The 264576-nt window shown below is 38.1% G+C and overlaps 2 protein-coding genes and 1 pseudogene across 2 annotated transcripts; 2 read left to right on the forward strand and 1 right to left on the reverse strand.

Moving 5' to 3' along the window:
* The first annotated feature begins 443 nt into the window (after window positions 1-443).
* C6 (complement C6) lies at window positions 444-117967 on the forward strand. The gene is made up of 18 exons (XM_055245763.1): window positions 444-719; window positions 56486-56648; window positions 58029-58185; window positions 60310-60454; window positions 64258-64399; window positions 73951-74089; window positions 78631-78831; window positions 83471-83711; window positions 87859-87981; window positions 98290-98456; window positions 99798-100023; window positions 100916-101087; window positions 101383-101494; window positions 105016-105148; window positions 106138-106326; window positions 110371-110461; window positions 110914-111155; window positions 117400-117967. Exons 1-18 carry the CDS (start codon window positions 713-715, stop codon window positions 117579-117581), a joined length of 2832 nt encoding a protein of 943 aa, XP_055101738.1. The 5' UTR covers window positions 444-712; the 3' UTR covers window positions 117582-117967.
* Window positions 117968-162020: 44053 nt separating this feature from the next.
* Window positions 162021-162164, reverse strand: LOC129465105 (uncharacterized; annotated as a pseudogene).
* Window positions 162165-188783: 26619 nt separating this feature from the next.
* MROH2B (maestro heat like repeat family member 2B) lies at window positions 188784-253730 on the forward strand. Its single transcript, XM_055245653.1, has 42 exons — window positions 188784-189301; window positions 190380-190441; window positions 192890-193000; window positions 194615-194774; window positions 195973-196071; window positions 198820-198974; window positions 202631-202771; window positions 203474-203566; window positions 203656-203725; window positions 204994-205107; window positions 206008-206081; window positions 208268-208390; window positions 209763-209876; window positions 211424-211580; window positions 211719-211759; window positions 212395-212536; window positions 213100-213143; window positions 214994-215101; window positions 218644-218760; window positions 221297-221404; window positions 221963-222115; window positions 227806-227832; window positions 228508-228627; window positions 228847-228926; window positions 232143-232278; window positions 232375-232470; window positions 232730-232819; window positions 233190-233310; window positions 235687-235784; window positions 238430-238582; window positions 241074-241231; window positions 241919-242045; window positions 242533-242720; window positions 243864-244004; window positions 245675-245789; window positions 246395-246541; window positions 246787-246969; window positions 250909-251064; window positions 251395-251526; window positions 251967-252069; window positions 253068-253133; window positions 253587-253730. Exons 1-42 carry the CDS (start codon window positions 189274-189276, stop codon window positions 253691-253693), a joined length of 4758 nt encoding a protein of 1585 aa, XP_055101628.1. The 5' UTR covers window positions 188784-189273; the 3' UTR covers window positions 253694-253730.
* The last annotated feature ends 10846 nt before the right edge of the window (window positions 253731-264576 follow it).

Here is a 264576-nt window from a genome sequence, read left to right on the forward strand (position 1 = left end):
GTAATCTAGAAACCTGTCAAAAACATAGAATTTGAAAGTATTTTGAATGCAGAAAAAAAATCACCAAAGTCTGATGTAGTGACATTGCTATTTAAAAAAGAAAATCAATCTCATTAAAAATGAAGTGAAAGATAATAATTTTGGATTGATAAGTGACAATTAAATAAGTTTTAAACTACTGTTTTTATTATTGGAAAATTTTAATTGTAAGATTGATTTTAAATATTTGAGATGCAACTCCAATCTTTCTGAATTTGTGATTTTTAAAAATTGAAATAGAAAGTTTTTGCAATGTTTAATTTGTGTAAAAAAGCACTAAAAGATAAAAATAAGCAGGAGATGGGGGTAAGAAGATAAAACAGAACAATACAGTTGTGTCTGGATTTGCATTGAGTCTCTATTGCAATTTCTTTTAAAAGGGAAACTAAAACGCAGAGATTCTCAATCCGGTTTAGCACACATAGGAGTTTCTCCGTCAAATATACTCGTCTCTCTTAATTTTGTATGCCGTCAACATAACATTCATTGAATTTTATTCTGAAACTGAGTCTTAAAAACTGAAATACTTCTAAAGAGAAATGTTTCTAGCTTAAATATTTTAGCATATAATAAGATTCCTGCTGAGAGCTCATAATAAAAATATGAAACTAGTTACTCTGGACTTGGATTTTGATGAGCCAGAAGTACCTGCTGGTATTTCTTCAAGTCATAGATGCATAGTAAGTTTTCTACTTTTTTCTTCCTTTTTTTAATTGGTGGGCATGCATATGAGGTTGGTGCTTCTTGAAATGGCTGGTTAAAAGATTTCCAGATGAAAGTTTACAAAGGCAGTAGTTTAGTTTTATAGCATATGGTTTTGGGTACATTTGTGATGGTGCTTTTTATAATATGTGATTGCTGTGCTACAATGTCTTTGTGAAGTCAATGGAGATTTCACATTTGGAAAACAAACCTTTGTGTAGTATCTTGTCATTACTAATTGAAGTGTAATTTTGTCAAATCTAACTTGTTCATGTTTTCATTTTCATTCATTCTGTTTCTCCTTACTCATAGTATCCATCTATAGGACTGGTGTGTTTAAGACTAGAGAAGCTGCAGGCTTTTTTTTTTTTTTTTGAGACGGAGTTTTGCTCTTGTTGCCCAGGCTGGAGTGCAATGGCGCCATCTCGGCTTACTACAACCTCCACCTCCCAGGTTCAAGTGATTCTCCTGCCTCAGACTCCTGAGTAGCTGGAATTTACAGGCATGCTCCGCCATGCCCAGCTAATTTTTTTTTTTTTTTGTATTTTTAGTAGAGACGGGGTTTCTCCGTGTTGGTCAGGCTGGTCTCGAACTCCCAACCTCAGATGATCCGCCCGCCTCGGCCTCCCAAAGTGCTGGGATTACAGGCATGAGCCACTGTGCCAGTAGTTGCAGCATTTTTATTTGTTTGTTTGTTTTGGGGGTGGTTATTTGTTTGTTTTTAACTGAACAATTCTGGATTTACTGAAGAGAAGGGATCTGAAAGCACTAATTACAAGTTTTGATATAATGCGTTTGAAACTCTGTGCCTCCAATATTTGCAGTATGTCCTTTTTCTGAAGAAAGTTATATAACTAAGTCACAAAGCTGGCGTGTGTGTGTGTGTGTGTGGTGTGTGTGTGTGTGTTCAAGTTACTACTTCATTTGCCTAGGCAAATGAAAATTTAAAAAATAATCAACTTGTGTTTTATACCTTATAATAAGCTTGTAGTGGATGAAAAGCAAAATATTCATCTGAATTACTTTTGAGGAAAAAAATTAAACTATAGGAAGCTTTGGCTGCAATTCATGAATAACCTAGAAATCATTATCCATAACTGGATAATAAGTAGACACATTGAATAAAATAGTTCTTCTCCTCAGAGGTGTTTAGATTTCCAGCTGGGAGTGGTTTGTTCTCTATAGGACATTTGCAAATGTGTGAGGACAGCCCAGGCTTTTAGTGGGTTCGGGCCAGACATGCCAAATAATCCTCAATTTCTATGAGACATTCTGGTTTAAGGAAGAACTGACGCATCATAATGCCAATAGCACCCCTATTGAAAGCTGATGGTGTCCCTATTCTTAATAGGTACAACATTTGGGATATATTAGAAAAACATAATGGATAATTTTATTCTTTTTAAGTGCAGCCTCAGGCCAATAAAATGAACTAATTAGGCAACAGAAACCTCCTCTTCCTAAAATTAGAGTTAAGGCCCACTTATAAGTAATTGGTAATTTAAGTTCTCAATATTTATGCCAAGGGGTTTACTGGGTTTTTTTTAAGGTGGTAATGTGCTGAAAACAGTTTAAATCTTGTTGCAGGAAAATAGTGCTATTATCTCAGAAAACAAGAGATTTTTTTTTTTGTAATTTCAAGGGCTCAAAATTGGGACAACTATGCAGTTTTTAATGGCATTGGACCTGACCTGAAAAATAGAATTTAAAATTGAAATTAACATTTGTCAAGAGCCTGGACATCATTGCTTATGTTAACAATGGAATAAAACACAAGATATTCTAGAAACCCACATACATTCACCAAGGAATGCAAAGTAAAATAAGCACATATTTAGTTCACACTTTGCCAGCTATTTTTACTCTTTGCTTCTCCATTAAGAAGAACTAAGGTTAGATTTATATCTTTTTTATAATTTCATCAAACGTTTGATTTAATCATTTTGAATTTGAATAAGTAAATGTTTTCAAGTACATTAGAACAAGATCCCCTAAAGGCAACACCAATTTATTACATTCTCTTTTTTAAAGCTTTTAAAATGAAACTTCTCATCTGTGACAGTGACCCAGAGTCCAGTTCATTATTAATGAACTTAAAACCCGTAAACATGTTAGTTGATCTCACTGTATATGTGATATGGTTTGGCTCTGTGTCCCCACCCAAATCTCACCTTGAATTGTAATCCTCATAATCCCCACATGTCAAGGGTGGGACCAGATGAAGGTAATTGGATCATAGGGTGGTTCCTCAATGCTGTTTTCATGACAATAAGTGAATCTCATGAGATCTGATGCTTTATAAGTGTCTGGCATTTCCCATGCTTGCACTCATTCTCTCTCCTGCCACTCTGTGAAGAGGTGCTTTCTGCCATGATTGTTAAGTCTCCTAAGGTCTCCCCAGCTATGTGATACTGTGATTCAATTAAACCTCTTTTCTTTATAAATTACCCAGTCTCAGTTATTTCTTCATATCAGCGTGAGAATGGGCTAACACAATACGTATAGATGTGGTTACTTTCATTCAACAGGTCTTTCCCTCTAAGACCTGTTCAATATAAGTAAATTCTTTGAAGCTTTGAAAAATATTTTTTGGACTCAAACAGCATCAAAACACTTAAATGACTGGGTTCCAAGATCTGACATTTAGAAAAGGGCAGGTCTGCCTTCCAGTTTGAAACTTTTTCTGTTAACATATAACCTTCATATTTTCATTTAAATGTGGTTGTCTCATATTTCAGCTAATAAAATCATTAAACGAAATCATGAAATTACTACAGTGTAGATACTTCAGCCAAAAAAAAAAAAAAAAAACAATTGAATAAGTGTCAGAATCCTTCTTCACTTCATGTAGAATAAAGAAGTTTATAAAATTTGACTTCACAAGTCACCTTGGATTTTCAGATCTGTATAGCAATGCATTAATAATAACTTTCAAATGTGTTTTATGTTTCCTTTCCTGATAATACATTAACAGGAGCTTTAAGTCAACATTTAGATAATACCAAGACTATGTTATCATAGAATAATAAGAAAAATTAAAGCAATTTAATTTTTGCTTGTGAAGACTGTGCCTGGTGGGTTTTTTCTTTGTTATTGTTTTTTTCTTTCTTTTTTTTTTTTTTGAGATGGAGTCTCACTCTGTCGCCCAGGCTGGAGTGCAGTGGTGCAACCTCGGCTCACTGCAAGCTCCACCTCCCGGGTTCATGCCATTCTCCTGCCTCAGCCTCCCATGTTATTGTTTTTAAGTCGTAAAAAGTAAAGTTTTATGATTGGGTAGAAAAAAATGAGTTAATTATGTAAAAATATTTTTTTCTGTGTGAAATTTTAAATTTGATTTAAAAAATTTATGCTGATGGTTGTTAAGCTTATTTCTTTCTTTTAAGTAAATAATATCAAATACATACATGTAGATGGGAACAATCCAGAAAAGCAAGAAAATTTGATAATCAGCCAAAAAATTAAAAGGAAATATGTCGGTGGTATCTTCCGAATTCAGCATGAGGGGGCTGAGAGGTAGTATATATGTCAGCCTTAGATGGGAGAATAGACTGTTAACAACAGGGAGGGCAGAGTATGTGCCTGCAAAAGCAAGTAGGTGAGTAGATGTGATATAGTTGTTTGTGGCTTTCTATTCTAATAGCTTCTATTTTCATAGTGGTAACCCTTCCTTAAACCTAAAGAAGCCTGAAGCCTACTCCCAAACACTTTACTCATCAAGTGCAATAACCATTCAACCCAGCAGTCCTATTGCTGGGAATGTACCCAAAAAAATATAAATCATTCTACCAGAAAGATACATGTACTCATATGTTCATCACAACACTATTCATAATAGCAAGACATGGGATCTATCTAGATGCCCATTAACAGCGGACTGGATAAAGAAAATGTGGTATACATACACCACGGAAAGCTATGCAGCCATGAAAAACATGAAATAATGTCCTTGGCAGCAACATGAATGCAGCTGGAGGTCATTATCCTAAGTGAATTAATGCAGGAACAGAAAACCAAATACTACATGTTTTGATTTATAAGTGGGAGCTAAACATTGCTTACACGTGGACACAAAGATGGGAACAATAGATACCAGGGCCTACTTGAACGAGGAGGGTGGGAGGAGTGTAAAGGTCAAAAAACTACATATGTTTACTACCTGGGTGACAAAATCATCTGTACACCGAACCCCCTTGAAATGCAATTTACCGATGTAACAAACCTGAACATGTAATCCCTGAACCTAAAATAAAAGTTGAAAAGTAATAAATAAATAAATAAAACTTGGAAGTACTCTCTGTAGTTTTTTAGTGTAAACAAAGATGAAAGCCTCATCCAAATTGCAGAAAGCCTACCTCATTCAGAAAACAAAACACACCCCATTGGACTTGGGGATGGGAAGTGGGTATGGGAACCTCCCACTGATACTGCACCATGAGGCAATTGTTCCTTTACCCATTTGTAAAATGTGTTTCCTTTTATCAAGGACCTGGCTGGCCTTCAATCTCTCTAATAAGAGACTCAATCTGCTCGTAAGGTACAGATGTTCCAGATAAAAAGAAGGTTGGCTTGGAATACGGTGCAGTTGGCAACATTATTGAGGTCATTAGAGGCAGGCTATAGCAACGTAAAACCAGGCAAGCTTTATGCCAGAGAACTTAAATCCAACATTGAGAAACCCCTGTGTGATACAAAGATTAGCTGTCATCAAACCACAAAATTCTCTCAGCAGTGGGGCCCTCTGATTTCAGTAACTGAAAAGGTGACGTTAAGGGAAGCTTAGCAGTCTGGGTGGTGCAGTCCAGCCTGAGGCCTGTAGAATCTAAGATTCTTAACCCCAAATTACATCTAACATGACATTTGCTCTCACTGCACAGCAACCTCATGATACTAACTTGTCAAAAGTTGGGAATGTAACCCCATACTTCCTTTCTCTTTTTTTTTTTATTATTATACTTAAGGTTTTAGGGTACATGTGCACAATGTGCAGGTTTGTTACATATGTAGCCATGTGCCATGTTGTTTTGCTGCACCCATTAACTGGCCATTTAGCGTTAGGTATATCTCCTAATGCTGTCCCTCCCCCCTCCTCCCACCCCACAACAGTCCCTGGAGTGTGATGTTCCCCTTCCTGTGTCCATGAGTTCTCATTGTTCAATTCCCACCTATGAGTGAGAAAATGCGGTGTTTGGTTTTTTGTCCTTGCGATAGTTTACTGAGAATGATGTTTTCCAGTTTCATCCATGTCCCTACAAAGGACATGAACTCATCATTTTTTTATGGCTGCATAGTATTCCATGGTGTATATGTGCCACATTTTCTTAATACTGAATGGGTAAAAACTGGAAGCATTCCCTTTGAAAACTGGCACAAGACAGGGATGCCCTCTCTCACCACTCCTATTCAACATAGTGCTGGAAGTTCTGGCCAGGGCAATCAGGCAGGAGAAGGAAATAAAGGGTATTCAATTAGGAAAAGAGGAAGTCAAATTGTCCCTGTTTGCAGATGACATGACTGCATATCTAGAAAACTCCATCGTCTCAGCCCAAAATCTCCTTAAGCTGATTAGCAACTTCAGCAAAGTCTCAGGATACAAAATCAATGTACAAAAATCACAAGCATTCTTGTACACCAATCACAGACAAACAGAGAGCCAAATCATGAGTGAACTCCCATTCAAAATTGCTTCAAAGAGAATAAAATACCTAGGAATCCAACTTACAAGGGATGTGAAGGACCTCTTCAAGAAGAACAACAAACCACTGCTCAATGAAATAAAAGAGGATACAAACAAGTGGAAGAACATTCCATGCTCATGGGTTGGAAGAATCAATATCATGAAAATGGCCATACTGCCCAAGGTAATTTATAGATTCAATGCCATCCCCATCAAGCTACCAATGACTTTCTTCACAGAATTGGAAAAAACTACTTTAAAGTTCATATGGAACCAAAAAAGAGCCTGCATCGCCAAGTCAATCCTCAGCCAAAAGAACAAAGCTGGAGGCATCATGCTACCTGACTTCAAACTATACTACAAGGCTACAGTAACCAAAACAGCATGGTACTGGTACCACAACAGAGACATAGATCAATGGAACACAACGGAGCCCTCAGAAATAATGCCACATATCTACAACTATCTGATCTTTGACAAACCTGACAAAAACAGTCAATGGAGAAAGGATTCCCTATTTAATAAATGGTGCTGGGAAAACTAGCTACCCATACTTCCTTTCTGTTAGCACAACTCCACTCACAGATGCTTAGACATCTTTTCACAATGATTTTGCCTTACCTGGGAACTACTGCCTCTGTAGAGGCTGAACTATAAAGATAGGCTCTTTACAGTAATATAATCTCCTCATTGGACCATAGGTCAACTCCTGACCAAGCTGACCACTCATATTTCCTTCTCTGGGAATTAAGAATTGGAACTGCCAATTTGTTTTTACTTTTGACAGACCTATAGCACGTAAATTCAGTTGTGAAACATTGTCTTCCCTTCATAGACTACAAACATCGAAAGCCAATCAGGGCAGGTGCAAGAATGCATATGGTAGGCAGAGAGAAGTGGAGATGTGTTCAGGCTTCACAGTTTCCTATTTCCTGATTAGAGTCCCTTCCCAAGGCTTGGCTTCATGACTGTCATTGATTCCATAAGACACACTTGTACTGCTATATACATTTCCTATAAGTAAGCCCTTGTCTCTGTTACTTGCAGCCCAAAGAGTCCAATTTCCCTTCTACCAAGAATATGAAAGAATGAAAGTGGATCTTGTGTAACCATGTTAAGACTCTTATCATTTTTTTTAACGGAATCTCACTCTGTCTCCCAGGCTGGAGTGCAGTGGCATGATCTCGGCTCACTGCAGCCTCCGCCTCCCAGGTTTAAGCAATTCTCATGCCTCAGTCTCCCAAGTAGCTGGGATTACAGGCACCCACCACCAGGCCCGGCTAATTTTTGTATTTTTAGTAGAGACAGGGTTTCACCATGTTGGTCAGGCTGGTCTTGAACTTCTGCCTCAAGTGACCTGCCCATCTCGGCCTCCCAAAGTGCTGGAATTACAGAGATGAGCCACCATGCCTGGCCAAGACTCTCATCCTTTTTTAAAGGTAATTTCTAGTTGGCCCCTCAAAGCATTTATTCTCTGGGAAGTTGATGTGGATGACCAGGAATCAGACATGAGCACCTATGCATTATACTCTGAGTCTTCACCAGTTTCTTGCAAAATTTGAAGTGACACAATCCCTCTATACCTGTCTACTCATTTGCAAAATTATCTAGGAGACTAAAACGCTTTCACCCAGATCCATAGTAGCAGAAGTCACATAAACTCTTGCAGGACTAGTCACTGTGTGCTTCCTGTAAATCTTGCTTTCTGGATTGCAACTGTTCCTCAGTTAAAATTTCATAAAGATAAAATGTTGTCAATTTGATTAAAGTCTATTCCAACACTGTATTATGATTTCCTTGCTATAGGGAATTACTTAACATTTACATTAAGCTGAAATACACAGTGGTAATCTCTGATCTATCAGATAATAATTAGAATAATTGTGAAGGTTCTGTAAATGGGTTATCAAGGTTCTCTTCACTCTCCACTTGGTAGCTATATAATGAGGCCAGTGATATAATCTATAAGTAATATTTTAATTAAACCTAAGAAATGGAGGCTATAGATGTAGGAACTTCTGTAGAAACTCTGTTTTACTAGCTAAGGAGAAGACAAAAATTATAAAACTATTCTTTCTCTTTTTTTTTTTTTTTGAGATGGAGTCTTGCTCTGTTGCCCAGGCTGGAGTACAGTGGCGCAATCTCGGCTCACTGCAAGCTCCACCTCCTGGGTTCACGCCATTCTCCTGCCTCAGCCTCCCAAGTAGTTGGGACTACAGGCACCCACCACCACTGGACCCGGCTAATTTAATTTTTTGTATTTTAAGTAGAGACGGGGTTTCACCGTGTTAGCCAGATGGTCTCGATCTCCTGACCTCGTGATCCACCTGCCTTGGCCTCCCAAAGTGCTGGGATTATAGGCGTGAGCCACCACGCCTGGCCAAAACTATTCTTTCTTTTCTATGTAATAATTGTTTCTTATATATATATTGCAGTCAGGGACTTACTTTTATACATAAGTCATTCATAGAAACATGTGCTATTAATAAATAAGGCCAACCATGTGAAATTTGCCTGTATTTGCAACTTTTAAGGTTGGGATCTATACTTAGAGAACTTGGAATGTTATAAAATCCTAAATTACACATTGCCTTTTGGGCATAATTATCAATATATTTTTTCACTGTTGCATACAATGTACTTTTTACAACTCAAAAACACCTTTCGGAAGCACTATCAATTTAATTACAGCTTTGGAGAAATTACAACAAAAATACCGTATTTTTAAAAAACACTTTCTTTATTGTTGATGTTGATATAAACAATAGCACAAATTATCCATACAATTACATTCCAGTCTGGATCAAGAAAGCATAACAAGGACAATCCAAAATAACCTAAAAACAAGCTAAATAAAACAATGGTTTTTCAGCCATTGGACCCTACACACTATAGAGCAGTGATTCCTGGGAGAGAGAAAACAAATTAGGTGGGTCCTACAATTGCCTTAGTTTACAGCCTTGATAAAATTTTTAGGCCTCAAGAAAAGGAGGAAAGTCCCAAGTGGAGCCTGGGAGTCTCCCAGAGTTAAGAAAACAGAGTTGGGACTGTAAGGACGTACAGCCAACTAGAGTTCACAGGGCAAGGAACAAAAAGGAGAGAGCTACACAGAGAGAGAGTTATGAGATAAAAATTTGGTTAGGGCCATCCTCCAGCCTCTGGGTGAGTATCAGTCAGCTCACAGGTATGAGGAAACCATCTGAGGCCCAGCAAAGAACCACCCAAGAGGTTGGATTACAGGTTGGTTACAGAGCTCAAACAAGGTTGGAGATGTTTATATTCCTACCAGCCAGAAAGGAAAAACCCCATGCATAACATAAACGAAGAAAAGTACACCAAGGGACTTCATAATCAAATGCTTAAAACAATTACCTGTCACTCTTAACATATAATTAGATTTCAGTTCAAGCCCATGCCTTCTTCCCCTCTTCAAAAATACTTGAAGAAGTTTATTCTGAGCCAAATATGACTCAAATATGACTGACCATGGCCTGGAACACAGCCTCAAGAAGTCCTTAGAACATGTGCCCAAGGTGGTTGAGTTACAGCTTGGTTTTATACATTTTAAGGAAACAAAAGTTACAGGCAAAGACATAAATCAATAAATGTGAGGTATATATTGGTTCAGCCCACTCACATGCCAACGGTGGAGTCAAAGATTTTCTGACTGGCAATTGGTTGAAAAAGTTAAGATAAGGGGGGCTGTGGAAGCCAACGTTCTTGTTATGTAGATGAAACCTCCAGGTAGCAAGCTTCAGAAAGAATAGATGGTAAATGTCTCTCATCAGAACTTAAAAGGCATCAAACTCTTAAATTTCCCCTGAATCAGGAAAAGACCTGGAAAGGGAAGGAGACTCTCTACAGAAGGTAAAATTCTGCCAAAAGAGATGGCTTTGCAGGGCCATTTCAAAATATATGAAAGAATTACATTTTGGGGTAAAATACTTTTCTTTTCTTCAGGACCTGCTATCTGTCATTAGATGCTATCTATATCAGAATCAGGTTGGAGTTGTGTATCTTACTGCTACAAAGAGTCTGTCTTGTAGGTCTTATGGTCTCTATTTTAATGTTAGTGCTGGTCAGTTGTGCCTCAACTCCAAAGGGAGGGAGTATAATGAGGCATATCTGACCTCCCCTCCCAAAATGGCCTGAACTAATTTTTCTTTGAGATCCTCTTGGCCAAGGAGGGGGCCATCCATGCAGACTGGTGGAAGGCTAAGAATTTAATTTTTGGCTTACATCTTGTTTCCGGAATCCCTACCAGCCAAATGAGGTTAACATATTTCCCTGAATACATAACACTCATGCTTTCCAATGCTTTAGGGATGTCTATTTATATTAGTTAAAATAGGGCCAAATTTGAAAGTCAATCACAGAATATTTGCAAACCACCTTTAAATGGTCTTAGGCATCTGAATTTGCATATTACCTTAACAAATCTGTGCACACACGTGGCCCAAGCATCTAGAAAAGACAGCCACACTATAAAATCTTTTGCCATAAGGTTTACTTAGGATATGGATTTAGCTTCTTGCTTCTCTCCTTGAGTTTCATACATTTACAGCCTCTTTATTTCCCGAGCTCATCTTTTTCCTTAGCAGACTTTACTTGCTCTTTGCTTCATGTTTCTAACCAGAGATAAAATTTGCATTTCCCATATACCCAGCCTTGATGCAGAGACTCCAGCACAGTAAAATCCCTGAACTACCTAGTATCCCAGAATGAAAGGAAGGCGCACACAGCCTAGTCTGTCCTGCATTGTAGCTTCAAGAAGAGCATTTGCAAAAATATATTTTGTATTTGCCTAGCATTTGTCACTGTTTTAGCTGTCTAGCATCAGAACCCTTTTCTCAACTTGGGAGAAACTTCTTAGTGTAAGCATAAAGCTGAAAATTCGAACACCTAGGTCCTTGACCTAAGATTCAGCTGTTCCAAACTTTTCTTCTAGGGCAAGGGACACAAAGAGGAGGATATCAGGAAGAATTCTCTTTGGTCATGACTACGGGGTTGGTGGCAACAAGATCAAGTTTTCAAGGACAATATGCCTGCCACACTAATAACAGCAATAGCATTCAATATCTAGTGCCAGTGGTGCCTGTGATCCAACCTATTGCATCTGGTACTTGGTAGAAAAAAAATATATATGGTTCTGGGATGATTTGGGGTACAATTTCAGGCTGCCCCTTTCCAGATTTTTCAGCCCGCCTGTTGTTTATTTGGACTACTCAACCTTTTCATAAATAAGTTCCTTTTGGCCTGAATCAGCTATTGTCAATTTATTTAAGAACTTGCATGTAAACCTGATTCAATACATAATAACTAAAATACTTATTCCAGAGGCAGGAGAATAATATACAAGATGGACCTAGAGTTTCAATTCAAAACTCAGAGGTTCTAAATTTTATTATAGTTCTCCCCACTCAAGATGGGTGATTTGTGGCCAGTAATAAATCATCTCTGAGCTTCAAGGTCTTCAGATATAAAGTAGAGAAGACAATCTGATCAAATGATTGACAAATAAAATAATGTGTCAAATTATTTTCTTTATACCAAATTAAGATCTTGAAAGGCTTTAAACATAGAATCTTTTCACGTTACACTAAAATTATTTCTGGGAAGGTGACATCTCTTTCCTACTAAATAATAAACTACTATATGAGTCAGCTTCTGAGGTAGCAAGAAACAACTACACAATCTCAGTGGCTTACAACAGCAAATATTTGTTCCTTGCTCACAAGTCTGAAGGTTTACTGTGGCTTACCCGGGCTCACCTGGGGTCATCTGGGCTCAAGCTTGGGTATACTCTATGTGATCTCATGCTGGGTCCCTGCTAGAGGACCAGTGGCTCTCGGGGGCCACTTTGTATAGTGTGTATAGTGGATAATAGGAATGCGAGAAGTCAAATCAAACTCTGCCAGGACATTTAAATCCTGCTCATATATGATGTACTTCAGGTCAGTTCACATTCCATTGACTAGGCCCAACATGAATGGGACAGAGAAGATAAGAGACAATAACTTTCATTTTTTTCATCTCGGGGTCTAAAATATAACTGGGTACAAATTAAGTGTTTAAAGGATATTTGTGGAGTGGAATCATTAATTCTAGGACCACAGATAGACAACAGCTCTAAAAACGTTCTTAGAAATCATCCAATCCGTGCAGGTAATTTTAAAGGATGGAAAGCTGAGACCCACAAGGTTATGTGACACATGCAAATTCCTGCAGAGTTTGGTGCCACTACCGGGCAACGTAACTTCAGGTTTCTCCTCAAGCCTACGGCGAGAGTGGAGGTGGAATTTTCAATTCTGGAATGTATAGCCTAGTCTGTTAAATAGGGCGTGATGCTGAAAAGCCGGAGCCACATATTAAATTCCCCCGATACCATTAACTATGGATAATTTGTCCGTGGTTAAAAGCTGTTGACCACAAGGTGAGAAGGAATTGACTCTGTGCATGCAGCTGAAAAAGTCCAAATCTAATCCCACCTAAAGAATTTGGAGCATATAATTATCTCCATTTAAGAGGGTAGTACATTATTTATGAAAAGCTATCCATCCGTGTTTTTCTTTCTTCTTTCTTTTTCTTTTTTTAAACATGACTCTTTGAAACACATTTTTGTCAGTTTTCTTATGAGTACTCCTGTAAGTTAGTCGTTCTGTCCATAGTATGGATTGGATCTGAAATGAGCCTATTTGCTCTAAGAACTCAAAGTTAATGAGGAATAATCAATATCCATGGCTTTATTCAGTTCTGACTCCTGGCTTTCAGATAAAATACACTTTTTACACAATGTAAAATTTCAGCTCATCGGCAAGGGAGAGCTCAAATAAAGCTGAAGGTATGATAGATTGAGCTATGAAAACAATTTAGCCAGTATTCAAAACACATCTGGCTAATCCCTAACATTAATTGTTCCTTATGCTTTGCTGGAGGTTATAGCAGAAAGATTATGGATGAAAGAAAATCTCCTCTGTGGCTCTCAAAATTAGAGCTTTAAAATTAAAGTTGATTTACTACACCAAAGTAAAGTAGAGGTTGGATATCTATAGGAGCAAATACAAATATAATAGTTCTACTATCATTTTCAGTATTTACAAGCATTTAAATTGTTATTATTTTAACTACTGGGAAAAAAAGAAATACTCAGGTATTATTGTTATGTTTTTTTTTTTTATTGTTGTACATTTTCCTATTTTTATTTGTATATGTCCCTATTTCCCGTGAGTTTTTTTTTTTTTTTTTAATTATACTTTAGGGTTTTAGGGTACATGTGCACAATGTGCAGGTTTGTTACATATGTATTCATGTGCCATGTTGATTTCCTGCACACATTAACTCGTCATTTAGCATTAGGTGTATCTCCTAATGCTGTCCCTCCCCCCTCCCCCCACCCCACAACAGTCCCCGGAGCGTGATGTTCCCCTTCCTGTGTCCATGAGTTCTCATTGTTCAATTCCCACCTATGAGTGAGAACATGCGGTGTTTGGTTTTTTGTCCTTGCGATAGTTTACTGAGAATGATGTTTTCCAGTTTCATCCATGTCCCTACAAAGGACACGAACTCATCATTCTTTATGGCTGCATAATATTCCATGGTGTATATGTGCCACATTTTCTTAATCCAGTCTATCGTTGTTGGACATTTGGGTTGGTTCCAACTCTTTGCTGTTGTGAATAGTGCCGCAATAAACATACGTGTGCATGTGTCTTTATAGCAGCATGATTTATAGTCCTTTGGGTATATACCCAGTAATGGGATGGCTGGGTCAAACGGTATTTCTAGTTCTAGATCCCTGAGGAATCGCCACACTCACTTCCACAGTGGTTGAACTAGTTTACAGTCCCACCAACAGTGTAAAAGTGTTCCTATTTCTCCACATCCTCTCCAGCACCTGTTGTTTCCTGATTTTTTAATGATGGCCATTCTAACTGGTGTGAGATGGTATCTCACTGTGGTTTTGATTTGCATTTCTCTGATGGCCAGTGATGAGGAGCATTTCTTCATGTGTTTTTTGGCTGCATAAATGTCTTCTTTTGAGAAGTGTCTGTTCATGTCCTCTGCCCACTTTTTGATGGGGTTGTTTGTTTTTTTCTTGTAAATTTGTTTGAGTTCATTGTAGATTCTGGATATTAGCCCTTTGTCAGATGAGTAGGTTGCAAAAATTTTCTCCCATTGTCGATGCCCTCTCTCACCGCTCCTATTCAACATAGTGCTGGAAGTTCTGGCCAGAGCAATCAGGCAGGAGAAGGAAATAAAGGGTATTCAATTAGGAAAAGAGGAAGTCAAATTGTCCCTGTTTGCAGATGACATGATTGTATATCTAGAAAACCCCATTGTCTCAGCCCAAAATCTCCTTAAGCTGATTAGCAACTTCAGCAAAGTCTCAGGATACAAAATTAATGTACAAAAATCACAAGCATTCTTGTACACCAATAACAGACAAACAGAGAGCCAAATCATGAGTGAACTCCCATTCACAATTGCTTCAAAGAGAATAAAATACCTAGGAATCCAACTTACAAGGGATGTGAAGGACCTCTTCAAGGAGAACTACAAACCACTGCTCAATGAAATAAAAGAGGATACAAACAAATGGAAGAACATTCCATGCTCATGGGTTGGAAGAATCAATGTCGTGAAAATGGCCATACTGCCCAAGGTAATTTATAGATTCAATGCCATCCCCATCAAGCTACCAATGACTTTCTTCACAGAATTGGAAAAAACTACTTTAAAGTTCATATGGAACCAAAAAAGAGCCCGCATCGCCAAGTCAATCCTAAGCCAAAAGAACAAAGCTGGAGGCATCATGCTACCTGACTTTAAACTATACTACAAGGCTACAGTAACCAAAACAGCATGGTACTGGTACCACAACAGAGACATAGATCAATGGAACAGAACAGAGCCCTCAGAAATGATGCCGCATAGCTACAACTATCTGATCTTTGACAAACCTGACAAAAACAGTCAATGGAGAAAGGATTCCCTATTTAATAAATGGTGCTGGGAAAACTGGCTAGCCATATGTAGAAAGCTGCAACTGGATCCCTTCCTTACACCTTATACAAAAATTAATTCAAGATGGATTAAAGACTTATATGTTAGACCTAAAACCATTAAAATCCTACAAGAAAACCTAGGCAATACCATTCAGGACATAGGCGTGGGCAAGGACTTCATGTCTAAAACACCAAAAGCAATGGCAACAAAAGCCAAAATCGACAAACGGGATCTCATTAAACTAAAGAGCTTCTGCACAGCAAAAGAAACTATCATCAGAGTGAACAGGCAACCTACACAATGTTATGTTTTTAAAAACTTGAACTGACTTTTTTTTTAAAGTAATTTCAACTTGTATCTTAGATTCAGGGAAGGCATGTGCAGTTTTGTTACCTGGGTAAGGGGTACAATTGATCCCATCACCCAAGTACTGAGCATGGTACCAACAGTTTTTCAACCCTTGTCCTGCTACTTCCGTCTCCCTTCTAGTAGTTCCCCAGTGTCTATTATTTCCATCTTTATATAGGTAAGTACCCAATGATTAGCTACTACTTAGAAGTGAGAATATGCAGTATTTAGTTTTCTACTACTGCATTAAACTTCTTAGAATAATGACCTCTAGCTGTATCTATGTTGCTGAAAAGAATATGATTTTGCTCTTTTTTATGGCTATATAGTATTCCACAGTGTATATATACCAATCCACCATTGATGACCACCTAGATTCATTCCATATCTTTGCTATTGTGAACAGCACTGCAACAAACATGTGAGTACATGTGTCTTTTTAGTAGAATGATTTATTTTCTCTGGCTATATACCCAGTAATGGGATTGCTGGGTAATGGTAGTTCTGTTTTGAGTTCTTTGAGAAATCTCCAAACTGCTTTCCACTGTGGCTGAACTACTTACATTCCTACCAGTAGTGTATAAGCAACCACTTTCTCCACAGCTTCTCCAGCATCTGTTGATTTGTGATTTTTTAATAGTAACCATTTTGACTGGTATGAGATGGTATCTCACTGTGGTTTTGATTTGCATTTGTCTGATCATTAGTGATGTGGAACATTTTTTCATAAGTTTGTTGGCCACTTGCATGTCTTCTTTTGAGAAGTGTCTGTTCATGTTTTTGCCCATTTCTTAATGAGGTTATTTGTTCTTTGCTCCTTCAGTTATTTAAGTTCCTAATGGATTCTGGATATTACACCTTTGTCAAATGCATAGTTTGCAAATACTTACTCCCATTCTGTAGATTATCTGGTTACTCTGTTGATAGCTTCTTTTGCTGTGCAGAAGCTCTTTAGTTCAATTAAGTCCCGCTTGTCGATTTTTGTTTCCATTGCAATTGCTTTTGAGGGCTTAATCATAAATTCTTTCCCAAGGCTGATGTCCAGAATGGTATTTCCTAGGTTTTCTTCTAGGATTCTCATAGTTTGAGTTGTTACATTTAAAATTTTAATCTAACTTGAGTTAATTTTCGTATATGGTGAAAGATACAGGTCCAGTTTCATTATTCTGCATATGCTAGCCAGCTTTCTCAGCATCATTTATTGAACAGGGAGTCCTTCCCTCATTGCTTATTTTTGTCAACATTGTTGAAGATTAAATGGCTGTAGGCATGCAAGCTGGGTTCTCTGTTCTGTTCCATTGGTCTATGTGTCTGCTTTTGTACCAGTACCATGTTTTTCTGGTTACTGTAGGTTTATAGCATAATCTGAAGTTGGGTAATATAATGCCTCCAGCTTTGTTCTTTTTGCTTCTTCTGGCTCTTTTTTGGTTTGAATATATGAGGATAAAATACTTGTACATTTGTTTGTGTCTTTGATCTCTTTCAGCAGTATTTTGTTTTCACTTGTACAAGTTTTCCTTGTAGAGATCTTTCACTTTCTTGGTTAGATATATTTCTTTTTTTTTTTTTTTTTTTTTTTTTTTTGAGATGGAGTCTCACTCTGTCACCCAGGCTGGAGTACAGTAGCGCGATCTTGGCTCACTGCAAGCTCCGCCTCCCAGGTTCATGCCATTCTCCTTCCTCAGCCCCCCAAGTAGCTGGGACTACAGGCACCCGCCACCACACACAGCTAATTTTTTTGTATTTTTATTAGAGACAGGGTTTCACCATGTTAGACAGGATGATCTCAATCTCCTGACCTCATGATCCACCCAAATTGGTCAGATATATTTCTAAATATTTTATTTTATTTTTACTTTTTTGTGGCTATTGTAAATTAGATTGCATTCTTGATTTTGTCCTCAGCTTGAACATTATTAATGTATAGTAATGTTATTTATTTTTGTACGTTGGTTGTGTACCCTAAAATTTTACTGACATCATTCCAGGAGACTTTTGGAGGAGTTGTTAGGGTTTTCTAGGTATAGAATCATATTGTCAATTAGGAGAGACAGTTTGACTTCTTCTTTTCCTATATGGATGCCTTTTATTTTTTTTTCCTTTGCCTGATTGCTCTGGCTAGGACTTCCTTGAATTGGCTTATTTAGAGAGGTAGAATCACCATAAACATAGCATAGTCTAGGCCTAATACTGTGCCCAGTCAGCCTAGTACTTTATATGGCATGTAGGCAGAAGGAAAGACAGGTTTTCTCACATTTCATCTAAGTAATGATCAGAGTATAATATCTAACCAAAACTTTTATTATTAATACTTAACTGATATCTGTCATTATTGCACATATTTAACTCTTTCTGAATCTGATTTTATAAGCATATAAATTTATTATGTTACTTCTAGAGGCAAATTTTTTTGTTGAATTACTCCCCAGAAAGTAAAGATGGATTGCTCTTATTTATCCCAAATTTTCCTTCTCTAGCTCAAACATATAGTCATCATTTTAGTCCTCATCAAATAAGTTTGTCTTGTCCTCTTCTCAATCAAATAGGAATTGCATTTAGCTGCTGGGAGTAGACATCCAACAACAACAGGATAAACACATAAGAATGTCTTTTTCTCACAAAGAAACAGCCTAGAGTTAGGCTGCTCTGGACTGGTTTATGGGCTCCACAGCATCTCCAGGCTTTTTCAAAAACTCTTAGTTAGATGCACCCTGGCCCAATGAGTCACCTATGACTGAGCTGTCATGCTGATGCAGCTAATATTGCTTTAAGTGGTATGACTAATTTTTTTTGCACCTGAAGATTACTTTGGACACTCTCTGCCTGCACATATGGCAGAGAAGCTTTTATCAGATCAGCACTCCCACTAAGAATAATTAGAATAGTTGGATGCAATTTCAAAAACATCTGTGTGAAGGCATCAGTGAGGACGTGAAAGACCAAGATCCTAGAGAGAAGCAAAGTACAGAAATGAGCCCAGCATTCGGCCTAGCTTTTAACCTGGAGGCATCTGCTGATTTACAAGCAATGGCCTAGAAACTGAGAGATCTAACAGCAAAGAAGCCAAGAGGCATGGAATCCAAGAGAAACGTAGTACCAAGATACTAAGAGAGTAGCAGACTTTTAGACCGGGACTAAAATTTGGAGTTCATGGCTTACCGAAAAGGAGGCCCTGGTAAACATCATAGGAGTCAGGTTTAACCTTGTCAAGGACTAATTCTTCAACTCATCTCTGCCTTCGAGGGTATTAAGATGATCTACCTCTACTCTAAATGCCTTCCTAAAGGGAAGGAAACCTAAAGGGAAGGAAACCTTCTTCAAAGGGATAATTTCCTATTCATTTTAGGAGGCCAGAATAATTGTGACATCCAAACTAAAATGGCATTACTTTTAAAAAAGGAAAATCATAGGCCAACATCTCTCATGAATAAATATCTCAAAACTCCTAAACAAAATATCATCAAACAAGGATTTTCAGTAGTTTAAAAAGATAATACATGACAACTAACCTGGATTTACTCCAGGTTTCCAAGTTTTAAATTCCAAGATTAAAAAAAAAAAAATCAATGTAATTTCCTATATTAATACAATAGACAATAATATGATTATCTCAACTGATGAAGGAAAAGCATTTGATAGAACTCAATAACTGATTGTGATTTTTTTTGAAAGTCACTTTGCAAATTAAGGTACAGAAATTGAAATGTTAACTAAAAACTTACCCATAGGAAAAAAATCTCAAGGCCCAGATGGCTTTACTAGTGAATCTTGTTAAATTTTTTTTCTTTTTGAGATGGAACTCCACTCTTTTTGCCCAGGCTAGAGTGCAATGGTGCTATCTCAGCTCACTGCAGTCTCCACCCGTGAGTTCGAGCGATTCTCCTGCCTCAGCCTCCCAAGTAGCAGGGATTACAGGTGTCTGCCACCACGCCCAGCTAATTTTGTATTTTTCATAGGGATGGGGTTTCACCATGTTAGTCAGGCTAATCACAAACTCCTGACCTCAGGTGATCTGCCCATCTCGGCCTCCCAAAGTGCTGGGATTACAGGCGTGAGCCACCATGCATGGCCATTAAATTTTTAAGGAAGAAAAAATGCCAATGTTACATGAACTCTTTCAGAAAAGTAGGGAAAGTGGAAAAACTTCACAACTTATTTTATGTGATCAGCATTACTGTGATACCAATATGAGAAAAGATACTGCAATAAAAGAAAATCGCAGACCACTAATGAAAATAGATACAAAAATAATTATAAAAAATGTTAACAAATAGAATTCAGCAAAACACAAAAAGGAAAATAAACCATGACCAAGTGCAATAAATCCTAGGAATGTGAGGTTAGTTTAACATTATAAAATCAATCAACATGATTCACCATTTTTACTGAAAAAATGAGGACCATACAATCATTTCATTAGATGCAGAGAAAGCATGTAGAAAAATTCATTGCTAATTCATAACTCATTCATGATTTAAAACTCTTAGAAAATTAAGAAGATAAGGTAATATCCTGAACCCTTTTTACATTCACTCATTGAATTTTGTGATATTAACTAAAGTGTAGTATGTAGAAGAGAATCATATTTAAAGGAAAAAAATGTGTTTGACTTTTAATACCTTGGCTTTGAAGTGCCCTTCCCCTGGGGACATCTAAGAACAATTTCCAAGGGGGACAGTGGTTGACAGTTCTGGAGGTCATAGACAAGGCATAGATTAGAATTATAAATTTGGGATCCATGTCTGTGCAGGTAGTATTTGAAGCAATAGTTGCAGATTAGGTTGCATAGAAGCTACATAGCAAGGTATTTATTAGTATAGGCTTTGAAATCTCACTGCTTGAGTTAGACCCAGTCTTTACCATTTGTGAGTTATGATCCTGGGCATGAAATTCAACTTATCACTTTTTCTCTGTATGCCTACCATTATGATACACCATAAAGATGTTATAAGAATTAACAGAATTTTATGCGTAAAATATTTAGAGCATGTCCTGGAACTTACTAAACACCATAAAAATTTTAGCTGTTGCTGCTGTTATTGTTGTTTCGAAAGAAAGAAAATGTAATAAAAAGAAGAGAGGAACTTATAATAAGCTATTTAGTTTAGAACATTCATATTTACAATGTTGCTTTTGCAACTTTATTATAAAACTGTTTATTTTTCATACATTAAGTTCAAAAGTATCTTTTTCTATAGTTGTGACTCCCTGTTAATTTAGATTATGTTTTCTCAAAAGCAGGTCCTGAGTCAAAGAGATAAATGCAGTTTACATGGATGGTGATCCAAGAATCAGTGGTATAGAATGGAAAGTGATAAGGCTGGGAAAGAAATGAAGACAATATTGTGTGTTATGACCTTGGTTTTTAGTGTAGGCAAATGTGACTTAATTCCACATTTAGAAGACAATGTAGAACACATCTCAGAGTTACTCCAACTGAGGAAAGAGAAAGTGAGAATATTTTTCTATCAGCTCCCCAACTGTCCAAGTTTGAGTGCTACTGTAGCATCATTAACTCTCTGTTATTTCTGGATTGCCTTTTACCTATGCTAAGAGTTTCCCCAAGGCTATTAAAAAGCCCTCAGTCAGAGAGTAGCAGAGATTTCATTAAACAGGCTTTGGTGTGTAGAAGTGAGAGCTAAGGAGATATGACAGACCACCTACAGCTATTGCTACATCCACACTCTAGGAAGGATATACTAAGTAATAACAGTCATGTCTAGTTTACTAACTAGTCTCATTGTTCCCAAAGAAACTTTATAAATCAAAAAGAACTTTAAAAAAATGTGTAAAGCAGCTAGATTCAAGAAATTCTGCTCAAAAAGCCTAATGTATTATTATGAAGCACTACACAAGCTTAAAGAGCCTAGAATAAAATTTTTTTAACATAACAAATCACTAAGTAAACAGTTATTTGCAATGCCTGTAATGGCACAAAATAATAGAAAACAATGTGCTCACAAATCATGAGATATGGGTGTCAACATAAAAATCACACAATAAAAATGTTTAACTGATAATTTATAATGGTATAAATGTGTGGAGGTAAAGTGATGTTATGATTTATAAATACAATGTGCAATAATTAAATCAACCTAGTTAATCTAGTTGACATGTCATCATCTCAAATAGTTAACTTTTTTTGTGATGAGAACATTTGAAACTTAGTCTCTTGGCAATTTTGGAATGCACAATACCCTATTATTCACTATATTCACCAAGCTGTACAATAGAACTCAAAAGAAAAGAACATTTCTCCCATCTGAGATGTTGTATACTTTATGCATTATCTTCCATTCCTCCTCCCATCTCCAGCCTCTGCAACCACCATTCTACTCTCTGTTTCTATGACTTCCATTGCTTTAGATTCCACATGTAAGTTAAACCACACAGTATTTTTTTTTTACTGTACTTGGCTTATTTCATTTAGCATAATGTTTTTCAATTCCGTTTATGTTGTAAATGATAGAATTTCCTTCTTTTTTAAGGCTCAATAGTATTCCATTGAGTATACATACATTTTTTTAATCCATTCATCTGTTGACGTACCATTCTGGAGGTGACAGGAAAGCACAAATGTGGGATTTCTAAGGTTGTTGCAAACTTGAGAGAATTGAAAGAAAAATTTTGGCTAGAAATTTATTTTGAAATGAAATTTAATTTATATAAAGATGTTTGAAAACAATTTCTTAATTAAGAAAACATTCCCCTTATAAGTGTGTGCTAACTACAGAGAAATCAAAACTCAAATGTATTCTAAAATGTAACTTTTGCTAGAACTCAGATGTACCCTGTTTAGTCCGTTTTCATACTGCTATAAAGAACTGCCCAAGACTGGATAATTTATAAAGCAAAGAGGTTTGATTGACTCATAGTTCCACATTGCTGGGGAGGCCTCAGGAAACTTACAATCATGGCAGAAGGCAAAGAAGAGGCAGACACCTTCTTCACAGGACAGCAGGATAGAGTGAGTACAAGCAGGGAAAATGCCAGACACTTAGAAGATAATCAGATCTCGTGAGACCCACTCACTATCATGAGAACACGATGGGGGAAACCACCCCCATGAGCCAATTACCTCTACCCTTGGTCCAACCCTTGACACATGGGGATTATGGTGATTACAATTCAAGATGAGATTTTGGGTGGGAGGACACAGCCAAACCATACCATATTCCAAAAATGTAACTTTATTTTCTCCAAGTTTTTCTTTCCTTCCTGCTCCTATCCCAATTAATGAGGAAAAAGGTCTTAAACTTTTCAATTAATATTATTCAAGGTAACTACTTAATGAGCTCAAACTTAAGCTCCCTATTAGGACTGTTTTTGTCTTGCTATAGGTTTTTTTATTTTACCTTCTCCTTTTCAAGATTCATCCAAATACTCATGGAAGAGGTATGATGGGGATACTGGTCCACCAGCTGTCGTTTCAAACTATGCTGGCTGCTATTGTGAATGTTCTGTCCTACCTAAGTACCAAGCATCCTCAAACAATATCCATCTTGAACCAGTCTTGCTATCTCGTCTTTTGAAGCTTTATATGTAGTAGCATCTACTTTGAAACCCATGTTTCCTATCATATCATCTAGTTAAGGTCTCTTCTGTTCCATGAATTTTCTCACAATTTTTTGTCACCCCATATAGCACACTGAGCTTGTGGAAACCACAAGTAGGCTTTATGAAATTTAAAATATTACCCCATATCCTTTCACTTCCTCCAACATTGCTGCTTTCTTGCTCTCCAATCATGTTGCTTGTGGTGCCATTCTGAATTCATGGTTTCTCTGCAAGACCTGTAAACTCTTTAGTCTATGTCCAGAGAATCACAGTTCAATGTACAATATTTTTTGATTCCTCCAAATTTATTTGGATATGTTTTACTATCTCCCAGGGGCTCAACCCTGGTAAAGAGAATGAATCCAAGATCCAGTGGTGTGCTAGCACCAGCTTATATAAGCTCACAAAATTTTATTGTTAGAATCTTCCCACCCACTACCTGCTGTTATCACTGCCAGAAAGCTGTAGCATGAGCTCCACAGAGCCTGAGAGCCACCTGCCTTGATTGGCTGCCACTGGCAGAACCCCACCCCGCCTCTAGCAGAAAGGTTGCCACACACTTGCATACATGCTGAGGATAGCCTGCTGCTGCTGGGGCATGCCAACCAGGGCCTGGGAATTGCCCCAATTTGCCCACCACAGCCTATTCCTATGCATGCCACTGGGGGCCTCAGGACAGGCATACCTGGTCTGGCACCACCACCACTCCCGCAAGCATGCTGCCCAGGGACCTGGGGAGTTGTCCTGCCCTGTAAGTCACCCCCGGTGCACACACATAGCATCAGGGGCTCTAATTACAGCCCAGTAATGCCTGTCATCCAAGCACTCAATCTGGAGACCTAAGGACTTCCTTACTGTGCCCACTACACCTTACACCCATGCACACTATGGAGGGGGGACCTAAAGAGAAGCCCACCTCACCTGGTATTCCCCACCTAGCCACTAAGGGACCTGGGGTATCACCCCACCCCGTCGGTCACTCTGGGCACAGGTGTGCACCACCAGGAGCCCTAACCACAAGCCCAGAAAACCTGCTGCTGGCACTCAAGCATGCTGCCTGAAAGCCTGAGGATTGCCTCACCCTGTCCACCAATGTTGGTATCTGTGTAGTCCTCCCAGGGGCCTGAAGATGGGTCAGCCCAGCCTGCTGCCACCACCAACATCAGCATCCATATGTGCCACCTGGAGGCATAGGGAATGGCCCACCTGGCCCATCACAGCCACCATTAATACCAGGGAATGCTGCCTGAAAGCCCAAGAGTTATCCCACCACCCTACTGCTGTGGCTCATACTATGCATGCTGCTCAGGGGCCCAAGGACTCACCCATCTGCTTTATCCACAGCTGCTCCTACTGGCACCCAAGCAAGCCACCTGGAGGCTCAAGAATTGGCCTGCCTAAACCTGCTAACACCATTGGCTGTGTACACTGCTCAGGGGTCAAAGAACAGGCGCTCTTGGCCCACCAGTAGCACCTATGGGGCAACAAGACTGGACTGGTGTCCCTGTTTCGAGCAAAACCTCACCAGAGCTTCCACTAACAATGCAGCCTGACCAATGAAGATCCATGGCATAGAAAACCTATTTAACATAATAATAGCTAATAACCTTCTCAAGCCTAGCAAGAGATTTAGAAATCCAGATACAGGAAGCTCAAAGATCCTCCCTGACACATTATAGTCAAACTGTCAAAAGTCAAAGACGAAAAAAGAATTCTAAAAACATCAAGAGAAAAGTGTCTAGTCACATATAAGAGAACCCCCACAGACTAACAGCAGATTTCTCAACAGAAACCCTACAGGCCAGGAGAGAATGGGATGATATATACAAAGTGATGAAAGAAAAATTGCCACACAAGGACACTGTATCCAGCAAAGTTACCTTTCATAAATGAAAGAGAAATAAAGCCTTTCCTAGACAAGCAAAAACTGAGGGAATTTATCACCACTAAACCAGACCTGAAAGATATGCTTCAGGGAATCCAACACCCAGAAGTGAAAGGAAGATATCTGCTATTATCAAAACACAGAACAATAAAACTTACTGATATGTGGGAGCTAAAAATTATTAAACTTACAGAGAGACATAAAATAATGATAGCTACTAGAGGCTCAGAAAGGAGTGGAGGTGTTTTGAGAGGTGGGGGATGGGGAGAATGGGTATAGACATACAGTTAGATAGAATAAGTTCTAATGTTTGATAGCATAGTAGGGTGACTATAGTTAACAACAATGTATTGTGTATTTCAGAATAGTTATAGGAGATGACTTGAAACGTTCCTAACACATAGAAATGATAAATGCTCAGCCGGGCACAGTGGCTAACACCTGTAACCCCAGCACTTTGGGAGGCCGAGGCAGGTGGATCACCTGAGGTCAGGAGTTCAAGACCAGGCTGGCCAATATGGCAAAATCCCATCTCTACTAAAACTACAAAAATTAGCTGGGCATGGTGGCACGGGCCTGTAATCCCAGTTCATGGGGAGGCTGAAGAAGGAGAATTGCTTGAACCTGGGAGGCGGAGGTGCAGTGAGCCAAGATCGTGCCATTTGCACTCCAGCCTGAGTGACAGAGCAAGAATCCATCTCAAAAAAAAAAAAAAGAAAAGAAATTATAAATGAGCCGGATGATGAATACCCAAAATACCCTGACTTGATAATTACACATTCTATGCATGTAACAAAATGTTACATTTACCCCATAAGTATGTACAAACATTATGTATCAATAAAAATTCAAAGAAGTTGACTTTTAGATGTTTAGGAATGTTGTTAGCCTGCTGTTAAACACATAAGTTATTTTAAATTAAATTATATGAACGTACATTTAAATTAATTACATTAAAAACAAAGGTAACAAAAACTCTAATTCACCATATTCTAATAATTTTAATACATTTTTACTAATTTTTACTAACAAAATAGGTTTTACTAGTATCTATGCCCTTCAGGTTATTTGTGTATATTTTATCTTTCTAATTCTACATTCAATGACATCAGGCTGGTAACTTGAAATTATTCATGATGTGAGATATTACACCATAAAAATTATCAAATGCTGCAATTGTTAATCATTTGTCAGCACAACACTGCTCATGTCTCACCTCTTCTCCATCACTTCCTGAACACTTTGTCTCTTCTCTTCCTCTTTTCTCCAGTGGTCTAAGGGTTTTATTACTTTTGCTTCTGGTGTGAATAGACTTGCCCCATATTCTCCTCTTCACCTGGGTTAAAAGAAGGCAATAATGCCATTTATTATTTATTAATAAAGAATGAGAATGTAGAACTTGGACTTTCAAAAATATTATCCTCATTGTTTGGCTGTTAACTTGCTTTCCAAATCTCATCTTCACAGTGAATAGAAGAACAAATCTCAGCCAAGATTCCAAATCATCTCAAACTCCAAATTAATAAAGTCTCATTAGTAAGGAATTATTATAGCAACAGGTAACAATAAATTATCTACCTCTTATTCTGAGTAATTCACATTTACAAATGTGCCTTCATATTTTATCACCTTGGCATTATTGGTTGCTCATAACTTTCTTAGTTTCTCATGATTATAAAGCTGATTTGATTTAACAAGTTACTAGTGAACATGACTAATTGTATTCCCTTATAGTCACCGTAGTACAGCAATCTCAAGGCAGAGGGTTTTCTGCTCTTCTATTTTCCCAAACTGTACAGAGGAACTAGGCAATTGATTCATTAGTCATTAGTAATCATTTATAAAATTGGAGAAACTACAGAGCAATGATATTTCTATTTTTGTCCAGCTTCTACACTCAGTGCTAGTTCAATCACTTTCTAGATTAAATCTCTATTTTCTTACTCTATTGATTAAATGGCTACTTTGCCAGATAGGATTTACAAGACCAAGCATGTGGGAAATATATTTATTGCCAAATTATCTGACAAAATGATTTCCATTCCCTAAGTCATGCAACATCTTCCAAGCAAAAAAAAAAAGGTAGAATAACAAAGTATCCCACATTGGAATATTCTAGGATTTTCCCATGAACATTATTGGAAAGTGGAATTTCTATTATTGTTACAGGGAATTTACTTCACCTGGAAGTTATTGATATTGATGCATTGCAATTACGTAGTGTTTTCTACTTTTCTCCTTCAAAAGTAGTAATGTGAGATCCACCTGGAAAGAGTGATCCCTGCGGGAAAGAATTCTGTAGGTAATATTATATAACTTGTTTTGTAAATTCTGGCTACCAAAACCTTGACTACAGTTAAGCAAAGTTCACTCATCTAGGTATCATATATAGCAATACATTGAAGGTTTTTATTTTAATATTAGAGATTTACTATGGAAACAGAAATAGTTGTGGAAATCATTTAAGCAATATTTGATACTATTAATGCTGTCATATATTTATTATGACCAAACGAAAATAATAAAAACTTTTATGAAAGAAATAAATAAACTGTAAATATAGAGATAGATGGAGTTCTCATATAGCCTGCCAATAATTTAACGTGGCTAGAGCAAATGATCAGGTCTTATTTGGATTTTGCTGTTTGTTTCAGTGTTCTTCTTTCAAATCTTCTAAGATTGGATAGCTCTTTTTTATTCTCAGCTCTTATTAATAACTGCAAAATTTTTTTGCTCATGCACTAACTTGCGGCAACTGAGTGCTTATTACAAGTCTACAAATGTGTCTGCCTCCTTCCAAAGTGCTCTACAAAAAGCTTATTGCCTACTCTGCTGTAATGAGAATAGCTGCATCTTGTTTTAGCTTTATTTTGTTTTCCTACACAATTGCTCCTGACAGTCTTCCCTTTGCCATCATGTAAATATTCTATATGTGAAGAGCCTCTCCTCTATAGTGAAAAAGAATTATGCCTTCCTTAGAGTTCTAAAGTGAACATGGATTTTACATCATATAGCCAATTTACACTTTTTGTAGACTATCCATCAAGAAACAATGGTAACAATAGTTTAAGACCTTATTGTTTAAACCATTTCATATCCTATATTTTTTGTGCCACAAGATCCATGAAGATCAGTGGTCTCATTTGCTTTTGAAAATGACCAGAATGAGTAGTTAGAGCAGTTATCATTTCCCTGTTTTACAGATAAGAAAACTGACTGCTAAAAATGTTAATTAAAATTTCCAAGATCAAATAATTGGTGACTGAGCTGATATTAGAAACAAAACCTTATATGAATAAATGTTTATACTATGTTGTCAAATTAATTTTTAAATACAGAAAATATAGTAATACACATGAAAATTATATACATAATAGAATATTAATTGAAAATATATGCATACAAAGCAGAAATAATGCTAGTGCAGCAGATTCTATAAAGTATCTGTCATGTTTAAGGCTGTAATAGATACTGGGTCTACAGAAACAGTAGACATGGTCCTTGCCACAGTAAAACTAATAATGTAATGAGAGGTATAAATGCTAATAAAATAAACACAAAAAGAAACATGACAACACAATATGAGAAAAAAGAACAAAAAATAAGGTGCTATGAATAGCGTCAAATTAATATGAGAGTTGATTTGACTCTGAGGAAGTTAATTGAGACTGAAAACAGAAAAAATAATCAGGAATTAATCAAGAAAGGATAATGAAGCAAAAAAGATCATGAATGACTTAAATTTTTTTTTTTTACTTTTCTGTGTTTCCAAAAGTCTAAGAAAACACATATAACCTTACTAATCAGAAACAACGCATAGCTGCTTTTTAAAAAACAACCTTGACTTCTGATTCTGACTGGCAGGATACTTATTAGTACTAACAAACTTCCTAGCAAAAGCAACCATAAAAGCTAAAATTAAAAAGAGAATAGCCAAGGCAAAATATACTTTACTAATCAAGAAACCAGAGAAAGAAAAATTCATGTGGTTAAGACAAATTCTCTGCCACTTTTCTTTTAAGAGATTTACTAACTGATAATTGAAGTAGGCCAAAAGATTTAGCACAGAGCAGCAGATCAGAGCTTTCCACTATCTCAGAGTAGTGTAGTAGGAAACAGAAGTGAGTAAGGACTACTAAGTCAACCACAACTCAAGGGATAGGCAGAGGGGGAAACATACAAAGAAGTAAACTCAGTATTTGATTCAGCTTTTTATCGTCAAATATTTCCTCCTTCCTGAAGGGTTAAGAAATACTTAAGAAACAAAGCAGAAAACAACATATAACAAAGCTAAGAAGAATTTTTGAAAATCTCATAGTTCTAGGGATACAACAAAGATGGCTATGAATTAGGAGTACTAACAAGATCAACAAACTTTTGAGATTCTTAAAAGGTAAAACCTGAAGACAGAAAAAACGGACATAGTCATCTCCACAGACACTAAACTTCAGCACAAATTATCCCAATCACGGAGTAAAGCAGTATTATTATCTGTCACTACTCTAACTGTGCCAGAAAAAAAAAACTGTATTAAAGAAAGTGTATTAAAGAAATTCTTATATTAAAGAAAATTATTAATTAGGAGCATGTTATTTTTTTCACGCACAATGTCTATCATTTTTTAAAAAATTACCAGACAAGACAGGACACAGAACCAAATGTCAAACAAGAGGGGAATAACATGTTAGAAACCGAATCATAGGTACACCACTTATTTTAAAATAAGTCTAATTAGTACATTAAAAAAATGTCAAAATGGAGAATTTTACCAGAGGATCAGAATTTATTTTTAAAAAGAATAAAACAAACCCCAAAATGAAACATATAACCTATTAAAAACAAACTACATGGTTTTAACAGCATATTAGCTTAGATATTATATGTATTATGATTACACAAGATAACGGAAGAAGTAAAAGTGTAGTTTTTGTATTTGAACAAAGTTAAGCTGTTATCAGTTAAAAATGGACTGGTTTTAACTTTAAGACGAATTCTGTAACTTTAACTGTGACTGTTAAGATGAATTCTGTGAGCTTCATGGTAACCATAAAGCAAAGCCATATAGTATGTACATTAAAAAGAAATGAAACATGCCACCATAAAAAAATCACAAATATCACAAAGTAAGACAGTAAGAGAAAGAATGAAACAAAAAAACCCTACAAAATAAGAAGCAATTTTAAAAATGAAACAAGTAAGTCCTTATCTTTCAATAATTACTTTAAACACAAATGGATTAAATTCTTCAATTGAAAGAATAGCTAAGTGGATAAAAAATAAATACATTTTAAGAAAACAAGATCCAACTGTAGGCTGTCTACAAGAGAGTCACTTTAGCTTTAAAGATACACATAGATTGAAAGTGAAAGAATAGAAAAAGATACTCCATGCAAATAGTAAACAAAAGAGAGCGGGAATGGCTATACTTAGATGAGACTAAATAGAATTTATTATATGATAAAGTGGTTAATCCATCAAAAAGATACAACAATAGTACATATATATGGAAAGAATATTGGGGGAACCAGCCCCCAGTATTTCAATGTAGGTTCTTTTCTATTTTCCCTAAGTGTCGGCCGGTCTGAGAAATAAAGAGAAAGAGTACAAAGAGAGGAATTTTACAGCTGGGCCTCCAGAGGTGACATCACATATTGGTAGGACCATGATGAAGACCCCGAGCAGCAAAACCAGCAAGTTTTTATTAGGGATTTTAAAAGGGGAGGAGTTGTACGAACAGAGAGTGACCTACTCAGTGAATTACTGATGAGGATCTATGTCCCGCTGTGCACATATTGTCTTGATGAACATCTTAACAAGAAACAGAGTTCGAGAGCAGAGAACCAGTCTGACTAGAATTTACCAGGCTGGAATTTCCCAATCCTAGTAAGCCTGAGGGTACTGCAGGAGACCAGGGCGTATTTCAGTCCTTATCTCAACCACATAAGACAGACACTCCCAGAGTGGCCAATTATAGACCTTCCCCCCAGGAATGCATTCCTTCCCCAGGGTATTAATTATTAATATTCCTTGCTGGGAAAAGAATTCAGTGATATCTCTCCTACTCGCACGTCTGTTTATAGGCTCTCTGCAAGAAGAAAAATATTGCTCTATTCTGCCCAACCCCCCAGGCAGTCAGACCTTATGGTTATCTTCCCTGTTATTCTGTTTTTTTCAAGGTGCACTGATTTCATATTGTTCAAACATACATGTTTTACAATCAATTTGTACAATAGTGGTCCTGAGGTGACGTACATTCTTAGCTTACGAAGATAATGTGATTATGAGATTAAAGTAAAGACAGACATAAGAAATTATAAGAGTATTATTAGGGAAGTGATAAATGCCCATGAAATCTTCACAATTTATATTCAGAGATTGCAGTAAAGACAGGCATAAGAAATTATAAAAGTATTAATTTTGGGAACTGATTTAAGTCCATGAAACCTTCACAATTTATGTTCTTCTGCCTCGGCTCCAGCTGGTCCCTCCACTGGGGGTCCCTGACTTCCCACAACAAAAGAACATTGAGCACCAAAATATATCAAGCAAATATTAACAGAACTGAAAGAATAAACTGCAATACAATAATAGTATTGAACTTTAATACCCCACTGTTAACAATAACTACATTATCCAGATAGAAAATCAATAAGGAAGCTGAAGATTTGAATAACACTACAGATTAAATGGACCTAAAAGGCATATACAAAACATTCCACCCAACAGCAACAAAATACACAGTCTTCTAAAGCACACACTGAACGTTATTGAGAATAGATCGCACATTAGGCCACAAAAGATAGTCTCACAACATTAAAAAAAACTGAAATCAAATTGCACCATCTTTTCTGATCACAATAATATGAAACTAGAAATCAATAACGGGAGGAAAATTTGAAAATTTATAAATACGTGTAAATTAAACACAGTTCTGAACAACTGACAGGTCAAAGAAGAAATAAAAAAAAAACCTAAAAATATATTGACACAATGAGAATGGTAACATAACATACTGAAACTTATGGATGTAGCCAAAAAAAAGTTCTGAACGAAGTTTATAGAGATAAACACCTACATTAAAACAAAAAGAAAGATCACACATAAACTCCACCTCAAGAAACAAGAAATAGAAAAACTAAGCCCAAACTTAGCAGAAGAAAGAAAATAACCAATATCAGAGGAGAAATAAATGGAATAGAAAATAGAAAAAAAATTAAAATGATCAATAAAATTAAGAGTTGATTTTTTTTCTTTTTGATGGAGTCATGCTCTGTCGCCCAAGCTGGAGTGCAGTGGCACTTGCTCTGTCGTCCAAGCTGGAGTGCAGTGGCACTATCTTGGCTCACTGCAACCTCTGCCTCCCGGGTTCAAGTGATTCTTCTGCCTCAGCCTCCCAAATAACTGGAAATTCTCCCTGACTCATTCTACAATGTAAGCATTAGCCTAAGTGCAAAATCAGACAAAGACACAACAAAAAAAGAAAACTACAGGCCAATATTCCTGTGGAACATAGGTGCAAAAGCCTTCCATAAAATACCTGCAAACTGAATTCAACAGTATGTTTAAACAATCATTCACCATGATCAAGTGGGAGTTATCCATGGGATGCGAGGATGATTTACCATGTGGAAGTTAATAAATGTAAAATAAATGTGCATTAACATAAGGTAAAACAAAAACCATATTATCATCTCAATAGATGCAGAAAAAACATTTGTCAAAATTTAACATCTTTTCATGATAAAAAGTGTCAATGAATTAGGTATATAAAGAATGTACCTCAACACAGTAAAGTCCATATGTGACAAACCCACAGCTAAAATCATACTCAATAGTGAAAGATTGAAAGCTTTTTCTCAACAATTAGGAATAAGACAGAAATGCCCACTTTCTTCTTCTATTCAGTGTAGTACTGGAAGTCTTAGCCAGAGCAATTAAGCAAGAGAAAGAAATAAGACATCCAAATGGGAAAGGAAGGTAAACTGTCTCTGCTTGCAGATGACACAATCTTATACGTAGAAAACCCTGAAGACTGCACTTAAAATATTAATAGAACTAATAAACAAATTTGGTAAAGTGGCAGGATATAAAATCAACATTTAAAATATCATAGTACTTCCATACACCAATGACAAATATCCAAAAAAGAAATCAAGAAAATAATCCCATTTACAAAAGCTACCACAAAAAAAAGGAATGAAGTTAACCAAGGAGGTAAAAAAGCTGTATACTGTAAACTATACATTAATGCTGAAAAAATTGAAGAAGACACAAGTAAATGGAAATATATCCCATGTTATAAATTGGAAGAATTAATATTGTTAAAATGTCCATGCTGCCAAAATCGATCTACAGATTCAATGCAATCTGTATTAAAATCATAATGGCATTCTTCACAGAAAACAGAAAAAAAAATCCTAAAATTTGTAAGGAACCAAAAACACCTCAAATAGCAAAGTAATCTTTAGCCAAAAGAGCAAAGCTGGAGGCATCACAGTACTTGACCTCAAAATACACTACAAAGTGATCGTATTTCAAACAGAATGACACAAGCATAAAAACAAACCCATAGACCAATGGGACAAAATAGAGAACCTAGAAATAAATCCATACATTTGAGGTCAATTGATTTTCACAAAGATGCCAAGATCACACAATGGGGAAGGACAGTCTCTTAAATAAATAGTGTTGGAAAAGGTGGATATCCCCATGAAAAGAAATAAATTAGACCCTTATCTCACATTGTATACAAAAATCAACTGAAAAGTTATCAAAGACACATAAGATTTAAAACTATTGGAAAAAAACTCTGAAAGTATAAAACTACTGGAGGAAATCACGGGGTAAGTTCCATGACATTGGTCTGGGCAATGATTTTTTTGGATGTGACCCCAATAGCACAGGCAACAAAAGCAAAGATAGGTAAATGAGATTACATCCAACTATAAATCTCCTGCACAGTCAAGATAACCATCAATAGAGTGAACAGATAACCTACAGAATGGGAGAAAGTATTTTCAAACCATACCTCTGGTGAAGAGTTTATGTGCAAAATGTATAAAACACCTCAAACAACCCAACAGTTAGAAAAAAAAAAGCAATTGAAAAATGGGCAAAAGATCTGAACAGACATTTCTCAAAAGAAGACATACAAATGACCAACAGGAATTTGAAAAACTGCCCAACATCGCTAATCATTAGGGAAATACAAATTAAAATCATCATGAGGTATTGCCACACACCTGTTAAATTGACGATTATCAAAAAGATAAAAGATGACAAGTTTTGATGAGAATGTGGAGGAAAGAAAACTCTTACACACTGTCAGTGGGAATATTAATTAATACAGACATTATAGAAAACAGTATGGAGGTTCTTCAAAGGATTAAAAATAGAAATCCATATGATCCAGCATTCTCATTATTGATTATACATCCAAAGGAAATAAAATTAGTATGTCCAAGAGATATCTGTACTCCTATGTTCACTGTGGCATTATTTACAATAGCCAAGATATGGAATCAACCTAAGTGTCCATTGACAGATGAATGGATAAAGGAAATGTGGTATATATACACAAAGGAATACCATTTAGCCTTAAAACATGAGCAAATCCCATCTTTTGAGGCAACATGGATGAACCTGGAGGACACTACACTAAATAAAATAAGACAGGCAAAGAAAGACAAACATTGTGTGATCTCACTTATGTGAGGAATCTAAAAAAGTAGAACCCACAGAAACAGCAACTAGAATGGTGGTTAGCAGGGGCCGCAGGAGAGAGGTGATAGGAATGGGGAGATGTTGTTCATGAGACATAAAATTTCAGCTAGACAGGAGGAATAAGTTCAGCATGGAGACTATAGTTACTCACAATGTACTCTACAGTTGAAAACTGCTGAGAGCACATTTAGTGTTCTCACCGCAAAAAACAAAATGTAAGTATGTGAAGTAATAGATATGTTAATTAGCTTGATTTAGCCATTGCACAATGTATACATATATCAAAACATCATGTTGTGCACTATAAACATAGACAAATATGTACAATTTTTGTCAATTAAAGAAAATTATAATAAATTTATTGACATTATTTCCAGATGTGATACTGTCAAACCCAAAGTAAAGAATATTCTAAACATAATTTGCTTTTATTGTTCAAAACTGTCAATATCTAGAATGATAATGAAAATTTAGGCACTGCTGTCTATATTAAAGAGAGAGAGATATGACAACTAAATGAAATGTGATCTTGGGCTGGATCCTGTACTGGAGAAAATAAAGAATATTATTGAAACATTGTTGAAATATTAACAAAATAAACCTTATATTAAATAAAAGTACTGTATCTGTTGCCAACTTTTCTAAATTTGATTACTATACTTGGTTTAAAAGTAGATCGCATAAATAAACTGTGAATTTCCTTCAATGACATATATTTTTGCTATCTTTCATACATCTAAGCCTAACGGAACAGTTTTTATTAAAATAAACTGCTTCTCATCCACCTCCAACTTAACCAATTAGAAAAGATTAAGCCGATACAATCACACAAAAGGCCAATTAAGCATATTCCATGATGACAAGAAAAGGTATTTCAATTTATCCTTTACTGTGGAGTAGGGTTATGAAGGTACCATGTCCAAGCCAGCTTGAGAGTTTTGCTTGGTACCCTGGGACCTGAGATTGCCCAGCCACCCAGCCTATTGTGTAATTGTTGTTCCTCATTGGTTTTCTCTTAAATTACTCCAGAGAGAAGAGCAGAAAAAGCATTTTTATTCAAGTACAGATTTATTCAACCATCTAGTCCTTGGAAAATAATGAAATCATCACAGTTTTGTTTCTCTAATTATCTGGTGCTTTCTTTGTTTCCTGCCTCCCCTGACATATATCGCCCCAGTGCCCAGTGTGGTAACAATACCTGTTAATCTCTAAATGTTAGCTATAGAAGAAACCATAGAAACCAAGCTTTTGTTTATTACAGTGGTACCTGAAGTAAGTTCAGCTCCAGGCTGAATACAAATCTATCCCTCACAATAACATAAATTACATAATTTAGATCTGTGATCAAAACAAATTGGAAGGTTTCGTTTACAATAGAAATTCCAGAGAATTTAAGCATGTTAAAGTTTAAAATGGGAGAGGGGACAGAGAAAGTTTCTGGTTAAATGAACACAGCTAGGAGATTAAATTTATTCCCATTTAAAAGGCTAAATGAATTTCTATTGAATGTAGTAATTAGCCATGTGGACTTATTTCATTAATCTTTCTATACAAGAGAAAAGAAATAAAATGCTGTAAACCCAAAGGACAAGGAGAATAGAGGAGCTCCCACTAAACATAATATTTTAACAAAATTTGGAAAACAGAAAGTAGTAAAAATACTACCTGACTCATAAGAGCAGGGGAAGCTATATGCAAAAAGGCATCAGAAATAGTAAATATATAGAGATTCATATAAACAATTATTCTTTTAATTTCTTTGAAATAATGCAATAGTTTAAATTAAATCTTCAAGCTTTTTTCCATTATTTCCCCCCCAAGTGAAACCTTTCACTGTAATTATTTATTCCTTCCTTGACATTTTTATACCCAAGATATGCTGTGCTCTTGTTTATATGTTATAGATGTATCTGTGCTTTATACATTAAAATAAAAAATATAAAACTTTTTTGTTTAATGCAAATTTCACAATGACTAAATTTTACAAGTTAAATGTAATATTTAAACAATTAAAAAGCTATTAGCATATAACAACTTTGCAATGCATGATTATTGCAAATTTTAATATAATTTATTTACTTATATAATTATGAAAGTTAGCAACATATATAAATACACAGTAATAGTTTTCAAAACTATTAACTTTGAGCAAAAGTAAAATAATTACAAAATTAAATTGCTTAAAGTTTATTTTTAGTGAACTTAACTTTTTTTTTTTTTTTTGAGATGGAGTCTCACTCTGTCACCCAGGTGACAGAGCAATTGCATGATCTCGGCTCACTGCAACCTCCACCTCCTGGATTCAAGCAATTCTCCTGCCTCAGCCTCCCAAGTAACTGAGATTACAGGTGCCCGCCACCATGCCCAGCTAATTGTTTTTTGTATTTTTTAGTAGAGACGGGGTTTCACCATGCTGGTCAGGCTGGTCTCAAACTCCTGACCTGAGGTGATCCACCTGCCTCGGCCTCCCAAAGTGCTGGGATTACAGGCGTAAGCCACCGCGCTGGCCAGTGAACTTAACTTTTAACTTCTGCTTAATATAAGAAAGTAACTTTTAACTTAACTAGCTGCCAGATATCCATTTATATATTGTTGATACTTTTTTGTTTTCAGCACCTGTATAATGATGGATTGAATAACTTTTATAGACTTGAATAACTCTTTTGAATAACTATTGAATAATTATTCCAAATAACTATTGAATAACTATTAAAACACTATTTTTATTTAATTCTCAAAGCCCTAGTCACACAACAAAACAATGAGGATCAACCATAAACAATATCCATAAGGTTGCCAATGACAGCCAATAAACTTGAGTAGGCCACTTCTCGCAATCTATTAAGGAAAAAAAGCCATCTACCCTCTGTAGCACTGATCTTATATGCATTTTGTGTATCTTCCCTGAGCCCAATGTCAGGGCTGCTCATGGGATACCTACGAAAATGACACAGGAGAAATTAAATTCTAAAGAATGTGATTGCGTCAGATAGGGTGAGCTTTACAGGGCTATACACCATTGTAGTAACTGAGGATGTTTCACCAACCCCATGAACAATCAATTTTCGTCCTTTTGGAGGGAAATATCATCCCTGTTGAGAATGTATAGCTTAAAGCAAAAATCATGACAGTGTATTGTAGAGTTTTCATGAAAACTATAGCATAAAGGCCTGGGGTCAGGATAAATGCAATTACATAATAGCAAGTACTATGAAATATGGAGATGAAAACCAACAACAGCAAAAAAATAAAACAGCTCTAATTTGAAAGTGACTGGTACTAGAAAGAAAACTGCAAGGCTGGGACAGGGTGAAGTAGTGGCTTTGGTTTGCTGCTTTAAGTCTTGTGTTTCTATTTTTTTTAGCTACATAAATAGATTAGTTTTAAAAGATAACATTTTAATGAAATATTAAAATTAAACTGCCAAGAATGTATGTTAGATACTTGCTCTTTTTTTTAAATCTGTTCATACATTGGGCACACATGGACATAAAGATGGGAGCAATAGACATTGGGGCCTATTGGGTCAGGGGAGATGGAGTAGGGAAAGGGCTGGAAAACTACCCATTGAGTATTATGATCACTACCTAAATAATGAAATCATTTGTACCCCAAACCTCAATATTACACAATATACATGTATACCCCCTGAATCTAAAATAAAAGTTGAAATCATTTTTTAAAAAATTAGCGACCCCAAGAATGTATATAAATGACCAACAGGCACATGAAAAGAGGCTCAACATCATTAATCACTAGAGAAATGTAAACTAAAACCAAAATGAGATATGACTGCACCCTCACTCATATGGTTATAATAGAAAAGATGGGCAGTAAAAATAAATAAATAAATAATAAATCTGGTTTATATAAAGACCTTCTTTCTGATTACACACAAAGCGTTAGTAGGTCTGTTGAAGGAAACTAAGCAAAACAGGATGGTTCGAGGGAGCCAGGGAATACTGGAAGATAATAAAGAACAAGGTAAAGCAAGTTCCACCAGAGAGCAGAAGACCTCAAATTCCTCTCCTACCATTTATTTGTTGCATTAATTTGACTAATTGCTTAGGTACCCAGGCCTTAGATTCTCCTTTTTAAATAATACATTATCTGCATAAAAATGAGGGCTGTCCAGGGAAGTTTTCAAAGTCTTTTTAGGCTTGAAGAAAATAATTATTTAATTTCTACTCTTTACCTATTGGCCTCCACTCTACTTACTAAGCTCTTTTTTATCTAATAGATCTCAGCTTAGATGTTTGTCCTCCATCCTTTCCTGACCTCCATGTCTATTGCATATACTTTCTCACAGTACTCTATAATTTTTATGGCACTTATCAAATTTGTTATTATATACTTCTTGTGTGTTTATTTAATAATATCAGTTTTTACCTAATATACTGTAACTACACTTATGAGAGGAAGGATTATATTTGTTTTATTAACAATTATATTAGGGTTTTGACTGAACCTAAAAAATAGGCTTTCAAAACACATCTAGTTTGAAGGTGGGTTGGGAAATAGTTTGGGTTCATTTTCAGCTCTCTTAAGTTCAAATTTTGACAGATTGGTAAGAAAAAGTAGCTTTTTATCATAAAAAGAATAAACACAGCTAAATGACCAGCCTCATTTTTGCAAGTGTTTGAAAAACATGGCAAGAAATCAGGAAATCATTTGTCCTTGTATTACACACTACCCCAGGTCAGTAGATGTTGACATTTTGTTACTGTGAGACTATTTCTTGTCATCATTAATAAAAAATACAACTATTCATCAGTTTGATTATTTTAAAAAATGACCTCCTCAAACACTTTTCAATTTTTTCCTGCTCTTTCATTTCCCTCTTTACTTTGGCCACACTCCTGATAATATGTAGAAAGATGATTGGAAACTGCTGTCTTCCCATGCAGGATTCAATACACAGAGCATGTGATGTTAATGGGATTGTCAGGCGTTCAAGCATTTGACTGAGACAATCTTTCTCCTGGAAGAACTTTTAAAAATTGATATTTATTTGTGTGATTCATGTCTCAAAGAGTGGCCTGTTCTATCTCTCACTGCCTTCCTCCCTTAGATGTTAAAACTTGGAGTTGCTTACATGGCAACACAGCATGTCTTTCTTTGCCTTGTAACTACGAACTTAGCTAAGATATCAATAACCTCTGACCTGGAATTATTTCTTCCTTCTTTTCATCATGCTTTAGGTATTGCCCTGTGCCCAGAGGATCACGTCACTGCTATCATTAGTTTTTCAATAGTTTCCCACAACCTCAGAACTCAGAATAAAAATTTTCCCTCAAAGCACTTTGTCAGAGTTATTTCAAGGACTTCACATGCTCCTTCATTGCTTGCATTGCCTCATTTATTAGCTGCTTACACCCCAGAGAACAAAGGGTCCTCAATACAGCCCTCCCAAAGCTCTCTCAACAGCTTTATCTGACCACAGAAAGGCCTTTCTTTCTCAGTCTCCCCACTTCCATCCTACAGACAAATCTAGATGACTCTACCTAAAAGAAGATGTCCAGATTTGGAAGCATGATTTCCAGCTTCCTTTTTCTATACCACCCTAGAAGGTAAAGAATCTTGGTAAATATTCAACTAATTTATTAATTTCTACAATTGCTGGAGATTGTGTGACGTAATTGTGCATCAGGCTCAGGGCTGACATCAGCCAGCACGCATGGCTTGAATAAACTGGACAGCATCCATTCTGATTAAGCAGTGCCACTTGTGAAATTGTTGGAGTATCTTTTTTGAAATTGTTTGCAATTGTTTGAAAATCATAAAATACATCCTAGTTAGGATAACTTCTTCGCAAGTAATAAAAATGTATTCAAAGTATAGTTTACTAGAAGGAAAAGGTGGACCTTATGAAATACAAGAGAAGGAAGTGCAGCTGAGCTTCACAGGGACAGTATTTACATTCTCTAAGGCCATAAGTTCTCACGCTTACATTTCTTCAAGTCCTTACCTCATTCTTTTTTCTCTCTACAAAAGCATTCTCTTCTTCTCCCTGCACGTGGCTTAAGCAAGCTTCACATTCTATTTAACTAGGATATCTAAGTCCCACTCCCCAACCCTGGCACATGAAATCCGAACGACCCATACCCAGGCCTGGCCTATCCCTTTTGTCCGAGGGGCAGAATCATGAGATCTGAAACCAGCTCAGTGGGTCCTACAGGATTAAATTTTCTGAGATCAGGCTGGACAGATTTTCTTCAAGAAAGCATAGACCCAGGAAAAAAAGAGGCAGAAAGAATGACCTGCATTTTAAGAAGCCACAATAGTTGAATAAACATTAAAGAAATATTTCTTAAAAACCATATAACTCATTTATTTATTTTGTTTTCTCTTTCCTGTCTTTATGGAGATTGTAAATTTTACAAAGGAGGATTTTTTTTTCTGTTTTGTTTACTGTTCAAGTGCCTAGAACAGTTCCTTGTAGTAAATTTTTGCAAAATTCGTGAATAAAAACCTTTGGATAATGACAACAGTGGTAATTACAGCGAATATGATGAAAAGATAAGAGAATAAATGACTGCATAAACAAAGGAAGTTACGATTTCTGTGAATAGATGGATTTCTTATCATTTTTAGTACTTCTTAACATTCTTTTTCTTTTCTATCCAACTGCTATTACCATGAGGCGAAGTTCTTGAATCTTGAAAGCACTAACCAAAAGTATTCATCTTTGTATCTTAAGTCCCAGCATAATGCCTGGTATATAATCAGTAAATATTTGTGAATTGAGTGAAATGGATGAATCAAGATACTGTTCCTCCTATGGCACTTTGAAGAGTGCTTTGCAAACCATAAAATGCTACCAAAATATTAGATTGTGATTTTCATTATAGTAGCGCTTTAGAAAAAGTATCTTAGTAACAGTATTCAAGATGTTTGGGACAACTGGAGGAAAATAAACAAACTAGAAAGCTGACCCAAGAGTCTAGGTACAATTTTTCTGACTTCAATAGGCTTTTTTTTTCTGCCTTTTCCCACAAACCTCTAAATTGGAATTCAACCTAAGTTTCTCTATAATCCTAGAAGGGGCAAAACTTGGCAGAAGTTTGGCTTTATTGTCTCAAACTAGATTTCTATTACTATGTTAGACCAATTTTAGATTTGGAGACTAAATCATAGCTCATTTTCTTTCCATTCCACAGAATCACCAAAGAGTTTATTCCGTTTAATATCATCATTATGCATTGTTCAACAATTCAACAAACACATAAATAAAAGCAATTCTTAGAGCATTTTGCTATATGAAAGATAGTTACCTCTTATTGCCAAACACATGAGAATCTACATAGTGGAATTTAGCTAAGGGCACATTTGTAGAGGCATATTCAGCAATTTTCTCACAAACTCGTTGTGTGTAGACAACTCAATTCAATCAACATTGATTTAACTTTTATGTTTATCAAATATAAAGATAAATATTATTCAGGCTCAGTATAAAGGAACTTTGAATCTATTAAGTGGACTAAGAGTGGGCAATAATAAATCACACAATGATCATAATATCCGGCAATAGTAAGTGAGTTCCATATGAAAGGTAAAAAGAGATTCATACGTTTAAAGGGTGGAGGAATCATGTAGCATCTGATCTAAAGTGTGAAAATGATTGTGAAATAAGAAAAACTTTAAGAAGGAAATACATTTGGAATGGCCCCCAAAGAAGAGGTACACAATACACTACATTTGGGATTGGGGAAGAAAAAGTTTCAAGGGAAAAATATAAGAGCTAGAGAAACCATAGGCCATTTTGAGGATCAGCAAGTTATCCAATTTGGCTAGATGGTGGACTATGCAAAATGAAGGAGAGAAAATGAGTCTAAAGGGTAATATAGAATAAAGTTGCTTAAAGTTTCCAATATTAGGGACTGGGACTCTGTAGCTAATTTGGTGGTTTCCTTAAAAGAATAACACTGAGATTTTGAATAGGGTTGTGCTACTGACAGGTGAACTCTAGAATATCCTTGCAGAGTGGATTAGAAGAAATTACAGGAGAAGTTCTAAAGCTCAGAGACCAGCTAAGCCACTGATGCAATCTTCAAGGTATGGTTTCATAAGGGCTAGAAGTAGAACTGTAGCCATAGACATGATGGCAAGGTGGAAAAATGAGAAATGCATAGAAGAGATACTTCAAAGATAAAAGCTAAATAAAAGATAAAATTGCTTCATATATTTAGCATCTAAAGGGATAGGAGGAGTCAGGGAGTGAGGATGTGATCTCTGTGATATGATGTTTCTATTATCTGTGTGAACATTAGAATACTAAGACAGGTGGACTAGGAAGCAATCAATACAAAGGTGATCAATAACCCCATGGAAGTAGATGAAATCTCAAATGAAAGAAAAGGGGTGAGGGTAAAATCCTAGTTAGGTGTAGGAAGAGAATCATAGAGGAAGACAGAAGAGAAATTTCCTAAGTGTTCAGGGAAACACATGTATTATATTTTGTCCAGGAAGCCAATAGTGGTTTTAGAAGAGGTCATTCAGTTTGGTAATTAGGAGGTTAATGGTGGTCATTGAGAGAATAATTGGTGTAGGCTGGTTGTAATTATCACATAGATTTCAAAGAGTGAAGTGAATGAGGAGTAGATGGCAAAACATCAAATGCAGTCAATTTAGACTATCTTTCTAATAATTTTAGTAGGAAAGAGAAGGCACAAACAGTATGGAAGCCTGAGGTCCAAAATACCTTCTGTTTCCTCCATATTTGAGAGTTTTGATCTATGATTCCCCAATTGAAATAGTTCAATTTGCCATTTCACTTTATCTACTCACATATTGACTGACAAAGCACACTCCGAAGAGTTTTTGAAATAGATAGGGTCATTAGCCTTGGCTCTAATGAGAAATTATAGTAGTTTTGCTATAATGATAAGTTGGCATGTGAATACTTAGCATGTGAAAAAGCCTTCAGATAGCAGCTTCCATTGTTCATTATTTTATATTTGTGGTTATTTTCTTGGCAGAAAATACCATTTGGCTATGAATCTATTATCATTAAAAGAGGAATAATGGTTTTTAACAGAATACATATTCTCCTTCTGGTAAAATGATAATTGCTCCATCGTAACTCTCCATGTCCTGGCCCTCATTTTCTCCTGCACCCTTCTGGTTTTTTACAATTATATGCTTTCTACTGGTCAGTCAATAGCAACTATCTACCTTATGAAAATAGGAGATTTTGTGTGAGAAGGTCTTCTGTGTCACCAGCCAAAACTTTAGAAGGCCTGCAGTTGCTGAAGCAACTCAGCCAGTGCCAGTAGACTTCATAGCAGACTTTGTTTTTCAGCAGCACACATCTGTATTGTTTAGAGAACACCTATATTCTTTGCATGCACACAGTCAGACCTGAGCACAACTGCACACAAGTATTCAATTCCTAGCTCTGAAACAATCACCTACTCATCAGTCCCAAGTAGGCTACTTCCACTTCCCAAAGCCACTGGACACTGTGTTGTATGTATCAGACCAGAAATATCTCCCTCTGGGTTGCAACTTTTCCTATAAGGGCCGGACGGTAAATATTTTGGGATTTCAGGCTAGAGAGTCTCTGTTGCCAGCTCCTTAACTCTACCATTGTAGCACAAAAGCAACCATAAACAATGGCGAATTGTGTGACTTTATTCCTATAAAATGTTATTTACAAAAACAGGCATCAGTCTAGTTTACCAATCCCTGATCTAGAAAAAGGACTCATGAGTGGAATATGTCATTTAACCTTCCAAAAGAACCCAAGATGGAGAACCCAAGTACATTGTTGAAAAGATTCTAGATTCTTAGTTGGTGCTGGGTCAATTCTAGCGTTCGGATCACAGACATTTGCATTCCATCTCAAGGATTTCCCCTTACCATCCTTAGTTCTCTCCACCTGTGTTTTTCCAGTGCCACAGCATACAATCTTACTTCTCTGTCCTCCTCATAGCCCACATCACAAATAAAGTCCTCTTTAAGCTCATCCTACTGGCACCTAACTTTGCATCTCTCTCTAATATGACTTCCAGTATTTGCCTTTAGCTCCAAACACCTTGAAATCAGGACAAATGAATTTTATTTTAGGGCCTCAAAGACCAATTAAAGAAAGAAGTATGCAAATTAAATGACATATATTCTTGTCCAGTCACCAAATATTTCTTTTCCTATTTATCTTCTCAGGTAATCAAGGGCGAAGCTGTTATCCCAGCCCCAAACTAGCTTCAACACTGGTCTGTAGCACACCACTCTACTTTCCTCTTTAGGCTCAAATTTCAATCTTTAAAATCTCAATATAGTATAAGAGAGAGAAAAAAGACTGGAAATCAGATCATCTGTATTCTGGTTCTGACTTACTCTGGCCTTGGGAAAGTTACTACCATGTATGTTAAACTGTGTGACCTTTGAGTGGTGGGTTCCCAGCTGTGCTTCAAGTAATCTTTAGACTTGCTGAGATCATCATTTCCCACCATGTGATAAAAATTTAACCTGTCTAAAGAATATTTGTTTTAGTTGTTTTCTACTGCTTTGAAAAAAAGTTTGAAAAACACCTGTTTTACAAATGAGGGACCAGTGTTCCAATGAGGTATAGTGATTTATTGAAGCTCACATAGCTGGTAGCTGCTTAGTGCAGAAATAAGACTAGAATATGTATCCCCATTCTCAGTCCCTATAGTTTTTTCTTTTCTATTGCACTGTTTTGTTCTGCTTCACCTTAGGATGAAATCCATTTTAGTCAATCTCAAGTTAAATTGCAACCATTTCAGAGAAGCATAATCATCATTACATATAAAGAGCCCATTTCATCATTGCTATTTTAATTCTTTCCAAATTAAATTTTCTGTTTGGTTTTGCTGGTATATAGAAACACTTTTTCCTATAATAAACTTGTGTCGATAAATCATACTAAATTCATTTATTAATTCTAATGTTTGTAGACTCTTTTGAATTTTCTACATACACAATCACATTGTCTACAAATAACATTTCTTAAATAGTTACCAATAAATATTCTATAATCAAAAGCTAAGAATCTATACATTGCTAAGGGGGGCAGCAATTTTAAGCAATTAATCTAAAGCATTCTTTAAAATGGAAAGAGAGATTTCTATGCAGTAGCAATAGCTACTACAATAGCCCTTGAATTGAAAACTCACTGAAAATTCCGGACTCTGTAACATCCAACACCCAGAGTTTCAGGGTTACTACTGATTGGTGTAATCATTTGCAAAGTTCAAGTTCCAGAGAACATTTACTTTGACAACACTCTAGGTGTTGCTAGGCTCTGGGATATGACAGTATTGCCCCGTGTTAGCTAGCAATAAGAAAAGAAGCTTTGTTTGGATTAACATATATACCCTCTTCATTGTGCATACCTATTTTTTCCTCAATAATTTGCAGGTTAGGTCCGAGGACACCACAAACTCTGCTTAAAGGTGAGTAATATGATGATTTCATTTTCAATCTTAATATTTCAAAATTGTTAATCATGTTTCCAACAAAATTACCATTTCATGCATAAAAATACGTAACTCAGACTATAACCATTTCTTTGATTTTCTTTTTTATAATTGCTTTGTTTAAATCTGAAAAGAACCAGAGGTCATGTTTTTTAAACAAATGTCATTCCAGAGGACATTTGAGATCAAGTTTCTCTATGAGTTAAATTAGTTAAAAGTAAAGCAAACATACTCTTTAGCCAAGGTCAGTCATGCACCTGGACTATCCAGCTTACCTTGGCGATATAAAGGTAGAAAGATAGAAAGGCTCATTTCTTCAGCCCCTGGGCATGCACAGAAAATAATAAGAAGAAATAAGAAATTCAGTAAGTTTACATGGAGATGTAAAGGAAGAACCTATAGCTGGGGATAAACTAGAGCATCCTCACAAATCTTTTGGGTAAGAAATGCTGAACTGCCTTGCAGACAAATGGTTCATGTGAGTAAAATACACTAGAAAGTGACAGGTTAGAATAAGATGGGCTTCATTTTAATTGAAATTCTCTAAATGCTCATAAAGCTATCATCAATGGTTCAATGGGATCACTGATTTTCAGAAAACTCAAGAGGGGATGGCAACTATGATAAAACTGAAGAATTTCTGCTCTTCTACTATGGCACTGAAGTGGAAGATTTTTTTCGTATCTTCCTCTATTCACCGAACATTCTTTTATTCTATGTTTGTATGAAAATTGTACAGTAATGGGTAAAATACCTGCATGTAATTTTAGATACCTCCAGAATGCCTAGAGATGTGGAAATTAATAAATAAGAAACCTTATAATACGATATGCCAGGCCATCATAACAAAAAAATTCAGAGAAGTAATTATTTTTATTTGAATAAAAATTGTTGCTGGGTTGGTGGCTCACGCTTGTAATCCCAGCACTTCAGGAGGCCGAGGCAGGTGAATCACGAGGTCAGGAGTTCAAGACCAGCCTGGCCAAAATGGTGAAACCCCGAGTCCACTAAAAATACAAAAATTAGCTGGGTGTGGTGGCAGGCTCCTGTAATCCCAGCTACTCGGGAGGCTGAGGCAGAGAATTGCTTGAACCCAGGAGGCTGAGGTTATTGTGAGCTGAGATCCTGCCACTGCAGTCCAGCCTGGGTGACATAACGAAACTCTATCTCAAAAAAATAAATAAAAATAAAATTGTTTTAACATAAAACAATTTGTATTCCTAACAATAGAATATTAAAAAAGAAAAGCTACCAGTTAGCTCTTTCATCAGTACCTCATCAAATAAGTTTTGATGTTACCATCTTAATTCATATCAGGCTCCATATTGCCTCAGAACAGTTATAGCTTAAAGAATGATCAGAATATTTTATAAGGGTTCTGTTTCTGCAGTTTTTGATGTTAATTGGAATAAAACTCACCCATACCTTTCAAGCTTTTGGAAGTTAAAAGATAGTGTCTGCTGAGAACTGAGAACTAGTAATCTTCTGCAATTTAACTTCTCCAAATTATTTACATGAAAATTTCACAGAAGCTTTAGGAATTTGTTTTCTCTACAATTGAGAGAAATATTCTGGAAGATATCTGTCTTGTCCAACATCTAATAAGAAAAAAAAATAAACAACAAAGTATCTATTTAGTTTTTCTTGCTGAAAAGATCCCTGTATGAGAAGATTCCAATTTTGGCAGTGGGGTGCAAGGGTGAAGGGTATAGGGGAGTGGCTTCTCTAGTCTATCTAGTAGTGGTTGAAAGGAAAGCTTCACATTATTTGGGAGCCTCAGCTCCCAAATGTTTGGGACTCACATTATATTATATGTCTGATCACAACTTAAATTCTCTCTGGCTACTCTTGTCCCAATACCCTGTGGTTCTGTGTTGCTGAGGAAAACCAGGAAAAGCGAGTTACTTACAGACGAGCTAGAATCAGCTTGCAAGTGGAGTGGTAAAAAAAAGCCCCTCCTTTTTTTTATTATACTTTAAGTTCTAGGGTACATGTGCACAACGTGCAGGTTTGTTACACATGTATACATGTGCCATGTTGGTGTGCTGCACCCATTAACTCATCATTTACATTAGGTATATCTCCTAATGCTTTCCCTCCCCACTCCCCCCACCCCACTACAGGCCCCACTGTGTGATGTTCCCCACCCTGTGTCCAAGTGTTCTCATTATTCAATTCCCACCTATGAGTGAGAACATGCTGTGTTTGGTTTTCAGTCCTTGCGGTAGTTTGCTCAGAATGATGGTTTCCAGTTTCATCCATGTCCCTACAAAGGACATGAACTCATGATTTTTTATGGCTACATAGTATTCCATGGTGTATATGTGCCACATTGTCTTAATCCAGTCTATCATTGATGGACATTTGGGTTGGTTCCAAGTCTTTGCTATTGTGAATAGTGCTGCAATAAACACATGTGTGTATGTGTCTTTATAGCAGCATAATTTATAATCCTTTGGGTATATACCCAGTAATGGGATGGCTGGGTCAAATGGTATTTCTAGTTCTAGATCCTGGAGGAATCACCACATTGTCTTCCACAATGGTTGAACTAGTTTACAGTCCCACCAACAGTGTAAAAGTGTTCCTATTTCTCCACATCCTCTCCAGCACCTGTTGTTTCCTGACTTTTTAATGATAGCTATTGTAACTGGTGTGAGATGGTGTCTCATTGTGGTTTTGACTGGCATTTCTCTGATGGCCAGCGATGATGAGCATTTTTTCATGTCTCTGTTGGCTGCAAAAATATCTTCTTTTGAGAAGACATTTCTCAAATGTCAAGTGTCTGTTCATATCCTTTGCCCACTTTTTGATGGGGTTGTTTGATTTATTCTTGTAAATTTGAGTTCTTTGTAGATTCTGGATATTAGCCCTTTGTCAGATGGGTAGATTGTAAAGATTTTCTCCCATTCTGTAGTTTGCCTGTTCACTCTGATGGTAGTTTCTTTTGCTGTGCAGAAACTCTTTAGTTTAATTAGATCCCATTTGTCAATTTTGGCTTTTGTTGCCATTGTTTTTGGTGTTTTAGTCATGAAGTCCTTGCCCATGCCTATGGCCTGAATGGTATTGCCTAGGTTTTCTTCTAGGGTTTTTATGGTTTTAGATTTAGCATTTAAGTCTTTAATCCATCTTGAAATAATTTTTGTATAAGGTTCAAGGAAGGGATCCAGTTTCAGCTTTCTACATATGGCTAGCCAGTTTTCCCAACATCATTTATTAAATAAAGAATCCTTTCCCCATTGCTTGTTTTTGTCAGATTTGTCAAAGATCAGATGGCTGTAGATGTGTGGTATTATTTCTGAGGGCTCTGTTCTGTTCCATTGGTCTATCTCTGTTTTGGTAACAGTACCATGCTGTTTTGGTTACTGTAGCCTTGTAGTATAGTTTGAAGTCAGGTAGCTTGATGCCTCCAGCTGTGTTCTTTTGGCTTTGGATTGTCTTGTCTTGGCAATGTGGGTTCTTTTTGGTACCATATGAGCTTTAAAGTAGTTTTTTCCAATTCTGTGAAGAAAGTCATTGATAGCTTGATGGGGATGGCATTGAATCTATAAATTACCTTGTGCGGTATGGCCATTTTCACGATATTGATTCTTCCTATCCATGAGCATGGAATGTTCTTCCATTTGTTTGTGTCCTCTTTTATTTCATTGAGCAGTGGTTTGTAGTTTTCCTTGAAGAGGTCCTTCACATCCCTTGTAAGTTGGATTCCTAGGTATTTGATTCTCTTTGAAGCAATTGTGAATGGGAGTTCACCATGATTTGGCTCTCTGTTTGTCTATTATTGGTGTATAGGAATGCTTGTGATTTTTGCACATTGATTTTGTATCCTGAGACTTTGCTGAAGTTGCTAATCAGCTTAAGGAGATTTTGGGCTGAGATGATGAGATTTTCTAAATATACAATCATGTCATCTGCAAACAGAGACACTTTCATTTCCTCTTTTCCTAATCGAATGACCTTTATTTCCTTCCCCTGCCTGATTGCCCTGGCCAGAACTTCCAACACTATGTTGAACAGGGGTGGTGATAGAGGGAATCCTTGTCCTGTGCTAGTTTTCAAAGGGAATGCTTCCAGTTTTTGCCCAATCAGTATGATACTGGCTGTGGGTTTGTCATAAATAGCTCTTATTATTTTGAGACACATCCCATCAATACCTGGTTTATTGAGAGTTTTTAGCATGAAGGGCTGTTGAATTTTGTCGAAGGCCTTTTCTGCATCTATTGAGATAATCATGTGGTTTTTGTCTTTGGTTCTGTTTCTATGATGGATTACGTTTATTGGTTTGCATAAGTTGAACCAGACTTGCATCCCAGGGGTGAAGCCAACCTGATTGTGGTGGATAAGCTTTTTGATGTGCTGCTGGATTTGGTTTGCCAGTATTTTATTGAGGATTTTTGCATCGATGTTCATCAGGGATATTGGTCTAAAATTCTCTTTTTTTGTTGTCTCTCTGCCAGGCTTTGGTATCAAGATGATGCTGGGCTCATAAAATGAGTTAGGGAGGATTCCCTCTTTTTCTATTCATTGGAATAGTTTCAGAAGGAATGGTACCAGCTCCTCCTTGTACCTCTGGTAGAATTCGGCTGTGAACCCATCTGGTCCTGGACTTTTTTTGGTTGGTAAGCTATTAATTATTGCCGCAATTTAAGAGCCTGTTATTGGTTTATTCAGGGATTCAACTTCTTCCTGGTTTACTCTTGGGAGGGTGAATGTGTCCAGGAATTTATCCATTTCTTCTAGATTTTCTAGTTTATTTGTGTAGAGGTGTTTATAGTATTCCCTGATGGTAGTTTGTATTTCTGTGGGATTGGTGGTGATATCCCCTTCATCATTTTTTATTGCATCTGTTTGATTATTCTCTCTTTTCTTCTTTATTAGTCTTGCTAGTGGTCTATCAGTTTTGTTGATCTTTTCAAAAAACCAGCTCCTGGATTCATTGATTTTTCGAAGGGCTTTTTTGTCTCTATATCCTTCAGTTCTGCTCTGATCTGAGTTATTTCTTGCCTTCTGCTAGCTTTTGAATGTGTTTGCTCTTGCTTCTCTGGGTCTTTTAATTGTGATGTTAAAGTGTCAATTTTAGATCTTTCCTGCTTTCTCTTGTGGGCATTTAGTGCTATAAATTTCCCTCTACACACTGCTTTGAATGTGTCCCAGAGATTCTTGTATGTTGTGTCTTTGCTCTCACTGGTTTCAAAGAACATCTTTATTTTTGCCTTTATTTCGTTATGTACCCAGTAGTCATTCAGGAGCAGGTTCTTCAGTTTCCATGTAGTTGAGCAGTTTTGAGTGAGTTTCTTAATCCTGAGTTCTAGTTTGATTGCACTGTGATCTGAGAGACAGTTTGTTATAATTTCTGTTCTTCTACATTTGCTGAGGAGTGCTTTACTTCCAACTATGTGGTCAATTTTGGAATAAGTGCAATGTGGTGCTGAGAAGAATGTATATTCTGTTGATTCGTGGCGGAGAGTTCTGTAGATGTCTATTAGGTCTGCTTGGTGCAGAGCTGAGTTCAATTCCTGGATATCCTTGTTAACTTTCTGTCTTGTTGATCTGTCTCATGTTGACAGTGGGGTGTTAAAATCTCCCATTATTATTGTGTGGGAGTCTAAGTCTCTTTGTAAATCTCTAAGGACTTGCTTTATGAATCTGAGTGCTCCTATATTGGGTGCATATATATTTAGGATAGTTAGTTCTTCTTGTTGAATTGATCCCTTTACCATTATGTAATGGCCTTCTTTGTCTCTTTTGATCTTTGTTGGTTTAAAGTCTGTTTTATCAGAGACTAGGACTGCAACCCCTGCCTTTTCTTGTTTTCTGTTTGCTTGATAGATCTTCCTCCATCCCTTTATTTTGAGCCTATGTGTGTCTCTGCATGTGAGATGGGTCTCCTGAATACAGCACACTGATGGGTCTTGACTCTTTATCCAATTTGCCAGTCAGTGTCTTTTAATTGGAGCATTTAGCCCATTTACATTTAAGGTTAATATTGTTATGTGTGAATTTGATCCTGTCATTGTGATGTTAGCTGGTTATTTTTCCCATTAGTTAATGCAGTTTCTTCCTAGCATCGATGGTCTTTACAATTTGGCATGTTTTTGCAGTGGCTGGTACCAGTTGTTCCTTTCTATGTTTAATGCTTCCTTCAGGAGCTCTTGTAAGGCAGGCCTGGTGGTGACAAAAATCTCTCAGCATTTCCTTGTCTGTAAAGTATTTTATTTTTCCTTCACTTATGAAGCTTAGTTTGGCTGGATATGAAATTCTGGGTTGAAAATTCTTTTCTTTAAGAATGTTGAATATTGGCCCTTACTCTCTTCTGGCTTGTAGAGTTTCTGCTGAGAGATCTGCTGCTAGTCTGATGGGCTTCCCTTTGCGGGTAGCCTGACCTTTCTCTCTGGCTGCCCTTAACATTTTTTCCTTCATTTCAACTTTGGTGTATCTGACAATTATGTGTCTTGGAGTTGCTCTTCTCGAGGAGCATCTTTGTGGCATTCTCTGTATTTCCTGAAGTTGAATGTTGGCCTGCCTTTCTAGGTTGGGGAAGTTCTCCTGGATAATATCCTGCAGAGTGTTTTCCAACTTGGTTCCATTCTCCCCGTCGCTTTCAGGTACACCAATCAGACGTAGATTTGGTCTTTTCATATAGTCCCATATTTCTTGGAGGCTTTGTTCATTTCTTTTTACTCTTTTTTCTCTAAACTTCTCTTCCCACTTCATTTCATTCATTTGATCTTCAATCACTGAAACCCTTTCTTCCATGTGATTGAATCGGCTACTGAAGCTTGTGCATGCGTCATGTAGTTCTCGTGCCATGGTTTTCAGCTCCATCAGGTCATTTAAGGTCTTCTCTATGCTGTTTATTCTAGTTAGCCATTCATCTAATCTTTTTTCAAGGTTTCTAGCCTCTTTGCAATGGATTCGAACATCCTCCTTTAGCTCAGAGAAGTCTGTTATTACCGATCGTCTGAAGCCTTCTTCTCTCAGCTGGTCAAAGTCATTCTCTGTCCAGCTTTGTTCCGTTGCGTGCGAGGAGCTGCATTCCTTTGGAGGAGAAGAGGTGTTCTGATTTTTAGAATTTTCAGCTTTTCTGCTCTGGTTTCTCCCCATCTTTGTGGTTTTATCTACCTTTGGTCTTTGATGTTGGTGACATACAGATGGGTTTTTGGTGTGGATGTCCTTTATGTTTGTTAGTTTTCTTTCTAACAGTCAGGACCCTCAGATGCAGGTCTGTTGGAGTTTGCTGGAGGTCCACTCCTGACCCTGTTTGCCTGGGTATTACCAGCAGAGGCTGTAGAACAGCACATACTGCAGAACAGCAAATGTTGCTGCCTGATCCTTCCTCTGGAAGCTTCGTCTCAGAGGGTCACCCAGCTGTATGAGGTGTCAATTGGCCCCTACTGGGAGGTGTCTCCCAGTTAGGCTACTCAGGGGTCAGGGACCCACTTGAGGAGGCAGTCTGTCCGTTCTCAGATCTCAAACTCCATGCTGGGAGAACCACTACTCTTTTCAAGGCTGTCAGACAGGGACGTTTAGGTCTGCAGAAGTTTCTGCTGCCTTTTGGTCAGCTATGCCCTGCCCCCAGAGGTGGAGTCTACGAAGGCAGGCAGGCCTCCTTGAGCTGTGGTGGGCTCCACCCAGTTCGAGATTCCCGGCCCCTTTGTTTACCTACTCAAGCCTCAGCAAAGGTGGGCACCCCTCCCCCAGCCTCGCTGTGCCATGCAGTTCGATCTCAGACTGCTGTGCTAGCAGTGAGAGTGGCTCCATGGGTGTGGGACCCTCCGAGCCAGGCGCAGGATATAATCTCCTGGTGTGCCATTTGCTAAGACCGTTGGAAAAGCGCCATATTAGGGTGGGAGTGTCCTGATTTTCCAGGTACTGTCTGTCATGGCTTCTCTTGGCTAGAAAAGGGAATTCCCCACTCCCTTGCACATCCCAGGTGAGGCGATGCCCCGCCCTTCTTCAGCTCACACTCCGTGGACTGCACCCACTGTTCGACAAGCCCCAGTGAGATGAACCCAGTACCTCAGTTGGAAATGCAGAAACCACCCATCTTCTGTGTCACTCACACTGGGAGCTGTAGACTGGAAATGTTCCTATTTGCCATCTTGAATAATGCCCAAAAGCCCCTCATTTTTATGACTGAAATAGTCTAGGGCTGTAGTAGCATATCTATGAGTTGGAGTAAAAAGCTTGGGTAAAAAGCATAGGTAGTATTTTCAGTTTCTTTCTACCCTCCCAGACAGTGATAAAGGCTTCTATTTCTTTGTGTCTCATTCAATGCCTAGCAGCATACAATGAATACCCAAATGTGTGTTCATTCCATTTTAAATTGAAAGACATATTCAGCCATACGTCAATGGATTTGGTTACTTCTGTTCTGGCATTTTTCTTTGAGCTTGTAGAAGAGTTTAAAAAGCTTACTAATAATCCCAGCACTTTGGGAGGCCAACGTGGGCTGATCACGAGGTCAGGAGATCGAGACCATCCTGGCTATCACAGTGAAACTCCGTCTCTACTAAAAATACAAAACATTAGCTGGGTGTGGTGGTGAGCACCTGTAGTCCCACCTCCTCGGGAGGCTGAGGCAGGAGAATGGCGTGAACCTGGGGGGCAGAGCTTGCAGTGAGCTGAGATCACACCACTGCACTCCAGCCTGGGCGACAGAGTGAGGCTCCATCTCATAAAAAAAAAAAAAAAAAAAAAGTTTACTGATTTATTAACAAGAAATACCCTAGTTTCTGAATATACTGAAGAAACAATTTTTATATCTGATCTCAAGCTCTTGGCTTAAACCAAGATTTATCAAATGATGAACCCCATTTATTTTTACCGAGGTATCCTTTTATCAAAACTAAGAAACGTAAACTAACCACATTGAAATATAATCAGAAACTCATCCTCTGAGACATGAGAGAGCCATATTTTAGCAGGGCAATTTGGAAATATCTATTAAAAATGTGTGACCGACAGCTACTGTTAAATTTGTAGCATTCTTAAAAGTTAATACTAATTTGAAAAGCTAGTATTTATTAAGTGATGATTCTTTGCCAATAATTGTTCTAAGCAGTTTACATAAACCTTTTTACTGAATCCTAACAAAAGCTTTATGAGATAGGTATTACTCTTATTTTATAGATAGTGAAACTGAGACAGAAAAATTAGGTGAATGGCATTTAACTTTTTAAAGTAAAAGTTACTACTATATTAATTACAGCAGAATTGTTGATATATACATATATTAATAATGTTGCATGTTTCATTAGGGATATAACGATCAAACTGGCAATAACAGGGGGTGGGTATGGTTTTGCAAATAACTCATGGATCTTCAAGACCATAAGTGGGAACCACTGGTCAAAGATTTTTCTGCTCAACCTGTTGTGGCCTGAGTGGTGGAGCTCCAGGCATCTTGATGCTCCAGTAACACAGTACTTAGGATTGTTAGAAACTCAGTGAAGGGCTACACCTCATTCAAGAACCAGAGTTCGTGAGCACCTACTTGACCTGCAGCCTCAATACTATTGCACTGCCTTGAGCCTCATTTTATCTCTATAAAATGAAGGAGTTTGACCTGGAGGTTTCAAAGATCCTTACCAGCTCTTATTTCTCTGACTTTATATGGAGTCAGTGAACGTTCTCTTTAGCGGGTTTCCAGCATGTCAGGAAATGAAAAAGAGCTTCCAGAAGAATGATCCAAACTTCTTTCCCAGTCCCAGAAAAGTAGGAACAGCTGAAATGTACTTGAGGCTATTGCTCACACAAAAGGAGCAGGTGTTTTGAGAAGGATAAGATTGTATAAGTCTAAAATACTTTTTGGAATGAAATGGATTACCAATACATGCTACATACTTTGTCTTGTAGCCTATCACTAACCGTTTGAAGAAACTTACTAGTACTGGAGGTTGTGCCTATGGTAATCTCCACCCTAAAAATCTTTAAAAGTAGAATTTGTACTCATGAGCATGTGAATTTGTAGGTGTTGACTTGCCTTAAGGAAGGCAGAAAAATGCATATGTTTTCTAAAATCACATTTGAATCTATGACTCAGGATGACTTGTGAAGGTTTACCCTCAAAAAAGCATTTGATATGTGGTATATATTCTTTCATTTTAGGGCCTGGAGGCTCTCAAGGCATGGCCAGACGCTCTGTCTTGTACTTCATCCTGCTGAGTGCTCTGATCAACAAGGGCCAAGCCTGCTTCTGTGATCACTACCCATGGACTCAGTGGTCCAGCTGCTCAAAAACTTGCAATTCTGGAACCCAGAGCAGACACAGGTGGGTGTGAGCTTTGTGGCTTTTCTTTGTGCCCTGGAAGGATTCAAGGATGAAGTCAGCAACATCAGGAGTGCCACACTAAGCAATGGGAAAATATATATATATATATATCAAAGTAAGAACTTAAAATTTGGATGAAATTTGAAGTCTTTCTCTTATGAGGTTGAAAGGAAGTCTACTTTTGTTCTCTCTACAAGAACGAGAGGTTTCAAAGAAATTTCATTAAGAATCTGTGCAACACTTTCAGTTGACTATTTAACTTTCTTAGAATCACTACCCAAGCTTTTTTTCAATCAGCATACAACTCTGCTTGCCTACAGTTAGTTAATTATAGAGAATTTTCTACTCATTAAATCCAGTCTAACAGGACCTCAATTGAGCAGAACTGCTAGCTATTAGCTTGATTGTTGGCATATACAAAATGGCAACACAAAAACTGTTCTTTCTTGATAACATTTAATAATTCAGTCTTTTCACCACTTCAGACTTCTCGTCCCCCACAGTTTCTTTAACTCTGTTAAATGTTTCTGTACCATGGAGATGCTCACATGTTAGGGGACAAAAGCATATATTTAATGTGTTTTAACCATTACAGAATTTTTTACTATCCTTATTTTAGAAAACTATGTTTACATATGTAGTGTGAATCTCATTAAAATTACCAGTTGACTTCCCCAATAAACCATCTACTACATATGTGAAAACAGATTTGTTTACAATATTCCTCTATTCAAGAGTCCTTCAGTAGCTCCCTGCTGCCTACAAAGAACAGCAAATATTCCTGGCCAGTCACACAAGCTCCTCCCTGAAGAGCTACCTGGACATGCTCTCTTCTGCCTCAAATCTTTGCACATGTCGCTTCCTCCAAATTCCCTTCCCTCTGTTACCTGAAGAATTCATGTGAATTATTCGGGATGTTTCTCTCATGTCACTTTCTCTTCGAATCTTTAGCCCCACAGCAACCTGTGTTGTCCTCCTCCAAGTAATTTGCAGGATCTTTCTCTCCTTTCATCTTTCCTTGCCTTCCAGTCCATTCGAGGAGCTCCAGCATGGCTGGTTTCATGGTGTAACATGTGCAGTCACACAAGCCCCATACTTAGAAGGGCTTCATGCTTGGCTTAATGATCTGCCACTGCTGTCTTGAAGTTCTTAGTTTTGAGCAAGAGGTTTCCCATTTTCATTTTATGCTGAGCCTGACAAAGTATGTCCTGAGTTCTATTAAGTGGTGAGAACTGCATATATGCCAACCTGCCTAATTTTTCCGTGAAAATTTTCTTTCTTTTCTATTTATTGTAGTTAATGCTCAATGATACTTTGATTATGGGGCAGGATGTATGGTGAATACACTCATTCTAAGCAACTTCTTCTTCATGGTTACAGACAAATAGTAGTAGATAAGTACTACCAGGAAAACTTTTGTGAACAGATTTGCAGCAAGCAGGAGACTAGAGAATGTAACTGGCAAAGATGCCCCATCAACTGCCTCCTGGGAGATTTTGGACCATGGTCAGACTGTGACCCCTGTGTTGAAAAACAGGTAGGCAACCATGGGCATTTCCAGGAAATACGAATCACAATAGAGGGCTCTGATTCCCTGACAGGCTTAACAGCATAATAAAGCTGAATTACTTCAATTTCTGAAAATCAACTGTCCCAGCTTCCATTGAGGGAAAATTCCATTTATCACTTTTGTGGGGGGGGGAAAGGGGGTTTATTTTATGTATTTTACTGTCTTAAGAACACAAAAAAGGAAATTTTGCTCCCATTATTGGTATTGTACTTACCCAGTTCTGAATTCCACTGCCTGGGCCTTCTGAGAATTCTGAAAGCAAAAGTGTATACAGATTGAGTAATCCTTATCCAAAATGTTGGAATCAGAAGTGTTTTGGATTTTGGATGTTCTGTGGATTCTGAAATATTTGCATATACATAATGTAGTAGCTTGGGGATGGGACACAGTCTAAACATGAAATTCATTTGTGTTTCATATATACCTTATACATATAGCCTGAAGATAATTTATACAATATTTTTAATAATTTTGTTCATGAAACAAATTTATGATAAGTATTTACATATACAGTACTCCACTGTGGCATCATGTTGGCACTCAAAAATTTTTTTTTCTCTTTTTTTTTATTATTATACTTTAGGTTTTAGGGTACATGTGCACAATGTGCAGGTTTGTTACATATGTATCCATGTGCCATGTTGTTTTGCTGCACCCATTAACTCGTCATTTAGCATTAGGTATATCTCCTAATGCTGTCCCTCCCCCTCCCCCCACCCCACAACAGTCCCCGGAGTGTGATGTTCCCCTTCCTGAAATTTTTAGATTTTGGAGCATTTTGGATTTTAGGTTTTCAAACTAGGTATGCTCAACTCTTACTAAAAAACAAACAAACAAACAAACAAAAAACAGGGTTTCAGTCCAAGGTTGTAAACCAGACAGAAATGAGGGAAATGAATCAAAACCTTCACTCCTTCACTCCTTGCCCTTCCTCTACATTCCCTCTCCTCACGGCAGCCCCTCAATTTGTTTATTGTTCCCAGTTGGAATATTTACCCACCACAAACTCATTCCTGTAAGGGCATCGGCCAATGCGAACCACAGTCAGGGCCGTGCTGAGCATTCACACAGCAGGGAAGAAAAAGAAACTCATTTGTGGAACAGCTACTTTCTGAGGGGAAAGTCATCTTATTCAAACTTCACATCATATTGTGTTTCTCTACCCATTTTACAGATGAGAAAGTTATTGCTCATTTGGGGTTAAGTAATTTGCCCAAGAATACACCCATTAATTAATAAATTGAATTTTCTGACTTCAAAGTCAGTACTTTTTAGTCCTATCATATTTCTATTCTCCCTTGACTCACCGTTTTACTACTCGCCATTTTAAAATCTGTTTAAAGTGTAGACGGCCGGGCGCGGTGGCTCACGCTTGTAATCCCAGCACTTTGGGAGGCCGAGGCGGGCGGATCACGAGGTCGACAGATTGAGACCATGGTGAAACCCCGTCTCTACTAAAACTACAAAAAAATTAGCCGGGCGTGGTGGCGGGCGCCTGTAGTCCCAGCTACTCGGAGAGGCTGAGGCAGGAGAATGGCGTGAACCCGGGAGGCGGAGCTTGCAGTGAGCCGAGATTGCACCACTGCACTCCAGCCTGGGTGACAGAGTGAGACTCCGTCTCAACAACAACAACAAAAAAAAGTGTAGACTACATTAGCATTGGTTTTCACAGGGACTGTCTTATGCAAAAGAACCTCAAAATTATTTCACATTTATCCCTTCACACTATCTTTAAGATATAGAAAGGCTACTGTTATGGCCTGGAGGAATTTACTGTACTCAAGAGACTCTCAGCAAACATTTACACATTTTATTTTGAAAACGTATAAACCATATGGTTTCAGAGTTATAAGAAGCCTTAGAAACCTTTTTAACCCACTTCCTCATTTTACTGGTTGGGAAACAGAAGTCTACGGAGGTGATTATTTCCCTAAGGGAGCATAAAAATGGAATTGGAAGAATCATTAGTAAAATTTAAGAAATATTACCATAGGAAAAAATCACTATTGTGATTGAGAAACCCAGTTTTCTTAGATACATTTTGACCTTGACCCTGCCTCAGAGTTATATGTTTCTCTTCTTTCCTTTCAGTCTAAAGTTAGATCTGTCTTGCGTCCCAGTCAGTTTGGGGGACAGCCATGCACTGAGCCTCTGGTAGTCTTTCAACCATGCATTCCATCTAAGCTCTGCAAAATTGAAGAGGCTGACTGCAAGAATAAATTTCGCTGTGACAGTGGTAATGTATTTTTGTAAAATGTTCAGTCCCCACTAAAAATAACTTGACTTGACTAAATCAAAGTTACTCCAATTGACTAACAGTAGAATCCATCACAGAGAAATCCCACCACATTTTAAGCAGAGTGGAATGGGAGTGTTATGCTGCCAGTTCCCAAGATATTCCACTGTAAAATTATGGCTTTTCAGTTATACCATTTTGACCACTTACCTGATCTGCACAAATCTATAATCAGGATAATTTTAAAAGAAATGACATATTTTAAGATTTTTAATATAATTTATTATGACAAGAATATTAAGATCCGATGTTGCAAGATGACTAGAGATGACGTAGAAAACTTTCTTGACCGGGTCTAAAATTAATTCCAAAAGAGTAAGTCAAAAGCACATGCACAAATGAGCATGGCTATGTTTCAATAAAATTTTCTTTACAAAAACAGGTGGCCATAGTTCAGGTCAGTTTTAGCCCACAGGCCGTAGTTCATTGACCTCCTATCTAAACAGTCAACTTAAAGTTACAATAAAATTAAATTTCAGATGAATGAAGTCTCTATCATTTCTGTGAACTCTGAGATATCCTGAAAAGTAAAGTATTTATAACTAGATAGCAAATTTCCAATTCCATAGAAAATTGACCCAAGACCTTGGAACCCAAGTTTTCCCCTCTTACTCCCTGCCTCCTGCCTTCAGCTTTGCCAGCTTTTTCTGAATGTCAGACAGAAATGCTGGGGTGAGGGTTTTCCCCTATCCACCTCCACCCCAAACCTGGAATATGAGAGCAGGATGTGGGTAGGGAGATATACTTTGTGTCTATATAAATAAGGTCGTGTCACAAATTGACAAAAGAGGGAATCAGAGCAAAATCCAAATGACAATGACTGAGGATAATACAGACCTGATCATTATATCCAGAGTATCAAAATCAAGATCTAGAACTGAAGTGTAACTATTTGAAGCTTGAAAGATGGTTTTTACTACATATAAACAAAAAAGACTCTTATTCAGTAGATGATAAATCTATGAAAAATTACAAAGGAGCTGCATTCAGGCCAAAAATACTCAAAGTTTGAGAAGCCTTGAGATGCATCCATTGGTCACCAATTTATAATGAACAATTTTAGAAAGGTTAGCAGTGTAAGCACAGCTGATCGCCAGTTCATCAACAGTTATGTCCATAACCATTGATTTTCAAATAACTGTATTATGAAGATGTGTCTATAATGGTTGGTAAGCGGCTGCTACTCCGTACTCCCTGAGTAACCCATGCCCTGCTTCCCAGAGCCCAAAATCCCTAGATCTTTTCATGATCCAGGAACTGATTGGTAAATCCTTGTCACAGATATAGTTGGCATCCATTCTGACTGAGTGATGCCATAGCCTTTTGGTTGTTAAATATTCCATTGAAGATGGTATACTATTTTGCCCTCCTAAAAGCATCTACTAATGCCACTGTCAATGGGAGTAAGAGGTTTATGAATGATTGTTTTTCTGACTCAAGATGATACTTGGCCCTCAATTAACAAAGAACTATCTCTCCTGAAAAGATTGACCATCTTGCCTTTCCTCCATTATGACTGATGTTCAGAGTCTCCCCAGAGTCACCAAGACTAAATGGATTATTTTGATGTATACGTGGATTTTTAAGAATTACTCTTTATGTTAATTCCCATGCAATATACCAACTCTTCTTTCAGAGTCCTAATTTTAAGCATAAAAGACTAGAGAATTTGCAGCTGGTTTTAAAAAATAATACAGTATTGCAGTGACACACATCGCTTCCAATGGATAAGAAAAATGTGCAATTTCTAAATGATTGCATGGTTCCAAGTGTAAATGTATGCATGCCTGTGCTGGCTAAGCCTGCTGACGTCTGCAAATCCTGCAATATTCAAACTGTCCTTTAATTTCTCATTCCTTCTTTGGTATAGAAGATATTTATGGCTTACAATATCTTTCCCCTTATGCTTTCTATTCCACAGAGTTTTTATGGCCTGGAACCATTCTCACCCATGTCACATCAGGCCTATTCCTAAACATCCCTCAAGAGGTATCCTCTTCCCTTCATCCCTGCGCTTGCTAATGGACTCTCTAAGATATCTCTATAAGCACTAAATGGATAGAATTTCTTGTATTCTCACAAATCTGGTACTCTGCTCACAAAGCTATGCTAATGAGAACTATACTCTACATGCGTATCCCTCCTTCTGTCTAATAAAGTGTGATTTTAGTGTATCCATATCAAAAATAAACCTTTGCTTCAATTTGTAAGTGCTAGGTTCAAAACTTTTTAAAAAATGTAATATGTATAGATTCGTATTTTAATAAATAGCCTCTCTATTTCAAACTAAAATGCCCATTCTGTTCTGTCCTGAAAACAACACAAAACAAAAAAACTAGAAATGCACTGTTTAAAAATAGAGCATCTTTCAGGTTAAGTCATGGGATGAACAGACATTCAATTCAATCTGCATTTTCAGTCCTGTGTGATTATGGTGCTCATAGCTATAATTCTTTATAATAATAGTCCTGACATAATGCAAGATGGAAGATGTAATTATTTTAATTACACTCTACCTTCTAAGTGAAGATTATTAACCAAAAAAGTTGAAACCAAGTGCTTTCTTGGGAACCTACTATTAATTAAAAAAAATTAATTCAACAGAATGCCCAATTTTCCCGAGAATTTTAGTCAAAACAGTCATGCATAATTGTAGTGAGATGCTAATCACATCTTAAAATAATCAACCAGATAATCTAAAGTAAAACCTTTAGTCTTTGTCAGTTGGACCTGTACATACTGGTACAGATGCCAACATCATTGACTACAGGCAAGAAGGTAAAAGGCAGGAGAGGAGATATCTGTCATTGCACATAGGTATTTCAATTTCTATAATATATAGTTATACACTGATTCTAAGGATCCTTATGAAATTCAGTAAGTCAAAAACGGAAGGTAATTATTTGGGTACACGGAATTTGTACCATTTTCTAAATTTGCTCCCTCAACTTGCTACTGTAGTATCTAGACACTTGACTTGTCCAAAAAATAGATATAGCAAATTATACGCAGGAAAACAATTATATACAATAATTATATATAGTAAAATAGATAGTAGATATATTTAATAAAATCTGTACTAATTATATGTGGTAAAATATATGATTCTAAGTGTGCAATTTTGCTTTCACAAATTATACAATCATGTAAACAACCCTATGTCAAGATATAGAAAATTCCCATGAACCCAAAAAGCTCCCTCCTTCTTCTTTCTAGTTAATTCCTCCTCCTTCTCCCTGGACATCATATAGAGGAATCACATGACATGACTCATGTGTCTGGCTTTTTTCACCCAATATAAAATTTGAGAGATCCAACCATGTTATTGTGTGTGACTGTGCATCTGTGTGTGTGTCTATAAAGTTACAGGTTTTTAAATAAAAACAGTGACCTTGAGTCTCCCATCCTAGATCAAAACAAAATTCTGAACCTCCTGTTAATTTTCTCCTACTGAACATGATCTGTATAGCGGCTCACTATAATGGGAATGATATTCTAGGATTACTTCTCTTTTTAAAGACAATCAGCCCATGGCAACTAAATAATTCTGTGGTGACCCTTGTAATCTTACAAGTGGAAATTTATCAGTTTATCACTCCTACGTGCTCCTAAAACTCTGTCAAAAACAGTGAAGACTTGCCTTCAACTTTACCTTGAAATTTAAAGCATTTGTGTTTCAAATTAATAAATACTTTCTAAAATGATAATTTGTTGCATTGGTGTTGTTTGCTTTTCTTGACTAGGCCGCTGCATTGCCACAAAGTTAGAATGCAATGGAGAAAATGACTGTGGAGACAATTCAGATGAAAGGGACTGTGGGAGGACAAAGGCAGTATGCGCACGGAAGTATAATCCCATCCCTAGTGTACAGTTGATGGGCAATGGGTATGTAACGTCTTTTTATCATCTTGGGGAGAACAGGTATCAGAACAAATGAGTCAGAAGGAGCATTGAGATGCATCATTGTCCATCTTCCTCATTAATTTCTTACTACTCCTACCAGCCCTATCTCTGATACTTAGCTACCATGTTCAGGAAGTATGTGGCCATGATCCTCACTCCTGAGAAGTAAAAGTTAGCATTTTCACATATAGTTTGTGCCAGGCAATGCTATGGGCCCTTCATAAACATGGCTTGTTTTATTTCTCATACATCTCTAAGAAAGTTTTGGAATGGATTAGAGCAGACTGGTCTAAGCCCATCAAGCTGGGAGGTGCCAGGGTGGGGTCCTGGAGGTAGGCCTTGAATGGGTGAGTAACCACTCAGAAATGTCAGGAGCAAATGGAGAAAGAGGATGTGATAAAAGTATGCCTCTGGGTGGGTTGAAAGCCAAAACACTAGAGAAAGAAAACCAGTCTTCCAGCATAAGAAGCAAACCCAGAGTCAAATAATGTGCGATAAAGCCAAAAGGAAAGAAGTTAAGCAAATACAGAAAAAAAGAGAGGGCTAAGCAACAAGGGTGTGAAAACGTAAGAGAGTAAGAGGTGAAGTGAATATAGCTAGGTATTCTCTCCCATAGGCTGTGTGACGTGTGGGTAGGTCAGTAGAGCCTAATGGCAGAAGCCAGACCTATATTACCATCCAGTCTCAGCTTACAAACTGAGAAACGAGTCCCAGAAAGCTTAAATAACCTGACCAAGTCTACCAACTAGCAAATGGTGGAACCAGGATTCAAATCAAGACTTCAAAACCCAGGCTTTTTCCACAATTTCATGCTGATTCAAGACTATATCCACCTTACAAATGAAACACCCCGGAAGAAACCTCAGGCGATCACATAGCTCTTTCTTCTAGTGTTCTTACTACAGGAATACCCAATCATGAGCACACTGGGGGTTTTACCAGGGGTTCTAAATTCATTAGACTGAATCTGTGTTTTGGATGATGTTAGGAAATATAAGAGAAGGCTATGAAAACAGAAAAACTGAGCCTTAATTTGAAGCATAAGATAAATCAGTAAAGATAATCTCCTATACTCTCCCCTTTACATAATAAAGAAACCCCTCTTAAATTTTTGGCCAGAAGGCAGATAGTTTGCTATCAATTTCTATTGCTTCATATTGGACTTTAAAAAACTAGATTCCTCACTAAATGCTGCCAGAGTTGCATAATATGAAACCTCAAGGCACGAAAGACAAACAGCCACAATTGCAAATACAACCTTATTTGATTTAGAATAAAACCCAGAAAATATTGAACCAAACCCAAGGACACCAGTAAAATGGAAAAACCATTAATCTGAAAGTAAGGGGAGCTGGGTTCTAAATAACTCAGCTGGTTCTAATGTAGAACCAGAACCAGTTCTACATTACCTCATTACACAACAGCTGAGTTATTTAACAACTCTGGGCCTCGGTTTCCTCATCTATATGTTGGATGACTATAAACTGATATGAGGTTTTGTCCTAAGAATTTCTAATTAGTGCTGATTTCAATGAAAGTGCTTCAACAACATGTTCTTATCCATGTGCAGAAATTGTTTCCTTCTCTTGGTTTGCCTACAAGAAAAAGTCAGCCAAAAACTCCCACTGATAATCACATTTTCTAATGTTCCGATTGATGAAAGGTGACATTACAAAATCACCTTTTGTTCAGTTGATCTAGACTCTAGAGTTACAGATGGGGACGACCACATGCTATGTGTACTTTGGCGAAAGGACCATGTGGCCCACTGCCAACCAGAGCTGTTGTCCCAATGATTCTGAGAAATGAGCAAAGCCCGCTGGCTCAGGACAACCAGTCCTCTCCTTGCCTCCCCAGGGACTGAGAGTTTTGAGAATTGCTTACTGTAATCTTGTTCTAATCTGCTGGCCTTAGAATCTCTGCCTCTCCTCTATAACCTGCTACCCAACATATTTCTAACCACAAAAAAAAAAATAGCTTCTTGAGTGGCTGTCCTTCTTTTTAATAGATATTTCTCCAAGAAAAATTTTAACAAGAGATATAAAAATTTCTACATTGCCAACATCAGTCACTAGGTCCTAAATATGAAGCACGAATCAGGCAATAATAGCATGCTATTTGTTTTTACTCAGGCTTATCTATACACACACAGTTGAAAGGACACATTCATCTATGTGGCAAAATAGTGAGATCTGTGAGTAGGGATCACACACATATATATGTGAAAATTCATGCATACACACAAATATATATTTTTTATTTATATATTGCTAGTTATATTCAAAAAGTTACAATGTATGACACATTAGATCAAAGCACTTTAGAAACAATGCTGTATGTGAAACACTAAATTATTTTAAGTCAATACCAACATCTGAGAGGAGGAAGGAAAGAATAGGACTGAAAATTTCTTCATAGCTGGCTTAGCTCCTAAAAGACTTCTCAGGCATGGTCTGCTGGAAATACCTCCATAAAATCCTATCTTCAGGTTCTCCACAAATAGCTGTCACCTTCATAGATTCCTCGTGACCTGAGAGCCACTTTTCTCAAGCCCTTTTTTGCTTGTGACAAACATAAGTACCTAGTGTAAAGCAGTATAAGGTCAATAGTTTTTTAGTCCTCACTGTTATGCTTTCAGCTATTTGAATATAATATGCATCTTAGACAACCCACAGAATTCACTCATTTTAAAAAACAGCCTTATTGAGATGTAATTTGCATGCCATACAATTCACCCATTGAAAGTGTCTAATTGAATCGTCTTTAGCATATTCACAGACTTATATAACCACCACCATGATATAATTTTAGAATGCTTTCAACACACCCAAAATAAAACCTTTGTACATATTAGATAGCAAGCTTCATTTCTTTCCCCCTTCTACCTGACTCCTAACCCTAGGAAACCATTAATTCACTTTCTGTTCATGTAAATTTGTGTATTCTAGACATTTCATAAAAATGAAATTCTACAATATGCAGCCTGTGTCTGCCTTTTTGCACTTAGCATAATGTTTCTAAGATTCATCCCAATACTCACAATTGGTACTACAGAAATACAAAGGATCATTAAAGACTATTATAAACAGCAATATGCCAACAAACTTGAAAATCTAAAAGAAATGGATAAATTCCTGGATACAAAAAAAACTTACCAAGATCGAATCAAGAAGAAATAGAAGACAGACTAATTGTGAGTAATGAGATTAAATCAATAAAAAAAGTCTCCCAACAAAGAAAAGCCCAGGACCAGAAGGCTTCACCGCTGAATTCTACCAAACTTTGTAAGAACTAATACCAATTATTATCAAGCTATCCCAAAAAATCGAAAGGAAACTTTTCCAAACTCATTCTACAAGACTAGTATAACCCTGATACCAAAACCAGATAAAGATGAAACAACAACAACAACAACAAATCTACTACAGATCAATATCCCTGATGCAAAAATCCTCAGCAAAATACTAGCAAACAGAACCCCACAGTACATCCCAGATATCTACTATAATTAAGTAGTATTTAATCCAAAGATGCAAGGATGGTTCAAAATATGCAAATCAATAATGTCATCACATCAACAGGGAGAACAAAACATATGATCACCTCAATAGTTATGGAAAAGGTATTTGATAAAATTCAACATCCTTTCATGATAAAAACTCTCAAAAATTAGAAATAGAAGAAACTTAACACAAAAAAGGCCATATATGGCAAACCAACAGCTAGCAGCATACTGGATAGAGAAAAGTTGAAAACTTTTCCTCCAAGGACTGGAATAAGACAAGGATACCTGCTCTTACCACTGTTATTCAGCATAGTACTGTAAGTCCTGGCTGGAGCAATTAGGCAAGGAAAAGAAATAAATGGATCCAAACTGGAAAGGAGTAAGTCAAATTGTCACTGTTTGTAGATGACATTATCTTTCACAGAGTGAACCCTAAAGACTCCACCAAAATAAAAGGCCCTAGAAATGATAAATGAATTCAGTAAAGTTGCAGGATACAAAATCAATATACAAAAATCTCTAGCATTTCTATATATTATCATGAGCTAGAGGGAAAAGAAATCAAGAGAGCTATCTATAAGAGCTACAAAAAAATACCTAGGAATAAATTTAACCAAGGAGATGAAAGATCTCTGCAAGGAAAACTATAAAACACTGACAAAAGAACTTGAAGAGGACACAAAAGAAATGGGAAGGCATCCTGTTTTTATGAACTGGAATATTACTGTTGTTAAAGTGACTCAACTGCCCAAAGCAATCTACAAATTCAAGATAATCCCTGTTAAAACACCAATAGCATGCTTTACAGAAATAGAAACAAAGCTCTAAAATTCATATGGAACCACAAAAAAACCTTAATAGCCAAAGCAATCTTGAGCAAAAAGAACAGGCCGGGAGTGCTGGCTCATGCCTGTGCCAGCACTTTGGGAGGCCAAGGCGGGTGGATCACGAGTTCAGGAATTCAAGACCAGTCTGGCCAACATAGTGAAACCCTATCTGTACTAAAAATACAAAAGTTAGCCAGCCGTGGTGGTGGGCGCCTGTAGTCCCAGCTACTTGGGAGGCTGAGGCAAGAGAATCGCTTGAACCCAGGAGGTGGAGGTTGCAGTGAGCAGAGATCACGCCACTGCACTCCAGCCTGGGCAATACACTAAGACGCTGCAAAAAAAAAAAAAAAAAAAAAAAAGCCAAAGGCATCACACTACTACATTTCAAAATATACATGTTACATGTGTTACATGTTACAAAGCTATGCTAACCCAAGCAGCACACTATTGGCATAAAAACAGACACATAGACCAACGGAACCGAATACAGAACCCAGAAATAAAACCATGTGTTTACAACCAACTGATTTTTGACAAAGGTGCCAAGATCATGCACTGGGGAAACAAGAGTCTCTTTAATTAATGGTGCTGGAAAAACTGGATATCCATATGCAGAAGAATGAAACTGGACCCCCACCACTCATGCTATACAAAAATCAACTCCAAATAGCTTAAAGACTTACATGTAAAATTCCAGAACTATTGAACAGAAAAATATAGGGGAAAACCCTTAGAACGTTGATGTGAGAAAACATTTTATGAAAAAGACCTCAAAAGCAGAAGCAACAAAAGCAAAAATAGACAAATGGGATTATATCAAACTAAAAAGCTTTTTTGCACAGTAGAGAAAACAGTAACAGTGAAAAGACAACATACAGAGAGGAAAAAAGTATTTGCCAACTATTCATCTGACAAGGAGTTAATATCCAGGATATATAAGGAACTCAACTCAACAGCAAAAATAAATAAATAATCCAATTTAACGGATTAAGCTCACCAGTGAACTTAATAAGACGTTTACCAAAAGGAGTCCAACAAATATATTTTAAAATGTTCAACATCACTATTCATCGGGAAAATGAAAATCAAACTACACTGAGGTATCATCTCACCACAGTTGAAATGACTATTATCAAAAAGACAAAAAAATAACAAATGCTGGAAAGGATGTGGAGAAAAGGAACCTCTTACACTGTTGGTGAGAATGTAAAGTAATATAGCTCTTATGGAGACCAGTATGGAGATTCCTCAAAAAACTACAAACAGCACTGCCATATGATCCAGCAATCCCACTACTGAGCATACATCCAAAGCAAAAGAAATCGGTATACTGAACAGAATCTGCACCCCCATGTTTATTTGCAGCACTGTTCACAATAACCAAGATATGGAATCAGTCTAAGTGTCCATCAACAGATGAATGGATAAAGAAAACATGGTACACGTACAAAATGGAATACTATTCAGCCATAAAATAGAATGAAACCTTGTCACTGGAGAAACATGGATGAGCCTGGAGGATATTAAGTGAAATAAGCCAGATACAAAAACATAAATACTATATGTTCTCACTCACATGCAGAAGCTTAAAAAGTTAATCTCTTACAAGTAGAGTAGAATAAGGGTTACAAGAGACTGGAAAGAGTAGGGAAAGGGGAGGATAGGAAGAGATTGGTTAAAGGTTACAAAATTACAGCTAGATAAGAGGAATAAGTTCTAGTGTTCTATGGCATTGCGGGTCACTATAATTAACAATAATTTAGTACATATTTTCAAATACGAAGAAGAGAGAATTTTGAACGTTCCCAACATGTTTGAGGTGATGAATATGCTAATTACCCTGATTTTATTACTATACATTGTATGTATCTAAACATCACTACGTACCCCATAAATATGTACAATTATGTGACAATTTTTAAAAACATAATTTTAAAAATCACCCATATAAAGCATATGTTAATACTTCATTCCATTGTATGAGAGAATAATAACCCATTGTATCATTCTATCACATTGTGTTGATTCATTCATCAGCTAATGAACATTTGGTTTGTTCCTACTTTGACCAGTATGAGTAATGCTGCTATGAACATTCATGTACAAGTTTTTGCATTGATACACATTTTCAATTCTCTTTCATATATACTTAGGAATGGAATTGCAGGGTCTTATGGTAAATATATGTTTAATTTTTGAAGAACTCCCAACTATTTTCCAAAACAGCTGCACCATTTTTCATTTCCCCCAGTTACATATGATTGAAAATCAACTTCTCCACACCTTCATCAAAACTGTTTCTGTTCATCTTTTGGTTAAAGCTATTCTAATGGCTATGAACTGGTATCTCATTGCAGGTTTGATTTGTATTTCCTAATGAGTAATAACATTGAGCATTTTTTCACATGCTTATTAGTCATTTTCATATTTTTTCAAAGAAATATATATTTAGATACTCAAATTATTTGCTCATTGTTTAATTGAGTAATTTGGTTTTTTTATTTAGTTCCAAGCATTTCTTGTATATTCTGGGTGTAAGTTCCTCATTAGATATGTGATTTCGAAATATTTTCTCCCATTATATGAGTTTTTGTATTTTCACTTTTTTGCTGGTGTCCTTTAAAGCACTAAAGTTTTTAATTCTGGTGGAGTTCAATATATTTATTCCTTCTTTTGTTGAATGTGTTTTTAATGTCATATCTAAGAAGGCTTTGCCTTACCAGGGTTCACAAATATTTACTCCTATATTGTCTTCTAAAAGTTCTATAGTTTTAGCTCTTAAATTTGGGTTCTATTACCTATTTTTATTAATTTTTTTGCATTATGTGAGAAAGGGGCCCAATTTCATTCATTTGCAGTATAACTATTAGGTCGTTACAGCACCATTCATTTAGGACTATTTTCCCCCATTGAACTGTCTTGGCACCCTTGTTGAAAATCAATTGACGATAGATGTACGGGTTTCTTTCTAGATGCATTTCTGTTCCATTGGTCTATATGTCTGTCTATCCTCATGCCACTACTACTACACTGTCTTGATTACCCTAATTTTGAAGTAAATTGTGTATCAGGAAGGTAATTCCTTGAACTTTGTCCTTCTTTCTCAAGATTGTCTTGGCCGTTCTGGGTCTTTTGAATTTTAGAATTGGCTTGTGAATTTTTACCAAAAAAACGCAGCTGAGATTTTGATAATGATAGTCTTGAATCTATAGATCAATTTGGGAAGTACTGCTATCTTAACAACACAAATTCTGCCAATCCATTAATATGGAATATCTTTCTATTCATTGAGATTTCACTTAATATCTTTCAACATTGTTTATACTTTTCAGTATATGAGTCTTAGACTTCTTCTGTTAAATAAATACCTGAGGATTTTATTCTTTGAGAGGCTATTGTAAATGGAATTGTTTCTTTAATTTTATTTTTGGATTGTTCATTGCTATTTGTATGGAAATACATTTGATTTTTGTTTGTTGATTTTGTTTCTGCAAGCAATTACTTTTGAACTTAGTATGCAATCTTTTAATAAAATTAAAATATACTTTCCCTGGTGGAAAAAATGGGAGAGTTAGTATGTATTGCTTCCTCTCATAGGGCAGGCCAGGCCTGTGCTAATCACTATTAATTTCCACAACTACTATAAAAAAGCAATTAGCTCCATTTTCAAGTGAAGAAACCATTTCAGAAACTTAAAAGCTGTGTGTGTGTGTGTGTGTCTGTGTACTTTTACATGAACACAATTTTATTGGTAGAGAATTGACAAGTATTTATATTAGCCTTACTTTCTTTTCAGTATTCTAACATCACTTTACAACTTTCAAACTATCCTTGCTCCTCTTTGATAGAAAAATATTGTGTCCATCGGTTAGAAGTGCCTGAGTAATTGATCGAATTTTCTACTTTAAATCCAAATGTCTAATAGATCGCAAAAGCCTCGCATAGTGAACTGCTTCTTGATTCCCTCACAAATGAATGAGTCTATTTATCTTTTTTTCAGATCTTTGTGATAGTTACAAAACTTAATATTTCAGCTCCGGTAAAGGTGGTGCATTTCAGGTACATTTTGTCTTGTGAGTTAATGCCATAGAAGTACAAGGGAAACAGACACGTAAGTGGTCGATGACATTCTTGAGGATGTTTAGAGCTCCCTCGAGCCCCCACAACTATCAGAAAGGATGGGTGTACTGAAGGGTCATGAGAAGGGAAGGGCATTGGTGCTATTCCTTCTGCTACATGGATTTTTCCAGTGATATTCTGTAGAACTACACTACATGTTCTATGAAAGACAAGGTTATTTGATCAAATGTATTTGGAGACTGACAATTTATATTTTTAAGGCTGTGACATGACCTGTAGAAAACAATTTTTATGATCTATGTAATACAGCATTACCAAACTGTTTGACAAAAATAAACACTTTTTTCACAGAATACATATCAATATCTCTCAGAATTTGGAAAAGTATTAGCATCTTGGAGAAGTTTTTTTATCTATAACAAAATAACCTCTTAAATGCTTGATTTATGCTAAGCTAATTAATCTCTATGTGCCTCAATGTCCTCATTTGTAAAACAGGTATAATAATTATACCTACATCATATGGTTATAATAAATATAAGTTACTATTAGTAAAGCACTTAACCAAGTTAATATTTGTAAAGCACTTACTATTGCTTGGCTTATAGTAAGTAGTATATAAGCATTTGTTAAATAAAATGTATTTTAAATATTATAGTCAGTTATTAGTAAAACTATAATATTATTACAATTGCATTAAAATATTGCTGTTACTATTTTATTATGAGCTCTCTATTAGAATTCCACTCAGAAAGAAGTGGACCTGGAATAGCATTTATTATATAATAACTTATTTCATAATCTGCTTCCAAACTTTGCACTGGCTTTGTAAGTCATAAAAAATTATAAATCCAGATTTTATTGTATGTTGAAAGCCAAGAACAATTAAGTAAGTGGAATAGGAGAACCTAATAGAGCCAGAGAAGCTGAGTTTGGGCTTTCCAGCTTCTTTGCGTGCCTCACCATGGACTAGGAAAAAAAAGCGGAGGTGTGGGGGATTCCTTCAAGTCATTTGTCTTGAGTCAAAAAGGTTTAGAAGAGGAATTCCTTTCATATAACTAAGGTAAATTTTAAAGATTGCTCTACATCTATTGAATTCCTGAAAATTACTTTGTTTCTAGGTTTCATCTTCTGGCAGGAGAGCCCAGAGGAGAAGTCCTTGATAACTCTTTCACTGGAGGAATATGTAAAACTGTCAAAAGCGGTAGGACAAGTAATCCATACCGTGTTCCAGCCAATCTGGAAAATGTCAGCTTTGAGGTATGACAGCCTAGCATGGTGGCAACTCCAGCACCGTCAGTGATTATAAGCTAAATTTCTCATGCAAAATTAGTGATGAATGAAGGGACAGAATGAAAAGGTGGTGAACAATTTTAATCACCTGTTATGTGTTTGTATTTTATCCATGCACACACAATGAGGCCAGTGTTATCATCAATTTACAGATGAAAAAACTAAGGTAACTAATTTTCCAGAAGTCGAACAGCTAGCAAGAAGTGAATTCAAGATTCAAGGCCAGGTTTTCCTGATTTGAGTCCATGCTTTCTCCAGTGAATATTCAGCTCTAAAATAGCTCCACACAGATAAAGAGTTTGATTTCTTCAGAATTTTCTCCTAACCTAGTTAGTGCTCTTAGATAACCATGAAATATAGCCTTTTTTTAAAAGTGCCAGGTTCATAAGAAAAATCATGATGAGTCAGTCTAATGAGATAGTTCTGCTTACTTTTCTTCCTATTTTTTTAGTTGGTTTGGTTTATTTGTTTCTTTTCGTAAATTATAATGAGCAGCATACTACCTACTCTCAGAATGTAACCCATGCTTTACACATAAGTGTTCCATACTCGTTGCACTAAAGTGAGTAATCTGCTTCTTTTAAATTGTGATAAGAACAGAAAATACACGGTTTTAATGGTGACGTTCATGCATAGAAATTTGACAAGCTAGAGAGAATTTCAGAGTTGTAATTATTTCTGAGAACCACTTTATGGGTAATATGAGTTCAGCAAAAAGTCATTTAATCCTTCCTTTAAAAAGACCTTTATATACATAGAAATATAGGCATTTTCCAATTCGATTCACTCAATTTAAAACCATCTAATATATACTAATAGGTGGGGAATGTCTTTGGGAACTAACCGTCAAATTTGAATACCTCTGGGAAGACTGATAATACTGCTCTTAAGATGTATTGTATTTGAACAGGCTTTGTAGACAGAGCTAAAACCTAAACATTTATATTGTTCTGATGGAAGTTGCTTTCCAGTTCCAAAACAACCAATCCACAAGTTTACTTTCAAAATACGGTCATTTCACAAAAGCATATTGCCTATATTTTCAGCAAACATCTATTTCATGTAGTTTTACAAGTAACAAATTAAAGAAAGTATATGAGACTGGAGCAAATTGAGGCTTAGATAACACTTCGTACTTATACGATACTTTAGAGGCTTCAAAGTACTTTCGTATATTGCTTTACTTGATTCCCGTAACAACCTCCCCAGAAAGGTAGAAAATTGTTTACATCCACATTACTAACAGAAAATTTAGGCTTAGTAGGGTGTGGTGGCTCACATCTGTAATCTCAACACTTTGGGAGGCCAAGGGGGTGCAGATCACTTGGGTGTCAGGAGTTCAAGACCACTCGGCAACATGATGAAACCCTGTCTCTACTAAAAATACAAAACTTAGCTGGACGTGGTGGTGCACACTTGTAGTCCCAGCTACTCAGGAGTCTGAGGCATGAGAATTGCTTGAACCCAGGAGGTAGAGGCTGCAGTGAGCCGAGATCACACCACTGCACTCCAGCCTGGGGGACAGAGTGAGACTCTCTCTCAAAAAAAAAAAAAAAAAAAAAAAGAAAAGAAAATTTAGGCTTATTGAAGTTAAACAACTTTCTCAGAGTTATACAGCAAATAAATGGCACAGAAAAATAAGAACTCCTGGCTTCTGACTCTTATAGTCGGGGGTGGCTTATGTTAGATGAGACATTTGTAGTTTATCAAGAAAGACAGTAAAAATCCAGGCAGTGGGTTAAAAGTCTGAGCACCTTCATAAACTATCAGTTAAAATGTATCCCCCGTGAAGTTAGACAATGATGTGCTGGAGCCAGCTCTTTGAGTTCACAAGAGTCAACTGTTAACTTTTCAGGAAGTTTGGAATCCAATTGTGAAACACAGACTTTTTTTTTCTTTTTCAACTTTCATTTTAGATTCAGGGAATACATGTGCAAGTTTGTCACCTGGCTTTATCGTGTGATGCTGAGGTTGGGGGTACAAATGATCCCTTTACCCAGGTATTGAGCAGAGTACCCAACAGTTTTTCAACTCTTGCCCCTCTCCCTCCCTTCCCCCTCTAGTAGACCCCAGTGTCTGTTGTTGCCATCTTTACGTCCATGAGTACCCGATGTTTAGCTCTCACTTATAAGGGAAAACATGTAGTATTTGTTTTTCTGTTCCTGTGTTAATTTGCTTAGGATAATGGTCTCCAGCTGTATCCATGTTGCTGCAAAGGACATGATTTCATTCTTTTTTATGGCTGCTAGTATTCCATGGCACATATGTACCACATTATCTTTATCCAATCCGCTGCTGATTGGCACCTAGGTTAATTCTGTGTCTTTGCTATTGTGAATAGTACTGCGATAAACATGCAAGTGCATGTGTCTTTTTGGTAGAACGATTTGTTTTCTTTTGGATATGTACCCAGGAATGAGATTGCTGGGTCAAATGGTGGTTCTGTTTTAAGTTCTTTGAGAAATATCCAAACTGCTTTTCACAGTGGCTGAACTAATTTACATTCCCACCAACAGTGTATTAGCATTCCTTTTCTCCACAGCCTTGCCAACATCTGTTGTTTTTTTGACTTCTTAATACTAGTCATCCTGACTGGTGTGAGCTGGCATCTCATTGTGGCTTTGATTTGCATTTCTCTGATGATTATTGATGATGAGCATTTTTTCATATATTTGTTGGTCAAAACACAGCCATTATTAAATATCAAATATATTATCTCACAGGTAAAAACATTAAAAACAAAGATTATAGTTACTCAAAATTGATCACTTTTCAATTATTTGGCTGCATTTTACCATTATCCATGCTTTTGGGGTTATTTACATCTATTGGATCTGCATTATGAAAATACTTTGTAATTTGCCACTGTGCATCTCTTCCCAATATGAATTCAGGGCATCACATAGGTAGCTTGAAATCAGCCATGGTAGGAATATATACACAGTGGAAAAGGAAAATGCTATAGTAAATCAGGGCTTTCTTCCCCTTCCCAGAGAGCTAGTTGTTAAACATTTACTAACAGATCACCGGGATAACCCACAAAGCTTGATAACGCAAGCCAGAATAACAAGTTATATGAGGAAATACAGCCTGAAAATTCTTTTACAACAGATTAAACTCATTTCCTTATCAATGTAGCTCTAAGACTTGTCCAACCTTATGAAGCTACCTGAGCTAATTTTTAACTCTATGCCATAGTGGTATGGTTGAAGTCATAGTGATATGTGGCTGAAGTCATAGTGATATTGCTGAAGAAGGTCATAGTGGTATTTCTTCAAACAAAAATTTGGGAATGACTAGAGTCAAGGTCATGAGCTATTGGTTTTCTTTTAACTGATCTCTGTATAACTTCATTCTTTAGGCATGCTTTTAGCAGGCAGCTATGCAAACCTAAGCTATACCTTATTGAAAACAATAGAGGAGGAGAAATTCAGCAGGCACCTCACTTCCCTTCTTTTGTAGTTTTGTAGCTTATGAAGATAGATGAAATAATGGGCTGGCTGGTACACAAAGATTAAACAGGCTCATGAAGGGAAGAGAAGGCAACTGGGCAGGGAGTTAGAAGACCTTAGAAAAACTACAGGACAGATGATGGAATATAGACACCAGACATAGCATTTTAATCAAGACAAGCTAGGTTACACTGCAATATCAATACTAAGATGTCAGTGTCTTAAAACAGTGTCACTCATACTGTGCGTTCTACTGATAATAGTCACTTAGAAAGCAAGGGACTTAAGGGATTCTGCTTTGACACATCCTGACTGGTGTGATGATGAATTGCAAAAAAAAATAAATAAAAGGCGGGGGGGAGGGGGGGAAGTGACATATTGCCCATCAACTCTTAAAGTGACAGATACCATTTATATTTACATTTTATTGGCCAAAGAGAGTAGGGAAATGCATGCTTTTTATGTGCCCAGAAAGAGACTAGAGTAGTTGTAAACAGCGTAATGACTAACACAAAGGTCAATCAAGAGTTGATCAGCACTGGGGGCTTGGTAGCAGGCAATGGGAACCCAACCTCAGAAACTGATCCTGAAGTTGGATTCGTCTCTTGAAAAAGTATAAAACAAGGTGGGACTTGGTTATAAAGAACAAGCCCAGTTGTCAGAACTGAAAAGTATCTTAGACTGCACACTGCATCAAAATCACAGACATGCTAAAAATAACCTTCATTGTTTATCACCCTGTTAAGTCTCAGCTTAGGTGGCATTTCCTTGAGGGAGGGTTTCCTGATATTGCCTCTCAGGGTCTTATATTTCCTGTGGGATTCCACTGGTCACACAATACTTACCTCATTAAGTGTTGGTGATTATCTCTCTCTCTAACTAAACTATTAACCCCTCAGTGTAGTAAATGACACTATTTTTTGTTCTCTAGCAAAACGTGTCATCAATAAATACTGGCTGAGTGCATAAATAAATAAATCATCATTTCGTTAGATATCCACAAGTCACTCCAGTATTTCCTAAATAATGTTTTATTTTACGTGGATTTTTCTCTAGGTACAAACTGCAGAAGATGACTTGAAAACAGATTTCTACAAGGATTTAACTTCTCTTGGACACAATGAAAATCAACAAGTTTCATACTCAAGTCAGGGCGGGAGCTCTTTCAGTGTACCAATTTTTTATTCCTCAAAGAGAAGTGAAAATATCAACCATAATTCTGCCTTCAAACAAGCCATTCAAGCCTCTCACAAAAAGGTATCAAAAATGGTTTCCAACCTTTTATTCTTTCTTGAAAATTAACACTAATTCCAGTAATCATGCAATAAGAAGGGGAGAGTTTTGATATTGTACCAGTATGACTTCTAATACAGATTTAAGTAATTTTCCCATTTTTGTTATATCTCACTTCAAAAGTTATAGAAATATTATGTATATTAATGGTTCCATTTTGCATGCATTTGACTGTTATTGTTATGTTTTTTATCTTCACTTTTTCATATTGTTGTAGGTGTGCTTCTTATAAACTCCATATAACAGAACTTTGGCCTTTCATGTAATATGACAATCTGTATTTTATATTTTTGTTATATTTTATATACATATTTGTATAGATGCATATATTTGTACACATATACAAATACATATATAAAATATAACAAAATGTGTATTTTGCTACATTTATGTAAACCTACACACATTTACCTATCTCCATTTTTTTCCTCTTATATTCCTTTTCTTGAGATCCCTGTTCTCATTCAGTTGCCTTTTTTTTTTTTTTATTTTCCTCATATAGGACACATGCAAGGTAGATTTGCTAAATCTTTTGTATCTAACATTGACTGCCTTTTCCCTGAGCAATAAATGTAAAGAATATCCTGACTGTATCATAATCTTCTTCTCTTGATAGTAGATGTTATTCAACTGTCTTCTAATTTCCATTGTTGTATAAGAAAAATCACATTCAGAGCAAATTTTTTCATTTTATTTTCCCTGCTTGAAAAGTTACAATTTTTTTTTGCACTTGGAATTTAGGGTATGTCTAAGTATTGGACTTTTCCTGTTAATCTTGCCAGGGACTCAGAGAACTCTTTTAATATACAAAGCTACAGCTTCCCCTGTTAATCATTCTTCATATGTTCCTTTTCCTCCTATTATTTTCATTTTAAATCTCTTAGATATGTCTCACAGTGCTTAAATGATTTAGAAGACAGATTTCTATCTGAAATTTTTAGACATTTACAAAGATATTTTAAAATACTGTCTATTGCTCACTACAACCACCACTCTAAGTAGCATTTGCTCTTTCCCAAGAGATGAATGAGGAGAATGAGCCCTGAATCATGGAACTAGAGAGGGAGGAGATAGAGGTACCAATGTTAGAGTTAGTGAGATCAGCAACTGGAGGCCACCATATTACGGTTGCTCCTACTTTTATCGTATTGCTCTTCTACTTTTATTTAGTCAACCATTTATGCACTTACATAAATATAAGACCTAAATCACCGTATGGATAATTTTCCCAAGTATTTCATTTACCCTCAAAAAAATTGGAAGAGATTATCAGAGTCAATATTTAAACATCATTTTGCAGATGAATAGATTGAAATTCATATATGCATTGTTAATTCAATAAACATTTATCAAATACCTACCATGAGTCAGGCACTAACTAAAGTCCAAGAAGCTGAGTGACTTCCAGTGATCTTACAGTAAATAAATGCTAGAGGTGGGAACTGAAATCAGTTTGTCTTATTTTTGCTTTCTTTTCTTATTCATTGCATAACACTTCAAGATATTTGACTCTTTATTCATTCATTTATTTATTCATAATTTTAGCAAAATACAGAAAGAATACAGTTCTGGTGATATAGACATGTAAAAATGACAATGAAATAGATTCATTTTATGTGTAAATTATATGTAACATATATATTTTATATATATAAAAAATTTAGTTTAGAATGGGCTGTGGGTCCTATAGTGCCCTCCAAACTTAACAAAATATCTTTGTAAGACAAGATAGTATCAGAATTTCTTGTAAGTAAAAATACACATCTCTAGCACTTTCCTTAATCTACCGATTCAGATACCTGGGATTGGGCGTGGGAATGTGGCCTTTATTATTTTTAGCTCCCTAGCTCAGTATAATATAGCATGCAGGATTGGAAATAACTGCTTATAAACATAGTCAAAGATGAAGGGAGATAGACATGTTTGTATGAGACATAGGTACAGTCCTATGTCTTGCTTCACATATGTGATTTGTATGTATTTCAAATATGCTAGAGAACATTTGTCAAACCCTTATATGTAGATAAACAGCTATTGTTTGATCTCCTAATAGTCTGTCCCAAAGTGAAAAAATTTAGAGCTATTCACAATATCAGGTTGGAACATATTAAACTACTGTTATTCAACCATTTTTGATTTACAAAATTGTTAGCATCGCCGGGGATGGTGGCTCATGCCTGTAATCCTAGCACTTTCGGAGGCCAAGGCGGGCAGATTGCCTGAGCTCGGGAGTTCAAGACTAGCCTGGGCAACACGGTGAAACTTCATCTCTACTAAAATACAAAAACTTAGCCAGGCGTGGCGATGTGTGCCTGTGATCCCAGCTACTCAGGAGGCTGACACAGGAGAATCACTTGAACTAGGGAGGCAGAGGTTGCAGTGAGCTGAGATCGCACCACTTTACTCCAGCCTGGGCGACAGAGCAACAACAACAACAAAAAAAATTGTTAGCCTCATGTAGTTTAATCCAACATCATTACTGTCATCTTTGATTAGGTCTGAACAGAATTAAGGAATTTCAGTCTAAATAGGAAATGAGGCTGGGTGCAGTGGCTCATGCCTGTAATCCCAGCGCTTTGGGGGACTGAGGCAGGCAAATCACCTGAGGTCAGGAGTTTGAGGCCAGCCTGACCAACATGATGAAATCCTGTATCTACTAAAAATACGAAAATTTGCCAGACATGGTGGGGGCCTGTGGTCCCAGCTTCTTGAGAGGCTGAAGCAGGAGAATCGCTTGAACCCAGGAGGCAAAAGTTGCAATGAGCCAAGATGGCACCACTGCACTCAAGCCTGGGTGACAGAGCTAGACTCCATCTCACAAAAAAAAAAAAAAAAAAAAAAAAAAAAGAAAGAAAAATAAAAATAAAAAGAAAAAAGAAAATACTACTGAAGCCTCTCTTAGTCTTCAAGTAGAGAAAACAAGATACCACAAAATTGAAAATCAATCCAAGCCTTTCAGTAGAGCATAAAGCTTTAGTTGTTTCGTCAATCACAGATCAAACTAGACATTTGTTGGACAAACAGTCTGTTTCCAAGCAAAATACCAGGTAACTCAGTCAGGTTCAGTACTTTCCTGATATACTTTACAAAACTGAAACCACAACAATATTATTAAATAAAGCAAGACCTCACACATTGTTGAAATAGATTATATGTGGTTTAATAACCTATAGCAATGTATTTTTTAATCTAAATTAGCCAGTTTCAGGTATCATGAACCAGCAAGTAGAACACCATGGAGGTGATTGCGCTAAGTTGAGCTACCAAAGTTTAACTTGTATTTTCCATGACTGAGAACTTAAAGCAACCTGGAAATGTTGAACCTTCCAGAACGGGCACTTCAGATACTCAGGGAGTGAGTGTGCTTTTTATTAAAAGTACAAGGGCTCTCCAACTTTTGAAAACTATGGTTCTATGACAAAATTCAAGTATTAAACTTAAAAGTAGAATTAATGAGCACTTACTAAAATGGAAGTTCCACAAAGGCACGAACTTTGTCTGCCTTCTTCACTTCTGTATCTACAGCATCTCAGATAGGTAGGCAATAAATGTATAGCAGGCCAGAAGGTAGAATGAAGGAAGAGAGGGACAGGGAAAAGGAAAGAGAGAAGGAAGATTAATGCTGATTCTTTTTCAATCCTTGGGATTATTTTTTTTCTTTTGTGTCAGCAGCCACCTTGTGCCATACTTATAGCAAAGAGGAATATGGTTAATAATTAACAGTTATAATACAGTTATTTTGCTAAAATATGGTCCTTACTCTGTTACTATTATTACAATTTGTTAAAATTTAGAGATCAGATAAAGTATATAAAAATTTTTAAAACAATATACATAAATACACTTATAAACCTCAGTGGCTATGTAGAAAGATAATCTGAGGAAATGAGATTTTAAGAATATCGACCAGCTAATTCTCAATTAAACTGACACAAAAAGAGATGATAAATAAATAAGTTTGTAAACAAAATAATCTCATGTATTTCTGCGTATGGGTAGAGGAGAGAGAATATAAATAATTTTACTTAATTTCACCCACTAAGTAATTTAGAATCAGCATTTTGGAGTTGAAAGGAGGTGTGAAGTGTTACCAGGTGCAAGCCCTCATCTTACCATTTGACAACTGAAGTCTAGAGAATCGAAACGCTTTTTCCAGAATGACAAAGCTGTAACTTGAATCTCACTTGCATAACCTCCATCTCAGTTGCATAACTTCTAGTTCAAAATGCACACAATTCTTTTTCAATTATTCACATTAGCAAATATTCTAAATAAAAACTCAGTAGAAATGCAGCCATGATTGGCAATCAGGAGAGAAAGATGACTTTTTTGATCACTGATTTCTTCTTTCTTAGAGAACACGTGTCCCCATTACACAGTTTACATTATTGAGATAATCTTATCTGTTTTGCACATTGGACATTGGTATTGGAAAGCAAAATGAAAATTATAATTTCGTATGTGAGAACATGCAATAGAGAGGGAGAATTATTGTAATACTATGGTGGGAATGAAACTAATGATAAATCAATGACATTTAAATGCTTGGTACTTCAAACTTTCATTACCTTTAATCATCTTTTTACTTCTTTCTTCCATTTAGGATTCTAGTTTTATTAGGATCCATAAAGTGATGAAAGTCTTAAACTTCACAACAAAAGCTAAAGATCTGCACCTTTCTGATGTCTTTTTGAAAGCACTTAACCATTTGCCTCTAGAATACAACTCTGCTTTGTACAGCCGAATATTCGATGACTTTGGGACTCATTACTTCACCTCTGGCTCCCTGGGAGGCATGTATGACCTCCTCTATCAGTTTAGCAGTGAGGAACTAAAGAACTCAGGTAACTTTCTTCAGTCTTCACTCTTTTTAACTGGTATGATAGCATGCGGTACATTTTTCTCTTACTCTATCATTTTAATTATTCTGCTTTGACTTTATTTAGATCCTGCTTTATTTCCAAAATGATATGAAGAATGATAAAAAACATACACATTCAAATAAATAAAACAAAAATAGAAAACTAAGACCAAAAAATAAAGAAAAATAAGTATGCTTAACCACTGTGACTTTAGGTATCATATTTGTCTCTAAATTTCCTAACATCTGGGAACATCATAAGCTTACACAGTAGTGGTTACCCAAAGAGGAAGATGCATGCCAATATCTCAAGGGAAACAAAGTTTGTACTGGCACTAAATTCTAAAAGATAATTTATGAATAACATTTTTATAGGATATAATTTCATAAAGCAATACCTTATAACGAATTAAATAGCAATTTTTTCTTGTAATAATTTTAACTAAAAGCCAAGATGAAACATATGATGAAAGAAAAGTTAGAAACTTGACAAGCGACTAAGCTAGAGTGGGCCAGATGAGCACCTACTGGCAATGAAACCTGAAACTAAATGCAAAAGATTTGTGTTATTGTAGGCTTTCCACACTGCCTGCATGCTTTATGTTTCCTTTCAGTTATCCTTTCCACTGGAGCAATTCTTGCATATGAATTTGATGTCTTCTGCTACTGCAAATACTATCAACACTAATGCTGAGCAAAAGTAATTAGGGGAAATCTCTGCCCTTTGACTTGGTTTTGTCTCACCCTCAGATGAAATTATTCTGGTCACTTCTGCTATAGCCCAGACAATAATTTCCCACTTGATGAGTATAATCCTCATGCATTCAGAGCAGAGCCCCTAGATGCTTAGGGATCAGGTCAGTTAAGAACTGGGTAAATCTTTAATCAACTATTCATCCTTTAAAGAGTTAAAGCCCCATAACCAAAATGAAGAGTGATGAGTTATACTTTCCTACAGAAACCTTCTCACATTCCATCTCTTTCTTTGTAGAGGTAGAGACCGACAGTTACATATAACGAAGGAAGGAAAAGGAGTTTGGGATGTGATAGGAAATTCAAAATAAATACCCATGCATATCCATATATACATGCACGCACACAGTACATACATACACACACATACACTGTATATATGTATTGACAGTGTGTCTATATATGCATATATATGTGTGTATATATATTCAGTAAGATGTATTCTGGATGTGAGGATGATCTAGCTGTGACATCTGTCACTTCATTGATCACCAGGGTTGATTTGGCTGATCTGGCTGGCTAGGTGGGTGTCCCCTTCCTCCCTCACCACTTTATGTGTGTCCCTCCAAAGCTGCATGCTCAGTCAAAGAGGATGACCACCTCCAACAGAGGAGGACTGGTCTTAGGTTAAGGGTATATGAGTAGCTGCACTCCCCCGCTGGAACCTCCAAACAAGCTCTCAGTAAGATGTATTCGATATTCTTATATTCAATAAGTTTATATGTAATAATTTATCTGTAAAATTTTAATTGTGGTTAAAATGAAGCACACCCAGACAGAAATGACTTCTCAAGAAAATGAAGTTCTCCAGTTCTTGTGCTTACCTGGCTTTCCCAACTCTCTAGATAAATATATATTCTGGCCTCTTCCCTTTTCTCTCCTCCTATTCTGTCTCCCTTTACCTCATCATAACATGAAACTGAACCATAGATTTAATTTTTGTATGCTTTATCCAATAAGAATTATATCACCTGTTGTTAATTTCTGAAAAATGACTTGAATATTTCATAGTACTTTCTTTCCCTCAAGAAAAAGAAAACAAAATTAAATTGCCTTTTATTTGCATTCATTGATTTATTTCTCTATTGTTCAATGTCCCATAGTCAAGTTAAAACCTTGAATAAAAGTTGGCATTGCTTCAGTATGCAAGGTGAAAAGAGTTTCATAAACACAGTGAAAACATCAAACAATAAAAATATCATAATTTGCAAGAGGATAATTTTAAACTCCTTTTGTTGGGAAGTCATCTTCTACACTGAATTGGAGGTTAAAAATTATTCACCACACTACTTACTAATATGAAATTTTCAACTAACACTCTTGTCTTTTACACATCAGGGTAGCTAAAGACATTACTGAAATACTCATTCCTGCACCCCACAGCAGAGGAACACTCAGGTTTAAGAGACTAGGTACTGCAGTATCAAGTAGCTTGTTAGTTCATATAGATAGAGGTCCAGCAGCAAAAAACTGGACATACTGCAGGGAAGAAAAAGATTGCACAGAAATTCATTGATAAAGTCCAGATATTTTAATCACTACATGACCAATGTCATAAAAAATATTCATCATTCAAATCTTTGAAGATTCATCTGTAGCCCTCAAAAATGAAATTAAGTTTATAGTTAATTCATTATGTTATAGTTAATTAACTGGACACATCCAATTTAATTATTACTTATAAATAATAAGAGCCTAAAGAATGATTAAGAAAAGGAGTCATGCACTATAAATGCATTACCTTCCTAGTATGGCCTAAATATTTGACTAACCCACTTATAAAAACAATCCTACTAGAAGAAAAATGAATTATATTTGTTCAACCAGACTGAAACAACCATCTTTTTGTTAGGGTTGAATATGCAAACTAAACATGAGGGCTTCAAACCAAGAATTTTTTACTCCCAAATAACAATGCATCTCTTCAAAACTGTCACAAAAAAATGAGGTAGACAGGCCCAGTTCACATCTACCCAGCCTATTTCTCAGTGATCTATGCCTTCAGATTTCCATTTCAATATCACACCTAATCAGAACCTCAAGCTCTAAAAACACCCATCCCTGCCTATTATGACCTGCAACTCCAAATACTAGTATTTGATAACGTACTTTGCTTTTAGGTGCTTAAGAGCTTATATTAACAGCTTTACTTCTCACGTGCTCGTATTCTGCAAGGCAAATTTTAACTAAACATCAAAAGACCTGGATTTTAGTTTTGATGCTTCCAGCAGTGAGTCAGGTGCCTTGGGAAGCTGTTAAGAAAAAGAAAATGTTGATTTCCCTCAATTACCCCAGATAGTACTAACTCCGCCTACAAAAATACCAGATCTGTTTCCCTGCACTGTTCCACTAACACACAGATTCTGAGGCCATTGAGAATGATCACAGGACTGTGGTGGGAGTGGTTCAGATGCCCAAATCTTCAACAAATCATGCTAGAGAGTTTGATAAAGGAGAATAATGAGGACTAAAGGTATTAAAACCGGATGGCTAAGCCTCAGAGCACCAAGGTTTTCACAGGTTATAAGACCATGGGGAGTCATCCAATGAAAGCAGCAGTGAGAAACTAGGAAGATATCATTCCCAATTCCCATACATGAATGGGGTGAGAATATTGCCTTTTGAACTTCTGCTGGAGATGACAGTGGAAACAGTATCAAGTGCAGGCTTGAATTAACATGGAGAGATAGAATAGCCAAGGAGGAGTTTGAAAATAATTCAGAGGTCAGGAAGTCAGAATTTCTGAGACTACAATAAAAAGGATTTGAAGGTAGGGGCTGAGTGAGCAGGTGAGTTAAGGAGAAGAAGCCCAGAGAGGTATGAGAATGAGTGTTCAGGGAAGAAGCATGGCCAAGAAGATTTGCATTTTAGGTGACAAACAGGGAAGCAATTGAAGTGGACTCAGGTCTCACAGAATCAGCAGTGGCCCAGAAAGTAGGTCTTAGAGTAGAGAACAGATCAGAGCATGTCATAATCTTTTGATTTGCAGGGCTACACAGTGCAGTGGCCAATAGAAAGGGAAAGCTTAGAGCTCCATTGTGTTGAGTGGCAACAAGTGGCAGGCAACAGGGACAGGACATCACCATCCCCATGGGAAGGGCCACAATGGCTCATATGTGCTTCTGAGGGTCAGTGTTGAAAGGGGAGATGATGGGCACTCATGGGACTCTTCTTTTCAGGACCATCTCTGGGCCCATGTAGGATTGGTAAAGCTATAGGTAAAGCTAACTTGAGCTGTCACTTAAGTTTATGGGGATTGGGGAAGAGAGGGGCTAATATAAAGTATCTGTAGATCCAAAGTGACCAGAGCATCATGTTCCTCTTTGAATTGTCAGTGGTGCATTCTCAGTGGTTTTTGTTTGCACTTCATCTCCTAGGTTTAACCGAGGAAGAAGCCAAACACTGTGTCCGGATTGAAACAAAGAAACGTGTTTTATTTGTTAAGAAAACAAAAGTGGAACATAGGTGCACCACCAACAAGCTGTCAGAGAAACATGAAGGTAACAGTACTCTCTCTTAGCTGCTTATCCAGTGTGCCCTGAGCCGGGCTGTCATTTACAGACCATATTGGATGTTACTGTGCTGTTTTTAGCTTTTCATTTATTTCATTTCTCTGCCTCGGAACCCTGTGTGTTGGAACAGGGGATACAAATAAAATACCATTAGAATTACCTAAAAAAGGAAATTGTTAAGGTTTTCTTTATCTCATACTTAGGTTGTTTAATGAATGATTTATTGATTTCGCTCATGGACAGACCTCAATATTAGGCATTGTGAAGTGCATACGGCTGTGAACCAGGACGTTACAAAGTAAAGAAACATATCAACATCTATTAAAAATACAGACTGACAAGGGTGTAAGAGAGGTATAGTTTCTAAAAGGCTATAAAGGACTACGGGCAGAAGAAAATCCTGGGATTGAAATACATCAGATTTTGTGAAAAGAATTATTTTGGGGCCATGCATTAAAAATGGCTGAAGACTTTGGCAAATGGAAAGAGTGAGAAAGAAAATCTAGGCAAAAGAATACTGAAAAAAGAAGATACAAGTTATGTTTTGCAGAATGATCTTACTGCTTCCCAATTTTAGCCACTGCTTTCACTCTTCTATCCCAATCCCCAATCCCAACAGGCTTTCACTTTTCTATCCAGTCCCCAACCCAGACATCCCTTCTGAACTCCAGACACCTACTGCCCACTAAACATCTCTACCAGAAAGTCTCTAGGCAACAATGCTTCAGGTATTCTCTCCCTGCTGCTGTTGGTTCTCACTCATATCTAATAGCATAGCCTTTACTTTATAGCCTAATAGGACTGTTGTGAAGACTAAGTGACATGATGTTTATAAGGAGCTTTGCAGAGTGACCAGCAGTTGTTGGCTCCTTTCACCTTTCCTCTCCTTCAGCAGTCCCAGGCTTCATGATGGCATCACCATCAACTAAGTCAGCCAAGCGAGAAACCTGGCTGTTGTCTTGGATTCTACCCTTTTTCTATATCTAATAAGTAACCATGCACAATTCATTCTACCTCCTGAATGTCTCTGCAAGTTGTCTTCCTCTTTTTATTTCCATGGATATAAAACCTTCCATGGAAGGCAAAACCTCCATTCAGTATTTCCAACCTGGATTATTTCAAAAGCCCCCTAAGTGGTCTTCCTGCTTGTAGTCTGTTTTATTCCAGTCTACTCTACAAGTTTTAATGAGAGGAATCTTCTCTATGGAAAATATTATTCATGAAACCTTCATACTTGGAACATGTCAGGTTTCATATGGCCTTAAGCATAAGTTCCCATCCTTCTCTGCACAGCTAAACTTTATGCAGCCTCCTAAACAAGTCATGCTCTTTCCTATGCCTTGCCATTATAAATAACTCCTTCCTCTCTGTAAAATTCTGCTTCCTTATTTTGCTTGACTACTTAGAATAAAGGGAAGCAGAATCACAGACATTCCCAAATTTGAAGCTTACCTTCTCATGGAGAAGACAGACGAGAAACAAATAAAATATAATATTTACTATACTAATAAATAGATAATTTTAAATACAGTATCAGAACAGGTAGATGGTCTACATACACATAACTGTTATGCATAAGCAAAATGAGAAGAACTGGCTTGAAAACTGCACATTCCTTATAGCAAAGAAGAAAAAGAGGGCACAAAGGCATATAGCATGCAAAGCAAATAATCTGGTAATATTAACCAAAATATAAATACAGATTCTATATCAGTTTATCACGTAGTAGAATAATTTAATAAGAATATGAGTTCAATAAATCAAGAACTCAGAGACAGACAGATTAAATACAAGAATTAATTAAAACAGATTTCAAAGCTAAGGTACAAAAACAAACTGAGAAACATAGTCATTATAATTATAAATAAATTATAAAATGCAAGGACAAAATATAATTCTTTAAAAATAAAATTAATAAAATTAATCACATACAAGAAAGATATCAAGTAATCTCAACACGGAAAAACATTTAGATATTAAAGAAAATTTGATGGAAATGGAATGACAAATGTAATTTAATATGTGAAAATTTGTATCCGTGTAAAAGAGATCCCAGTAACTGAAATAGAAAAACTGCATTTTTAAAAAATGCTATATAAGAATATGTCTCTGAAATAAAGGAAGAATTTTTTCTTGATTATATACATTGGAAATATTGTTCAAACATGCAACTTCAAGACAAATTCTAGAAATACATTATTAACTACTACTGGGAAAAAACTACTCAACTATAAAATCCATGCAACAAAGAGATGAATAAAAAACCAATTGGAATAATTCAGATGTTCAAAGCTAGGATATTTTAATGGAGCTTAACATAGCTTTCTGATATGGTTTGGATTTGTATCCCCTCCCATATCTCATTTCGAATTGTAATCCCCAATGTTGGAGGAGGGGTCTGGTGGGAGGTGACTGGATCACTGGGACAGACTTCTTCCCTGCTGTTCTCGTGATAGTGAGTTCTTACGAGATCTGGTTGTTTAAAAGTATGCAGCACTTTCCCCTTCACCCTCCTCCTACTACTCCAGTCATGTAGGACGTGACTCCTTCCTCTTCCCCTTCTGCCATGATTGCAAGTTTCCTGAGGCCTCCCCTGCCAGGCTTCCTGTACAGCCTGTGGAACGGTGACCCAATTAAACCTCTTTTCTTTATAAATTACCTGGTCTCAGGTAGTTCTTTATTGCAATGAAAGAATGAACTAATATACTCTCAAATTCCTATTTCTTCTAAGTGGTAAAAAGTATAAAATTGCCAGTGTAATGTAACCCAGCTGTCTGGGTTTCAGCTTTCAATTTTCAGTCAAACTCAGGATTCCTTCAGCTTTCTCCTTTGCTGCTTGTCAGGGATAATTTAAGAGCGCGTGTGTGTGTGTGCCTGTGTGTGTGTGGGGGTATGTGTGTGTGTACGCATGCACATGCATACGCATATGCATATGTGTTGGGGAAGTGTGGTCCGATAGTATCCTAGAGTCACAGGGAGAATGAGACCTTTGTTAGCATGTTTCTCTTTGCCTTGGCTAGACTCATCTGATAGGTCATTTGCCTCCTCTGGTTCTCACAATTATGCACTGGCACCTATTACCAATGTTGATGGTCCTGCCTTGGCTTTTGGTTACTAGATCCGTATCCTTTGAATCTTCCTCACAAAAAGGCCAGGCCATTTTTTGTCTACCACTCTTTCTCAAGACTTCCTCACCTTCTTCAGGCTTTAGGGAACCCCTGCCTGTTTTCTCTACATCACAGTGAAATGTGAGGGCCTTGAGACTACTAAGGAACTACTTGCTTGGGTGCCATGTTGGATACAAAAGATTCTCTACAAGGCTTGCCATTCCCATCCTACTACTTGAGAAGATTAAATGTACATGAGAGGACTTCAAAAAGTTCACAGGGAACTGGAAGTAAAAGATAAAAATAGAAAATACAAACTTTATTTATCAACATAAGTTTCATCAAGTTCAAGACACATTTGTTAGTGATGATGCCAGCCATTTAGTCCATCTGTAAAGAACTGAGGGTCCTAGGAATTTAACTGTGTCAATGCAATCTTCTTCACATTAATAACTGAAAAAAAGGGTGCCCTTTAAAGATATTTTTAAGATTAGAAAACAAAAAGAAGTTGGAGTCAAAGAAAGACTGTAAGGTGAATATCTAATAATTTCTCATCTAAAAAATTGCCCTTGTTTGATTAGAGGAATGAGTAGGAGCATTGTCATAGTAGAGAAAGTGCCTCTGGTAAAGCTTTCCTGGGCATTTTTCTGCTAAAAGTTTGGCTGTCTCAAAATACTCTCATAAGAAGATGTTATTATTCTTTGACCCTCCAGAAAATCAACAAGAAAAATGCCTTGAGCATCCCGCAAAACCATTTCCATGACCTTTGCTCTTGACTAGGTCATTTTTGCTCTGGCTGGCCCACTTCCACCTCTTGGTAGCCATTACTTTGATTGTGCTTTGTCTTCAGGACCATACTAGTAAATCCATTTTTCATCTCCTGTGTACATTTCTTTTTTAAAAGTGCTTGAGGATCTGATCCTACATGTTTAAAATTTTTATTGAAAGCTCTGCTCTTGTCTGCAGCTGATCTGGAGACAATAGTTTTGGCAGCTATTGAGTGGAAAGTTTGCTCATCTTTAATTTTTCAGTTATGATTGTGTAAACTGAACTAATTAAGATTTCTACAGTGTTGGCTCTTGTTCCCACTGTTAATCATCAGTCCTCTTCAATTAGGGCAGGAATAAGGTAAATTTTTTCCTCACAAATTCATGTAGATGGTCTACTGCTAGGAGTTTTCTCTTCAACATTATTTCTTCCCTTCCTACAATGAGTTATGAATCTGTAAACTGATTATTGCCTTGAAGTATTGTCCCCATAAACTTTTCCTAAGGCATCAGTGATTTCACCATTCTTCCACCCAAGCTTTACCATAAATTTGATGTTTGGTCTTACTTCTATTTTAGCAAATTTCAAGTTGCTCTGATAGGGACTCTTTTCAAACTGATGTCTTATCCCTCTTTGTGCCTCAAACTTGATCCTATTCAGCTATGTTATGATAAGTTAGCACGAGTTTATTTTTGTGCAAAAAAATTTGAAAGCCATGCATTGTTTTTTTCATAATACACATTTTCCATTAACTTATTGAAGAGCCTCTTATGAGCTTCTATCAAACTTCTACTTGTCAAACTATTATTTCCAAGATTTTCCCCAAAGTCTTAGGCCTGCACTAAGGAATCCATCAAGTCTATATTTTAGTTACCACATGTCCAATATTCCCCCATTCTCCCAGCTGCTCAAAATCTTTTCTACTTTTGAGAAGGAAAATGGCTATTGTATACATTTTTTATCATTCTGTGGTTGATGTTGTAAATTCTGTGATTCTGAATCCTAAAATGTTTGGCTCTTGATATTTTAGTTCAAGCATTAAGAACTCAAGAATTCTTTTTCTCTCTCAAGAGCCGGGCCCTTGACATTAAAAACAGTACCCTTCAAATATATGATTTTTGCTAGATTTATAAAAGTATACTTGAGATCTCGAAAGACAAAATTTCACTCTTTTTCTTTCTTGACTCTCTCCAGCCTGAGGCTGTATATATAGAAAGCCCATGATTCAGCTTCAATTATGAGGGAAATAATAGAGATAAAGAAAATATAAAAACACATAAAAAATAATATTAAAACATTAATCCAACAGATAAATATAGAGCCCAGGAGTAAAGAAACAGTGAGCAAAGATGAAGCAATGAGAACTGGATTCATTTACTGTATAAAACTAAGACTAAACAACAAGGGGAATAATTATTGTGTTTTTCTGCATTGCTTAAGTGTTTAATATGCTAAAGATGTAACAGCTATTTTGAAGTAACAAAATCTTGAAATTGTAATTTTTAGCAGATAGTCCAAGAAATCATACCTGATTACCATCTCTATTGTTGTTCATAATTAAGGTTAGGTGCCCTCCTAGACGTACTCACTGCAACCTGCATTCACAACATCACAGCATTCATCACACTGTATTATGTTTACTTTCTATTTCCTCCACAGTATGCAAAGTCAGGACAGTGACATGGTCTTTATATCCTCAATACATCGTACCATGTTTAGCACATTATAAATGTTTAATAGATGTGCTCATTGAACACAAGAATGCTTGCAAGAATAAATGAATGGGTAATTAACATTTATTGAACTCTTGCTATGCTCCAGGCACTGTCCTAAGTGTTTTGTGTGTGTTAACTTCTAATTCTCACAACAACTCCATGAGACTGGTACAATTATTACCCCCATTTTATAGATGAGGAAACAGAGGCATAGAGAGGAAAAGAATGAATGTGTAAATGAATAAATGAATATTTCTATTTAGCTTGAGCATCAATTTGTGAAATGAAGCTGAGAAGGTAGGTTTGGTCCATATAAAACAGGGCTTGTATGCCTTACTAAAAAAATTAGACTTAATCCTATTAAATATTGTCACTATCCCACATATGATCTACAGAATGTTAATAGGTGCTGCATGTGAAAAGGGAGTTCCATCTTTAAATTGAAAAACTTTGAGTGTAACAGTGTTTAAGAGAAATTCTCAGCTTTTAAAATTATAAAGAACATTGTAATATTTTAAGAAGCTGATATGCTATGCAGTTTTCCCCTAAAATACCTTGCCAAGAAATTCACAGACTTACTATTGAGCAGAAGACTTTACTGGATTGATTCAGTGGGAAAGCAGTAAAAATTATTAAGTAGGAAAGTAAAATGTTATTTATAGAAATTATTTCTTGCTGTGATGTATTAAGTTCATTGCATATCAACTAAATTTTCAGGCTAGACTATATTCAAGTGTTGGCTCCACTGTTGATTGGCTATGTAATCAACATCGAGTTTGATCTTTCTTCTTGTAAGTAAAATAAAAATAATAATAGTATTTACTTACGCTTATTGTGAGAATTAAATAAACAATCCATATAAATTGATGAGGACAAAGCCTAGGCTATACTAAATATTCAATTCGTGTCTGCTATAATTATTTTGTAGTTGCACAAGTGACATGTAGTAAAGACATATAATATAGGAAAATTGTAGTTGAGATTGTAAAATAAGCAAAAATATAGAATAAGCACTTCACAAAAGAACATATTTTAAAAAGCAATAAACATGAAAAGATGATAAAGATGACTGGCAATCAAAAGGATAAAGTTAAAATCATAAAATACCACCTCATGCAAATGGTGAAAAAATTTGAATTAACAAGTATCAGCAGCAGAACTTCACAACCTGCCATACACTGCTGGTGGGAGTATAAATGGGTAATATCATTTTGGAAACTATTTGGCAATATCTACCAAAGTGAAACATAAGTGCACACACACATATTTATGATTTAGGAACTCTACTAATAGGTATGCACCAACAAAAATATGCACAAACATGGAGCAAAAATAAGAAAAGCTGCATTGTTCATTTATTGAATACAACTCAAATGTCTATCAAGAGTAAAATGAACAAATTATGATATGAATTAGCTACTACTACAAACAAGATAGATGAATGTCACAAACATAAAACTGAGCAAAAGAAACCAGGCACAAAACAGTACATGTTTTATAACCTTACATATAAAGTTAAAAATATGCAAAGCTAATCTATAGCAATAATAATACAATTGGTGTTTGCATTTGGGAATGGAATAATGACTGGATAAAAGCATGAAGGAGGCTTTTGGGTGTTGCTAGAGTTCTATTTCTAGGAGTTGGCAGTGATTTTATGGGTGTGCTCACTTTTTACAAATTAATTGAGCTGTATGCTTAATGATTGTACTTCAGTATAAAAATTTACTTAAAATATGAGAAAATACTAGACTGGAATCAGGGCAACTTAGGAAACTGAGTTAATGTAGAGGAATTGACATGAGAAAATAACAAATATGGACCCCAGTTTTCAGCCTGTAGGAACAAGAGGACATTGCAAAGTTAAGAGACTACTGCAATAGGCTCCATACTGGTTTTTCAATTACCCATTGCTACCCAGATGACACAATACTGCTAATATTCCTGAATCATTTTAAATCCCCACTTCAAAACCTTGCATTGTTTCTAGGGAATGCAATTGTTTCTAAACCTGAAGAATGAAGTATAATTTCCTTGACTTTACATCCAGACTCTCTCCGTTCTGCTGTTCTTCCCTCTCCCTGGACCTTCCACTTCAACTCAAACTGATGCCTATATGTGCTGTCTCCAGAGCATGGCACATCTGCCCTGACTCCAGGTCCTTGCCCATGGTGTGCCCATGGCTTAGAAGGCCATTGTCTCCCTAATATTAGGGCCATGATCTCCCTAATAGGTCTCACCTTTCCTTCCAGGAACATGTCAGTCTTCCTTCAGAGTGCCATCCTCCCTAATTGCCAAAGACGACAGAATTATTTCATTTTCCTAACTCAGTAATTGTTCATTGTTTTTACCATTAAGTAATACTCAGCAAAAACTCTTTTATTGGTCCTTTTAATTTCCTTTCTTTTCTTCCATTTTCCCTCCCTCTCTCCCTCCCTCCCCCCTTTCTACCTTCCTTCCTTTCTTCTTTTGTTATTTCTCCAAGGTCTTGCTAGCATATTTATATAGCTATTCCATATACTCACTGAGAGTCTGAGTTCTTAACACGATATTTTATATTTATCTGGGCCTGACATACAGAAGATTCTCAACAAATGTTTATTGATGATAATTTGCCTAAAGTCAAAGACACAGACACATTGAAGAGCAAAACACATACAAGAACATAGATTTGCCTGTTTCTAACCCTGAGCTATTTCAATTAAATCATTGGACTTCAGACTTCTCAAATCTGTAATTATATCATTAAAATTTTTGGAGGATATATCACTAATATATATATGTTTACTAAAGAATTGTATAAATGTATTATTCAAAAATGTGCATTAAAATATGCAAATGTAAAAAATGGAAATTGTTTTTTAAATAGCATATATGAAACAAACAGAACTTTTCTCTTCCTCACAGTAGTGGCTGCACACACTTAAAAACAAAGTTCAGGCCGGGCACAGTGGCTCACGCCTGTAATCCCAGCACTTCGGGAGGCCAGGGCGGGCAGATCACAAGATTAGGAGACCAAGACCATCCTGGCCAACATGGTGAAACCCCGTCTCTACTAAAAATACGAAAATTAGCTGGGCCTGGTGGCGCATGCCTGTAATCCCATCTACTCAGGAGGCTGAGGCAGGAGAATCACTTGAACCCAGGAGGCAGAGGCTGCAGTGAGCTAAGATCGCGCCAATGCACTCCAGCCTTCCAGCCTGGGTGACAGAGCGAGACCTCTGTCTCAAAAAAAAAAAAAAAAAAAAAAAACAAAGTTCATTGATAAATCCATGTATTAAAAAAATTTCTTGAAATTTTTGACATGCTTTTGGTCAGCTTTGGTGTTCGTCTTATGACGTGGCTTCTGAAAAGATTGTATAAGTAGAAATATTCATTCTGTCTTTTACTAGTTTTTTTTTCTTTTGTTTGCATTATTGGCATTATCTTCAATCTGCATTTTCTTTCTGGAATCTTTTTAAGGCACTTGTTCACTTGTAAGAGTAAGCTAATGGAACAGTAAACAGAGTTACTCTTTCTTCAGGAACCCAGGCCCCTCACAGGTAACCTTTACCAGTGTCAATCCATTTATGAAATACATGGTATCAATCTAAATATGAAATAACATGACAAAGCCACTGTCAGTCTGTACATGATATATTGGCAAACTCTAATTTGGCTTCTACTTTTCTATGAAAAATAAATACAAAAACCTCTAAAATTTTCATTGTATATCTTTGTATTGTTACGCCTTATACCTGTGTTTTGTTATGCACTTCACTCTAAAAGCAGCCATACTACTTTCTTCATGGGAAGACAATTTCATGCATTTCCTAATCATTCTAGACTATCTTACTGTAGAATTTCTAAATAGTGGGGGCATAGCTAGTTCTTACTGATAAACACCAAATTAATGTCACTAACTATCACTCATATCACTAGCCTTCTTTTTATTTGCTACTATATCTTACGGCAATTCCTTATTACTAAGTCTCTATCCCTGTCAGTTAAAGTTACCATTTGGTTAGTGGAAATTGTTATGGAAATTTGTATGAAAGAGTTGTGCTATATATTTTAACAGTAAATCTCATTGTGTCTAAAGAAACATTGTGCCAACTCTTAACCTGATGGTTTTTTTTTTCTGTGTTAGTTGTGCTTTCACCTCTGTCTTTAAATATAAAATCATTCCATCATTTTTTCCCCGTAATTGGAAGTTTCACCACGACAGTCAATTGACTGGCTATCAGAAGTCATGTGACTTACCTTAGTCTGGGCACCCAAAACATATGCTAACATAAATCAGAAGCAGGGCGGTTGCCATTAAAGAGTAAGGTGCAGAGTAGTCAAGGACTGGGCTGTATTTGCATCCTAGGCCTGTCTCTTAGTAACCATGTGTTCCAGGACAAATTACTTTCGGCTTCAACGTTTATAATAACACCTACTTCTCAGGGTTGTCATGAGAATTATGTAAGATGTGTGTAAAGTGCCTGGCATCTACCAGATGCTTAATAAATGGTAGCTGTTAGTACTGTTATTATTATTTCTATTATTAAACTCCCTACAGAGAGGAGGAGTGTTCTCTTGCTTTTTCACTTAGCTTACTTAATGGAGCTACATACTGTACCATCTACTTCTCCCTTCTGTACAAATAGGCTGTTGTTTTTTTTTTTTTAGAATAGGAATTTGCAGTAAAATTAAATGGAGATTTTTATTGAAACACCTTGTAGGTTCATTTATACAGGGAGCAGAGAAATCCATATCCCTGATTCGAGGTGGAAGGAGTGAATATGCAGCAGCTTTGGCATGGGAGAAAGGGAGCTCTGGTTTGGAGGAGAAGACATTTTCTGAGTGGTTAGAATCAGTGAAGGAAAATCCTGCTGTGATTGACTTTGAGGTAAGAGTAAAAATTATTCCAGGTAAGAGATCTAAAGTAGTTCTCTAACAGCCCAAATTGCACATCACACAATTTATTTTCCATTTTCTTCTCAGACAATGAAAGAAATGCCTTTCTTTAGTATTCATGCACAATGTACCTTTTCTTAAATGTTAAATTGCATGTCTAATGCTTTTGCTATTCAAACAAGCATTCAACAGTACAGTATTTAGAATTCCTAGCATGCGTGAAACACTAGGAAATGGAACTTAGTGAATAAAAATGCTCAAACTTGCCTTGAGTAGTACTTTTTATTTTTTCATGTATACAATAAATCTGGTTTTTGTGTTCTTCTTGCAACTCCTTATTTGATGAATACTCCTAAGTCTTCATTTGTAGCTCTGTGAGATAAATGAGATTTTAGATCCATTTGACTTCCTGTTTCTATTACTATTGATTGAATTTACCAGTTTTGCATTTGTTGTAATTACATTAAAAGGTGATATTTATTATTTATGGAATACTTTACCCACGTATCAGCCATATGCCATTTAGAACCTGTTTTCCCCCAAACATATCCATATTTTTAAAAGGCCTCCAAAGAAGCTATTTGTTCATTTCATTTAAATGAAGATAAAAGATTTCAATCATTATGAAAATAGAATCATTTGCATGCAGCGTGAAGATGTATTGAGCTCTACAAGTTATGAGAGAAAAATGAGACCCAGCTGCCCCTCTGGGTACTTCCGAGTCATATTGCACTAGATGGTTATTTCTTTGAGGTTTTATGATGTTAATAAAATGAGCACTGATTTATCATTAGCCTATTATTTGTTACTGTAATTCTTCCATTCACCCTACTGGCAAGTTTATTTCTTCATTTTCTCCCACTCCACATTTTCTCATCTAACTCCAACAAAAGCCAAAACTGTCCCTGGGAAAAAAGAACATGGAAAGCTTCTCTTACCCTCTCTAAACTTTTTGCTGCTTGAATCAAATTTAATGAGGTTTCAGCAGAGCAGTAAAGAGTTGCCTAACTCTTGGTCACCTATCTCAGTGCTTTGATGCATGCATAGAATACTTAATAAATAACGTGACATATAACCAAGTAAGCAACACCTCCCATGTGGCTTCCTTCACAGTAAAATTCTAGGGAAGGTAAGTGCCGTATATATTACACCTGTCCACAGGTAGAAGGCTTTTGCCTACTGGTTCAACAGGTGCAATACTATATTCTGCAATAATCCCTTTGAAGTGTAGGATTTTCAGGCTTTCTCTCTCATTTCATGAAAGCTGGGCAGTAACAGCAACCTATTACCAAAGGGGATGTGACTGGACCTCCTCTCTCCCATTTGCTCCTAGCTTGCCCCCATCATGGACTTGGTAAGAAACATCCCCTGTGCAGTGACAAAACGGAACAACCTCAGGAAAGCTTTCCAAGAGTATGCAGCCAAGTTCGATCCTTGTCAGTGTGCTCCATGCCCTAATAATGGCCGACCCACCCTCTCAGGGACTGAATGTCTGTGTGTATGTCAGAGTGGCACCTATGGTGAGAACTGTGAGAGACGGTCTCCAGATTATAAATCCAGTAAGTATCGGGAATCTATTGTGAGGTAGATAAGTTTTCCCCTCCAAAGAGTATTCTAAGTTGGTCAATTAAAAAGAAACAAAACTTCTATTAGCAGCCTCCACCTTGTACAGGCTCAGAGGGAAGATAAACCTGCAAAAAGTGTGAGTCTCAGCTGTAACCTACCAACTATGTGACCTTGGGAAAGTTACCCAGTTTCCCTATGCCTCAATCTGTTCATCCATAAAATGAGGATAACACCAGTATCTATCTAAGGAATATGAATATATTATATATGTATTTATATATCAAGAATACATGTACAATGCTCATAACATAAAAAATCAAACATAACATCAAATAAAATATACGATTCTGATATTATAAGCCTCTTATGTATTGTAATATAGAAGGAGGATGGCTTTGTAATAAAAAATAAATTAAGCCACAACCAAAGTTTTCATACAGGACTAAGTAATTTTCATAGTTACCTCAAATCCTCCTTAGAAACGGGGTAAGGCATGGGAGTAAGAATGTATCCTACTACCTTTAAAAATGTAAGTTAATATGCATTCCGTTAAGAAGATGTTTATGTTTATACATATATGAGTGCACATTTTTAAAAGGCCTCCAAAGCCAAGAATACAGAGGCTTGTTAACAGTTGAAAATAATTCATAATTATTGCCATTTGTTGCCATTTTATTTAGGCTTATGGGAACAAAGTCTAAAAGGAAATCAGGCAATGTATCAGGCCCCTTGCACAGGTAATTTCTTTTAATCCTTAGAAGAACCCTATCATATCCCACAAAGGAAGTTACTCAGGAAAAAAGTGAGGAAACCAGGTTGGCCTCGCTTCCAAACCCAAATTCAGCTGCACCATGATCCACAGGAGTGAGTCTCCCTGTGTTCCAGATGCAGTAGATGGACACTGGGGTTGCTGGTCTTCCTGGAGTACCTGTGATGCTACTTATAAGAGATCGAGAACCCGAGAATGCAATAATCCTGCCCCCCAACAAGGAGGGAAACACTGTGAGGGGGAGAAGCGACAAGAGGAAGACTGCACATTTTCAATCATGGAAAACAAGTAAGGCCGGGTTAGGGAAAAGAATGGGTCATTTTGCCCTAACTCTCAACAACATTGAGAGTCAAATTGTTATTAGTCTACTGCTAAGTAAAGAAATAATTAGAACTTTACCTATGCCAACACAGAATATTAATGAGCCACTGGGTCTACTGCTGTGCCTTTTTCTGTGTGTAATGTTTTCTATTTAATACATATATGTATGCAATGTGTACATATGTATACACATAAGCATATACACACATGTAAATGTGTGTACATACATACATATACACACATATTTATGTTTCCCTGTTAGTGGACAACCATGTATCAATGATGACGAAGAAATGAAAGAGGTCGATCTTCCTGAGATGGAAGCAGATTCCGGGTGTCCTCAGCCAGTTCCTCCAGAAAATGGATTTATCCGGGTCAGCATCCCAAACCTCACTTTTGGTTTTAGTTTTAAAAACCTCGAGAAGTATAGCTTGTCTTTTAATTAGAGTTACTGTTTTCCTATTCGAATAACCTCCTGTTGACTTTAAAAGTACAAAATAATATTTAGAAACACTTTGCCACTCTTTCATCTTGAATTTCCTAGAGATGTCTTCATAGCCAGTTGTTAGGCTAAAGGATAGCAGATTACTTGGGTTTCTTGGAAAGATAATAGAACTTCAGTATAATATAAGATCGTATGACTTGTGAGAATTTGCAAGTAAGATCTGGCTATTTCAGAGTCTGAGCAAACTGATACCCTTACCTAAGGAATGTTTAGAGAAACACACTAGACTGGCTATAATCATGGAGGTGTTTATTCTGTATTGTTTTATTAGGTTAGAAACCTGTAGAACTCTTAAGCAGTCAAAACCATTTTCACATACATTTAAGTTTCAACTTTTTTTTACTAAGCCACAATATGTTTCTACGATTTTTTTAAAAGCTGAATACTTTTTGTCAGACAGATCTATGCCTTTAGACATAAATTGTTCAGGTGATACATGATATCTAAAAGTGATCACAGAAGGCATGCTCCCTATTTCATTTTACGTTTCTTAAACTTAGTAATATCTTTACATTAATCTTTTCCCAACTGTATCACACTTATGATAAAAGATCAACAACACTCAATTCTCTAAGGCTAGCAAATAGTTTTATTCATGGAGTGTAGTCTGGGCTAATATATCTTCCATATTCACTTGTCTTCTGCCCATGCATGAGGACCATACCTTAAAGTTTATGGGGAGGAAATATTTCAGAGGAAGGTAATTTTAATTAGTCTTTACTCTAGAAAATAGGTTCTCAAACTCTACAATATGCCAAAGGACCTGTTAAAACACAGATCATTGGGTCTCACTCCTCGAGTTTCTGATCCAGAAAGTTTTGGGAAGGGCTCAGAAATATCCATTGCTAATACATTCCTAGGTAATATGGATGCGGCTGGTTTAGGAGCCACACTTTGGGAACCAATTCTCTTGAACAAGAGCCATCAATCTATGGCCCAAAGGCCAAATTTGACCTGCCACTTAAAAAAAATAAAGTTTGATTTTTATTGGAACACAACCACATTCATATGTTTACATATCGTCTATGGCTACTTTCATACAATAATGGCAGAGGTGAGTAATTTCAACAGACGCCATATGGCCTACATATGACTATCCAGGCCACTTATAGAAAAAGCTTGCTGGCCCCTGCCCTAGGACATTATCCTTAAAATCACATATTGGCAGATCCAGATACCAAAATAACTTTTAATCTATTTCTTCTGGCTGCATACAAAGACCATTAAAATTATTGACATTCTCATTTTAAAAACACACAAAGGCTTTCAACAGTGATGCGTTATTCTTCTAACTCATTTTATAAGGTTAGATTATATATTCCCATTTTCATGGATAAATTCATTTCTTATTTTATTTTGCTCTTTACTAAAGGCCTGGTCTCTGTCTGGCAATAGTTTTTACTCAAATATAATAAAATTTTATTTTTTCCTAATAGGCATCTTCTGGAATTTCTAGTGGCAAAATGCCCCTTGTATAGATTCAAATAGAGGCAGATATGCCTAATTCCAGGCCACAGCAATGATGTTATTGCACACAAGTGTATTTATTTAATGAGTAACAGACAAGTCCAACCTCTGTAGGCAAGTGACAGGGACTTTTGGCAAGGTTTTTTGTTTAGTCAGTCTACTAGATGTACTTCCCTAAGTTTGATTATTGCAACATACACTTATATGTTACAGATTCATAAGAAACAAGAAATACAAACAAAAGTTTAAGGCAATAACTTATTTCAGAAGAAATGCAAGAAAAAATGTGCAGCCTTTGAATAAAACATCCAAATCATTAGTCCATTTCCCTTGGAAACAAAGCCTTATCAGTAATAACCAACAGTAGGATGGTAGTTTTTGTATCCAGAAAATTAAGAATCTTCTAGGAGACGAGTTTAACCATATGGCCAAGTAACAACATAAGCTGACAATTAAGCTTTCACCACTCTCAAAGTTCCCAACTTCAATTCTCAGAGAACAACTGCTTAGTCAATTCTTGGTACTCTTGCCCCTCTCGGTAAAGGAAAATTGTATTGCATTACTAGCTCCTTAAGAAGGATAATGTTTTGTATTCTTTCAGCAAAGAATTAAGGCCTGTGTAAAGATTTATGAGACAGAGATCTGGTTGTGGAGTTGCCACTAACGGATCAGGGGTGGGGCTGTTAAACGTGACAAACATTATAAAAATAGAGCTTTGCATGAGTTTCCCTTAGAACTGAAAGGACGTTGTACCTCATGATACTAGGGAAATCAAAGATTTTTGCAAAGGATGTTCTATTTGAGCTGGTCTTGAGAGAAGGGAAGAGAGAAGGTGTTGAGGATACAAGAAACAGCCAAGTGGAGACATGGAGGCATGAAAAAGAAGTTTATGTTCAAAGAATGGCAAGGTGTTGTTTTGCTAGAGTATAGGTTTTATGGGAGGAAATGGCAGGAGGTGAGGGTGGTAAAGTAACTTAAAATAAATATTCCAAACTAAGAAGTGTAAGACCCACTTTACCTTGAAAATTGTAGTGAACCGCCCCCACCCCCCAGCAATATGATAGTAGTTGTACAATCCATTAATTGGGAAAATATATAATGACCAATGGGTTACTAGGAATTGAGTAACATTTTTAAATGATCTGCACTCAGTCACAATAGCAACTGCATATGTTTGCATTATATGTAAGCTATATTATTTATTCAGTTTATAGTCACTACATGGTGAGTATATGGTTTTTCTATTCTAGCAATAGTAGGACATCCCATATATAAAGTTTTTTGGTTTCTTCTATTTTTTTTGTTTTGGGTTTTTTTTGTTTGTTTTTTGGTTTTTGTTTTGAGATAGGATTTCACTCTGTTGCCCACGCTGAAGTACAATGGAACAATCATGGCTCACCACAGCCTCAACCTTCTGAGCTCAAGCAATCCTCCCATTTCAGCCTCCCAAGTAGCTGGAACCACAGGCCATGCCACCACTTCTGGCTACTTTTTTGTATTTTTGTGGAGACAGGGTTTTGCCATGTTGCCCCAGCTGGTCTCAAACTCCTGGACTCAAGTGATCCACCTGCCTCAGCCTCTCAAAGTGTTGGGATTATAGTCATGAGCCACCATTCCCAGCAGGGGAGCAAGTTTTCAAGTTAAAAAAACAAACAAACAAAACCCTAATCAATTTAGGGAGATGGATTAGAAGAGTGACCAGTTATAAAGTTGCCCTAGTAAGAAACAATAAATATCATGAAGAAAAACAATGATGGCAACAGGAAGCAGAGAACTTTAACAGGTTTTTAGAAGTAGAAATTGAGAGGACTTGGTGACTGAGTAGATCCAGAAGTGAAGGATAGAAAGGATCAGTGTGAGTCTAAAGAGTTTAGAGAGTGTTATTCATAGCATTAATAATTTCTGGTTTCTGCTTTAATTAAGAATGAAAAGAAACTATACTTGGTTGGAGAAGATGTTGAAATTTCATGCCTTACTGGCTTTGAAACTGTTGGATACCAGTACTTCAGATGCTTACCAGACGGGACCTGGAGACAAGGGGATGTGGAATGCCAACGTGAGAACTGGGCAAACAATTTTGCTTGATTACTTTATAGAATGAATATGCCCAATATAAAAGCAGTAAAATCACATTCTTAGATCAATACATTTTACTAGTTTTTAGTAACTCTGGTGAAAGATTTTGTGAAGCAGAAAATAAATAGAAGGGCTCATTTGCTAAAACTGGATTTCCAGATATCTCCATATTTCAGTGTTCCTGCTCCTACCTATTACTGTCACACACACAGGACTGTGAAGTATGCACTTCAAAAGAAATCCAGGAAGTCTGCAAGCTGTATCTAACTACAGACATCTGCCTTGCCGAATGTTCAAATTGACACAAAATGCTGAGTCTCAAGAAGATGATATTTACACTCTTTATGTATCAGAAATGGGAATTTGTGTAAGATGGGATTTTGTGTAAGATGGGATTTTGTGTAAGATGTAGTTTTCACCAAGACACTACTCCTTGGCGCATGTTCACATTCTTTGCTGAGAAAGAGTGAATGAGCTTTAGGCTCTGCACATATCTGTGCTAGAGTAAAGTAAAAAACAAGATTCAAATAAGGCTTGAATGGGACTCCAAAGACTTATTGTGGGAGACCATGAAGCAGAGTTGAGACCAGTGTCAATTAGAATGCCCATCACTCTGCATCACTCACAGCGTGGTAACTTCCATTTGGAGAAATCCACTAAGGATAAGAGAAAAGAAAGTGTTTCTTGAAAGGAAAAGGTCCCAATGATTTCATAAAAGTTAGATGTGTCTGGAACCAGTTCTTTAGCAAGGGAACCTCAGATAATGAAACTAAAGGGAATTTTTCAATGAAGGGTCTCAGGGAAAGCCCAGGATTCTTATCCCCCAGGTTTTCTGATCAAAAGGAGGCACCAAAGCTGAACAGATGCAGTAAATCTCATCAAAATCACCTTTTTGGTTGCATAAAATTTGCCTAAATTTGTTGTTTATTCTGCTCCACTAAACACATACGAAATATTGCTCTCTTGCAGGGACAGAGTGCATCAAGCCAGTTGTGCGGGAAGTCCTGACAATTACACCATTTCAGAGATTGTATAGAATTGGTGAATCCATTGAGCTAACTTGCCCTAAAGGCTTTGTTATTGCTGGGCCATCAAGGTACACATGCCAGGGGAATTCCTGGACACCACCCATTTCAAACTCTCTCACCTGTGAAAAAGGTGAGTAGCAGCTCAGTGTTCTGGGGTCTGATAGGTGGTGCACCCTGAGATTGGTAGTATAGCCTCTACAGCCATTCTATTTCTTAAGCACTGAGAGGCTAAAAAAGATGCAAGTTCAGACAGTGTGGGTCAAACAGGAACTATGCAATAGCTCTGCTAATTCCCTAAGCTCATTGCCATCCTGCCTCCTTTATTCTCTTCTGGGCTTTTATAACGTGTGAAAGAAAGAGAGAAAGTTAACCTTTTGAATAACCTTAAATAAAATTATCAGTAAAGCGATCTCATGGAAATTAGTGACAACTTCAGGTAAGTATTGTGTCTTGGTTTCACTAGACTCCTGATCATAATAATAAATTACAAGGAACGTAAGTGTCAGTGGAATGAATGTATGTGGAAGCCATAGACTTCAGAAAGTTAGGATCTTTTAGGCACCATAGGCAGTATCCTCATAAGGGCATATGCATGCATGTGCACACACGTGCCCTTAGATTAGAAATTAAAATTATAATCCAAACTGAGAAATACAAAATGTTCCAAAGCTAGATAAAGGAAATACATAGCCTATTTCATATGCTTTCTCTCCAATAATATTGACAGAAAGACCAATAAGGGGATTCACAGAAAGAGAAAGACAATCATAAATAAAACCCGACACTGTGAGGTAAAGACACTTTCAGGCAAGGAAACATTATTAATTCTTTCAATGTGAAAAAGTTCTGCTTCATGAAGATGTGAGATGCTACACAGTTACTTTTTTCTTTCCCCCCCAGACCCGAACTCCTCCTTTTTAGCCCTTCAGAGGATCCTCTTGCCCTGAGCACTTTACAGACTGGAGTATTGCTGCTCCTGTGCTGGGAGGTGTGGGCAGCTGAGTCCCAGCACTGCTTCAACCTGAGGCTGATTGGAAGAGCAGATTCCTTGCATAAGATCATTGACAATTTCAAACCTGTAGTGATAGAGCAAGGCTCTGTGCCACTTGAAAACTGAATTGATTCGTTTTGGAAACAATGTATACCTTGCTGCTCCTCTCAGGCCTAAATGTAGAATTACAAAGGGCAAAGAGGCATAGGTAAACAATATCACCACAATGTAAACCATAGTAGCTAAAGCCTTACCGGAAGGATAGGTCTCCAAGTTCATGAGAGTTCCGGGCCAAGTTTCACCAGATAGAATGGCGGTAATAGAAGGAAATGAAAACAACTGCGAATAAGAAACCTAGGAATTTTTTACATCTTTATTTTTGCTTCTAACATGAGCCACCTTTCCTTATCAAACCTTCTACTTGATAAGCTAAGAGGAGGAAGAGTGAGCTGAGCCTCCAGTCTTGCCTTGACAATTGACTTGCTCACCAGGTCATTTTGGTTCTGGGGATGCCTGAATAGTCAGATCCGGATCAAAAAAATGTGTTTCATTCAATAGACTGAGGAGTTCAGCTTCAGGTCCAGGTTCTCTAGGTGGGCCTCAACATGAGCAAAGAAACCAAGGTTCCCTCTTCCATAAATACACCCCCAGTGTCACTCCCTCTATTTCCATCCCCCTCCCTCGCCGACATGCTATTCAGTTCCTCATCTTGGTTCAAGTGTAATTTCCTTATGAATCCTTCCTTAATCTTCCCAGTTGGAGTCTTTATAGTATGTGGTCTCCTGAAACCATGTTCCCTTTCTTCAGAATACTTGTCTCAGCCCTTAATTCTAAATCCATTATTATAATTATTTGATTAACATCTGCTTTCTCTTTCTTTTTTCCTCTCCTTTCCTCTCCTCTCCTCCACCTTCTTCCTTCCATCCTTCCTTTCTTTTTCTTTTCCCATCATAATGTCCTAGTGCCTAGAATGTCATGCAGGGATTAATACCTACATTTAGGAGCTGCATTTCTCCATTGATTCTTGTAAGAAAATCTGACTTTCAAGCCATTCACATCCATATTGCTAAATCTAATGGATTTTTTTTTTTTCCTTATCTTCTTTGGCCTCTCAGCAGCCTTCAGCAATGTTGACCTTCTGCACATATGTTCTTTCCTTGGCTTCATATTCTTCTTTAGCTCCGACATTTCTGGCTGTTGCCCTCTATTTTTGGTAGGCTCCTGCTAGTGCTTGGACATTAATCACTGGAGTTTCCCAAGTTTTGGATCTGTCCCCTAGCCTCACACTGCACTTTCCTACTGAAGAATCTTACCCACACGCATAGCTTCAGTGACTCCCCCATAGACTAATAACAGATTTAAATCTTTAGCACAGACTTCGCCACTGAGATTTAGACATGAATATCTAAATTCCTATATATCTATGTTTTTCGGATGTCTTAAAGATACCATAAAGTCAACATCTACAGAGGGGAACTCTTAATTCATCACCCTTCCTTCCTAAAACTAAGCATTTTCTAATATTTTCTATTTCGGGTAAGGCACCAATGTATATTCTTTTTTTTTTTTTTTTTTTTTTTTTGAGATGGAGTCTCGCTCTGTCGCCCAGGCTGGAGTGCAGTGGCGCAATCGCGGCTCACTGCAAGCTCCGCCTCCCGGGTTCACACCATTCTCCTGACTCAGCCTCTCCGAGTAGCTGGGACTACAGGCGCCCGCCACCACGCCCGGCTAATTTTTTTTTTGTATTTTTAGTAGGACTGGGTTTCACCGTGGTCTCGATCTCCTGACCTCGTGATCCGCCCGCCTCGGCCTCCCAAAGTGCTGGGATTACAAGCATGAGCCACCGCGCCCAGCCATGTAATTCTTTTATGCAAATCAGAAGCCTAAGAATCGTATAATTGACAGCTCTAATAACTTACCCATAATAGGTAATATCACTTGTTTTACCTGCTAGCTGTGTCTCAAGTTTATCCACTTTTCTCCATTTCCACCTCTGGAACCCTGGTCCAAATTATCATCCTCTTTCACCTGAACTACCACAATAACCTCATAGATTAGCTCCCTGGAGCCCTATTGACCACCATGCCTCTTCAAATCCATTCTCTGCACAGAAGCCAGAATTAATTTCTTTTTTTCAAAATCGAGGGCTGATTTTGTTACACCACTCCCTGCTTAAAACCCATCGGAGACTGTCTACTCTTTATAAAATGAAGACAAAACCCTTCAAAGACCCTATTAGCCCCCCACAGAGCCTACCAGACACCTACCTCTCTGGCCACAGCTTGTTCCATCCTCTTGTTTTTCAGCACTTCAACCACACTGGGTTCTCTCAGTTCCAGGAAACTCTCATGCTGCCTCCGTTTTTTTTTTTTTTTTTTAGATGGAGTCTCACTCTGTTGCCCAGGCTAGGATGCAGTGGCACAATCTCTGCTCACTGCAACCTCTGTCTCCCAGGTTCAAGTGACTCTTTTGCCTCAGCCTCCTGAGTAGCTGAGACTACAGGCGTGTGCCACCATGCCCCGCTGATTTTGGTATTTTTAGTACAGATGGGGTTTTGCCATATTGACCAGGCTTGTCTCAAACTCCTGACCTTGTGATCTGCCCGCCTCAGCCTCCCAAAGTGCTGGGATTACAAGCGTGAGCCACTATGCCCAGCCACTGCCTCCCATTTGAACTTTTCCATACCTTATGTTTCCTCTGCATTGAACAGCCTCACTTTTCTTTCTTCATTTTACCTTTTCTAATCTTTCTAGCTACATCAATTTTTTATTATATGCTCTTTAATAGCACTAAGAAAGGCAACAATTATATATATTATATATATAATCTGGGTCAGTTTATGCTCAATCTACTCTCTCCAGAACCTTACAGAGTGATGGGAATATCATGCACACTCAATAAATATTTGAAAAACAAATGAACAAAAATTTCAACGGTTCCATTTTCTTTAGTTATCTGAACATAATAGCAATTTTAGGTTGGAAAATGATACCTCATGTGCACTGGAAAGGACCTTTCAGATGGAATATTTAATGACCATGTATTTAGAGAAGCCAAAATGAATGCTCTAACTCCAAGAGATAAATATGAATCCTTTACCACTGCCTCTTCTCTGAATTCAAGCTTATCACTTAGAATCCGTACTGTGCACTGTTCTTTTCTCCTTTTTTTCTTTTGTTTCAGATACTCTAACAAAATTAAAAGGCCATTGTCAGCCAGGACAGAAACAGTCAGGATCTGGATGCATTTGTATGTCTCCAGAAGAAGACTGTAGGTAAGAGATACCCTACAGACTGTGTCTGGAAATTGGGAAAACCAGTCTAGTGTAACCAACTTGATGGAAGAGCTGAGCTTTTTGAAGCACAGACATGAAATAAATGAATTTTCCACATAACTGACATTCCTGTGCTCTGCTGAATTCCTCCTTCCCCATTGGGTAGCAAGATTCTTAATTATCTCTCAGCCCAGTTCCCTGTTTAAAATGAGATTGTTTATTAAAACAGCCTCATTTTGGTTTTAAAGACTTAACTTCTGCACATGTAAAAACTTTAAACTCAGTTATATCAACAGCTTCCTTTTCCTGTTACTCAAGCCCAGGGCTTGGAGTGGGGTGGGGAAAACAGGCAAAAGAAAACTGGTTGGCGAGTGAACACGCTACATTGGCTACATGCCCCCTGTTTTTTTCTGATCTTCATGTGGAAATGCTTGCTTTCCTCTCTTGGGCAGCCATTATTCAGAAGATCTCTGTGTGTTTGACACAGACTCCAACGATTACTTTACTTCACCCGCCTGTAAGTTTCTGGCTGAGAAATGTTTAAATAATCAGCAACTCCATTTTCTACATATTGGTTCCTGCCAAGATGGCCGCCAGTTAGAATGGGGTCTTGAAAGGACAAGACTTTCATCCAACAGCACAAAGAAAGAATCCTGTGGCTATGACACCTGCTACGACTGGGAAAAATGTTCAGGTGAGTTCCAGTGGTGACTATACTAAATGCTCTCACTTAACCTTCATCTCAGCTTGTACATCATCTTTCTTAAAAATAACCTATCCTTAATCAAAAATGATTTCATTGTAAAAAAAATTTATAAAATGATTTAGACAGAAAGGAAAATTATAATCACCCACAAGTAGAAATAACTACTGTAGTAATGTGGGTGTATATCTTGCCAATCTTTTCTCTATGCATATGTAATCAGTACCACCCTTAGGCCCCAGAGGGAAGAGCACCTGTCCTGATCTCATGTTTCAGGCATCCCTCCGAGCCCCAGCTTTGGAGGGCCTTCACCAGAATTGTCTAAGTTTCCTTCTAGTGTTTGGGACTGTCTGAGGCCAATAGTGCTGTCCAGGTAGGACTGGATTTTGCATTGCCAAAGCATCTTCCTGAAATTTCTTTAAGTCTTCCTTCTGTGCCTGGTCAAGCCAAGGCTGACAATACTATTCAAGCAGGACACCCTGAGCCCAGACAGCATCCCACATGAACCCAGGCACCGTTATACTTTCCAGCTCTGTACTGCTTCTCCACCCCATCACACACGGGGTCAGCCAGATGCCCCAAAGTGCTCTGGGCTCATGCCTGTGGAGTCATCTCTGGCCCAGACTAGACCCTCATTCTCAGAAAATAGCTTGGTGAACAAATTGCTCCTGCTAGCCAGCAGGGCATTCTTGCTTAAGATTGCTTGAAATTAGAAAGCCAGTATGATGCTGACACTCTAATTTGGGGTGACTCTAATAGTTTATAGATAAGCACCCCATAAAAAAATTTGCCCCTGGGTCTCAAACATCTCAGGAGTGGCCCTGCATATACTACAAATTTTTAAAATATAAAATTGGATCATACTCTACATGTTATTCTATATATTGCTGTTTTTTCACTTACTATGTCATGGAACTGTTTTCATGTCAACATATATTATTCGGCCGCATAATTCTCAATGTCTGCAAAAGTCTATATGGGTATTCTAAGATTTATTTAACCAATCTCTGGTTAGGCATTTAAATTTTTTCTCCTGTATTTTGCTATCATAAATAGTGCCATCATACCTAAATCTATCACAAATAAATCTGTGATCTAAGATTACATCCTTCAGATATAGCTTAGAAAGGGACATTTCTAGGTAAATATTATTTTTAAATATTAATTTTTTATCGATACAATATGTTGGCTCCCTATCCAGAAATGTTTTGCCATATTATATTTCATAGAACATGTAGTAAAGACTGCTTCCCCACACTCTCACCAAACCTTGGAGTTATCACTCCTTTGTATCTCTGCCAATTTAATACTTAAGGAGTAGCATTCTATTTCCATTTTCCCTAAGTTTAGTGGCCATAGACATTACATTTGTGAATTATTTCGAGGCAGGGACTTCACAGCAGTACATTCACTCCAAGATGAAGTTTGACCCTGAAATAGCCCAACTAAGCTTTATATCTTTTTCAAAAGAAGGATTGGAGATTACAACAGAACCCAAAGAGTTAGAGCTATTTCCTTTGTGGAACATCTTCCAAAAAATTATCTTAAATTGGAATATAAAGTATGCAAAGGAATCTGCCGAAACCACCTTACTTTTGCAAAAAGAAAGACAAAAACCATATTGTTCTTCTTGACTCTTTTTTGACTTTGTGGCCCAGTGTTCTTCAGCTCAGTCCTGGAAAGGGGAGAGGTCTTAATACTCAAAACCAGGTCTTTCCTGATCCACTTAAAGTTGATTATCAAGCTTCAGCTCCCTTGACAGGCCACAAGATTGAAACATGACAGAAGGTGGACATAGCTGGCATCTGATGGTGACAACTCAGGACGCCAGTATCTGGGGTTTTCAACCTTCATGCCATGTCTAAACAAGGCAATTCTATATAAGATACAGAAAACTAGGGCCTGATATGCACGTTGCTTAATTCTAATCACTATTAAATAACTTTCTAGGCAAAAACTCTACTATTCATTTTTTTTGATGCTTGATCGACACCATCCCTCAACTGACGTCTCTTGCAAACAATAATTTGTGATAGAAAAGAGCTGAAAGTATTCTGCAACATCATTTTTATTTTAAATATAAACTTTTTATCTGAGAAATGTAGTGTAAGAACATTATTGTCAAAAATACATAGAGAAAATAAAATTTGGTCAGCAGGGAAGGTAAGAACTGTTCCCTGACTGTACTGTAATAGATAGGTCGGGCATTTGGGGCTGTATTTAGTGTTACCTTCCATTGTTCCTTATTTATCATAGAGAAGCAGTCTTCAGAGAACTCTTCTATTGGAAATAATTTATTTTTTTTGCTACCTTCTCTTTTTTTGCTATCTTCCCCAAATTTTTTTTTCAAATCTGCATGAGTGAAAAATAACAGTTTACAATTTTATCAAAATACCTGTCTTTACTATTACCCCTTTGCTGTACACATATCTAAATCCTCACATACTTGAGGAGTCTAAGTTTGTTTTTTAAAAAAAGTACTAAAAACTATGAAATTAACAGAATGCTTTGGGTAGTCAAACTAACACATGAACATTTCTTAATAGAAGATATATTTAGGCAATTTAAAATATTTTTTGGTTCTGCACACAATCAGGAAACTCAAAGCATTTTTTTCCTCTAAAGATATGATCTTTCTGTGCTAGCTTTCTTTAATTGGTGAGCAAAAGTAAATGTCACAGAGGGTTCTGTTTGGATTAGCACTATAGAAAACTATCAATACACAAATGATAGCATTTATGAAGACAGAGAAAGCTAAAAATGTACTTTATACCCAGGCCACTCATGGGAAGTTGGAATATTAGTAATTTTCAGTTCAATTGAATGTCACTTTGATTAAACTGTGTTCTTGATTACATTGTGCTCTTAGTTACTCTTTTCCTTCTCTATCTAAAATGAAATTTTAAAAAACTTTAAAATAGAACTTCAAAGTAATATGAAGGTCACCTTTCAAAAGTTACAACATGAGTGAAATCCCCCAGAAGCCTATTTTATAGATATTAAGTATTTTTCTGAATTTCAGAAATATCTACCACCAACCAACAGGAAGGGGAAGTTTATTCAGCCAACATCCATTTAGTAGCCAATGTGTAAGTCACTGTTCAAGGCATGATAATGGTTTTAAGATGAGGCACCCTTTTTACCCCTCAAATTTTTGGAGGAGTAACATTAGACAATAATTACATGAATCACTTTAGTGCAAGTCAGGATGTGATAAGAGCATTAAGAGAGAGAAATATCTCCTGGTCTGGAAGGGTTTCTTAAGCATAGAAGCGTGAGGACTGAGTGTTGAAGGATGAATTAGTAGAGGTGGTGGGAAGGGTCTTTTGGTGCTGGTAGTTCTGAAAATAATTAGGCAAAGAACATTTAAGCTATATCCATACTAAAAGGGTAATGACTGTGGCCCTTCCAAAAACCTAAGGAACTGATGTCCTAACCAGAGGTGGAATAGTCCCCTGTCTTTCACCAAACTCCATCCCTTCCAACAATAGACAAGAACATTCTTTCCAACAATGAACAAGAATCTTCTCTAGCTGGTTGACAGAGAGCATAGTAAGGAAATGCATGCTTTTCCATAAAATGTTTCCTACCAAGGGCAAGATGCCCAGGCATGTGGTGCATATGAGTATCTCCCTACTTCCTTTCCCTATTTTTCCCTATCAGTTGAGACACATGGGAAAGAATTGATGTCTGCCTAAAATAAGCTATTCATTCATGACCTCATTGCTAATACTCACGCTGACTCAGGTATTTTGGCAACATGAATTATTCTAGATCCATTAAATAAATTTCTTTTTTGTACACTTATACCTGCACCCACAATTCGGAATTTCAAATCGGTTGATCCAGAAGAATTAATTGAGTGCCTTGTTAAAAGCTGATAGGACACATGAGCCACACTGCTCTCCAAAAAAGCACTTATCATTGTCTTGGGGAAAAGACATATGAAAAGCTAACTAATAAGAATGCATACAAAAATGTCAGATATGGTACTGACAAGTTTACACTACTAAAATTTGGCTAAATAAAAGATCTGCTTTAGTTAAACCGTCGTGGAAAGCAGTGTGGCGATTCCTCAAAGAACTTGAAACAGAATTCCTTGAAGGACTTAAAACATCATTACCATTTGACCCAGCAATCCCATTACTGGGTATATACCCAAAGGGATATAAATCATTCTATCATAGAGATACATACACATGTATTTTATTGTTGTACCATTTACATTAGCAAAGGCATAGACTCAACCTAAATACCCATCAACGATAAACTGGATAAAGAAAATGTGGTGCAAATATATCATGGAATACTATGCAGCCATAAAAAACAATGAGATCATGTCCTTTGCATCAACATGGATGGAGCTGGAAGCCATTATCCTAAGCAAACTAATACAAGAACAGAAAACCAAATACCACATGTTCTTACTTGTAAGCAGGAGCTAAACAATGAGAACATATGGACACAAAGAAATAACAGACACCAGAGCTGACTTGAGGGTGGATAGTGGGAGGAGGGAGAGGATTAAAAAACTACCCATCAGGCACTGTGCTTATTACCTGGGTGATGAAATAATCTGTACACCAAACCCATATGGCATGCAATTTACCTATACAACAAACTTAACACATGTATCCCTGAAACTAAAATAAAAGTTAAGAAAAAGAAAAAAGAGAAAATCTGGTCAGACATTGTGGTCCACGCCTATAATCCCAGCACTTTGGGACACGAAGGCAGGAGGATCAGTTGAGCTCAGGAGTTTGAGCCTAGCCTGGGCAACATAATGAGACCCTGTCTCTACGAAGAGTAGTAGATTAGCTGAGCATGGTTGGGTGCACCTGTAGTCCCAGCTACTTGGGTGGCTAAGGTGGGAGGATCTCTTGAACCTAGGAGTTCAAGGGCACAGTGAGCCATAATTGTGCCATTGCACTGCAGCCTGGGAGAGTAAGACCCTGTCTCAAAAAAAAAGAAAAGAACAGATCAAAAGATCAGAATATGGTCATGTTGCTATGAAATGCTTCATTGAGGAGGCAAGACTTGTAGAAACTGGACATGTGGGGAGAAGTGGGAAAGAGCACATCAGTCTGGCAAAAGAGGCAGATGACATAGGAGAAAGGACAAAAACTGGAGCACCTTTGGGGTCTGGTTGGGGAAACAGACAGTTAATCTACTTGAAATGGAGAAAGTAAAAAAGATAATATTGAAGACGGAAGTTGAGGCCAAACTGTGGAAGACCTCGACCTTTGACTAAAACATACATAGAGAATATATGAGCCTATAAACCTTCGTTCAAAATTAATTTAATATACTCAGCTTTGGTAACTTTATCCCTAAATGATTGTTTTAAACCTATTTCATCCACATAAGACTTAAATGAATTATGAAGTGCTTTGGTGATTCCAAAAGCAGGCCTCATAGGAGAATCACTCAATTTAACTGCCTATTAAAAATACAGATCCCCAGGCATAACCCAATAATATTCTAGAAAGAAAGAAACAAATGTGATATAGAGGTATGTTAAAGAGCTCAGGCCTGTGAGTCATGTATTATTTAAATCCTGCTTCTACCATTTACTAGTTGTGTGGCCATGGGCAAAGGGCTTACATTCTTTGAGCTCAGTGTCCTCTTCTGTAGAATTAGTATGATAGCCTATTCATGTTTGTTGTAAGGGTTCAAAAAAATAAAGCATGTAAAATGCTTAGCATATTGTGTGGCTTCACAGTACCTGCTCTACAAATGATAACTATAAATGTACTTAGGCAATGCCGATGTTAAAAATAAAAATAAAAAAAAACAGAAAGGACAGGCTGAAGACATTGGAGAAATGGATTGATAGGACTAGTGCCTGATTGAATGTAGGCAGTGAGTGAGAGGGGGGTGCCAGAGATAGTGCAAATCCTCACTGGATGTGGACAGTGAGACAGGGGGAAGTGCCAGAAATAGGCCAACTCTTTAAGCTTACTGGCTTACTAGTGCCCTCTAGTCTCTCATATACAGATCTCTCTATTCAATCACAGTTGGGTCTTTGGGGTCATTGCCTTTGTTGGGTTGTTTTGTTGTTTTTGTTTTGTTTTGTTTTTAATTTTTATCTTTTGGCTTTCTCATTCATTAGAGAAAGCTTTAGACCAAAGTTAATTTAACACCATCAAGGAGCTCACCACCCTGGGGATGATTTAGATAAAACCAAACCCTAATGTACTGTGGTGAGTCACACTGTCTGTCTCTCTGATTACAGCCTCCACTTCCAAATGTGTCTGCCTATTGCCCCCACAGTGCTTCAAGGGTGGAAACCAACTCTACTGTGTCAAAATGGGATCATCAACAAGTGAGAAAACATTGAACATCTGTGAAGTGGGAGCTATAAGATGTGCAAACAGGAAGATGGAAATACTGCATCCTGGAAAGTGTTTGGCCTAGCACAACTACTGCTAGGCCCAGCACAATTAACAGATTTACCATCCAGAAGAATCAACTCCTACAAATGAGAATTCTTGCACAAACAGCAGACTGGCATGCTCAAAGTTACTGACAAAAATTATTTTCTGTTAGTTTGAGATCATTATTCTCCCCTGACTCTCCTGTTTGGGCATGTCTTATTCAGTTCCAGCTCATGACGCCCTGTAGCATACTCCTAGGTACCAACTTCCAAGGCAGTCTGGTAAATTCTCCTGTTCACACTGCACAAAAATAATGTGACTTCTGAGGCCCTTATGTAGCCTGTGACATTAAGCATTCTCACAATTAGAAATAAGAATAAAACCCATAATTTTCTTCAATGAGTTAATAAACAGAAATCTCCAGAACTTCTGAAACACATTCTTGAAGCCCAACTTTCATATCTTCATTCAACAAATAATTTCTGAGTGTGTATACAGGATGTCAAGTACTGACCAAAGTCCTGGGAACTCAGCAGATAATAAAACAGACAAAAGCGTTTGCCTTCATGAAGCATACATTCATTCAGGGGTAGACACACAAAAAATGAAATAAACAGGTAAAATATATAGCATGTTTGATGGTGATAATTGTTTTTTGAGAAAATACAACACGGAAGGGTGAGTCCCATCCTTAATTATCATCTTATGCAAGGAAATATTCCGTAACAATAAACATCACTGTAAGGATGATTGAGCTCCTGTGGAAATTATCTTGTTTAAAGTTGTTAAGAATAAACTTCTGGAGTTCTATTCTCTCAGAAAGTAGAAACGAGATTCCCTTTGCCTCAACTAAAATGCATCATAAAGTTTTAGGCTAAAGTGTGTGATGGGTGGAAAATTGTCAGAGAATTTTGAAGGAATAATTTTTTAAGGTAAGTCATATCTTTTCATTAGGCCATACAAAGCAGAAACCAGTTTACTAGAGAGGCTAGGGTGTCAATTTGAATTGGAGAAGAGAGGCATCTTTGGAGCAGCAGTTCTCAAATATTAGGGTGCATTAGAATCACCTAGAGGGTGTGTGTGTTCAGATAGATGCCTGGAACCACCCCAGTTTCTAACTCAGTAGTTCTGGGATGGGGCCTGAGAATGTGTGTTTCTAACAGCATTCCAGGTGGTACTGCTTATGATCATCAGGACATCACATTTTGAGCATACCGAATTCAGCTAACTCTGATTAAGTAGTTGATCTCAAAACCATAGCCAACCTCCAAGCAGGTGAGTGGAAGCAGATTCCCTTCCAGCAAAACTCACTGGGATCCCCACCTCTTGGAAGGAGGCTGTGAGCCACAGCTACCTGCCAACCCCATCCCCAGACCTTAGACATGCAGCTTCTCCTCCATCTCATTGATCATAGGATGTCTGCAAAATCTAACGTATATCATAATATTAAAGGAGAAGAATGGGGAATGAAAACACCTATAAAGAAAAGAACATTTTCCTGGTGTAACAGAGGTTGACCATGACCTTTTCTTTTCTCAGGAGTCAGTAACCCATCTATTTCCCAGTCATACCACCCCACTCCCTTCTCACTCTAAGTGGTACAGGCCACTCCTGTAAGCATCATAAGCCTTCAGCACACCCGAGACATCAGCTGAGAGCAAAGAGGTATTAAATACTCCCACATCCTAAGGAGAGCCCCTAACAATTAAATCAATAAACTTTCCCTAGGATTGAATTGGCTCTGTTTGACCCAACTCTCATGCCAGTTCTACAACTTTCCAGGCTATAAAATGGGACTAGATGAGTAGGGAAGGCAGCCACAGGAATGCGGCGTTCACAGTGGAAGTCCTGTTCTTCTCCTAAGTCTATTCTCTCCCTTTGGTGAGAAGGAGGAAGATGCTGAAAATGTCCACTGAAGCCAGGCAACCAAAGTCCCAAGACAATTAGTTGTAGGGTGTGATGAAACCACCTTTGCTAAAATTGTAACAGTGAGAAAACCATGTCTGTGAGAGAGGTCTGATCTAAACAACCCCCATCTTGCCTTTAGCCTTCAAACTACTCTTAATTATTCCTGGGCTTGGGCCAAGCTAACTTTGGGATAATAGCCCGTCCCCCAAACTCAACAGCCTTTGGAAAGCTAATGAGAGACCACCACACTAGGAGGATGAGAGGAACCTGAATTCTGCTAAGGTGTGGACATACATGATTACCCACACATTATTCCAGATGCACAAGATGTACAACTTCCGCCAATTACTCCTGCAAATAACATCACTATTGTAGAACCTAAGATTGGCCTTTTGAGATGTCTTTTCAGGTTTTTTGCATCTGATGACCAATGGCTCCACCTGGATCCACCAACTGCTCCTGTGGCCCCATCCAAAAGTGACTCAGTGAACAAGGGGACCATTTCCCACACTCCTATAATTGCACTCCCAACCAATCAGCAGCAAGTACCCATTGCCTAGCCATCCTCCCTCTTCCCCCAAACTATCTTTGAAAAATCCTAGCCTTTGAAGTTTTAGAGAGACTGATCTGAGTAATAGTAAAACTCAGGTCTTTCATTCAGCTGGCTCTGTGTGAATTAAGCTTCTTCTCTATTGCAATCCCCCTGTCTTGATAAATCCGCTCTCCCTGGGCAGTGGGCAAAATGAACTCATTGGGCAGTTACAGTGGGGTTACCTACAATATGGATATATGGTGCTGACCTAGCTTGCTGGAGGCTGTGGAATCTTATAGCTGCCACTTAGCACCTGGAAGGTGCTAATCCACACTGGGGCGGTTCTCCCTTACATGAGCTAAGACCACTTCCTGCCTAGCAAGTGCTGAAGGCAGGATGCTTACAAGAGTGGCTTGCACCTCTCTCATAGTTGCAGTCTGACTAGGGAGAAGATGGATACAACCCTTTTCTCCATCTGCATCCCATGGCACAGGGAAGTAATAAAGCTTGGTGGCTCCTGTGGAGCACAGAGAAGAGGAAAGGCCAGCACTGGCACTGGAGGGAAGAAGGAGATGAAATGAAAATCAGATGTGAGATTGGAGACTTAAACTGCACCAACTTTCAAAAAACAGAAAGTGACTAGAAATCTGTCCGATCTGTGCCAGAGCTAAGGAGAATGGAATTTGGCAGACCCTAGTGAAAGCTGGAGCTGCCATAACAAAGTCATACAAACAGAAACTTTTTGTCTCACAATTCTGGTGGCTAGAAATCTGAAACCAAGATGCTGGCAGGGCCATGTTTCCTCTGAAACCTGTAGAAGATAATCCTTCCTTTCCTCTTCCAGCTTCTGGTGTTTGCCAGCAATTTTTGCCATTCCTTGGCTTATGGATGCATCACTGCAGTTTCTGCCTTCATCACCACGTGGCTGTCTTTGTTGTCTTCCTTCTGTCAATATTTGCCCAAATTTCCATTGTCTTATAAGGATGCTAATCTTGTTAAACTAGGCCCAGCCTAAATGAGGCAGGAGAGTAGGGTCTGGAGGTAAGGAACATAAGGCCAATTCATGATTTACGCTGACTTCCTAGAATTAAATCAAATGGAAACACTTCAGCTATGACAGGAAATAGCCTCTGCATTTACCTAGCGTGTACACGGAGTGAATGACTTTGTAACTTTACTTCATCCTCTTTATTTCCATAGGGCATACACCAAGTAACCAATGGAAACCTCTAGAGGGTATTTAAACCCCAGAAAATTCTGTAATGGGGCTCTTGATTAGTTGGTCTTTTTACCACTTCAGCTACCTTTGTTTCAAAGAATTTTTTGAGTGCACTAATCCATTAAAGTTTGCATTAGGCTGATTTGCGTACCATTTGCCAGCTGAATTTTTACACTCTGATGTTAATATTAAGATAGCAATTTAGTACGATAAGTGTTAAGAGCTAGTGACAAATTATCAACAAGAAGTGAAGAACAAAACTGAAACGTATTAAATATCTGGTATTTGGACCTCCAGTCTCCAATTCTGTCCTAGAAGATTAAATAAATTCCAGATCAAAGGTAAAAGCTTTATCTCTTTGGCTATTAGAGATGAATACTGTCTTCGTGTTTGCAGCTTAAGTTACTGGAAATCAATTCGGCTCTTTTTTAAATATGGATTTGAATTGTTGATGGTTCTGCAATATATTGACAAAATAAGTGAGACCCCAGCATAAAGAACTTTATGAATAGACATGTTATATTTCTGATGTCCTGGAAGCAAAGACACAAAAACAATTCTAAGACTATGATTTTAAAATTCCAGTCCTCTATCTGCCAATCAAGCTTAATCAAAGGTTTCCTCTTTTGAGCAGTCTTCAATAAAGCTCACTAAATTTTAGAATATGTTACCGTTTTTTCTCTTTCTACCAAAGCCTTCAACTCCTACAATCTACATTTTGTAGTTTTAAAGATTGAGCTCCTCTGTTATTTCCAAAAGACCACCTATAAGCTATCCCTAAACCACATTCCTTCCTGAAATCTAATTCTGAGTAACAGGAATCTGACAGATCACGATGTTTCTGATTGGTGTTGGGTACAAAACTACGCCAAAGCTTGATTAATTGGATTCTAAATGGCTGGCTCTCTCCAAGGTCACCTTCATTCTTTTGGACATCACGTGTGGAATCAATGAGGCATTGAGCTTCTAACCAAACAAATAGCCTGCAAAATTATAGTTGTATCCAGTCCATTTTATGAACATAAGAGAGGCCACTGCTACCCTATTTGTCTTCTTGACAAGTTCTAGCTGCACAGTTTCAGTTCCAAGTGTCAAATATCAGTTAACAGAGGTGTGTGTCACCAATCAAGGGACTCCAAGGAACAGATGGCACACTGAAAGTCATGCTCACAAAGATTTATATAGAAAGATGCTCATCACAACATTATTTATAATAGCAAAAAATGACAGACCCTAACTGTCCAATAATAAATTATGGCCTCTCAATATAAAGGAAAGTATGAGGTCAGTGACAAGCATCTTTTTAAAATGATATTAAGGGACATAAATAAAAAGTGAAAGACCAGACTACGAAACTGTACATTATTACAGCTATGAAAATTGTGTGTATATATAAATGGCTTTAGAAACAATGATTGGGAAAACAGTATCTACTCCTGGAATTTGGAGTGACTTTTATTTATATATCTTCTGTATTTCAAGATTTTCTTCAATCGGCATGCAATTTTTTATAGTTGTGTATGAAAAGTCATTTTAAAACTTTTTCTCTTCTACACAAGTGAGAAGAGTAGATAGTTAATTCTGCTTGTATGGACACATTGATGGCTTATGTAGTAGAGATTTCCCTGGTCTGAACTTGACCACATGCAGAGGTTTGGCAGCTTTCAGCGAAACCTGTGAACCTCATATGCATCATTCATTCATTCACAAACACTTACTGACTACCTGCTAAGTCCCAAGAGTTAGGGCTATAATCATGCAGAGCTTTTGGAGGCACTTAGAGTATGATGAAAAGATTATAAAGGTATACTTAAAACAGTATTACATAAAGTGGAAAGCAATGAGTTACTGTTAAAATAATTGTAGGTACAGATAATGTCTTAAAGGAATAAATTTTAAAAACTAGACAGTTAACAAAATCAAGCCTAAATCTTCAAAGTTTGATAGCGGTTGGAGACACTTAGTAGCTGTTTAAATTTGGACAAGTCTCTTCAAGACTCAGTTTCCTCTCATGAAAGATGAAGATAACACCAGTTAACTCACTCCATTTGTTCTGAGGATTGAGTGGAGTAAAAAAGTATTATGTATATAAAATATCTGTATATGTCACAATTGCCGCTGGAGAGCCTAGAATGAGAAGTGCATTTACTACTTGAGTGTTGTTTATTGTTATTATTATTGACAAAAACAATGCAGACTAGTGGCTGCAGTTCGCATTTTATTTTCTGTTACATGACACATTTCCTCTACTGCCAATCTTGCTATTGAAACCTGATTTATTAAGGACCCCATGGTGGATTGCTCAGGTGAGAGAAATAGCTGGAATATTCAGAATCCATATCAAACGAAGCAGGTAAAATGTGGTTGTTCACTGTACTCATGTATCAACAAGAGAAGTAAAAGTTTTGAGTTCTTTTTAGAGTATTCATCGTGTATGCCAGATAAATGGACGTGTACCGATGTTTGCAAATGAAAACAAAATGGGGAAAAAAATAAAAATCAATGATGTCAAAGCATTGTGGACAGCAGACTCATGAATAGAAAATGAGGAAGAAATTAGATGGAGTAATTGGAAATATACTCCAAGGATTACTTGCTTGCTACCACCTTCTCCCTGTCCCATAGGCAAGGACATCGTCTATTTTTAGAAGAGTCTCCATTTTACTAAAACATGGCCCTTAACATGAGGGTAAGGTAACATCACAGTTCAAAGCCGTGAGACTAGAAACTGTTGTCCTTCATGAAGCTGTATTTCTAATAATGCCAGCTTCTAGAGAAGTACCCTAACTGAATAATTTTCATTTTGTTTATCACAACTGAAAACTAATTGTTGGGCCATGTCTACCCTTCTGTTGAAATGTAGTGATGTACACTGGTACATCTCTGCAATAGTCAAAAATTCTGCTCACCAGTATTGGTGGCTCTCCATCTCCCAGGAACCAGGTTGGATCACACTTCTGGCTCTTGTGGGTAGGAGTGCTATGCAATTGGTACAGATCGATGAAGTGGGGAGCTTCTTGGTCAAGCATTTAATTGCTGGCATGAAGATTCCTCCAGTTTGCCTTTCTCTGTGGCACATTTGAGATAGTGACTTCATCAGCCTGAGTTCCTGAGTCACTAATAGGAACAGAGCCCATTATACTCCATTGAATTTCTATGGGTATGTGGCTTGAGCAAAAAACAAACCTTTCTTGTTTTATGCCACTGATGTATTGGGATAGTTTTTTTTTTATATCATTACTTAGCCTACCTGTCTGATATTAACTATAATGTAACAAAGGACATGATGCCATTAAAAGCTGATCTCTTTCACTTCCCCAAATTGCAATCCAGGACAATTTCACATTTCTCCAGGCGTTACCGAGTTAATAAGTAAGAATTGCCATTGCTTTGAACATGGCCTATAATCACTAATATACTTGGGTGGAAAAATTCATAAACAAATTAAAATTTGAAGAGGAAAATGATAATGTTTAGTTTTAAAATACATTCTGAATTGTATCTATTATTTTCTAGGGAAATTGAATAGGAAACATTAAAGTTGCAAAGACAAAATAAATCCTTCTATATGGACTTTTCTTGCTAGGACTAAAAGAAACATAAATGCAAAAAAAAGGTGAACACTTTCCTAAGAAACGCTTTATTATATTTGAATAACTTCGTGGTATCTTGGAAATGTTTATTATTTTTAAAAGCATTTCAAAGTTGATTGAACCTGCTTCATATTTCTTGATTACCAAATCATCTTCATTATATTTCAAACCAATTGCTTGTCAAAAATGCATTATAAAGAACTTCAGGGCTGGGCGCGGTGACTCACACCTGTAATCCCAGCACTTGGGGAGGCCGAGGCTGGTGGATCATGAGGTCAGGAGATCAAGACCATCCTGGCCAACACGGTGAAACCCCGTCCCAACTAAAAATACAAAAAATTAGCCGAGCATGGTGGTGGGCACCTGTAGTCCCAGATACTTGGGAGGCTGAGGCAGGAGAATGGCGTGAACCCAGGAGGCGGAGCTTGCATTGAGCCTAGATCGTGCCACTGCACTCCAGCCTGGGCGAAGAACGAGACTCTGTTTCAAAAAAAAAAAAAAAAAAAAAAAAAGGACTTCAGGAATTTACAAATGATGCCAATATTTATAGTCCAATTTCTAATGCTTGAATAAAATATAAAATCTAGTTCATGTATTTTGTAGCAGGTTCTATTTACTGCCCCATCTCTCCCAAAACTCATTCAGCTGCCTCTGAATGGGTGATATTTCAGGAGATGTTAGTCCCAATCTCAACCGCAGCCCCAAAAAGTGAATTCCAATTGGTTTAAGGCAGTCAGTGGGGTCCCATTTCCCTTCCCATGTGGGTTAGACACATGCATGGCAAGTCTACCGAATGAGAGATGAGAAACATCTTCTGGAGGACTTCTGAGAAGGATTTTTCTTACTCTTCAATGGTTCAGAGGAAGAAATCATCTCTTTTTGTAAATGTTACCATATCTGAATATGATGCTGGCAGCTGCTTCAGCCTTCTTATTACCATGAAATTTCCAGTTGTGGTCTGGCCAACACATGGAGGAGGTTTCAGCAGAAACATGGAAAGAACTGAACCATTGATGAAATCACTGAGCTACTGAATTAACCAGCTCTGGAATGTTCATGCTTCTTGTCTTTTTGTTATAAAATAATAAATTTTCTTCTTCATTGTTTAAGCGATTTTTGAGTTGAGTTTTCTGCTACTTGTAGCCAAACATACGGTGATTCAGAAATTAATCATGTACTTTTCTACTCAACAAATGGTGCTGGGATAATTGTCAAGCCACATGTAGAAGAATGAAACTGGATCCTTGTCTTTCACCTCATACAAAAATCAACTCAAGATGGATCAAGTACTTAAATCTAAAACTTGAAACTATGAAAACTCTAGAAAATAACATTAGAAAAACCCTCCTAGACATTGGCTTAAGCAGACTTCATGACCAAGAAACCAAAAGCAAATGCAACAAAAACAAAGATAAATAGATGGGACTTAATTAAACTAAAAAGCTTCTGTGCCGCAAAAGGAATGGTCAGCAGAGTAAATAGACAATCCACAGAGCAGGAGAAAATCTTCACAATCTATACATCTGACAAAGGACTAATATCCAGAATCTACAAATAACTCAAACAAATTAGCAAGAAAAAAAACAAACAATCCCATCAAAAAGTGGGCTAAGGACGTGAGTAGATAATTCTCAAAAGAAGATATAAATAGCCAACAAACATATGAAAAAATGCTCAACGTCAGTAATAATCAGGGAAATGCAAATCAAAACCACAATGTGATACCACCTTACTCCTGCAAGAATGGCCATAATTTAAAAATTTTAAAATAACAGATTTTGGCAGGGATATGATGAAAAGGGAATACTTCTACACCGCTGGTGGGAATGTAAATTAGTACAACCACTATGGAAAACAGTGTGGAGATTCCTTAAAGAACTAAAAGTAGAACTATCATTTGATCCAGCAATACCACTACCAGGTATTTACCCAGAGGAAAGGAAGTCATTACACAAAAAAGATACTTGCACACACTTTTATAGCAGCACAATTTGCAATTGCAAAAATATGGAGCCAGCCCAAATGCCCATCAATCAACAAGTGGATAAAGAAATTGTGAGATATGTATCTATCTCATGGAATACTACTCAGCCATAAAAAGAAATGAAATAATGGCATTCACAGCAACCTGGTTGGAGTTGGAGACCATTATTCCAAGTGAAATAACTCAGGAATGAAAAATCAAACATTGTATGTTCTCACTTACAAGTGGAAACTAAGCTATGAAGACACAAAGGCATAAGACTGATGCAATGAACTTTGGAGACTCAGGGGGAAAGGGTGGGAGGGGGGTGAGGGATAAAAAGACTACGAATTGGGTACAGTGTATATTACTCAGGTGATGGATGCACCAAAATCTCAGAAATCACCACTAAAGAACTTATTCATGTAACCAAAACCACCTGTTCCTCAAAAACCGATGGAAATAAAAAATATAAATAAATAAATCCGTAAATACATAAATAGGGGTAATGATAAAAGTTTTAAAAAGAAATTAATCATTTTCTTGAGGTTTGTACTTTCATGATGTTGATAGATGAATAACATAAGTTTTTCTCTTAAAATGACTATAATTTGTGTTAAAAAAATTTGAAGGATTCTCTCTGGTGGTTGAAGATACTTATCTAGTATCAAACAAAAAGAAGAAAAATCTTCAGAAATAGAACTTAGTAAGGCAACATTTTAATTTTGTAATGAATTTCTCCATTATTTCTCAGAAAGCCAGTCACCTCTAAGGCTTCCCAAATAACTGTAATCAATTATAGGCCTTTTGAGTACTCAGTACCATGTTTATTTCTCTGAGGAGGAAGACCTAATGCTTACTAAGCCACTATTTATGTCAAACTCATCATGTAATTATCTTATTTAGCCCTTGATGCAACTCTAAAAGACGTAGGTGTTATTGGCCTCATTTAGAGTTGAAGAACCTGAGGATTTGGTAACCAGAGTTACCTGCCAAATGTCATATATCTCATAAGAGGCAGAGACAGAATTCAGACCTGGTCAGCCTGACTGAAGAATCTGGGAACTGACTGTATTGTATCAAAGTTAAATTAACTGATTTTATAATTATGCTGTTGATTTCAGTGGTTACAAAGCTGGCTGTGAATTATCACTCTTCCCATTGAGATGTGGGCTGCAATTCTCCTCCCCCTTGAATCTTGACAGGCTTGTTACTGCTTTGACTAATAGAGTACAGCAAAAGTGACACTGGTGACTTCTGAAGCTGTCAAAAAAGGCCTTGAAGCTTTCACCTGATTTACAGAAACATTTGCTCTTGATGCTTTGAACTGCCATGATAGAAATTCAATGACCCTTATGTCACATACCATGAGAAAACAAAAGACACATGAAGAAGCCACATGTAGAGGTTCTGGCAAGAGGTATAGCTTAGCCCAGATTTTGACACATCCAAATCCACACACCAGGCATGTGAATGAAGAAGGCTTCAGATATCTCCAGATTCCGTATGTTTAAAACACCTCCTGAGATTTAAGTCTTCCAAGTTGAGGCTCCAGACAGCATAAAGCAGAGAAAAGCCATCTCAACTGTCCTCACTCCAAATTCCTGATCCATGGACTCCATAAGTAAAAAAAGTAACTGTTATTTTACACAATTAACTTTGGATTAATTTATTGTACAGCAATAAACAACCAAAATAGTTATGTAAGAGAATGTCTCTACTCTTAGAAAATATACACTGGGCCAGGTGCGGTGGCTCAAGCCTGTAATCCCAGCACTTTGGGAGGCTGAGGCCGGCGGATCACGAGGTCAGGAGATTGAGACCATCCTGGCTAACACGGTGAAACCCCGTCTCTACTAAAAATACAAAAAAAAAAATAGCCGGGAGTGGTGGCGAGCACCTGCAGTCCCAGCTACTCGGGAGGCTGAGGCAGGAGAATGGCATGAACCCGGGAGGCGGAGCTTGCAGTGAGCCGAGATTGCACCACTGCACTCCAGCCTGGGCGACAGAGCGAGACTCCGTCTCAAAAAAAGAAAAAAGAAAAAAAAAGAAAAAGAAAATATACACTGAAGTGTATAGGAATAAAAGAATATAATGTTAACATTTCACTCTCAAGTGACTCAGAGAAGATAGTATAATACACATATATAACATAATTTTATACATATAGGTACATACATAGCCAATACTCTGGCCATGTAAGGTTTTATATATATATATATATATGTGTGTGTGTGTGTGTGTGTGTGTGTGTGTGTATATAAAATAGAGAGAGAGAGAGAAAGAAGAAGGAAGAAGAAGAAAGAAAAAAAAATAAAGAGAAAAAAGTAGAAGTAGAGGAAGAAGGAGAAGAAGAAAAGGAAGAAGGAGAAGGAGGAGAAGGAGAAGAAATTTGGCAAAAAGTAAATAATTGATGAATCTGAGTGAATATATATGGAGTTCTTTGTATTATTCTTGAGACTTTTCTGTAGGTTCAACATTATTTTAAAACAAATTTAAAAAGAGAACCCATGGACTTTTCACTGTAACATGAATGAGACATCATACCTGTGTAAAAACCATTGCCAACAACCCAATGCAGTATCTAGTTTTCTGCTAAGCTACATGGTACAGACTATGTCACTTCATTTATACACATCAATATTCATCTGGGAAGGATATACTGAGAAGTAAAATAGAGTTCCTCTCCATTTCAAAATGAAGGAAAAGAATCACAACAGCATTATGATTTTACCTGGAATACAAGACATATTTTAACATGTACTCGTTTGCAATCTGAAAGTTGGCTTTTCAGCTGTAAGAAAACTATGGTTTCCCCTTCAAAACACCTGCTTGTGTAATTATTTAAAAGACAAGAGGCACCCAAGAAGCTGGGTAGAGTCGATGGCTCTTCAGAAAAGTAATCAGTTGGACAAGTTTTATAATCTTGCAAATTCAAAAACCTAGGTGAGAGCAAATTGGAAAAAAAATACAATAAAAAGTCCCTTCAGAACTGGGTTTCATTAAACTATGAACAACAATTGTTTTGTATTCTTTGCCTGGCTGCACATGAAAGCTGACAGTAGCTGATCATGCTACACTGAACATTGGTAATCACAGCACAATTGGTCACAAGCCTGTCTTAGGGAGCCTGAGCAGACAGAGGTTAACAGCAGAGCTATGAGGCTGAATTCTCTGTTATGGAGTGGCTGTCTTAGGTGATCAATATGCCATTTTACTCACAAATAGAAACTTCTTTTTCAGATTGTTGTGACTTTTTGCTCTTAGTTCTAAACAATGCCTTTGATCTTTGGAGGACTTTATTGTTTGCCTCCTTTCTCAAAGAGTAACTAGGCAGGAATAAAAAAGGAAGGCTAAGGCTGAGCTCAAGGCCCTCTGCCAATGCAAAGTCACCAAAATTAATAACCATAGGACATGCTTTCATGGAACTGTGGGCAACTGAACTGAGAGTAACTAAGGAGTGCGCTTCCGGGCCCTCAGCTACTGGAAACCATGCCCTTAGCACCACAAGGCTGACCACTGACTAACACTAAGAAATTCCTAATTGTGCCTTTGTTTTTGCCTGGTGCATTTCCTATTGCTGCTGTAACAAATTAGCACAAACTCAATTGCTTAAAACAACAGACGTTTATTATCTTATGGTTCTGGCAGGGGCAGGAGTTCAAAGTGGCTCTCATTGAGCTAAAAGCAATGTGCCAGCAAGATTACAATCTTTCTGGAAGTTCTCTTGGAGAATCTTTTTTGTTGTCACTTCCAGCTTCTTGAGGCCTCCTGTATTCCTTTTCTCATGGCCCCCTTTCCCTATCTTCAAACCCAGGAATTACATCCTTCCAACTCTGCTTCTGTCATATCTCTCCCTCTATCTCTCATGCTATTTCCTCTTCCCACTTTCCCTTATAAGAACCTTTGTGATTACACTAGGCCCACTCAGATAATCAAAGATAATCGCACTATTTCAAATCCTTAACTTAATCACATCTGTAAAATCTTTGCTCTTATAAGGTAATATATTCTCAAATTTGGGATACTAGGACTTGGATATTTTGTGGGATCATTATTCTGCCTACCATATCTGCTATACTTCAGATAGCATTAGATTTAGGGTCTCCATGAAATTAGGAGAATTTTTTTTTTAAAAATTGATTATAAATGATTTTACAAAGCAAAATACCAAGTATCGAATATCAAAATATCAAATATCTGCTAATACTAAGGGTATCCTAACCTCTTTGCTTCTGACCCCAAAGGATGGTTCCAGAGCTACCAGAATTTTCCAAAATACTTGGACTTTGAATATTGCCAGGACTATCTTCCCATCTCATATTTCCGTTTTCTTATGCATTCTTTATTCTCTGACTCCACAAACTAGCTTTACTTCATAGTAGAAAATGGGGCAGCCAGAATTTAACAAAAGAATAAGGGGAAAAACTTTGGCTTTCTGATCTCAAGTTAAAAACCTCAAAGAAGACTCATTAGTTCTACTTCAATGAGTGGTTTACTCCTAGACCAGTCAACTCTGGTCATAGGGCAAGTTCAGGTAAGAGCAAAGCAGCTCTGGCACTAGTCCTCTGGCAGTGTGTGTGGGAGGCAGGTGATGGGTGATGTCCAATTCCCTTGAGATTGGTTACTGTAACACATATAGCAGTGCAATACAACAACCACACTTCAAACTTTCCATTGACCTGCCAGACAATGAAAGGTCTTGAATTGGGGTAATGATACCCCCTTCAGGAAATGAGGACATTTGTTACAACAATAAGAGACCTCCTGGTAGTGGTCCCCAAACCTGGTGATCATCAAAATCATTTGGAGAGCTTTTAAAAAATATTTATTTTCAAATCCCACCCCATACCTACTAAAACAAAATCTCTAGAACTTGGATAATAGCACACAGTTGCTAAAAACCCAATAAGAAAACTTTTTCAGATCTAGGCTGAGGCAAGCAATGTATATCAAGAATCACGCTGCCTGCCTGCTCCGAATTCTTGAATGCTGGCCCTAGTCCAAACTCTAATTCCTCATCCATTTTCTTACACCCACCTTACAGCTTTGATACCTTTCCTAAATCTGTGCCAATGCAATCAGATTACATGGTTACCAGTACTTCTTACTGAAAGTGTGTTCCTTTAACCAACATGTTTGAGTCCTCCAGCTTGACCAACTGCGTTGGCCAACTCTAACTCTAGCTTTAAGCTCAGGAATCACAGGAATTCACCTCCACTTATAAGTGAAGTGTTTCATTTTTGCCTATTATCTCTATACTGTTTATTAGTTCAAAACAGTGAGGAATAGAGCCAAATTAAGAAGAGAAAATTATGGAGAATGGGTAAAATAAGAATATTGTGATGAACTGGTGTGTCATATTAAGGGCTATGCAATTTATTCTGTAAGTCAGTATTTTTTAAAAGATAGAGCCAAGATCACCTGTACCAAAATCACCTCAGATAGTGCTACTAAAAGAGAACTCTCTGTACATTATTTATTATGGTATCCAACAAGATAATAACATAGCACTAGAATGTAAATTATCAAACTACTTCCTTCATCCACAAAATCTTGCTGCAAGAAAAATAGTTGGCTAAATTTAGCAATGTAATTAATGATAAAGTTTATATACATTCTATTACAAGTTCATGATCCCATGAAAACCAGCAAAAATCTGTTCTTACACAGGCACTTTAAGTATACTTAACCTAAGGTACTATTTAAACAACAGCAACAAAAATAGTAGTAATAATAATAATTTACTTAACATTTATTATATGATTGGCATGGTTCCAAGCACTTTAATTTAAATGTATAAATTAATACATTTGAACCTGGCTAAAATCCTATGATTTTTTTATTACCCATCAGTAACATTTTCTTCATTTTTAAAGACAAAAAAAACTGAAACAAAAATAACTCCAATAATTTGTTCAAGGGCACACAGGGATATGGATATCCATCACTCTTATTAGAAATCTCACACTTGTAATCCCAGCACTTTGGGAGGCCGAGGCGGGCGGATCACGAGGTCAGGAGATCAAGACCACCACGGTGAAACCCCGTCTCTACTAAAAAAATACAAAAAATTAGCCGGGCGTGGTGGCGGGCGCCTGTAGTCCCAGCTACTTGGAGAGGCTGAGGCAGGAGAATGGCGTGAACCCGGGAGGCGGAGCTTGCAGTGAGCCGAGATCGCGCCACTGCACTCCAGCCTGGGAGACTGAGCGAGACTCCGTCTCAAAAAAAAAGAAATCTAATGAACCCAAATCTCTTAGCTTAACACTCAAGAATTCTTATTCTAACTAGATCTCTCAGTCCTCATCTCTATAAAAGGAGTCCTTGGATATGTTAAAGCAGGGAATAAGAGAATTTAGATTTTAGATTAGAAAGTTAACGCTTAGCCTAATATGAAAGGCCAGCTTGAGGCAAGAAAGACTGGAGATAAGGAGACCAGTTTAAAGAGTCCTTGAGGACAAGAGGGTCTCACCAAGGCAGGAGAAATCAAAAGGAAAGGACAAATATCAGAGATGCGCTGAAGACAAAATTCAGCTAAATAATTAAGCGCCTGCTGTGTCAGGCGCAGCATTAAGTATTCCACATATGTAACCCAGACATAACCAGATTCCATATGGACACTCTAGGTGGGTGCATCTTGCAGCAGAAAACAGCATATTATCATATCCCCCAAAATGTTACTCAGTAATAAGGATTTTACTGAAGATTTTACAGAGCTTCAGGTGTTATGCCTTAATTCATACATTCTAGAAGGACTGACTGCCAATTATTCCTGCACCTTTCATAAAAGTAGGTGCTGCTTCCACTTGGCAGCAGTCTCAATCCCTGCTGGCTGGGCTTCCAACAGTTGTGCTCCTGCACTTCCACATTCATGGTGGCAATGCAAAATGAATGCAGAGGGTCAATTTTCAACAGGTTCCAGGAGAGCATCATGTTTGTTGAGCCAATTTTCAGCAGGCTCTGGGGGAGCACCATTCCTACCTCAGGAGTAGACAAGTATATCATGTCTTTTTCTTGGACACAATCTGGTTCCTGGCTACTGTTTCATCTAAGCTTTGGAATTTGTTTTTCACATCTCAGCATGGATACCACAACTGGGTGGTTGTGGGAGATTTTGCAAGTATTCATGATTGGCCTCATACTACTATTTGAGCCCTGTACTTTCATTTATAACAAAAACTGAAGATGCCATTAAAAATCCAGTTGATTTCCATCTCAGGCTGTGTCAGGGGGTGACATCATGTAAAGAAACAAGCAAGACTGTCTGGTGAATGATCACAGAGGCTCAGATTCTCTGGTAACACACTGATCTAGACAGGGAAAATCTATCTTCCCGCAAGAAGCCCTCATTTAACTTCTTCCAAGGGTGACAAGTATTACTCTCAGACATGTTGACATGTACCAGTGGGGCACTGAAGCCCCCGTAGTAAATTACCTGCATACAGGATTGTTCTCATGAAAGTGCAGAGTGGGGACAGGAGAGTTAAAGGAGGGTAGGGAGGGTTCTTCTAGTGCAAACCTACTAGCTCCCTTGCCTCACCCCCACACACCTCCTCTGCTGACCTTTTGCTGGTAAGTTTGCCAATAAAACTTGTCCATTAATCCAATAATGTGAGACATTATCTATTTGTCTTTAATATTGCCATACCAAGAAAAATATCTTTTTTCATATATTCCGTATTTTATTTGATCTATGTATTAACCATTTTATAGGTAAAGTTCTAAGAAGATAAATAACTTTTCCAAGCACATAAGTGGCCTGACTGAGATGCTAGCATAGGTCTGTTAGGCTTTGGAAAATGGGAAGAACTGAGGATGATTTCAAAATGTCTTGCTTCAGTATCTAGGACAATGATTCTAATGGAAATATAGATTGTAGAAAGAGAATGGTCTTAGGGTAATAAAATGAATTTAGCTTAAGTTATTTTAAGTGTCATGTATAATGGGAGATTGTAAGGTTTACAAATCGTATCTCCTAAAATTGATCACAATATAAATGAGAAAAAGAGCTATGTTTAAATCTTGTTATACCTCAAAATAACTGGCACAGAGCTATTTACACAGCAAGCCATCAAAATATATTTAATTGATTAAGGTAAAAGCAGAGGAATAAAGAAAATATTGTATTAGAAATATTTGGTTGAAAGTCATTTACCAGTTTAAAAAAAAAAAAAAACTATGTAAGTAGGGCTGGGTGCAGTGGCATATGCATGTAGTCCCAAGCACCTGTGGAAGCTGAGGTGGGAGGATCACTTGAGCCCAGGAGTTCCAGGCCAGCCTGGACATCATAGCAAGACACTATCTCTAAAATGACAGACAAATAAAAACTATATAAGTAAATAATTTTCCTAAGAGAATGAAGCCCAATGTTGTTTTTTGAATTATTTATTCACTAATTCATTTCAGCATTTCTTTCTTTGTTTCATTGAGAGGTTACTAAAAGCATTATTAGGGACACATATGATTCTTAATCTCATAGAGCATAAACTATCATGGAGAAGATAAAAAATAAATTATTAATTATTAATCAGTTATTCCAAACTGTGATGAGCGCTATGAAGAAAAAAAAAAAAAAGCAGAATGCTGTGATAGAGAATAATGGGAAGGAATGATGACTGAAAACCTTTAAATAGTGGTCAGAAAACATGTCGCTGAGAAGAAGGCATCCAAGCTGAGAACGAAGAAGTGGAGGAAGCCAAACACCAGAAGTTTTATGGAGAGGGTGCCACATAGCATGAACAGCACATGTGGAGACCCCAAAGTAAAAAAGAGTCTGGGGCTTTTCCAAGAAATAAGGCTAATTTAACTTCTGCTGTCCATAGGTTGAAGGACAATGTGCCACTAAACACAGAAAGTCAGAAAAATTTAAAAATCACATTTTTTAAGGCACAAGAGGACTGTAGAAGCCACAAGGACTAAAGGGAATACATTTCAGAGAAGGAGCCTTCAAGAGGTGAGCTAAGGTTCTGCCACTGTCCTCCTGGGGCATAGGTTGTCTTGGACATAGGCTAGAGGATACAAATCAAGAACACAGGTAGCGTTCCACTGCTGGGGGACAGACTAGCTGTTAGTGTAGGTAGATAGGCAGATATGAGCCAGTCAGAATAGGGCCCCAAAGAATGTCCGGGGGCTGAAGGGTGACTGCCAAGCAATGGTCAGGTAGCTGACAACAGGGAGGGGAAAATTTCCTAACAAACAGGAGACACCTTGAACTTGTGAGCAACGACTTCCCGATATGAACTTAAAATGGCAGACATTCACCTTCGTCTGGGACATGTCCAGGCATGCACATGTCTGTAAGGAGCAAACTGGCGGAGTTTGACCCATGTATGACCTTCCTCTGGGGGCGCTACACTGGTATGGGAAAATTGCCCTAAGAGAGCAAGCCCAGAACTTCAACTACCAAAGGGTGCAAGCAGCCCCTGCCAGATACTGAGGCAACACTGTTCTTGCCGCCAGTGGCCAACAGCCTGCCTGGGGGAGGGATGACTGGAAGAGTCTGGGGAAAAAAGCCAGTAAGTAGTAAATCCGTAAGAGCCCCAAGCTAACAATCAGGCTGGGCGCTCAATCTTTTGAGCTGCACTCTTGGTTCCTTACAAGTGTACTTTTTTTTTTTTTTTTTTTTTGCTTCGTTAAACTCTCGTTTCTGCTTTAAATCTACTTCTGTCTCTTGGCCAAATTCTTTCTCCCAAGAAGAGAAGAATTGAGGACTGTGGACCCTGCATGGAGTCCCCAGTGGTAACAGAACCAGTGGGATCTTTGGTTGTGAAGAGCGGGAGGCTAAAACATTAAGCTGAAGCCTCAGAAAAGCAGACAGGTCTTTCCTGTACTTTCCTAGTGCTTAACAGCAAAAAGTCTGGGAGGATAATCACAAGAGTTGGAGGACTTCGGCCAGGCGCCATAGCTCACACCTGCAATCTCAGCACTTTGGGAGGCCAAGAGGGGGCGGATCACCCAAGGTCAGGAATTCAAGACCAACCTAGCCAACATGGTGAAACCCCGTCTCTACTAAAAATACAAAAATTACCTGGGTGTGGTAATGGACACCTGTAATCCCAGCTACTTGGGAGGCTCAGGAGTCTGAGGCAGGAGAATTGCTTGAACCCCAGGAGGTGGAGGATGCAGTGAGCCGAGATTGAGCCACTGCATTCTAGCCTGGGTGACAGCGGGAGACTTCGTCTCAAAAAAAAAAAAAAAGAAAGAAAAAGAAAAAAAGTTAGAGCCCTGAGAGAGTGATGAAATAACTCTGGTGGTTTCCATTCACTTTTTCACAAGGGCATTTGCCAATATGGGAGTGTCAGTAACTCTAGAGGCTGAGAATCCAAGCTGGGTCCCCATCAAAGAGCTATTGCTGGGGACAGAAAAGCCAGCAGAGCTGGCAGTTCTACAGGGCAGGAGTGACCTAAATGGAGACTTCTGGGGCATCATTATAGAGTAAGTCATTTTCTTAAGACATCTGCCAATGCTGAAGGTACATGGGTAGGCTAAAGAGTGAAGTCAAAACCTCTCCAAGGGTCTAAAATTAGACAGTGGTGCTGGCTGCAGCACAACTCTGTAAATACACTAAAAACCACTGTACACTCAAAACAGGTGAATGGAATCGTTTGTAAATTATTTCTCAATAAAGTTGCTTTTTAAAAAATGTCTCAAAATCAGAGTGGAAATTCTTACCATGTGTCACCACTGAGGAGAACAAATCCCAAAGACTCTTTGATGAAACACCCTGGAGGACCAAGCCCCAAGAACAAGGGCGAACTAGAAATATACTGCAACCCAGCCTCAACCCATCACAGTCCAGGTGATAGACTCCACACCCTATCTGCCCAGTGAAAGAAGAGTTGAAATTAACTGGTGGGGGCCGGGTGCGGTGGCTCACGCTTGTAATCCCAGCATTTTGGGAGGCCGAGGGGGGCGGATCACGAGGTCAGGAGATCGAGACCATGGTGAAACCCCGTCTCTACTAAAAATACAAAAAATTAGCCGGGCGTGGTGGTGGGCGCCTGTAGTCCCAGCTACTCGGAGAGGCTGAGGCAGGAGAATGGCATGAACCCAGGAGGTGGAGCTTGCAGTGAGCTGAGATGGTGCCACTGCACTCCAGCCTGGGTGACAGGGCGAGACTCTGTCTCAAAAAAAAAAAGAAAAAAGAAATTCCCTGGTGGGTAATAACATCAACTGGAACCTCTACTTTTTTTAAAAATATATAATACTTGACATTTAAAATTACTAGGCATGTAAAGAGACAGAAGCATATAAGAGTTATATAACCAATAACTAAGAGAAACAAATTGGACAATAAATGCAGACCATCTTGTCATGTAACTCAAACATTAGTTAAGAAACAGGGAATTGCCAGGGCAACGCGGTTGGCGGGCGCATGGTGCCTGTATACCTCCAGAGGTAGCAGGCTGGCACTGTCTGGTGTCTGCCTCGACGAGCTTAGGTGAGTGCCCCTGGGCACCTCTGGGGGGCCAAGGCCAAATGTGGTCCCTAGTGGTGGAAAGCGGAGACCTACCTGGGGTTCCAGCGCCTGGCCCATAGTCTTAGGTCCTGGATTCCCCCTTGGCCCCACAGCCTCATGGAAGCTGAGGCCCTGGGGGTCTGGCCTCTGTTGCATTATTATTTCTCTAGAACAATTTTCATTTTTAAATTTTGCAAAGCGCTCTTACCTGTGTGATCTCCTCTGGGTTTCTTTCTTTTTGTAGAGATGGGGGTGTCACTTTGTTGCCCAGGCTGGTCTCAAACTCCTGGCCTCAAGGGATCCTCCCTCCTTGGCCTCTCAAAGTGCTGGGATGACAGGTGCGAGCCACCGCAACTGGCTGCCTCTGAGTTTCCAGCCTCGTTGGCCTTCCAGCCCATTTAAGCTGTTGGGCCTAGACTCAGGAAAGGTTTGTTGAATGGGGAACAAAGAAGTGAATTCCTTCATTTTACAAACGTTTCCTAAGCAACCACTCAGTGTTAGGTGCCGTGCCAGCACAGAAGAGACCTGGTGCCCAAAGCTTGGAGCCACCATACAAAGCAGTATGGAAGTACAGAGGAGAGAAAGAAAGCTTCCTTAGACCCATTGCTTGCTGTATTCTCCCTTGTACTTGCCTGACATATACTGTATTTACTGGCTTGTTTATTGACTTACCTACCAGGCACTCAACTTTATTCACTGCTGTGTATCCTTAGTGCCTAGAACAGTGCTTGGAACATGATTCATCGATTCCAGGCAAATCAGAGAAACAAGCATCATGAGCAGAAATATGTAGAATTTGCTATTATGCTGAAGCATGATTGTTGTTTCAGAAGTCCAGCATTGCTGTGGGTATAGCTCAAGGGTAGAGCATTTGACTGCAGAAGTGCAGCATCGAGTACACTTAACAATAAAGAATATATTAAATTCTTTCCAAAATTGGCCAGGCATGGTGGCTCACGCCTGTAATCCTAGCACTTTGGGAGACCAAGGCGGGCAGATCATGACGTCAAGAGACGGAGACCATCCTGGCCAACATGGCGAAATCCCATCTCTACTAAAAATATAAAAATTAGCCGAGCGTGGTGGCACACGCCTGTAGTCCCAGTTACTCTTGAGGCTGAGGCAGGAGAATTGCTTGAACCGGGAGGCGGAGGTTACAGTGAGCTGAGATCATGCCACTGCACTCCAGCCTGGCGAAAGTACGAGACTCTGTAAAAAAAAAAAAAAAAAAAAAAAAAAAAAAAAAAAAAAAAAATTCTTTCTAAAGTAAAAAAAAAAGAAAGAAATAGGACATTAAAATATCTATAATTATTATGTTCCAGACTATTTAAAAAAAAGAAGAAGAAGAAGGAAATAAGGCTAATGTAGCTAGACCATATAAGCAAGTGGGATACAAGACTAAAGAAATAGGCAAGAGTTGACCATGTAGAGCCTTCTAGGTCATGGTAAAAAATATATACATTTTTAATTCTAAGTCATGGTTTTAAGCAAGAAAGTAAAATAACCCAGTTTACATTTTAAAAAGCAGAATCAAGAAAACCATGTAAGGAGCTATAACTCTTATCCAGGTGAGAGATGATGGTAGCTTGGACTGGGATTGTTGTAGAGGATTCAAAATATATTTTGGAGGTAGAACCAACAGGACTTTCTGTTGGATTGAATGTAATTGACTGGAAAAAGAAAGCCATCAAAGATAACTCTCAGGTTTCTGGTTAAGCAAGATGCAGTAGATTGGTAGTAAAATAGAATAGGAAGCAAAAGGAAAGTCCCACTGAAGTTCAGAGGTTTTCCTAAGATTACTAACTAGTTAGTAGCAAAACAAGGACTGAAGGCCAGGCGTGGTGGCACGTGCCTGTAATCCCAGCACTTCGGAAGGCCAAGGCAGGTGGATCATAGGTCTCTAGCATACTAAATTAACTTTTCTTTAGGAATTGTGTTCAGTAGTATTACATCGGTACATATTTTAAAGACAATACACACAAAAAATTTGTATTTAGAAGTCCAGTTTCCAAGAGTGGTCAATTAACTAATTCTGTGGCTTTCACCATAGGTAGCAAATGAAAATGTTTTCAGAGCTAGGAAACCTAAGATGGATAAAGATCAAGTTGTATGATGACAGAGAATGGGGCGGGGGCATCCTTTGATGAACCTGCAGCGTATATACCATCAGGAGGCATCCAAATTCAATTTTTAAAATATTTTCAACCACTTTCTTGGTGAAACTAAAACAGATTATTACATACAGTTTACCTGCTAATTAGATGCAAATATGCTTGTTACCATGTTATTTTACCTTTGAACATAAGCAAAAGATAGGCCATTCCTGTCTAGGTACTCTCTTTTTGCTTAACCACTTATCGAAAATGGCAATGTGTTTCTTTTTCCTTTTTTTTTTTTTTTTTTTTGAGACAGAGCCTCACTCTGTCACCCAGGCTGGAGTGCAGTGGCTCAATCTCAGCTCACTGCAACCTTCTCCTCAATGGTTCAAGCGATTCTCCAACCTCAGCCTCCCTAGTAGCTGGGATTACAGGTGTGCACCATCACACCCAACTAATTTTTGTATTTTTAGTAGAGATGGGGTTTCTCCATGTTGGCCAATCTGGTCTCAGACTCCTGATCTCAGGTGATCCACCTGCCTTTGCCTCCCAAAGTGCTGGGATTATAGGCATGAGCCACCGCACTTGTCTGGCAATGTGTTTCTAATTACGCGAATATTTATATTTAAGATAGAAGTCCAAATTTTATTCCATAAACAAAGAACTAAAACAGGGCCAAGCCTAACTGAACTAGTGATCAAAATATATTGCAATGCAGGGATTATGATCAATACAACGCTTTACAACTAAAATCCAAATTAATTAATGGGATTATCTTGCCTGATACATTTATATTTCCCTAAAGATATAATGCTAGGAATCCTCAACCTCATCACAGAAGGAAGAAACAATAGAAAGAAGAAGAAAAGGATGAACACAAAGAAGAAGCTCCCAGCAATTTTATCATATGGGTATTTAACAAGAAACCTTTGGGGAAAAAAATTGACACAGAAGAAACTATTTTACATCTGTTCCATGAAATTACTTTTGCTTAAAGAAAATGTTTAATTGTTTATGTTTCAGCTGGGAAGCCATCCAGCTACAATATTTCTTAACAGTTTGTAATTTCTAAATATATTAATATAGAACCAAATTTAGCAGGGATCCATGTACTTGCCTTTGACAAAATACCTGGATTATATGCTTGATTCTTAATTTGTAATTTAGAAATTACAAAACTGTCAAGAAATATTTTAGCTGGATGGCTTCCCAACTGAATTTGGTAGTTTGCCCCCTTCTGCTTAGAAAAATATATGAGTGTACACCAAAATTGTGTGCATATAGGAAATCAAACACTGACTTTACAATAATTCATATTAAAAAATCTGAGACTTTCAGGTGATGACAAGCTTAGTGTGAACCAATACTGCAATAATTACCACTACTACTACTGTTACTACTGTTACCACTGATAATAATAGCAATATTTGATTCTAGTCAAAGTGGTCTTATAAGATTGCCCATTACATAAACAACTTTATTATCTACCCATAGCAATGATAAAATATGTGCATATATTTTGGAAGTTGTATTTGTGCTTAAGATGATATTAACTAGACATTCATAAATCAGAAATAATTAAGTTGGGTTAGGACCCCAGACCTTGTGAGCTTCCAGATCAATCCAGAACAAATATGTAGGTGATCAATTTCTAGGTGGTTGATTAGAAACCATAAATCCCAAACACATTTTAGACATCAGGGTGAGTTTTGTAGCATGAATCCAGGGGTGACCGGGGCTCCTTGCCATGGCCAAAGTCTTTATAAAAAGGTCCATCCATGCTAGAGAGAGTATCAACATTTAAGATTCCAAACGGGTGAAGCAAACCTGCTAACTTAGGAAATGACTCTGATAATCCTTCAGGATCACACACCCGTGCCACCAAAATAAGGTCTGATTCCAAGCCGAGGATTTCAGCATACTGGGCAAAGGCAGTTGTAACATACAAACATAGAGATATGTGTAGGGCAAAAGGAGGGAAAAATGCATACAGGTGTACATAAACATACACATAAATTCTACACAAGATGAACTAGGAAATGAAAATTTCCAAGCGCATGAGAACAATGAGCATCATAAAGATCAAAAGACAGGCGAAATTACTCTAGAATAATAGCAAATATTAAAGCATTCTTCTAAGAGGGACTTTAAAATCCTTAGTTATAAGGAGGAGGAAAAGGAATATAATAAAAATGATAACAATATTGACACAAAATAATGGCAGCTAAAATATATTGAGTACTTTTGTCACTAAAGTTGACTGACTTATTTAATACAACAAATCACTGAGGAAAATACAGGGGGGAAATGGCAATTTTTGCCTGAACACCATTAAATCACTGAAACTCCACTTAGCTTCTCAATTCCTAGACACTGGCATTAGCAAACACCCTAAGAGAAAAAAAAATGGTGCCAAATGCTGGAGATTCTTTTGTGAACTTCCCTTCACCCCCCTGAGTCTTACTCTCACTTCCAAAAGCAAAATCAATAATTATGGAGCAAAGACAGGAAGATATGAATCAAGAATAAGTAGAGCTAGAGGAAAACTAAAATCGTAGAAATGAAAATACAATCACTGAAACAAGAAAGGTTAGGATAAAAATCTAACTGATGAGAGAGTTGGTGAACTGGAAGATAGTAGTTAGGAATGTACCCAAAACAAAATATAGAGGATAAAGAAAGAAAAAAATCTTAGAAGATACGAAATAAGGAGAATAGATTGAGAAACTGCAACATATACCTCATAATTGTTCCAAAATTAAAGAACAGAGAACATGGTTGAAAATTTTGCTGAATTAAAGAAAAACAGAAGTCATCAGGAGGAAAATTATTGGTGCACAACAGAACAAATTAAAGTAAATCCACACCACTGAGTTGTATTGTAATAAGAGTGATGTTTCCATAGAGCAGCACACTGCTCTGAGCGCCTCACATAGGAATCTGCTTCTGGCAACAGGTTTTTCAGATTATTCTTCCAACTGAGAACAACTCAGAAGTACGGAATTTTTTTGGTTTATGTAAAAGCATAAGAAAAGTCCCAAGAAAGTGAAGATCTGGGGTACCACCGTCTAAGCAGAGGAAAGAGGCCCAGAGAGCTAAGCTCTTCCCCTTAGGGGAATTGCCAACTCTGAAAATGGCAGCTGAGGGCCGAGAAGCTGAGCGGAGCTTTACACCAATTTATGAGGCTACAAAAATTTGAGTTCAGTGATCACACACAAAGAGGATCCCTAAGAAATACCACATGGTTTTGATTGAAGTTTTATAGAGCTACACCCTAGGAATAATGCTGAACTAGAATTAAACCACATGTAGGTTCATCATGGTCAAGCGGTTAAAAACCAGACAGAAAAAAAAAACAAAATAAAAAACAAAAACAAAAACTTGAAAGCTGTAAAGCAAAAAAAAAGAAATTCCTTCAAAGGAACTAACCTTTTAATTAACAAATTAACCTCACAGCTGATTTCTAGACAGAAATAATAGAAGCCAAAGACAATAAAATTATATTTTGAAAGAACAGAAAGAAAACATCTGCTATATCAATTTCTATATACAGCAAAAATACCTTCCAAAAACAACCTGATAAAAATAAATTTTTAAAGAAAAACACTGAGAATTTTTCATGAACAAAGCTGCACTAAAATAACAAATGTCATTATGTAGATAGAAGGAAAATGATTCAAGTGGAAAGTCTAATTTGTGGGTAAGTGAACACAGACTGAATAAACAATATGTGGGGGGATATATCTTTGTGGGGGTTAAAATAAAATATGAAGAAAAATAAAGACAGAATTAAATATATGAAAATGACACCACATAATTTGAGAAAAGGATAAATGCAGTTAAAGTGTTCTAAGGTCTTCACATTGCCTAAAACATGTCCATGTATTAATTTATATTAGACTTTTATAACCCAGGATTGCAGACTGTAATCTCTGGATCAATAGCAACTAAACAATAGTAAAAACATATATAGTTATAACTTAATACTTCAAGTGTAAGGAATAAAATATAATTTTAAACAAGTCAAAAGGAGGAAAAAGATATTAAACATAGTTAAGACAACTGGAAGGCAAATATCAGGATAAAAAATATATAACAGTAATTACATTCAATATAAAACAAGTACATTTCATCAGTTTGGGCCCTCCATGAAGCAGGTACCAAGATGAAATGAGAGGTACAAAGCATTCATTGGCAAAAATAAAAAAATAAGAGAAAGCAGAAGTATACAGAAAGAGTCTCAGACCACCATGCAGGTCTGATACCTACAAAAAAATAGGAGGAAAGAAGGAGGATGGAGAGGGGAAAATGCCAGGCTGCAATGCAGCTCTAAGGAAGTGTCAGCCAGTCTGATGTGGAGCCCCAGAGCAAAGATTGCCAGACATGGGAAAGAAAAAGCTTGGCTCTAGTACCCCTGCCATGCTTACTCATTGGTTGAGAACAACCTAGGTAAAGAATGACCTTGGGCTGAATGCAGCAGTAGGTCCCAAAGCAGTTGGAGGCTGTCAGCTAACAACACTCCTTACAGTAGCTTCTCTCTTAAAAATATCTGTGGCCGGGCGCGGTGGCTCACGCTTGTAATCCCAGCACTTTGGGAGGCCGAGGCGGGCGGATCACGAGGTCAGGAGATCGAGACCACGGTGAAACCCTGTCTCTACTAAAAATGCAAAAAATTAGCCGGGCGTGGTGGCGGACGCCTGTAGTCCCAGCTACTCGGAGAGGCTGAGGCAGGAGAATGGCGTGAACCCGGGAGGCGGAGCTTGCAGTGAGCCGAGATAGCGCCACCGCACTCCAGCCTGGGAGACTGAGCAAGACTCCGTCTCAAAAAAAAAAAAAAAAATCTGTGCAACATACCTCATAGGTGTCACAGTCCTTTGAGCTGTATGGATTCACATCTCCACACATGTTCACACAGCAACTTCTGTGGGCCTTCCTTCCTGAGGAAAACATAGAAAAGGAAAGTTAATAAGACAAACTGTTTCCCCTGCCACTACGGTTGACCATGGGCTGCAACTGGTGCTCACTGTGTCCCTACTTCACTATCCATCCTCAATTCTCCTTACCCTCTGCTATCACTGCTGTGAGTTTTAATGTTTATCTGATAATATTACCCAAAGCCTCATTTCTGAAAGGTCTGAGACTCTGGTAATCAGACTTTCCTCAGGACGGGGTTGCTGCATTTGTGTATTCACAATTACAACTGGGGAAGAAAGTAACAAAATGGACCCACTTGGATCTCTTGGATTCCGTATTCCTTGGAATATCATATATTTGTGCCGTTTCCATTGTTAAAGCATCCCTACTTACATGATCCTGGGTATATCATTTTGATCTCTAAAGTCTTAATTCTGGATATACTACTTCTATTGTGCAATGGGCCACAGCTGGCTTCTCTGGTCTTATGATTTGGCAGGTCTGGCAGAACCCAGATTATAATAAGAAATTAGGGATGCGTGGTCACTTGGTACCCATGATTAAGTATTCTACCAGGACTCAGTAGCACTCAAGGGGCTGTTTCTCAGAAAGTATATCATTCTGTATTGCATATGGCTTGGTCTTTCTCCAGAACAACAGAAGCCTGAATTGTAATTATTTCACTTGGGCTGGCCATAAATTCCATAATGAATCTTTTTTAAACATAGCATACTTCCAATAGCATAGTGTTGACTGGACCATATGGTGCAAGGGCAAAGGTGCTGTGTCATAGCTGATAGCCTTTTGTGTATACGGGCCAGGGCACAGTTTCCAGGTATAGAATATACTGCCTCTAGAACAAAAAGAGGACCATTAGGCATTGTGCAGCAATTTATCTTTTATTTTGGAAGAGATATCCTGACACACTCCTGAGTATGTGCCCTAAAAACTTTACCCATGTGTCAAGGCCATAAGTCTCCATAAATGTATCTTCCATCCTCTGGATTACCAAGACCTAGTTACCTCTTGCTTGTCTTGCCCAATCAGCATATCATCAGTGTAATAGTGGGTCAGTGTGGTCTTCTGTGGGATATCCAGATGGTCCAGGTGGTTCCAATATCCTTGAACTATGTTATGACAGAAAGTCATAGAGCTAGTATCTAAGGCGAAACTAAATTAATTGTTGTTCACATGGGTGCACATTGTTTCTATTCTACTGAGAATGGAAAAGAACACATTTACCAAATAAAGGACCACATAGTATGTCCCTGAGACATAATTGCTCTGCTCCACCAATGATACCATATCTGGCATGACAGCTGCAGTTGGGGCTGTCCCTTGGGTGACAGTGGAGGAGTGGACTTTAGCATCCATCTAATTTCTACAGGGGCCAGAGCGGCTAACCAGATGGATATGATAGGAACCTCCACCCATGCATCTTTTAGATCTTTAAATTTGACAGTAGTTTTCATACATACACACCAGAATAGTTTTATATTTAATATCTTCTCTGGCATTTGAGACAGTTTCAAGTCTTACATTTGTCCTTTCCCCACACAGTAGCTCTTAACCCACAAGCCAAAAATGCCATGTGAAGGTTTGTTGGCAACTATGGCAATCCCAATTATACACTAGTGACAAGGAATGGGCCCCTTGTAAGGCAGGCTTTAGCCAGCACTCCATATTTTATCCAGCTCACCGGTGTCTCCACACTAAGAAGGAAGCTGCAGTGATCCTTCAAGTCTCAAGTTGTCAATGTCAACTCGGACTCTGTGTCCAGTAGTCCTCAAAAATATGTGGACATTGTCATTTCCCCTATGTACAGTATATAGTGACCCAAGTAAATGGCCCTAAGTCCATTTGTGGAAGACCTAGAGATATTTTTATAGTACTTACTTGCCATGGCACTGCAGGGTTTTTCTTCTTGATCTTGCCATTCCTAGATTTATTGAATTCCTAATTTGACAATTGGCTAACCATGGAAAAATCAGCTGAGCAAGGAATCATGTCGTTTTATTTGGCAGCCATTTCCCAGCCTTCAGTTCCTTTATTCTTGCCTTCTTCAGATGGTAAATGTAAGCAGTACCCCCTGTGGCTGTCTCCCTCATTGGCTGCCGCTCTGAGCCATACCCAATGTTCTGAATGAATAGAGTGTCCTCTGGGTCTTTCCATGTAAGGTAATCCTCTGGTGAGTCTTCTGGCCTCATAATATATCCACTCTAGCTGCTCATCTCTCAGCATTTTTGCTTCCTCTAAAATCTGCCTTAGCAACTCAAGCATTTCAGTTTCACTCAGCAGGGCTACTACTTTTTCCAGGCTTCTAGGAACCATCCAAGCCGTTAAATTTACCCATCCCCTAGGGTCTCTGACAGGGTGTTAAATCCCATGTTTGAGAAAGTATTCATAAGTCAGTGAAGCCTTACTTTTGTTTTAAAAAAGATATCAAATACAAACCAAAGTATTTTCACCTGAAATGTATGATATCTGTGATTTTCTTTCAATATTCCAAAAGAAAGCTAAATAAAATACAATGTTTATGCATGGAGAGTGCTGAATGAACTTAGAATATGAAAATGTTAGTAATCATTGAAACTGGTCGATAGACACATAAGAGTATGTATCTTCCCTCTTTTGTGTGTATATTTGAAAATATCCATAATGAAAAGATAAACAACAAAAAGATATTAGAAAGCTTCAAATATTTTATTTTCCTGTGGAGTTTCAATGTTGGATTTTTTTAATGGAAGGTAGAAAGAAAAGTTTAAATGTAATGAGACTGGGCAATGTAAGAGGAGAGCAAATAAAGAAGAGAAATGAAAGAGGAAGAGAAAAAGAGGAGGAGGAGGAGGAAGGGGGAGAAAAAAAGGAATGCCCTGTATATAATAGGGTCTGGTGGAGATTAAAAACTTATGTATAATTGAAATACCTCCTCTTCAACATTTTTTGTTTGCCTTCACTTTAGTTGAAATACCTTGTTCCCACATAAGCAAGTTCCACTATTAAACTCAAGTGATAATATATCACTGCATTCATTTCCTTTCTTTAAGATACTTCAATCAAGTTTTCAAATGGTTATATAAGTAAAGTGAATTACGAGGCTGAGAGAGAAAAAGTAGCAAATAACTTTTGTAGATTTAGAAAAGAAGGCAAGTTTCAGAAACCACAAATGATTTGTCCACATTGCTGAAATTAATAAGAATGAAGTTAATTTCCCAGCACTTTGGGAGGCCGAGGCAGATGGGATCGCTTGAGGTCAGGAGTTTGAGACCAGCCTGGCCAACATGGTGAAGCCCCATCTCTACTAAAAATACAAAAATTAGCTGGTGTGGTGGTGCGTGCCTGTAGTCCCAGCTACTCAGGAAGCTGAGGCAGGACAGTCACTTGAACCTGGGAGGTGGAGGTTGCAGTGAGCTGAGATCGTGCCACTGCACTCCAGCTTAGTCAACAGAGCAAGACTCCGTCTCAAAAAAAAAAAAAAATGAAGCTAACTTAAGACAACTACCAAAATAAAAATCTTTCCCATCTCTGTCCATCACTGTTTCTTTGGTGATTTATTTTTTCTCTAATAATTGAAAAACTATACCAGTAATATACAATAAGATTCATAATATGAAAGACTGTTCATTCTTCTCCATTTGCCTGTTCTTCTCTCCGTAGATAGTGTCACAGAAGAGAGAAGATAATATGGGTATAGGTATAAACATGAGTAAAGATAAAAATAAGATAGACATATAGATTATGTAGATATAAAGACAGATCTTCTTTACACACATAGGGCCATATTTTACATATTGGTCTGCAACCTGTTTATTCTATTAACAATAGGTCTTTGATATCTTGCCATATCAGTACATATATGTCTACTTCATGACATTTTATATTATAATTATAACATGCCCTACTTAATGACTTTCCAACTGATGAATGTCATGGATTGACTTGTGTTTCCCTAAAAGATACATTAAAATCCTAACCTTCAGTATTGGTGAATGTGACCTCATTTTGATAGAGTATTTGCAGATGTAATTAAGTTACAATGAGGCATACTGAATTAAGTTGTGCTGAAATGGCTGGTGTCTTTATAAGAGACAGAGACACAGAGATGCAGACACAGGAGAGAATACTAGGGATTGCTGACAAACCACCAGCAGCTTGGAATAGGCAAGAAAGGATTCTGCTCTAAAGGTTTCAAGAGGGAGTATGTCTTTGCTAATGCCTTGTTTTTTGACTTCTAGCCTCCGGAACTGTAGGATGATTAATTTTTGTTGTTTTAAGCTGCCATTTTGTGGTATGTTGTTATGGCAGCCTTAAGAAACTAATGCAGTGAATATTTAGATTATTTACAAATGTTTACACTGCAATACCATCTATGTGCACAGGGAATATCTCTCTTTAATACATCATCCAAACTCAATCAACCAACAATTTCAAAACATTTCAAGAGAGAAGATGTCCTAGGACTCAGGGGGATCTCACTTAAAATCATAGAGGAAAATTCATATAACTGTGATGGTCATTGTTATAATACTAAAAAAAGACACTTATGGTTCGAGGGATGTTCTGTATAGTATTTAAAGGAGGCACAATTATTTCACTGAGAAAAGATAGTTGTGTTCAATTACTGATAAATTTTTTTAAACAACTATACCCTGGAAAGACCTAGCCAGAGCAATCAGAGAACAGAAAGAAATAAAGGGCATCCAAATTGAAAAAGCAGAAGTCAAACTGTCACTGTTCATTGATGATATGATTGTATATCTAGAAAACCCTAAAGACTCAGCCAAAAAATTCAGATCTGACAAATGAATTCAGTAAAGTCTCAGGTTACAAAATCAATGTACACAAATCAGTAGCACTGCTGTACATCAACAATGACCAAGCTGAGAATTAAATCAAGGACTCAATCCCCTTTACAACAGCTGCACATATATATATATGTGTGTGTGCGTGTGAGTAGGAGAAAATAATAAGTATATTCCTATAATATTTAGGAATATACTTAACCAAGGAGGTGAAAAATATCTACAAGGAAAACTACAAAACACTGCTGAAAGAAATCATAGACAACACAAATCAATGGAAACACATCCCATGCTCACGGATGGGAAGAATCAATATTGTGAAAATGACCATACCGCCCAAAGCAATCTACAGATTCCATGTCACTTCCATCAAAATACCATCATCATTCACAAAACTGGAAAAAAAAATCCTAAAATTCATATGGAACCAAAAAGGAGCCTGCATGCCAAAGCAATACTAAGCAAACAGAACAAAACTAGAGGCATCACATTACCTGACTATATGACAAGGATATCATCACCAAAACAGCATGGTACTGGTATTTATACAAAAAGGGACGTAGACTGCCCGGGTGTGGTGGCTCATGCCTATAATCCCAGCACTTCAGGAGGCCAAGGTGGGTGGATCATGAAGTCAGGAGTTTGAGACCATTCTGGCTAACACGGTGAAACCCCATCTCTACTAAAAAATACAAAAAAAAATTAGCCAGGCGTGGTAGCAGGCACCTGTAGTCCCAGCTACTCGGAGAGGCTGAGGCAGGAGAATGGCGTGAACCCAGGAGGCGGAGCTTGCAGTGAACCGAGATTGCACCACTGCACTCCAGCCTGGGCAACAGAGCAAGACTCTGCCTCAAAAAAAAAAAAAAAAAAAAAAGTCATGTAGACCAATGGAATAGCATAGAGAACCCAGAAATAAAGCCGAATACTTACAGCCAACTGATCTTTGACAAAGCATATAAAAACATAAATTGAGGAAGAGGCACCCTATTTAATAAATGGTGCTTGGAAAACTGGCAAGCCATGTGTAAAAGAATGAAACTGGATCCCCATCTCACCTCATACAAAAATCACCTCAAGATGGATCACAGACTTAAATCTAACACCTGAAACCATAACAATTCGAGAAGATAACATCAGAGAAACTCATCTGGACATTGGCTTAGGCAAAGGATTCATGACTAAGACACCAAAAGCAAATGCAACAAATACAAAAATAAATACATGGGGCTAAAAAGCTTCTGCAGAGCAAAAAAAAAAAAAAAAAAATATGTAGAGTGAGCAGACAACCCATAGAGTAGGAGAAAATATTCACAAACTACGCATTTGACAAAAGTCTAGTGTCCAGAATCTACAAGGAACTCAAACAAATCAACAAGAAAAAAACAAATAATCTCATCAAAAAATATGCAAAGGACGTGAATAGACATTTCTCAAAAGAAGGTATGCAAGCAGCCAACAACACTTCTTCCTGGCCTTTTGGCTAAGATCAAGTGTACAAACAGCCAACAAACATGAAAAAGTGGTCAACATCGCTAATCAGGGAAATGCAAATTAAAAACACAATGAGATACACCTAACTCCTGAAAGAATGGCCATAATTAAAATGTCAAAAAACAATAGATGTTGGCATGGATGTGATGCAAGTGGAACACTTTTACACTGTTTGTGGGAATGTAAATTAGTACATCCACTATGGAAAAAACTATGGCGATTCCTTAAAGAACTAAAATTAGAACTACCATTTGATCAGCAATCCCACTACTAATTATCTACCCATGGGAAAAGAAGTCATTATATGAAAAAGGCACATGCACATGCATGTTTATAGAAGCACAATTTGCAATTGCAAAGATATGGATCCAATCTAAGTTCTCATCAACCAACGAGCAGATAAAGAAAATGTGGTATGTATACACCACAGAACACCACTCAGCCATAAAAAGGAACAAAATAATGTCTTTTGCAGCAACTTAGATGGAGCTGCAGCCCATTATTCTAAGTGAAGTAACTCAGGAATGAAAAACCAAATATCATATGTTCTCACTTATAAGTGAAAGCTAAGCTATGAGGATGCAAAAGCACAATAATAATATAATAGACTTTGGGGACTTAGTTGGGATAAGATTGGGAGGGGAGTGAGGAATAAAAGATTATATATTAGGTACACTGTACACTGCTCAGGTGATGGGTGCATTAAAATGTCGGAAGTCATCACTAAAGAACTTATCCATGTAACCAAAAATGACCTGTACCCTCAAAACTTTTGAAATTCTTTTAAAAATAAAATTTTTAAGAGATACTCTGCAACTTCATTATACAAGAATGGTATAATACTATATGTCAAACTTGAACAATTTATGCAATCATCTTACAGAAAATCATTCTTATAAACTACAGATATTTAAATTATTTTCACTATAGTGTTTAGTATATATTTTTTATATAAATTGAATCACACTATGATATATTGTTCTGTGACTATTTTTTCACTTAATACGTTTGGAGTATTTTTCATGAAGGAATATGCAGAGAAGTCATATTTCTCTCTCTCTCTCTCTCTCTCTACTACATTGTTAGAAATTAAGAGACAACCAACATTCAACATTTGGCTATTACAAATCATGCAGTATTGAGCATCACTGAACATAAATTTTCATCCAGAAGTATGTCTAAGCATCAGATTTTTAGAAGTGGGATTTCTTTTTTTTTTTTGAGACGGAGTCTCGCTCTGTCGCCCAGGCTGGAGTGCAGTGGCGCAATCTCGGCTCACTGCAAGCTCCGCCTCCTGGGTTCACGCCATTCTCCTGCCTCAGCCTCTCCAAGTAGCTGGGACTACAGGCGCCCGCCACCACGCCCGGCTAATTTTTTTGTATTTTTAGTAGAGACGGGGTTTCACCGTGGTCTCGATCTCCTGACCTCGTGATCCGCCCGCCTCGGCCTCCCAACGTGCTGGGATTACAAGCGTGAGCCACCGCGCCCGGCCTAGAAGTGGGATTTCTATATCAAGTGAGATGATATACAAATCACAAATAAGCATACACATCATACATCATTAGGGAATAGCAAATTAAAACAACAGTGAGATACTGCTACACACCTTTTTAAATGGCTAAAATCCAAAACACTGAAAACATCAAATACTGACAAGGATATGAAACAATGGGAACTCTAACTCATTTACTGATGGAATCCAAAATGGTACAGCCAGTTTGGAAGACAGTCTGGCAGTTTCTTACAAAACTAAACATAGTCTTACCATACAATCCAGCAATTATGCTCTTTAGTATTTACCAAATGAGTTGAAAACGTATGTCCACACAAAAACCTGCACATGAATGTTTATAGCACTTTACTTATTATTGCCAAATCTTGTAAGCAATCAAGATGTCCTTCAATTGGTAAATGGATACAGAAACTGTAGTACATCCATACAATGAAATATTGTTCACCAATAAAAAGAGCTCAAGTCATGAAAAGACACAGAGAAGTCTTAAATGCATATTACTAAGTGAAATAAGCTAGTCTGAAACAGATACATAATATATGATTCCAACTATATGACACTGTGAGAAAAGCACAGCTGTGGAGACAGTAAAAAGATCAGCTGTTGCCAGGGAATTAGGGGGAGAGAGGGATGATTAGGTAGATAGAGCACAGAGGATTTTTAGGGCAGTAAAATTATCTTCTATGATACTGTAATGGCAGATACGTGATATTACACATTTGTTAAAACCCATATAACTATATAACACATAGAGTGAATCCTAATATAAACTGTGCACTTTAGTTAATGATAATGTATTAATACTGGTTCACCAATTGTAACAAGTATACAACACAAATGAAAGATAATGATAACAGAGGAAACTGGTGAGAGGGAAGATTATATGAGGACTCTGTACTTTCTACTCAATTTTTATGTAAATCTAAAACTGCTCTAAAAAATGCCCACTTTTCTATTCAACACCATGTTGGCTACTATATATATTTTTTTTACCTTTGTCAATGTGATCGCAAAAAAACATCAATTACTATTTGGGTTGCATACTATTTTTCAGAAAAACATTTAATATATACAAAAAGTAGTACTTATAAGTTATGGTCACATACCAACTTATTTTTCCATTTACATGCTATTAGAGAATAGCAAATATAATTGATGCTGCTTGGAAGAAGCAAAAATCTAAAAAGACCCTCAATAATCTGTCTCTGTCAACTTCTTACTAATGCTTCAATCAATAAATAATGGCACAAACAGAAGTTCCAAGCAGATTAAAGGATTAAATGTATTTTTCATGATAGCTATAAAAAATGTTGGAAATTAAGGGTGACAAATATTTTCAAGCATAAAATAAATGAAGAAATTACGAAGGCAATGACTTTTTTATTCCAAAAAATATATAATTTCTGCTCTTCAAAACAAATAAAAATCCCACCAAAATAAGAAGGTAAAGAACTGCCCAAATTGTTTTTGTGAACTTTCTAGGCTAGAGCCCACCACTTTCTTTCTCATTGAGCTTACTGGATTCTAACCACGCTTAATACACAGTATCAGAGAAACGTGCTAACACTTTGGAGGAATATAAACTCACAACCCAAAACAATAATAAATTTAAGGAGAACAACTTCTTCCAAAAAAATTGATCAACATATACCATTGGAAATGAAATAAATATAATAACAGTCCGAGAATTTTTAAATAAGTATGATAAATATACAAAAGGAAATTAAGAAATAATGAGTAGGAAATAAAAGTAATGAACTTTTTAAATTAATAATTAAAGTTAGAAATACTAGATCAGAAAAAGGTAAATTGAAAAAATACAATCAATGAGATAAATACTAAAATGAATACATGTGAACAAAGAATTAATGAATTCTTTCTAGCAATTCTAGAAATGTTCCTAATGAAATAGAAAGAAGAGAATAATGCAAAAATATAAAAAGAAAATTTAAGAAAAATGAAAATAAGATTACAATTGCCAGCATGTAGATAATAAAACTTCCAGAAGCAGACAAATATAAAAATAATGAGGAGGAGATACTTAGAAAATAATTGTTACCATCCTTCAGAGTCAAGTAAGATAAATACCTTCACATTGAAGGAATACAGAGAATACCCTACAGGAGAGACTAAAACTATATCTAGATGCAATATAGTAAATGTTAAGAATATAAAAAATAGGCCGGGTGTGGTGGCTCACACCTTTAATCCCAGCACTTTGGGAGGCCAAGGCAGGTGGATCACCTGAGGTCAGGAGTTCAAACCAGCCTGGCCAACATGGTGAAGCCCTGTTTCTACTAAACATACAAAAATTAGCGGGGTGTGGTGGTGCACGCCTGTAATCCCAGCTACTCGGGAGGCTGAGGCAGGAGAATCACTTGAACCTGGGAGGTGGAGGTAGCAGTGAGCCAAGATAGACCCATTGCACTCCAGCCTGAGCAACAAAAGCCAAATTCTGTCCCCGCCCCACCCCCCCAAAAAAAAATACAAAAAAAATAAAGAAAAAATAAAGCTTCGGGGGAGGAAGAGCAAATTCCCTACAAAGGAAAAAGAATCCGTTTTTTTTTTTTTTTTTTTTTTTTTTTTTTTTTTTTTTTTTTTTTTTTTTGAGACGGAGTCTTGCTCTGTCACCCAGGTTGGAGTGCAGTGGCGCAATCTCGGCTCACTGCAAGCTCTGCCTCCCGGGTTCACGCCATTCTCCTGCCTCAGCCTCTCCGAGTAGCTGGGACTACAGGCGCCCGCCACCACGCCCGGCTAATTTTTTGTATTTTTAGTAGAGACGGGGTTTCACCGTGGTCTCGATCTCCTGACCTCGTGATCCGCCCGCCTCGGCCTCCCAAAGTGCTGGGATTACAAGTGTGAGCCACCGCGCCCGGCCAAGAATCCGTTTTAATCAGACCCTCAAATAGCATCAATGAATGCAAGAAGAAAATGAAAGAACAGTTTTAAAATGTCAACAGGAAAGAACTTAAACCTTGAATTGTATACCCAGACAAATTGTCACTCAGATGTAAAGGTTTAATAAAAATATTCCTAGACATAAAAGGCCTTAGAAGATTTGTCCCAAAAAGTCCATTATTGGATAGTTTTGAGAAAATCACTCAAATTATTAATAGAAAACAAACAAACACAGGAGATTCTGTAAGAGAAATTAAGGGTAATCAAACACACTTTCATAAATTTTATTGCTAAAAAATAAAGAAATCAATACCAAAAAAATTACATATATCAAATAACCCATAAGAAGACATAACAAAAAAATCTAACTGTGAATGGCGGGGGCAGGTGAGAAAGAAATAAAGGGACAGGAGGGATGCTGATACTCTGTTTTCTAGCAAAAGACATGATTTCAGGATGAGGAGAAATTACTTAATGGCTACCGTGTACATTATTCAGGTGATAAATTAAAGCCTTGACTTCATCACTACTTAATGTATCCATGTAACAATATTACACTTGCACCCCATAATTTTGATTTTTTTTTAAAAAAAGAAATGGTAAAAGTAAAAGAATAGAAAACTATCATGCAAATAGAGATATGTATAGTTAAATTTTTTAAAAAAATTATCATGGAGATGAGTTATTACATAATTATACAATGTTCAATTCACCAGGAAAATGTAGCACTTTAAAACATGTATGCATCAAATAAAGTAACCTTAATATAAATAAAGCAAAAGTTGATAACATGTAGGGGGAATTTAGTAAATCATCTTTATAGTAGATGATTTTAATATATCTCAAAACTGTTGACAGGTGATGCAGAAAACAATTTAGAAGAGTTTTAGATGGTTTGAACACAAGTAAAGTATCATCATGAACATATTCTTATGTGACTCACAGTCCAGAAAGTAATCTTGAAGAGATCCTGGAGTTCATTTAGGGCATATGCATACCAATGCCGTTGACAGCAATCAGAGATCTTGTGATTCTCCCTTCCCTGATATGTTAAAGTACAGTTCCTTACGTAGCCACTCAAAAGGAAAGGGAGGAACTAAGCCCTCATGGCCATTTGACACAAAAGGTTTGTCCCTCCTCACATATATAGAAGTCTGCACTCAACTAAAGTACAGATTTTCCCAAACCATGCATACAACATTTACAAAATTTGACCATCTACTGAAACATATCAGTTCCCAACAAATTTTGATGAATAGATGCAATAAAAAGTGTGTTCTCCAACCATAATACATTTCAGATATGAGCTAATAACAAAAATGATAAATTATGAATACCTGCATATTAGAAAATCTGTTAAAATATATTTTTAAATATCTCTTAGGTCAAGAAAGACACCATAATAAAAAATTTTAAATACTTACAAATGAATGATAATCAAAACTGATATTATCAAAATTTCTGGGAGGTAGTGACAGTGGTGCTTCATGTATTAGAATTATATTTTTAGATCATATACCTTTAAGGCTAGAGATTACAGAGCTAAAACAACAGAATAAATCTAAAAGAAGTAAAAAGATCATAAAGATGAGAAAAGATACAAATGAAATTTTTTAAAATATATAATGGAATCAACCAAATCAAATTCACAATTCTAATTAAGTAGACAATATTTTTGGTATGAATGGTCATGGAGGGAAAACAGAGAGACAAGAAATAATATTTTAAATGAAAAATGGAGCATAACTGTGAACACTGCAGAGACTGAAAAGAAAATGAGGGAATACAATTTAATGCTAACAAATTTGAAAGCTTAAGAATAATTAATAAATGCCTTTAAAAATTTAACAAAACTGACTAAAGGAGATGTAGAAAGATTGCATTTTCCTATAACTAGTAAAGGATATAAAGTAAAAATTTTAAAATTTCCTACAGAGAAAAAAGCAGGTCTAGATGGTCATACAGTTTATTCTGAAGCAGTGGTCCCCTACCTTTTTGGCAACAGGGACCAGTTTCATGGAAGACAATTTTTCCACAGGATGGAGCAGGGAGGGGAAGAATGGAGGGGATGAGTGGATGGTTTGGGGATGAAACTGTTCCACCTCAGATCATCAGGCATTAGATTCTCTTAAGGAGCAAACAACCTAGATCCCTCCATGCAAGGTTCACAGTAAGGCTCCTGCTCCTATGAGAATCTAATGCTCCCGTTGATCTGACAGGAGGTGGGGCTCAGGCGATAATGCTTACTTACCCGGGGCTCACCTCCTCCTCACTGGTTCATGGTCCGGGGGGCTGAGGACCCCTGTAATCTAAACAATTCTTCCAGAAAATAGTATTAGAGGAAACAGACTTCAATTCACTTGTCAAGTCTTTAACAATAAGAGAAGACAAGATACAGCATATAAAAGAAAAATTGCAAGCTCATTATATCCATGATAAATATAGATGTAAAAACTATAATGAAAATACTAGCAAACCTTACTCAAAAGTGTATGAAAACGTATTATCCCCAAATTGTTTATCCCAGAATTACAAGCTGAGTTAATATTAGAAAATCTATAAATACCATTTTCTATCTATATGAGTAAATTGAGATCAATATTTTATTAAATTCAAAACCCATTCATGATAAAGCTCTGGCTCTTAGAAAACTAGAAATGGAAAGATAACTATTTTTTTAACCTACAACAAGCATGATCTTATGTGAGGAAACATCAAAGGAGTTGCTATATGAGATCAGATGGTTTTATAAGTGTTTGGCAAGTTCCTCCTTCGCTTGCTTCTCCTTGTAAAGAAGGTGCCCGCTTCCCCTTCACCTTCTGCCATGATTGTAATTTTCCTGAGGCCTCCACAGTCATGTGGAACTGTGAGTAAATTAAACATCTTTTGTTTATAAATTACCCAGTCTCAGGTAGAATATTTACAGCAGTATGAGAATGGACTAATACAGCCCTTCATAATATAGAAAAAAAATCAATAAATATCCAAGAAAATGCAAATCAAATCGCAATGAAAAATAAATGTACTCCCATACTATTAGGAAAAATAAAATCTGACAATACTAAGCATAAGAAGATAGCTACTGTTGGGTCCATATATGTATGGCTGATGGAGTGTAATTATCATAAACACTTTGGAACATACTGTAGTATTGTACTGTAGAGTTAAGCAGCCATATACTCTACAACTTAGCAATTCCACTTATAAGGGTATAACTAGGAGAAATTCCTGTACTTTTTGCCTGCAGACATGAGAAAAAGTCCATATTATTTCTAGGTTGTAATAGTGAAAAACTAGAAATAACCAAAGTGTCACAAAAATTCTCATTATAGAAAATATGGGTAAAAATAAAGAAGAAAATACAGGAATGTTATCTTCAGTATTTTTCCTATGTGTAAATACAATTTAATGGAATAATACTATAAATGCAGTTTTGTATTCTAACCTTTTGAGTTCACAAATGGGCTGATATTCAGCTGGAAGGCACAGTACAACCCTTTTAGTTTCCAAAATATCAAAATATTTCCACCGTGGTCAGAAATGGCTGTTGGCCCAAGTCTGCTCATTTGCCCCTAGGAAACTTGCCTCAGCTCCACTCCTGGACTTCCTTACATTTCAACCACTAGAGGAATATTTCTGACACTGTCCGAGGGTTCCAGATCTCTACTCCAGCATAATGGTCAGAATCGCATCTGATAAGTTGCACCTGTACCATACAAGTATACTATGCCCATGTAATGCATTTTTTAAATTATCACAATGCCTGTGTCATGGATATGCCATAATTTATTCAATTATGTTCTCATTATTGCACAATTAAGGTCTTAAATATATTTTCATTTTATAAATATCACTGTTACTGGTATCCTTGTTTCATTGTTTGTGAAATTGCAACTAGGTCACAAAAAGACGAATACTGCTAAAGCACTTGGTATATGCTGCCTAATTTCAACAATACTTTTAAAACACAGCATTTGTTTGACTTGAAAAATACTCTGTAAAGCAAAGGAACCTCCAAGTTCAAAAGGTCCTGAAAATGTAAGAGCACTCCACTATAAGAATTTTCACAACAACTAAAAGAAATATGTACTGGAATTTAACATTTAAAAAAACTTTCTTGTTAGATATTATTTCTTTCATTTGATACTCAAAACAATTCTGTAGAAGTGGTAAGACAGATATTTCCATTGGTAACTTGCTCAAAACCAATCAATTAAGAATTTATACAGGAAGACTAAAATGAGTCTTCTACATCCATGTGCATTTTCCCTATTTCATAGCTTTCAATTTGATTTAATACTGTATGTGCACATTAGTTAATAGTAACCCTTTTCAAATGAGTGTCACTAGAGGTTTATTCTCATCTTTCAGTTCAACTTTGACATTGCAGAAACAGCCACTAGGAGCTAGTACTGACTTTATCCAGATTGTACCCATAATATCCTCAAAGCTGGGTGACCTCTATTCCCTGCTCATAAATGCACTCCAGTTGCTGATGAGGTTAGACAAAATGTCATGGTTTATTTTTATCTCTGACATAAGAGTTTTTATATCACTCCCACTCAACTTGTAGAAAACAAATAAAAATTGAGGTGCTCTAGGAAAGAAAAATATCTTGAATAGTCCTAAGGAACCCAAAAGAGGGTATATTTATTCCCAGAATTACTTGTTTCACTTTGAGTGGAAAATTCATTTGGTCTCATCTTTCCATTCTGTCTCATCTACACAAATTGGCATCCTTTGCAAAGCCTATATTATTCTGCAATAAAAATATCCCTGAATTTTTTTTGTTTGGGGGGAATTTGATGCATCCCTTGACAGCAAATCTGTTTCCATCCAGTTTTGTAATGTGAATTTAGTTTTAAACACATCCCCTTATGCACTCCCAGGGTGCAGCATCTCTCTGTTACTTTAGACTTCAATCTGCTGCAGGTTCAGAGAATGCTGTGGTTTGTCTGTGGTTCATGTTTACTTTTGGAGTTATATGACTTCCGTTAGAAATCACAAATCTATCTTAACTCAGTTTAGACTCGTATTCTGACAAAAATGTTTATGCCAGGAGAGTTCCAATAAGCAGGTTTTGAAAGATAATTGAAGGAACTAATTTCCTAGGGAGGCATGATAGCCTTAGAATATGTTCATCCGCATCTCTCTGGTAGAATTTAAAGAGTCCTAGGTATTTGATTCATGTCACCAAACAATGTTAGGTGATGATTTATTTAAAGATAGAGATTGTTACATGAGTCTGATAAAGAACAACACCATAAAGAAAGATGTAAAGATAATTGAAAGAAAAAATGTTTGCAGAGGGAGAGACCTGCCATTCGTTAAGTGCCTGCTAGGCTCTAAATACTTCATGCAATCATAAAAAGTAGATATTACTACAATCCTCATTTTAGAGATGACAAAACTGATCGTATAAATAGCAGAGCCAAGATGTGAATCGAGGTCTGTTTGTTACAAAACCACCGATCTTTTCAGCTTTGTGTACTACAGTGCATATGTTGAATAAGCATGTGATCTGGCCTTAGTGGTAGGTTGCATTCATGCTCCCAACTCTTCACTGCTTCCTATGAAGATGCCCTTTGCCATGTAAATTCATAGGGCCCTGTCACTGTGGAAAGAGGTACCCCTCATATCTCAATTCTAGTTCCAGTATGTGACTTACTTTGGCCAGTGGGATATTAATAGGCATTATGTAAGCAGTGGCTTGAAGAGCATCTGCCTGATTGAACTTGTGCAACAGGGCAAGTCCAATCATGCAAATGAGCACCAGCACCATGAGAAAGACTCACTGGTCCAGAGAGAGGATGAAAAACACATGAATCGAATCCACCCAGCTTGCACCAGATGAGCCCAGTGAGTTGCAGGCACATGAGTGAACATAGCCATGACAACCAGAACCATCCAGCCACACCACTCCCAGTTCAGCCACTTTGGTCAACCTACAGATCTGTGAAAATAAATGCTATTGCTTCAAGCCACTGAGTTTTGAGATGATTTGTTATCAACAATTTCGTGGCAATCGCTGATGCGTATACCTCCTTATACCCTATACTGTAGGCACAAGGAATTAGGTTGTGATGCATGTTTTTCTTTTCTTTTTAATCCTACAGGTTGCAAAACTTACAAAAGATTGAATATTGTTTCTATACGCAGTTAAGGAAAATTTTTCAAAGAATTAATCCTAGAAGTGTTCCCTACACTTGATCTTAGCCAAAAGGCCAAGAAGCGATGAAGTGTTCCCTAAGAGTCTTTGAAATATTGAAATGGCCAGCCATAATACACAATTAAACAACTATGAAATAAAAAGTCCCATTTAAAGTTTATAAAGTTTTTTAATCTTCCTCGTTTTTCTTATTATTGCCGTTTTACTAACACTCAGGGCATGCTTCTATTTCACATATTCTTTAGTGGCTGCAGCCCACCTCTTAGAATAGGTCTTTGTGGCTATATATCAAACTTTTACCCATACTTGGAGACTTAGCTCCAATTTTCTGTCTTTAATAATTGCTATCAGCTAGTCTCCCTTTCTATCCTAATGACTTGTCACTAGCCAAAAATAATCTCTGTCACACAGTTTTTCCATGGCAATTTATCTGCCCCTTTTTATAGGCTCTTAATGCTTTTCAGTAGAGTTTTGAGGTATTTTTGTGCATTCTAACCCATCTGCTATACAGTAGGTCACAAGCTGAATTTTGCCTCCAGAAGCCAGGATGAAAATGATGATTAAATAGAGCTGGCAAATGGCAATCAAGGGTGGTGGGGGTTCTAGTGAAACAAAAGAGCATATCCCATCGGACGGGAGAAAACTGCACTGGGGTCCACCTAGTTTTTGTCAACAAGAGAGTATAACATCAGAGTTGACAAATCTTCCAATTTTTAAGAAGATTAAAAAATTCACATTTTTATGTAAAATTTCCCAACTTTATGTGAAAATATTCATCTTAAAATATTGCTGTGGTAGATTTCGTTACTGTTTTGATTTCATTCTATCCCTGTAATAAAATTACATACCCACTTTCTCGAGGCAGAATACAATACCCTGCCCCACTAAGAAAGGCATTCACTATACATTGTACTCCAAGTCTAACCAGAGTTTTAAATGTGCCACCAGTAGTATCTGATCACAAAATGAGAGACACATGAAGCAGACCTGAACCCTGACCTGCAAGCAGAGTCACCCCAGCTGACCCGAAGACACAGGAGCAAAAAAGTTAAATATGTGTTGTGTGCCATTGAGATTTCCAGGGCTGTACTGTACACAACATTTTTGCGTCTAGAATCTGACTTTTAAAATTGGCCATACATTTTAAGAGAAAAGTTAAAGCACAAAACATTCTGGTAACCAAGTTTCACTCACAGCCTCTAGGTCTCAACCTCCATTACTGGGAGCTTTTTGAAGTGTGAAACAGGTTCACTGGGCACTGCTTACCAACTTGATTGAGGCTGATGAGACAGAATACACTCACATGTAACAAGCTACATAAAGCAGCTTTATTACTTACAGATAGACTGCAAGAGGAAACAGAAGCCTAGGATTCCCCCCAAGGTTCAGAAAAGCTGCCCATAGCAGATGGATTCTCAACTGCACATGCCCCAGTTGTACCATAGATAACTGACCCCAAAAAACAGCCTGCCCCGGGTTTTAAACACCAAGGTCATGGAGCTCTCTGGGCTAAATCATTGAAGGATATCATGTTTCCAGCAGGAGACTGGAACAGAGCCTAGGCTAATCTGGCCAGCTTCTCCTTATCTCAGGATCTTACGTCTTCAGCACATTCTGCAGTTATTTTTGAGAACTACAAGCAAGAAAGTGGGGAGATATGGGTTGGCCCAAGGACACCTGGAGAACTGTCCTACATAAGAGGCATTCATAGTGAGTGTACTTCTATTTAATTTCCTTGTTTCTCATCTTTGCAATATCAAACATTCTGTCCATTACAGGGAAAAAAAAAAAAAAAAAAACCTAATGTTTTGCCTAAGAACTGCCACTTTACATCAAATCTATTCTTTTGAAAGATAAAAAACGTAATTTACAGAGTCAGATTACGGGCAGATCAATCGTAAAACAATGCTGAGTCATCACTAGAGTCAACTAACTTGAGTTTCCACACACCATTACATACATAAACCCTACAAAAGTAAATAGCACCCTTGAAGGGAAATTTGATAAGGCTCCTCTTCATCACCGTCTTACCTCTATTGAGTATTCTGAGACAAGTAGGAGCTATCTCATTTAGCAACAAGCTGACAATTCAAAGTTGGCTGCAGTACTAATCCTGGATAACTAAAAATGTTATCCATAAAGAAGTTTATTTCTCTCTCTAGTGGTTTTGTTTGGCTGTCCTGGTTGGTACATGGACTCAGCAGTGTCTGAGACAGGTCTTCTACAGTACTTTTCTGCCACCCTAAATGACACCATTATTCTCGAGTCAAAATGACACACTACAATATCCACATTCCAGTCCACAAGGAGGTGAAAGGAAGCAGAGATCGGCCTCCTTTACTTGAATAGGCATGACCTTGAAGTTGTACACAGCAGCTCTGCTCACATCCTAAAGGCCAGAGCATTGTCACATGGTTCCTTGATGGCAAGGAAGGCTGGGAAATGTAGTTTTTATGGAAATGTTGCTACCCAGCTGAAGCTTTTCAATTACTATTGAAGCAGAGAATATGTATTTAAGAGACAGTTAACAGTCTCTGTGTAACATTCAGATACACATTTTGACAACTTTTTAAACATTCGTTCTGCTTTGGTCAGTGCATGTTAATTCATAAGTAGATCTGTCTTTCTGTACATTTCTTTAATACAAATCACTTTTCTCCCTTACTTCCACTAAATAAATATGAAGAAAGAGGTTTTAAGAAATATATTTAAAATAGGACCATAATTTTAGTCTGCCTGAAATGGCCAGAGGATTTTTCTTGCTACCACAGGATCAATATTGGGTAAACTTCATTTTGAAATAAAAAATGTATGACTTTCACAAGTGATACTCAGGCAAGTGAACTGTATTTATTCATTACATGGTTAGTGGTCATCTATTTATTGAAGAAAAGCCATGGGCAAGTCATTTTGTGAGGCAGAGGGCATACAAATACATAGCAAGATGCACGTGATCCTTGTCTTCATGATATCAACCACATAATCAAAAATAGAAGCATGATTACAAATGGAAGTAAGTGCAATTACAGTTGATTCAGAGTGCTTGGCAGTATGTAGACAATGGGGATATGAAGATAAATGAGCCCTTAGAGACCACAAAAACTTCTCCTTTTGCACTCCAGCATTGACTCTAGCTCTCTTTGTGTATCTTTTGAATTGAGGGGAGACCTAAGGGATTCTCAAAAAATATGCCACTCAGAAAGTTAGCGTATTAGCTTCCAGACACCACAGAGTTACATCTGTTAAGAGTGATGTATTAATATAGCAATTAATTTTTACTCTAATATAGTTTTCTTCAAAATAAAAAAGCTGAGTAGCCTGTATGAATAACAGAAAACAGCTCAAGGATGTGTTTGTTCCAAACCATGCTCTCTCCTTCTCTCCTGGAAGTCTTGTTGAACTGCCAAAATGATAATGGACTTCATTAAAAGTACTCCAACAATCAGTGCTCAGCAGAAATGAAGGAGTATGCTGGGAAATTGCCATTGCTGTGCCAAGATTCTGGGTCTAAAAAAAGAAACAGGTTTTCCTTTACAGGAGAGTAAGGTACAAAATGAAGTAGCAGCTCTAGATTATATGTTATCAAGGACTTTTTAGAGAACCATGGTTTCTGTTTTTAGGGTTTTTCATTGTACACACTAATATTTTTCTATTTTATTATCAATATCTTATGACTACTACCCTTACAAAATGCCACTGTATATCCCCTGCCTCCTGGAATAGTTGCCCCTTTCTTCACTGTTGCCTCCGCCATGACACGCACAGGCTCCAGGATGATATTCACTCAATTCTCATCTCGGCCTTTAGCCCACACAAGCATCTTGCTCCTGCTGTCCTCCTCAGTGTTCAGCAAAATCACATGACTTAAGCAACCAAGAATTCCATGTTCTAACACACAATGAGCACCTGCTGGCCTCGGTAAGGATAGTAGGAAGGGGGATTATCCCTGAAGTCAGGAGAACTTGGACAGTTTGCCGGGCCTCTGGGAACTTTGGTCTCCACAATAGTAAAACATAGTTAAGAATGACTGACCTCCTTTACCTTGTGAGGCTTTAGTGAGACAAAGTATATGAAAGCACTTTGAAGATGACAGCGTATGCTATATAAGCCAAAGGAATGAGGATCAGGGTATTCCCTAAACACACTGGATATAGGATGTTTTAAAGATCCTGAAAATCTTGCTGTCTTTATGACTTCACCCCTCCCCCAAATCTCAATATAAACCAGCTTATCATAATACCTGCAATTTTCACTGTAACTGTTGTTGCTTTAGATTGGAATTTAGGTCTTCAAAAGTTTCTCTGAAAATTCACATGTACCCAGTATTAATAACAACTGAAACTGGAGGGCAGATACAGAGAGAAATGTATCAGATTGTTTCATTTTGTTCTTGCCATATGGAATATTGGATACCTTAGAAAATGGGACAACATGGGGAAAGATGGACTGAATAAAGAAGTCTAGTTTCACTGAACTAATTATGTGCTAGGGTAGGACACAAGCAGGATGAAATTAGGATTCGTCTCAAAAAGGAAATGTGGAGGCAAGTGTTACAGAGAAACTCCATCTACTTAACCACTTGACTCAAATCTAGACAATAAGGATTAAGTCTGGCTGTAAAGGTTAATTACCTTTCTTCCCCAGTCCCTCTTATCACATCCTCTGTGAGTCATGATTTCTTCCTTTATGAAATATAAATAGTAATGCTCACCTTTTAGGTTTATTGAAGGAATAAACATCAAAATAATAAAATGCACTAAGAGACAGTGTCTGGGATATAGTATGTGTTCAATAAATACTTTCCATGGACGCTTATTGTGTGAAGTTGTTATTAGGTGTGCAAAATAAAGAGTTGGCATAAAGGGGGGAACAACATTTAAATTCTTCTCTTGGTGGGACTTTTCCTCTCTTTTTTAAGTACTTCATATTCAAGGACAAATACAAAACAGAAACAAGAGACTCTAAGAATTATCCAGGGGTGTTCAAAACTTAGAAGGCAGTGAGGCATGCAAGCATGAAAGACCACAGGACTTTGAGGACAGGGCTTGAAGGAAGGACTTAGAAAAAGAACAGTATGTCAGTGTTGTAAGGGGGTCACTGATAACAGATAAAAGAGATAAACCTGGGTGATTCAATCTTAAGTGGCTTCCAACCTCTCCATGAATGAGAATTACTTTTGAAGGAAAAGTTAAAAGAAGCAAAATTAGGCAAGATAGATGAGAGTAGTGAGCAAGTGCCTAGCCACGTTAATGGAAGTCAAATCTTCAGTTGGAGTTAAATCACATTTAGCTTAACTCCTATTTGGGATTTCTTGGGCTTCATGGATCTGGATGTTCATTTTCTTTAGATTTGGGGAGGTTTATTTAAACAGCTTCTGCCTCCTTTATTTTTCTCTGCCTCTTCTGCAACACCCATAATATGTATATTGGTTCATTTGATGGTGTCCCATCACAGGCTTTCCTTATTCTTTTCAATTTTTTCTTTTTATTTCTCTGAGTAATTTCAAATTCTTTTTTTTTTTTTTTTTTTTTTGGAGACGGAGTCTCGCTCTGTCACCCAGGCTGGAGTGCAGTGGCGCAGTCTCGGCTCACTGCAAGCTCCGCCTCCCGGGTTCACGCCATTCTCCTGTCTCAGCCTCTCCGAGTAGCTGGGACTACAGGCGCCCGCCACCACGCCCGGCTAATTTTTTTGTATTTTTAGTAGAGACGGGGTTTCACCGTGGTCTCGATCTCCTGACCTTGTGATCCGCCCGCCTCGGCCTCCCAAAGTGCTGGGATTACAAGCGTGAGCCACCGCGCCCGGCCAGTAATTTCAAATTCTTATGCTTTATCAAGTTTACTGTTGAAGCTGTCTATGAAATTTTTTGTTTCATATATTGTATTCTTCAGCTCTAAAATTTCTGCTTTGTTTTTTATGATTTGTATCTCTTTATTGTACTTCTCATTTGTATTTCGCTTTTCTGATTTTATTTAGTTGCTTATCTGTGTTCTCTTATATCTCACTAAAATGATTATTTTGAATTCTTTATCAGGTAGTTCACACATTTCCATTTTTAAGGTTACTGGAGCTTCATTTTATTCCTTTGGTGACATAATATTTCCCTGATTATTTGTGATCCTTGTGGCCATGCATTGGTGTCTGCACATTTGAGGAAACTGGTACTTATTCTGGTCTTTACAGATTGGCTTTGGCCAGCAAAGCCCTTCATCAGTCAGCCCATTCAGAGATCATGAGTAGGCTTGCTGTTGGAGCCTTCAGGCAGGCAGGACTGGTGCCTAAGTCTGCAGTGGATAATGATGTGCCTGGATTTGTGAGGCCCAGTCCGGAGTCTGAGTCTGTAGGTGTGGCCTGGAGCCTGAGACCACTGGGGCTGGTCTAGCACTGGAGAAGGCCTGGAAGCTCAATTCACAAGTGCCAACCTAAAATCTGAAGCTTTGAGCACAAGGCTGGTACTCAGTTTTATTGGGGCAGGCCTGGTGGTCAGGTCCACAACAAAGTCTGGTGCTCACTTCACTCTCCTACTCAGAAGCAGAGTATATCTTTCTCTGCACTGTGCTGGCTAGGCTGTGGGAAAGTGTGACATGTGTAATTTGAAACTGTCCTTCCTAATCTCTTCAATGATTTTGTTGTTCTTATTTCTGTATTATACCCAGGTGCTGTAATCTCTCACCTAAATACCTTAGCTCTTATGAAGGTATTTTTGCACATTGAGTTTTTCAAATTGATGTTTCTGCAAAGGGATGAGCACAAACAATCCTATTCTAGCATCTTGCTGACATCACTAGGCTACATTTTTTTTTTATTATTATACTTTAAGTTCTGGGATAAATGTGCAGAACATGCAGGTTTGTCACAAAGGTATACATGTGCCATGGTGGTTTGCTGCACCCATCAACCCGTCATCTACATTAGGTATTTCTCCTAATGCTATACCTCCCCCAGCCACCCACCCCTTGACAGGTCCCAGTGTGTGATGTTCCCCTCCCTGTGTCCATGTGTTCTCATTGTTCAACTCACACTTATGAATGAGAACATGCAGTGTTTGGTTTTCTGTTCTTGTGTTAGTTGGCTGAGAATGATGGTTTCCAGCTTCATCCATGTCTCTGCAAAGGACATGAACTCATCCTTTTTCATGGCTGCATAGTATTCCATGGTATATATGTGCCACATTTTCTTTATCCAGTCTATCATTGATGGACATTTGGGTTGGTTCCAACTCTTTGCTATTGCGAATAGTGCCACAATAAACATATGTGTGCATGTGTCTTTATAGTAGAATGATTTATAATTCTTTGGGTATATACCCAGTAATGGGATTGCTGGGTTAAATGTTATTTTTGGTTCTAGATTATTGAGGAATTGCCACACTGTCTTCCACAATGGTTGAACTAATTTACACTCCCACCAACAGCATAAAAGTGTTCCTATTTCTCCACATCCTCTCCAACATCTGTTGTCTCCTGACATTTTAATGATCACCATTCTGACTGGCATGAGATGGCATCTCATTTTGGCTTTGATTTGCATTTTTCTAATAACCAGTGATGATAAGCTTTTTTTCATACGTCTGTAGGCCACATAAATGTTTTCTTTTGAGAAGTGTCTGTTCATTTCCTTCGCCCACTTTTTGATGGGGTTGATTTTAATTGGATTGGTTGATTTTAATCTCTTTCACTCAAATATAAGTTAAGGAGGGTCTTATGTTTTGGAAACTCAAGTAAAAAAATCTATGAGTTAATTTGAGCATAGAAACACAATGTAATTGAACTGCAAAGAAATTTTAAAACCTTACATCTTAGGCTAAACTAAGAGAAATTTGATGTTCATATCAGTATGAAATATTCTGATCAGTTGTTGATAACATAGAGGGGCTTCTAAACACTATCAATCCTTCAGAAAAAGTGAGAAAGACAGTAAGAGACCTGGAAATCAAATTATTAAAGGAATTATTAAGAGATCATTTAGAAACCTTTTTCCTAGAAAATAAAAAATCTTTGAGGTGTAGAGGGTTTCTGAAAATCTTTTTAAATATCTTAAATACCACTATACAAAAGAGAGACCATGAATTTTTCCTACTACGAAGAACAGAAGTATGGCCAAAGATGTGATTTTCAAAATTAAAGAAATTGTCTCATAAGGTTGAACTTTCTAGTAATTTGAGTTGTGTCAAAATGGAATAGTCTTCCTGTGTACAAGTAGCAAAGTCTCTGTCCCTGGAAGTTTTTTAGCATAAGCCCAGTCACCATCTGCTAAGAATAGGACAGGGAATGGGGAAGGAAAAGGGAGTCTATAGTAGGAAAGAGGTTCCCTTGTATGAGCATCTGATTTTAGATTGAAAAATCCTCCAATTTTAAGGTCATTTCATCCATACATATTACTCCATATACCAAAAAAAAAAAGAGAGATTTCATAGTAATTAGCCTGATGATATTCCTGCAGTGGAGAAAGCTATATCCAACAACGAATTCAGCACAAATTGAAACAAAAAGGCCCCTGTGAGAATTGCTAATTCAATACCTAAATAAAACTGTATAAATTTAAAAGTGCATAGTACTTATTTAATAAATTTTTAAGTGATATTTCTTGACAGACAAGATAAATATTTAAGTGCCAACTTTACAACCACAAATCTGTCTAAACACTATAACTTTAGAATGAGATACTTTGCCAATTTATAATGCAAATAAGGTATACAGACATACACACATCCATGCATGCTTTTTAAGGAATTCCTTCTTAGATTGTGTCAATTTGTCTTTGTAAGTGTTTATAGCTGAATTGTACAGTATTGATGTCTTTAAGCTTACTTTTTTCTTTTCCTTGATACTGCTTTTTATTCTTATACTATGATTATTTCATTGCATCAAAAACTAATATGTTCCAAATAGCACAACTAAATTATTTAGATTGTATTGATTATTTAATTTGATGATGAGGGAGAAATTTTTTCACTCTTTACATAGAAATCAAATTAATAAAGTCCCAATTAAAATATATATATTTAAAGAGATTTAAGAGACATATCGGCCGGGCGCCGTGCCTCACGCCTGTAATCCCAGCACTTTGGGAGGTCGAGGCGGGTGGATCACGAGGTCAGGAGATCAAGACCATCCTGGCTAACACAGTGAAACCCCGTCTCTACTAAAAAATACAAAAAATTAGCCAGGCATTGTGGCAGGCACCTGTAGTCTCAGCTACTCGGGAGGCTGAGGCAGGAGAATGGTGTGAACCCGGGAGGCAGAGCTTGCAGTGAGCCGAGATCGCGCCCATGCACTCCAGCCTGGGTGACAGAGAGAGACTCCATCTCAAAAAAACAAACAAAAAAAAGAGATATATCAACTAATTGCAATAGATGAGTCATAACTTGATCTTACTTAAACAAACTCTAAATATAATGATACTATGAGAAAACTGAGCTCTGACTAGGTCTTATTTTTTCTTGGCGTACTCTTTTGAACCCTTACCTTTTAGGAAAAAAAACTACAATATTTAGGAATGAATTATATAACATCTGGTATTTGCTTCAAAATAATATGCGAATGAAGGAAATAGGGATAGAAATAAAACATGATGAGCAATAACTTGATAATTATTAAAACTAGGATGTAAACATACACAATCATTCATTATGCAATTATCTCTATTTTATATATGTCTGATAATCTTCACATTTTAAAAATAAAGTTCAATCTCAATTAGACATTTGTCTCCCAAAGTCTTCAACCAGCAACCATCAAACTTTCTCATTTCACTGCATTTTTTTCCAAACTCCTATATTTTCCCAAATAATTCAGCTCTCATCTCACACTTATAATCCTCAAACAGAAAAACAAAAGTCTTGTTGCTAACCACCCCCAGCCTGGAAAGAGCACATTAAAGATTATCATTAATAATTATGCTTAGAGCCTATCCCTTGATATCTTGCTTCTCACACTAAAACATATGTTTCATCAGCTAGCCTATGCGTAGTTCTCCTTGTATATGATTATGCTAGGATTTTTTAAACAAAGAAAATGTGTTACCAAAATCTTTATTATCAAAACAGCATCAAAGTTATTGTGTGTGTGTGCATGCACATACTCGCAGGTATCGTGAATATATGCATCTGTACATCTTTGATCAAGAGGCCCAAAAGCTTAAATGAGAGTTGAAAAAATGAATACTTTTGAGAGCTTCTGAGTTAAATAAAATGATAATTCAACATGGAGTAAAACTAATAAATTAGGACAACGATATAAAGCACAGTCTCTATTTGAATTTATCTTTTATAACCCAAACTAATTTTATCATCCTGCCTCTACTCTCATTCACTGTTCGTGATTTACATATAGAAGACTGACTAACAGAAGAAAAATGTTATCAAACATGGGAAGTAAGTGGCTATTTCTGGCCCCCACAGATCTTTAGTCATAGTTGCAGATTTAGGCTTGTGGCAATCTTGCATATCCTTAAACGTTGGGAACATGAAAGAATTATTATTCTAATAGATACCATAGATGCTCTATTTGAAAGATATTCACAGCCCTTTTCTTCCTTACCTTCCTCTATTGAGAAGCATTGAAACTACTAAAATACATGGTTTCCCAACCTACACTGCAGTGAAGAGTGGCTATGTGACCAAGTTCTTCCCAATAATATGTGAATGAAATTCACTGTGAATGTCTTCTCTTTCCAAATTGAAAATGTAAACTCCCACGTGAAGAAAGTTTTGTATTTTACCTTCTTCCTGCCTGGAATGCAAACATGAGCTCTGGATATGTAGCAGTCATCTTGTAACTAAAGGTCAAATAACATGCTAAAGATAGTGAAAAAGAAAAAGAGCATAGATCTGTGACACATTACTGAAGAGCTGTTTTAGCCCTGGCTACCTGTCTCCAGGTGAGCTTTGTACAAGAGAACAAAAACATTATAGATTTAGGCAACTGTTGAGTGCTTTCTGGGTTTGTTTTTTGTTTGGGGGTTCATTATTTGGGGTTTTGGTGGGAGGGGAAGGGAAACATATTCCTAACTTACACGCTACTATTTCTGGGAGCAAAATAGGTAGCAGAAGTTCGTAAGACTTGAACAGCATAAATGCATACAAGAATCTTGGCAGACTTCTGATGCTGACAAAGATAAAGTAACAGGAATTGAATTTACCCTTCCACTGAAACAACTGAAAATAAAAGCAACCCAGATTCTTATAGTCTAAGAAATATCAGCTTTCAGACACTGGACACCATTGATGCAGGAACTGATCTCTGAGAGAGGGAAAAACTATGAGGTTAGCCCCAATGATTGCCCAAGCTCACTTTCTGGAGAAAGTTTCTGAGTGCCAGCACAGGAAAGAGAAACCAGAAGGAGCCTGGAGGTATCCTTGAGTTGGAGAGATGGAGCTGGGAGTCTGGGAATGGCAAAGTGGATACAGTTTAAGCAGAAGAATACTGGACAGGAGAGAGGTGCATACAGAGAAAACTCTGAAGATCTCCAGAGTGTTCCCCTCTAGTCTTCAGTTGAGTACCTACTAGGATACACATATAAGGAAAACTGAAGCTGGGAAACAAACCATGCAAAAAGAAAAGAATCAATAATCTCCAAAGTTCACACAGGTTTAGGAATAACCCATATTTTCAACCAGCCAGAGTAGAAAGCTTTGTAATTCATGGGACATCAGATATACTCAAAAGAATATACCAAATTAGCCTTATATTAAGATTATCTGGTCCCTACATTTTACAAAACTTACAAGCAAGCTTTGAAAGGATCAAATTGTTTCAAAATAACAAGTAAATCACAGAAAAAAGCTCAAGAGTATCTAACATCCAACAAAATAAAATTCACAATATCTACTATCTAATGGAGGGAAAGCATTCAAAAAAGCAGAAAATACAATCAACCATAATAAGAAAAAACAAATAGAAGCATATTAAGAAATGACACAGATGATAGAATTAATAGACAAGAACATTAAAACAGTCTTTATAACTCTATTGCAGATACTAAAGAAACTAGAGGAAAAATTGATACAATTAGATAGAGACACAAAGGGTATATATAAGGTCTCCAAATAAAACTTCTAGAAATGAAAACAATTGTGTGAAATAAAAAATACAGGCCAGGCACAACGGCTCACACCTGTAATCCCAGCACTTTGGGAGGCCGAGACAGGTGGATCACTTGATGTCAGGAGTTTGAGACCAGTCTAGCCAACATGGTGAAACCCCGCCGCTACTAAAAATATAAAAATTAGCCAGGCATGGTGGTGGGCGCCTGTAATCCCAGCTACCTGGGAGGCTGAGGCAGGAGAATCGCTTGAACCTAGGAGGTGTAGGCTACAGTGAGCTGAGATACCCGCACCCCAGCCTGGGCAACAGAGTGAGACTCCATCTCAGGACAGAAAAACAAAAAATACACCAGGTGGTGCATCAGTTTAGACAATGCTGAAAGAAATATTGGAGACAAAGCAATAGAAAATATCCAAAATAAAATACAAAAGGATAAAAAAAGATGAAAAATTAACAGAGCATCAGCGAGTTATAAGTCAACTTCAAGTGGCCTAATATATGTATCATTGGAGTCCCTGATGAAGTGAAGCAGAAGAAAGAACAAGACATAATAAAATTGGAAACATACTGGCTAAAATATTTCCAAAATTTGATAAAAATTATAAATTAATATATTCAAGCAACTTAGTGAACTCCAAACAAAAGAAACATGAAGAAAAGTATACCAAGCTGCAACATAACCAAATTGCTTAAAATAAGTGATAAAAAGAACCTTAAAACTCAGCTAGAACAAAAACTACACATTACATACATAACACTTTCTCTTAAAATTATCCCTGTGTTAAGATTGTTTCCAACATTTTACAAAGCTTACAAGCATTTTCTTAAAATCAGAAATCATAATATTAAGACCTCAATGAGCAGAAAGTTGCTGGAATGATGTGGTCTCATTAGGCTGTTTTGGTATAATTACGTCAACAAGAGCAATAACAGCAAAAATGCCAGATAACAAATAATGCTAACTTGGTACAATGTATTTTCCTTGCATTATTCACTTAATCTATACAACTAACAATCTTACAGATGATGTAACTAAGGCTCAGATGGATTAAATAATCTTACTGGTAAAAAATCTCTAATATTAATGGATGTATATCTACTTCCTCTTTTAGTAAGTACAAACTATGGAAATGAGTGCCAGGTTTGTCCTTCTAAGCTTCTGTACTCATTTCTGTGCACTACAGAAGCAGATGGAAAGTTAAATATATGAATACTAGGGCCAGCAATGAAAGTTATATTTTGTTTTAGATCTACTTTATTTTTTTATTTGCTTCTTTTCCAGAAAATATTCCTATCATATTTGAACACTATTGGTAACCAGAAAATTTACTATTTGAAACTGTATCTAATATTTTACTATCACTTTTTGATTTAAATGTTTTTGAACGGTTTCACCTAATGAATTATTTCTATAAAACTTACTGACCATTTCTAGGATTCTAAAGTCTCTAACTGTAACATGAGAATATTCACATTTTTATGGCACATCTAGAGGCCATTGAAACTACCAAAAGCATGAATCAAAAGTATGTTTTTAATCCTATAAAAGCAAACAAAAGACAACAGGAACATGTTTATTTCTTTTTTAAAAAAGGAAAAAAATTCAAAATGTAAGAGAATCATTCAGAGGCAATGAAATTGTATTTTAATCCTTAAAATATAATACTAATAACATTTTCTTCTAAGATTATTTACTTGGGCAATTATGACATCCAAGTCATTCATTATAAGAAGCTGAGATAATGAAAGTATCCTCCTTTGAATTATTTAGCTGCCACAAAAAGTGAGTTCTTCAGTTAAAAAAAAAAAAAAGATGTCTCATGTCTCATTTCTCACTAACACGACCTACAGGTCCAGGAGCTGACAGTTAAAATCTAGTCCTAAAAGTTCTGGCCAAGGTATAATGAGCTCCAAAAAGCAGAAGGCCCCAATTACCAAGATGCCAAGCCACTAGGTATCATCTTCAGAGGTAAAGGGCTCTGTTATTTCTCTCACTACCCCAAATTATAAAGATAGGCTGAGTTCTTTTCTCAGCAACTGTCAGTAACAAAGCTAGATATGCCTAACAAAAGAGGCTCTGAGGAATACCATACTAGTAAATTACTTATTGACAGGGAATTTAATTTCCTATCACTTGAAAGTGAAATCATTTTTTAAATCATTTGCAAATTCTAGAGGGATTAATTTTTTTTTTCTTTTGAGACAGGGTCTCGCTCTGTCTCCCTGGCTGAAGTGCAGTGATGCAATCACAGCTCACTGTAGCTTCTCTCCTGGACTCAAGTAATGTCCCCAACCCCCGCCCCCCACCCCACCCTGCACTTGGTCTCAACCTCCTGAGTAGTTGGGATGACAGGCATGCACCACCATGGTGGGTGGGCTATTTTTTTAAATTATTTTTTGTCGAGACTGGGTTTCACCATGTTACCCAGGCTGGTCTCAAACTCCTGGGTTCAAGTGATCCTCCAACCGAGGCTCCCCAAAGTGCTCGAGTTACAGGTATGAGTCACCATGCCTGGCCAAGATTATATTCTTAAGCTCTTTCTAAATTCCTAAAGGGATAACTTTCAAACCATTCTCTCAATTTTAAAGTGCAGCATGCTTGATGACATACAGAAAAGTAGCTATTGTTTACACTTTCATATTAGCAATTTATAGCTTATATCTCTCAAGGATTTTTAATCAAGAAACATTAACCAAAGCTTGGTCATTGTGTTAAGCTTTGAGGTGTATTATCCTGCCTTACCTTATTGTCTACAGCAATGGCTGCTGTGCATTCAGTCCTTAGAGAGTTCTCTAACCTCCAGTCCCTACATCACTGGCTGCTGCTGTCATTGCAAGGGAGAAGGAAATCTTCATGCTGGGTTTATATGGGGAAAGGTGTAAGAAAATTCCTTATTCACATAGGATTTGTTTTAGTCCATTTTGTGATGCTATAATAGAATGCCACAGACTGGATAATTTATAAACAATATATACTTACTTCTTATTATCCTGGACGCCTAGTTTAATACCAAAGTACCAGAATCTGGTGAGCATTCTTGCTGTATCATCCCATGGCAGGAAATAAAAGATCAAAAGAGCACGCACATCCAAGAAAGATGAGAGGGGTTGGGAAAAAGGGAACAAACTCATCCTTTTCTTAGGAACCCACTCCCTTGGTAACCACATTAATCCATTCATGAGGTCAGAGATCTCATGACCTAGCTAATCACCTCTTAAAAGTCCCATCTCGCAACACTGTTGCATTGGGATGAAATTTCCAACACATAAACTTTGAGAGATGTATTCAAACCATGCACAGCAAGGTTCCAATATTTTAAAGTTTTATTTATAATTTTGCTGCTTTAGAATTAGAAACAGCATTGCAAATGTTTTTAGTGGTACAAAGAATGTGAAAACAAAGTTGCTTGGCAGAGGAAATGATCCTTAGGTCAACTAACCTTATCTCCTCCTTTTTCATGTATCAGTCCAGGGACTGGTGTATTAGTCCGTTCTCACACTGTGAATAAAGACATGCCTGAGACTGGGTAATTTATGAAGAAAAAGAGGTTTGATTGACTCACAGTTCCACGTGGCTGGGGAGGCCTGACAATCATGGCAGAAGGAGAAGGAGGAGCAAAGTCACATCTTACATGGTGGCAGGCAAGAGAGGACATGCAGGAGAACTTCCCTTTATAAAACTGTCAGATCTAGTGAGACTTATTCACTATCATAAGAACAGCACAGGAAAGACCCACCCCATGATTCAATTACCTCTCACTGGGTGCCTCTCACAACACATGGAAATTATGGAAGCTACATTTTAAAATGAGATTTTAGTGGGGCCACAGCAAAACCATATCAACTAGGTTGATTTTCCCACAGTAATAAAACTAGTTCGAAGCAGAATCTAAAGGCAATTCAAGTTTCTGAACTTGAAGTCTTATACTGTTTCTCCTCTTCTTTTTTATTTCGGATATGAAGGCTGCTCTATAAAAAGGATGTTGAATATATATTTTATCATAGTAACAGCTGAACACTACATATTTACAATAAAAAGCAATTGAAAACAATAACAGTCTAAATCTTGGTAAATCACAAGTTGAGAATCAAATCAAGAACTCAATTCCTTTTACAAAACAAAAAGAAAGAAAAAACCACCTTAGAATATACCTAACCAAGGATGTAAAATATCTCTACAAGGATAACTACAAAACACTGCTGAAAGAAATAGATGACACAAACAAGTAAAAATCCATCCCATACTCATGGGTTACAAGAATCAGTATCATGAAAATATACATACTTCCCAAAGCAATCTACAGATTCAGTGCAATTCCTTATCAAAATACCAACATCATTTTCCACAGAATTAGGAAAAAAATCATAAAATTCATATGGAGCCAAAAAAGAACCCAAATAGCCAAGGCAATTGTAACCAAAAACAACAAATCTAGAGGCATCACATTACCTGATTTCAAATTATACTACAAGGCTATAGTATCAAAACAGCATGATACTTGTATAAAAGCAGATGCATAGACTAATGGAAGAGAATAGAGAAGCCAGAAATAAAGCCAAATACTTACCAACAACTGATCTACAGGCATACGAAAACATAAACTGGGGAACAGACATCTTGTTTAATAAATGGTGCTGGGAAAACTGACTAGCCAAGTGTGGAAGAATGATATTGGATCCCCATCTCTCCCCATATACAAAAATGAACTGAAGATGAATTAAAGACTTAAATCTAACACCTGAAACCATAAAAATGCTAGAAGAAAACCTAGGAAAAACTCTTCTATATGTTGGCCTAGGCAAAGAATTTATGACTAAGACCTCAAAAGAAAATGTAACAAAAACAAAAATAAATAAATGGAACCTAATTAAACTGAAGAGCTTCTTCTTCATAGCAAAAGAAATAATCATCATAGCAAACAGACAACTCCCAGAATGGGATAAAATATTTGCAAACTATGCATCCACAAAAGATTAATATTTAGAATCTACAAGGCATGTAAACAAATCAACAAGAAAAAAAAATCCCATCAAAAAGTGGGCAAATTACATGAATTGACACTTCTCAAAAGAAGAGATACAAACAGCCAACAAACATGAAAAAGATGCTCCACATCATTAATCCTCAGGGAAATGGAAATTAAAACCACATTGAGATACCACCTTATCCTAGCCAGAATGGTCATTATTAAAAAGCCAAAACAAAATAGTTGTTGATGGGGATGTGGTGCAAAAGGGAACACTTATACACCTCTGGTGGGAATGTAAATTAATACAACTTCTAGGGAAAATAGTATGAAGATTTCTCAAAGAACTAAAATTAGATCTACCATTTGATACAGCAATCCCACTATAGGTATCTACCCAAAAGAAAAGAAGTCATTATATCAAAAAGATACTTGCATACAAATGTTCATTACAGCACAATTCACAGTTGCAAAGATATGGAAGCAACCTAAGTGCCCATTAACCAATGAGTGGGTAAAGAAAATGTGGTATATATACACCATGAAATACTACTCAGGCATAAAAAGGAATGAAAGAATGTCTTTTACAGTAACTTGGATGGAGCTGGAGGCCATTACTGAAGTAACTCAGGAATGGAAAACCAAATGCCATATATTCTCCCTTATAAATGGGAGCTAAGCTATGGGTATGCGAAGACATACAGAGTAGTATATTGGACATTGGAGACTCAGAAGTGGGGAGGGTTGGAGATGGATGAGTGATACCAAACTATATATTGGGTACAGTGTATACTACTCAGGTGGTGGGTGCACTAAAATCTCAGAAATCACCACTATACAATTCATCTATATAACCAAAAACTATGCTTCAAAAGCTATTGAAATTTTAGAAATTAAAATTTAAAAAATAAATCTTCCTAAATCAAATAGAAAAATAAATAAATTGCTATGATTTACTCATGCTGAAGAATAAAAACTAGAGGATCTGCAGTCTTCTACTCGGAGAAGAAGACAGGTTTCTCTGAATGCTATGAAAAGGACTCATCTCTACTTTCAAGGACCAACTCAAGTCCTACAATCATGCTTTGCAGACAAAATTCACAACTCTTTCATGACCTTTGTTTACTCCTCTATTATAACGATCACTATCCTGGCTCATTTTTCCATTTGTTATACCAGTGGACTGGCTTCTCCCCTAGAGTGCAAGTTCCTTGAGGTTAGGAAGAGGTTCTCTTTTTATTATTTGTCCAAGAATACCTATCATGGGCTTCTTGCCTACTAAGTAGTCAGTAAATGTGTACTGAATTCAGCTAAAGTGAATTTTACTGGAAATTATTCTGTTGTTGTATTTACTACAAGTAGAAAAGCAAAGGAAAAAGAGTAAAAAATAATAATAACGGGAGAGAAAACAGAGAACAGAGAATAGGAAAGGAGAGGAGAAGAAGACAGGAGAGAGAGGAGGAGAGGAAGGAAGTGGAAAGGGAGGAGGAAGGGAAAAGGAAAGAAGGGAAATGGGGCTGCTGACATCAAAGGCATAATTACTTCTATATGACGTTGCCAGCTAATATTTCTTTCCCTTTTATATATTAGAGTATAAGAGATTAGGCTTATCTCAGGGTGGTGGAGCCAAGATGGCTGAATAGGAACAGCTCCAGTCTACACCTCCCAGCGAGAGCGATGCAGAAGATGGGTGATTTCTGCATTTGCAACTGAGGTACTGGGTTCATCTCACTGGGGAGTGCCAGACAGTGGGTGCAGGACAGTGGTTGCAGTGCACCGTGCATGAGCCGAAGCAGGGTGAGACATCACCTCACCCAGGAAGCACAAGGGGTCAGGGAATTCCCTTTCCTAGTCAAAGAAAGGGGTGACAGATGGCACCTGGAAAATTGGGTCACTCCCACCCTAATACTGCGCTTTTCCAACGGGCTTAACAAATGGCACACTAGGAGATTATATCCCTCACCAGGCTCGGAGGGTCCTACGCCCACCCAGCTTCACTCATTGCTGGCACAGCAGTCTGAGATCAAACTGCAAGGCAGCAGTGAGCCTGGGGGAGGGGGACCTGCCATTGCCAAGGCTTGAGTAGGTAAACAAAGCAGCCAGGAAGCTCAAACTGGGTGGAGCCCACCACAGCTCAAGGAGGCCTGCCTGCCTCTGTAGACTCCACCTCTGGGGGCAGGGCACAGACAAACAAAAGGCAGCAGTAACCTTTGCAGACTTAAATGTCCCTGTCTAACAGCTTTGAAGAGAGTAGTAGTTCTCCCAGCACGCAGCTGGAGATCTGAGAACGGGCAGACTGCCTCCTCAAGTGGGTCCCTGACCCCTGAGTAGCCTAACTGGGAGGCACCCCTCAGTAGGAGTGGACTGAGACCTCAAACGGCCAGGTACTCCTCTGAGACAGAACTTCCAGAGGAATGATCAGGCAGCAGCATTTGCGGTTCACCAATATCTGCTGTTCTGCAGCCACCACTGCTGATAACCAGGCAAACAGGATCTGGAGTGGACCTCCAGCAAACTCCAACAGACCTGCAGCTGAGGGTCCTGACTGTTAGAAGGAAAACTAAAAGACAGAAAGTACATCCACATGAAAAACCCATCTGTACGTCACCATCATCAAAGACCTAAGGTAGATAAAACCACAAAGATGGGGGAAAAACAGAGCAGAAAAACTAGAAACTCTAAAAATCAGAGTGCCTCTCCTCCTCCAAAGGAACACAGCTCCTCACCAGCAACGGAACAAAGTTGGATGGAGAATGACTTCGACAAGTTGAGAGAAGAAGGCTTCAGAAGATCAAACTACTCCGAGCTAAAGGAGAAAGTTCGAACCAATGGCAAAGAAGTTAAAAACCTTGAAAAAAAATTAGACGAATGGCTAACTAGAATAACCAATGCAGAGAAGTCCTTAAAGGACCTGATGGAGCTGAAAACCACAGCACGAGAACTACATGATGAATGCACAAGCATCAGTAGCTGATGCAATCAACTGGAAGAAAGGGTATCAGTGATGGAAGATGAAATGAAGTGAGAAGAGAATTTTAGAGAAAAAAGCATAAAAAGAAATGAAAAAGCCTCCAAGAAATATGGGACTACGTGAAAAGACCAAATCTACGTCTGACTGGTGTACCGGAAAGTGACGGGGAGAATGGAACCAAGTTGGAAAACACTCTGCAGGATATTATCCAGGAGCACTTCCCCAATCTAGCAAGGCAGGCCAACATTCAACTTCAGGAAATACACAGAATGCCACAAAGATACTCCTCGAGAAGAGTAACTCCAAGACACGTAATTGTCAGATTCACCAAAGTAGAAATGAAGGAAAAAATGTTAAGGGCAGCCAGAGAGAAAGGTCAGGTTACCCACAAAGGGAAGCCCATCAGACTAACAGCTGATCTCTCGGCAGAAACTCTGCAACACAGAAGAGAGTGGGGGCCAATATTCAACATTCTTAAAAAAAAGAATTTTCAACCCAGAACTTCATATGCAGCCAAACTATGCTTCATAAGTGAAGGAGAAATAAAATACTTTACAGAAAAGCAAATGCTGAGAGATTTTGTCACCACCAGCCCTGCCCTAAAAGAGCTCCTAAAGGAAGCACTAAACATGGAAAGGAACAACCGGTACCAGCCACTGAAAAAACATGCCAAATTGTAAAGACCATCAAGGCTAGGAAGAAACTGCATCAACTAACGAGCAAAATAACCAACTAACATCATAATGACAGGATCAAAATCACACATAACAGTATTAACCTTAAATGTAAATCAGCTAAATGCTCCAATTAAAAGACACAGATCGGCAAATTGGAAAAAGAGTCAAGACCCATCAGTGTGCTGTATTCAGGACACCCATCTCATGTGCAGAGACACACATAGGCTCAAAATAAAGGGATGGAGGAAGATCTATCAAGCAAATGGAAAACAAAAAAAGGCAGGGGTTGAAATCCTAGTCTCTGATAAAACAGACTTTAAACCAACAAAGATCAAAAGAGACAAAGAAGGCCATTACATAATGGTAAAGGGATCAATTCAACAAGAAGAGCTAACTATCCTAAATATATATGCACCCAATACAGGAGCACCCAGATTCATAAAGCAAGTCCTTAGTGACCTACAAAGAGACTTAACCTCCCCCACAATAATAACAGGAGAATTTAACACCCCACTGTCAACATTAGACAGATCAACGAGACAGAAAGTTAACAAGGATATCCAGGAATTGAACTCAGCTCTACATCAAGTGGACCTAATAGACATCTACAGAACTCTCTCCCCAAATCAACAGAATATACATTCTTTTCAGCACCACACCACACCTATTCCAAAACTGACCACATAGTTGGAAGTAAAGCTCTCCTCAGCAAATGTAAAAGAACAGAAATTATAACAAACTGTCTTTCAGACCACAGTGCAATCAAACCAGAAGTGAGGATTAAGAAACTCACTCAGAACCGCTTAAATACATGGAAACTGAACAACCTGCTCCTGAATGACTACTAGGTACATAACGAAATGAAGGCAGAAATAAAGATGTTCTTTGAAACCAACGAGAACAAAGACACAACATACCAGAATCTCTGGGATTCAAAGCAGTGTGTAGAGGGAAATTTATAGCATTAAATGCCCACAAGAGAAAGCAGGAAAAATCTAAAATTGATACCCTAACATCACAATTAAAATAACTAGAAAAGCAAGAGCAAACACATTCAAAAGCTAGCAGAAGGCAAGAAATAACTAAGATGAGAGCAGAACTGAAGGAAATAGAGACACAAAAAAACGTTCAAAAAATCAATGAATTCAGGAGCTGGTTTTTTGAAAAGATCAACAAAATTGATAGACCGCTAGCAAGACTAATAAAGAAAAAAAGAGAGAAGAATCAAATAGATGCAATAAAAAAGACAAAGGGGATATCACCACCAATCCCACGGAAATACAAACTACCATCAGAGAATAATATAAACACCTCTACGCAAATAAACTAGAAAATCTAGAACAAATGGATAAATTCCTTGACACACACACCCTCCCAAGACTAAATCAGGAAGAAGTTGAATCTCTGAATAGACCAATAACAGGCTCTGAAATTGAGGCAATAATAGCTTACCAACCAAAAAAAGTCCAGGACCAGACAGATTCACAGCCAAATTCTACCAGAGGTACAAGGAGGAGCTGGTACCATTCCTTCTGAAACTATTCCAATCAATAGAAAAAGAGGGAATCCTCCGTAACTCATTTTATGAGGCCAGCATCATCCTGACACCAAAGCCTGGCAGAGACACAACAAAAAAAGAGAATTTTAGACTAATATCCCTGATGAAAATCAATGCAAAAATCCTAAATAAAATACTGGCAAACTGAATCCAGCAGCACATCAAAAAGCTTATTCACTGTGATCAAGTGGGCTTCATCCCTGAGATGCAAGGCTGGTTCAACATATGCAAATCAATAAATGTAATCCAGCATATAAACAGAACCAAAGACAAAAACCACATGATTATCTCAATAGATGCAGAAAAGGCCTTTGACAAAATTCAACAACCCTTCATGCTAAAAACTCTCAATAAATTAGGTATTGATGGGACCTATCTCAAAATAATAGGAGCCATCTATGACAAACCCACAGCCAATATCATACTGAATGGACAAAAACTGGAAGCATTCCCTTTGAAAACTGGCACAAGACAGGGATGCCCTTTCTCACCACTCCTATTCAACATAGTGTTGGAAGTTCTGGTCAGGGCAATCAGGCAGGAGAAAGAAACAAAGGGTATTCAATTAGGAAAAGAGGAAGTCAAATTGTCCCTGTTTGCCAATGACATGATTGTATATCTAGAAAACCCCATCTTCTCAGCCCAAAATCTCCTTAAGCTGATAAGCAACTTCAGCAAAGTCTCAGGATACAAAATCAATGTGCAAAAATCAAAAGCATTCTTATACACCAATAACAGACAGAGAGCCAAATCATGAGTGAACTCCCATTCACAATTGCTTCAAAGAGAATAAAATACCTAGGAATCCAACTTACAAGGGATGTGAAGGATCTCTTCAAGGAGAACTACAAACCACTGCTCAATGAAATAAAAGAGGATACAAACAAATGGAAGAACACTCCATGCTCATGGGTAGGAAGAATCAATATCGTGAAAATGGCCATACCGCCCAAGGTAATTTATAGATTCAATGCCATCCCCATCAAGCTACCAATGACTTTCTTCACAGAATTAGAAAAAACTGCTTTAAAGTTCACATGGAACCAAAAAAGAGCCCACATCGCCAAGTCAATCCTAAGCCAAAAGAACAAAGCTGGAGGCATCACGCTACCTGACTTCAATCTATATTACAAGGCTACAGTAACCAAAACAGCATGGTACTGGTACCAAAACAGAGATATAGACAATTGGAACAGAATAGAGCCCTCAGAAATAACGCTACATATCTACAACTATCTGATCTTTGACAAACCTGACAAAAACAAGCAATGGGGAAAGGATTCCCTATTTAATAAATGGTGCTGGGAAAACTGGCTAGCCATATGTAGAAAGCTGAAATTGGATCCCTTCCTTACACCTTATACAAAAATTAATTCAAGATGGATTAAAGACTTACATGTTAGACCTAAAACCATAAAAACCCTAGAAGAAAAACAAGGCAATACCATTCAGGACATAGGCATGGGCAAGGACTTCATGTCTAAAACACCAAAACCAATGGCAACAAAAGCCAAAATTGACAAATGGGATCTCATTAAACTAAAGAGCTTCTGCACAGCAAAAGAAACTACCATCAGAGTGAACAGGCAACCTACAAAATGGGAGAAAATTTTTGCAACCTACTCATCTGACAAAGGGCTAATATCCAGAATCTACAATGAACTCAAACAAATTTACAAGAAAAAAACAAACAACCCCATCAAAAAGTGGGTGAAGGATATGAACAGACACCTCTCAAAAGAGGACATTTATGCAGCCAAAAAACACATGAAAAAATGCTCATCATCACTGGCCATCAGAGAAATGCAAATCAAAACCACAATGAGATACCATCTCCCACCAGTTAGAATGGCCATCATTAAAAAGTCAGGAAACAACAGGTGCTGGAGAGGATGTGGAGAAATAGGAACACTTTTACATTGTTGGTGGGACTGTAAACTAGTTCAACCATTGTGGAAGTCAGTGTGGCGATTCCTCAGGGATCTAGAACTAGAAATACCATTTGACCCAGCCATCCCATTACTGGGTATATACCCAAAGGATTATAAATCATGCTCCTATAAAGATTCACGCACACGTATGTTTATTGCGGCACTATTCACAATAGCAAAGACTTGGAACCAACCCAAATGCCCAACAACGATAGACTGGATTAAGAAAATGTGGCACTTATACACCATGGAATACTATGCAGCCATAAAAAATGATAAATTCATGTTCTTTATAGGGACATGGATGAAGTTGGAAACCATCATTCTCAGCAAACTATCGCAAAGACAAAAAACCAAACACTGCATGTTCTCACTCATAGGTGGGAATCGAACAATGAGAACACATGGACATAGGAAGGGGAACATCACACACCGGGGACTGTTGTGGGGTTGGGGGAGGGGGGAGGGATAGCATTAGGAGATATACCTAATGCTAAATGACAAGTTAATGGGTGCAGCACACCAACATGGCACATCTATGCATATGTAACAAACCTGCACGTTGTGCACATGTACCCTAAAACTTAAAGTATAATAATAATAAAATTTTAAAAAAAAGAGATTAGGCTTATCTCATGAAACTGACAAATCAAACAAAACAGAGCTTAATTTCACTTTTAATAAATTTTATAAAAATCAAACACTTCATTTGAAGAATAAAAGGATAAATCTCAAAGTTTAAATTAATTGCAGTATACATTAAAATCATCTACAATTAAACTATTAAAACCATAAAATTTAAATTTTTATAATGTTTCTGTATTATTTCTGTGTATCTATTCTTCTGTAGCTTTATATTTTACCTTTACTGCCTTATTAATATTTTTGTCTGATAACATCATGTGGAAACATCGTAGGCCTGGGATTGGGTAGCTTCATTTGACAAGTTACATTGAAAGGGGATGGCTACCACATACCCAGCAAGACACTCTAATTCCTTAGCAGGCTAGATTTAGGCTCCCTCACAAATATCTAGAAACAGTACTTAATTAGTTAGCACATGCCATCCTATTCAATTTGAGAATTCATGTTTAGGATCCTCCTAGAGTCTTAGAGAAAGCAAACCCACATTGTGTTACCCTCGTGTAATGAGAAGAGAAAGAAATAATGGGAAGATGCAACAAGCAGGCCACTGAAAAATGAAATAAAATGACAGCAAATCAGCTGTTTTGAGGATTTGGGGATTTTAAAACTATCTGCAGTATTGGTTTCAATGAGTGAATTTACTTTGCCTGAAAGGATTTTAGCAAAAAGTTGTGTTTTGATTGCAGTGATGAAGAAATTAAAAGTCAATATAAATCAATTATCTCCTAACTTCTCTAATCTCTATGAAATCAAGGAAGTCTTTATGTACAGACATACAGAAAAATAATTTGTCACCATTCACAAAAATATTAAGAAAATGGTTGTAACAATTACCTAAATGGCTAGCTTTCTTATTGATTCTGCTGTACATTGTTCTTTAAGACTCTAAGAGCACATAATTTCTAACATCATTTTTACCCTTATAGGGAATCTGTTGTTTTATTTACTACAAGTAGACTAAACATGTTATGACATTAAGAGTTTCGGGATGCCTCTAATCACCCCAGTACCTCCCTGACTCAGCAATCTTGGCCTATTCTTCAGTGAGTCATGATGCTGGGGAAGAGCTCCTTGCCCAACCACAACAAACATTCTTCAGTTAACTGCTATTTACTGATCCACTAATGAATGTTTGGGCAAGGACCTTGGTCAGTGCTTTTCAATGTTCAGTGAACCTAAGAATCACCGGGGGCGCACATTAAATATATAGATTGCTGCCCCCTCATTCTAATTTACAGGGTCTGAAGTGGGGCCTGGGAATTCACAATTTAAATAAGGATACCAAGTAAATCCCATGATAAGGTCACTTGCAGACAAAACTCTGAAAGTGATGCTGACTTGGGAAGCGGAAAATGTTGAGGATCTCTTTAATACAGTGCAAAATGTCTATGAGAAAAATGATGAATTCAAAGGTTTAGTTGGAAGCACTTGACCTTTGAATCTGGAATAAGCTTTGCCGATGAACGTAAGATGGCCAAAAAAGCAGCAGCAGATGAAAATTGTCATGAGCTCCCCTCCTCAGCCCCTTCTACATTTAGCCCTATAGACGAGCAGTACCCCCTTCCCATTCTCTATCATCCTCCATATTCACATAGAGCTTGGACATACATTGAAGATTGTCATCACATAGATTTATAGTTGGGGACAAGATTTCAATTCATGCTAGAAAAGTTGAAAACATTATGGAAAATTGGTCTAGATAAAAAATAATTTGAAAACAAAAAGAAAGCTGAAGACAGAGAAAAAGCCTGAGCCTGGAGTGAGACCAAGATCCTGAACATGCCCGTGAGGAATTAATGGAGAGGGAGGTAGAGAGGGCTTCTCTTTGCCGCTGTCAGTTGGACATTCCATCCAACTGCCCCTGAAGTGCATTCCAGTCCACTGAGCATGCTCAGTTCATATGACTGGCTTTCACTAAGTATAACAATCAATGAGTTCACCACAAAGCCTTTCCCAACATCAGGACAGTAAAGCGACTACTGAAAACCATTCCTGAATTTGTGATCAATGGACTCAAGTTTAAGGAAAGGAGCACCTCTGGTCTGCAACAATGGTTTGAATCCCAGTCTCTAATTACTTCTTTCCCAAATACTCTGGTCACCAAAGGGACAATATTTGGTGAGATGCAGCCATTTTGTTGGTTAGCAGGAGTTCAGACGCAAGAAAATGTCATAGTGGTAGAATACAGTATCCACTTCAACAACAAGCCCATCGCTGGAAGCTCCCAGACCATTGTGCAAATCAAGTGGAGGAGGCACTTTCATTTAGAGAGGCTTATGTGAATCTTATATGAGAAACTTGCCAACCTGCCTCTTTGATTTTTTAGCTTTACTGTTTCTAATACTTAGGTGCTATCTTTTAGAGACCCGGAAACAGCCAAGACATGACACTTAGTACAGAGGAATCCATAGGTAAGCATCATCAGATCCTGAGAAGTCAAGGCTCTTCCCTGTGTTTTGTTTCAGTGGAATTATAAGCATATATGAGGGCTGGGAGTGGTGTGTCATTGTGGGAGGACTGTACACCTCAAAGGATTTATGAAGTGGTATGCTAAATACATAATAAAACCATGCTGGTTGTGAAGGACGAGTAATAGACTGGAAGCCTAAGAGATGGTTGTGCTTTAAAATTTATAGTCTACCTGAGGAGAAAGTGGCTACGTATCAAAGAAAGACAGTTTGTTATTTAATTTTAAATACTGGAATAGTCCTTTGGAAGTATTTCTCCCAATTTCCAGGTATGGCTGCCTTTCTGCTTTGCCAAAAAGATTGCCCTAAATGAGTATGTTGTTTGGTGTGGAGGTCCATAAGAAATCTTCATCTCCAAAAGCATTTCTCCTACAAACTTGCCACGTAGCTTGAAATTGCTCAATTCCTTTGACTCAATTTTTTTTCCAGTTTTCTAGAGTGCTTTATTCAAAAACATATATTCCTAGAAAATGCAAGTCAAACACACTTAGGTCATTGTCAGAAAACAGGAAGCCTTCATGAGCATGGGACCAAAAGAGGGAGTCAGCAGGCATGGGAGAATAGGTGGAATTGAAAAGGGTATGGAAAAAGAAGATGGGAGAGGTATCGAGGGGAGGACGAGTGAAAAATAAACAGCTATGTTGCACCCCTGCCTTCTAATGCTTAAGTCAGAAGTGAGAAATTCACCTCATTGACTCTTAGAGCTAAACCCTGCAAGAGAGAATTTACAAGGCAACGCCCACTTGCCTGGAGGGATAAATAGGAATCCAGCATCTTTTATCTTCCCTTTCACATTTGATTCAGGTTTCAAAAATAATAGTAATAACTGAGCATCTGCTAGTTTCACTTATGTCATGGATATGAATAAAACAGTTCCTGCCATCAAAGAGCTAGCAGTCAACGGAGAGAGAGAAAGAGAGAGAGGATAAATGAATGAATGAACTTTCTGTGTTGATTACAAAATAATTAACAGGAGGGCATTTCAGCATATATTTTAATTATATTTTTCTGTACATTTTAGAGATGTTTGGGGATATTAACCTCACTCTTGGCATGCTGAACAAGGAAGATATTGTTAACAAGGTAGGGAAAACAGAGAAAAATCTTTTTCCCTTTTCCAGTCTTCTTGTTGCAACATTTCGTATATATTTTTCTTTGCCTCAACTTTCTCATTTTTCTCTGGCTTGTTACACGGCATTAGATTTTTCAGTAAATGCAGTTGTAATGAAAGTCATTGTAATGTTTAAGCAATGATATTTAGCATTTCAAGAATCACAGCATCTATGTCTAGAAAATAGCAAAAAAAAGTTCCTTTTTATAACTGTATACAGGCAGATGTGGAAAAGTGTATGCCAGACTGACAAACACGTGGATGAGACTGTTTCCTTTATAATTTGAGGGTTGTTACAAAAATCCCAAAAGCTCTTCCCTGCTCATCTATAATGCTATTTCACAGCTGGAAGTTTACCTAAGAATTGAAAGCTTTTCACATTTCAACAACCTTTTATAAAATAAAAGAAATAACTGCCCTTCATCGAACACTTATCTGGGAAGTAAAATGCTAGATATTTTCCAAACAACAGTGTATTGTACAATATTCACTCCTCAGAACAATTTTATCAGGTAGGTATTGTTATTTCCATTTGATAACTGAGAAAAAATTAGGCAGAGAGAAGTTACATGACTTGCTTAACTAAGAACAGCAGGACTGTATCCAAAAGCAAGTCCATCTGATCCCAAAAAAATGTTCGTAATCATTATTCAGTGTTGTCTGCTTGTGAAGGGCAGTGCCTATACCTTTATCTCTTAATTCAGTGGTTCTCAACCCTGACCATATATTAGAATCCCTTAGAGAGTTTTGGGAAAATATCAACACCCAGGCCCTACTACCAGGGATTCTGATTGGATCAGTCTGTGAAAAGCTTGAGCATTTAAAGCCCCTGGAGGTAATCCAAACATTTAGGTACGGTTGAAAACCATTACATGAATCTCTCGGTAGAAGTCACCTTTCCGAAAGAACACTATTTCTCAAACATTGGGAATCACTTGGAGAATAACCTCCGGATCCCAGAAGCACTGAAGGAAAATTTCCAGTAAAGGGATCAGGGAATATACATTTTTAACAAGCACTTCCTAGTTATTTTATGGTGACTCTAGTTAAAGAATAATAATAGCCAGCATAACCAAGAGGTTAAGGTGCCAGCTAAAATTCAGAATGTTGGTTTCAAATTGTAGCATCAGTATGTGACACTAACTACATTAAGCTCCCTGGGACTCAATTTCCTCATCTATAAAACGAATATATTTGTGGTACCTAACACAGGGACTTGTGAGCATTAATAAAATGCTCCAGATGATGAGTCTGGCACGGTTCCAGGAATGTGGTGCGAGCTCCATAGATGTTAGCCTTGCCAAAGAACAAGGCCCACAGACAGGAGAGAAAGCACATAGAGCAAGAAAAGGACTCACAGAGATAGTTAGGGGGGTCCAGAAAACACAGGGAAGAAAGCAAAGAAAAATTATGCATTATTCTTAAACCTCCCAAGGACCAGCCCTGAGGAGTAATGCAAAGGATGCTATTTAACAACTTAAGCATGGGTGGAGTGGCTAGAGGTGCATGTTGAAGCTGTTGGAGATTTCAGAACACCAGTCTCTTTCATCATCCAGAGGACACATAGCCACCTAAAAGATTTACAAGAGCCCTCACACAGGGCATCGAGTCAAGAAGGTTGTCCACAACTTTCTGTCTGCAGAGGCATGAATGAAACAAGGGCCTGTAAATGTCCCTTAGGATCCAGTTTCATAGCTTAGCAGCCTCTTGGGGGGTTACAGTGTGTTCCCTAGTACCATATCACTCCCTGGTAGTAAGGGCAGCAATTAGGCTGACAGGCATTTCCATTCCCCTGAGTGTCCCATAACAGTGATTTTCAAAAGACATGCAATGGCAGGTAGCCTATCCTGGTCTTCAATTAGATCTTGCCATAGAAATGTAGCCAAGTTAAAATAGTTCTTAGAATTAACTTTGCTCTTTAGCCTTTGACTCCTAAAGATGCACGTTATGTTCAGAAAGCCTCAACTAAGGCCAGGCAGGGTGGCTCATGCCTGTAATCCCAGCACTTTGGGAGGCCGAGGCAAGTGGATCACCTGAGGTCAGGAGTTAGAGACCAGCCTAGCCAACAAGCAAAAACCCCATCTCTACTAAAAATACAAAAATTAGTTGGGCATGGTGGCACACACCTGCAATCCTGGCTACTCAGGAGGTTGAGGCAGGAGAATCACTTGAACCCAAGAGGTGGAGGTTGCAGTGACCTGAGATCATGCCATTGCACTCCAGCCAGGCCAAAAAGAGTAAAACTCCATCTTAAAAAAAAAAAAAAGAAAGAAAGAAAGCCTCGATTAAGACATATAATATGAAATCTACTGTGTAGTAAAGATATATTGCTTACTTTAATGGTGTTATTCATTAGGATTTCATTTGATTCCTTTGTTTTTGCTAGCCAAATTTCTGTGTATGCCTTTGTATGTTCACAGGAAGACATTTACAGTCATCTCACTTCTGTTATTCAGAATACTGACATCTTGGATGATGCAATTGTCCAACGGTTGATTTATTATGCTTCTAAGGATATGAGAGACAACAATGTAAGTTTGGTTCATGATAGTGAAAAGGGTTTTTAAGTGACCCAACTGCACCCATGTGGACATCAGTAAGCTCTTCTACACTGTTGCCAGGACCACAAATCACTTGTATTTGTTCTTCGTGGTAACTTGGCTATCGTTGTAATGCCTGATATTTACTCCTTCACAGATGAGGAAACTGAGGCAAAGATAAGAATGATTTTAGAGGTGATATTATCCAACCTCCTTTTAGATGAGGAAGTTCACCATTAAAGATATATTTTTTTCAAAGTAACACAGCTATCTATTGACAGAACTAGTAACATAACTAGAAACCACTGTTCTTGGCTTCTATATGACTTATTTCTTTATGTAACTACTTATCTTAGATTGATAGACAACACAGCAAAAAAAAATAATAATTTGTAGAAATAATTTGAATCCTAGGATGATGTTATTTCTTCCAGAAAGAAGTATTACTTGTTCCTGCCAAGGGCACTAACAATTTATGATTGCTCTCAGGGCTTGAGATTTTTGGGTCACTTCTATAACTTCAAAATTGGATTGTCATTCATGAGAGTACCAATTTAACTTTTCATCTGAACACAGCCCTTTGGTGTCTTAGCCCAAAAGACAAGAGGTGGGATGACCAAAGTCTCACCACCAGTTGGCCCTGAACTCTGACTATTGCTTCAAAATGCAACAAAACAGTCCCAAATGCAGGGCTTATCTCTCCAGATCAATAATCTTTTCCAGGCCTCAACTCAGTAATTCATTCCAACCTATATTGTGAGTTTGCTGATGGTTTGATGAGTATGTATTTTTAATGTCTTATCTGGGTCTTTTGTATTTTCCTCAGGAGGGGGTTTGATCAAATTTACCCAGCTTACCATCACCAAAATCAGAAATTTTTCCCAATACCACCAATATTGGACATAATTAGGCCAGATTAACACCAAAACCAAAGCTCTCAATTCCTAGCCCATTTCCTTTCACTTTTCCTTTCAGTCTTTCAACCACAGTAATTTGCATCACTTAAACATAAAATGTAAGTCCTGTGTTCATGGTACCAGATCAATCAGCAAGAAAACAGCTACTGACCTCCAAGTTTACTAGAACTCTATTAAAACCAGCATTTTAAATGCATTCAAATTACCTCTGCTTTCCCAGCTACTGACGCCTACCAAGAGTTTCTCACTAGGTTTTGTAACAGCCTGTTCTCCCTTCGTCCCAATGCTAGAGGAGCTTATAAATAGTGTGGCTGTATAGTGGAGAACAGGCTGCTGGAAAACTATGGTGAGAGATTCTTGGTAGGTGTCAGTTGCTGGGAAAGCAGAGGTAACTTGATTGCACTTTAAAAACTGGTTTTAATAGTGTTCTTGCAGATTTAGGGGTCAGTAGACATTTTCGCAGACTCCAAAAGAAGAGAAGGTGGGAGGAATGGTGAGGGTTCACTAGAAGCCCAAATCTCACCATTACACAGTTGAACCATGTGACCAACCTGCACATGTACCCCCTGAATCTATAATTTTAAAAATAAATAAATGCATACATAAATACTATGCTTACTAGCTCTCCTCCGTAGACTCACTCTGCCCCTTTTCTAGTTGTTATTGTTATTTTTCTTTTCCTCCTCAGATGCTCAGAGAAATCAGAATGCTAGCTGGTGAGGTTTTGGTGTCTCTTGCTGCACATGATTTCAACTCTGTGATGTATGAAGTACAAAGTAACTTCAGGATCTTAGAGCTACCAAATGAATTCGTTGTGCTTGCCCTGGCTGAACTGGCAACCAGCTATGGTATAGCAGGAATATTCTCCAGTTTTCCCCGGGAAATGACAACTCCTAATTGTCTAAAAGCTAAATGGGAGCAAACGGTAGAAGAGATAGCATCTCTACCTTCTACTGTACCAAGAAATATTGATAGAGGGATGTGGGCAGCTGTTTAAAATGAGCATGGATGATTCTGCTGCCCAGCCACTGGTCCAGACTGCTCTGAATTTGGCCACTCTCCCATCCTCACCTTCCCCTTCATCCAGCTTTGCATTTGCAGAAGCACATTTTCTGTAAGGTGTATTCTACAAACCACTGAACACTTACATGAAATAGGGATCCCTACCATTTATTTCTACACTACTTTATTTAACAGATATTTAGGAATCACCTGTTACATATGTTTACATATACTTTGGGGATACAGGAAAGATCTGGTGAGAGAGATTGACATTAATAAATTAATTATCCAACTAAGCAATTGCTGGCAGCATTGGTGGTATAGTGGTGAGCATAGCTGCCTTCCAAATAAGCAACTGCCACTTAACAACAGGTACAAGTGGCTGTGTAGCTAGAACCTTATTTTCTTTTTTTTTATATTATTATTATACTTTAGGTTTTAGGGTACATGTGCACAATATGCAGGTTTGTTACATATGTATCCATGTGCCATGTTGGTGTGCTGCACCCATTAACTTGTCATTTAGCATTAGATATATCTCCTAATGCTCTCCTCCCCCCTCCCCCTACCCCACAACAGTCCCCGTAGTGTGATGTTCCCCTCCCTGTGTCCATGTGTTCTCATTGTTCAATTCCCACCTACGAGTGAGAACATGTGGTGCTTGGTTTTTTGTCCTTGCGATAGTTTACTGAGAATGATGGTTTCCAGTTTCATCCATGTCCCTACAAATGACATGAACTCATCATTTTTTATGGCTGCATAGTATTCCATGGTGTATATGTGCCACATTTTCTTAATCCAGTCTATCGTTGTTGGACATTTGGGTTGGTAGAACCTTATTTTCAACTACCCCCTCCTTGATTATCTAACTACAGCCTAGTATTAAGGTGGGGTAGAGATGGGGGAATTATAGAAACATCTTTCTACTGCACCTCATCTGCCTCCTCCATGCAGCCCTGAAATGCTTCTTGTTGATTTGCAGTCACAGAACCCCAAATTTGAGAAGATAAATAACACCTGTCTCCTTTCTGCCCCTCACTCCAGTGTCCCAGAGTATTCCCTTCATGATGATGACCCTGCTCACCATGCAAACCATGCTCAGGCTGGCCGAGGATGAAAGGATGAAGGGGACTTTCTGTATTGGTGGGTATCCTGATGATTTCCTTTTTGCTTAAAACCAGACTGTGAACTGTCTTACAAATTAAGCAAAAGTCTTGTTTTCCCTTTAACTCCAATCTTGTCCTTTTGAACAATAATAGCTACCACTTACTGAGTGCCTACCACATGGAAAGTCCTCAGCAGGGAGTTATCTCATTCAATCATCACAGTAATTCTGCAGGATAAGTACTATTTGCCCATTGTATGGAGGAGAAACTGAGGTTCAAGCAAAGTAAAGAATTTTCCCAAAATTATGACACAGTCAAAGAGATATAGAGGTGGCATTCAAACCCAGGTCTATGGGAACACCCAGTCTACACTCTTCACTGCCCTGTACAACTTCCATTTTGACTGAACTTCTTCTCTAATTGGACAACACTTTCTTGGCAATGATTGTCAGCACTTACCAGCTCTTAGCATAGGTTAAATTTTGGCATCTGATTATAAGGTAATATTGTAATAATGATAACTAAACAAAGTAATCAAACTACAAGCAATCACAAAATCAAGAAAAATAGGCAAGCAAACTATGGTCACAAACTCCTCTACTCAAAACTGAAATACGTCACAGAAATGAAGAGCCTACAGAGAATAACGTGCCCTGGAATTCCCAGGAAGCAGTGTTTGCAGTGTACAGGGAGGTTTCTTGGATGAGACTGGATACCTGGTCTCTTGTCTCTGCTCAGCCACTGAGCCACCAGGTGACCCTGCCCTTCTCTCAGTCCCAGTTTCAGCTCTAAAAACATCAGAATAAGTGATGGCTACGTTCCCTTCCACTTCCAACATATGCTAACCCTACTATTTTGTAATTTAAAAGCCCATGCTGTCAGGAATGTCTTCTTTACCTATCAACAAAGGCTCTTCTATTCCATTTTTCCCATTTCTTCTTGTTCTGTCATCAAAGTAATATTTTTATCTGATACATATTGAGAATTTGCTATGTGCCCGGACACTGCCCTGGGTATTTTAAGTTACTATTTCATTTAACTCTCACAGCAACCACATTAGATGGGTAGCATTTTTTCCACCATTTTACAAGTGAGAACATTGGACTTAGAAAGTTTCAAACAGCTTGACTTAGGTCACACAGTCAGTACATGGCAGAGCCAAGACTGTCAACTATGACAGTCAGACTCAAGGACCTGTGCAGCTATATGAGACTAACCCACTTTCAATACTTTTTACTATTCCTACTTATTATCATAGCTAACACTGTGTTCCCACAAATAAACTTTGGAGCCTCTAACAGCATTTCTACCTTTAATATTAACAACCAAGAATGTAAAATTAAATAAAACTGGAAATCCTCATGAACATTACTAAGGGAATACTCTGTGTTATAAAATTATCTAAGTGCCCTTTGGTCTTAAAGCACCTTTTTGCCTGACTGCCACTAAAGAAAAGGTATAAAATGAAATAGATATCTATCCATCCATCCATTTAGCCGTCCATCCATTCATCCATACCTAGTCATTTGATCAATCAGCAAATTAGCAGACATTGTGCTGGCTGCTTCACATACCATGAACCAGCAAGACATCATCCCTTATTTCAGGTTGCTTACAGGTCAGTTAGAAACGTACACACACATACACACACACACACACACACAGACACACACACATACATCAAGAAATAAACTATTATAAAGTATAGCTAGAGATTCTCAAAGAAATTATAAGGAGTTTGGAGAGACTGTGAATGAGCCACTAAATGGCCGGCTCTACAGCTATAACATGCTTCGGGTGTTTTCCAGGGTATTTTGTGAATGGGAGGAGTCCCTGAAGAATGGACTAATTAATTTTCTTTATCATCTAGCAAAATAAGTGGCACACAAGGGCTGAAGAAAAAATATTACTATTATTTTATGCATTTCATGCAAATATATATGGATTCGTGGCCCAAATGGTATTTTGGCAGGCCTAAGATTTCTTTTTAATTTTATTGAAGTAAAACATAGACACAGAAAATCATGCAAATCAGAAGTGTACATGTTGATGAGTTATTTCAAAGTGAAGTTGCCCATCTGGCCACCACTTAGGTCAAGAAGTGGGAGATTGTCAGAGCCCAGAAGCCACCTCATATTACCTTCAAAGGGTAACCACAATCCTAACTTCAAACACCATTAGCTTTGTCTGTTTGTAATATTCATCCACGTTGTTCTGTGGAGCTATCGCCCATTTTTATTTCTATATTCTATTACATGTCTATAGAATGTAATAGAATTCTACCTATTAGCAGCTATTTATACTATATTCTGTTTGGGGCTATTACCAAAACAAAAAGCTAATATGAACGTATTCTTGTACAGACTTTTAGTGCTCATATCTACACATATCTAATGGCTATATACATAAGACTAGAATACTTGGGTCAAATGGAATGTATATTCAACTTTGTTAAATAGTGCCAAAGAGTTCTGCAAAGTGCTTGAACCAATTCACCCTTCTACCAGCAGTATGTGAGAATACCAGCTGCACCTTAGTCTTGTTAACACTTGGCATTGACTGTCTTAAATTTTAGACATTCTGGATAGTAATGTCTCATTATGCTTTTAATTTGCATTTCACTATTGTGGCTGAGCACTTTCTATATGTGTATTTGATGCAGTCGTAAGATCATCTAAAAACCATTACATATTTACTAATCATCAGCACTCTCTTCTCAAATTATTTTATCGTCTGTCCCATCTTTATATTTTTCTCAGTCTGTGGTTGTGTGTTTTAAATGCAGCCCTTGAGAAATTCAGCAAAGCCATTTACAAATATGTCAACCACTGGAGAGATTTTCCCTACCCCAGACTGGATGCCAACCGACTGTCTGACAAGATCTTCATGCTGTTTCAGTATATAATGGAGAAGTGGGCCCCTTTGGCCTCACCCATGCAGGTGAGTGGGCCTCAGGATGCCTCAAGCTGGATGTTCCTATATACTGGTTGAAATTTCTCTTCTCTTTGTGACATGATAATTAGGCTCAGTATTTTTGGAAGCCATTGGTTGTATTTTATGAGATTTATCAATTTTTTCTTTTTTTCCACCTATTTCAAATCACTATTTATTTATTCTTTCAGTTAATGTTTATTGAATCCCCATGACATGCCAGGCACTATTTCAGATGCTGAGGTTGTAGCAGGAATTAAATAAACCAAAATCCCAAACTCATGAAATTGACATTTCAGTATGTGGAAAGAACAATCAATAAGATAAAATGAGTAAAAATCCCAGAAAGTTAGATATTTCACATTTTATATATTAAAACTCATATTTGAGCTGAGTCACTAATTAGGAAAAATAGCAATCCACAGGTGCTTCTTGTGTCTATGAATATCATGATTAAATAAAATAACATCTAAAGAATATACTTGGCTGTTTCAAAATACTGCAGTGCCTTGTCCTTGTAAAGAATAAATTACAAAGTGCATTCACATGTATCTTGCTTTAAAAGTGTATTCCCTTTATCTTGCTTAATTGCTATAGTTTTTTTGAGCAGGCTAAATGATATCCTATTTAGGTCTCTTCATTGCTTTATTATAAAAGGTTTAACACTTAGCAGCTTTCTCTAGTTTAATTTCTTTTCAACACTTTAAACTATTACAGCATTTATTTTTTAACATCCTGAGGTAGTTAAATCGTTAGCAACATGGAACTTTAAAAATATCCTGTAGGGAAGTTTTTTCTTCAAGGCAAATTCAATGCATCTGTCTAATGACTACTCTCCTTGCTCCCCGCAGGAAGAGCCAGGCAAGTGAACAGAAGGTACACAAAGCGATAAGAGTGCACAGAGAGGGAAGCACTAACTGCCCTGGTGAGCTGCAACATTGGAATTGATCCTTCCAGCCCATGAAGCTGCTCACCACAGCGAAGATGCATTCCCTATAGAGGGACTAAAACCTACTGAGGCAGAGGTTGAAAATGGGGTAGCATGAACACCTGAGTGAGTGTGATGGGAGATGGGGAAGGGAAGAGAGAAAAAAAGATACAAGGCAGAAAGAAATGAAACCAGAAAGATGGCCTTAGTCACATAATGAAGAGCCTTAGCTGCTACATACAAGTTTGGACTTTTTTTTAATAAACAAGAAACCCTTGAAAGGTTTTAAGCAAGGATTTGAGAACTGCAGTAGAAAAATCATTCTAATATCAACATTAAAAATAGAGGGGTATGGGGTGGACTAAGATAAGACTACCTGCTAGGAGGCTATAGAAATATTCCAGCTCATAAGTGGTAAAGAGATCAGTTAACATAGTGTTCGTGGAACTGATCAGAGGAGTCAGATGCTGAAGAATAGAATGACCAGGACTTGGCATCAATTGGATGCTTATTACGATGGAGGTACCTGGGATGGTTTCCTAGGTTTCTGACTCAGGTGATCTTGGGATCATCAGTTTAAATGAGGAGGAATTACAAATGTGGGACAGTACAAAATGGGTTTGATGTAGACATTTTGATTTGAATACCTGTGGTACAGTCAAGTGGAGATATTGGTAGGTTTGAGGATATTCAGGTTTGGAGTTAAAAAGGAAAAGCAAAAACTGGACATACAGATTTGAGTATCATCATTGCCTAAGTGACAACCAAATAAGTGGACTTAGATGGAGTTGTTTAAAGAGTATATAGAGTGGGAAAGTGGCAAAAACAGAGTTCTGGAGGGCATCAATATTAAGGGGAAAGCAAGGGAGAAGAACCCATGATGGAGAATAGGGAATGTGCTAAGAGTGTAGGAGAGTCAAGTAGAATGAGGTCTTAGAAGCTTAGAAAAGAGAAGTTTTCAAGAAGCAAAGATGTAGTCCTGAGTGTTACAGCACTCAAGAAAAATCTTGACAAGTGTCCATTGCTTGGAAATGTGTGGTGGAAGAACCACCCAGCTAATACATAGTATTTAATGAAGTAAATGATAGTTGCCATTAGCCACTAAGTTTTGAGATGATGTGTTGTAAAATGTAGCTGATACAAAAAATTTATCAAACATTAGATAGAAAAGGCAGAATAGGCCGGGCGCGGTGGCTCACGCTTGTAATCCCAGCATTTTGGGAGGCCGAGGCAGGCGGATCACGAGGTCAGGAGATTGAGACCACGGTGAAACCCCGTCTCTACTAAAAATACAAAAAATTAGCCAGGCGTGGTGGCGGGCGCCTGTAGTCCCAGCTACTCGGAGAGGCTGAGGCAGGAGAATGGCGTGAACCCGGGAGGCGGAGCTTGCAGTGAGCCGAGATTGCGCCACTGCACTCCAGCCTGGGCGACAGAGCGAGACTCCGTCTCAAAAAAAAAAAAAAAAGAAAAAGAAAAGGCAGAATATAGAACTCTATAAGAATGATGTCAATCTTTAAGAAATTAAAATTCATGGAAAACATAGGAAATAATAAGTCAAATAAAAAATATACCAAAATATACCAGTGTTTATCCATGGGTACTATGTGTATTATGTTTTCTTCAACATAACATTTGTGATTTCTACATTTTTATAATCAGAATTTATCACATTTATATTTCATACTCTGGAAGTTGTTGATTTTCCACACTGAATGGCAGCAAGATTCTAGTGGATTGAGAGGTGAATGGGAGGTGAGAGGTAGAGATAGCAAATAAAGACCGTATCTTGGAAATGCTTTGCTCCAAGGGCAGGAAAGACAAACAGAGTCAGGTGGGTGTAATAGTTGGGGTCAAAGTGAGGTGGAATCAATGAAGATTCTTTTTTTTTTTTTTTTTTTGAGACGGAGTCTCACTCTGTCGCCCAGGCTGGAGTGCAGTGGCGCCATCTCCACCCACTGCAAGCTCCGCCTCCCAGGTTCAAGTGATTCTCCTGCTTCAGCCTCCCAAGTAGCTGGGATTACAGGCGCCCACCACCATGCCCAGCTAATTTTTGTATTTTTAATAGAGACGGGGGTTTCACCATGTTGGTCAGGCTAGTCTCGATTTCCTAACCTCAGGCGATCCGCCTGCCTCGGCCTCCCAAAGTGCTGAGATTACAGGCGTGAGCCATCCTGCCGGCTTGAAGATTCTTTAAGATGAGGTAAGTTCTAGGTTGCTTAATATACTAAAAGAAAGTGACTATTAGAGAGAGGTTTAAAAAATAGAAAAGCTCTGTCTCAAAAAAATACAATAAAATAAAATCTGGTATTACAAAAATTAGCCAGGCATGGTGGTGGGCGCCTGTAATCCCAGATACTCAGGAGGCTGAGGCGGGAGAATTGCTTGAACCTGGGAGGCGGAGGTTGCAGTGAGGTGAGATAGTGCCACTGCACTCCAGCCTAGGCAACAAAGCGAGACTCTGTTTCAAAAAAATACAATAGAATAAAAAATAGAAGAGAAGGGCAAGTATTGAAAGGAGTATCAGTATAAATACATATGTAAATACAAATATAGCTCTGTCCCATGCAATGATCTTAACCTGAACATTTTTTAAAGATTTTAAAGAATTTAAAGAACTATTTCTTGGCTGAAAGCAGTGAGGAAAGTTTTGAGGAGTACCTAAAGCTCTCGGCGTTCTGAAAACCTATGAAAAACATAAGGAAGTTTCAGAAATGGTATTTGTTTGCTGCCTGTACAGATTTTGAGCATCGTTAAGGCCCACGGGCCCACGGTGAGCTTGCTGCTGCATCGGGAAGACTTCCGTGGATACGCCCTGGGCCAGGTGCCCTGGCTCCTGAACCAGCATAAAGACAAAGAGATTGATTTCCATGTCACTCAGGTAAGAGCCATACCCTAAAGGAACTGAATCAGAGAACCCGCTTGCAACCCTCCCAGAGGCTATTAAGTCTCAAAAGACCCTAAGGAGCTTCAACTCCTGTTTGGGCAGCTGACTTTCAATATCTCTTGAGGAATATGAGGTAGGAAAAAGATTGTATCGCTGGATGATGGGAACTTCAGAAAGGGATTAAGAACGTTCATTCTGTGTCTGGCTCAGTGGCTCACAACTGTAATTTCAGCACTTTGGGAGGCCGAGGCGGGTGGATCACTTGAGGTCAGGAGTTTGAGACCAGACTGCCCAATGGGATGAAACCCCGTCTCTACTAAAAATGCAAAAATTAGCGGGGCATTGTGGCGCATGCCCATAGTCCCAGCTACTCAGGGGGCTGAGGCAGAAGAATTGCTTGAACCAGAGAGGCGGAGGTTGCAGTGAGCCGAGATAGCGCCATTGCACTCCAGCCTGGGTGACAGAACAAGACTCCGTCTCAAAAAAAAAAGGGGGGGGGGGGGATATTCATTCATTCATTCCAAGCTGCTGAGGCACTGAACAGGGTGGAAGGGGCCAGAATCATTCAAGAAAACGTGTAACTGCAGGAAGATGAGGAGCTTGTTTTTCTCTCAAAACACAATTATTTGCCTTCCACATCCTGTGCAGCTGCTTCCCTGGCAGCCTCCAACTAACCTGTGGGAGTTTCCACTTTAGAGCCTAAAACAAATACTGACTGCAGCAGTTCTTCACGACATTGGCCTTCCAAGGAGCTTGAGAAGATCCATCTTTATCAATTTACTCCAGCAGGTAAGAAGACCATGCTGTCAACTCCAATTTTTAATTTCAACCGGTTTTCTGTTTTTAACATCTACCACCTGATTTCCACCCCCATTCAGATCTGCAGAGCTCCAGAGCCTCCAGTAAAGGAAAATGAAATGGAAGCTTCAAGCTGTTTTCTCATTCTAGGTACGACCGGCATCCAGAAGGCTTTTAATAAAAATGTCCCCAAGTGATGATGATGACAATGGTAAAAGGAGGGCAAACTGTCACATTAACTTACTTTCACACACACAAACACACACACTGTTTTTTAACTCACAGTTTTCTGTGCCTGCCACTCTCCCCACAAGTTCCCAGGAGGAGCAGGATGGGAAGAATGGCCAATGATGCCAGGGTTCCCACGACTGGGATAGGTCCAGGGAGATAAAAATTTTCAGTTCTCAAACCAAGGAAGTCCCAGGAAAACTGGAGTGAGTTGACAATCCTAAAAATAGGAAATTTCTTTTTTTTTTTTCTTTTTCTGGTATTTGAGATTATTTGAGTCTGTGTCAAACCAAAGTCACCGTTTTTTCTTCCTGGTCGTCTCTTAGTGTCTACACCTCTTTAACCATCAGTCACTCCATCTCTCTCTCTCTGTCCTTCACTCTATCCTTTTTTATCTTGACCTTACTAATGTAAGGTCACCTGATTAGAAGGCCTGACTTGGAATGCACGGGGGGCGGGGGCACCAAAATCCCAGGGTCAGAATCCAAAACTATGCTCCCATACAGTCCCTGAGGAGGAGGGACAGCAGCAATCCAATACCTCCTGCACTTCTGCACTCCCCCAAATACTACATCACTTCTACCTCCTTGCATACCTTTCTGTCATGTGTATGCATACCTTTCTACTTCTCTCCTGACTGGCCCCTTTGTCTCTATACTTTCTTCTTCTCCCCGACTTCTGCCTAGCTAACTAATTCACCTTACCCCTGATGCTTTCTAGAATAAACTACTGTCCTCCAACCAGGCCTTTTTTCACCCCTCATTGCTTCAACACCTGCAGCTCTCACAGCTGGGGAAGCATCACTGCCATCTCTTCCTCCATCTTCACATGGTGTTCTCACTGTGCCCCATGTCTCTTCTCCTTTTCCTGTAAGGACACCAGTCATATTAAATTCAGGCCCACTCTAATAACCTTCTTAACTTCACTATATCTGCAAAGACCCTCATTTTTAAATAAGGCCACATTCACAGATATGAACAGAAGTGGCCTAGGCACAGCAAGCTCTCTTAGGAACCAAACTGCTTAATTAATTCTGTGATACTGAAGAAGCATGGAGGTAATAAAATCAAATTACCAACTGAAGAGTGCCTTGGATAATCTTCATGATGAATTTCCCTCCTCCCATTCACAAGTATTTTACCTAGGATGAAAATGAGTTCTTACAGCTCTAGTGTTTCTTGAACCTGCAGCCCATTCCAATCCTGGAGAGCTGATGGAATTTTTTGATGAACAAATAAGAAGTAATAATGAAGCCATTCGAATGGGAATCTTGACTTTGTTAAGATCGGCTGTCAATGCTGATGGTAAGCAAGAGGGTTGAAGCCAACATGGTTTATTTCATGCCAAGAAGCAGACTGAAGCCTATGCACTCTCTAATCCTATCCTACATCTTTTGGATGCTTATATAACATCATGTGCAAATGAAACTCTGTCTTCTCAATCTTCCACAATCTACAATTCCTTTCAACAGGCATCTTTAGTTACTTCTCTTCTTTCGTAACATTTATGGATGCACCCCGTTGAGAAGAATGAGAAGAATTTTTGAGAATTAAAGTTAGAATTTAGAAGCTCTTGTAGGTTGATTAAATGGTCCAATATCAAGGGGTGTGTGGGAGGGAGTGTACAATTCTCTAGAGACTGATACGTTTACAAAAAAGCAGAATTTAATGAATTGCCATATTTTATTCCAGGAAGTACATATTTTCATAACATTGAATGCATCTTACAATTGAATGCATCTTTAATTATAATTAGCCACTATTTTTGGTGCAATACGAAATAATGGTGCATGATAAAATTGGTGATATCTTAGATTTGCTAAAATACAAAAATTCATTTTTGCATAGTATGATATAGTTTTTTAACACTCAGTTAGCACTTTGATTTACTGAAGAATCAGCAGATGAATATGAAGCAGTCTCACAATATTTAGATCTGATCCACCAGGAATGATATATTGAAACCACTATGGAACCTAACATTTTAAACAAAATGAAACAAATGTAATAAGAAACAAAGAAAGCACTGGACATCATTAAACATTTGGAAACAAAGAGGATGGGAGGGAATTGAAAAAAAAATAGGTTGTTAAAAACAAGAGACTGCGCAATTATGTGCCATAATTCTAATAGCTTTTCATCAATCCTAGAACATACTGTACTTTGATTGAGTCAGGCCTCTCAATTTCTCCCTCTGTCTTTCAGAGCCCAGGTTGAGGGATCACATCATTTCAATAGAAAGAACAGTCAAAATCGTCATGGGTGATCTCAGTACAAAAGTAAGAGAATTAATGGAAACTTTTGTCGATGGTAACTTTAAGAATAAATGAAATCATTTTGATTCTTTAAGGATCTACTTATGAGACTATTTTATAAAGAACTCTGTGGTCAATTCCATTTTTAAAAGAACTCCATCTTTTCCAAAAAGATAAACTTCATCAAGGTAGAGGCCTAAAGTACACACAGCTAAAGGACATCTCAGTGAAAAGATTTTTGTTTATTTAAAATAATTGTAGGAAATCAGTGGATTAACACATGAGTAGAATAAGAGCAAAGAGACTGTATCTCACTATGCCAATGCACTTCAGATAGTTTAAAAATTACTTGTTAATTATAAAGATAATGTATCTTCATCCAGGAAATAATAATCCCTAAACCTTGGTCTTAGCATAGACATCCTACTTTCCAACCAGACACTACCTAGAGCAAGTCATGCACATAGTGGATTGCTCAATATTCCTGATTATTTGATTAAGGTGTTCTAAGGCACAGTGGCTCACGCCTGTAATCCCAACACTTTGGGAGGCCGAGGTAGGTGGATCATTTGAGGTCAGGAGTTCGAGACCAGCCTGGTCAACATGGTGAAACCCCATCTCTACTAAAAATACAAAAATTAGCCAAGTGTGGTGGCTCATGCCTGTAGTCCCAGCTATTCATGAGGCTGAGGCACAAGAATCACTTGAGCCCGGGAGGTGGAGGTTGCAGTGAGCCCAGACTGCACCACTGCATTCCAGCCTGGGCAACAGAGTAAGACTCTCTCTTAAAAAAAAAAAAAAAGTGTTCTATGTTAGAAGTTATAGAACTTATACTGGGAAAACAAGAAACATTTTCAAATATATTTTTGTAAGAATACCACATTTTATTTGGAATAAAATGCTAGACAGAAGCCAATTAAGAGGAATAAATTCTTTTAAGAAGCTTTGACTGCCAGTGACAACGTTTAAAATAGTAAAAGCTTTGCAATAAAAAGCAATAGAGTGATTATACAAAAAAACCTGGCCTAGTAACTGACAAAAGACAAAACAAGAATTACGAGAAGAGTTCAGGATAGCAGAAAGAGCATAGATCTTTGAGGAAGGCCAACGCCTCAGGCAAAAATAGAGAAAAGGTGTACCTCTTCTCTAGGTAGACTACTCAGAGTCTTTATGCTCATTGTTTTGGCCACCATATAACTCTGCTTCCCTGTTCAAAATGGTTTTTTCTTCCCACTCTCTTTTCAAAGACCTGTTCACTAAGGGATTGGTTCTCATGTTTCTATTCTCCAGAGAAGCAACATAATAAACGAATTAAAACCAAATTATTATATATACTATAATACAAGTTCATAAAAGTTCACTCTAATTTCTAGGGCCAGATATATTTCAGAATTGACAAGTTTTCAGCTTTTAGAAAAACATTACTCTGATAGAAACCCACAATCGAAATCCATGAATATTTCTGCAAGAAAATTAATGCATACCCACGCAGCATAGAATAAGATTACAAATAGTTTTAAAACCATTCAGTTTGGATTTTGCCACCAAATGAGTTGGCACTAAATTTAAGAAACAAAATTCCAGTTTTCATAGTTGTTTGGACTTTGAAATTGTGAATAAGCAGTTGTGGGCCTGTAGTTCAATCTGTTATCTTTCACTGAGTATTTTAAAAGCGAAGCAGTGTTTTAGCCCAAAGTTACCCAACAATTCATAATCTATAGTGATAGACAATATGTCTTTGGGAGCCAAGGAGAAAGATTTTGGCTAAAGAGAGCATTTCTGGTGACTCATAACCTATCAGTCACTTTCTGCTCCATCTATTTATACACGTTGAGCATCACTAATCCAAAGGAAGTATGAAATGCTTCAAAATCCAAAACTTTTTGAGCACCAACATGACACTCAAAGGTCATGCTCAAAGAAAATGCTCATTATAGCATTTCGGAATTTGGATTTTCAGATTAGGAATGCTCAACCCGTACGTATAATGCGAACATTTCAAAATCTGAAAAAAAATCCAAAATTTGAACATTTCTGATCCCAAGCATTTCGGATAAGGATTATTCAACCTGTATTAACATTATTCAATTTATGTTCCTTTTTCAAAAATGTTCCCACTTAATTATCCTTAAGATTATAGAATAAAAGAAGGTAAATTTCCCTTCTGCAAAACATAGTAAAATGTTGCTATTGCATTGTTCTTACCCTAGGTAAGAAATTCTGTTCTTCTTCTCATCCAAACCATGTGTGAAAAGTCCTATATTGAAGCTCGGGAAGGATGGCCATTGATTGATTATGTCTTCTCCCAGGTTGCAAAGTTGAACAGGAATCTGGTATGCAAAGGCTACAGTTTTGAGTGATGCACTATAAAAAGTACAGTTCACTCAACTATGTTTCTTTTTAAAAAAATGATTAGGGTCCTTAATCTGTCACAGGAGTAGAGTAAAAAAATAAATAAATTTTAAAAAGATTAAAAATGACTGGAGTTCAATTAAATAACTGATTTTGAAGTAATATTTTAATCTTATCACTTTTATTGATAATTTTTACAGCCTCTAGTTTTCTGTTCTTTTTTTTTTTTTTTTTGCTAAAATTACCTCTAACTTACAATAAACACAAGATAGTTTAAATCAGTTTTCCCTAAGTTAACCCAGCCACCAAAAGCTTGGATTGGGGTTGTCTGAAGAGGGGCACAGAGACTGGATTGCTTCTGAGAAAGCAATAGAGATATCAATACTTGCTGCGATGGTGTCTTAGTTCATTCAGGCTGGTATAGCAAAATACCATGGAGCAGTGAAGTAATTCTATGAAGTGCATTTCTAAAATAGCACACTTCTGAAATCATAAATAAGTTTATTAGGGTTCTAACCCTTTGCTGTATACAAACAGAAATGTGTCTGTTATATGAATGAGAAAAAGCTGTATGCTGATGGAGCATGCTTTTAAAATCCTTTAAAAACACCATATATAAAGGGAAATAGCATAAAATGATGTTTTATAAACAAAAAGTATTTATTTCTCACAGTTCAAGATGCGGGGAAGTCCATGATTGTCTAATGAGTGCCTGCTTCCTAACAGATAGTGCTTTCTCACTGTGTCCTCACATAGTGGAAGGGACTAGCTAGCTCTCCAGGGTCTCCTTCATGAGGGCATGAATTCCAAACACTAGGGACTTTCTCTTATGACCTAATCACCTTCCAAAGACCACACCTCCTAATACCATCACCTTGGGCGTTCAGATTTCAACATATGAATTTTGGGAAAACACAAACACTCAGATCACACAATTGGGGTCAGCTTTCTTTGGATAAATAGGCTAAAAAATATGTGCTTATGATCTTTGTGATTTTAGCAAATTAGTCACAACTGAAATAACAGTTCACTCCACAAAGAAGCATGCTTTGAAAATTTTGCCCTGAAGAAAATGGCAAAGGCCTGAGAAGGAGAGGGGATATCTGCAGTTGAAGGAGCCTCACAATTTCTGTTTCTCTGTTTTAGCAATGGTTGTGTTTTCCAACTAATTCCTCCAAGGGGTCCTTTCAAACAGGGATTAGATGTTGAAGGCCAAGATTTCTAGTTTCCATGAGCCCCTTAACTTGAGTGACTACATCCTCTACTCCAGAGTCTAAGAACACACCCAAGGAAAGTCAGAGGGGACCAACCTTAAGAGTCATTAACAAGTCACCTGTTTGATCTTTCTTGAAGGAGAAACCAGTGAAAACTAACTTTCATGAGAATGAAAAGGAAGAGGAATCTGTCCGAGAAACAAGCCTTGAGGTCTTAAAAACCCTGGATCCACTGGTCATCGGAATGCCTCAGGTAAGGGGTCTTTTGTCACCACTTACAGTTACTTTGATCACCTTCTTAAAGCCCAGCCTGTGTAAGAATAAACACATGAGTTTGTTCTCCATTTGTCATCAGCTTCTTGATGCTCTGACTAGAGGCAATGTATTGCAACGCTGTGTCCAACACATAGTGATTCCTCAAAAACAGATGTTGAATTAATATAAAGTATCTTACATCTGGATAGTTCATGACAATTTATATATATATATATATTAATATACTATTTCTTTTCTTCCTCTAATGCATACAGTAATATGAAGTAGTGGTTTTAATGCAACCGATGCCAAACTTACCCTATTCCATCTGGGAAAGTGTTAAAAGCAGCCATTCTCAGGCCTCACTGGAGACCTGATCATTTGAAACTCAAGGGGAAGAGCCTTGGAATTTGTAGTGCCCAGAAGTACATAGCACAGCCAGAAGACAACCAACAGACCACACCATTTAAGTGGTAGATCAGAGGCTTCATCCAGGATGATGTGTGGTTCCTGAGTTATCTGGGATATTTATTTAAAATGCAGATTTCCAGGTCACATACCAGACCTACTGAATCAGCAAAACTGGACATAGAGACCAAAAGTCTACAATCAACTAAGTTCCAATATTTCTGATACATACTAACGTTTAAGACCTTCTGATATAGAAGTAAATGATGAAAAAAATAACATAGGGTCAAACCCTAAAGGGCCTGGAATGCCAAACTTTTACCTTATGGTTGATAAACCAATGAAAATTTTAAGAAAGAGCTAAACATTTAAAATGATAATTGTAGGGAATCAGCAGATTCACACATGAGTAGACTAAGAGCAAAGAGACTATATAGGAGATCAGATGCAACTTGTAGGAACTACAGCAATGTCATTGCAATACAAATGAGACATGAAAGGGCACGAGACATCTTACAATGAAAAAAGGACTGAGTCTGGTGATTAAATATAGATGACAAAGAAGAGAGAAGAGTGCAAGTTGACACCAAGATTTCCATTAGGACAAGAGAGTTTTCTAAGGGACATAAACCATACTAAAGAAACCACAATGCTTCAGACTTCCAGAGCAGGCAGGTCAGAGCCTGAAGCACAGAGGACAGCAGCAGCCCATTCACTATCCTCTCCCAAGCTTCTCAGCTGGAGCAGTCACACTCCAATCCTGGAGTTTGGGGAGGTACTTGGGGGATTTTTGGTTGTCACATTGACAAGAGGAATACTGGCACTTTGTGAGTGGGGCTTAGGGATGCTAGCATTCCCCTAGTGTCTCGAGCAGTCCCTCACAACAAAGAATTGTCCTGCCCCACATTCCAGCAACATCCCCATGGAGAAATACTGACCAACACTCACTACAGCTAACACCTGAAAATCAGTGTGCTGTGCAGAGGCTTCATTTAATGATCTCATCTTGACTTGGCCCGAAAAGCAAAATAATAACAGGAGAAAAGCTTCTAAATCAGAGAAAAACATGCAGTGAGGACCAGGGAGAAATAATGGAAAAGAATAAGTAATCCTTGCATCATGCCCTGTTTTCCACAGGTGCTATGGCCAAGGATCCTGACTTTTGTGGTACCTGCAGAATACACAGAAGCTCTGGAGCCCCTGTTTAGTATCATCAGAATTCTGATTATGGCAGAGGAGAAGAAGAAGCACAGTGCCAAGGAGTCGACAGCACTTGTCTTCTCTACGGGAGCTGGTCTGTACCTTCATAAACACAGAAAAGCTTTTCTATTATGAGGGATCCATTTCCAGGAAGGCTACAGTGCTTTGACCTTAAACCCAACCCCAATCTCTAACTCCTACATTAATGATGAAAATTGCTTTCTCTTTCTAGTGAAACTTCCTTCACCACAGCAGCTACTGGCCAGACTTCTGGTGAGTGAGTTACAAAGAACCAAAGTAGAACAAATGTAAGCTGGTAAGGACAATTCAGTTCCAAATAAGTGCTAATATAAATTATATAGATACTCCAAACAAAAAGAAACACTAAAAAGGCATAATAAATTTTCTGCTATACTGGTAACATTCATGAATATTTATTATTGACACGATTACCTTCCCAGTCTGAAATACCTGTTAAACTTTACTTACAATTTTAAAGTAAGCATATACTGAATCTCATTCATAAGTACCATCAAACAAATTCCACACCTGTTGTTTGGATTTCCCATCTCTCTCTTTGGCCCCATATGGATGACTTACTCAAGCACTATTTCCTTGTGCCTTTATTTAATTAATTGATATATTTAAGTGTTAGTTCTTTCCACTTATTTTTGGTTGGTGCTTTCCATGTATTTTTTTCACCTTCATCCTCAGGGAAAAAGAAATGGGAGAAGGGCTATCTAAGTGTTAGCTTCATTCTAGAATAAATAAGAATAGACTGTGATGATTTGTTAAAAGATTACCCAATGCAGAAATCAAAGGAATTGGAACAATGGTAAAAAGGAAAAAATAAGTGGGGCTTTTAAAGGCCCCTGAAATTGATGAGCTCTTTCTCTTCTATCCTTCAGGTAATATCTATGCCTGCCAGTTTAGGGGAGTTACGTGGGGCTGGTGCAATAGGGCTTTTGAAGATACTGCCTGAGATAATTCACCCAAAATTGGTAGACCTATGGAAAACACGTTTACCTGAGCTTCTGCAGCCTCTGGAAGGTACGAGGGAGTGGGGCCAGGTCTTTACCCAGGGGGGGCAAGAACATAAAGAAATGATGCACCATTTCTCTGTGTAAAGCCATCATTGCTCATTTTAGGCAATAAAAACGATGAACTTGATATGCAAGGTAGATAGCTATTTTTTTCTTCTTGACTCCTTATGCTCTGTTTCTCTGCCAATATTCATACTACAAGAAGACTTAGTAGGTAACATTCTTAGCAGGAATTTTTACTTTTGCTCTCGTCTTTTTCTTGTATCTAGAGAAATTCTATTTTAGCATTGTTCTAAAAAGTTATTAATCATGTTAGAATATCAGAATATGGTCATTTCCGTAGTCATCGAAATCAGCAAAAAGCCTAGATTTTTATGATGGATTGAAGACCTTCTCTCTACCTAGCACTTTAAAGTTGCCAGTGTAGTAAATGTGATCTCAGATAAGCATTATGAGCAAAAAGAAAGCTTAAAATAGAACTCTAGCATCACTGGAGGCCTGGCAGGGGAGAATTTGAGTCTTGGGGTGGTTTTGTTTTTTTGCGATTATTACATCAATTTTTGTTTCTAGGAAAGAATATCAGTACCGTTCTATGGGAAACCATGCTGCTTCAGGTAAGGCTGGCTTCTAGAATAATTGTTGATAATGGCATGATGAAATCAGCTGAAGTTACCCATCCTAAATTAAAGAAACTAGATTCCTGAGGATAATAAACAAACTTTTCTTTGGGAAAGAACTAGAATGTTGGAAGTGATCACTTAATGATAATGTTCTTTAAATAGCCATAATTTGAACTACAATCTTAAATCCACTTGATCAAGTTTCACACAGTTTTGAAGATTTTACTTAGCAATATTTTTCCTGTGTCTTTCTTAAATCTTCTCTAATTTTCAAGTTTTTACTTCTTGCAACTTTATTCTTTTACCAGCCACATAATGAAAAGCAGATGAATATAATTTCCAGTTCCATGCCCCTAAACACAACTGTATTTCCTCTTCTTTTTGTGGCTCAATGTCTTTTTCCTAATAACCAAAAAATAAAGGGCCACATTTTATCCCATTTCCAAACAAGAATTTCCTCCCTCACCCATAAACTTTTGGAGCTTTACAACTAAACAGCACCACAGGTGATACCAAATCCCAGAAATAGTAAATTGCAGACAGGCAGTGGACATTGGCTTTACAAAGATGTGACTTCAGAAACTTGCAGGAGGGATGAAGCCCACAGACAGGGAGCTTTTAATATAGAAGGTTTTCAGTTTATAAGGCACCTACCTAGGAATTACCTATGGCTTCTTAGAAGAGTCCATTTTCAATGATCTCTGCACAGTACTCCCTCTGCCTCCTATCTCCCAGATTCAGAATCTCTAGGGGTGGTACCTGAGAAATGGCATGTTTTAAAGGTTTCCATCAGTGATTCTTATCCAATATAAGATTTGAACGTGACTGCTCTACTCTCCTGGTCCTCAATTCTAGGATCCACCTCTCCTCCTATATTTATGGTTCTTTTATGTTCCCTTCCCTCTCCCAAAATTCCTACCAGATTTCCTTATGCTACCATTTTAAAATAACTGTCTTTACTAAGGAGAAAAATGTTTTTTTTCTAGTAGGAAGTCTTGACAACAGTTCCTTTTCATCTTCCAATTTTGAATATTTTCTGGTCTTTTTTTTCCAAAACTGCCTGCACATGTCTTCTTCTCTTAAATTTCCGAAACTGTTTAATTCCTTTAAAGAACCCATGAATGAGCTCCTATTAAAAACAGGCATACACGTCCTTTCATTGGTTTTGTTTGGCATTGTGTCTTTTTCTAAGCTTAAAGTTGAAAAAATGTAGGAGAAATAATATATATATTGCAATGTGTTTGTCCAAAAGAAAAAAAACACCTTTCTATGTATTGTTCAAAGAAGAAGGACATGGGTTCAAAGGATTGATTGTGACCCTGTCTCATATGTATCAGTAAAACCAGGAATCTTTAGTTACTGGAGTTGAAGTTTGCAGAAATGCACCTGTACATCAAAATGTGCCTGTTCTTTAAGACATTTAATTCTTGATTCCAAAAATCTCCATCGTGTTTGGGTTTTTTTTTTAGTATGTAATCAGTTTAATTAATATCAACAAATGGAGTTTTTCCAAATCTACCGAAACTAGAAAAATGCCAACTTTAAGTTTCAGACTGGATTAGTTTCTATTTTAGGTCTTTTAGCAATATTTATTTAAACGAAGAAAAGGAAGTTGCTTTTCCGCATTCTGTGTATCTTATTCTCCGTGTAAATTCAGAACATATCAGGAAATGTTTTTTAGAATAAACTAAGAGGAAAGTTTCAAAGGAATTAGTTATTTTATGGAAAAAGGAATAATGCTATTTAAAGTATATTTAAACTTTTAAAAGATAAAATAACCAAAAAATGCCAAGAAAGCACGTGAAACAGTCATATTCATATCTATCTTCCACTTCCTACAACAGTTGCTCAAAGAATCCTTATGGAAGATCAATGATGTGGCCTGGACCATTCAGCTGACTCGGGATTTCAAACAGCAAATGGGCAGTTACAGCAACACCTCCATTGAGAAGGTTGGTTTTTCAGTTGAGGGGGAAACCTTAGCTTTTACCTGTGATCCAAAATGGCTGCTCTAGCTCCATCTTGTCTGTATTACAATCAAAGGGAGGGAGGAATATTTAAAAAAAAAGAGTTCCCTCTTTTTAAGGCCACTACCTGAAAGTTGAATATGACCTTCTCTGCACCTCACTTTTGGCCCAGATTTACTCATATGGCTGCAGGTATCTGCGAGGAAGACTGAGAGGTACATAAGATAGATATGCGCCTGACTAATATTCAGAGGTTCTATCTAGAGGAGGAAGAAGAATAGATACTGGAAGGCTAACAGCAGTGCTTAATGTCAGCTTCTGTCTCGGCTTCCATTATGCCAGTCTTGTGAGGCTGGCTATCAAAAAGAATCTACTACAATTTAACAAAAGCTTATAGCTAAAAGAATACTCAAAAGCCAGTTCTAGGAAAGGGTGCCCAAAGAAATAGGTTTTAATTTCCAGTGACAAAGAGGTATGGCCATGGATAACAATGATTAAAGGACCCACAGCCATGTGTCAGTTAACAGGACAAATCAGAGCAATAAAGTATTTTTCAAACATTATTCCTTTCCATGTTTTTAAAGTCAGTTCTTCTATCCCTCTGTCTCTAAATGGCCCCTACCTAAGCTTCCACCTTGTAGCCATCCATTCCAAATGGGGTTTGGAGCCAGTTTCCCCTTATTACTACTAGTGGGGCCTTAGGTAAATTATTTTATCTCTCTGGATTCTCACCATACTTATCAATAAAATAGAAACAATACCCACCTCTGAGGGTTGTAGTATTCTGAGGGTTCAATGAGATAAAGTATATAAAGTCCCTGGTAAAGTGCTTGACATAGGGAATGTGCTCCATATAAAAGTAGCTTTGATCATGGTCTTTATTATGCTAATACCATTCATAAGTTTATTTTCCTGGAAAAATATTTAAGTTTCTCAGTTCCAGTACTCAGTATTTCTTTCCACAAAGTATTGATTATCAACCTTCAACTCACATATGTAATTTTCAAAATTCTCCTCATCGATTGACTCTCTAGTTTGGTGCAGAGTACTGATTCTCCAAATGGGTTTACCAAAGCTGCCAACACACATTAGGAAAATTTGGCAAGTAATGCTCCATCTTCTTATAACACAAACTGGCTCTGTGCACCTCATGTCATGCTATTTATTCAACAGCTTCCAGACCCGCAAGATTACTCTAGAATAATGGTGGCACCGGTAGGCAGAGCAAGTTAAGTAATTAGCTGCCTAGATGCTCTCAAGCCTTACACTGAACAAGAATAAAGTAAGAATGTACTAATTAGCTTTTGCTGCATCACAAACTACCCCTAGTGGTTTAAAATAACAGCCACCTATTTAGCTCACAATTTTATACTTTGACACTTTGGGCTGGGTTCAGGTGGGTAGTCATCTAATCTCAACTAGGCTCACAAGGTATACTTGAGGTTGGCTGGTATATGATGAATTTTTCTTTTTTTGAGATGGAGTCTTGCTCTGTCACCCAGGCTGGAGTGCAGTGGCGCGATCTCGGACCACTGCAACCTCTGCCTCCCAGGTTCAAGTGATTCTCCTGCCTCAGCCTCCTGAGTAGCTGGGACTACAGGCATGTGCCACCACACCATGCTAATTTTTTTTTTTTTTTTTTGTATTTTTAGTAGAGATGGGGTTTCACCATGTTAGCCAGGATGGTCTCGATCTGCTGACCTCATGATCCACCCACCTCAGCCTGCCAGAGCGCTGGGATTACAGGCGTGAGCCACCATGCCCGGCCTATGACGCATCTTAACTAGCACAGCTGATTTCTGTTGCTGTTGTTCTCTCATACGCTAGCAAGCTAGCCCAAGCTAAGTCTCAGGGTGATAGCAACAAAGCATGCAAGGACTCTTGAGGCCTAGGCTCAGAACTGACCCGTTATCATTTTTGCCACATTCTATTGGCCAAAGCAAGTCAAAAAGCCAGCCCGGATTCAAATAAATGGGAAAATAGACTCCTTTTTTGATTGAGGGAGCTGCAACACCCCATAGTAAGGAGACATGGACAGAAGTAGGGTAGAAAAGTTGCTATTTTTGCACTCTACCACATTTTCTCCCAATGCTAGGCTTCTAATTCTTGGATTCCATGTGAAGCCTCAAAGGAGGAATGTACTATGCACTTGACCAAAATCCACACAGAAGCAACAGGTCAGCAGGACTGGGAGGCACTAAGACTAACATTTTACACCTAAGTCGAACTTTCCCTTCATGACATCAATTTTTTCCTGCAGCACAAGACTTTCCTAGATTCTTTCCAGTCTTTCCCCCAAGATGGGCTTAAATAGACTTTAGCAGCTTTGTCCCCAATTCATATTTACTTCAGTATTGTACACAGTTTCCTCCACTATAATTTCCTTATTATAGGGACTTTGGCCTGAATAAGTGAAAGTGGGGTGGATGCAACCTGGTCAGATTCTCACTCTGATTGAGTCTACTGTCACTCTGGGAGTTGAGATAACAGCAACTGCTCCACCTCTTTTTAACCTTATGCCCTCCTCTCATTTCAAGCCAGACTGATCTGCACATTACTCCTGAATGTACTAATTTAACCTGGTCTGTGTCTATTAGAATTTCCTGTCCTCCTGCTCCACAGATTTTCCTATTGTCAATAATAACCACTCATTAGGAACAGTCCTGCCAGCTGTGCAGAGTCCTTGAACTGCACCACCCACTAGCCAGTTTTGTCTCTTGTGTGTGACAATATGGGGATTCTAAATAAATGCCAATCTGATACTATATAGCTAGGAATGATTTGAACCTTATAAAACAAATTAAAGCCATCTTCAAAATAACGGGTTGGGCATGGTGGCTCATACCTGAAATCCCAGCACTTTGGGAGGCTGAAGCAGGCAGCTCCCTCGAGGCCAGGAGTTTGAGATCAGCCTGGCCAACATGGTGAAACCCTGTCTCCACTAAAAATACAAAAATTAACCAGGCATGGTGGCACACACCTGTAATCCCAGCTACTCAGGAGGCTGAGGCATGAAAATCTCTTGAACCCAGGAGGCAGAGGTTGCAGTGAGCCAAGACCACACCACTGCACTCTAGCCTGGGCAAACAGGGCGAGACCCCATCTTAAAAAAAAAAAAAAAAAAAAAAAAAAAAAAAAAAAAACCCTCTTTTTATTGAACATGTCCAATGAGCATTTGTTGAGCACATATTATCAGGAACTATACGGTGGAAATAATGAATAAGACCCTCTGCTACAATGAACCCAAATCCTAAGCATGGAGACAAGCAAGAAAATAAAAAATTACAATGGGAGTGAAGTATATTTTAGTGGCAGGACACCAGGTAGAGAGGAATATAGGAGGGCACAGATGGAGGGCAGAGCCTGGAGGAAGGAAACACTCTCAAGAAGAGAGAATACTTGAGGTACATGGTTATTAAGTCACCCCAATTTCTTTCCTTCAGATGATTATTTTAACTTTTTCCACTTTTCATCAGAGTCTTGCTTTCCAACCTTTAAAATCCTGTTGCTTATCTTTTGTTTTCCAGAAATTCCTTTGGAAAGCCTTGGGAACCACCTTAGCATCCTGCCAAGATTCAGACTTTGTAAACTCACAGATTAAGGAGTTTCTGACTGCTCCCAACCAACTGGGGGATCAAAGACAGGTGGGACCCCTTGCTCTCAATTTCCTCTTATGATGATAACAACACAACTAATCCTACCCACAAAACCTCTGACAGCTTTTATAATAATGTTCTACTTAATCAGAATTATCAATTAATACACTCAGAATAGCCTAACAGAATTTTTCAGAAAAGTTAGGCTTTTCTATTTAAAAATCAATACTTCATTTTTAACCAAGTTTATGAAAATATTGAAAAATGAATTTCAATAATTCTTACCTAACCAGACCTTGGCTTGACTTAGAGCATGATTGTGAGCATCAAAATGATTGAATTTACAAGCTGAAAGTTACTTATAGACTAATCTAGAGAGAATGTAAAGATAACCTGAAGTGCTTATGCAAAGCTCTACCTACTTCCTACCATAGCCTGTGGCTATAGAGCATATGTAAATGTGGAGGAAGGAGAAGATGTGTATTTTGTTGTTGTTGTTGAGACAGAGTCTCGCTCTGTCACCCGGGATGGAGTGCAGTGGCACGATCTTGGTTCACTGCAAACTCTGCCTCCCAGGTTCAAGTGATTCTCCTGCCTCATTCTCCCGAGTAGCTGGGATTACAGGCATCTGCTACCATGCCTGGCTGATTTTATATTTTTAGTAGATAGGGTTTCACCATGTTGGCCAGGCTGGTCTCGAACTCCTGACCTCAGGTGATCCACCCACCTCAGCCTTCCAAAGTGCTGGGATTACAGGCGTGAGCCACCACGCCCCACTGAAGATGTCTATTTTTAAAACAAACAAATAAACCAACAAAAAATAGTTCCCAGGCTGATAAAGACCACCAGTATAAAAAAAGTATAGTGTGTTATACTTTCTCCTCAGAAATTATGAGATATTTAGGGTTCTTTCTCACACGTTAAATGGCCAGAAACCACTAGACTTTACTGAACTTTTGAAACTGCTTTTATATTACTATTACTTCCTTTTTCTTGTCAGATATTATCATTTATTGCTGTTGGCACCATCTCTAATATCATTTTTTCCATCTTTGTTCTGGTATAAGTTAGGAAACAAAGTAAGTTGATTTTAGATATAAGCATATAATAAGACTCTCATTCAAGGTCTGAGGGTTTCACAAACTTTAAAAAATAAATCATGGCTGGGCACAGTGGCTCACGGCTGTAATCCCAGCACTTTGGGAGGCTGAGGCAGGCGGATCACGAGGTTAGGAGTTCGAGACCAGTCTGGCCAACATAGTGAAACCCCGTCTCTACTAAAAATACAAAAAATTAGTCAGGTATGACGGTGTACACCTGTAATCCCAGCTACTCGGGAAGCTGAGGCAAGAGAATCACGTGAACCCAGGAGGCGGACGTTGCAGCAAGCCAAGATCGCACCATTGCACTCCAGCCTGGGCAACAGTGTGAGACTTCATCTCAAAAAATAAATAAATAAAAATAAGAATTGTGACGTCCAACTGAGCTCCTCAAATACCTTTTTTACTTTAAGTCCTTGAATATGTCTTACATACTCAAGTTGCTTTATAAATGACCTCTGGATGAATAAAGTGTTAACACGTGACTTTCATAACCCACTGAGCCTACTTGGTTTTCAATCTCCTAAGCATAATGCTTTCAATCATGTGAGGCCAGAGTTCCGATTCTAGCTTCATACTAGAATGATTATTATCTAGACTCTACAAGAATGGTCTAGTCTGTGAGTCTTCATGATGGGTCTTGCAGGGTTATGCGACTGAATGACATATAACAGGTTTCAGGAACAAATTGCCATGAAGGAACTCTGGTGAAATCAGCTTTGGACAAGAGAGGTGGGGACAGAGCGGATATATAACCTAGGAGTGTGAAACCAGAGCTGCCAACTTTCAGAAATTTAACCTCTTAAGATACAATAAAGTTTCAGGAACAGAATGAGTCTTTAAAAGCATCAGTCAATTCAAGCTGAATAAAACCTCCATTAGCTTCCCAGCGATCATAGATTACAAGTCCAAAATCTTGGGGATGGCCTAAAAGGCCCTACTGTGACGAACCCCCCACCTCCTGTCTGACTCATTTTGCACTGCTCTCCTCCCTAACTACTCACTCAGCCCTCTCAGCGGACTTCGGGAGCTTTGCACTTACCTTCTCTCTGATTGAAACGCTCCTTTCCAGATAGTCTAATGGCTCATTCCCTCACGCATTTCAAGGCTCTGCTCATTGTCACCTTGTCCATGAGACCATCTCTGACTATCCTAAAATAGGATTTTTAAAATAAAAATGCAAACTTTCCCCAATCCTCACTACCTATTCCTGCCTTACTTATCTTCATAGCACTCATCACCAACTGCACACTGTATATTTACCTGTTTACTGAATTGATGTGTTTACTTATTTCACTTCCCTGTTGCTTCCCTGTCAGTTCTCCTGGTTGTATACTTCCCAAAGATGGGGACTTTCGTATGCTCTGCAAACTACTGTACCCCCAGCACCGAAAAGGGTACCTGGCACATAATAGGTGCTCAATAAATATTTGTTGAATAGATAAATGGTTAAACTCAAAATGTCATACCTTTTCTGATTTTAGGGAATAACATCTATTTTAGGATACTGTGCCGAGAACCATTTGGATATTGTTTTAAAAGTTCTTAAAACATTCCAAGATCAGGAAAAGTTTTTCATGAATCGATGTAAGGTAAGAAGAATCATCTCCTTCAAAGTTCTCAGTATTGCAAGGCCAGACAACCCTGATTTCTTCAGCGAATATCCTTTCTTATATTATACTTACTCCTGTCCCCAGATTCTTATTCCAGGTCAGAACGGTCCAAGCCCAGTCTTTATAGGATGATTAGCTATATGAAAAGTCCACTTTATTTTCTCTGACCCTAAAGCTGATCTGGAAGATCCTAAATGCACTCTGCATGTGTCTAAGGTTGTCGCTCTACCAACCACTCAGCCCTCATGAGTAGCTCCTCTCATGTATGCTCTGCTTCCCCTGAAGGAAAGGAGCCTGATAAGTATATAATTAACAAAAGCTTCTCCCAGTTACCTCTCTGAAGGCCCGATCATCCCACAGGACCATCCTGGCTGTTTACATTTAAACAGGCAAGAGTATATTCATTTTAGACTTATTTGAATCATCCCAGTCCAGTTTCTTATCCCCTATAGTGGTCCATGGGATTAGGAAAAAAATATGAGAGAAAATAAAACTCCTTCGGTCACATTTTTCATGTCTCCCTTTCCCGGTCTTCAGAGCCTTTTTTCTGGGAAAAAGAGCCTGACCAAGACAGATGTCATGGTCATCTATGGAGCTGTGGCCCTCCATGCTCCCAAGAAGCAACTTCTCTCCAGGCTTAATCAAGATATCGTATCCCAAGTCCTGTTTCTTCATGGCCAGTGCTCTCAGGTAATGCCCATTGCATGGCTGCCTCCATTTCTAGGCTGGGGTTCCTAAAACTTGCAGGGCTCAGTCCCTGGGAAGCTTTTTTCCTTCCCAGTCTTGGGTATGTTTTTATCAGCAGCATGAAAACAGACTAATACAGTAAATGTCTCATGGATTACTATGCAGCCATAAAAAAGAATAAAACATGTGTTTTGCAGCAACATGGATGGCTGCATCCTTCAGCCTCAAAGGATACAGGCCAAAAGAAAGATAGGTAGGAATGGTATGTTTGGGAAATGAGACCACCTGGGAACAGAAAAATTTATTTTAAAATAGCATCAGGTAATCTATTTTCTTTCCTAAGGCCCTGAGCGGTTCATGTCCTACCACTGCTGTGATGCAGTGATTGTCCCAGATCAATCGTATCCGTAGTGATCTCACCCTTGTTTGAACTTAAAACAGTTACTCCTGTACTATTTTAGGGCACCTGGCTTATTACTTCCCTGTAATAGTATCAGAAGTGTTAGCCCATGGTATTTCTTTAACTTTTTATATGATAAGACTTACAAACTACCTTGAACAGTGTCGCACAAATAGTAAGTGTCATATACATATTTTAAGTGAATAAAATATGTCATTCATCAAGCTATTCAGTTCACCTGTGTTGCACTGTTTTCCCCTCCACATTCATCCCAGCCACCCTGACCCTCCTTGATGCTTCTCAAACATACCAAGAATGTTCTACCTTCAGAGCCACCAAACTGAATTGAAATTTATCTGATCATTCCGTCTTCCATAGCATTTTATTTGTATCTTTAATAAATTGCTTTATACATATTGTGAATTCACCCGTTTTGCTGACAAATACCAGGCTGGCCACCTAAGAATCACATAAGAATCAAGTATAAAATGTAGCTTCCTAGAGTTGTTTTCTAGAGAAGTTAGTTTAGTAGGTCTTGGGAAACTCTGGAAATCTGTATGCTTAAAATTTCGAGTGATTATTTATAGATCGATGTGGGAGGCTTTCATAGATTATGTGCACATCTGCTTCTCCTGTTAGATTGTCAGCACCTTGATGTTAGGGACTCCTTTAGCTTCTCATCTGTGTCTCCACAAACCACGTGTTGATGCTTAAGTGCTCTTCACATTTATTCGTATGTACATGTGATAAGAATAGACTCGTAAGGACTCACGAAATTGTAGTCATCAGTATATGCTAGTGGAAGGGTATAGGGTACTGATCCTCACATCTTAGTTGCATAAGAATTGCCTGGAGAGCCTGTCAAAAATAGAGATGCCTAATGAATCACAGTCTTCAGAGTTGAATCACTGAATTTGTATTTTCAACATGCTCCTCAAGAGTTGATTCTGATGCCCCCAAAATCTGAGAAGCAATGATGAGACTAGAAAACATAATAAAATTTGTTTTATGTTACATTAACTTATAGTCAATCATTAGAGACCAGCCTGAGCAACATAGTGAGACCTCATCTCTACAAGAAATTATTTTTTTAAGCATGTAATCTCAGCACTTTGTGAGGCCAAAGTTGGAGGACCACTTGAGGCCAGGGGTTTGAAACCAGCCTGGGCAAAGTATCAAGACCTCATCTATAAAAATAAATAAATAAAACAATTGCCCAGGTGGGGTGGTACATACCATTAGTCCCAGTGCACTCTAGCCTGGGTGACAGAGCAAGACCTTGTCTCTAAAAGTAGATAAATAAAAGAGGAAAGAAAATAAGGATGATTAAGATAAAGATTACTGTACACTTTCAGGGTACAGTCAGTTCTGCTATAACAAAACATATACACAAGATAATATAGGTAAAAACATAAGGAGGAAATGAGGCTGAGGCATAACACTCAAAAAACTCCATCAGTGATACACTCTTTTTAGTTTAGAAGCCCCTCCTGGACAGATTATTTCTTTTCATAGATCTGAACAAAATTATTTCCCATTGAATTTTTTTTCAACTTTTAGATACAGGAGGTACACATGCAGGTTTGTTGCATGGGTATATTGCACCCAGGTAGTGAGCATAGTACCCAACAGTTAGTTTTTTTTACCCTTGTCCCCCTCTAATAGTCCACAGTGTCTTGTTCCCATGATTATGTGCTCAATATTTAGCTCACACTTATTTGGTTTTCTGCCCCTGCATTAATTCTTAGTATTATGTCCTCCTCCAGCTCCATCCATGTTGCTGCAAAAGACACGATTTTATTATTTTTTATGGCTGCATAGTAATCCATGGTATATTTACTGTATTAGTCCATTTTCACTCTGCTGATAAAGACATACCTGAGACTGGGAAGAAAACAATGTTTAATGGACTTACAGTTCCACGTGGCTGGGCATGCCTCACAATCACAGCAGAAGGTGAAAGGCATGTCTCATGTGGCAGCAGACAAGAGAAGAGAGCTTGTGCAGGGAAACTCCCTCCTTTTTTTTTTTTTTATTTTTATTATTATACTTTAAGTTTTAGAGTACATGTGCACAATGTGCAGGTTTGTTACATATCTATCCATGTGCCATGTTGGTGTGCTGCACCCATTAACTCATCATTTAGCATTAGGTATATCTCCTAATGCTGTCCCTCCCCACTCCCCCCACCCCACAACAGTCACCGGAGTGTGGTGTTACCCTTCCTGTGTCCATGTGTTCTCATTGTTCAATTCCCACCTATGAGTGAGAACATGCGCTGTTTGGTTTTTTGTCCTTGTGATAGTTTACTGAGAATGATGGTTTCCGGTTTCATCCATGTCCCTACAAAGGACATGAACTCATCATTTTTTATGGCTGCGTAGTATTCCATGGTGTATATATGCCACATTTTCTTAATCCAGTCTACCGTTGTTGGACATTTGGGTTGGTTCCAAGTCTTTGCTATTGTGAATAGTGCCACAATAAACATACGTGTGCATGTGTCTTTATAGCAGCATGATTTATAATCCTTTGGGTATATACCCAGTAATGGGATGGCTGAGTCAAATGGTATTTCTAGTTCTAGATCCCTGAGGAATTGCCACACTGACTTCCACAATGGTTGAACTAGTTTACAGTCCCACCAACAGTGTAAAAGTGTTTCTATTTCTCCACATCCCCTCCAGCACCTGTTGTTTCCTGACTTTTTAATGACCGCCATTCTAACTGGTGTGAGATGGTATCTCATTGTGGTTTTGATTTGCATTTCTCTGATGGCCAGTGATGATAAGCGAAACTCCCTCTTATATAATCATCAGATCTCATAAGACTTATTCACTATCATGAGAACAGCACAGGAAAGACCTGCCCCCATGATTCAATTACTTTCCACCAAGTCCCTTCCACAACATATGGGAATTCAAGATGAGATTTGGGTGGGGACACAGCCAAATCATATCTATGTATAAATGTGGGGTGTGTGTGTGTGTGTGTGTGTGTGTATCTCCCACATTTTTTATCCAGTCCTCCATGGTTGATTCCATGTCTTTGCTATTGTGAATAATGCAGCAATGAACATATGAGTGCATGTGTCTTTTTGGTAAAATGATCCATTTTTTTACTATATTCCCAGTAATGGCATCACTGGATGGAATGGTAGCTGTTTTAAGTTCTTTGAGAAATCTCCAATCTGCTTTCCACAGTGCCTGAACTAATTTACATTCCCACCAACAGTGTATAAACATTCCCTTTTCTCCCCAGCCTCACCAGCATGTGTTTTTGTTTTTGTTTTTGTTTTTGTTTTGCTTTTTTTGTAATAGCCATTCTGACCAGTATAAGACAGTATTTCATTGGGGGTGTGATTTGCATTTCTTTGATGGTTAGTGATGATGAGCATTTTTTCATGTTTGTTGACCACTTATATGTCCTCTTTTGTGAAGTGTCTGTTCATGTCCTTTGTTCACTTTTTATTGGGGTTGTTTGTTCTTTGCTTGTTGATTTGTTGAAGTTCCTTGTAGATTCTGGATATTAGACCTTTGTCAGATGCATAGTTTGAGGATATTTCCTCCTATTCTGTAGGTTGTCTGTTTACTTTGTTGATATTTTCTTTTGCTGTGCAGAAGCTCTTTAGTTTAATTAGATCCCACTTGTCAATTAAATCTTTAATCTACCTTGGGTTAAATTTGATACATAGTGAAAGGTAACCTTGGGTTAATTTTGATACATAGTGAAAGGTAAGGGTCTAGTTTCATTTATCTGCATATGGCTAGCCAGTTATCCCAGCAACATTATTTATTGAATAGGGAGTCCTTTCCCTATTGCTTTTTTGTTGTTGTTGTCAGCCTTGTCAAAGATCATACGGTGTATGACTTTATTTCTGAGTTTTCTATTCTGTTCTATTGGTTTATGTGTCTGTTTTTGTGCCAGCACCATGCTCTTTTAATTACTATAGACTTATAGTATAGTTTGAAGTCAGGTAGTATGATACTTCCATCTTAGTATTGCTTTGGCTATTCAGGTTTTTTTTGTTGGTCCGTATGAATTTTGTAATAGTTTTTTTTCTAATTCTGTGAAGAATGACATTGGTAATTTGATAGCAATACCATTGAATCTGTAAATTGCTTTGGGCAGTGTGATCATTCTAACAATATTGATTCTTCCTATCTGTGAGCATGGAATGTTTTTCCATGTATTTGTGTCATCTCTGATTTCTTTCAGCAGTGTTTTGTAGTTCTCATAAAGATCTTTCATGACCTTAGTTAACTGTATCCCTAGGTATTTCATTTTCTTTGTGGCTATTGTAAATGAGATTATGTTCTTGATTTGACTCTCAGCCTGGACATTATTGGTGTATGAAAATGCTACTGACTTTTGTACATTGACTTTGTACCCTGAAACCTTACTGAAGTCATTAATCAGTTCCAGCAGCCTTTTGGTAGAGTTTTTAGGGTTTCCTGTCTATTAACTCATTTTGCCAGTGAATAGGAATCTTTTTTAAAAAAATTAAAAATACTGAAATGCTACCCAAAAAATGGCATTTTACCCTGAAACACTTGAAGTCAGTTGTGAAAGTTGGAACTTCCTATGAAATGGTAAAAGGAATGAGGGTTATCTGAAATCTAATGGACTGTTGTAATACCAGATTTGAATGGGAAAGGATCATAGCACACAGTAGACTGAGGTAGCTGGTAGATTCATGGGGTGTGTGCATGTGTGTGCTTTGAGTATTCCTACGTGGCTCAGTTCAACTGTGCACCTTTCCTCTCACAGAGGAAACTGCACACAAGCAAATGTGAATTTAGCATGTACTAAAAGTATTCTCTGATACAGTATGTCAATCTCATTGGAACAAATCTGCATTTTCAACCCAAATGTTATAGCAGAACTCACTGTACCCACAGTTCCAGAGTTAGCTGCCCTTTGACTTTTCATTTTATAGTTTTTCACTTCTCATTTCCCTAAGAGCCTTTACCCTTTTTCCTTACCAATGTCTGTTGAGCCTCTTTAAACTAATTGTGAAGGCTGAAAACACAAGACTCGAAGTCTCTACCCTGCCTTATGCAGCTTACTCGTGACTCACCTGGGGGAAAGACTCTGCAAATGTACAAGGTCTTACTTTAAAAATGGAAGAAGTGAATTGCCCCGCTCCCCTTGGCAAGACCCCCCTTGGCAAGGCTCTACCTCCTGCTTTACTATCGTCCTTCAGGTTGATGGGTGGGTCCTTCTGTTGGGTTGAGTGTACCTCTGACTGCTACTCATTGAGTATCTAATTTTGCCTTTGATTTTTTTTTAGGTTCTGGGCATGTCTGTGATGAACAAGGTAGGAGATATAGATAGATGATAGATAGATAGATAGATAGATAGATAGATAGATAGATAGATAGATAATGCCCCCCTGAAGTGTGCCAAGCAAAGATGTCCTTTTGATTTGATTCCAGTTGAAAGGTTTCCAACACGTAACAATCCAATTCTGAAGTCAGAATCCATGATCCTAATCCAGGGCAGAACAAGGAAATATATTCTGGTTCCAGGGTCTTTAGAAGTTGAGCTACATTTTTCAAACTTTGGGTTGTGACCCACCAGTTGACTATGAAATCAATTGGACAGGTCACAACCAGAAAAATTCTTTAATGAAATAACATAGTACTTTACATATAAAAACTATAACTATTATTTCTGTTACATATTAAACATATTTGGGGCATATAGGTACTAGGTGGAATTGTAAACTGTTTCCTACTGTTGTTTATGGTCAAAAAGGTTTGAAAGCCACTGCTCTAGAGGACCTTCATTCTATTGTGGGTGGTAGGGAGGAAAAGTGGCCTTTGTTTCTCACTTTCCCTGCAACTTAGACCCTAGTCTGGAGTAGAGATGGCAAAGGAAGCAAAGATTCTCACTCCTGTCTGGGAACATATTTCAAAGCTAGGTCACATGTTAATAGACCTGAGTGTGGTGCCTTAGACCTTGACTTGCATTATAAATGCTTTTGCTTTAGGACATGGATCTGCAAATGAGTTTCACAAGAAGCATCACTGAGATTGGCATTGCTGTCCAAGATGCTGAGGATCAGGGGTTCCAGTTTTCCTACAAAGAGATGCTGATTGGTTACGTGCTGGTGAGTGTGCAGAGAGGGAATAAGAAAGGCCCTGAGTATTCCATTACCAAGAGTTCAGGACTATCTTTTTAAAAAGTGAATAGACTTCACCAGTCCCACATAACAGATCTCTGCCTTGTTTATGACCCAGGGCACCCAATGGTCCGATGAGGTTGCAGCTGCATCTGGTAACTTTCCTGAGCCTTTCTGAAACATTTAATCTCCTTATTTATGTTGCAGGACTTCATTAGAGGCGAGCCCCTGGATTCCTTAGCTAGCCCTATTCGGTGGAAAGCCTTAATCGCCATTAGATATCTCAGGTAGATAATTTTTTGTCTACCTGTATTTTCCCCCTTATCCTCCTCCTGATCAACTAACATCAGTTAGTGCAGACTTCAGTACACACTCCCAAAACTGAACACAGTTCATTAATGGGAGCTTCAAACTGGGGCTTTTTCTCCTTCCAAAGAGTTACGGATCTGGCTGAGAAATTGGTCATTTGAGGACTGACAGAGACTGAAGAGCTACTCAGAGGAATTATATGTATTGATATATGAGGACTAAAATTTCTCTGCAAAAGGAAATTCCTCTTTCTAGATCTTGGCCTCCAGGCAAATTTTAATCTTTCAATTAAGATCTTATGAAAGCCCTAATCACATTCTAGTTGGTTAGCAGCAATAAATCTAAAAAGAAAATAATTTTTGGCACATTTTAAAAATAATATTTTCACCCTGCAGTAAAAGAAATAGAAGTTAAAACCACAATAAGATAGCATCTCACGCCAATCAGAATGGCTATTACTAAAAACTCAAAGAAAGATGCTGATAAGGTTGTGGAGAAAAGGGAACACTTATACACTGCAGCTGGGAATGTAAACTAGTTCAGCTACTGTGGAAAGCAGTTTGGGTATACCTTAAAGAACTTAAAGGAGAGCTACAATTCAACCCAGCAATCCCATTCCTTGGTATATACCCAGGGGATAATATAAATAGCTCTACTGTAAAGGCATATGCATGCATATGTTCACTGCAGCACTATTCACAGCAGCAAAGACGTGAAATCAACCTAGATGCCCATCAGTGGTCGACTGGATAAAGAAAATGTGATACATTACACTATAGAATACTACACAGCCATACAAATGAATAAAATCTGTCTTTTTCAGTAACACGAATGGAGCTGGAAGCCATAAACCTAAGCAAATTAATGCAGGAAAACCAAATACCACTAATTTTATAAGTGAGAGCTAAATATTGAGTACACATGGACGCAAATAAGGAAACAATAGACACTGGGGCCTAGTTGTGGGTGGAAGTTGGGAGGAGTGTGAGAATTTAAAAACTGTCTGGTTCTATGCTTATTGATGAGATAATCTGTACACCAAATCCTCATGACATACAATTTACCCATAAAACAAACTCACACATGTACCCTCTGAACCTAAAATAAAAGATGGAAGAAACGAAAAGAAAAAGAAGTCTTCTGTAAAGATTGGGAAATCACAAAAATTTTTTTAAAAATAATAAAAACCACCCATAGTGTCTCTGTTGCCAACACTTTGGTCTATTTCCTTGATGTGGTTTGACTTTGGGTACCCACCCAAATCTCATCTCAAATTGTAATCCCCAAATGTTGAGGAAGAGACCTGTTATCTCCACCTGTCAAGGGAGTGGGGTGATTAGATCATGGGAGTGGTTTCCCCCATGCTGTTCTCATGATAGTGAGTGAGTTCTCATGAGATCTGATAGTTTTATAAGTGTTTGGCTGTTCCTCCTTCACATGCTTACTCTCCTCTGCTGCATTGTGAAGACGTGCCTGCTTTCCCTTTGCCTTTGGCCACAATTGTAAGTTTCCTGAGGCTTCCTGAGCCATGTGGAACTGTGAGTCAATTAAACCTCTTTCCTTTATAAATTACCTAGTCTCAGGTATTTCTTTATAGCACTGTGAAAATGCGCTAATACATTCCTTTAAGTCTTTATTTCTAGTCCTCCATCTTTATAACAGAGTTGAGATTCTACTCTGCATATGATTTTTCATCCTGCTTTTTCTAACTTCACCTTACATATTTCCACATTATCACCAATTCTTCACAAACATCATACTTTTCTTAGTTTTTAGTTTTTGTTAATGTTTAATAGTGGCAAAATAAATAAGATATAAAATTTATAATCAGCCATTTTTAAGTGTACAGTTCAGCATTGTTAAGTACATGCATATTGTTGGCTAAAAGTACTTGGCTTTATTTTTCGGTTCTCTATTCTGTTCCATCAGTCTAAGTGCCTATTTTTATACCAGTGCCATGCTGTTTCAGTAACTATAGTTTTATATAAATTCAGGTAATGTAATGACTCCAGATTTGTTCTTTTTTCTTACTATTGCTTTGGCTATGTGGGCTCTTTTTTTATTCCATATGAATTTTAGGATTGGTTTTCCTATATCCTATGAAAAATGATGATGGTATTTTAATGCGAATTGCATTGAATATATAGATTGCTTTGGGCAGTATGGGCATCTTCACAATATTGATTCTTCCCTTCCTTGAGTATGAGATGTGTTTCCATTTGTTTGTGTCATCTATGATTTCTTTTAGCAGTGTTTTGTAGTTTTCCTTGTAGAGATCTTTCACTTCCTTAGTTAAGTATATTTCTGGGTATTTAATTTTTTTTCAGCTGTTGTAAAATGGATTATTGTTGGTATATAGCAGAGCTACTGATTTGTGTATATTGATTTTTGTGACCCAAAACTTTGTTTTTCATAGCCATTCTAATGGGTATGAGGTGGTATTTTCTTGTGGTTTTGATTTGCATTATCCTAATGATTAGTGATGTCTAACATCATTTCATATATTTGTTAGCTATTTGTATATCTTTTTTGGAGAAATGTCTACTCAAGTCCTTTCCTCATTTTTAAAATCAAGTTGTTTGGTGTTTCCTTGTTTAATTATAGTATTTTTTTAATTTATTCTGGACATTAACCTCTTATCAGACATATGATTTGCCAATATTTTCTCCCATTTAATAGGTTGCGTTTTCGCTCTGCTGATTATATCCTTTGATGCACAAAAGTTTTTGTTTTGTTTTGTTTTTTTCAACTTTTATTTTAGATTTGAAATTGATAAAAGTCACTGCTGCAGACTTACAATCTAGTTGAGGAGATACATATCTCTCTCTGTCATTCTCTGTCTCTCTCTTTCTCACTCTCTCTCTCACACACACACACACAAGATGGAGAAAACAAGTAGGTAATGCTGTCACAGATCATATAATAAAGTGTTAAGGAACGCAAAGTGAGTGATGATTTGTTCATCAATCTAATCTAAAGAATGGAGGCGTATTGACTATGCTCACCAGTGCAGTCTGATTCTGTGTTCCCATCTCTCCCTACTCCTGTCACCACCTCTCTCAACATCCCAACATGTCAGAAAATGTGACACGTTAGTCGCATGGTCAGATGTGATTGGCAGTTCTTGGGAACTCCACCGGGTATGTTCTGATGGTCACTGTAATATCCATTCCTCCACCTGGTTCTCATTTCAGTAAACTGAAACCTCAGCTCTCACTACAAGACCACCTTAACATTCTTGAGGAGAATATTCGGAGGCTGCTGCCCCTTCCACCTCTGGAAAATCTGAAAAGTGAAGGCCAGACAGACAAGGACAAGGAGCACATTCAAGTATGCACTAGAGAGGCCTAAGTAGGATGACAGTCTGCAGTGGGACCTTACTTTCTCACCCCAGCCTGAGACTCACACACACATATTTGATTTCAGTTTCTCTATGAACATTCCATGGATGCCCTAGGAAAACTTCTGAAGACCATGATGTGGGATAATGTGAATGCAGAGGACTGTCAAGAAATGTTTAATGTGAGTACAGCCTCCACTCAAACTGATTCTCATTCTGCCTAACCGTTCTTCAATGTCCACTCCAAACTCTGCTGCATTTTCTTCACATGAAGACATCCAGCTGGACCTACCCACACCCCACATACAGCCATCTACTTACAAATTGTTTGTGGGGAGGTGAGCACCCTGTCACAGAAGAGGCAGAGACAGAAAGAGAGAATATGAAGCTAGATGAGTATGAAGAATACTAAGGAAAGAACATTTATTCTTTGACCAACAGCTTCTCCGAATGTGGCTTGTTTCACAAAAAGAGTGGGAAAGAGAAAGAGCCTTCCAGATCACCGCGAAAGTGCTGACAAATGATATTGAGGTAAGTAATCCCCTAGAATGAATAGACTTTATTGCTTGTGAACAGCAGGTATCTCTGAGACCTCTGGAATCCAAAACTCCTGCATGATGGATCTTGCATCTCAGAGTGAAGTGCTTTTTGGAGCACTCTTGGAGAGAGATCTAACTTCAGAGTGCAACTCACACGAATTGAGCTATTGGGTTTTCTTTACATGCATGCTTACTTCTCCACTGCCCTTAAAAATAGGCATCTTTTAGGAGAAAGTGCAAGATCAAATTTCATTCTAAGGACCTGCAGAGAGAAAATAAGAGACTTGAGATCCAGTGTTGGGAATGTCCTGGGATATGACCAAGCTACCCCATCACAATTGGGTGCCTCCTTTATTCTGCAGGCACCAGAGAACTTTAAAATCGGTTCACTGCTTGGACTCCTGGCTCCTCACTCCTGTGATAACCTGCCCACCATCCGTCAGGCGGCTGCTAGCTCGACTATTGGTCTGTTCTATATAAAAGGTGAGGGAAAGGTGGGGAACCCACAAATGAAGAAAAGAAACCCATCTTCTTTTATTCTCAGCTTTTCTCCTTATACATCTATGTTTCTCTCCTTCCTCCCCTCTCCTCTCTCCTCTTTCCTCATTTTCCTCCTTTTCTCCTCTCCTCTCCCCTCCCCATCTCTCTCTCTGTCTCTCTCTCTCTGTTTCTCCTTCCCTCTCCAGTTCAGCAATTTCTGTTTTAATACTTTAATTATATCACAGAATCTGTCTCCTAGATCTGAAACAAGTATTTCTTTCCTCAATGGCTCTGTTTTCTCATTTTTTAAAATAGAGATAATAACACCGAAGCATTATAAAGATCCATTAAAGCAGGTAAAATGTTTTGAGAGTCTCCGATTTAAATCACTAAGCAATTGGGCATATTAGCAATGCTTCCTCTATCACATGGTTTTCTTCAGGAGAAAATTGCACTATTATCATGGTACTAAGTGCCTTTCAAAGCTCTCTAAGAGACAGAACTTTGTGGAAATTTTCAGAGCGGGAGCTCCTCCTGCTCTCCAAGTACATGTGAATAACTGTCAATACCACAAAATATTAGGAATTTTTAAACCTCCGTCTCAGGCTGAAACCAATAATCAGGGCTCCCTGTCCAGGTTAACTGAGTCCATGGTTCACCAAGGACAGCCCTACATTGTGTGTGTGCAGTTCTGCAGAGTAGACACAGCCAGAAACTGTCTAGACTTAATGCCACCTCATGCCTGCCTATGTTCCACACATCATTCTTTTAGGTATTCAAAATATTTATTGAATGCCTTTCCATGTGTCAGGCACTGTTTTAATGCTGGGGACACAGAGATATTACAGTTCCAATATTCACATTTTATAAGTGTGTTAAAGCCAAAAGGTAGGATTTGGTTGGGGGAGAGAGATAGTCAGTCAAAAGAAAAGAAAAAACTCTTCAGCAGAGTCAAAGTAGGTACAAAAGTCCTTTGGGATATAGGAAGATAATTGATTAAGGATATAGGTTTTTACCAAGTCAGGAAAAAAATAGAATTAAGGAAGTGAGAACTAAAGAACCATTGCAGGCTGGACGTGGTGGGTCACCCTGTAATCCCAGCACTTTGGGAGCCTGAAGCGTATAGGTCACTTGAGGTCAGGAGTTCAAGACCAGCCTGGTCAACATGGTGAAACCCCATTGTCTACCAAAAATACAAAAAATTAGCCAGGAGTGGTGGTGGATGCCTGTAATCCCAGCTACTCAGGAGGCTGAGGCATGAGAATCACTTGAACCTGGAAGGGAGAGGTTGCAGTGAGCCGAGATCAAGCCTATGCACTCCAGCCTGGGAGACTGTCTCAAAAAAAAAAAAAAGCCATTACAGTAATAACAGAAATATGCCAGTAGGGAACTCATAGGAAGAAAGGAATTTGGATTCTATTATTGTTCTACCTATTTTTCCTTTAGCCCATTTCATTTTCCTAAAATATGAAAAATTCAGGTCCTCAAACACTCTTTGTTAATAGAACTCCCATACTTTATAATTTACATCAACATCTTCGCTGATGGACCAAACAAGCAGGGTGGAGAGAAAGAACATGTATTACTAAAACACCTACTAGACACAAATAACAAGTGTGATACTAAATTAAATACCCATCGATACTCGTGGACGTTTCTCACTTAGTTTTGAAAGGGGGGAGTCTGAAATTAAGAAGTTTTCAGTTACTTGGACCACTGAAAGTAGAGTAGCTGGGCTTTGAGCTCGGGTGCATCTGACTTCAAAGTCCACATGTGTCCCACTGGGCTAGGCTGCCTTCCATAGAATGGTTCGTGTGTTAGTTTCCATGATTAATGTACATTCAAATAATAAACAGAAAATCTTTATTGGTTAGGTCTGCATTTATAAATTGATATCAACAACCACTTACACAGTTGCTGATGTAAACTTCTCATTACAATAATTATTTTTCAGTTTCCCCAATGAGGGAGCTCACTGAAGAATAGAAATCCAAGAGAGACAGCAGCATAGCAGAGTAGTTGGAACCTGGGCATTTGTGTCAGACAGACCAGGGCTGAAATTCAGACTCTCCTATTTTTATTCACCGCGTGCCTTGGGCAATGTCTTCACATCTCTGTCCCCGCTTTCTCGTCTGCAAAACCAAGAATAGAACAGGAGAGTCCGCCTCAGATAATGTTTATGAGTAATAAATGAGACTGTTGTATGCAGAGTATTCGCATGGTGCCCAGCATGTAGAAACCACTCAGTATGTATTAGCGCTTATGTTCACCATCTCATCAGACAGCAGCTAATTCAGTGTCATATCAAAATATAGCCAGCCTCTTCAACCCCTATCAGGTCTTTGAACACTTAAACATTTCTCCCTTTGTTGATTTTAGGCATTCACTTGGAAGTGGAAAGACTGCAGGGTTTGCAGGAAGGGCTGGAAAGTGATGACGTGCAGGTTCAGATCAAGATTTCTTCTAAAATAGCTAAGGTAATAAATATGTAGGAGAGGCCAGGGGATGTAAAGATTCTGGATTGATTTCCAAATGAGTAAGCTACATACTCCCCACTGCAAAAGAAGATAGATATTCAAGCTGAATGAAGGACCCGTGGTCCTGTCATTTTCTAACTTAGAGTACACATGCCTAGTCAACACTCATTACTGATCATTTCATATGGTGGGAAACTTTGTAGACCAAGTGTCCTTCCCCAAAATGTGGGATGCTGTAGGTTGGAGTGGAAAGAACAAGAGCTTTGGAGTTAATCAGATGCACTCTGTGTGCACTGATTGAAGTTCAGTCTCCTCATCCTCAAGAAACAAAAACAAAAGACCATTTTGTGGTTGTTGTGAGGACTGGCCAATCAATTTAATCACTCATTCAGTCATGCATTCACTTACCTCCCTTCTCCTGAGCACCTACCATATGCAAAGCTCTATTCTAGGCACTAAGAAAGCAGAAAACACAATTCCTGTTTCACTGAGCTTGTGTCTTAGTAAAGGAAATCCAAAAAATAAGCATAATATCAGATAACGATAACTGAGAAAAATAAAGTCAAGAAAGGGAATAAAGAAGAGGTAAGAGGTGATCCTCTGGAGAAGGACACCCTGAAAGAGATAATCATGGAAATATCTGGAAAAGAGAATTCCAGGAAGAGGGAAAACAGCAAGTGCAAAGCCCCTGAAGTGTAGAAAGAGGGGGTAATGAGATCCCAAGAGGGCCTTCTGGGCCTTTTTAAGGAACTTGATTTTTTTGTTCGTTTTTTTTATTATTATTATTATACTTTAAGTTTTAGGTTACATGTGCACAATGTGCAAGTTTGTTACATATGTATACATGTGCCATGTTGGTGTGCTACACCCATTAACTCATCATTTAACATTAGGTGTATCTCCTAATGCTATCTCTCCCCCCTCCCCACATCCCACAACAGTCCCCAGTGCGTGATGTTCCCCTTCCTGTGTCCATGTGTTCTCATTGTTCAATTCCCACCTATGAGTGAGAACATGCGGTGTTCGGAACTTGTTTTTTGCTCTATTTGAAATCAAAAGCCAATGGAGGGTGCTGAGAAGAGTCAGGCCACTATACATAATTACGCCAATTTTGAAATGCAAAAGGGCACCCTCACATAAGACTACATCATTCATGATGTAGACATTACAGATTTATATTGGTGTTATGGCAATTTTCCACAGGTAGCATGAAAGGATCCAGCAAAATCAGTACGTTATGACAATATACTTACAGAGAGAAGTGAAATATCTTGAGGATGGGGCTCATATTCCTAGTGTGCAAATGCCTCTTCTAGGCTGACAGTGGTTCTGAGAGGAAAAACACAACCAGACTTACATTTCTGAAGGGCCACTCTGGCAGCTATGTGGAGACTTGAATGTAGACTATTAAGAGCAAAATTAGGGAAGTCAGTTTGGAGGAAACTGCAAGACTCCAGCTATCAAATGAGGCAATTAGAAACAAGGAAGGTGGCTGTAGCAGAGACATGAGTAATTGATCAACAAATGACAGAGAAGCCATTTGAGGGACAGGAAGGAAACATATGTCAAATGCCTTAAAAGGTGCCCGACACATAATAGGTGCTCAAAAACGTGAGTTCCCTTCCTTCCTTTGTTCCTGAATCAACATCCGTCCCACTGTGAGACAAAACAGCTAACCATGAAGCTTGGACAACAGGCAAGCATTTAGAGTTACATAGAATGGTAGCCATGGTATAGTCCTTTCATCTTGGAACCATAATAACTCAGCAAATGGCTTGGATGTGCAAATATTCAAGGAAAGGAGTTCGTATTTTCTCAACATCATCCGGCCACTTAATGCAAGGGGAAGACTATTGTAAATAGGAACGTTCTAGTGTCTACAAACTCATAATCATTACCATCTTGCTTAGTTAAATCCCCAGATAATTATCCTCGAACTCATTCAGACACCAACTTTTCACCTGCCTTCCCACCCCTTTTTCATTAATGCACACACACAGACATACACACTCAAATTCACACACTGCTATCAACCAAGCATTCTGTATAGTTCTTGTACCTAGAGACAACAATTGCAAAGTTTTTCCATTTTATTGACCTTTTATGGATTGTTCTTAATATTGAAATATGGAAGAGCAAGAAACAAGGCTCATAAGAATCAATACTCCATATGTACACTGTCCACCACCTGAGTATTCAGCATGGTACTTAATACATATTGATAGATTTTCCTGAATTCTCAAGGTTTAGGTATTATGTGGCAGATTCAAGACATGTTTCTATGATATATGAATGTATGTAAAAGGACTTTATAATGTACATATTGCTATATAAACATTCTGCATTATTTTTCCCTATGCAGTATGCTGTAACTTTAGGCTTGGAGAGGAAATTGCCTTAGCAGGCTTAGGATTCAATAAATATGAAATGATAAAAAAGGCAACTCCATGTAAAGTTTGCTTAGTAATAAAAGGTCATGTCTATGCCCTGTTCTAGTATTTTCTCTAGTTTCTGTGGTCTCTATCAAAACTGTTGAAAAGTTCAGTGACTTCTAACACCCAAAACAAACCACAACAGCATGTTGTAAGTATCTAGATAGAAAATGGGGTGGTTGATTACACGAATCTTTCTGGGTGCATTTTCAGATTGTCGGTAAATTCATCCCAAATGAAGAAATTCTGATATTCCTAGAGGAAATGCTGGATGGTCTGGAGAGCCTCAACCCCACTTGTACAAAGGCCTGTGGCATATGGATGATCACCGTCCTGAAGGAGCAGGGAGCTGCTCTGGAAGATCAGGTGAACTGATAGCCAGTTTTACAACTGAACAGAATTCTATCACTTCTGAAATGCCAAGTCGGCCACTGCCTCTGTTTGTCCACTGATGGGCAGCATGCAAAGGCTTGCACAACCTCAAGAGGCCTCATTAGAGACCTACATTGCGTGTTTAACAACAAGGCTCACGTTCAGGCCCTGTCTCAATTGCCTCTCTTGTCTTTTAATATAAAAGCTTTTCAAACTGTCTCACTCTGGCTAGAGGAAGCAGCTCGGAACCAAGGCCATTTGGATGATGGAAAACTGGGTTGTTAGAGATGTAAGGATAAGAGTGACCATGTGGATGCCTTTGAGACAACCACCAAGGGCAGGAGTTTCTAATTTCACTGCTCCCCTTCAGGCTTTTCTCCCACACCCCATAGTGTTTATTGTCTGATAAGCAAGGCTGCCACTGGATTGGGGAAAGTCCTCAATTCTTCTTCCCAACTGGAGAGTTAAGCAGAGTGAACAGGATTTAAATTCAGGAAGCTTGGTTAAGAGCTCCAAATGGAGATGCCTCTCTTTTCTCTTCTGAAGTCAAAAATAGAATACAAGTTATTCAAACATTAATAAGAAGGAAAAAATGGGCTGGGTGTGGTGGCTCACACCTGTAATCCCAGCACTTTGGGAGGCCAAGGCAGGTGGATCACTTGAGGACAGGAGTTTGAGACCAGCCTGAGCAACATGGAGAAACCTCATCTCTACTAAAAATACAAAAATTAGCTGGGCATGGTGGCAAGCGCCTGTGATTCCAGGTACTTGGGAGGCTGAGGCGGGAGAATCACTTGAACCAGGGAGGCGCAGGTTGCAGGGAGCTGAGATTGTGCAACTGCACTCCAGCCTGGGCAATAGAGCAAGACTCGGTCTCAAAAAAAAAAAAAAAAAAAGGAAAAAATCTTTAACTAAATGAAAGCAACTCAAAGAGAGTAAGAGAAAGAAGTTCTTGTCCCTATAGTCCAGTCAACTACCCTCAATTTAAAAACTCTCCAAAGCACAGCTTTTGTGTTAAGGGCATTGAAAATTACCTCTGTGCTAATTACTTTTCAGTAAGTCTTATTGAAAACATTTATTGAGCACGTACTATGTGGTAGGCACTGGGCTAGACATGGGACAGCCAAAATTGCTAAACGTGGAATGCCCATATATTTGTGTGTAGAGCATAAACAGTTGTTCACACAATAGTTAAAGGCTTACAGTAGGGACCTAAATCTTATCCAAGCATCATTGACCTGGGAATCTGTGGTAACCATAAATGGGGGCTATTTATAACTAAGGAATTATAATTCTGAGAAAATATATTTAAAATAAATGTCTAACTTAAATGTCTATCCAAAATAATAGAGAGAAATGTCTACTAGAAGCAAAGTTACTTCAACATAGATATATGCCTTTGTCCATGTCAAAAATCCAAATGTATGATATCGTTCCCTACTGCCCATAGATTAACATCCAAAGTCCTAAAGGTGGCATTCAGTGCTCTGAGATCTGGGTTCATCTTTTCTATCAAGTCATCTTTCTTTTATTACCCTCTGCACTCCAACCTGAACCATTCTCCTACACTAGAAATCTCAGTATTTTCTTATGCCCATGTTCCCATGATTTTTAAAAAATAGATTTTTTTAGAGCAGTTTTAGGTTCACAGCAAAATTAAGCACAGTTCCCATCTACCCGCTCCCCTCACATACGCACAGCCTCCCAACTGTCAATATCTCCCACCAGAGGAGATTTGTTACAATCAGTAAACCTACATTGACACGTCGTTATTACCCAAAGTCCGCAGTTCCATGGACTTTAGGGTTTAGGGTTCACTCCTGGTGTTGTACAGTCTGTGGGTTTGACAAATGTATAATGACATGTATCCACCAGTATAAGATCATACAGAGTGGTTGCACTGCCCTAAAAATCCTCTGTGCTCCACCTATTCTCATATCTTATAACTTTACATCTTTATCTGTGTTCTTCTTTCTGACAAGGATGCCCTTCCCCACCATCTGTCTCCACCTTGCCTTTTGAAATTGCTACAAATGCTTCAAGACCCAAACCAAATGGCCCTCCAATGTGACTCAGTTCCTCCTGGATTCCCCTGTCAGTTGTATGCACCTCATGTATACCATTTGCTGTAGACTGCTTTGACTATAGGCCTTTAGGTCTGTGATTGATATTCTTTATTGGATCACTCACTCCTTTTGCAAAAGGGATACATCTTTTTCATCTTTGGTAAATTCCGACAATGGCAAACACAGCACCTGTCATAATACACCCTTTCACAAAATGTTTCCTAAATTTAAATAGGAACAAATACCCAATTCACGAATAAACTTCCCGAGTGAGAAATAGGCCACATGTGAAATCAATTATTATTTTTAACATTATTTAGAATTCATCAGCTGCCCATCCATGACAGGTACCTGCTCTGAGTCATTCACATAGAGGGAAAATGACAACTTAATGTTTGACTTGGCTTGTTTCTCTTTAGCTATTGGAGATCTTAGACACAATTTACCATCACATGCCAGTCCTCAGACAAAAAGAAGAAAGTTTTCAGTTCATGCTAGAAGCCATCTCCCAGATAGCCAGCTTTCATATGGATACAGTTGTTGTCAACCTTTTACAGAAGCCTCTGCCCTTCGACAGGTAGATCCTTATTGAACTGATTCCTTCTCCTAGGGAAGGCCTCTCTGAAAGGCATTGGGGAGGGATTTATGGTTTGAGAGCAAGACAGCAAACAAAGGTTGAAAATAGCTCATCTGAATAACAATTTAACAATTGGTATTTGAATCACAAGTAATGTTTTTCCAAGTGCTTTTCATATATGTAAGATATATATGTATTGCATAATAATATTTTTAACAATATGCCATAGGAATAAGAGAATATTAAAAAGTGAATATTCTCCTCTTTCTGGTGGCCTAGAATGCACCTACATGAGAGGTTCCCATCTTAGTGGACTTTGTTTTTATTTTTATTTTTATTTTTTTTGAGACAGAGTCTCTCTCTGTCGCCCAGGCTGGAGTGCAGTGGCGCAGTCTCGGCTCACTGCAAGCTCCGCCTCCCGGGTTCAAGCCATTCTCCTGCCTCAGCCTCTCTGAGTAGCTGGAACTACAGGCGCCCGCCACCACGCCCGGCCAAAGTTCCCTAACCCAAGGCTAGAATGCTGAATTCTTATGTAAAACATCTTTCTTATCCCCAGGCATGGCAGCATGTCCATCTGCCCTTGAAATTGTGATTAGTCATAATGTGATTTTAGAGTGAGTCAGATGGAAAAGCTTACAGCCCGAGGGGTTGCGCCTTATCTACCAGTTTCCCGCTTTGCCACCCTAGGGACACAAAGACATTGTGGAAGGCGCTGGCAGAAAAGCCAGCCTCCAGTGGGAAACTCTTGCAAGCCTTAATAGACAAACTGGAGACTGAGTTAGAAGATGACATCGCCAGAGTTGAGGCAATTTCAGTGAGTTGGACAGCCTGAACCCATCACTTGCCTGAGACTGTGCCGTCTTCTATGATCTATCCCCACCTGGAGCTTGGTGCTGTCACATTAATGACACCTCCTTCTTCTCTCATACCCTAACTTTACTCCAGTTTATAGTTATGGCTGTACTTTTGTCTGTGGCTGATCATTTTTAGAAGCAAATTTCCCATCAACCTGCCAAAAAATCTGTGTATCTATATTTCTAGATAAGTCTGTAAGATACCCAAAGGACCCTTTTTGTTGAAAAACCCCAATGCTGAAAACATTTTATTTTACATGACTAGTGTCCCCTGGCAGTCACAGGACTAACATGGCAGTCCCTGAGTTGAGAAATTTCCAGACAATAAACCCTCCCTTTTCTGTGTGTTTTTACTGGTGGAGAAAACAAAGTTGAAAATCAGCCCAGAGAGAAGATGGCCTTGGAGGAAATGAGACTGCCTGACCAAAAGGCCCTTACTCCCCTCAGGTGGCCTGTGCTATGTATGAAGTGATCTCAATGGGCACCTCTGTCACCGGCTTGTATCCAGAGCTGTTCACTCTCCTCCTGAAGCTGGTTAGCTGCACACTGGGCCAGAAGATGCCCACTTCTCCCTGGAGCCGCAGGCGGCATGTGATGCAGCAGGGAGAACAGCAGCAGATCCCAGACCCCTGCAGGTAAACGGCTAATCAGGAAGCATCTTCCACAGCGGTCCTAATCCCAGACTCCAGGAGCGGTGCTGCGGAAGTCAGGGTCTGTGCTTTCTGTCATAGCATCCATTGTCCATGAAGAAACAAGACTCTGCTGTCCCTAAGCCGTGACACCATAGTTCTTCTTGAGCCAGTATCCAGTGTAGCTACGCAGAATAGTCACTTAAAGAATAAGGGGCTATGCTTTCTTTCCTAGAGGAACTACTGTATTATCTTTGGTTTCTATCATTGAGATCTTTCTAGAAAGGCTGGAATCTTGTGATCTTCAAGGCCACCAGGGAAAGAAGAAAAATAAAAATAAATCCCATATTTCATAAACTCTGAGACTTCAGCAACTGAAAAAAAGTAATTTTTTGCATACCATTGAGAAAACAGAAAAGGACTCCAAAGTAACCAGTGAATCAATGCTTTCTTAAACTTTAAAATTTTTATTCTGTACTTATCAAAAGAACTCTTTTAGGATTATGAGGTATGAATTTTCATTTTATATCACATCATTCTGTTTCCCTGCCTTTTGCATAGCTTTTCATTCCAATGTAAAATTATAGTGCAACATTTTTAAAGACACTTGAAACACCATTTAGATTCAACACGTATTAGGTTGGTGCAAAAGTAATTGCTGTTTTTACCATTAAAAGTAATAGTTCCAATAATACATGTAACTTTACTAAAATGATGGTAATATAAAGAGCTATATCTGAATCAGGCAGCACATGTGAATGCACAGACAATAGCAACTACATCACAAGTACTCTCTGGCCAAGAACAATTGTAACACACATCTACTGCAAGATGCATCCTGATTTCAGAGATGCTGTTTCAGAATCAGTGAAATATGGTATTTTTCACTTTTTATTCTTATGGCCTATTTTTTCTTATGGGGGGAGAGTTGACAAGATTTTGTGGCATTACTTACTGGCCCACATCATCTGCATGTCCCCATAGATCCCAAGGCTAAAATGTGAGCATAGGGCTGCCTGTTTTTGCCTTACACAACATCCCCTAGTCCAGGGGTGGGAAAGCATTGTGAGGAGTGGGAAGGTAAACTTGGGAATTTGCAATTCCCTATAAGGGTCAACTTAGTTTTGTCACGCTGACTGTCTCCTTTAGGCTTTCAACTGCTACTTTAAAATGTTTGCAAGCCCAAGCCATGAGAGAAGGCCTTGCAAAGGAATCTGATGAGGGGGACAACTTATGGACTCTACTGAGCAGTCCCAGTACCCATCACATAGGCGTATGTTCACTGGCCAGGTAATGTGCACATTTCCTAGAACCAGATACAAAGAAGAAAACAAAAACAAAAACAAACGAAAAAAAGCGTGCAATACAGGCAACTTCACTGAGCATAATTGATTCACTTAGGACTAATAGTCGAAGGAGGACAAATAGGAAAGAAAGAAAAGGGAGTGGGAAGAGATGGTAAGATCAGCCCCACACACACCACTCACCTCAAGAAACATGATTCAGGTGAACATCTTTAGACAAATTCCACTTATTTTTTGAAAGAAATATTTAATATTCACATACCTAGAATTCTGTTGAACATTTTTTTAATCAGCTTTTGAAAAATTTTTTTATTTTTTTATTTCAGTAGGTTTTTGGGGAACAGGAGGTGTTTGAGTACGTGAATAAGTTCTTTAGTGATGATTTCTGAGATTTTGGTGCACCCATCACCTGAGGAGTGTACACTGCACCCAATGTGTAGTCTTATCCCTCACCCCATTCCTGCCCTGCCCCAAATCCCCAAAGTCCAATGTATCATTCTTATGCCTTTGCGTCCTAATAGCTTAGCTTCCACATATGAGACAGAACATACAATATTTGGTTTTCCATTCTTAAGTTACTTCACATAGAATAATAGTCTCCAATTCCATCCAGGTTGCTGCGAATGTCATTATTTCACTCCTTTTTATGGCTGAGTAGTATTCCATGGTATATATATACCACATTTTCTTTATCCACTCATTGATTAATGGGCATTTGGGCTGGTTTTATATTTTTGCAATTGCAAATTGTGCTGCTGTAAACATGAGTGTGCAAGTATCTTTTTTGTATAATGACTTCTTTTCCTCTGGGTAGATACCTAGTAGTGGGATTGCTGGATCAACCGGTGGATCTACTTTTAGTTCTTTAAGAAGCTCCACTGTTTTCCATAGTGGTTGCACTAGTTTGCATTCCCACCAAGAGTGAAAAAGTATTCTCTTTTCATGGCATCCATGCCAACATGTTTTTTTTTTATTATTATTATTTTATTATGGTCATTCTTGCAGGAGTGAGGTGGTATCACACTGTGGTTTTGATTTCCATTTCCCTGATCATTAGTGATGTTGAGCATTTTTCCATATGTTTGTTGGCCATTTGTATATCTTCTTTTGAGAATTATCTATTCATGTGCTTAGACTGCTTTTTGATGGGATTGTTTAGACAAACTACATTTAAATTGGACAGTTGGATAGGCCATTTTAAAATTTAAGCCTTGGTGGGCTTTCATCAAGCATCCCCTTTTTTTTTTTCTATTTCTTTTTTTTTTTTTTTGGAGACAGACTCTTGCTCTTCACCCAGGTGGAGTGTTCAGTGGCGTGATCTCGGCTGGCTGCAACCTGTGCCTCCTGGGTTCAAACAATTCTCCTGCCTCGGCCTCCTGAATAGCTGGGACTACAGGCACACATCGCCATGCCTGGCTAATTTTTTGTATTTTAGTAGATATGGGGTTTCACCATGTTGCCCAGGCTGGTCTCGCACTCATGAGCTCAGGCAATCCACCTGCCTCGGCCTCCCAAAGTGCTAGGATTATAGGCACGAGCCACCACCCCCAGCCAAGCATTCCTTTTTAGACAAATTACTTGACTGATGAACAAACAGACTAGGATTTCCTCCGTTGTTTAGAAAAATAAGTCTCTGCTAAAATGTGCGTTTTCTAGGAGCATGGCAGTGTGGCAACACGGAGTCATACTGGACATCATGGAACAGCTGCTCTCATCTCTCACCTCCTCGTCGGAGAACTACCGGATAACCGGCACAGCTTTCTTCTCTGAGGCAAGGGAGGGCAGCCGTCAGAGCACGCTCACTGGGTCCCCATGGGGTACTTCTCTTATGGTCTGGAGCCCAGTGTGCACTGGAACCAGGCAAGAGAGACTTCAAAGTGGGGGGCTTTAATAGAGGAGAGACCAGCTACTGCCAGATATATGGTACCTAAGCAGGGGGTGAAAGAGGAAAAATAGACCACCTCACCCACCTCCTGTCCTCTAGTTTGCAGAAGGCAGAGAAAGGGGGACAATAAATCTGTGAGGAATGAAACAAAGCATTGTAGCACTGACGCTTCAAATTCCGGCCTAAAGACTATTCCAGCCAATCCAGAGAAGGAAAACTATCAGTCATTCCTGTTTTCCCTACCCCATTTTCCACTGAGACTAGACATCTCTTATGCAGGTAACCGGGTTCACATCACCATGTGAGCTTGACCTGTGCGCTGCACACATCCAGAGCTCAGCTTCAGCAAGGCTTGCTGGTTCACCAGAGGGCTTCCTCCTCCGCGCCACAAGCAGCGGGGTCCTCTCTTTAATTGTACTTACGATGTCTTTGGCACTCTTCTGAAGGGGGGCCACGCCCTTAACTAAAGGGGAGGAGTGTGTTGATTTCAGCTCATGAAGGAGCCAATCCTTTGGAAGCATGGGAATCTGCGAGATGTGCTGAGCTTGATGGATCAAAGTGCCTGGGACTCCAACGCCACTCTGAGGCAGATGGCCATCCGAGGGCTCGGCAACACAGCATCCGGGGCTCCTCACAAGGTAAAAGGCGTTCTAAGGGGAAATGTTTCACTTAAGTAGAGTTTTGAAATAATTATTTACCAACCCACACCTAGTAGTTGCATAAAAATTAATTGGAAATCCAGATACATTGCTGAAGTGGTAGTTCTTGGTTTGAAGTACATGTGACCCTGACAAAATTTCAGTCCTCTTGTCTGAGGACTCCTACCCTCTTCCAGATACGCATAGAACAATTTTCAAGATTAAGAGGTCTTATTTCAAAATAGGTGAAGAAACATAAGCAGTTAATGCTAGAATCTATCATCAGAGGCCTGTATCACCTAGCTCGCACCAAAGTCGTCTGTGAAAGCTTGAAGGCCCTAAAAAAGATCCTGGAGCTGCTGACAGACCAAGACGTGAGCTTCTACTTCAAGGAAATAGTGCTGCAAACAAGGACCTTCTTTGAAGATGTAAGTGAGCCTGTTTAGGAACTTCCCTCCCCAGAAGTGAGTGAACAGAAAAAGGTTTAGGTAGTGCTCGCGGAAGACATTGTCAGTTTCCCACCCATATTCCTTGGCCTGCCCCAGAGAGGTCACCTGCAGACAATCTCCATACAAGCTGTTGGCTTCCTGTGTCTCTCTGCCTGAGGGTGCTCCATGGCCTGGCAGTCATGACTGGTCTAAGCTGGGTGAGCCAGAATTGTTGGGGGAAGAAATGCCCTGGAAAGGACCCTCAAACAATCAGAAACAAGGGTTTGTAGATAAATTTCCCAGCTTCCTCACCTCTCAGAAAGGGTTGATTGGCTGTTACAGAGACCTTAGGACCCACAGAGTTTAAACTATTTACTGTCTGGCCTTTCAGAGAAAACATTTGCCAACTTTTCATCTACTCCATAATCCCAATTTCAAAAAAGATCAGTCAGCAGTCCTGGGCAGAGAAGGGTCATTTTCCCCTATGCCTTCCAGGAAGCACATTTTCGTATTTATTTTTTGGTTATTCATGGCCATCAATGTAAAAATGTATTTTTAATCTAAACCTATTATTTTGTAATCTAAACCTGCTTCCTCATATGCTATTGTCAGAGGAGATGGAAAACTGCTAGTTGCCTTCTCTAGTGCATTCTTCATAAACATTAAGGCTTTATTCGATTACCTATTTACCTTACAGCCTGCAGACTTGAGAAGTCTTCATTTCCATCATTATTCATCATAAACCTAATTTTTCTGCCCATTAAATATTTTGCAAGCCTGTGACTGAGTTGGACCTCTAAATGAGGCTCAAGAAGTATTGAATAGAATCTAAGGATATATTACCTCTCAAATCCAACCTTTTCCTATTTCTTCGCTCCGTTATTTTTTTAATTTTGCCCTTTTTTCTTGATTTTGGCATGCTAATTATATGAACCTCTAGATTTTAGTCTGTAATATATGCCCACAGCATTCTTCAGTTTCGTATTTTTGCAGTTTTTCTTGTCTATGTGCTAGCCTAGACCTGGCCTTTGAAAACGTCTTTCTGCTTGTTTCCAACTATTTCTTCCAATTAACCAATATCACTTTTAGGCCAGACATGGTGGCTCACGCCTGTAATCCCAGCACTTTGGGAGGCTGAGGCAGGTGGATCACCTGAGGTCAGAAGTTTGAGATCAGCCTGGCCAACATGGTGAAACCCCATCTCTAGTAAAAATACAAAAATTAGCTGGGAGTGGTGGTGCGTGCCTGTAGTCCCAGCTACTCGGGAGACTGAGACAGGATAATCGCTTGAACACAGGAGGCAGAGGTTGCAGTGAGCCGAGATCACGCCACTGCACTCCAGCCTGGGCAACAAGAGTGAAACTCCGTCTCAAAAAAAAAAAAAAAAGCAACTTTTAATTATCTTGTCCTCAAAAATGCTTACTGGGGTAAAAATAACAAAGATACTCTTTTTCTTCATTGTACAGGGCTGAAGTCACCCCTTCACAACCCCAGCTGTTAAGTTTCCTGGATTGTTGTTGATCTGATAATAATTCTCTTAGATCTGAGCCTCCAGTAAATCACAAGTCCACTTAACAATTTTGTGGTCAAGATAATGTTTCTCAGTATCATCAGAGAAGGATAAAATGTGCTAAAGTCTTGCTGGTTGTTAGCTCAGACTTTGCTTATCTCTAATAGGTGTCAACTCCATCACGTTTGCATAAAAGTAAAGTTGGACAAAACTTTGGCTCTTATTTGTTCTCCAGTAATGCCATCTTTACATAAGTATATTTAACTTATACTTATGATCTATTGCCCCGATATTTTTATGTAGATTAAGCATAGCTTTCTATAATCTCCAAGTTTTCTTTCTTTGTTTCTTTCAATATTTAAATACTTCCTTAGACTTTTCAAAACATGGTGACACTTGAATGAAATGGTAGAACGGAAAATGTGGCTGCTGCCCCATGCTCCATTCTCTTCTTGCTACTGTTCCCCACACTGTCACCCTGAGCAATCACTTTACCCTCTGTGACTCCATGTTCTCAAGTGAACATGAGGACCTTGGACTAGACATTCTCTAATGTTTCTCCCAGCATCCAAAATCCTTTTGCCACTTTTTCTTTCTGATTTTTCATCATCTTTTTTTTTTTTTTTTTTTTTATTATACTTTAGGGTTTTAGGGTACATGTGCACAATGTGCAGGTTTGTTACATATGTATCCATGTGCCATGTTGATTTCCTGCACCCATTAACTCGTCATTTAGCATTAGGTGTATCTCCTAATGCTGTCCCTCCCCCCTCCCCCCACCCCACAACAGTCCCCGGAGCGTGATGTTCCCCTTCCTGTGTCCATGAGTTCTCATTGTTCAATTCCCACCTATGAGTGAGAACATGCGGTGTTTGGTTTTTTGTCCTTGCGATAGTTTACTGAGAATGATGTTTTCCAATTTCATCCATGTCCCTACAAAGGACATGAACTCATCATTTTTTATGGCTGCATAGTATTCCATGGTGTATATGTGCCTCATTTTCTTAATCCAGTCTATCGTTGTTGGACATTTGGGTTCATCTTGATTGGTTGATTGTTCCTGGACCTATCATTAGCTCATTGATTTTGCAAAATTCAAACTTTTTTGACTAAATGTCTCTCTACCTTTTTGGTACCTTGTTTTTGGTTAGCTTTCTCTTTCTAAAGAGGTATCTTTTAAAAAATATATCCTGACCTTATTCCTAATAAATCTTAAAAATGTGTTTCTACTTTCATTTTCATTATACAAGGTCACATATGAGATTTTCTGGCCTTTTCCCAACAAGCTATCATTTTTTTAGAAGATCTATATTAACTTTATTTTTTATGTAAATAATATTCTGCTATTCAAGACTTCTTTTTCTTTAATCCTTTTTTGTTCATATGGGTATTTTAAACTAGCTTTCTGGGCCTAAAAATAAAAAACCTTCCATGAAATTCATCTCACTTCATTTCTTCCCTGTCGGAACTCTGAAACATAACTCCAATGAGGTAATAGGAGGCCATCTTCCTCCACTACCTTTCTCTTGTTTTCCTTTTTTTTTTTGAGACAGAGTCTCACTCTGTCACCCAGGCTGGGATACAGTGGCACAATCTTGGCTCACTGCAGCCTCCTCCTGTCAGATTCAAGCAATTCTCGTGCCTCAGCCTCCCAAGTAGCTGTGACTACAGGCACACGCCACCAGGCCTGGATAATTTTTATATTTTTAGTAGAGACAGGGTTTCACCATTTTGGCCAGGCTTGTCTCAAACTCCTGACCTCAGGTGATCTGCCTGCCTCAGCCTCCCAAAGTGCTGGGACTACAGGCATGAGCCACCGCACCCGGCCTCTCTTGGTTTCCCAAAATCACTGCCTACCATCCTGGACAAAAAACAAGAAAGTTCCATAACTTCACATACTGAAGAGTAGAGCTAGGTACTCCTGTGTTTAACCTGTCTAAGAACTAAGGCCCAAATTCCCAAACTGCCTGGAATCCCTGTAGAAAATATTTGGTGTCATGGAGAATAGTACTAGGCCTTGGACAATTAAAATTAGAGGCCCCATAATTCTAGGCTAGTAACGCAACCAAACTAAGTAAAATACACAACTAGCAGAAGCCCTCCCTGGCTTTCTCTATGAGTACCCCTGTGTATCATTCCTGTGGTCATGGTCACACTTCCCCACTGGCTACTCAAAGACGGAAATCAACTCTCTGGCATCACATAAACCCCAGACCCAGGGTTTTTTAAACTCATGTAGTATGGAGAGAAAGCTTCAGGGAAAGAAAGCGAGTTCTTGGAACATTTAGAGGCTGTGACTATGATGGTCCAGTGCCTGGGTTCCAGCCTTCTTTTGCTGAAGTGGGAAGGGTGGGATGGGAGCCGAGAGTGTGCTGGCAGGGAGTGGCCTCTGAGAGGATATTCACCACGACATGCATTCATCACCACAGGAGCAGGATGATGTGAGATTGACTGCCATCTTGTTATCTGAGGACCTGGCATCCCTAACGGGAAGAAGGTGGAAGATTTTTTTTGCTGAAGAAATAAAAAAGAGCCTGATATCATTCCTTCTGCACCTTTGGGATCCCAACCCCAAGATTGGAGTTGTAAGTGCTCTCCACAGACACCTGCACCTCCTGCTCTCCCCATGGCTGAGAAGTACCAATAAGCCTGGTCTAGCTGCACCGGGAGCCAGATCTAAAATCACCCATTAGCACTGAACCTGAAAACCTCTTCTCCAATTCTAGGTTCTTCTTATCATCTCTTCCCGAGTTTACTCTTCCATCCTTGAAACTGGGAAGGTGCCAGCAATGACTATAAAGCCATTCACACCACTGAATTTTACTGCTTCTTTCCCAGTACTATTCAGCATTTTCTCCCTTCTGGAAGGAGATCCTAACGTTCTGGATTGTGATGCAGAAAACTCTGTTTTCCAGGCTTGCCATGATGTCTTGATGGTCTGCATTCCCCTTTTGGGCCTCCAGGAACTCTATGGGGTAATAGACCATCTCCTTGATCAGGATCTACCAAGGGCCAGGGATTTCTATAGGCAATTCTGTGTGAAACTGGTGAGTGTCCAATAGATGCCGCCTCCAAAAAATGCAGGACAAGGGTCTAGACAAATCCCAGAAGGGCAAACAATGTAGCAAGGAATTTCTGGCCGGAGCCAGAACTGCCTTGGAAGGATGGCAGTGATATCCTGATTTCACAGGATATAGTGACATAGAGGTATCCTGCCACAGGACCCTCTGCTCCATTCCCAAGTCCTAACTGGGATATATTCTCCTTGGTTCCTAAAATTCGTATGTGTTGATTAATCCCTTAAACTCTGATGCCTTCCTGATTAAATGTACATCGAAATACCCATAAGACAATTTTCAGCCAATTAATTTATAGCTGTGTGAGTGCTCACTGGCCTTTACAAATCCGTTCTGAGGACCTATAGGATGCCGAATGTCACAAAGGTTCACTTTCCAGTTGCTCTCTTTGTAATTCACATCTCTTCTAGGCCAAGAAAAACCAGGAAATTCTGTGGATCCTCCACACACACTCCTTCACCTTCTTCACCAGCAGCTGGGAGGTGATCAGGAGTGCAGCTGTCAAACTCACAGGTGAGTACACATCCCCACTTCCTATCCAGATATGTCTGCTTTTTCCATCTAGTTTTGCTTTGACCAGAAGCTGTCCAGTATGAACACTAGTATGACTGGTATAACTTTTTTATTAAAGCCCAGAAAGGGCTTTTATCTTACATCTTGTAACATCCTCCCTTAAAGAAACCTGCTTCCTTTTGCAGTGAAAATTCATAACCTCTCCTGACTCACCTACACTCATTCTCCTCCCATCTGAGCCCTTCATGCTCCTTCTGGCTCCAAGTCTTTGCTTCTTCTTTTCCCTAGATCTTTGCTCCCAGCTGCTGCCCTTACATAAACACTTTTCTTCACCTCATCCCATAAGATAACCCATACTCAATATCCAAAGCTCAGTTCAAGCTGAGAGCTTTGGCAACATGATACAAGTGGGTAGTATGTTCATGTAGGGGCCAGCAGCTCCTGGCTCTGCTATGTGATTCTGGAAATTGACTTAACTTTATGTTACCTCTCTGTCTGATGTATAAAATAAAACATAAGTAAATCTCTAAAGATCCTTCTGTCATGAAATTCTAAGTCTTACTTTGAAGCCTGTTCCAACTAATTCAGCCCACAGACAACAGGCCCGCTCCATTCACCACCTTTAAGGCCAAATTAAAAATCTGAAGACTCCTTCTTGAATCATACATATGATCCCCCCCCCGACTATATTATGAATTTTTTGAAGACGGAGACCCTATCTTACACACATTTGAAATCCCAACAACTAGCCTCCTCAGAAGATCATTGTGTGAACTCTGCCAAACACTCTGGATAAGTGACTACTTGCAGACATGGCACTCAGGACCCAATAGAAGTCACCCTGACATCATTCTAAGGGGTGCAAGGAAGTCATATAGTTTGCTCATTCACCAGCCTACCATTTACCTTCTCATCAGGTGCAGAGTCTAACCTGATCTACCTTTCATGGCTTCTTCCTCTATAATGAAATCAGTAACATTGTCTCCTGTTAACTTTAGATGCTGTTGTTCTCAATTTGACCAGCCAATATGTGGAGTTATTAGACAGAGAACAACTGACCACACGTGAGTTCCAACCTAGTTTCTTCCCAGCATATTGTTACATTCTTAGGAAAAGAGAAAATATTGCTGCTCTAAGTTCCACGTCAGCCTAGAACTTGAAAATCTTAGTACCAATTATTGTCTCTGATGCTCTCTAGACACTAGAATTTCTCCAGGGTATAAAGCAACCTCCAGCTCCAGCCCTTTGCAGGCATCAGAAACACCAATAGACTACAACTTTCCAATTGCCTAAACCTACTGATCACAAGGTCAGGGCCTTCTCTTCCCTTATTTCAATGTTAAAATCATTTCTTGTAGTTCCACATCCTACCTTTTAGGATAAAACGTGAGCATGAGGACCTGAGCTCCACTTGGGTCTGACCCTCAGTGCTAAAAAGTTGGGCCTTGGCTTAGTTTGCCCTTCTTGCTGGGCTCTGACTCTCCTCATCCACTTCTTTGCTATTCTTGCCATTTCAGGGCTCCAAGCACTTCATCAAGACCCGTGTATTAGTGTCCAGAGAGCAGCTGAGGCTGCTTTGCAGACCCTCCTGAGAAGGTGTAAAGAGACAAGCATTCCTCTGTAAGCCATCAAGAAATAAACTGCTGGCTTTTCCTGTATCTGACTCCTGTCTTCATCCTATTACCTCACAAACTTGCAGCATTTTGGGGAAAGAGATGCTGCCTAGGATGGGGATACTGAAGTGGTGGTATATTTCTTCCTCTTCAGAATCTCCTTGGTGGCTTCCATTAGCAAAAAGCAATTCCCACAAGTTCACTTCAGGGATAACCTGTGATTTGGATTGTGACAGCCACATGGCTTTGCCTAGGTTAGCCCTCTGTCTTGAGAAAGTAAGGCCAGGCAGATATCAAAAAATGGCAGAATTTGACCCACATAATTCTGCTGCCAATAAAAAGAGGTCCACTGTTATTTTCCGCATGTAGCCCTTTCCTCTCAGATCTTTGTCAGCTTTGAATTACTACCCACACTCCTCTTTTTAAAATCAGTCTTATGATAAACTTTAACCTGCCTATTCTCTCCCAGGTTGTAATTTATGTGTCAAGACTATGCTAGGTACTTTTCTACAAAAGACCCTGTCTGGCATTCTATTAAATATCATCATTTCCTTTCTACTTTTATCCCAGAGCAACAGTGCATATGCATGCTCACAAGCATGTGTATGTGTGTGTGTGTGGGAGTGCATTCATTTCTTCATAGTATCTGGATTATTATTATTTCTTGTTTTTCACAATGCATAAGTAAAAGGTTACATACGTGAAATTACATACCTAAAAAGAAGTTTCTTTCTTTTTTTTTTTTTATTTGAGACAGAGTCTCTCTCTGTCACCCAGACTGCAATGCAATGGTGCAATCTCGGCTTACTGCAACCTCCACCTCCCAGGTTCAAGCGATTCTCCTGCCTCAGCCACCTGAGTAGCTGGGATTACAGGTGCCCACCACCACGCCAAGCTAATTTTTGTATGTTTTAGTAGAGACAGGGTTTCACCATGTTGATCAGGCTGGTCTTGAACTCCTGACCTCAGGTGATCCATCTGCCTTGGCCTCCCAAAGTGCTGAGATTACAGATATAAGCCACTGCCCCCAGCCCTAAAAAGAAGTTTCTAACACAGATACTGGCACTCATTTAAAAGCACCATCATGATCATCTATTAGCACCATTATTAACATATTACTTTAGAATGTCCCTGCAAATTTTTATTACTTATATTCTGATGTCTTCATCTCCAAGCTCTTTGGGAAAACATCTTTGTTTCTACAAAACCTAGGGAGCAATAGAATCTTTTGGGTAAGAGATTATGGACTAGGAGTCCATTTCTTTACTCATTTAACAAATATTTATTGAATGCCTACAGTTTTTTAAGGCATTGTTACAGCCACTGGAACCACAACAGGGAGGGAAAATAGAAAAATTGTGCCTTCAGGGTGCTCATATTCTATAAAATCTGTGTATAAATTCCAAGAAATGGAGCCAGCCTCTCAGATAGCCCCAGTGATTCCTGCTTCCTGGTATTCATGCCCCTGGGAAGTCCCCTCCTACAATGAATAAAACTGACCTGTGCAACCAATACAATATTTCAGAAATGATAGTATATGACTTGCAAGACAAGGTCATAAGTGATGGTGCATTCTCTTGATTCACTCATTCTGGAAGAAGCTAGCTGACGTGTCCTAAGGACACTCAAGCAGCCCTGTGGAGAGGTCTAGGTAGCAAAAAACTCCTGCAAACAATGAGCACTGAGCTGCAAGGCATGTAAGTGAATCATCTCTGGAATGGACCCAAGAGCCTGATAGTCTACAGATGACTGAAACCCCAGCTCACTCACACATTGGCTGAAACCTAGGAGTGTGAGATAAAATACACCTGCCCAGTTAAATTTGAATTTCAGATAAATGTTGAATTTTTTTGGTAAAAATATATCCTAGTTATATATTACACTAAAAAATTATTTCTTGTTTATCATGAATTCAAATTTAGCTGAGCATCTTATATTTTTATTAGCAAAATCTAGCAATTCTAGCAAAATCTAATGAGAATCTTTAACCAGAATCATTAACCAAGCTATTCCCGAATTCCTGAACCATGAAACTGTGTGAGATAATAAAACTTTGGGAAAAAACTTTGGTGTTTTAAGCCACTAGGTTTTGAGGTAATTTGCTAGGCACCAGTAGGTAACTGTTACACAGAGAGTCCATGAGTCCATGATCCCACCAAAGTTGTATACGAATTTCTGTATTGAATTGCACAGGTGCTTTTTCTGGGTAATGGCTTTCATTAACTTCTTAATGGAGTCAGAAGCTATTCCCAAGCACAGCATATGTGAAACAGAGCAAAAAAAAAAGAAGGCAAAAGACATGGGTTTAGTTGACCTCTTTTGGCAGGTTATTTTAAGTCAAATGACATTGCAGAATAGTGTTATCCAATATAACTTCTGCAATGATGGAAATCATTTTTTCTTTCTTTAGTGACCAACATGGTAGTTACTAGCCATGTGTATCAACTGAGCATTTGAAATGTAGGTAGTTGAGGAATTTGATTTTTAATTTTATCTAATTTTATCTAATTTTAATTATTTTATGATTTATCAATTTTTAAAAATCAAACCTAATATTTAATTAATTTTAATTAACAGAAATTTAAATAGTCATGTATAGCTAGTAATTATGGTATTGTACAGGACAGTTTCAGAATGTAGGGCAAAAAGTATTAATAGAATTTGGGTTGAGCCACCCCAGACCTATAGGACGTCCTTGACAGGAGTGTAAATTCACTCACATAGGACTTTGTTGGGTATTTACATATCTCCACCACAGCCCCCATCCTGGCATGCAGCATAGGACCTTTCTCATAGATTGATTGATCGAAATTAGGTAGAATGGCCACACAAAACACACATTGCCTCTGAACCTTTAACTGTCTAAACCCTCATCTTAGATTCACCTTGTTCTAAGACTCTCTTTCTCACAAATCCTGGTTCCACCACTTACTAGACATTTGACTTCGAAAAACCACTTAACCTCTTTGTGCTTCAATTTCCACAACTGTAAAATCAGGATAATAATTTGATTATTATTATCTGACTAAATATGTTAGTCCATTCAGGATGCTGCAACAAAATATCTTAGTAATCTGCAAGCCATAGAATTTATGCTTACAGTTCTGGAACTGAGAAGTCCAAGATCAAGGTGCCAGTAGATTTGGTGTCTGGTGAGGGCTCATTCTTCATATGTTCCTTCTTGCTGTTCCTTCTTGCTATGTTCCTTCTTCCTGTGTCCTCACATGGTGGAAGAGGCAGACAAACTTCCTCAGGCCTCTATTATAAGGGCACTAATCCCATTCAGGGGGATGGAACCTAATCAACTTCCAAAGGCTCCACCTCTTAACACCATCACCTTGGGCACTAGGTTTCAACAAATGAATTAGGGAGAAACACAAACATTCATACTATAGCACAAGTAAAGCGTTTAGAAGCCCAGCACAGAATCATTGTTTAATCAATATTTATATTGTTAACTATGCAATATAAATATTATGATATTAGCAAATTTATCATTATAATCACAAATATTAGCATAAACTCAGTGGTTGGTATATAAACCCAGCTGATGATCTCAGCCCCACGTGGCCATATTCCCGGCCCTGTGAATATTGCTGCCCTTCATAGGAGACTGAAGATGAGGTGGCCCTCTAATTCAGGAGATCTCAGCTCAGCATCTGGTGCTCCTGCTCTGCCTGCTTCATAGCTGTTTCTCTTGCCAGACCCCATTAAAGTCTTCTTACTTGCCCTCATAACATACAGTACACCACAGTCAGGCTTTGTAACAGGAGACATATTTAGATCTCCTTTTCATCCCCAACAAATATTCCTACCATTCCCCCTCAGAGAGTTGTCACTAGTCCTCCTTGATACTTCTCTTCCCAGTCAGTCCCCCAGGGTCCTCTGTGGTTCATTTCTGTAGTTCAAACACATGCAGGTTACTCAACTGAGAAAGTCTCTGATATGGTTTGGCTGTGTCCTCACACAAATATCATCTTGAATTACAGTTCCGATAATCCCCACATGTCATGGGAGGGACCCAGTGGAAAGTAATTGAATGATGGGGCAGTTACCCTCATGCTGTTCTTGTGACGGTGAGTGAGTTCTCACAAGATCTGATGGTTTTATAAGGAGCTTTTCTCCCTTTGCTCAGCACTTCTCTCTCCTGCTGCCTTGTGAAGAAGGAGGTTTTTGCTTCCCCTCCCATGATAATTGTAAGTTTCCTGAGGCCTTTTCAGCCATGCAGAACTGTGAGTCAATTAAACCTTTTTCTTTTATAAATTACCCGGCCTTGGGTATTTCTTCACAGCAGCATGTGAAGGGATTAATACAGTAAATTTGTACTGCAGAGAGTGGGTTGCTGTTGTGAAGATACCTAAAAATGGGAAAGTGACTTTGGAACTGGGTAAAAGGCAGAGGTTAGAACAGTTTAGAGGGCTCAGAAGAAGACAGGAAAATGTGGGAAAGTTTGGAACTTCCTAGAGACTTGTGGAATGGCTTTGACTAAAATGCTGACAAGTGATATGGGTAATGAAGTCCAGGCTGAGGTGGTCTCAGATGGAGAGGAGGAACTTGTTGGGAACTGGAGGAAAGGTGACTCTTACTATGCAGATACTGGCAGCATTATGCCCCTGACCTAGAGATCTGTGAAACTTTTAACTTGAGAGAGATTACTTATTGTATCTGGAGGAAGAAATTTCTAAGTGGCAAAGCGTTCAATAAAAAGCAGAACATAAAGTTTGGAAACTTTGCAGCCTGATGATGTGATAGAAAAGAAAATCTTATTTTCTGGGAAGAAATTCAAGCTGGCTGCAGAAATTTGCATAAGTAACAAGGAGCTGAATTTTAATCACCAAGACAATGGGGAATATGTCTCCAGGGCATATCAGAGACCTTCATGGCAGCCTCTTCCATCACAGGCCTGGAGGCGTAGGAGGGCAAAATGGTTTCATGGACAGGGCCCAGGGCCACCCTGCTCTGTGCAGCCTCGAAACAGGGTTCCCTGAATCCCAGCTGCTTCAGCTCCAACCATGGCTAAAAGGGGCCAATGTACAGCTCAGCTCGTTGCTTCAGAGGGTGCAAGCCCCAAGCCTTGGTGGCTTACATGTGGTGTTGGGCTTTCAGGTCCACAGATGTCAAGAATAAAGATTTGGGAACCTCTGCCTAGATTTCAGAGGATGTATGGAAGTACCTGGATGTCCAGGCAGAAGTTTGCTTCAGGGGCAAAGCTCTCATGAAGAATCTCTGCTAGGGCAGTGCAGAAGGGAAATGTGGGGTCAGAGCCCCCAAACAGAGTCCCCACTGGGGTACTGCCTAGTGGAGCTGTGAAAAGAGGGCCACTGTCTTCCAAACCCCAGAATGGTGGATCCACTAACATCTTGCACCAGGCACCTGGAAAAGCTGCAGACACTCAATGTCAGCCCATGAAAGCAGCCAGGAAGGGGGGCTGTACACCACAAAGCCACAGGGGCAGAGCTGCCTAAGGCCATGGGAGCCCATCTCTTGCCTCAGCATGCCCTGAATGTGAGACATGGAATCAAAGAAGATCATTTTGAAAACTTAAGGTTTAATGACTGCCCTATTGGATTTCAGATTTGCATGGGGCCTGTAGCCTCTTTGTTTTGGCCAATTTCTCTCATTTGGAATGGGTGTATTTACCCAATGCCTGTACCTCCATTGTATCTACAAAGTAACTAAATTGCTTTTGATTTTACAGGCTCATAGGCAGAAGGGACTTGCCTTGTCTCAGATGAGACTTTGGACTTGGACTTTTGAGCTAATGCTGGAATGAGTTAAGACTTGATAGGACTGTTGGAAAGGTATGATTGTGTTTTATGTGAGGACATGAGATTTGGGACAGGCCAGGCGTAGAATAATATGGCTTGGCTGTGTCCTCACCCAAATCTCAACTTGAATTGTAGTTCCCATAATCCTCACGTCATGGGAGGGACCTGATGGGAGGTAAATGAATGATGGGGGCAATGACTCTCATGCTGTTCTCATGATAGCGAGTGAGTTCTTATGGGGGTAATGACCTTCATGCTGCTCTCATGATAGTGAGTGAGTTCTCATGAGATGTGATGGTTTTATAAGGGGCTTTTCCCCCTTTTCTCAGCTCTTCCTTCTCCTGCTGCCGTGTGAAGAAGGACGTGTTTGCTTCCCCTTCCACCACGATTATAAGTTTTCTGAATCCTTCCCAGCCATGCAGAACTGTGAGCCAATTAAGCCTCTTTCCTTTATAAATTACCTAGTCTTGGGTGTTTCTTCATAGCAGTGTGAGAAGGAACTAATCCAGTCTACCTGAGGGTCTCAGGGAAATAGAGTTGCAGAGGAAAAGCATGTTCAAGTATTCTTGAAGAAATTACAGATTTCTTTTAGTCTCACTCCTGTTGTTTTTCTCACTATTGGTTGCACATATAAACATTTTTCAATTTATGTTTACTTTAGGATGGAGATTTTGTAATGTTCATGGACTGCCTAATGGCTGAGCACTGCTCTGAAGCACTCTGAATCATGTTATATTGCTACTCAGAACTCTGCCCTTTAACCCAACAGTGGAAGCCAGTGTTCTGCTGGTAAATCAGGCCTGTTGAGTTTGGCTGACCCTGCCATGAAGGCAGTTTTACCAGAATAAAAGAACAAAGATCACAGACAGGAAGAAACAAATAGGCTTCCAGTAAAGAAGCCAGAGAAATTGCTCAACTGGAGTTGTCCCAGTTACTGCCACTGTTTCAAAGGATAAAGTACAGAAAGAGGCACTTCTGAAGCACTCACCAGGCTCTAAAATTAGAGCAAAGTTTTCTAATGGTGTTTTACTCTTTCTTGAGCTAGTCTCCAACCCCACCATCATCCTTCAGATTTCCTGAGTATAGAAGTAGAGAATGCATAGTCAATTAGAAGGGCTAGTAACCTGTGAGCTAATCAGGAGCCCTGGCAGAGAAAAACTTTCTGATAAACGGTTTTATGTAGCTGCAGCCTGGGAATTCTCATTTCTTCAGATTTCTCTTTCTTATGCACTGCTGGCATCCCTTAAACCATGACAAGCAGAAAATGTGACAGAGTCGAGGAACATGAGGGAGGGACAGTGGAATTCATTACAAAAATGTATGAGTGTGTGTGTGTGTGTGTGTATGTACGTGTGTGTGTCTGTGTGTGTATAAAATCACCAAGTCATGACCTGAAAAAAGGACATTTGCTTTCTACTTCTACTTTGTCAGACTTTCTTTATCCAACAAAAACATCCTTACTTATTTGTATTCCTTCTGGACAAACTGTCCTGGATTTTATTTATTGAGTTATGTGGTTATCCTAAAGGCAAGATAAATTTGGGGAATATAACTTTCCAAATATATGTGTCTCATAGCTCCTTTTTCAATTTGGGAGCCACTGAAAAACATAAGATAAGAAATCCCTTCTCTACCTACCACTACCTCCAAATATTCAGGGTCTGAGGATTAAAATAGTCAATACCCTAGCACTTTCTTAACTGCACAGTGGTCAAAAGAGGCTCTATCTTGGAGATGGAGAGCCTGGGAAACTGCTTATTAGCCTGCAGTACAGGTTAACTAGGACTTTTTCAATTTTTTAAAGAGAACAGGGGGTGTTTGAATCTACCTTTACTCTGCTTCCAGTGGAATCATAAGAAAACCATTCATTATCCAATCCCCAGAGGCTGTGCTCAGGGTTGAGACAGTGGGAATGTGCCTGCCCTGTGGATGGGGCAGATAGGCCTGTGGGAAGGGCTTGATGGTAGCAGTTTCCTGATCTGTTACATTCAACAGAGGACAGAATGAAGCCCTTTTGACAATAGCAGAAAAGTTTTATTAAGAGATAAAGATGACGAAATAGCAAACGGACCAAATGTTGAACGACAAATTTAGTTAATCTTTATTCCGGAGACAGTGGGCAACCAAAAGGGTTTCTTGATCAATATAGTAAAATGATAAAACCAGCGCTGTAGGACATGATTAACAGAGTAGATAAACTGGTAAATCAGACACTGGCTGATAGGTTTTTAGACTAAGGAAATATATAAAGAAATGACAGAGGTGGCCGGGCGCAGTGGCTCACTCCTGTAATCCCAGCACTTTGGGAGACCAAGGCAGGCGGATCACCTGAGGTCGGGAGTTTGAGACCAGCCTGGCCAACATGGAGAAACCCCATGTCTACTAAAAATACAAAATTAGCCCGGCATGGTGGCACATGCCTGTAATCCCAGCTACTCAGGAGGCTGAGGCGGGAGAATCACTAGAACCAGGGAGGCGCAGGTTGCAGTGAGCCGAGATTGTGCCATTGCACTCCAGCCTGGGCAACAAGAGCAAAACTCCGTCTCAAAAAAAAGGAAAAAGAAAAAAGGAATGACAGAGATAGTTTTGCTTGGAAGATTTAAAGGGGTGAATCAAAGAAAACTGAGAATTTAAGCTTAAATGACTAGGATAATAAAATGAAGCTGCTTCTTTCCCAAGATAGGTGCTTGTTTCCAAAACTGCACAGCATGGAAATAAGAAAATACCCTCAGAGGCCAGGGGCAGTGGCTCACACCTATAATCCTAGCCTTTTGGGAGGCCAAGACAGGAGGACTGCTGGAGCCCAGGAGTTCAAGGCCAACCTAGACAACATAATGAGACCCCATCTCCACCAAAAATTTAAAAAGTTAGCTGGCCATGGTGGCACGCACCCATAGTCCCAGCTACTCAGGAGGCTGAGGTAGGAAAATCACTGGAGCCCAGGAGGTCGAGGCTGCAGTGAGCCATGATGACACCACTGCACTCCAACCTGGCTGACAGCAAAACTCTGTCTCAAAAATAAACAAATAAAAAAAAAATACCCTCAGTGATATTGCATTCCACTTTTGTGAAGCAGACCACCATGCAGTTCATGTGTGGACTTGAATGAGAGGCTTATTCTAAATGCTATTATATTTAAGAAATTTCTGCTTTTGACCATTACGGAGTGACAGGAATTAGATTTCCTCTTCCACCTTAATCGACTAGAAAAAAATGAAAGTCAATGTTTTTTAAACATTTGACAACAGTCGTTGAAGGATTATGATCCCCAAGAGAAGGGAAACAAATGAGGTGAGACTTAGACTTGCCACAGCTTACTCCCCGGTGGCGATTTCCAGGCCACTGCACAGGTAGGTGGATTTCAAACAGTGTCCATTGGCTTCACTGAATTGAAGAACTAAAACTCAGTTTGGGGAGTCAAGGCATTAGAATTTATAGAGTAAATTGCCTGAGACAAAGGAGCTGCACAAGGAGGAATGAGAGCTCTCAAGCTCAGCAGAGTGGGACCCTTGCTGATCTATGCTGAGTGCTGACTGGAAGCTGACCTGTGTACAAGTGAGGGAGAGAAGCACCAGAAACAAGTAAGTCTAACAATTCCTAAAATTCACACAATGAGGGATCATTTTGTACCAACCAGAATAGAAGGACGTAATATAAACTCTAGATTAATAGTAGCTTTTGATTGCACTAAAAGAGCTAACCTATTCTAAGCAAGTTAGCTGTGCATTAGGATCAAATCCAGCATGAAACAATGTAAAATTTGTCAAAAAATTGTAAGTCATTCAAAAAAGAAATAATATTAACCAGAAGAAACTTTTTAAAAATAATTGAAATGGACCCATAAATGCCAAAATTGATTGAATTAATATATTAAAACTTTTAATGCTATTAAAAATGTGTTCCATATGCTCAAGACAATGAGGACAAAAATAGAAGATATTAAAAATTAATAAATTATATAAATATATATTATATATATATATATATCCCTTAGGATATATATGATATCATATATCTATATCTATCTGACTGGTCTGTTTCTCTGAAGAACCTTAATAAAGATTTATGTACTGAGAGTGGTTCTAGAGAAACAGAATTTCAAGGACAAGTTTTCTGATTTGGATCTGAGTTTAAAGATGCTAATGACTCTATTTCCAGTAGTAAAGGGAGCACTTATACACCATGGCATGAACTGGTAATAGAGACACACGAATTATCTGCATTGGATATTTCTGATCAACCACTTACAAGAACCAAGGAACTAGGCAACTAGCAGCATTTACTGGCACATGATAAGCACGACTGAAGTTTTAGCTTTAAATGTTAACATTGCTCTTTTCTGGTATTCAAGTCTTTGCATTACACATCTGAATACTGAGGACCAGTGTTCTGTCTCAGAAGAAATGGTAATTCCAGCCTACTTCGCTGAGCACCTGTATTAGGTCTTTGAGGTATTGCTATTTCAATATGAGAGAAAACTGTCTCCCCAGCATCTGCAGACACAATATATCTGATTTACAAATTTAGTTTGATCTCTTTGCATTACTTGCCAGGATTGCCAAAGGGCAAGCTTTTGAAGCAAAATTCTTCACAAACCCACTGAATGAAGCAACAGTTTCACCCAAAAAATCACACCAGTTCACAGTCTCTACTACAGACTGAATATTTGTGTTCCCCCACCCATTCATATGTTAAAGCTTTAATCCCCAATGCAATGGTATTTGGAGGGAGATTCTTTGGGGGATATTAGGTATAGATGAGGTCATGAGGGTGGGCCCCTTTTGATGATGTTAGTGCCCCGATAAGGAGAGTAAGAGACCAGAGCTCCCTCTCTGTCCACTATGTGAGGACACAGAGACAAGGTGGCCATCTGCAAACTAGGAAGCAGGCCCTCAATAGACACTAAATTTGTCATCTTGGACTTTCTGGCCTCCAGAACTGTGAAAAATAAATGTTGTTTAAGCCACCCAGTCTGTGGCATTCTGTTATAGAGACCTGAACCAACTAAGACAGTCCCATCTAAATGGGAAAGAATGTTTATTGCAGGATCATAATTCCCAGTATACATCCAAAAGAACTGTTGGCTCCAGTCACCTCCACTGTTAGAAGCAGGACTAGCAGTCTCT

Source organism: Symphalangus syndactylus, chromosome 16 (genome assembly GCF_028878055.3).
Source record: "Symphalangus syndactylus isolate Jambi chromosome 16, NHGRI_mSymSyn1-v2.1_pri, whole genome shotgun sequence".
Classification (NCBI taxonomy): Eukaryota; Metazoa; Chordata; class Mammalia; order Primates; family Hylobatidae; genus Symphalangus; species Symphalangus syndactylus.

Bases quoted from the DNA above. Each gene is read 5' to 3' on its own strand.
- C6 (XM_055245763.1), top strand. The intron at 60,455-64,257 runs GTAATGTATTTT...TTTCTTGACTAG, and splicing joins TAAATTTCGCTGTGACAGTG to GCCGCTGCATTGCCACAAAG. The intron at 110,462-110,913 runs GTAAGAGATACC...TCTCTTGGGCAG, and splicing joins TCTCCAGAAGAAGACTGTAG to CCATTATTCAGAAGATCTCT.
- MROH2B (XM_055245653.1), top strand. From the start codon at position 189,274: ATGACACTTAGTACAGAGGAATCCATAG. The intron at 206,082-208,267 runs GTAAGAGAATTA...TTCTTACCCTAG, and splicing joins TGGGTGATCTCAGTACAAAA to GTAAGAAATTCTGTTCTTCT. The intron at 246,542-246,786 runs GTAAAAGGCGTT...ATTTCAAAATAG, and splicing joins CATCCGGGGCTCCTCACAAG to GTGAAGAAACATAAGCAGTT.